The sequence below is a fragment of the Sabethes cyaneus genome, chromosome 3 (assembly GCF_943734655.1).
Source record: "Sabethes cyaneus chromosome 3, idSabCyanKW18_F2, whole genome shotgun sequence".
NCBI lineage: Eukaryota > Metazoa > Arthropoda > Insecta > Diptera > Culicidae > Sabethes > Sabethes cyaneus.
The window spans coordinates 224609785-224898142 of NC_071355.1; the positions used below are offsets into that span (position 1 = coordinate 224609785).

At 38.9% G+C, this 288358-nt stretch overlaps 1 protein-coding gene and 1 pseudogene across 1 annotated transcript; one reads left to right on the forward strand and one right to left on the reverse strand.

Annotated features, from left to right (window-relative positions):
• Positions 1 to 23241: 23241 nt before the first annotated feature.
• LOC128741142 (neural-cadherin) lies at positions 23242 to 160117 on the reverse strand. The gene is made up of 12 exons (XM_053836742.1): positions 160066 to 160117; positions 125885 to 126028; positions 118176 to 118291; positions 105518 to 105682; positions 86951 to 87088; positions 78263 to 78500; positions 69069 to 72459; positions 68809 to 68979; positions 39074 to 39315; positions 29547 to 29756; positions 29062 to 29232; positions 23242 to 23357 (listed from the first exon to the last, which is right to left on the reverse strand). Exons 1-12 carry the CDS (start codon positions 160115 to 160117, stop codon positions 23242 to 23244), a joined length of 5154 nt encoding a protein of 1717 aa, XP_053692717.1.
• Positions 160118 to 267058: 106941 nt separating this feature from the next.
• LOC128744852 (U6 spliceosomal RNA) lies at positions 267059 to 267148 on the forward strand (annotated as a pseudogene).
• The last annotated feature ends 21210 nt before the right edge of the window (positions 267149 to 288358 follow it).

The following is a 288358-nucleotide window of genomic DNA, read 5'->3' on the forward strand; positions in this document are numbered from 1 at the left end:
TGCTGACGTCTTGCAGCAACACGCCTTAGAAGAACTTTTCTGACGGATTTTTTTGTATTTCTTCAATCGTGTAGTCATTCAACACTACCTTAGATCTAAAATTTAAAAAGAAGAAAACCTTGACGTAGTAGACTTAAATTGGATAAGTTTTCTTCTTTTTTAATTTTAGGTTTCGTATTCTACTAAGACGCTCCAAAAACTTCAGACTACCTTAGATGCGAAATTTAATCCGCAAGTGGCTTAAACTCTATCCTTCAGAGAGCTTTTGAGTGAGGGGCAGTATAAATTATACCGAAAAACTTTAAAAGCAGCCGTGGAACTTCCGTATGAGTTTTTGTTCATCGATTGAGTTCAGCACGAATATCAAGGGAAAACATTGTCATGGGTCTCTGGTAGCATCCCGTAACCCTTCAGGAGTTTGTGCGACTGCTATTTGCGGTTGCAAAAATCTTTTAGGCAGGACGGTACTCAAGCAGCTCTTCAGCGGTGTACTGCATATTCTGTAAAGCCTTAATGGAGAGTTCATACTACATAGAATAAATGAGTCTGTTCACATATATATGTTAAAAAAAGTGTTCATTCAAAAAATTTAACTATTTGTTTTAAAATCCATCAGTACGTTAATCTTATAGAAGCCTTCAATAGTTGTATTTTAAAATGAAGGCTAAATTATAATTTCCCGAATAAATTTTCCATTTGATTTTTTTTCATGTGACGTCACATAACTTCATACCCCCCCTTCCCCCCTACGTCACAAATCGTCACGATTAGATCAACCCCCCTCCCCCATATAAGCGTGACGTACTTTATGGATGCCCCCTTTCTGCGAAAAAAAAACAAAGAAACGAATGAGATGGAAAGGAGAGTAGGGAAGGAACAGGACTTGAACGATGCGCTAGCAGAGATTGAGTCCTGATTCTCGTCTGTTCTCAACACGCCGACTCGTTATGAGTCGACAAACGAAGATGTGGCTCCAACTCTCCATTCACGGGTCGAGATTCACTCTGCCTAATCTCTGACTGTGTGCTGGAGGGTGGGCTGAAACAAAAGGAGAGCCGGACAGTTATGGCCAGTAGGATGGGGTTACTCAAAAGTCTCAATAAGAGAGATCTCAGCAAGCTTATTGGTCTTGCGACAGGACATTGTCCGAGCAAATATCATCTACGGAATCACGGTTTCGTACAAGATGATATTTAACCTCGGAACACTTGCTCTGCAAATGTGGAGCACAAATAGTAGGCAGACTGCAGTATCTCAAAAAGGGGAGATCTGGTTTGCGTCGCCGATCAAGGTAACTAGGTTCATAAAGCTAGTCATCTCTGATTGGTACATGTCTCACTCCAGCTACCAGCCTGCCACTTACTTAATAAGTGATAGGTAAGCTTGAAGTGTATAGTAAAATAATAAAACGGGGCATGCCACAATAGTTCAAAATAATGGTACCCAACAGAGGAGAAGAAACTGTTGGAGGTAGGCAGAATAAAAATCGGCTGGTCAGTGTTTTCCTTCAGAACCACTCCTCGAATTACGAAGCAGATGGAGAGATGCTTCAAATGCACATGCTTCGGTTTTTGGTGAAGTCCTGGCAGAACGGATCAGTGTAGAAAATGCGGCGAAAAGGGGAACATATTGCAAGAGACTGCACGAAGTAACCAAGGTGTTTGTGTTGCAGAAAAAACGATGGTAACAACCAAATGATGGGAGGTTTTAATTGCCAGGCGTAAAAGGCGGCAGTATTGATGGAGGTAACCCAAATCCACATCACACACAATAACGGAAAAATACGGATGCAGATACAGCACTGTTATTCACCAATTCAAAGCTCTGGTACCGTTCTACAATTCGTTCTTTGACGTAAAACGTCTATCTCTTTTAGTTTTGTTGCAATTTCATTTTAAACGTATCGTATTAGGTTTTGAATTAGTATCTGAAAACTGCACGAACTCATACATCACGCATAGCACACTAGACCAACGCGTGCGACGGATACGGTTAGACGCATATGCAATACTTTCGAAACTGACTCCTCGGGTATCTCTGGGACGTTTCTGAAAACGATTGCAGTATTAAAATGTATTCTCCGGAAGCACTCGCGCACATTCACCTTTGTTATGGCTTCGATAATTATGTAGTAATGACAGCTCAGCAGGAGTATGGTTGTAGAGTTTCTGATCGTCGGCTACCTGATGCAAGTAAGTGAACAAAATTCCATTTGTTGCACAATTTAATTCAGAGAGGTCTTTGACAACGCATCGTCGCTTCCAAGAAGGAATGTTTTCAGCGAGGTTTCGAGGGAAACCTCAGCCGCATCAGCAAGTGGAGTCAGTGATTGACCATAAAATCGTAGTAAATAATTCCAAGCCAAGCATAAGGCAAATTGCGGCACAGTCCCTCGTCACCATGGAGGTGTGGTACGTGCTGAACCGGGCAAAAATGCATCCTTTCCACACTACAGGTTCAAGAGCTGCTGCCAGCGAATAAACGCAAGCGGCTTGAGTTTTACAAGATTATGCATGCAAAAGTGGAGTGTTGGTGTTTTTCATATGTGTCAGACTACGTTCATTGCACGCGGTAATCTAGTGTGCTATGCGTAATGTATGAATTCTTGCAGGTTTCAGATACTAATTCAACACCTAATACGATAAGTTTAAAACAAAATTGCAACGAAACTAAAAGAGATAGATATTTTACGTCAAAGAACGGATTGGAGATTGGTACCAGAGCTTTTAATTGGTGAATAACAGTAATTAGTTTTCCTTTGGGTTAAAACCAATCAAAAAAAAAAAAAAAAAGTAATCAGTTTTATCACACATTTTTAAGAGAAATTCGATAAAAACGCCTTCGAAAAAACTTATTTCATAGCTTTTTGCTTCTAAAAAGTAACTAAATCTCATGAAGTAGCAGGTTCAAGACCAATTTTCAGTACAAAATTTTCTCAGCTTTCGGATGAAAGTAACCGAATTGAGCTACCTTGCATACCTTTTATAGCAGAGCTAATTTAAGGCAAACAGAACCGAAAACTAAAAATGTTCAATAACTCTGTAACAATTGAGATTGTATGCGTAGAAGGATTTTTTTCATCAATTATGGTTGTCTATCACCCCCTGAAATATTTGCACTAAGCTACCTAACACCCTGTATACAATTTAGATACAATATACAATTTAGACAATAATAATGTTCTACAAATATGTGAATATCATAAAAATACATCATTTTGCAGAAGATCGTGAGTCTGTATCTTCTACTCAGACTGAGTTATTGACAGATTTAGTGTAAAAATGGTACATTTTGTAGTCGTATAGCCTGAAAAGTTGCAAAATATGACAACTGAAATATATTTATAAACAGAAAGTACATTTAAAACCGTTCTTCAACTATATTGAGGTATTTGTCGCATTCAGTATCTTCATGTTGTCTAAATTGTATAATTTTAAATATTTATATTTATAATACTGATGATAAAACTGGTTTTTATGGGTCAGTCATAAATGACGCTTAATATCTCAAAAACTGTGATATTTAGAAAAATGGTGTCTTCAGCATATATTTTAGCAATAAGATTATCTACAACTTTTCTGAAGAAACCATAGCTCTATATCGTAATACAAAGAAGTTGAATTTTGCAGCACCATCTGTGGTTGAGTTTCGAACTAAAAATACTGATCAACCTTTGCGTCTAAGGATATACAAAATTCTTCCAAATATACTATATTAATAAAATCACTATCAAATGAGTTATTAAAAAAGTTCACGAATTCGAGTATTTAGACTACTGTGTAGTGGCTAGAATTATGTCAAATAGTTACGGACCTAGCAGTAGTAAGCGTCGTCTTTTGACTAATGTTTCTTATCGATCCTCAGATACGGAGGTCAGGTATGGAGTAGAGCGTTGAAAAACAAACGAAACAGCGAATAAGCAGGAATTTGAGTTTTATTCCACTCTTATGATAGCATTTATAACCAATTTTTGTCAAAAAAACATTATAACAATGTAATAAAACCTTTAATGTTACTTGAGCTGCATTAGGTAGTATTGGTATTGGAATTTTAACGAAAAAACGTTTACTCTTCACGATGAAGCGAAGCACATTGTAAATAACTGGAAGGGGTCACGAGTCAGCGGTCTGGTGTGAGCACCTCACGAGCACTCCATTATCCGGGGTAAGATTTCTGTGCCACTATGGGCCAGAAATTAAAATTTCGGGACAAAAATATTTGCGGTTAAACAGCATGTCTCAGATCAATGTGGTCTTCGGCAACTTTTTGAATAAAAAATTGATGCATATTTTGAAGGGGTCGTCCAATATTTGAGCGTTACTTAAACAACAATTTAAGTAATAACTTTTTGAGTAAACTTTTTTTTACCTTCGTAAAATCAGTTATATCTTATTAAGTAATGCAGAAAAAGCGAAACAGTCTTCAGCAAAAATATTCCTCTTTAATGTGCAAAATGTTGTCTAGAACATCACATTGAGCTGTCTGTTGAAATAAACATGTTACAAGAAGAAATGTGATTTGAGGGGTCGTTTATAAACAAAGGTCTATTGCTGAAAATGGGTAAAAGGTAGAAGTTTGATATCTTCAGAAAAAATGCTTGAAATTGGTTTATCTTTAATATTCTGAAACCAAAAAGGTGAAAAAAAATTTACTCAAAAAGTTATTACTTAAATTGTTGTTAAAGTAACACGTAAATATTGCACGACCCCTTCAAAAGATGCATCATTTTTTCATTCAAAAAGTTGCCAAAGACTGCATTGAGCTGAGATACGCCGTTTAACCGCAAATATATTTGTCCCGAAATTACAATTTCTGGCCCATAGTGCTGTGGGCCCGAAAATGTTATACACTCAAGTCTTTTTTTACACGGTTTGTTTTTTTCGATTAATCAAGAACGGTGCAACTGAGGGACCATTTACAAACTACGTGACGAATGTCGGGCCTCTTCCAAATGCATTGAGAAATAAATAAATGGTCCCTAAGTTGTTCCGTTCTTAAATAATCGAAAAAGCAAACCGTGTAGAATAAGTACTTGAGTGTAAACATAAACATAACAATATTCGTGACAAAACTATGGAAAGCTGTCAGCGCCCTGTTTAAAATCCCAGCGCGAATTAAGTAAAGACTCAAACAAATTATGCCAGATTGCAGTCTAGACAAGCTTGAGTACCACCGACTCGCTCTCAATTAGACGCGAGACAACGCACGCGGGCTACTGCTAGTTCATTACAACGAGCCAAAAACGTCTAAGCTCGAGAAAAATAAAAAATACTAACACTAAAACAAATCGCTGTCATCAAAATTCTGCCTCCAGTGTAATTCAATCTACTGTTTCCCGTGTTGCGTGCACATGCAATCACGGTTCCTGTTCATCCAATTAAAGTGCTCACGCCAACAATCCTGAAAGCTCCAGATGTTAGCAAACATCGTAGATAGATCACAGAAACATAATTTTAATTATACTATGTCAGACATTCTGGTAGAACGATACCGGAAGAAATAATTACGACACTACTTGTCCAACAGGCGGAGTGGTAATGTAGCAACAAGATATCAGTTCCCTGGACATTGCTATGATGTTAAAAACAATCACTGTCGACGCACTGGTATCCTCACGACAAAACTGTTCGTCTAATTTGAAGAATTTTTAACTGCTTGCGTAGGTGGTCTATATGAATTTTAATACTGGGTCAAGTTAAGCAAAATAGTAATTATTACAAGCAAAATTTCACGACTAAAGTCCAAACGACTATACGGAAAAACTGTTCTTGTAACGAAGAGGACAACTTCGACCACGCCACTTTCCACGACTAATCCGGTTCTTTCGCTATTCATAGGACAATGTTTGCGCTTATTTACATTTTATTTTAAAGTGTATAAAACGTTTCCATTCCATAAAGGCATACTGAATGCAAACAGAAGAATCGATCTCATGAATAAGCACATTTCACAGTCATGACTAGAAAATTTTATTGCGAATTTGCTACACTGACGCTTTGTTTTCATCACGATCGAAAAGTCATGCGACATCGATTAACATTCATGCGGAGATAAAATTCTAACAAGAGTAAGCGCAATTTGAATATATATGCTAAACTTCGTGTTATTTATTCCTAATCCATTAACATAAAGGTTCCAACAATAATATCTTGAATCCAATTCCAACAAAAAATTAAACGAATATTCCACGAAGCCTAAGCCTAATTTTAACATGCAAATGAGTAAACCGAGAAGAGGATATTTTTTTTGTTTATTACTTAGCATTCCACCGAATAGACATATACAATGTATGCTCCATCACATTGGTATGAATATGCTTTGTACCGGAAGAACAAAATGGAAAAAAATCTTTTTTTTTTGCGAATTCACGCTACCGCCCAACCGACCGCACCGGTGTGGCGCCAAACGGATTATTATTGGCAAAAGAATGACTTATACGGAAGCTGGCGGTTATTGCGGCATACTTTTTGGACCAACTTCATCACTCTGCTGCTGGCTGGGAGTGCAGGCGAAAGAAAGAGCGAACAAAAAAAAACTAAAATATCGCTATCGTGAAATTTTCTTTGCAAAGTAGTATAAATGCCTAACTTTAAGTTGAAATTCAAGTTGGTGGTGGTGCTATTTCATCCACCTGCTGCCCCGTTCGTTCCGCCAGCTAGACAATCCAGTATTCCGGTGCAACCGTGGAAGCTAGCAACGTTGTTCAGTCGCAAGACGATAGAGCTTTGACGAAAGTGAAAAGTTTCCGGCTGCAGCAGCAGCTCAGCGCAGATAGAACAAATGAAACCATTTATTATTTGATAAATACTTTTCTAGTTAGGATGTTCAGCTAGTACAAATAGTGCGCGCAGAAACATGGTGAATATTTTAAGTAGCTCTAAGTGGAGTTATTTCTTTTTCGAGTAATTTCGGAAATTGCTGTAAATTTTCGCCTTTGGCTCAATGGAAATTAGCAGGTATTCTGACTGAAACACTGGACCAAATTATTCATACAAACTATATCTTAGCGATTGCGATATTACTAGGGAAAACTTATTAGCTAAAATTCCAATATCGAGTTTTTTGTAAAATTTTGATGAATGCATAATAGTTATTTAAAATACCGTTGTCAAATAAACTCAGTCACAAGGAGCTGAGATTTCAAAAATTGCCTCATTAGTTTACATGGATTATGCGTAACCTCTATTCGTCTTCTCTTACCGGAGTCTACAGTAACTAAATTCAGATCTGATGGGGTTTGAGAAACTTGACTGTTTGACAACTAAAACAGGCGGCCAATTCCATTTTGATAGTTTCCGATTTTCTTAGAATGCGCAAGACGAATTATTAGTTTTCTAACACTTCTTCGAAAGAAAACTAAAAGCTATTCTCATTTTACATAATTTGCAAGGATTTGGGTTTTTCTTATTTAAAGTTCGATCATTAAATTTTTTCGTCAGACCGTGTGACCTTTCTCAGAGACAAACAAAACGCATTATTCGTCCGTCTTGAGCTGTTACACACCGGGCAATTCGAACCAATCAACCTAAAGAGCATGTCTATCGAACTGTCCGTTGTCAACCGACCTCAATCGCCTGCAAGTTGATTGAGTTGCAGTGATATCAAGCGTAAACCTGTTCGTTCGTTTGCTTTTTTCTTCTTTATCCTTCCGATTCCGGCACTAACCAGCGCGCGAAGCACGCGCCCGGAATCGGGCGAATTGTTTTGCGCCAATAAAGGACAATTATTTGCGCGACATTGTCATGCTGCTATCTCTATCGGCACACCAACCGAAGCAGCAGCAACCGATGGACAATACAGTGCCAGTGGAAGGCCTTGCAAAGGGACTTACATTGATCGTACCGGATTGCCATCGCTGCCGGATGAATATCCATGCGGTTTCCGTCTGATGGAATTAGCAGGATTTGCCCGCACATTGTCGTTTGCTTCATGCCCACTAGGTGTGGGCTTCCGTAATGTAACCGGATGATGGTGATTTGTCGGATTAATTGTGTTGCAAATCAATAGTCCGGGTCAATTCAGCTTCTCATCTATGTGAAGATATTAATGAAGGGAATTTTCCACCCGGTTGCACCGGAAGAAGAATGAACGTTACGTTCATTTCCACTGGATATGACTGGAATTAATCAAAATTAACCTCCAAATAAATCAAACAAACCAGTTTTAGTTCTGTACCACTTCAGAATACAAATCATACATTTCAGCGCAATGTAACCCATATTGTCTCGCTAGATAAATATTCTTTCAGGTGGCGATAAAGCAAGAGATATTCTCCCTCCGCTGTCTGTTTTCCCAAGAAAGCTCGCTACCCATCCGGGTCCATTATTTTATTAGATGTGTTTCACTATCTCGTTTCCAAATATTTGGCTTCAGGAATGTCACCCCGTTGTACAGTTTGTTATCGTTTTACAAGAAAAATATCTCCAAATGTTTGCGTGTACCGAGCAGCTCTGAGCTCATAAATCAAATGCCATTCCGCACAACTACTACCAGTCATACAGGAGGCAATATCCCAGGCGAAACATGGACCGGTTCGTGAACTTCAGACACACGGAACGACAGATGGTGGTCGTTTATGGGAAAGAATGGGACACGAGGACACGAGGCAGTCATTCATATCAACAGCAGCAGTGGAACTATCTCGGCTCAGAGAGCACAGTTCGGCTGTGGCAGCCGAGGACCGAAACTTTACAGCGCCTATTGCTTGCGCCGTTTGTCCGTATCTTGTACTGCTCGTTTCAGATTATGACAGCGATTCATAAACTGTTTTGCGAAATGGGCACATTTTACTGGCTGGCGTTACCCCAAACACTTACTTTCGAATGAAATCAACCGGCGAGCAACCAGCTCTAGGAAAAACGAAAAACACACAGCGAGTAAAAGAGACAGAGCGTGAGATAGTGCAACAAAGCACGCTCGCTGCATACATAATGAAACGAGCTGGCTGGCTGATGCAAACGCGTGCCTGTCGGGTGAGCTGTTTTCAGATGTTTTTACAGGACGTGATAACCGGTTCGCTACATGATATGTGCAACATTCGCAACGGACCCAAGGATAAGATCCCAAAAAATGTTAGAAACAATGGGTTTCTTCACTAGCATTGGGAGAGTTCGAGTTGTTTCTGAAAAGCAAGCGATATGGTTTAGGAATAATGTACTCATGGGGCTGAAAGATGTCGTTTGGTTACAATTTTTGGAGAATTTTACTCAGTTCCAACCAACAGGGTGCTGTTGGATACGGTTGTAACAATAAGAAGTTCCAGTAATTATTACCTACTCTATGAGTTCTGATAAACATTCAACTGGTAACAACTTATTGAAGTCAACGACTACGCGTTTACGTTAGGGAAGAAACAATGGAGACGCATGGTAACTGTCTAGCAAATTTTTTTGAATTTCGAGTCAAAGGAATGAGTTTCATTAAATTTTTATTCCACTATAAACCTATGTGGAATTATATTAGTATAATTTAAACTCTTGTCCTGCTTGTAGACAGCTGCTGCGATGAACTCCGTCTTTAAGATACCGATTTTCGCATGTCTAAGCTTGCGTTTTAGACATATTGTAGCGCAGATGTAAATTGCATATATGTACATACTTCGGCTTCGAAAACGGGGGGCCACTATTTCCTAATGGAAATGCTTCACTTTTTCTGGTTCCATATATGTACTCCGGAGCCTATGTGGGCCCTCATTTTTTTGTCCATCTGTAAAAAAAAACAGATGGAAACAAATGGAAGAACGGGCCCTCCATTAAGCTCATGCAGTGCGATCTGTATCAATCACGCTATATGGAATGTCCATGTTGGGCCGGTGCCTCCTCCTAGGGATGATAGTTTGAATTCCCGCGTTAGTGGCCAATTAGGTCCCTTTTAAATATGTTTTGTTTTTAAATATGTTTGATATGACTGAAGTTTTTGGAGCGTCTTAGTAGAATACGAAACCTAAAACTAAAAAATAAGAAAACTTATCCAATTTAATTCTACTATGTGTATTTTATTCAATGATAGATACGTATTTCGCCTACGACTTGCAGGCTTCCTCAGTGTCTGTTTTCGAACTTATTTTTTACTTATTTTTTTATTTTTATGTTTGATATGTGCGCCAAGTTCTGTTTTCATCTTCACAAGAGCCACAACAAAAAGCCACTTTTGTCTCGACTATATCTGATTGGAATGAAAAATAAGCCAAATTTCAGAGATATTATTAGAAAAATTCAAAATACTTCACTAATTTTTAATATTTGATCGCCATATCACCGCACCCAGCTGCAATGTAAAATATTTGACCGGGAAGTTGCTTGAAATTCCTTTTCACGTAGGTTTCGTCGCCCATTAAACTACATCCGTTGAATTTCGTCAATACATGCTCGTACAAATGCCTAGCACGCCTCTTGGCTTCCAAATTCTGTTTCAAGTGTCGATTCAGATGTTTATTGGCACTGCAAGACCTACAGCCTTCTCGAGCGAAGATATTCCGCTTGTTTTGATAGTTGGCATCGTACCTTCTAGTCATATCTAGCCAGGAAGAAGATGCTAGGATTGGACTTAACGCACCTCAATATTTTCCCCCTCACAGCTTTCGGTTTCTAGTTTCGGTTGTCTTAAAAGTTCTTTACCGCCTTTTCATACCTAGGTGTTCCTTATAACCTTTTAGAACATTACATACTGTTGATTTTGGCATTTTTAGCACTTTCGCCAACTTTTATTCAGACCACTCCGGAATTTTCCGGTGTTTTTGCAAGATTTTTTTTTACGTCGTTCGAGTTCTATTCTGTACTGCTCCGTGACGTGGCGAAATATTTTGTATGTAAACCTGTAAACAAAATTATATCAAATGGTTGCAGTTCCTACCACAAGAGGCGTGCCTGTAACGTACGAGAGGTGTCCAAATTTACATTTAGCCAGGCTTCACAATTCAAATAAATTCGGTTTTACCTTCGTGAAATCCAAATCTGTTCTTGTATTTCGTATGTATATACTTACGTAATTGCTTTTCTTCTGAAAACCTACCATAAGACAGGCAAAACCGGAAATAATTTGTTTTACCAGTTTTCGATTATCGAATTGTACAAAGTTGCACTCCTGTTTCGAGGTAGAACTGCAGTGTTGCCTGATTTTACCGAACACCCCGTAGTTTTATCAGAAATGGGTGATCAACTACCCGAGCAGGAGCGAAGAGCAAAATAATATAAAGACAATATCAAACTGTGTTATTATGCTATATTTTGTTATTGAATAGATATGGAGATACATTGATAGCACATTTTGCTACTGAGTAGATATTTAGAACAGAGGTTGTAAGATGAATTTCATAACTGATTTTGTTATCATATCTTATTTTGACCTTAAAATTACATTCGATATATTCCATGATTTTTTTTATTGATTAAAAAGATTTTAGGTTATAAATATTTTATAAAATATTTTATAAAATAATGAATACAGTCATGTTATTGCTTTGTTATTCAAATAACACAAGTAGACATTTTTTTGGCCTTAAAGGAGCAAAATTTTGATATTATTTTTTGTTATTTTACCAACAATGTCAGCCAAAACAAGATCGAATTTTGATATGTGTTATTTGATTTCCATAACACATTTTGATATTATTTTGCTCTTCGCTCCTGCTCGGGTAGGGTTGTCGGTATTGGGCGCTTTTGGTGAAAACCGGTATTTCGGTATTGGTGTAGAAAATACCAGTAATACCGGTATTGGCAGATTATTCGGAATCAATAAAAATGTTAAAGTTTTTCAATAAATGTCTTCATTTTTCAAACTTTAGGTTTAGTATTATTGATTATCAAAGCAGAATTTAAGCAGATATAAGAAGCTTAGCTATTTATCTGCCTTGCTAGAACTGAGTTTTTTACCAACGCTTCCAACAATTGAAAAAACTTCCGGTTCCATCAAGGTCTGTCGAGCGGATCTAAGGAATTTTCCTTTCATTTCGCTCTTAACTATTTTCAAAAATTTTTGTATTGTATATTGTATTGTATATTGTATATTGTATAGCTTTCAGTATAATGAACGCCCGGGTTCTTCCATCCCCAGACTAAAACACCCTAGCATAGCGGCATCTTCTTCATCATCGTTGACAGATATCTTCTCTTCTCTGTGATCAATCTCACTCTTCGCTTGTGGATTTCATCTTCTGGAGATCTCACTGTAGTTGCTTTGATATTTCATTTTCTTGTTTAATGAATGATCACGAGAAAAACTTGAAAAATATTCCAAAGTCTTTCCTAGTAGATCCTTTAAAGGTAAGAATCCTAAAAAACGATCTCCGTATTCTCGTCTTGCTTCGAAATTCGTTATTTGAGAGATTCGAATAATTTGAGGCTTTGAATATAAAATTGTTCAAAAATAAAATAAAACGCGACATCTGGCTCCATACAATGAAACATTTTTACACCAAAGATGCTCTACTGTGGGGGTCAGTCCCGGTGTAGTAGTTAGCATTCACGCCTCTCACGCCGAGGCCTGGCACTTAGATCTTCCGAACCAATGAAATCTCCCGGTCCGGATGGCATTATATCCATTTTGTTTTACAGAAAATCACTAAAATATCAGGAGATGGCACTTTGTGCCTTCCTTGAAATTGAAGGAGCTTTCGATTACACGTCCTTCATTTCAATTATTACGGCTCTTTTTTAAAAAGGGAATTCACCACACTAAATGAGCTAGATTCAAACAATGCTTCCGCTCAGAGAAATCACAACATCATTGGAAGATACGTTGGTCACGATTTCGGTGATCAAAGGATGTCCACAAGGAGTTCTCTCCATGATAACCGAGCTGTTATGAGAGTATTGACTAGGCCGTCAACGTAGAACTTATCGTCAGAGAACAGTTTAACGCAGTACTGTCAAGTTGTTTGTTAGGAGCTCTTGAGTCACTCCAAGATCTCGAACAGTGTGTACTCTGTTCAATTGTTCTCCGTTAATAGTATAGTCAAATGATAAGATGCTCTGTTTACGATGGAAGCTAATTGTGCAACACTTAGCGATACTAATTTGCATTCCATTGACTCTACGCCACTCAGCAAATTTGTCAAGTAAAGTTTGGAACAAATGGCAATCATCAATGTTGTCAATAACTTTGAACATCTTTAAGTCGTCAGCATAGACTAAGCAGGAGTCATTTCCAAGACAACTGACTGCATCGTTAATGAATAGCGAAAACAGGAGTGGGCCTAAGTTGCTACCTTGTGGCACACTTGAACTGTTAGTAAACCAGTGTGAAACGGACCCACCTATTTTTAGCGCCAACTGTCTTTAGCTCAAATAAGAATGACGCCATCCAATGAACGCAGGAGAACATCCGATTTTGTTTAATTTTGCTAACAGTATCGAATGGTCTACTTTGTCGAATGCTGATTTTAAATCGGTATAGACCGAATCGATTTGTCGCTCTTGTCCAATGTGAACTCGCATAGGTTTGTCGTAACACTTCTCCCAGAAAAAAAACATGCTGGTTCGTTGAGATATAGTGCTTAGTTTGGTGAAAAAAATACTTCGATACGGTGATCTTATGAAGCTAGGAGCAGGCACAGAGAGAGGTAATACCTCGGTTACAGCGTATATCATGCTTGCTGTCTTTTTTATGTACGGGAAACATAAATGAAGCTTTCCAGCTGGTTGAAACAGTTGCTGTTCTAAGAGACATATTTATGAGGTGCAAAAACGGTAAAAGCAGTTGAGCAAAGCATTTTTTTTAGAATGCACGCAGCAATTCCATCCGGTCCTGGTTTATATGAAGTTTTCAGTTTTTGTATAGCATTGTTCATGATTTCAGGCGTCACTTCGAAGATTTCCACATTGACAGTGTTACTGGGTGTGTTACTGGGTGTATACTGTCTCCGACGATGCCGGAATTAGCGTGGAAGACTGAATTAAAGAAAGTAGCAAAAAGATTGCATGCATTCAAGATTGCACTATGAAAGCATCCCAGATAACCAATAAGCATTACCAATGCTATTCAAATGCAGGCCAATAAGCATTTAAGTCGCCTTAAATTCTATTTTGGCAAAATATATAGCTACTTTACTGCTAACCTTCTTATAGTGCTGACAATGCTAATTTGCAGCTAATTACCGACACGGAAAATTTGTATAGAATTTTGAATGCCAATTTACAACACCTTTACAGTCAAAAAGCTAATATACAACAACATGCAGTATAAAATGCCAGATATGCTGATTTGCTGCTTATTTTAATGCTTATTGGTTACCCGGGGTAAGTAGTTTAATATACAATTTTGCAATTTTTCCTCTCCTTAAGCGGAATGTACCATTTCATGGAAAACTTTTTCGTAGAAAGTACCATTCCGCAGGGGTGATCCTCTCCTTACTCGCTATCGCTCGTCCAGACCCAACTGAAGGAAAGTAATAGAGGTCTGCAGACCCAGGAAAACAAATAAACCTAGACAGTGGTGATTTCTGCGGGAATGCGGGGGGGATTGCTCCCCCCCAGTGGCCGGTGCTTCCGACGGCGGGTCGTCGGCAACACTCGCGGCCGTCTCGCCCTGAATGATCTAGTGTTACTATAGATAATTTTTGTGGTCTTGTTATTGACTAATGTTTTATGGAAGAGTCTCGAATTTCTCGAGTTCGATTAGTTTCTGAGTTACACAAAAATTTCTGTTTTATTTCTATGAGAGTCCTTATCCCCCTACCACAGGTGTGAGAGGTCTCTAACCACCATAAAATAAATTCAAGACTCAAAAATCTCCCACATGCCAAATTTGGTTCCATTTGCTTGATTAGTTATCTATTTATGCAGAAATTTGTGCTTCACTTGTATGGCAGCCCCCCCTCTTAGTGGGGGAGGGGTCTCTACCATCATAAGAACCTTCCCCGGCCCCAAAACCCCAACATGCAATGTTTCACGCCGATCGGTTTAGTAGTTTTCGATTCTATAAGGGACATACCCACAGACAGACAGACAGACAAACAGAAATCCATTTTTATAGGTACAGTAATGTTCCGATTTTATCAGCTTGTCTACCTCCGATTTTATCAGCTTTTTATCCTAATTTTGTCAACCTATAAATTTTGCTTATTTTTTGTGCTTTTAAACATGGTTTATAAAACTTTTCAGCCTGCTTGAAACTATTCCGATTCTCTGGGGAGAGTTTTTGAATAAAATGATGCCTTCTTGCGAGCAATTCGGATATATATAGTAAAAGTTCTATAGTTCCTAAACAAGCAAAGATAGAGGTATACTATATTCAGAAATGTTGTGTATTTTTACTATTTATACAACTTTGTAAAACAGAAAAAAGTCATACAATAACTACAAAAACAGCTAAAATAGAAAAACTGATTTTAACTATTTTTCATTTATAAGAAATAGGATTTTTCTATCGTTGCTGAAGAGATAGAAGGGTTCTGTCTTCAGCAAAATTTCTTGTTATAATATGCTGTAAAACTTTGCAGAACACATCAATGAGTTATATTGAAACTGAAGAAAAATAAATTGTTTATTGCACTTTTAGGGAGATTAATCAAAATTTAAATTCCGCTGGACGATATACCTATTAATTTTAAGAAACTCTTCCAAAGGTTTCATAAACCTAAAACCAAGTTTTCCCGCTCAAAGCTAATGCGGTAAAGGTTCTGGATAAAGGTTCTGGACCAGTGTGCTGTGCGCGGTTCATTGAGCTTTCGGTTGACCAATTGAGGGTTGAAATTTAATTTTCAGTAGAAGTCTTCGATATTGCAGGGTCGTAAGTAATGAATTTTGAAAAAAATTTCCCGATTTTGTCAGTTTCCCCATTTTGTCAGCCCAAAATTAAACATGGGGCTGACGAAGGTGAGGTAAAATAGGTGATCTAGCTTTCACAGTTTGTAGAAGAGAAGTGCGCGGAACGATTGGTTAGCAATCGTCGACGTTGTTTATACATTCAACAGTTTCCGCTTTGAAAATTTCGGTGATCGTCAAGGGTAACCCAGCGGGGGTGAAAAACTTATTTGAACATCAGAAAACCTCTCTTGACTAACCTTGGGGCTGACAAAATCGGAACAAATTACTGTGTAGATATTCTTGATTGTATTTAAAGGAAATTAATAGTTTTTTGAATTAATCAATTTCATCGACTTCTTACCGTTGTTGTCGTATATTTTATGGTTTTAGCAGCATCATTTTGGCATTGTGATTTAATCGATTTTTTTTGTCATGTTTGTTGAAAGGCCAAATTGTCTTTTGCGGCAGTTTTGGTTTTCTTTGCATCAAACAGGACGAAGAAAAAAGGTGATCGAAAGACTACAACGAATGGAAGTTGTTCCTTCGTCCGTCGCTTTTTGACCACCTTTGGCATTATTTCTTTTATTATTTTAATGTCATCTTTACGTCGTCTTTGTCATCGTTTCGTCATTTTTTCGTTGTCTTTTTGTCTATTTTTGCAATTTTTCGTCGTCCTGTTTGTTTTCGAGCAAACAAAAAGCTATCGTTTTCCTGTCTTTTCATCGTTCTTTTGTTAATTTTTATGTATTTTGTCCCTTTTTTGAAGCTTGTTTTTTGTAATGTGGCTTTTTGTCCCTGTTTAACCGTCCGTTTATCGTTTTTTGACGGCCTTTTCTACATCTATTTATAGTTATTTCGTCGTTTTGTATAGTATTTTTTGGCCTTTTTTGTTGCTACTGTGGCATCTCTTTTCATCGTATTTTTGCCGTCATTGATCTTTTTCATTGTATTTTCGTCGCCTCTTCGTTCTCTTTTCATTATCTCATTGTTGCCTTTTCGATATACCTTTTCGCCGTCTTCTTGACATCTCTTTTATATCTTCTTTTCGTATGCGTCCTCCTTTTGTCATCTCTCTGCCACATTTCTGTCATCTTTTCATGGTCTTTTTGCCATCATTTCAACGTATTTCCGTCGTCTGTTCGTCGTGTTTTGAAGCCTGCTTTTGACATGTTTGACGTTTCTTCGTCGGATTTTTGTTTTCATACTCTTTTGACAGTTTTAAACGTCTTTTTATTGAGTTTTTTGTCATGTTTTATTTTATGTTTTGGCATTTTTCGTCTTCTTTGTCGTATTTTTATTTGCGCTTTGTACCGTTTTCATCGACTTTTTTGTTGCTGTTTTCGCGTCTTTTTATCGTCGTTTAGTCGTGTTCTCTTTATTCTTGTCATGTTTTCATCACCTTCTGTCGTAGTTTTGCCGTTTTTTGTTGTCTTTTTGTCACTTTTTTCTTAATTTTTCGTCATTCCGTTTGTTGTCAAGACAACAAAAATATTACCTTTTTTATTATCATTTCATCGTCGTGTGTAACATGTTTTGTTGCCCTTTTGAGGTTTTTTAGACCTTTTTTGCCGTTTTGTTATTTTTGTCGTTATTTTGGAGTCTTTGCATCGCATTTTCATGTTGTTTATTCTTTATATACGTCGTTTTCCGTTGTCTTTTTGACAATGTTTGCGGCATCTTTTTGTCACTTTTACATTTTTTTAATCACATTTTCAACGTATTTACGACGTCTAGTCATTAGAGTAGGAAACCCTCTTTACCATGTTCGTTTCTTTCTCTCAGAAGAACTCTTAACTCTTTAAAAAACTTTCATTACTATTCACGTAGGGTAATGCCGTTATCGTCGGGCCACTGTTATGGTCGGGCCACCACGATTTTTTCAGTTTTAGTAACTCGTGATACGTATATACAAGCAATGTAAAACTTCTTACTGTGACAGCTAACTTTTCACAATATTGTGAGTTTCAATCGTGTATTCAAAACACGCGTACTGAATTCACTGATTGAATCAATACAAAAAAAAGTTTTGCAGGTGCAGTTAACTTTTCTTGAAGAAATGATTCATGAAATGCAATTATCGGGATAAATATTGAAAATTTATTAAGTGTGTTGTGCCCTATTCGAAGGATATTGAAAAATCCCGTCCAGTTAGGACGTAAGGGGGTAAATGCCACAAAAGCGCTTATTGTAAAGGTCGGGCCACTTGTGTAGTCATGGTTGGGCCACCATAATTTTAAGCACAGACGCGCAATTTTCGCTAGAGAATTATTAGTATAATAAAAACCTAGATTGTTGTTGATTTTTCATTGCAGTAGTACACTTCGGGAAACGCGATTGTAGTAATATTGATTTTACAAGATCACCAAAAATTTCGCAAAGATGTTATTAAAAATAAAATATTTATACATACTTATAAGGGCCGTTGCTCACGAAATTCATTCTTTTGATGTCTCTACATAGAATTTCAATACGTATTTCTTAGATTAAGAGCGGTGGCCCAACCTGTACAACGTGGGCCGAGTATGACAACATTTTTTGTCTTCATATAAATGTCTATAACTTTATTATTTTTTAAGCAATCAGTTCAAGATTTTCCAGAAATATAGCTTATTCTTAAACCTTTCCAACGATATATTTAGATTTTAAAAATTCTTTTTGAAACGGAAGTTATGAGCGAATGTCAAAAAGGCGGCCCAACCACGACGACATTCCCCTATGTAGCGTACTTGCGAGATTTGTAAATAAAAAATATTTTCAACCATTTCTTTTCCGTGAAGTTTATGAAAATTCGTAGATACGAGCACTTCTGCACACATCTGTAAGTCCGTGAAAAATTCCTAAATTCGTACCGTAGATCTGGCATCACTAGCGTTAAAATTCCGTTGTTTGGCCCCAGCTGACAAACTTTGATAATAATTTGTAATTTAACACAATTCACACGCGTACAGGTATGTCCTTCAGATTTGGAACTAGATAGCAAAGGGAATGAGAGAAGCACAAAGTATAATGATATCAGAAGATAAAATTTTCGCGCTGCTTCTGTCAGGTTAGGTAGTTGATTTAATTATCATTTTCTTATTCCGGATTGCTTTTTGTGGCAATGGGAAAAAGGATGAGCAAGAAGTCTGCAGGAAGCGCAAGAATAAATTGGGTGTCATATTCACTGTCATTAGTGGATTCTTGTCCACCTTGTCGTTCATTGAAAACAGCGAAATTATATATTTTCAGTAATGAGGGAAAACTAAAGTTACCGGTTATTCGTGTCAAAAATAATTATTATTTGTGTTTTTTTGTGCGACATTAAAAAATGCATTATACAGGTAGTTCACGAGGATTAAATATACTGTTCCGACCACGGTCAGAGCAAATTATTTATGCGCACCTGACTGCAGGTTAGTTTTTAAACCGATGCAGCAGTGTCCTTGACATTAATCTGAGTCGAGCTGATAATGGGAGATTTGTACAGCTTAAAGCTGTGTGTTACAGCGAAGAAATACAAAAGTCAGTTAAATCTTTTTTAATTTTTTTTATACTCATGCATACGTGAGTGTATGAATGGCTTAAATTATGCACAGCGAAAACATTTTCCGGAAGTAGTCCGTTAAATGTGAAAAGCGCTAGTAACTCTGATAATTATCATTATAATTTTATACACATTTTTTTGCGCGCTCACCGCTGCTGCGATGCTGTGGATTATTATTATATGACAGACCACAATTGTTGTAAACATTTTATGAACTGCTCATACCTGGTAATTAGTCACTTCCATAACAACAAAATTAAACACAAGGTGGAGGTGGGTGGCCTTTGTGCCAGGTCACGGCAAGGATCATATTCCAGCACCAGTAACGGTGGATCAGCAGAGCACACATACGGAGGTGCAGGTCGCGAAAGCGGAACGTTCGGAAAAGAAACAAATTGCAATCTCTACAAAAGAATGAACTGCACTATTATACAAATAGCTTCAGGAAATTGGATTGGAGGATTGGATTATTTCGACGGTTCGATGGTTTTCGGGGGCCAACGGGAGTAAGAATACTGAAGCCACAGACAAACAAACGCGACTCTTGCATTATTGCATGGTTCTCTTGATATTGGCTATAGAGCAATAAAGCTGTTCTGTAAATATATTCTTGCATCACTGCTGGATGCATTAACTGCATGATAAAATTTTCACATCACTCACAATCATTAAAAAGCAAATCTCTTACCTATAGGTGTACTTACCTTTGATCGCTGTCGTTCGCCTGCAATTCCTTTTCACAATCAGTCAGAGTAGTTGGCTCTACAGAAACGATACCGATCTAATTCAATTTCTTCAACTTACCGCTTCCAAGGACATTTCTTTCAGGCAGCGACAGCAAAGGAAAAAAAAAATCCACATTTCAGTATTTCATTCATTCACAAGAATGATTTCTCTGTGATTTCCTTTATTTATCATTGTCGTCTGGTTGAAGTTTGTTTCGCTCTAACCATAATTGAACGTCGTCGATTTGTTGTTGTTGTTTAGTTGTTGTTTTTCTTCTTCCTCTATGTGTGTGAGTATGTATGCGTGTACGTGTGTGTGAGTGTGTTTGCATGAAACTGACTGTGTACATGTGTCGTGTTTGACCGTCTGCTGAATACACTCTATACTCTAAGTATCATAACATTTCCCGCCTGTTCCGCACTTAAGACTTTCACTCGTGTCGTGTTGTAGGTATTATTCGTAACGTTTTTTTTTGGGTTCAGAGTTAGGAAAAAATCGGATGCCTTCAACTTAACCTTCTTCGATGACCCACCTTTCTTTTCTCTATGGTTATATGCCTCTTGCGCATATATTGTATTACAACACTATATTTACACTAGGATTTTGGTAGTTCACAGTTGTCTATTTTAAACACCAGTTTTTTGGTTGATTTCATTTCGCCGAATTTTGTTCTAAAATGCGTGTTTCTGTCTGTGTGTGTGTGTGTGACTTTTTGCTTCTTACTTTTTATATGGGTGTTCACCTTCTCTCACGGTTTTCTTTTTTGCTTTCGTATTGTAATAGTTAGTGCTATTTCTTACAGACAAATTTTTACTCTTAAAGTTTTTTTCCAGTAATCTTTTATTTATGCGCTGTTTTTCTTTAGTTTTCTTATTACAAAAGATAGATTTTCAAATAACTAACGAGTTGTTTTTCGCGCGGTGTTTTTTTTTTCTACTATTTCAAATTAAACTTGAAAGATTTACATTCTTTCGCCGTTTTTTTTTTGGTGTGATGTTGTTTATGGTATTACGTGTAATGCATGTATGTTTGTGTGATGTTCTGCTGGCGTGTGGAAGTGTGAGAGCGTAGATTTTAGATGAATGAACGATAGAACGAGTTAAAAACGGACCGTGTCAAAGTGAGAATGTTTTCTTTTTGCAGGAAAAATCAATCTCTGGAAAGTGTCACAGTACAACTAATTGATTCCTATGTTATGGCGTTGATTACATACGTTCCTGGAATAATGAGCATACTAAGTAATATCGTTTCTTTCTTTTCCCTAAGTTAGTAATAATATTGTTTAATAATACAGATTCAGTTTTTCGTTTTTTTACGCTCACGCGTGTGTCTTTGTGTGTCCCTCTTGTGGGGGTAAGATAAAGTGCGCGGTCTTTTGTTTTGTTTTGTTTTTCTTTTTGGTATCTGTGTATGAAACTGTCTGAGTGAGGTCAAGAAAAAATGAACGCAACTACGCGGTTTTCCGGAGCTAGAAACCAACAAATTCCTAGTTGTATGTGTGTGTGACAGGAGATGAATCCCAAAAAAGTTGTCGTTTGCTTGCGCTCTACCATACTACCTTTCTGCTACCGGTCGGAATCGGCAGATATTGGTTGATCTGTTTGTTTTCTTAAAATCTGAAACTTAGCCATTAAATATGATAAATTATAAGAACAAACGTTACAGTCTTTGGATGTACAATATCATTATCTCTTCAATATTAGTTTCCTTACGACATAAATAAATTACCTTAAAAACACTCAAGTGTTCTTTCGCGTTTTATCTGACTTCCATTACATTCACTGTTCTCCGTTTCTTTTTTGCATCTCATTTCAAAGTTGTTTTATTGCGTAAAATTTCGCAATAAATTTCGGCCCTCGGAATTATCGTCTGTATATTTGATTTACTTAGCTTAAGGGTTTTTCTCTGACTTTTAGCAGTTAATACACTAAGTTTTTCCCTTACTTAACAATCTAGTTTTACGATGTTGTCGGTTTCGTGTTTTTATTAGTTGTAAGATTTTTCCTAGATCGTAGATGGCCGTGAAAAATATCTGTCTCCCGTGTTTGCCGAAACGCGAGAGCAGGGCGCGCGATTTGCGTCTGTGTATGTGTGTTTGTTTTTTTGTTGTTGTTGTTGTTGTAAATTATGTGATCTATAGTAGGCTCACTATGTTTTATAAAAACAATCGCTTCAGTTTTTCCTACTAAAAAACTTTCATACTTACTTAAAGACAAAACAGGAACAGTACAATGTTGTGTTTAAAAAAACCAAAAGATTTTAATCTTTCTTTACAAACTAAAATAACAAAATAACTCTATCTGCGTGTATTAGTGTATTAAAATCTCAAAACGGAAAATTTGACTGGTTCCAAGGTACTGCATTTACTCTTTCGATTGTGTCAGCAGGAAAAAAATTAAATTAAAAAAAATCGTTTTACATGATCGGTTTTAGCGTGTGAGTGCCGGTCATTTCCGTGTGTATAACTTTTGTAAAACGTGTGAACGTGTTTTTTTTGTTTACGAGTGTATAACAGTAAGTGTATATGAGCTTTTTCTGTATAAATTTGACCAAAAAAATGGGTACGAGAATTTCACTCATTAAAAACTCGTTGATATAAGTGTATGTATTCAATCATCGGAATAGCAATCAAAACGCTTAACGAGCGAACAACCTTGTCTTTTACCTATTTCTTAGTTCGAACGACCTGGGAAGTGGATCTGTTTGTATTCTGAGAACTTTCAGAAACTCGCTTCCTCCCCCCCCCCCAGTGCCGTCCATTTCTATCCGCTCGATGAACTTATCTGCTTTCTCCCCTTGCTCTTAAACCTTCATTAAGATTAATAATTAAACTTTGGTTTAGTATTCTTCATTCTTTTGACTGATTTTCTCCTCCGTTCGCCTTGACTGACTGATTGGTGTGAAGTACGGAACTAAAAACGTGCTAAAACAATTTGTACCTAACCTGTTTATTTTCTCCACCCGTCTGATAGTAGTTTCATCACTTGAACTCTGCTCCTTGCTACTCTGGTATCGTCCTTCGCTTCTTTCTGGGATACGCTAGTGGAAAGCTCGTTGGCAGGACAGTTTTTCCGCAGAAACCGGACGACGTTTTATCTTTTGTTGTGATGACGAGCACAGACGAGACGAGGGTGGTTGTTAATCTCTAGTAGTCGCTTTGAAAACTCCGTTCAATAGCTCTTGCGCCAGTGATGGACTGCGCTGCAATCCGCCATTGTTGATGTTGATGTTGTTGTAGCAGTTGTTACTCTAATTAAGCTCATCCAAGTCTGTTGGATGATGCTCGCCGTACATGTTGGCCAGCTTGTCGAAGCGTGGACCCCAAGCGTCCAAATAGTCGAATTCCTGCACTTCCTCGTCGGTGCCTGGGAATGGCAGAAAATGGAAGAAAGAAACAAAATTGTTGGTCAACCGAATCGAAAATAATGATTGTCGAGCGCTGGGATTGAGTGAGATGATACTTAAATTACTGATGCTGGCGTTCTTTAATTGGCGGACATTGAATGTTGACGTTGCTAAAAAATCTACCTTATGCACCAACTAACGAGCTTATGCTTCGCTTCTGCAGTATTATCATTTAAACAAGATTATGTCGATTAAAATTAAATAAGGTCGACAGACCTTTATGGAAGCGTTACATAGATCTGAGAGGCTATTGAACTTTTATACATCGAATTATACTTAGTTTTAGACAGTTCCAATCGAACTCAAATTTCAATTGTTAAATAAAATCGCTTCAATATCTAATGTTTTCTTCAACGTATTTCAAATACCAAAAGCTTCACTGAAAACACATTTTAGTCATTCAACACAATTTAAATTTTAAGTCAAACGTAATTCATCAAGTAGATAAAAAAAACCTTTTCAGTCGACATAAAACTTTCCGACGGCGAACTTCCTTTTGAACATTTTGTTAAAATGCTCTAGTCATACAGTCAAGCGTTAACTATGCTCTGGCTGGGTGTGACACAAATCGTAAACTGATCATAAAAATTTGACGTCCTTTCGTGATTACCGTTGTGTCTTTCAGGCTCAAAGAATTGGGTTATCTCGAAAGTGTCCAGTGCCAAGGCATCTAAGTAGCAAGCGATGGGAAAGGCTGGGAAGTAGTTTGAAATAAGTCTTCGACCAAAAATGATAGACGGTTCCGTTGCGTTATTGCATGATCGCGCATTTCTACGAATCCGTACTTTGGTCGAGGGACTTAAGTAGCGAGCGTAACAAGTTCAATGTTAAATCCGTATTCTAGGACGATTTAATCACAATTTACAGTCTAGTGGCCAGTGTTTGCGAAGATGTTTAATCTCTGTATTAGTTCTTTGAGTTGTAGAGTTGAGATGTTGTACATAAAAGAGTCATTGCCGCAAACTGAAACAAATAGTTTTATGGTCGTATTGCATTTTATTTTACTGAATAAAAACTTTTGGCTGTTTGCAACATTTATGTAGTCTGATTAGCGTAAAATGTTGCTTAGAAAATCCTTGATCGTTTGCTATCATTAACTCATTTTTTAAAATTTTGCGACTTGGTCCGGTCTGATTTAACACCGACCATATGATATCGCGACAAGCAATCGAGTTGAGCAGGCGAGTCGAGCAGTCGAATCAAGCAGTCGAATCAAGCAATCGAGTCAAGCAGTTGGGTCGAGCAGTCGAATCGAACAATCAAGTCGAGCAGTTAAATCAAGCTGTTCAGTCAAACGGTCCAATCGAGCAGTTGAGTCGAGCAGTAAAGTCGAGCAATTGAGTCGAGCAGTCGAGTCGAGCAGTAGAATCGAGTGGTCGAGTCGAGCAGTCAAGTCAAGCAGGTAAATCTAGCAGTTCAGTCGAGTAGTTTAATCGAGCAGTTAAGTCGAGCAGTCCAGTCGAGCAGTTGAATTGAGTAGACTAGTCGAGCACTTGAGTCGAGCAATCGAATTGAATGGTTTAGTCAAGCAGTCGAGTCAAGCGGTTAAGTCAAACAGTTGAGTCGAGCAGTTCATTCGTGCAGTCGAGTCGAGTAGTTCATTCGAGCAGTCGAGTCGAGCAGTTGAGTCGAGTAGTCCAGCCGAACGGTTTATTCGAACAGTTGAGTCCAGTTGAGCAGCTAAGTCGAGCAGTCGAGTCGAGTAGTCCAGTCGAGTAGTCCAGTCGAGCAGTTGAATCGAGCTGTCGAATCAAATAGAAGTCAAGTAGCTGACTTGAGCAGTCAAATCGAGCAGTCTAGTCGAGCAGTTAAATCAAGCTGTTCAGTCAAGCAGTCTAGCCGAGTAGTTAAGTCGAGCAGTCGAGTTGGGCAGTTGAGTCGAGCAGTTGAGTCGAGCGTCGAATGGAACAGTTGAGTCGAGCAGTCTAGTCGAGCTGATGAATCATGCTGTCCAGTCAAGCAGTCCTGTCGAGCAGTTGAATCGAACAGTCCAGTCGAGCAGTTCAGTTAAGCAGTCCAGTCGAGCAATCAAATCGAGCAGTCTAATCGACCAGTCTAGTCGAGCAGTCGAGCAGTTCCGATCTAATAACGAGTAATTCTCGCTGAAACGGGGCCACTACTGACATGAGGTCTTCAAATATTGGAACTTTTGCGCTTAATTGGTTGAAAAATAAGACTTACACTTTCGATACCGCGAAATAGAGAACCCCTCGTTCGCCACGGAGTCCAAGGACCCTAACATTTTCAAATATAAATGAATTTTGAGCAAACCTTGAGATCTATATCATGTGACATTTCATAAATTTACCATGAAACAACTAACAAATGGCCCAGTTCTGTAAAGAAGAAGAACAGGGCTTCCAAACGGAGCAAAATATTTTTTGGCGGCCGTCTTGGATTTGGTCGCCATATTTTATTTATATCATATATATTATATCATATCATCTATACCTATAAAGAAGGATTTCTGTCTGTCTGTCTGTCTGTCCGTATGTTCCTTATAGAATCGAAAACTACTGAACCAATCGTCATGAAAATATGCATGTGGAGGTTTTTTGGGGCCAGGAAAGGTTTTAGTGATGGTTAGAAACCCCACCCCTTACTAAGAGGGGGGGGCTCCCATACAAATGAAGCACAAATTTCTGCATAACTCGACAACTAATCAAGCAAATAGAACAAAATTTGGCATGTGGGTGTTTTCGGTGACAAGAATTTATTCTATGGTAAATTGAGACCCCTCCCCTCTTTATAAGGGGAATTATAACTCCTCTTCTCTTTAAAAGGGGGGGCTTCCATACAAATTTCCTCATAACTCGACAACTAATCAAGCAAATGGAACCAAATTTGGCATGGGAAGGTTTTCGAGGGCAAGAATATTTTCTATAGTAAATTAGGACCCCTCCCCACTTTAAGAGGGGGGGCTCCTGTACCAAAGAAACACAATTTTCCTCATAACTCGAGAAGTAATTAAGCAAATGGAACCAAATTTGGCATGTGGGTGTTTTTGGAGACAAAATTTTTTTCTATGATGAATTGGGATCCCTCCCCGTTTTAGGAGGGGGGGATCCTATACACATGAAATACAAATTTCCTCATAACTGAAGAACTAATCAAGCAAATGGAACAAAATTTGGCATGTGAAAGTTTTCGAGGGCAAGAATATTTTCTATGGTGAATAAGGACCCCTCCCCACTTTAAAAGGGGGGGCTCCCATACAAACGAAATACAAATTTGCTCATAACTCGAGAACTAATCAAGCAAATGGAACAAAATTTGGCATGTGGGTGTTTTTGGAGACAAAATTTTTTTCTATGATGAATTGGGACCCCTCCCCACTTTAGGAAGGGGGGCTCCTATACAAATGGAATACAAATTTCCTCATAACTCGAGAGCTAATCAAGCAAATGAAACCAAATTTGGCATGTGAAAGTTTTCGAGGGCAAGAATATTTTACCCTCGCAACTTTAAGAGGGGGGGCTCCCATACAAACGAAATACAAATTTGCTCATAACTCGAGAACTAATCAAGCAAATGGAACCAAATTTGGCACGTGGGTGTTTTTGGAGACAACATTTTTTTCTATGATGAATTGGGACCCCTACCCACTTTAGAAGGGGGGGCTCCTATACAAATGAAATTCAAATTTCCTCATAACTCGAGAACTAATCAAGCAAATAGAACCAAATTTGGCATGTGGAGGTTTCTGGAGGCAAAAATATTTTCTATGGTGAATTAGGACCCCTCCCAACTTTAAGAGGGGGTGCTTCTACATAAATAAAATACAAATTTCCTCATAATTCGAGAACTAATCAAGCAAATGGAACCAAATTTGGCATGTGGGAGATTTTGGAGTCTTGAATTTATTTTACGATAGTTAGAGACCTCTCACCCCTGTGGTAGGGGGATATGGATTCTCATAGAAATAAAACAGAAATTTTCGCGAAACTCAAAAACTAATCGAACTCGAGAAATTCGACTCTTCCATAAAACATTAGTCAATACAAGACCACAAAAACTATCTATAGTAACACTAGATCATTCAGGACGAGACGGTCGCGAGTGTTGCCGGCGACCCGCCGTCGGAAGCGCCGCCCACTGGGGGGCTTGCAAAACTCGAGATTGTGACAAAGATCATCCGAGATTCATGATTTATGTATAACACAGGTTAATTTGTGGCAATACGAAGTTTGTCGGGTCAGCTAGTATCATATAGTATATAAAAAATCGCCGTTTTCACCATTTCCGCACGACACGGTTTTGTGAATAGGAGAGATAGGGCATATAAACGAAGTGGAAAATAATGGCGGCCATCTTGGATTTGTCCGCCATGTTGGATTTTATCAAAAAATCGCCGTTTTCGCCATGATCCCCCCAACCGATTTTAATTTCAAGACCACCATCGGAGGTTAAGAAAAATGCTATAAAAAACATTTATCAAGTTTGGTGTGTAATGGCATTGACTAAATAAAACTAAATAAAAAATTAATTTTTTGTAGCAAGATATTCCATTATATGAGAGTTGTTAACCTTGATACAGATAATGAATTGTTTCGTTTATTTAATGCCACTACACATGTAATTTGATGAATGTTTCTTATTGCATTTTTTCTCAGCTTTCCGATGATGGTATGTATTAAAATTAAAATCGGTTGGGAGGATCATGGCGAAAACGGTGATTTTTCGATAAAATCTAACATGGCGGCCAAATCCAAGATGGCCGCAGATTTTTTCTCTTCGTTTATAAGACCTATCTCTCCTCTTTACAAAACCGTGTCGTTTGAAGTTTGTTTCATAGCAAATTTTGGAAATATCACAATAATTATATGAAAATTGTGAATCTGGCTACAAATAACTGGTTGTTTTATTCAGTTAATGCCATTACACACCTTATTTTATAAATGTTTCTTGTAGCATTTTTTAGCTTTCTAATGGTGGTCTTAAAATTAAAATCGGTTGGGGGTCTCATGGTGAAAACGGCGATTTTAGGATAAAATCCAATATGGCGATCAAATCCAAGATGGCCGCCAACAAAATTTTTGCTCCATTTGGAAACCCTGTTCTTCTTCTTTACAGAACCGGGCCATTTGTTAGTTGTTTCATGACAAATTTATAAAATATCACATGATATAGATCTCAAGGTTTGCTCAAAATTTAACTATTTATGAAACTGTTAGGCCCCTTGGCGAACGAGGGGTTCACTATTTCACGGTATCAAAAGTGTAAGTCATATTCTTCAACCATTTTCAACCAATTAAGCGCAAAATTTCCAAAACTTGAAAACCTCGTGTCAGTAGTGGCCCCGTTTCAGCGAGAATTACTCAATGTTCAAATTGGATATCTTTATACGAAATCTATAGAAAGGCAGGGATTTGTTATTTGTTATGTGCATCTATTTATTCGAGGGAGGGACTGTACCGATAGTAAAAATTTCAATACATACAGAATGGAAAATTCTTTTAAATTTCCATTCTGTACCGCAGTGAACTACAGATGATTCCTCGCACGTGCAAATTCGCTCTCTGCTCAAAACAGCAAACGCCAAGTTGAGCCTAATTGCGTCAGATGGAACACTTCGGGTGCAATATTGATCACCCAGCCAATCATTCCCATTTGCGCACATATATCTACTATGTTACATCATGGCAATCAACAAGACCGACTCACCTGACTGTAACGAGCTGAGCGAACCGGCCGTACTGCCACCGCCCTCGTACGCGTAGTTCCGCAGGTCATCGAAGGGAGGCGCATTTGGATCGCTGTCGGCTCGCTTCTTGTGCTCCTCGATAAACATGCCAACGTTCGGCTCGTGACCGGGTCCCATCGTCATTACGGGATCTGCCAATGAAACGAAAAGCGGATAATGAAATACAGTTCAAAGACGCTTTGGTTGGACGTTGGCAAACGTGTGCGGTTTGCTAGGGCGGTCCGGTCCTCACGTAGCACAATGTACAATTTTACCAGTTGTACAATTTACCAGTGAAAGAAAATATGAATTTTATGAAAAGTAGTGAGTATTTCATTGGCACAAGCAGAACAACGTGATTCGCGGATGACCATCCACCGATTCAATGGAACGATTGATTGGTTTGCAGCTGAGCTGCACGACCTGGTAGTGATCAAAGGCAGTAGGTACTCTGAATAGCACTTACACATCAATGGTGGCATTTTGCACTGCGTCAGCTCCGGCATCGGTCCGATCGGGATCTGCAGCGGTGTGATGTCGTACGCGGTCATGTCGTCTTCGCCGCCTCCTTCATCATCGTAGTTGATGATGTTTTCCCGCACGTCGTCGTCCGGTCCCGGGTACTTGATGTGCGACTCTCGTCTTCGGTTGTAGACCACAAACACCAGCACCAGAACTGGATGCGTTTTTTTTTCCATTTCGTAACATACCATTTCCGTCGTGACACATTGCAGTAAATCGTACCGCACAGGACGCAGCAGAAAGTAACAGAAGGAATGGAAATAAAGAAAGATTAGTTCGAGTTCAATTTGGTGATATTAAAAATTTAAAACTCGGAAGCCCTTTCCGGAAAAGATTGGTTGCTTTTCCAGCCGTCACAGACAATCTCCGGATGGAACGGAGAAAAAAAACTGAACCGCAAAGAGCTTTTCCCGGCAACCGGAAATAGCTTCCAAAGTATTTATCAAGAAATGTTATCGACTATACAGGGGATAGAAAACGAAGATCCATTCATCTGTTTGCTTGCATTTTCGCTACACAGAGTTACAAAACTCAAGCTTTCCACCCACCGTACTGCGGAGGGTTGAAATAGGAAATAAAAAGAAAAACGGAAGAAGAAAAAACGAGCGAACGAGAATGAAACTTGCACTAGCATTCAGAAATAAAGGGCAATATGTGTGAGTGCAGTTGAAAAAAATAAGCAACTATAGTCGGTAAAAGCTGCTTCTTCTCTAAGTCTAGTGGTATGCTATCGACTGTAAAGTGAACTTCTAGTGAGACGAAACAATTGTAAGAAACTGTATGGGAGGTTCCATCTGTTACAATAATGGAATTCTACGACTATTTCCACTGTACAGTTTCACGGCTACGAAGCAAAACCTTCTCTAGATCGCTACTTGAAACTATAGGTAGGACCCAATGTTCCTAGCTATTCCAGGGTGATGGCCCCCGGGTGAGTTTCGGAATACATATGACAATCATGCGAGAATATGCTTCCTAATAATGCATCGCGACGCTGCTGCCTGCAGTGGTTTTTTTGTCTTCTTCGCTTCATCGAAGGATTTAGAGAAGGTCTTGCGTTCGCTTTACTGCGCCAAGCGCCAACAACCAGGGAGGGTGCGGCGGGTTGAATCGGTTGTGCTGCGAGCTGCGGCGACACACGGCACGGTTCTGTTGACTGATGCGGATATGCAGAGATTGCTGGAAAGCTAGACAAGCTCGATGGAACAACGGCAGATTCGACAATTGCTAAGTTTGCTTTCCCACACGTGCTGCTGCTGGCTGGTGGGATTTCCGGTACAAGCCAGAACAGGGTTTCGATGTTTACAATGTGCGAGAGCTCTTGTGTTTGCTTGCTTCGTTCCGAATAATTGTTCGTTCGTTCGTTTTTCTGCCTGTCTGAATTTTTTCGAGAATTCTGGTGAATCCTGTTGGTTCTTTACTTTCAATTTCAGTAAAAGTCTTGTTGTACCGCTCTACGCGCTTAGTCTTATGTAAGTCTGCCAAGGGGCATACTTGGGTATTGTGTTTTGATTTCGAATTTTGGTTCAGAATGCAAAAAAAATCTGCGATTGATTCATTCAATTTCATATCGATAGTACACAACAGACGGAGAAAATGGTAAAAGAAAGCAATGAAATTATAAATATTTGAAAGTCTTTTTGAGAAGACTACAGTATGAGGGAGAAGGAACGGAAAAATTAAAAATCACTGGTTTCGGTTGTAACTTTAAGATTAATAAAATCAAAGAGGAACCAGAGATATTAGTTTGCTAACCAAAAATTAATATTTCTGCAAACATAAAACGTCTTGCATCTTTATTGTATTATACCAACTTTGTTTTTTTTTTCATAAAATTGTATCGTAAAAATACAATAATTCACATTTTTCCAAATACAAGCTACAATACAATTTCGGGTTCAGGGGTCAGTCCCGGCGTAGCGGTTAGCATTCACGCCTCGCACGCCAAGGACCCGGGTTCGAATCCCAACCCAGCAGAAGTCACGAATGACCCAAGCTGTTAAAGTGACTATAACCTTACAAAAAAAATCAGTTTTAAATTCAATTGAAAGTCCAATTGGAAATAAAACTTCAAGTAAAGACTATCCTAAATTCAAATCAAGTTTCACGTCTAAGGTCAGGTCCAATTTTAAGTCCAATTTCCAGTTCAGAAGGCTCCTAAATCGGTGTCGGTCCTAATTAAGATCCAAATTTAAGTAAAATTTGAAGTTCAGTTTTAATTGCAATTTTAAATCCAATTTCAATCCAGGTGTCATGTCCGATTTAAAGTTAAATTTTAAATATAATTTAACTCCAAATTCGAGGAAAATTTAAAATCCTTCGATTTTAGGTAAAATGGAATACTTCAGAACTCAAGACTGGGCATAGTAGCAGGTTCGCATATACACAGCAAAGCACGATACTGCTAACGCCATCTCTGATCTTAAGGGAGTTACTATCTGCTCATAAGTGTTAGTGATCGCAACCATCTGAATGAATGTATGCGTGTGTTGTTGATGTACGATGTCATGCATCGATGTCAGTGTGGTTGTGAGTGATGGCATATATACACCCAAAAAGCTACCACCGTCATCCGTAGAGGGCGTACTAACCCTGTCTGTCGAGATTTGACAGAATGCCCAGTCTTGAGTTCTGTAGTCTCCGCTAAAATGCTGGTGTGATTTTGTTCTAAGGATTTTTGATTTCAAGGACTTTAGTTGTGCGCCAGTATTTTGTTAGAATTTATTCAGGAGTTTTTAAAAAAAAATTCCGAAAATTTTAGGATTGTAATTTTGTAAAAATTTTGAAACATCTTGAAAATTTTGATAGAATTTTTCTAGGTTTCTAAGGTTTTCTAGATTGTTACTAAAACTAATGTCGAATTTGTTTATTCATTCCGGGTTGAAACTGGATGAATTTTATTTGTCAGATAGGAGCAAATGAACACAAAAAGTTCATCCAGTTCCAATCCGGATTGAATAAACAAATTCGACATAAGATTTAAGCAGATTTTTCAAAGATTATTATAATTTTTTTTAAACTAACCTCGTGTTTTGTCTTGACTTTTAATGTAGTCCGGCATATTCATAATTTTTTATAACGGTAATTGTTACAATCAACGGAAAGGACGTCAAAAGAACGTATGAAACAAAGGTGTTAATAGTATCCCAACTGAATAGGCAAGGCGTGAAGGAGAAAGAGCGTGTGTGATTACTCTTTATCACATATATTTTATAGGTGCTTTGAAGTAACTTAAAGTAAATCTTTTTGAATTAAATCTTTAAATCATAGATTTGAAATTTGACTTAAATTAATTAAGGACGCTTACTTTCGGCATTTGTTATTGATCTTTCATCATTCTTTCTGGCATCTTTACATCATCCATTTGTCTCTTACCAGCTTGTTGACTTGTGTGGCGTTTTTGGTTACTTTCGTTAACGTCTTTTTATCCTCATTTGTAGTCTGTTGAGGCACTTCATGTCGCTGTTTGGCTGTCGTTTAATCATCTCTCCATCGCCTTGTCTGCATTTATCTTGAGACTTTTCGTCGTTTTTCCCAAGTAACATTTTTGTTATATAACAGCTTATTAAACTATTGTACAGCTTATTCTCGTAGAACAAGTGCTTGATAAGCTATTATACAACAAAAAGGTTATTTGGGTTACTTTCGTTCTTGATATTTTTGTAATTTCTTTGGCGTTTTTCCGGCATCTTGTCGTTGTATTTTTGTCGTCTTTCGTTTTTCGTATACATCGGCCTTCTACCTACTTGTCATCATTTTTTCGTCATCTTTCCGCTATTTTTTTGCCGCCTCTTCATCGTCTTTCTATAGTTTATTTGATGTTTTTTCATCGTTCTTATGTCATTTCTTCGTTACCTTTTTATTGTTTTTTCGAAGCGTTTTCACGATCTTTTTATCATCTCTCTTTTGTCATTTTTGTCGTCTTGTCATGGTCTGTTCGCCATTTTTACATCGTATTTTCGTCGTTTGTTTGACATCGACATTTTGTCGATTGCTTTGCATCTGTTTCTTGTTGCCGTTTTAGTTGTCTTTCATAATCTTTTAGGCACCTTTTTTCGTCGTCCTGTTTGTTGTCAAGACAACCGATACTACCATAAAAGACGATCCTTAAAACTGTCGCAGTGGCTTTTTCGCCATTTTTGTCACTGTTTAGGTGGGTTTTCGTCGTCTTTATTGTATTTTCCTGTTGTTTCCGTCGTCTGTTCGCTGTTTTTGACACTTTGAAACGTCTTTTTGGCATGGCTTTTATTTTCTTTGTCGTTTTTATGCCACCGTTTAGACATCTTTTTGTCATTTTTGTTTTGTTTTCTTCGTATTCGTTGTCTTTTTGGCATCTCTACGTCGTGCTTTTTTGTTTTTGTTATCTTTTCGTCGTTTTCTGACGCCTGCTTTTAGTATTCATTGTCACTTGATGCGGCAGTTTTCTCCGTTTTTATAGTCTTTCTTGTTACTGTTTTCGCGTATTTTTGTATTTTTGTCGTCATCGTTTAATCATATGTTGTTATATATTTAAATATGTTTCTGTATTTACATGTTAATGGCAACATATTATCATCGTCTTTTACCGTATTTTTGTCAAATTTTCATCGTATTTCCATTGCACTTTCATTCTTTTTATGTCGGTTCTTCGTTGTCTTTTCTTCGTATTTCAGTCATTTAATTTTATCGGCTTTTGTAGTCTTTTCGATGCTCTTTGGCGTTTTTGTACCATCTTTTTGTCGTCTTTTTTTTTTTGGTATTCGTAGTCTTTTTGTCCTCTCTCTCGTATTTGACATTTTTTGTCGTGATTTATCTTCTATTCTATTATTTCCTTGTCCCTTTTCAGCGATTTGTTATTATATTTTGTCGTCTTTTATTGGTTGATTGCGTTTTTTCGGCAGTTTATTTTCGTATTTTTGTCGTCTTCCTTTTTTCAATGTCATTATCTTTTCGTCATGTTTCCATCGTGTCTTTGACGCCTGTTTGTTGTCTTTGTAGTTTTTCGTCGTCTTTTTGACATCTTTTTAGGCCATTGCAAATCAATTTCAAAGTTTTTGTCACCCGCCCCCCCTTGTAAATTGGCTTAAAAAATCGGGGGGCAAAAAAATAATTTGTAGGATATGGGTTAAATTTTTTTAATAAAATCAATTGTCTGTGGGCTCTACAGCTTGAAAAACTCGAAAAATGAGTGTACGAGTTGAGTTAACGCTTCTGTCACGAAATAGATATGGAAGTTTAAACAGTGTAATTTTCGAAACTCGGCCAAAAAATTTTCTTTCGTTTTTGTCTCTTTGTTCGTAGATTTTTGCATGAAAAATAACAACGTATTTATTAAAAGCAAGAATAGATTTGGTTTTTTAAACTTTAAATAAAAATGCCTAAAATCCATTTTTTTTTTGCTCGATTAAAAAATTCTCTTTGTTTTTTTTTCGCCCCCCCCCCCTTCAGTGGCCCAACACCGGAGAGACAAAAACTTTTTTAAATATTTGTAATGGCCTTATTGTTTTTTCTACGTATTCATCGTTTTATTGTTATTTCTTTGTCGTATTGTTGTTGTGTTTTCGTCGTGTTTTTGTCACCTGTTCATTTGCTTCTGTTTAAGTTGTTTATTTTAGGAAGGCTTTTGCCGTTTTCATCGTATATTTTGTTGCTGTTTTGGCGTTTTTTCGTCGTCATTTTGTCCTCTTTTGTCATCTTTTCATTGTCTTTTGTAGTTATTTTACATTTTTTCAACCACTTTTTTGCCATTTTTACATCGTCTTGTTGTCAGTTGTCTTTTTACTATCTACTTGTGTATTGTTTTTCCGTCGTATATTTGATATCTTTTCATAACTTTTTTGGCGACAGTTCATCAGATTTCCGTTGTCATTATGCCCATTTTTTGCCGCCTCTTCGTCGTCTATTGGCTGCTCTTTGGTCACCCTATTGTTATCGCATCGGCACCTTTTGTGTCATTTCTTTGTTTTTTTTTCTTTGTATTCGTCGCCTTTTTTGGCAGTTCTCCGTCGTGCTTTTATTTTTTTGTTATCTTTTCGTCGTTTTTTGGCGCCTGATTTTAGTATTCTTGTCACTTGGTTTGGCGATATTTTACCGTTTTTGTAGCCTTTTTCGTCATTGTTTTGGCACAATTTTTTCTTCGTTTTGTCATCTTTTTATCGTATTTTGTTGCTGTTTTGTCATTTTTTCGTCTTTTATCCACTTTTTTTTATTTTTTATCTATTTGTTAGCAATACAATTTTTTTTGTCTTCTTACTGCATGTTAGTCATTCTTTTGTCGTCGTACTGTAGTGAATCGTCATCTATTCATTACCTTTTTGACGCTTTTTGTCGTGTTTTTTGTCGCTGTTTAAGCGCTCTTTTGTCGCCTTTTTATTGTGTTTTCATGTTGATGCTGGCGTATTATCACCGTCTTTCACCGTATTTTTGTCAACTTTTCATCGCCTTTTTGTTATGTAGAAGAAGGCAAAGCTAATTAATGCAAATAAGGCAAGGGTCCCAGCTATAGGTTATGAAGATCAACCTTATTCGCTTGACAATAGTTTTTTTAATTGGTACGCCAACCAATTGGTATTAATTTTTACTAATTTAAAGAGAAATGAGTCGTCAACAGGAATGGCACAATCACTTTGACTTAATGCACTTTAATTTGACAGTACCGTCTCAGTCAAGCAGAATTTGAAAAAGTTATATATGGGACTATTGAAGGACTAGTTATTATCTACACCTTTTCAGAATAAAGTTGGGCTGTATCTTTTGTATTTACGGTGCCACGAGGCTGGTAGTTCATTAGTACCCTTAGTAACGTTCTCTTAGATGCTAATGAGCTACTAGCATTGTAGCACCGTAACTACAAAAAATGCAGCAAAACTTTATTCAACAAAATTGTAGATAATAATTATTTCTACAAGTGGCTTATATAAAACCTTGTCAAATTTTGCTTGACTGAGACGGTATTGTCAAATGAATGTGAATTGAGTCAAAGTGATCGTGCCATCCCTGGTCGTCATTGATTTTTTGAATTTCAAAAGCAGATTTTTTGTTTAAAACAAATATTTTGTTCATATAAATAAATTCTCTGCATTCAGATTGGTAAGAAGAATGCGATGAATACATTTATAAAAACAGAGCTTTTGAGTTGGGCCTAAAAACTGCTTCAAAATTTGAAAAGTTAATGACTGCTCATTTCCCCTTAAATTTACTATGTTTAGAGGCAGGGCTTCGACCGTTTTTTTTTCTACCGCAGTCACACCAACGCGCATTCAAGTTCACACCGTCCATTTAGTGGTGGAATACGACCGCTATGATAACACAACTGACAGTTTGTTCAGTCAAACGCCGATTGCACGCAGTAGAACGAACGCGTTCTAAAGCTTTTTAACATTTTCGTTTCGATCAAATTGCCTTTACCGTTTGTAGCAGCGAATGACTGCAAAACAGTTAAATGACCGGCAGTCACCACGCTAACGAAAAGCAACCGTATAATCGTATGAATCAATACTACAAAAAAAAAACAACCACTACATGCGCATGGAAGAAGTCGGTCGGACTCCGTCCAATACAATCGAATATTTTGGTTGCGTCGGACCGACGTCCGGGTGACAAACTATTACAGCCGATTTGGAGACAAAAAGAGAAACGAAAAAATACGTCACCGTATGCTTCCAGTCAGTTTGCAGTTTATATTCTCAAAGCGCAAAGCAAAACAGGAGATCGAGTGTTTGCTTTTCCCGAGATGCTGCATGAATTGTAAGACGGCATCAGCGCAAGCGGCAGATTGACTGGATTCAAAAAACAGTCAAATGATCGTTCAAAAAGCGGAGTTTGAATGCGGAAAGTTAGCAAACTAACGTTATAAAAAAATAGTTTTTCTAAATTTTCAATCGTTTTTTAGATTTTTTGGTATACGTCTTCCCTATTAGCACAGTGGTTGTTGTAGTTGTGGCAACCAATAAAGTAGTTGTGGCAACCGATATACGACTAATGGTTATAAGCAAGTTTATGCAACTAAAAGTGCTAAAATTGTGCAGTTTGGGTTATTATTTTAAAAACTGTGAGGTTTTTTTCGAATATCCTACCAATTGCCTGAAAATCAATACAACGGTTTCGTGTTTTCAATGATTTATAGTAACTTTTTAAAATTGACGGCAATTTTTCCTATTCATTCCCGTCGTTTTTCACGATTCGAAGCAGTTTTAGGCAGCAAAATGTAAATCATTATCTGTAAGCAATAAGCACAGTGTCTTCAAAGTTTCGTTCCATGGTTCGTAAGTTCCTCATGGTATGTAAGTTATTCTCGTTATCTTCAGTCCAATTTGATAGCGTTCTGATTCATTAAAAACTTCCACGTTTCCGAGCTTAATGATTCACCGTCATCAACATTTCGACACGAACAAGCAAACAAACTGCATATCGCAGCATTCTTTTTCTGGCCCACCCGCGAATTGGGCCAGCACTCATGTGTATGGCATCCCGCCCGTTCTGTTTGTTTCGTATTTTCAATTTAGCACGCAGCAATCTTTGCACATTCGCAACCCACAGACGGATGCTGATGCTGCTGCTCCGGCAGTTGTGGTTAGTAGTGAGCACCCCACGCACAAGTCAACCGCCCCGTACGGATACTTACGAATGAGCGTACTGACGCACGCGATCAGCGCGATGATAAAGTCCTTGGAAGGTGTCAGCACCCCGGAGGCCAACAGTTCCAGCTCGCAGTGCATCCCGGTGTAACCCATGGGGCACACGCACTCGTACTTCTTCGGTGGCTGATAGTCCCGGCAGCGCCCGCCATTCTGGCAGGGATGCCACAGGCACTCGTTGTTGTTGACACACTGGGCACCGGACTTCCGGTATCCCGTCGGGCATCTGAACAGCCGCACATGGATACAGGCACAAACGGCGCACAGGCGCGCACACACACACATAGCACAGGGACAACAGTTTCGGGTAGATGTGCAGGCGCGTCGGAGTTTGTGTGTGTGTGTGTTGTGGTTGCAAGTGGATGGTGGTGGTGGTGGTGAAACATAGTGTGTGATCGTTTGTTTTTTGGTTGCAGGGCAAATAAAAAGATTTGGGTGCCATAAAAAGAGAAAAAAAGAAAGAACGGAATAACGTGAAACTTGCTACTTGCTACTACTTACCGCATCTTAAAGCTAAAAAGTTGGCTCATCGCTTCGCTGGTTAGTTTGTGGTTTGGTTTTGGTGGGTGGTAGGACAAATTGGGTTCAAATGGCAAAAAGCGCTAGCGTGGGAAGGACGGAAGGTGCATCGTTTCGGGAGCACTGAGTTGGATAGTAATTCGGAATGATAATGAAAAGTTGTAACGGTAAAAACATGCAAATTGTGCTCTACTTTTGGGCTACTCAGAATCCATAAAGCGCAGAACGTGCATTCTTTCATGAATACATATGAAGCGACATTTTACACAGAAACTAGAGATAACGAAGGCAGAGGAAAGAAAGTTCCATGATCTAAAAGTGTGAAAGAAATGCTCACTCAATATGATTAGTAGACACACAAGAATGGCGGCTAGAGCGCCCATGCTCAGCTTCAGTGTCTGTCCCTCCTGGATAAGCTCGCAGTTTTCACCCCAGAATCCGTCCGGACAGTCGCACCGGTAGCGCAGGCGGGGCTCCTGATTCACGCAGATGCCTCCGTTCAGGCACGGTAGATCGAGACACTCGTTCCGATCCATGCATCCTTTACCGTCCGGTGACATGACACGACCCTCACCGCAACTGGCAACCGGATGGGTTAGTATGTTATATATGTACAGTCAAACACGAGATGGCAAGATGGAAGTAATGCACGATTTATGATGATGGTGGATTCGACCACCCAACGAGAGAAGGCAAGGGCAACCGAAGCAGTGAGTGTAGCAGGTGATTCTAAGGGATGACGTGATGTGGGATTCAAATTTTGGAGGGAATTGAAAATTATTAATATTAGTCCGTTCACGCTCCTATGGATCGGTTTGGCAGAATAAAGCGGCCCTGCAGTTAAACCCTTGCGATGCAATAACAAAATATGTTTTAATATTTCCTTCGTACAACGGTTGGAATATTGAAATGCAGAGACAGCATAACGGTAGTATTGAGCGATAACCTGACAGAATTAAATAAAATACATCGCGATCCGGCATAAATCCACCTTTTTTCCACGGTAAAATATGAACACTTTTTTTTGTTTCACTCTCAATTCCGCACAACTGCACTCCGGTTGTAACCGGAGGAAACAAATTTTTATAATGTGTGCAATATCCCACTTAAGACTACCACCCCCCACCCCGAAAAAGGGACTTCAAAATAAAATCATATTTCATGCACGGGCCAAGCGATGACAGTTTAGTGGTGGAAATTAATGGACCGAATCCTTTCCGGTTGCGCTTATAGCCCAAAGCGTTGCCTGCCATGCCGGCCCGGCACTGACTGCTGGAAACGGGAAACCACAAACAGCTCCCATTACAATTCTAGTAGATCGTAAATAAAATCAATAAAAGGAATACAGAAATCGTTCTGCGGTTTTTTCCGATGCCGGGCTCAAATTTCCATCGGTCAGAAACGAGGCGAGAATCCGAACATCCGAACTGGTGCACCAGCGTACTGCCTGCTGCTGAACGGCTATTGTGTTTTGGCGAATAAAGGAGATTAGTCAACTCCAACTACAATAACGTTCAATGGGAGCTGGGTGGAAAAAAAAGTGCACCCGGTGGTAAACTGTCAATAGAATCGGTATCGATTTATATGATTCCGCGATTCTTTTACCACACGTGTAACGCTTGCAGCAGCAGCAGTAGCGCTTGGATTTATTTCGTTTGTCAAAGATGGAATTATTATCCATCGCGGTCGAACGACCATTGATTTAGGAGGGTTGCTATGGATGCATTTGGGATAAAGAGCGCTCCGTGCTTTGGACAATTTTATGGTTGAAATATTAGATTAGATCGTGGGTTGTGTGAGAAGTGAGTACAATACTGGTAGAAATATAATTCTCATATTATCTTTTTAGAGGATAGAATATTAGATAAAAATTAATTTTATTCCTCAGTTGTATTTTGTACAAGGCCTGTGAACCGTTAACTTCTCGGTATATCTCAGGATTCCAGCAATTAAGAAAATTACTGTTTTCAGAAAAGTTGATCCGTAGACCAAGATCTTTCAAACGGTTGAAAAAGTTTTATAAGTTTTTCGCCAAGTGGCATAAGTATTCGAGTGAATTCTGTTTAGTTTTAGTATGCCTATAAATCGAAGTTGGCGCGAGTAACGAAAGGTTATTTATAGATGATGATGATGATGATGATGATGATGATAAAAAAGCACTGCTATACAATTTTCCGAAGAACAACTGGTACTCGAGTTGAACTCGATACGAGACTCGAAACGCAGAGTTGACAAAAAAACCTGATTTAATCCACCTAGTGGTGAAAGGAACCTTTGTTATACCGTCTTACTTGCAATTTGAGATAGAAATCGACACGTTTGGTTTACATGAAATTTTTGGAAATTGAATAAGTTTACAAAATTTGAAACAAATAGAAGCACTTATAAATTTTAATAGTTTCTTTTCTCATGAAATTGCTGAGTAAGTTGTTACTAATGAGGGTAAGTGCAAGTAAAAGTAAGTTGTAAGATGAAATATTATTGTTTAACATATACATTGCGTAGTAAAGGTCTAGTTAAAAGGTTTTTGAACTATGCATAATTTCCTGTAACGCCATTCTATTTGATTCACAACAATAAAGTTCCTCTTGAATAAATTTCATCAATTTTTATGAACCTTCGGTTACTCACGTTGTTGTATTTTGTACACCATATGTAGGTTTTTGAATGCCATATTGTTATATAGTTACAAATCGTATATTACGTATATACTAACGTATATTCTTCAATAAACTTGTTATGAGCAAAATGTCAGAATTATTCAATGCATTATTACTTTAAATTGTTAGGAAAATGGATTAGCATAAACCGACATCACAGAAACGAAGCAAGTATCATGTGAGGTGTACCGCAATTGGCCCCAACTGGAATTTTCTTTCGTTTCTTCATATGGAAAAATGGTGTCTGTGTGCAGCAAAACTACCAGCAAATGTAAAATGTTTAAAATGTATCCGTCTGTTGGTAGTCGAGTAATTCGGGGTCAAAATCAGGGTATTTTTTATAATCAAAGTTCTGCAGTTCGTAAACAAGGAAACATAGAGGTATACTATGTTCAGCAAAGTTGTGTATTTTTATTATTTATACAACTTTGTAATACATGAAAAAGTCATACAACAATTACAAAAAGAGTTAAAATAGAAAAACTGATTTTTCAAATTCATATACAATAAATAAGATCTCTTCGTTGAAGAGATAGAAGGTTACTGTCTTCAGCAAAATTTCTTGTACTAATATGCTCTAAAACTGTGCAGAACACATCAATGTGTTATATGGAAACTGAAGGAAAATAATTTTTTTATTTCACTTTTAGGGGGATTAATCAAAATTCAAATTCTGCCAGACGATAGAGCTTTCAATTTCAAGAAACTCTTCCAAAGGTTCGATAAACTTAAAACCAAGTTTTCCTAGTAAAAACTTTAGTGCGCACGTTTTCTTTGGTTTTGGGCTATTGTGCGCGCGAGTAACTGTGTTATAAAAGTTGGCGCGAGTGTTCGAGGGTTAATATCTTTTGACCGGTAAAACCAATTCTTATGAAATTTTGCATATATATTCGTAGTGTGAAAACCTCTCGTTTGATATTAAAATAATTGAAATTAGGTTATTTTTCTTGGTTAAAATCATTATAAATTATTGTTAATTTTGGTGTAGTGTATTGAATTACTCATAACTTTCAAATTAAACATCCAATCAAGAAACCATTCAATAGTGATCTATCCGGCTATATTACCTGCCAAATGAAACTAATAGCACGTAAATCAGTTTGGCCATCTCTGAGAAACAGGCGATCATTTTAACCTTGTCAAAACTGGTTTTTTAAGCATAACTTTTAAACCACTTGTTTGCTTTCAATAAAAATCGGCGTGAAGTTTAGCAATAGTAAGAGCTTTTATTTGGTACTAAGATCGATGAAATCGGTTATGTGGTTCCGGAGAAAATCGTGTCACGTAATTTTCACATTTTTGCTTATAACTTTTAAACTAAAAGTCAGACCACGAAACCATTTAATAGTGATATACTAGGTAAAAATACCTTTCAAATAAAAGTTATAGCAGACGAATCGGTTCAGCCATCTCCGAGAAATAGGCGATTGAAAATTGAAGCGCACACACATACACACATACACACACACACACACACACACACACACACACACACACACACACACACACACACACACACACACACACACACACACACACACACACACACACACACACACACACACACACACACACACACACACACACACACACACACACACACACACACACACACACACACACACACACACACACACACACACACACACACACACACACACACACACACACACACACACACACACACACACACACACACACACACACACACACACACACACACACACACACACACACACACACACACACACACACACACACACACACACACACACACACACACACACACACACACACACACACACACACACACACACACACACACAGACATTGCTCATTCGTCAAACCTGATCGATTGGTATATGTGACACGGCCCTCCGGGCCTCAGATCGACTTCGTGTTTTTCCACCAATTCCTAAACCTTTGTTATATTGTATAACAAAGGTAATTATATTGTATAACAAAGGTAAAAACGTGCCGTGGTGTAATTGGAAACGCACTCGACCGGCAATTGTTGTGGGATCAGCTCCCACCTACCTCACGGACTATACAGTAATGTTCCGATTTTGTCCACCCTCGATTTTATCAGCTTTTCATCCCGGTTTTGTCAGCTCATAAATTTTGTTTAGCTTTTGTGCTTCTAAACATAATTTATAAAACTTTTCAGCCTGCTTGAAGCTGTTCTGATTCTCTGGGGAAAGTTTTTGAATAAAATAATGCCTTCTTGGGAGTAAGTCGGGGTCAAAATTTGGGTATTTTTGTAGTAAAAGTTCTATAGTTCCTAAACAAGCAAAGGTAGAGGTATACTAAATTCAGAAATGTTGCGTATTTTTACTATTTGTACAACTTTGTAAAACTGGAAAAAGTCATACAACTACAAAAACAGTTAAAATAGAAAAACTGATTTTAACGATTTTTCATTTATGAGAAATAGGATTTTTCTATCTTTGCAGAAGATAGAAGGTTACTGTCTTCAGCAAAATTTCTTGTAATAATATGCTATAAGACTTTGCAGAACACATCAATGTGTTATATTGAAACTGAAGAAAAATAAATTTTTTATTGCGTTTTCGGGGGGCTTAATCAAAATTTGAATTCCGCTGGACGATAGACTATTTAATTTTAGGAAACTTTTCTAAAGGTTCCATAAACCTAAAACCAAGCTTTCCCGCTCAACGCTAATGTGCACCAAAAAAGGTTCTGGACTAGTGTGCTGTGCCCGGTTCATTGAGCTTTCGGTTGACCAATTGAAGGTTCAAACTTAATTTTTAGTAGAATTCTTCGATATTGCATTTCATTTTCGGAAAAAATCTTCCCGATTTTGTCAGTATCCCCATTTTGTCAGCCCAAAAATGAACATGGGGTTAATAAAATCGGAACATTACTGTATACCCTCAAAAATGATTCGGAATTTATGCGCTTTTGATTCACACATATCCTTCACGTAAAAAGCGACTAGTTTAGTATAAAAATTGATTCATGTGAACATATATGAAAGGAATACAGAAATGACTTAGAGGATATAAGAATCATTCCTAAATGGCGTAGGAACAACCAAACATGATGTAAAAACTGATGTGATATTATAAAATTGGTGCAAATACTGATATAACAGAAGTGATACAGCAATAACATAAAAATGACTTGAGAATGATACAAAGTTGACACAAAAATCAAACAAAAATGATGCAGAAATATACAAATATAGAACAAAACTAACATGAAATCGATACAAAAACAACTCAAACAATATACAAAAATAATTGTATATAAATATGATACAAAATGGATGCACAAAGTGACAAAAATACAAATATGATACCAGGATGACAAAAAATATACCAAAAATGGCAGAAAAATGGCAGAAAAAGCATTATATAAGTCTTTCAAAAATAATATGAAAATTATACCGTTTATACATAGGTTGGAGAATTGGCTGTTCAGTCTTAAATGCAGTGGACGATTTGTTTTATTTTACGCCAACGTTTCGATCTTTGGTTTAAATCTTCTTCAGGGCTTCTAGAATGTGTCTTTTAACCAGTATACACCCAAACCCAAAGACAGACAACACTATAGGCTAAAAGTTACTAGACAAAGACGGTTTGAACTTTGTAAGTCACAACACAAATTACAAGATAGGTCACAATTAACTAATAAAAGACACATTCTAGAAGCCCTGAAGAAGATCTAAACCAAAGATCGAAACGTTGGTGTAAAATAAAACAAATCGTCCACTGCATTTAAGACTGAACAGCCAATTCTTTAACCTATTATTTATTTATTTATTGTCGCCAATCAATATTGTAGGCCATTTTGAGAAACACTTAATATTATCTTACAATCTAGCTTATTAAATTAATGTTAGGAATTATTACTGCGGAGTAAACTACCAAAGTATTGTTTAAGTTTTATTTTGGACATTGTGAAGTCAATATTGTTGCAATGTATATTGTAAACTGCCATCATTTGATTAATAGGTCCAAATTTTGCATAGTTCGTTCTATAATTGTTAATTGCAAATATTTGTCGTTGTCTCAAATGTCTTGTTGGCACATAAAAGTTTAATTTTGATAAGATTTCAGTTGAATCGATTTTATGCAAGACGATATTATTAATAAAAGATGCCATTGCAAATTCTCGCCGTTCCTTTAATGTTTGAATATCAATAAGCATGCATCTATCTTTATAAGACGGTAACGGGAATTGAGTCCAACCTATCCTACGCAGTGCATATAATAAAAATTGTTTTTGTACTGACTCTATTCTTTGTTCATGTGTGATTGTAAATGGAGACCATACTATACTGCAATATTCTAATATTGATCTAACATATGTAACGTATAATGTTTTAATAGTGTATGGGTCCTGAAAGTTATAGCAAAAACGTTTAATAAAGCCCAACATGTTATTAGCTCTGTTTATAATTGTATTATAATGATCAATGAACGTAAGCTTTGAGTCAAGGATAACCCCTAAATCTCTAACTCTATCGCACTTTTTCACATTCTGGTCACCTAAGGAAATTGACACATCAGGTTGGTTACGTTTTCTACTAAAAGAGATTAGATTACATTTTTGGACATTTAGTTGCAGTAAACTTTTGTTACACCATGTGTGGAATAGCAATATCTCATTTTTAAAAGTTTTCATATCTTCAGCATTTTTTATTTCTATAAAAAGTTTCATGTCATCGGCGTAAATCAATACTTTGAGCTTCTTAAGGATGAAGGATAAGTCGTTAACAAACAAAATAAAGAGTAGAGGTCCTAAATGAGAGCCTTGAGGGACACCTGACTTGGCATTAATAGGGTTTGATTGTTTTCCTCTGAACCTTACAATTAGTTCTCGGTTGGTCAAATATGATTCAAGCCACTTGAGGAGTTTGGGTTGGATTCCCGTCTTTTGCAATTTATAAAGAAGCAAAGGTATGTCAACGCGATCAAATGCTTTACTAAAATCAGTGTACAAGGCTTCAACGTGGTTACCGTTATCCATTGCATCTAGAGAATAACTAATGAATTCGAGTAGATTTGTAGTAGCCGAGCGGCCTTTATAAAAACCATGCTGCGCAGGTGTTATTCTATTTTTAATTTGGTCAAACATTTTAACATTTACTATTGCCTCAAAAAGTTTCGGGATGCAAGATATAAGTGCTATACCACGATAGTTGCGGATGTCCGCTTTTTTACCAGTCTTGAAAATAGGCACCAGAAAAGATTTTTTCCATACTAGTGGAAAAACTCCGGACTCCAATGACATATTGAAAAGCCAATATAATGGAGCAGTTAGTTCTGTAGCTAAAGTTTTCAAAAAAACTGGAGGAATTCCATCGGGTCCCGATCCTTTCGCTATATCTAAATGATTTAATGCATTTGAGATATCGTTCATATTGATTTGATTAACGCTGATGTCATTAAGAAATTCAGGAAAGTAATCAAAGTATTCAAGATCACGTTCTGCCTCTGGGTACGTTATGTAAACTTCTTGAAAAAAGTTAGCGAATAAGTTGCATATACCTGCTGAATCAGTACACTCATTACTGTCAAGGCACATTTTTGATGGGAAATTATCTGATTTTAATGTAGTCCTCACATAATTGTAGAAATTTTTTGGGCAAGATTTAATTTCATATTCCGTCTTAACATTGTACTCCTTAAATGCGGTATTTATAGCCAGATTAAGCTGATTGCATATATTTAAATAATTTTCCAAATTATCTGCAGTTTCGTGATCTTTGAAAATTTTGTGTGCCTTTTGCTTACGATTTTTTAAGTTTTTAATTTGCCTGTTGAACCATACTGGATCTTTGGTGAAAACTTGGCGTCTGCGTTTTTTAACTGGTACTTCTTCCATAATTATTTTAAACAATAGGTTGTAGAATGTTTTGGTGGCACTTTCGACGTTTTCGACGTTCAGTAAAATATTTTTCCAATCAATAACGTTTAATTTATCTCTAATGCTACCATAATTAGCTACTTGATAGTCAAAAAATTCCTCATACTCACAATCAAACGGCCTCTCATTACCATGTAGAAATACAGAATATTCGATTGCCGTGTGGAATGTTTCATTTCTCCATAGAGGCGCAAGTGATTCGCATACACAGAAATCTTCGCTAGTGTTTGTCAACAGAAAGTCTAGGTAACAGTTTTGTTTGTTTTTGACGTGATTGATTTGATTAAGCCCTAAACTTGCGATTTTGTCAAATATGAAATGTAGCGTTTCGTTTTCTCCAACCACTGGTAGCAAAATGCTTTCATTTTCCATGTCCGGAATAAAGTCAGCATTACGTTGATTAAAATCACCAAACATATGCACTTTCACTACAGGCGGTAAACAAGCTATAATTTCTTCGGCAATGGAGAAAAACTTATCATAAATATCTTTACGGGCATTGTTTGGAGGAAAATATACAGAAACAAATATATGAGTTTCGCCAGCTACTAGCACTTTTGCCCAAACGTGTTCAAAATCCTTAAATTTTCTTGTAGTGATTATTTCAGAGTTAAGTTTTGTAGAGACGGCTATTAGGACTCCACCACCTGATTTTTTTTCTGACATTTGATAATCTCGATCGTCTCTATAAACGTTGTAATTATTGCCAAAGACCTCTTCACTGATTACACTCTCATCCCAACTGGTTTCATTAGCTAGAATCACAGTATAAGAGGAACTTAAAATTTTGTTTTGGATTTCGTTGATTTTGGCCGCGCTTCTCATGCGGTTAAAATTTTGACAATATATTAACATTTCATAACTGGTATTTAAATTGGGAGAAGAACAAGATGTGTTTAGATTTGGGCCTACTATTATTGATTCAGATAAACTAGATGATACAAAACCTTCCTCTAGGGAGTGCGTCGAGTGCTCCGAAAACACGTGTGTCGACATGAACACGCGTCACATGATCCACCTGGAGGATGCCCTGGAGCCATCAGGTCGGAAGTGTGGGCCGGAAGAGATCGTTGTAGATTACCATTTACCGGATACGGGTTTAAAATTTCACCTCTTTGAAACTGTATTGATGGATGATAATTAGCTGGTGGCCTAGAAAACTGATCTTTTGCTGCTGCAAGAAGTACTCTATCAGGTGGAAGCCAGGTATTTTGATTCTGAGTCCTAGTATAGTTGAAATTACGGTTGCTGTTGTTGTTACGATTATTACGATTTGTGTTACGGTTGTTATTGGAGTAATAACTGTTGGATCTGAAGTTCACGTTGTTATTATTACTATTTCCGCGGTGATTGTTGTTGTTATTGTTGATATTACTGCGGTTGCTGTTGTAATTGTTTTGCCTACGATTATTACGATTTGTGTTACGGTTATTATTGGAGTAATAACTGTTGGATCTGAAGTTCACGTTGTTATTATTACTATTTCCGCGGTGATTGTTGTTATTGTTGATATTTCTGCGGTTGTTGTTGTAATTGTTTTGCCTACGGTTGTTATTTACGTTATTATTGTGAGCGACGTTACGATTCCTTCGATTTCGCCTCCTTCTACTTCTAGCTTGCTCAGCTCTTCTTTCCTGCTCTAGACGACGTGATTCCTTTTGATCGTACTCAAGCCACGAGGCTTTCCATACCTTCTTGTTGCCCAAAACTCGCCATCCAGAATTGTCAACCATATTTTCATTTTCATCGCCCGCGTTTAATTCAGCATACAAACACAAACTTGGGCCCTCAGCCGGCGGCGTAGGCAAATGTACATTTCTTTTATGAGCCACTGCAAAATTTGTAGATAGTATCTTCAACTCATCGAGAATTTCCAGTCCTATTGTAGGGTAGTGCTGCATGGTTGAGTTAGCCGCCATATCAATCGTCACAGTAGAAAGTCTTTTAATTTCGTCATTGAGTTCCGACATCCCTGACGACATCGATTGCATCGAAGATACTACATCTTTATTCGATGTCTGCATTGCCAAATCGATCAATGACGTCAGGTGGTTTTTTATTCCACTGACTAGGCCAGTAGTAACAGCACTCCTATACGTCGTCAGCTCTTTTTTCACGTCACCGAGAAGCGCTTCAATACGATCCATCGCTTCGTGAATTATGTGCTCATTATTTTGCTGACTCGTGCGATGAACGACCTCGGTGTTTGTGTTTATATTTTCGCACAGCTGGGATTGTTGATTTACCAGCGCTTTGATGTCAAAATTTAAAGTGATTAACGCTTGGCAAGTGTTGCAGCAAGGCAGGATATATGACAGCGGATCTATAATTTTTTTTTCTCTTCTTCGTAACGAACCGCGCTGAACCGAAACACCTACGCATGCTGCATGAAAGCCACGATTGCAGCCAATGCAAACCCACAAAACTTCTTCAGTGGTTGAATCTGATTGGCAAATTTCACAGATCATTGCCACTTCACTTCACTTGACTTCACAATCAAATTAAATAGGTTCAAATTTATTACGCAAGTCTGTGTTATCCAAACTTAAACCTTAAGCACGGTGAACGTTCGCGACGGTTATTAAAACAAATAAACTAAAACACGACAAACCGGGAGTAAATTTAAAATGCAACCGTACTGCTTGGCGAATCGAATTGAAATTATTATCACAATCGAAGAAACTCTCAATAATCTATTATACATATTGACAAAAAATACACAAAGATAAAGATGAAGAAGGCATTTATGCCTTGCATCATTTGTTTTATTTTTTCTATCGTGTTTGTTCTTCTTCGATAAGGTCCACTGGTCACAATTCGGGTTCGCTAAATTATACACCGTTTACTGATAACAAGCGACGCGATCCCGATCGAGAATTTATTGATACTGATTGTATAGAGACAAAGTAATTTGGTCGATCTCGCTATTTATAGAAAATCGTACCCATTGTTATCGATAATGCTATTTATCTACAGATCGAGAATGAGTTCCCGCACTCTTTTGATCATCAGTGAAGCTGATGGTTATTACAGAGTGGGCCGGTTGAACGAAAGCTTTAATAATATTAAACATACCGGCCGCCTTAGAAATATGCGGTATTTCTAAATTAAACTAATCTACTGTCTATCTATTTGAATATAACTAACACTATTACAAAACTTTCTTCCACAATGATACAAAAATTTAACACTTTTGGTTACATAAATTTTTTGGTTTGGTTAGTCGTATAGTCGAGAAGTGTATGCGAAACTTCTTATACTGCAACTTCTTTGTAGATCAGTAGTGTGCTTGGTGCTGGTGTCCATCCTAGATGAATGCACACCGGCCTTGTACTGGTATCCATGAGCGAATTTTTATTTCCTTCCGATGCCTTGCTTACGATGCATTTCCGATGAGTTTGAAATGAGTTGCGATGAGATTGCGACCATCCTGGGGGTGCACTCCCCGGCCGCCGAGGATACACAGCGTAATTCCCTGGAGGCGTCCCTCCGCGGGCGCCTACGCCGATGACTTCCCATGCTTGATGTAGACGATACAGTGAGATGATGAACATGAAGTGCGATGCCTAGCGCGGCATTTTTATGAGTCCAACGGAGTCGTGATGACGAGTTCCAGTTTCGGATAGATGGTATAACAGTGTGGACGTTCTCCTCTCTTCAGCGTGTTGACAATTGCTTCGACGACCTCCGTCCTTGGGCGGACGGTGACAGCTATGGGATACAAAACATTCCTTAAACCTTTTGCATATTCATTGAAAACAAAAACTTAACTGGACTGCGGGAGCCCCCTGGCTCCCGCAGGCGCGGCTGCGCCTTCGTTGGGGAAGCCTTAGTTCTTCCCTTCTGGTTGCTGTTGCTTAAAGCGAATGGATAGTGTTTCCATTTTCGTGTAGATGGATTGGAGTTGTTCTTGAACCTTCCTGGGCAGGCTGAACTCCGACGATACTTATTCCACTGTGGACGTAGATCATAAGCGACTGACTCGTTCCAAAAAACGTTCTGTTTCCAGAAAGATCGAACGATAAATTTTGCTAGGATGACTACAAGGCTTATTAGAAAGTTGAACACTTTAGTCAGATCGGACCGAATACTGTGTTTGAGAATATCAGAACGATTCCCTTCGGGAATCTTGAATTCAAAACAGTTTGATCCAGGCCCCCAACGCTGCGTAACGAGTTCATCTGGCCGTTCTCTGTGCCTGTTTGGAACAACTGAATTAGATTGTCCAAAACTATTCGAACTTTTTCCACACACAATCCAACCGAAAGCAGTTTTTCGCAAACATGGGCCGTCACTCCCAAGATCAAATTTTTCTGTTGAGAGTATATCATAAAAGAGCTCCGCTCCAATAATGATGTCTATCGAGCTTGGCTCGTAGAAAGTGGGGTCTGCGAGAATTGTGTTCCTTGGTAGCTTCCAGTGGTTGGTAGCTACTCTCGAAATGGGCAAAGCTTGCGTCAATTGAGGCAAGATATAGAAGCTTTCGTCACCGACAAAATCGGATACTCGAGAGCGAAGACGAGCGGTAACCGATTGATTGCAGTTGGTAGTAGCTTGACCGATTCCACTGATGAAGAGATTTTCACGTGATCGTTTGAACTTGAGCCTTTGTGACAAACTCTCCGACATAAAGGAAAGCTGAGAGCCGCTATCGAGCAAAGCTCTAGCTAGCACAGAATTTCCGAATGGGTCTTCGAGAACGACGAGGGCGGTAGCGAGTAATACTGCTTTAGCATGATGGGTGGCATGGTAGCATGTAGTTGTAGAGAAGGGTGTTTGTTCGTGTATGCTTGACGTGTCAAGATCATCGTGTGAGGGCTGGTGTGATTCGTGCTGAGGAGTTTGATTTTGTGCATGTGCGGTTGTTAGTGTCTGTGTCGTGTGTGGGTTTTTCTGAATCGGTTGCGGTTGTGGTGGCTGTGAAACTGAAGTGTTGGTGGCATTGCAGCTGGGATCTTGGTGGAGCATCGTGTGATGCCGTTGTCCGCATATCTTACAGGAACTTCTACAGCAAAATTTGGAAACATGGCCTCTTGATAAGCAATTATAGCACAAGCGGTTACCTTCGACCGCCTTCCTCCTCTCCTCTATTCTCATCGCTCTAAATTTTGTGCACTGAAATACCTGATGCTTCTCATCGTTGCAAAATGGACAGATAATTTGTGTACCGGTGTAACTGCTAACGGCACGTAGCGGCCGTTGGGATTCGATTGGTTGAGAATGCTTCGGTGCGACGGATTGTAAAACGGTGCAATGGTTTTTCAGAAACTCGAGCATCTTCACGTATTTTGGAACTTCACGTGATCGGTGCTCACTTTCCCACAAACGTAGAGTCGTATTATCTAACTTGCTAGTCAATAAATGAGCTATAATTGTACTCCAAGATGCTGTATCTTCTCCCAATTTGTTCAGCATTTGCAGATGCTTGTCGAACTCATTGATGACGTGATTCAGGGATTCAAAGCTCTCCTTCTTCATTTGATCGACGGCCAGTAACGCATCCAGATGAGATTTTACCAACAGTTTTTTGTTCTCATATCGCGATTCGAGTGATTGCCAGGCAATCGAATAGTTGTCCGCAGTAAGCTCTATTGACCCTATTTCTTGTAGCGCTTCTCCGGTCAATGACGTACGAAGGTATGTAAATTTATCGATATCGGAAAGCTGCATATTATCCGAAATCAGGTTCTTGAACGTGTCTCTGAACGTTATCCACTCACGTAAATTGCCACCAAATGTGGGAAGCCTGAGCTCCGGAAGCTTCACACGCATCATAGAAATGGAGGGAGGTTGGTGATTAACAATTGCAGTAGGAACAATGGTGGTCGAACTCGATTCAGCAGGCGACAATAGATTTTCCATTGACTGTTTCAACAAAAAATATTCGTTTACAAAACTCTTCAAGACTTGCTGGTGTTCCCTTTCACGTTTTGCCTTATTTGCCGCCATTCTTTTAACATGCGCGTCATCGGACTCGTCTGGATCCACAAAATCCTCACCAGTGTCGGTATCTTCAAGTATCATTTCTATTCGAGTCCGAATATCGCAGAACAAATTATAAACCTCATCCAATTTCTTAATACGCATATGCACTGCAGTTTTATCCCGTGCTTCACTGTAATTCTGGACGAATTCCCGTATGACGTCTATCACACTTCGAAGTTGTCGTTCTTGCCTCGTTAGTGTCCGCAGCTCGGTGCTCGACATATTGAACTTTGTATAATCTCACTTGCGCTTCAATTATTGTTCCACAGCTTGACCGACCGATAGATTGCACGAAACCGATAAATTGAAAGAAAGAACCCACCGATCAGCAGACAATCAATAGTGAAAAATACCGATAAACCTGCACCACTCAACTCAGCGAACCAAACCCTTTTCGTTGCAATCAAATAAGACACAATGCATATAATTTGTTCGACTTTATTGTTTCACATATAGGCCACATGCGGTTTACCCATTTGCAATGGCGAACGACTGATGCAATTAACCTGCCACTTATCTGTTCCTTTCCGAAAATGATACGCCACGATGAAAACTGATCGAAAAATCCAGTATTGGAATGTGGAGCCGTGCTAATTATGCCGTAGCTCGCAGAATTTCCGTGACTCGTAGCTGCTGCACTGCGGGCCGCCACTTTATCACAGGTGAAAGCTCCGTCTAATAATTGCAGTGGCGATACCACGCCGTGAGAACAAATGCACTACACTTTGGAGAATGTTCACTGTTCAGGTTCGGGATGTCCTTCGGACATCCGGCTCGAAGGACCAGAAAATGTTTGTTCTTCTTCGATAAGGTCCACTGGTCACAATTCGGGTTCGCTAAGTTATACACCGTTTACTGATAACAAGCGACGCGATCCCGATCGAGAATTTATTGATACTGATTGTATAGAGACAAAGTAATTTGGTCGATCTCGCTATTTATAGAAAATCGTACCCATTGTTATCGATAATGCTATTTATCTACAGATCGAGAATGAGTTCCCGCACTCTTTTGATCATCAGTGAAGCTGATGGTTATTACAGAGTGGGCCGGTTGAACGAAAGCTTTAATAATATTAAACATATCGTTTTCGCAATAACATTCGTATATTTTTTTGCTCGTGTATTTTATATGCTTGCATATTTTTGTGATCTTTTGGGTTATTTTTTGAGACATTTTGTGTTATTTTTGTGCTATTTTGGAGAAATTTTTAGATCATCTATAAGTTTTGCATACGTTTTACATTTATCTGCTGGTCATATCAAGCTCACATGATATTGTCATATCATGTGGTTGTTCGTTTCATTTTTATATTATTTTTATGTTGTTATTATTTCATTTTTGAACCATTTTGTGTCTTTTTTGTAACAGTTTGTCGCTACCTCAGTGCCATATTAATGTCGTTTTCATATTATTTTCATATGCCTTCATCATCTTTATCTTTGTGTATCTTGTTTGTCATTTATACATATATAATTTTTGTGCCATTTTTGTACAATGCTTGTAAGATTTGGCTACAGGGGGGCTCTGTAGCCGCAAGGTTACCGAGTCTGCTTTGACAAGCGAATGGTCGTGGGTTCGAATCTTAGTAGAATCAGGCCATTCGATGTCAAAGTGACTTTAGCATGGGTTTATTCTCTGGCCCCTCATCACCCTTCCTTCATGCTGAGTTCTACATTATCCCAAAGACGCTTCTTATGGTTAGTATACTGGTATGAGGACCTAATGAGGTAATGGTTTTGAACCTCAGGAGGACTCACCAGTGCTAACTATAGCGAGGCGAAACAGGTTTGGTATAGTAGGACATGCATCGAAGCATGGGTAAAACCCTCAACACATAAGCACGCATAAAAAAAATATAAGCTTATCGTTTACTCAATAACGATGAAGCACAGAAATGCAGTGCAGAATACAGCATACACCCGGGCAACATTACAATAGATCAATAATGTTGTGGTCAAAGTGATAAGCCCATACAAAAAAAAAGAAAAGTTTTATTTTTTCTATCATTTTTGCATCATAATCGCTCCTAATTTAAGGGTAGAGCATGCTGCTCAAGCTACGAGTAGTGATACAAAATGAATGACACAAAAATGGTATCAAAATGATGTAAAAACTATACAAAATCAACATAAAAAACTTAAGCTAATAGGATACAAATATTGCATGAAATTGGCAAACCACCATCAAATTGATACAAAAGTGACACAAAATAAAGAAAAACTAATACAAAACTGATTCGCAGATGCTTTAAAAGTTACTCCCAAATTACACAAAAATACAGAAAATGATTCAAATAATTGCAAAAAAAAGTTGCGACAAAGGCACAAAAATGATAAAAAAAACTACGTATTTCAAAAATAACATGAAATAAAAAATAGACAAAAATGGTGCAAAACTGATAGCACAAACGAAATAGATACAAAAATGATTGAAAAAGTAGACAAAATTACACAAAAACACAAAAAAATGATCAAAAAATGACACAAAAACAATGCAGGAAATACAAAAATGGTTGAAACATGACGTAAAAAGCACCATTACACACGCAATAAAAAAGTTTATTTTCGTAATAACAAAAGTGAACATGAATAGACAAAAAACCAAGTGAAAATGACCTATAAATTGCATAAAAATGACACAAATACAGAAACGATATGAAAATGACAACAAAACGATACAAACAAAAAAACAAAACAAAAAAAAACGAAACAAAAATGATACAAATTGATGTAAAAATGACACTTAATGACGCACAAAGGACACTAGCTGACAAACAGGTATAAAGAGAATTCACAAAAGAGATACCGATATAATTTTTTTTCTTAAATTGCACCAAAGTAGTACTAAACTTATGTAGAAAATAAAAATAAAAATAATATCAATATAGATCAAAATCAAAAACAATATCCATACAAAAAAAATACCAAAAATTATCCATCAGTGAAAAAAATGGCACAAAAATAAAATAATACAGAAATTATGTAAAAGTGACACAAAAATGACACAAATATGATTTGAAAATACAGTAAAGTTCCGATTTTGTCAGCTCCCGATTGTTTCTACCCCCGATTTTATCATGTTTTATCCCGATTTTGTCAGCCTAGGAATTTTGCTTAACTTTTGTGCTTTTAAACATGATTTATAAAGCTTTTCAGCCTGCTTATTGCTATTCTGATTCTCTAAGGAGAGTTATTGAATAAAATGATGCCTTCTTACGAGTAATTCGGGGTTAAAATTAGGGTATTTTTACAGTAAAAGTTCTACAGTTCCTAAACAAGCAAAAATAGAGGTATACTTTATTCAGAAACGTTCTGTATTTTTACTATTTGTACAACTTTGTAGAACCAGAATAAGTCATACAACAACTACAAAAACAGCTAAAATTGAAAAACTGATTTTAACGATTTTTCATTTATGAGAAAAAGGATTTTTCTATCGTTGCTGAAGAGATAGAAGGTTACTGTCTTCGGCAAAATTTCTTGTAATAATATGCTGTAAAACTTTGCAGAACACATCAATATGTAATTTTGAAACTGAAGAAAAATAAATTTTTTATTGCTCTTTTAGGGGAGTTAATCAGTATTTGAATTCCGCTGGACGAAAGAACTATTAATTTTAAGAAACTCTTCCAAAGGTTCCATAAATCTAAAACCAAGTTTTCCTGCTCAAAGCTAATGCGCACCAAAAAAGGTTCTGGACCAGTGTGCTGTGCCCGGTTCATTGAGCTTTCGGTTGACCAATTGAGGGTTAAAATCTAATTTTTAGTAGAAGCCTTCGACATTGCAGGGTTTTAAGTCATGAATTTTGAAAAAAAATTCGAAAGAAAAATTCCCGATTTTGTCAGTTTCCCCATTTTGTCAGCCCAAAATTCAACATGGGGCTAACAAAATCGGAACATTACTGTATACAAAAATGACAAAAAAAAAATCTCAAAAAAAAAGAGAAAGAACAATAAAAGAAAATAAAAGTTACTAAGACGATTCAAAACTTATACAAAAAGGTGGTCATACAAAAATTATACGAAAATGATCAAAAATTACAAAACAATGGTAAAAGCAGTATATAAACAGTTGTAACTGAAAGGTAACAACCCTCATTTAGAAAGCGCGATTGCTTGATTGCTTGAGTTCGCTCCGTCTTTAGCGATACTGGAAAACAAACGAAGTGCGGAATACAGAAAAAAAACTCTTGGATGATATCTATAGATCAAAATACTGGTGGCAGTGATAATGTTCATACCAAAAATGTGTTTTTTTGAAGAACGAGAATTGAATGAACAGAGAAAAAAAAAATACAAATTTTGAAAAATAATTGACTGCACAGATGGCACTAAAATCACATTATTTTTCACAGTTTACATGTCTCAATTAAATAATATCAAATTCTAGGCACGGTGGGTTGTGACAAACAGTACAATAAATGTCAACTCTCTTCGAAGCAGGCTGATTGTTACATATTTTGTCACCCGAAAAATAGGAAAACCAGAAATGAAACATGACAACAAGATAATTCAATCTTTCATCACCGTAGCAGGTACCCGTGACTCCGGTTGATGCCATCATCATTAGTATTGTTACACTTCAGGAACCCAAAAATGCCACACTGATTCTGCTCGTTTTTAATTAACTAAAACAACGGGTTCGTGCGGGAGCTGTGCTGCCTTGAAATACCTTGTTCGTTTCGCGTGTTTTCGCAGTACCTATTTTCCATCTGGTCGGCACTAAACAATCACACGAGGGAGAGAGAGAGGGATTCTTTCTTCGCTACCCAACAACGAAAGGGAAAACCCGAAGCGGAAAGGTGGTTGCTAAGCACACACAATCTCACCCACCCGAGTGGCAAAATGGGTGCATAACTTTTCACCGTATATGCGAAGCGGATTGTATTCAGAGCTTTGGCAATGAATTCAAGCCTCTGTGAATGGAAAATATAAATAATAAAATCTTGTTTGGATACTTTTCGTTATCCTGAGCAACACCCACTTTTCACCTCAATCGTGTTGAAGTGAAAAAAAAATCTTTTCATTGTTCCCGTGTCGGTCCGATTTCACCTTTCATGGCATTACACTCATATCTGCCTATTGAAGCGCGAAAGGTGCACCAAAGAGCACAAGGCAAAAAAAATATCAAATGGCTTTCCTCTGCTGGCTGGTTACACAATGCGTATCCTTATTGAAATGAAACACTGCCTGACCCTGATTTGAAATTAATTGTTTAGATTGATAAAAATGAGGCAGTGCTTTACGACGCACTAGTATGTTAAGGTTTGCTTGATGAATTAACATTATTTAAATAAGCATTCAACAGTAGAAACTTAATCTGATTTTACTAGTACAGATGTATGTACCCTTTAAACGGTCTCGCAATTATTGACCGGGTCACGTTTTCCCGCCTCGATTACTGTGCTAACTACAGCTGGTTTATTAGCTAATTTGTTTTTTTTTTCTCCTTTTAAAAAATTACTGCTTCAACTGCAACATAAGGTAAGGTACGGCATCCTGCTTTACAAAGTGATGGAAGCTGAAAGGTAGCAAAAAGGAACTAAAACACCGCCCGGCGGCGTGACGGGTTTCTCTTCCACATAATTTAATATGGGTTGCCTAATGTAAACTTAAAGCTCGCTTCCAGAGCACGGGAAAATGTGCTAATCGTTCCGCGCTCAACTTTTCTTTGAAGCACGTAAAGCACTCAAAATTGATTAACCTCCTGCTAGGTGGAAATGTAATTCGAGAAAAAGGATTTGCTTCACGGGCGACAACGACGGACGCGATCGTCGATGGCACAAAGGAGAAGCTCCTGCACGGACTTTTGATTGATTGAATGGTTCGCAATAATGCCTACACCCGGACGACGACGAGGACGACCGGGGCGTATTAATAAAAAAAAAATCGCGAATCAGATATTAAAAACCTTTGTTCCTATCGCTTTGTTGTCGGCGTAGAGTCTGAACTGAGAGGGCTTTGTTCAATATCGTAATACACAGAAAAGTTTCGTTCGTTTGTACTTGCTTCATGGAAGGAAGGCAGCTTTTTTCATTGTCTCAGTCTACCCAGGTTTACGTTACCTATATCGATATTGGCAATCCAAGGAATATATTTCAGCGAATGGAAGCGATATATTTTCTGATGATAAAAGGGAAGCATAAAAGTATATCCAGTTTATCTGTTGTGGAGTATCCTAACAGCTAATTGAAAAACGACACGATTGTGCTGTAAATTGTGATTACTTATTTGATTTTGCTTTTCTTTTCTTACATTTTGTACCTTTGCTTTAAAAATTAAAGTGGCTGAGCTTTGATTGCATAATGAATATTGCTAAACTAATTTATATTTAAAGTTCTGCTAGTTAGGCGGGACTAGATAGGATCACTAGAATATCTTGCTGACCCGATCTTAACAGCAAATTTGAAATTGCGCTCCGGTGAGAGTTATGCAATTCGATAGAAATGCAATGGCAAAAATTAAAAGAAGTCCAAGAACTGATGAAATGGAATAAATGGAAAACGTCAAGCCAGTCTGGCATCAATCGCATACCATTGCAGATGATTTACCTCGTATTGGAAATCATCATATTAAAAATTTACAAAATACCTACTTTAATTCTATCCGTACTATACATTTGCAACTGATGGAAACGTCTGTTTTGAACACATTTCAGCGCCATACCGGTTCAACGTTAAACTGGAAACAGACGAGAAGTGTTTTACCAGATGGCGAGAGAAATTTATAATCCGATTAGCCATCAGCCAGAGGGCGTTTTTCTTTTTCATTTGACACCTTCAGCAGTCGGCTGTCAATCACCGGTCATTCGATGATCTGTACGGTACGCAATTAAAATTTTGCTACATCGCACAGAAGAGGCTTTTCATTTTTTAATGCGTGTGTAATATTTTGAGTTTAATGCATTAATGCGTTTCTGCTGAAACGTAGAGCTAAACAGAGGTAGCGATTTGTAAAAAGTCTTTGTAATCTGCAAACAATGTCGCTGACATATTCTTGGATAATTACAAGATTATGTTTGCTTGGTTAAATAAATAAATTTATTGGCACATCTTAGTAGGATCCCGAGTTAACAAGCTCACTTTACATCCACGGCAGGATATACTGGCGTATTTCAGGTAAAGACGAATCGAAATTTCCATTTCTTTCCCAGGAATATCGACTTCATTTCTAATAAAAAGAATGAAGGTCTGTGTCTATGGGCACGCTAATTTTTAATTTACTGTAAATGCTCTGAAATAGCCTTATACATTTGATACAAGAAGACAAGTTTAAATTTCCTTTAAGTTCAAGTGCTCGTGCTCGGTATATCAGTTTTATCCGTTTCTTAGAGTTTTTAGTTCCACTAAGATCATTTCATCATGCCACAATCACATTCGTCAATTTCCTTGAAAATAGTTGATAGCGCCATTTATTGTGACAAGTTGAGTCCTCTGCACTTTAACAGTTCTTTATACAACTCTGTTTAACAGTTTTATTTCATACTTGACAGCCATACAATCGAAAGTATGTAAACAATTACCATGCAAATGATTGTAAAGAAACAAATTAAACGCCCAAAACATATTTTCTGTTCAGACAGTTACTAATTCGTCCGCACTTTTAAAATTGCTGCATCGCGTCACATGCATAAATATTCCGTCAACCCATTTTTTCATATAAGACATCAGTTTTGAATAAATTCTTGCAGTAGGTGGATACAATCGGGCGAAAGATAAGGTTGGTCGCTCACTTTTTTATAACTGTTCACGTTCAAGGCAGCAAATTGGACCTGGTTTATCGCGGTCCCAAGAAATCTTGTTGGGATGAGGGGCAGTGTTGAAAAATTCATAGTAGCAAAAAACTCAATGAGATTTCAAACACATGAAATTTCAATCTTGATCACAAGCGCCAAGCTCACATATGAATTTCTCTCGCTGTTCTAAACGATGTCTCTGTTGCTATGCGATGTGAACCAAATTCAGCCGTGAGCATTTTGCTTAGTTCTTCCACAGCTGGCATTTCATACAACGAACCAGAGAGCGAAAGAGAATTTACCGCCAAAGAAAACATCAGCATTCGACATTTTCTTAACTAGCAAGTAAAAAACCTAATAAGAATTAGATAGAAATGTAAGTTAATGTGTGGCCTCGCCAGGATGTTTGGCAGGTGGAAAATACCTGCGAACAATATATGCGCCAACAAACGGGTGCATACTGTATACACGCGGTTATCGGTTAACAGCAACTCCGACACGACAATCCGCGGATCACAGCATGCGTTGATAATCCTACGGATTAAAGCATGCTAGGAAATTCCTTCATAGAATCGACCTCTTTTCCTGCTGGACCGTCAACGAGGTAAGATGTGTGATTGATATACTCCCTGCGCTACCTGGCGAGGCCACACAATGGCGATCCTGCCAGGAGAATACAATAGAAAACAAATTATTTTGACAATTCCTCAAAGGATCGTTCTTGGATTCGTTGTTCGTCCGCTTTCGCAGAGTTTTGTAATATTTCAGATTTCTGCTAGGTATGAATTTATAAAATTGCTGCGTGTTTTTCAGCAATTAATAGAGAAACACCGCGTTACCTATAGTGAACAAAATAATTCAACGTCTTAATTTGCAACATTTTTGCAGATATCTAAACCAAGTGTGACAAGAAGAAAATATGACTCACCTGGATTACAACTAAGCCGGGAAAAATAATAAGCTTTTTTCAAAGATGTCAAACTGGAACTTCTCCTGGAATTACGTGTGCCCGTCCGGTTTGCGGCCGTGGGCAAACGACAATAACGAACTGGCACCATGTTTTCAGGAAATTTGCCTGCAACTTCCAATCCTTGTGTTATTTTCTGTGTTTTCTTCCTTCTACTACGGGACTATACAGCGGTCAGTGTTTCGTGATGCGACGCAGATACGATTACTGCGACTTCGGATTGCTGCTGCCGTAGGTTTGGGAATTGTACCGATCATTAAACTATTTTACGTTATTCGTATTCATGGACAAATCTATCCCATCGATGTCCTATTGACGTGTGTTCAGTTTTTGGCTTGGGCAGTGCATATTGGATTTCTTGGAAGTTCGTTCCGACGAGGAACTCTAAGCCATCGTGGACCATTGGTGATAATTGTGTTATGGACTTCGTTACTAGCACTATCTGCTATATGGGTACATACCAATATTCGATCAGATTATTGGGCGTGGTATGTAGGTGATTTACTGCTTTATGTCGCATACGGGTCGACGTTAATTGCTCCTGGAAGTGCTAACTACCTGCGTGTGCAGAGAACAGTAGATGACGAACAGCAAGCTTTGTTGTCGAATACCTATACCAGATTTCTAGAAGAAATTGATGAAACTGCCTTGGGACCAATTCAGGATGACGCAAACTGGCTGTCTAAACTCATTTTCTACTGGGTCACTCCATTGATAACAAAGGGTGTAGCTGGAAAATTACGGAAAAGTGATGACTTGTTTGACCTGCCTGAGTGTCTCAATATGAACCAGATTGTCGGAAAACTCCAGAGATACTTGGATTGTACCTACTCGCTTTTCAAGTCCTTGCACAAAAGTTTCGGTTGGGAATTTTACCTTATAGGTATTCTTCGTTTGTTGGCGCATATATTGTTCGCAGGTATTTTCCACCTGCCACACATCCCCCTTCCACTCCATTAAAAGTGAAGTTGTTATAGATTCATTTTACTAGCCATTTTCACTGTTATTTCACACTCAAATAATTCAGAATGGGATAATTCACTTCTATTTTATCTGCTTTATAAACAACATATTGTGAGTAACATAATTTATGCTTCGTATTAAAATGTATAGTATACACACTATTAGGAAACGAAATGTGCTTGCCGCCAATATCCCAGCGCGTGTGAAATAACATGGAAAACTTCGGGACATTCGCACGCTGTCATTCATTGTCTAGGGACTCGGTTGGTGTGGCCGTCAAACTCACACATTTCTCATGCATCATTCATCGGTACCAAACTTTTGATTCTGGTACCCACTATGGAAAACTCTGCTTACCCGAGAATGATCTAAGAGACACTCACTTCACTTCCACATGTGAAAGAGATAGCACGATATCATGCTCTTGTTCACTGCAGCTCGATACGACGACGTCAATAGGGTGAAAATCATTGATTAGGACGTCACACAGCCATACGGAAAACGCTTTATCTAAGTTCCCAATGTTGCGTTCAAAGTCTTGTACATTTCTGCTATTTCGTCATAACAAAGTGCGAGCATATTCATTGATTCGTAGGATGAAGTCCTAATCCTAATCCTAATGCGGATTGAATTTCACTAGCTGTTTCAATCGTTTTCCGAGTTAACTTTACAGTTAAAATCTAAATTAGTTGCAACTGAATTTTTATAACATGCATCAGAATAAGAAAAATCACCACTAGGACCTCTTTTTCTTGATGTCCTTACTTGCACTCGATCATTGCTTTTTTTGATGCTAATATTCAATTCGTCCCATATTTCACCTCTCTCCAGTTAGGTTGTCGGGAATATGTATAGCATCGCAAACTAATTTATGTGCCAACCGATTACAAGGCCAAGTCCAGTGAGATTCCAATAATTTTTAAGAAATTTGTTGGTCAGCTTTCGAAAATTGAACGTAATGCATCTATACAAACGAGGATCACATGGTCATTTATTCAGGGTTCATTAATTAATACCAACTCGCACATGAATCTAACGGGCTAGTCAAAAATCATACTGTTCATAATTTGGCGAATAAAAACATCCTATTGGCTTTACACAGAACATGCACATTTTACTGTGCCTTTCCTTCAAACAAGGCTCCACAAAGTCTAGCACTCAGTCAAGGTGAGTTTTAAGTACACATCTGTGGTTCAATAACTTATGGTTTAGCCAAGTATTGTGTGCAAGTTTTGCCACTACAGCTACAGGCTAGCTTTTAATTTTTGCAACCACTTTTCAGAATCGTAAACTAGAATCTTTTTCTAGTTGCCTGTATTGTGTTGTCCGGCTAACCAACGGTATCCGGCGATTCCAATGCTGATCATGCACATATCCAAATATCAAACCAATCAATACAAGCTACCTACAATCACTATTCACTACATACCAATAACTTTATCGGGCTCTCTTGTATTTAGATTATCCGCGACGTTTCGTCTTCGACTCATCAATATGCGACAGTTCTACTTGGACCGTCCATAGACACAATGTCTATGTAACACTGCTTGTGTACCAAGTAAATGAACGGTTTCCTTGAAGCAATTTCGTTCTGATGAGATCCAATAAGATCGAAACATGGATTCGGCTATCTCTTGTATTTGGTTTTGCAACTGACAACCATTCAATTATTTTACCGCGACTGCGGTCAATTTGATCAACATTGTTGACAATTTTCTTCACATTTCATAATAGCTTTCCGATCCTCCAATGAACGTCTCGTCCATCACCTTTCCTGTTTCCTATAAACAGTACTTTGATGAACGTCTCGTTATATGAAGACTTTTCTATTTTTACTATCAATTGGTGACTCGAGTGTCTCGCCCCATCGAGCTATTGGTAACCAAAACTGCTAGCCAATACTACTCCAATGGGCGTCTCACTCGGCTACAGCCGGAACCAACGGTTCGCGAATTGACGTCTCGTAACACCGGACTATGTTCAAATATCGGCAATACTGCGGTGTACGTCTCGTCAAATCTCATTGCAGTAAGCACGTTAACTGCAATTGCACAGAATCAGTGCAACGTGTCGATACCGTTTTTTCACAAACACAGCAGGCGTTGCGTGAATAACGCAATTAACCTCAGCGAAAGAAATTTAATTTGAAGAAATTGAAATGTGTTTGATAAGACTCCCTGCATATTTTTATTTGTTTTCTTCATATGCATCTTGAAACAAGATGCACAGAAACCCAACAGGATCGCCATTGTGTGGCCTCGCCAGGTAGCGCAGGGAGTATATCAATCACACATCTTACCTCGTTGACGGTCCAGCAGGAAAAGAGGTCGATTTTATGAAGGAATTTCCTAGCATGCTTTAATCCGTAGGATTATCAACGCATGCTGTGATCCGCGGATTGTCGTGTCGGAGTTGCTGTTAACCGATAACCGCGTGTATACAGTATGCACCCGTTTGTTGGCGCATATATTGTTCGCAGGTATTTTCCACCTGCCACACAGTTAAATGTGTGTTTTAGTTTAACTTTGCGATTTATTTAGAGATTCCTTCTCTCACGCCCACTTACAAGAAATTTGTATGTTGTTCAACAAGAAATTGGTATGTTTATGTGCATAGCTCCGGTTAGCAGTTGAAGCAAAGCAGAATGTGATCAAGCGGGAAGAAATATGTGTGAGTTTTGTGCTTCTTGCTATGAAAATAGAAAAACTCACTCTGCATAGGATCAAGTTGACATAACTCACAGTTGATTTTGATTTTTGATGAGTTTTGAGCTTTTGAGTTTTTACCATCACTGATGAGGGGGGGATTTTTTGGGATTTTTGGGATTTTATCACTTTTTTCCGCGTATTTCCCAAGCACAGATAACAAATTAGTATAAGTCTAAACGTCGTAAAGAATCTTCGACTTGGTGGGACAAAGGGGCTTTGTCAATTTCTATTTTTTTAAATAAAATAATCGAAATGACAGTAAACAAATCGATGGTGTTTTTAACTGTCAACGCCTGTGAAGCAAGCCGAACACGAATAAAATTTATGGGGATACTTGACCTTGAATCTTTTCGTTAATTTTCACTCATTTATAATTTGTAGAGCTATTAGCGTTCCAAATCTTCTATATTTTCGAGACGATAAGCAGAATCTAAGTTATGGAATGGCAAACCACGGTAAGAGATAGTCTCACGGCAAAATCGTATCTCCTAAACTATAAGTCACAAATTTCGGAAGTATTGAGATATTATTCAAAGCATTCTCAAAACAATTTATAAAAAATGGGGATCTCTGGTATGTATAGTGCGAAAACATGAAGATACCCATTTCGTTTCGTGTTAAGTATACACGATTCTTATTTTATTTCGAATTTTTAAAGAAATTCTATTTGGAAATACTCAAGTTTTTGGCATAAAATGAACCCTAAACGACAGATATAATATTTCGGAAGCCGTAGCTTAGATTCCGTAGATTCTCCACAGTAATGCAGCATTTTCATCTGTATTTCTAATTTCAAATTATGTTTTTTTGCGGCTTTTATTGACAAACTGTTTGAATCTGCATATTAACGTAGAGGTAACGTTGGTTCACCGAAAATTATGGTACAATTGATCAGTATCTACCCCATTTGCTGACAGCAATTTAATTTGATTCTCATTCCGAATAATGATGATTAATTACGAACAAATTGATCTCTACCGAACCGACAATCACGAAGCCGGCAATCTATCGGAAGTGATAATGAATACCCGAAAAAATTACTTCGCCCAGTCGGGTCAAATTAAAATTGCAATAATGCCCCCTCTGAATGCCACAGTTCGTCCCAGATCCGGTGGTGGGTTAATAGAGCAGAGCAGTTTACATCAACACGGATGACTCCTGTTCCCACTTCCGTGGTACTGTGGTTCATAGTTCATTCCAGGAATTGTTGCTGTGCTGCATTGACCACGTTACCACGGTAACGATTCATAACGATTACTGACTGACAGCAAGCCAGCAGCAGCCTATCGCCCCCTCCCCATTCATTCGATGTAGAAGGATCTAGCCGAATGATGATGTATTATACTATTTACAATCGAATATTTTTTCTTCCGGTTCCTACAATGATTTCGTTCGCATATCCAATATTCGCAGCCGAAATCATCAGAAGAAGCTACGAGGCTTCAGGATATGTGTGTATTTTCCCCCTACCCCTTACCAACTTAGTTGCTTTTCCTTCGAAGCCGGAGCGCGCATAGATCGGATCCCATTTGGAGCGTGACGGCAATTGTGAAAATCCTGCGATTATTTATGAGGGCAAGTGAGGAGGAGCGAGTGGACTGTCGTGTGCGGAAGGCACCCCGAAGGGACTGACGGAATTGTTGGAAATTTTAGAGTGTTGGAACTGAAGTGGAGCTGCAATAAAAATCTTCACACAACACACCAAAAAAAAAAGAATGAATCGAGAACGCGCCGTAATGGGAGTGGACGAGAGTTTGGATGTTTTTCGGGATTTATAATATTTTCACTGTCGTGGGAGATGGAAATGTTTTAAGTAATCGGTTTGGCGGAAAGGAGGGTTGGCATGCGGTTGGGTGAAGCGGGTTTTAAGCATGATGAAATGTAAGCGGAGTTCACATGTAAGAAGAAATAATGCACAAATGTGGGGATTTAAGGCTGTACAACAGATGAGGTAAAGTTTAGGTTTGGAGTAACTTAGATTGAAATATAACGATGATTTTCGGTTTTTCACCCATCAACGTAGATTACGTCGTCACGTCTCCTATCAAGTCGCAATCAGTGGACTAGGTTCGTGTTTTCAATTTATTCGGTCAGGAAAATTTATGCCCATTAAATATTTCCGTATTGGCATTCATGACCCATTTTAGAAATTTATGATTATTTTAACTGTCAAGTGTCAGAGTTATTGCCGAATAATAGAGGATACGAAAAAGCCACTTATTATTCCTATCTTTAAAATGTCATATTTTGCGCGTTACGTTGTTAATCTAACGGAACGGTCTGATTTATGTTTGGCACGATCAAATCATGGAATCATTGTTTTCACCTCAAGCGAGCATCCTGAATGCAGCTCAAATTTATTATTCACACAGGAACAACCCACCCGCGTGAATTCCCCCCGGGTCACATTCGGCACCGCCTGGCAGCGGCACCTCCTTCCTGATTACAAACGGATGCAGTCGTCGGCTGGGGAGTGAATGAGAATGCACATAACGCGCCGGCCTGCCGGGATGAGAACGACGCTACAAGTGCGCGCATGTGCTCCATAAATCATGTAATTTATGAGTGGCTATATTTTTATTAAGTCCGTTTGATGGTAAATTATGGGCTTCACTCGCATATCACCAAGGACAATCAAAGCTGAATGGCAAACGGAAGTTAATGAAATGCGGCCCAGTGGATGCAAAGCAGAATCTCATTACACACTACCGCGCGGGAAAGTTTTCCAATTGCGTCGTTTGTTGTAGGTTGTTGTAGGATCGTTTCGTCGTCAGCCAGCATCATCGCCGTGATGGTGGCGCCGTCCACATGTAGACGTGTTTGTCATCAACTTCGCGGTTTGGGAGTAAAAATATGATGAGATTTCTGACGGAGATTCCGTCGTCAGTTCGGGCCACGCTGGCGTCATCGTCATCGCGGTCGTTTGAGCGGTTTTTTATGTCTTCTAGAGTCGTTTATAGTTCACGGTCGCCCCGGCGGACTAAAACTAGTTGCTGTGTTTTGCTGCGGTCCCAGTTATTTAGTTCGGGAAGTGGATGAATGATAAACAAAGGAGTGAGGGAGCTTGTGAAAGTGATGTTTGGATGACGAGCTATGCGATGATATTTGATTTATACGACATTAAGAAGTTTGTGTTTTCCTGCTAAGGAAGTACTTACGTGCACTCGTACTCGTTCCAAAGGTCTACGCATTCGAAGGGATCCGGGCAGATAACGTTCGCACAAGGCTTGTTGGACGGACAGTTTCTATCGAGATTGCGAGCCATCGTAGCCTGACCCCACTGGGTGCCATTCATTGCCGGGGGAAGTGGCAAATGTTTTCCTTCCAATCTGTTATTTTTGTGCGGAAACCAAGAATAGGATTTATTAGTGTCAATAAAAGCAAAACTTTTCCCCTCGGAATTGGCGTCAAATCTTACCGTATATCATCCAAACAGCTCTTCTGGTAGTCGGCATAAACTTCAAATGTCCTTACACCGGTATATTCAGCCTTGCCACCGGCGTAGACACCCTCCTGTTTGTCTACCAGCAGCCACTGATGCCCGTCGAAGGTGAACGTTTCGTTGTACCGTCTGCCTTCTCCTCCATCTAGCTCCAGCGTTGCCGCTGAACCGTGCCGATTCACTCGCACTACGTGCCACTGTCCGTCATCCACTCCGATCGCATTCAGCCAAATATCTTTCTCTTCCGTACGCAGAGAATTCAGGTTGTATCGGAACCTCAGTCGGGCATCCTTTATCTCCAGTATTCCATACTCCCGATTGTGCTGATCGCTCACCCGAAACAGTTCGCCATGCTGCTCCCGAGTTCTGAATCGCAGCTGAATTTGCGTGCTGAATCGATCAGGTTCAAAACTAAGCGCGTATTTCACGTAACTTTGTTGCTTGAATGTTGTCGGAATCGTCGGTATGTTACAAGCTGGTCCTGTCCAACCTGGTCGGCATTGGCATCGTGCCTCCGTGAAACTTCCAACACAGTTACCGTGCTCCCAGCAGCGCGAAGTCTGTTCACTTTGACTACAAACCTCCTCCGTTTGCGGACAACCAGCCACGCTATTCCGCGACAGTCCAGGATGTGCCAAGTCGTACAGTTTACTATTGTGCACTAGATTCTTTATACACCCGTCGAATCCTTTACCCATCGGCATGTAGTTCCAGCGGTAGTGCGTCGGATCAAACTGCTCCCGATAGAAACCGCCCACCTGCAGGGGAGCGTTCACATTCAGATATTCATTGAACGGTGGAATCGTACCCCGCGCTTGACAGGATGAATCGTCAAACTCCGGCGGCGATCCGTCCTCCATCTCGGACACCTCAGCCGACTTACAGTAATCCACAACCATACGGACGTTCTCGGTGTCCCAGAATATGTCCAACCGATGCCACTCGCCATCGTCCAGACTCTTCTTCGTTTTGACCCTCAGCTCTAGTGTCCCGGAACCGAAGTCTATCAGCAGTCTTGGGTATCCTCTCTCCAACTCGACAGAAATGAAATCGGACACGAGCACTTCGTCCCGTTCCGGGGGCACAATCGGTCCATTGTACAACAACAGCCCGTCAGATTTACGAGTTATAAACTCGAAGCTAAGATGCGAATCGTCGCACATATCCAGCGGTGGATACCACGCCCATCCATTGCCTCGGAAGCTGCGCGTCGTCTGCTGACACCGCGGACCAGTGTAACCGGTGGGACACGAGCACGTTAACCCATAGCGCGTCTCCATGCAGCGCCCTCCATTGTAGCACGGCGAAGACCGACACGATTCCGCCTTACTGAAATTTCTAGCACCGCAGGTGCACTCCGCAATCACGTCCACCCTCACCCCGACCAAAGACGTCTTATTAGCATTCACCATGTAAGGCAGCGAACTAATATCCAGCGTATTCGTACACGACCCCTCGCACATCTGATTCTCATACAAGCACTCGTCGATACCAACCATCGTAATATTGATACCAACATCCTTCTCAATCTCCTCTCGATGCATCAGCACAATGCCGTTCAACCGGACCGGCTTATAATAGGGCGAACCGTGCGCCGAGAACCGCACATCCGTCAAAGGCGGATGCTTTCTTCGCAACTGCACACTGAACACATCCACGTTCTCCCGATCCGTGTTCAACAAATCCGCCAACTTATCTTTGAACCGATCCAGCTTACTTCTCGACAGACTCTGCGTCCTGTAGTTCCATACCCGTATAAAGTCCTCATCCGTAATACCTGCTATCCGAATAGATCCACTATTGATAACAGCATCATGCGGGATCTCCCGTACCGTAACAGTCACATTGGCTGGAACATCCGCCTGCGTGTGCTTCCGATCGTACACTTTGAACCGCAAATGATATCGACCGTCCTTCGTACCGGTACGCATCGTTATCATTCCGGTATCCTCATCCAGCTTGAACCGTGGATGCTCGTGATTCGTTTCCCAGTGGAACTTCTTATCCGGCAAATCCCAATCATCCAGATCGTACACGTACACCCGACCTATCTGCGTATCGGGCGCCTGACCCAGATAATTATACACGAAGATCTCTTTCGATCCGGGTTGCATCTTATTGTCGTTGACGTCACCAATCACCACCGTCAGCGTGCTGGTGCCGGTCATTGCCGGGTTTCCGTGATCCTTGATCACGATTGGAATCAGGTACTCTTTCTGCTGCTCGCGATCGAATGACCGCAGCGAGGACACAATTGCCATACCGTCTCCGTTGGCACCTTTCTGATCTTGTTCGACCTTGAACGAAGCTCGAATGATATCATCGGCACCCGGATCTAGCCGGAACTGGAACGGCGGACCGTTGCTCTTCGATCGATCATCGTCGTCGGTTGCGAGTATTTCCACCACCTTCCTCGGTGGAACATGCTCCGGAAGGACCGGCCGGTAGTCTTTTAGGAACTTGGGAGGATTGTCGTTGATGTCCTGTACAATCACCGTTAACGTTGCGGTGGCAGTTTTCGGTGGAATACCGTCATCGATGGCAAGTATCTTGACCTGATGACGAGGCGTTACCTCTCGGTCGAGTTGCCGTTGAATGGTTACGGTGCCTTCCTGATTGATTGAGAACTGTCGTTGTCGATCGGAAGATCGGTCGATGGCGTAGGAAACTTTACTCTTACCACCCTGATCTGGATCGGTGGCTTTGAACGTCTCCAGCGTTTTGCCGACGTCGGCATTTTCGTACACCGAAACTTCAATGTTCGGCCGCTCGAATTGAGGTTTGTTGTCGTTAATATCGCGTAATTTCACAACCACCCACGAGTACGCCACGTGGTATTTGTCATTATCGTTGTCTTCGCCCTTATCGTTCACTTGAATACGGAATCGGAATCCATTGCTTTGCAGCTGATCCTCGTAGTCCAAAGGCTGCACGATTTTCAAGCTACCCGTACCATCATTGTTTCGCACCATGGTAAACTTGTCCGCTCCGTATCCACTGTTGTCGATCACCTTATACTGGAACTTATTGGTTTCGTCCTCATCGTGAACCGTCACCGTCAGAATCGGCATCTCCGGCAGATTCGTACCGTCCGTTTCGTCCACCTCGGTGAACCACTCGTCTTTCGTGAACTGCGGCGGCATATCGTTTATATCCTTGACGCGTATAGAGGCCGTCCCAGTCCCCTTGAGCCCCCCTCCATCCATCGCTACGACCTGTATCGAGTAGTCCGGCGTTCGTTCCCGATCCAGACAGCAGACGGCCGTCTTGATGACACCCGTGTCCGCTTCGATTTCGAAAATCGGTGATCCCGTTTCCTCTTCGATTACGTTCTTCTCGATGGAGTATATCAGTTTCGCGTTGGTGCCTGTTGAAGAGATGTAAAAAGCGATTGCAATTTTAAGCTAGTTGATTAGAGTAGAGGAATGGAAAATGGTGATAAACACTGGCGTGTTCAAAGCTTGCCAGAAAGTGAGGCATAACACCCATTTGACCCATTTTTCAAATTATTGTTTCTTATTCAGCGAGTTTTAGTCTTTTAAAAATGAATATTTTATACTAGTATTATTTTTTGTTCTAGAGTTACGGCCGAAAAACAATTATGCTATCTGATGCCGTCGTTATTAGTTTTCCTCCATAGATATGCAGGAAGATTCCTGTACTTGTCCTGTACTCTAACAGCCGGCTGCAAAGTCTGCCGATTTCTTTACCAAAAAACTAGTCGAGTGATAAAGACGTTTAAGCTCCATGCTTTGATTTTTTTCATGAATTGTTGAGAAAATTTGCTTATATTTTCATAAAAAATTGTTTTACCATGCATGGTTCCTGAGCTATTAGTTTTTGAATCAAAACAATTGAGTTTTTTGGATATAACACAAAAACCATAGATTAAGAAATTTTCGGTTTTCCGACTTTTGACAGTTTGATTTTTAACCTTTCGATTTTTCAACTTTTCGAGTTTTTGAAGGTTCGACAGTTCGCAATAAAAAATTCAAACTGTCAAAAAGTTGAAAGTCCGAAAATTCGAAAAGTCGCAAAGCCGAAAAGAAGATATTACGGCAGTGCGACTTTATAAATTTTCGGACTTTCAACTTTTCGATAGTTCGACTTTCCTTTTTTGCAACCTTTTAACGCTTCGACTTTCTAAGTTTTCGCTATTTTAGGCTTGCTTTTGTCGTTCGAGCTTTCTACTTTGGACCTTTTGACTTTCCTACTTTTCAAATTTATAAATTTGTAACTTTTCTTGAATTTTTAAATTTTATACTTTTAAACTTTTCGTTTAATCTGCTGTTAAACTTTTCGACTTTTCGAGGTTTCCACTTTTCGACTTTCTGAATTTTCGTATGTTCGATTCCGTGATCACCAGAACTTTTTACTTTTCAGCATTTTGAGAGTTTTATTGACTACCCTATTTTTTAGGTTTTTCCACTTTGACTTTTCAGTTTTTCGACTTTAATTTTTCGTTCTTTCGACTTTTCGACTCCTTAACTATTTAATTTTGCAGCTTCAGCGACTTTCCAGCTTGGCAAATTTTTAAACTTTTTTATATATTAAAGTGGTTTTAACCCAGAGGATCATTCAGCAGAATTTTTAAATTTGAGACTTTTTGTTTTATCGACTTTCCGATTTCTCGAGTTTGATTTTTCTTTTTTTTCGGCTTTACTTGTTCTTCTACTCTCTAAACTTTTTTTGACCTTCCGATTTTTCGACTTTTTGTCCGAATTTTTGTAATTTTTCAGTTGTTTGTTTTACGAATTCCTAACTTTTCAAGTTAAAGACTTTTTAACAGTGTGACTTTTCTTCTTCTCGATACGACTTTTCGACATTATGAAGTTTTTATTCTTCTTTTCGACCTTTTTTTATTGACTTTACGACTTGGATACTTCGATTTTTCGAGTTTAGGACGGTTCAACTTTTCAAGTTTTCTTTTTTTTGACATTCTGAATTTTTATCTTTTCGATTTGTCAGATTTTCGGCCTTCCAATTTGTCAGCTTTCTGAGATTTTGATCATTTTTCCTTTCTGGTTTTTCGATATTTTCGCTATTCGACTTTTCGATTTTTCGACCTACCGACTTTTTTACTTTGATTTTTCGACTTTTTATTACTACGATTTATCGCCTTTTGGTTTGTTGTGTTTCTTTTAAATTTTTTGTCTTTTCTTCTTTTTGACCTTTTGTTATCCGAATTGTAGATTTTTTAATTTTCAAGTTTTTTACTGTTCGACTGTTTGTCGCTTTTTACCTGCTTTTTACGTTTATAGTATTTTAAAAATTCGACTTTTCTTCTTTTCGTAAGCGTGTGGGGCGCTACATCTCTGCATATTAGCGTTAATAAGAGGAAATGCTTATCAACTTAGGGACTATACTGGTTCGTTTTATTGTGCCTGACTTTTATTTTAAAGTGAATTTCAAACCACTGTGAATCTTGCATGTGCATACTATTTTTCGATATAAATTAACAAATCATGGTTGTTTATGTAGTACCATTACATTATTTTAAATTTACAAAAAAGGTGTATTTGTGATCTTAATTTTCGAAATTACTGACTACAAGAAAACTATTGAATATTCAGGTTAGTTTCAAATAAATGGTGTTTACATAACGAGCATCGTTTCGTATGGCAATTTAGCATCGTTTGTTTTTGTGCCTCGTTTGTTGCATTATTCCACACAGAAACCGCGCGTAGTTTTCGACAAATTACATTTCAATTAAATTGGATATTTACGGCTACGGTAGTTCGACTTGTCAACTGTTTGACAACTTGATTTTTCTTTTTTTCGAACATCCAATTTTTCGACTTTTCGATGTTATGATTTTACGTGTTTTCTCCTTTTCGGTGGTTTTTGATATTTGAGCTTTCGGAATTTGGTCCTTTTTATAGCCTTCGACTGTTATAAAAGTTTCGTGGAAAACTTTTTGCAGATAAAATTGAATCTAAATTAAAGAAATTTTCCTAAAATTTTCAAGAAAAGACTTTCGTTCTATGATGTTTGCTTCAAGAATATTCTGCTTTTCGATCTTTCGTTTTATCGAATTTTCAACATTTCTAGTTCGAATTTTCTAATTTTTGACTTTTCGATATTCCGACCTTTTCACTTTTCAACTTTCTATCTTTTCGATACTACGACTTAGCGGTTGTTCGGCAGTTTGACTTTTCGGCCATCTGACTTTGACTTGATTTTTTGATTTTCCGAGCTTTCGGTATTATTTTTTCTTTTCAACCTGCAGACTTTCCGACTTATTCTTGAAATTTTCTAAATTTCAAGTTTCGGCGTTTCGATATTCCGACCTTTCGACTTTTGGGTTTTATGACTTTTCGACAGCTCGACTTGTCTGCCGTTTGACTTTTTTTGCCATGATTTTCCAATTTTCTTGAGGTTTCGAGTTCCCTATTCGATTTTTGAACGTTTGGAATTTTCGATTTTATTGTTTTCCGATTTATAGAGTTTTCAACTGTTAAAAAAGTTTAAAGAACACTTTTTTGCAGATAATATTTTTCCTGGATTTGTTCGAGTATTCAAAAAAAGACTTTTGTTCTGTAACCTTGCAGGTCCTGTAACCTGTAATTTTCCGACTTTACGACATTTTATATTTTCAGTGTTTCCACATTTTTTAGTTTTCCGTCCTAGAAACTTTTTGATCTGTCGCTTTTATAACAATTCAATGTTTCAGGTTTTTAAGAGTTTGACTTTTCTTCTTTTCGACCATTCAACTTTTCGACTTTCCGAATTTTTGACTTTTCGGCGTTTTGCCTTTTCTGTTTTTATTTCGATCTTCCAACTTTCCATCTTTTCGATTTTGGAAATTGTCGAGTTTGCCGGTTTTTGACTTTTCAATTTTGTAACCTTTCGCATTTTCGGTTTCACGATTATTTGACCTGTCCACTTTTCAACTTTTTAGTTTTTTGACAGTTTGGCCTGTATTTTCGACTTTTAGGCATTTCTTCTATTTCGTTTGACTTTTCAACTTTCCGACTTTTAGATTCTTCCAAATTCTAAATTCTTCTACTTTCTAAAGTTTCGATTTTTGAACTTTTCATATATTTTAGAATTTTAGATTTTAGAATTTTCGACTTTAAAAACATTTTTCGGGAAACATTTTCTAGATAATATTTTTCCTGGATTTCTAAGAAAATCCTATGTTCATGAAAAACAATTTATTTTCATTGTTGCTAGGCTTAGCAGTTGTGAATGTTTTAAACAAGCTATGCATGAGAAAACCGAAATATTTCGCTATGAAAATAGGAGACCTCGAAATTTTTTATATATTTTTTTCCTATATTAGTCCAATAACAAAGCTCACGTTCGAGGGGTCAAACCCGGTGTAGTGGTTAGCATTCACGTCTTTCACGCCGAGAACTCTGACCCAAATTTTAATGAAACAAAAGTCACGATTGAGCGATGCTGTTAAAGTGCCCCAAAAAAATAACTAAATTCCGTAATTGTGATGAAATTCTACGCTCTTACGGTCCATTTTGCACGATATTCGCGACAGTTTTGCATTATTTTTGGTGTATTTTTGTACCATGGCTGATTATATGTAAACCATTTTAAGTCTTGTGGATGTTTGTTCGATTATTGTATCATTTTGGCAATGTTTTAATTAATTTAGTATTAATTGAGTGTTTTTATGTGATGTTTGTACTATTCTCGTATTATTCTTTTAGTTTGAGTCATTTTCAGAATTGCTTTGAACCCCTCACAAAGGTAAAAAAAAGTCAAAATAAAAAATGATCCCAAATTAAGTTCAAAATCGCTCTAAACATAAAATATCATGATATCATGAAATATCATCACATAAATGAATCAAAAATTCATTTCGTATTATATAACCACTGTTTGTAATTTCTATACCTTCATTTTTGTTCCCGCTTATGTTTTGTGTGTGTAGTTTTTATACAAATTTATTACGATTTATTACACCCCTTTATTTTGCAAGTATGATCAGCCACGATCATCGCACTCGCTCGTCAATCCGAGCAGCTGATACCGTTCACTCGCGAGGGTTCGCCTTCTCAACCGCGTGTGTGAGGGAGGCGTAAGGTGATGAAGAAAAGAAAAAGCAACGTAAATTCTGTACCCATATAACCTAGTGTGCCTCACGGGCTATTCGCTGCTCACGAGTTGCTGGCCTTGTGAGCGAGCTGTGCAGAAAGACTTTTCGTTCGCGAATGTGTACCTAGCAGAATGTAGCTAGCAGAATGCACACAGCACCGGGGGTTGTTTGTCGTATGTTTGCGTTAGTGGCGTAAACGTTGGATGCTATCTTATATTCGCTCGCGTGTGAGCGGGCATCGTTTGCACTTGCTCTATTTGCAACATTGCTTTGTGCATCGATTTAGTAACATTTTTGATTGCTTTAGTTTAATTTTTCTGTCATTTTGTGTATCATTTTATTATTATTGTTTTGTATATTGTTTGTGTCACTTTACATAATTTTTACATCATATTGGTGATAGGGCAAACGTACCAGTAATACGGCAAACGGACCAGTAATCGTGGAAATGCGAAGCATTTCATTATTTTGGGATCCGACGGAGATCTTCCCCAGTATCAATACTTATCAATACTCAGTATTGATACCAAGGAAGATCTCACATCGGGATTACAAAATAATGAAATGTTTCGCATTTCCACCATTACTGGCACGCTAACTATTACTAGTAGATTTACCCTATTAGTGAGCCATTTTTTCTGTCATATTCCTGTCAACCTTGGAGTCATGTTTATCATTTTAGTGCCGAAACTATGTAATTTTAGTGCCTTTTTTGTCATGAAATTTCGCTATTGTATGTGTTTTAATTGGATGTGATTCAAAATTCAAATTTCCAACATTTAGTATTTTTGGACCAAGAAAATCGATTGACCTTATTTTGTTTGCATTTATGTTTTAGTTAATTTTTGTGCTTATTTTTATCCCTTTCTGTGTCTTTTTGTGCATTATTTTTTATTTTTGACTTAGACTTATGTCTTACGGGAAGTAGAGTGGCTATTTCATTATTGCGAATCGTTTTGTAACACTTTTTAATAATACTTGTATCAATTTTGAAAAAAAAAATTCTATAATTTTTGTTTTTTGATTGCGCCGTATTGTGGGTCGGATAGTTTTGATATATGATAGCTTAATGAAAACCGCAGAATTACCTACAGAAAAAGAAAACAACACTCACCTTCATTCGGATCGTCATAATCGACGGCCGTCATCGTCATTACCACCATGCCAGCGGTACCATTCTCGGTGACATTTCCAAAGTACACTCCCTGCGGAAAGATCGGCGCATTGTCGTTGATGTCCTTCAGGTTGACCTGGACGTCCGCGTAGCCGACCAGACCTTCGCCACCTTCGTCCTGGGCGAACACGGTGAAACGCCACTGCGGCCGGCCGTTCGGTTGATCTCGATCCAGCGGCTGTGGGAGAGCGCAGATTAATGTCAGTGCAAGGTGATTTATTTTGAAGTCATCAAAAAGATCGAACAAAATGGCTTTCCACGTTTAAACATTAACTGCCGAACTGTGACTATGGACTTTGGCACACTTCGTTGCCGTGATTATGCGGGAGAGATTTCAGGCAACATAACTGCTATAAAATTGTGCTACCAAGTATAAGTGTTCCTTTTTATACTGTGCTTCGATTATAATTGCTTGTTCGGGAGAGCTGTCCAGCGAAACGGGGCCCGGAAATTTGCTTCCTTGAGTCGTGAAATCATCCGGTAAGCTCTAATTTGACGCCGCTGAAGAAGCTGAGGATAATATGCTTTTTATGAGATTTCGTCTGCTTGTTTTGCAGAGCTCATACATAAATAACAACCTCCAAGAAGGAAGCCAACATCAAAGAGACAAGTAATGGAAAGTTTTATCTCGCAAAGATGGTCGCTAGTTTGGATGTGCTATTGAATAGATAATTTTTTCCTGCAATATGATGCTGCACGTTGTACTAACTGAATGAAGAAGACAAAATTAAAAATGTTTTCCTTTTAATTATGCTCGTTCTATGGTTGTTCCGGGTAGATATGAGTATAAAAAGTTTTCTACTTGTGAAGTCTTTTCATGACTTACAAGAAGAAATATAGGTATGACACGAAGGAACGCCATATTTGTCGCTTTAGCTAACATACAGGAAAACTTAATTCAACCATTTTTTTACACGTAGGCTCAATTTCAAAGGTGAGTAAAAACCATTTTTTGAGGCTTAAAGTTCAATGCAACATAACCGGTGATTACGGTGAAAATTACAACAAGAATGAGACACTAATTATAGGCTGTTAAGTCTGTAAATATATTCTCAGTCAGACTAATATAGACAAGAAAAAGTTTCATATTAAAAGCCTTGGTTCTAGGCACACATTTAGCACTTTTTCTTGATCTCCCATTCAAGTGTGAGACAGAGCTATCAGACAATTCTTAATGGACAGAACAACTGTAGGGGGACGCTCTTAACACTAAGAATCCATCCGATTATTATGTCTGTCATAATTCTTAACATTAACTAGGTTCCAAAAATAGCAAATAGTCTTTGCAGGGGCAGGCTTCATGAAAGTGAAGTTTTGCTCCTTTATCATTCGGACGTTTCCGGCGTAGCGGCGCATCAGTTGTTCTGACAGCATCCCATCATCACACCCAGACTATCAAGATGCCATGCTCGAGTTCTGCCCGCCAGCGCTCCGGTACGGTGACTGTGACTAAGACGAGGCGCGAAACGGGAAGTAAGTACAATCTTGCAGATAAATTGCATAAGTTTCATGATTTATGACGACGCCCCGTGCCTGCTGCTGCTGCTGGCGGAATGCAGTAGCAGCAGAAGCAGATAGTAATCATCACTGCGAGAATGGCGTTTAACACTTCCGTCTGACTTCTTCTTCCGGCTTTGGACCGTCCGTCGGTTGGTCGGTCGTTCTAGTGCTGGCACAAAGTTGATAATGCAATCTGGCTACCAGTGATTAAAGAAATGGTCGGAAAGTCGTCAATTCCTTCCGTTTCCGGGTCGGTCGCCGGGGCAACCGCGATTTTGGCAAAAAAATGTGAAAACAGTTTCTGGGGAAACGTGATATCAGGGAGTTTTGTGTGTGTATAATTAAGGAATGATTAAGTCTTATGGATGGCATTGCTGGTTCTCGCTTGCTAGTTGGGTTAATGCGTTTTTTGCCTTTTAGTTTTAATATTGTACCGAATGATAGAGATAGTGTATGGATTTTTTTTCAAGCATTAAGCTCGTAATTCGAACCAACTAGATTTAATTATTCAAAGAAGGATGACGATAACTACATATCACTCTTATCTAACTGTCTCAAACATAAAATGATTTTCTTTAAATTTTGTCTTCGTATATGATCTTTGATACATGAGACGACCACCAATTGCCTTTCTGTGTCAGTTTTTCAAATTTCAATGTCTACCAGCTCCACGTCCACATCAATCACGTGATGACATATGTTAAAACAAAAAACGGTCATTGCAATTGTGTTGTAGTAAGATTTCCTTGGTTACTTGGCATAGAATTTGGTTTACAACCATGTAAATTGCAGCTCGTCCAAACATTAATACACCCAAATCTCGTTTTACGTCCACTACTGGGGGACGTGAAAAAATTGGTCGTATAAAAGTGGACGATAATTCAAATTTTGGATGAAAAACGAGTGGACGTTAATTAAAATATTGGACGTAAAACGAGAGGACGTTAACTCAAATTTTGGACGTAAAAAAAGAAGACGCTGGTTCGAATTTTTGGACGTAAAAAGAAAAGATGTTATTTCGAATTTTCTAAAACCACCTGATGATTTTTGACGACGACGTTAATTGGGCTAACAAAACTGGGCGACACAGTGGACCCAATTTTATCATACCGAACGCTTCACTTTTGTCAACATTAAACGTAATAATTCGCCTTGCTTCGAGATACCATTTGGCGTGCCTCAAGGTTACCATCTAGGGTCTCTGCTGTTTGTACTTTTCGTTAATGTTAAGTTTTGTTAAACATAGTTTCGATAAGCTTTCAAGTTCATCTAAGCTGATGTACGACTTAAAGATATTCCGCGAAATTAAAACCAGACTTGACTACTATACTCTTCAAAGCGATATTGAATCTCTTGTTGTAGTCTAAATGGTATACAAGTTAATGTCACGATATGTTGCGTTATATCATTTAGCCGTCTATGTGAGCCCCTGCGAAATGAGTACTCTATCGGGCCACATACGCCGAGTGCAGGTCATAAAAGATTAGGGCTATACTATTGATTCCAAAGCCAAATTCAACGAACCCATTTCAACGATCACTGCCTTCGCAATACTTGGATTCTTGAAAAGAAACACCAACGCATTCTAGGGTATATACGCCTTTAAATCATTGTACTATGTCTTGTCCACAGCATTCTGGAGTACGCTATTGTCGTGTGAGCACCATGTCATGCTATGCATATCAACAGTATAGAGGCCATTCAAAAGAATTTCTTGAGATTTGCTGTTCTGGAGCGATGCAGCAAACCTACCAGCCTAGAAAGTCGATTGCAGCTCTCTCTTAAGCCAGGCAGGCATCCATGTTCGCCGAAAGCAGCTCCGAAATTATATCCTACTGTGGCAACCATGCTATCTCACAACCCAAGCACCCTGCTGGTGGTCTTCAAGACCAACTTTGGTCTTAAATGCCATCATAAGAGTGCAATAAAACCGAAATTGTTACTTGGGAAACTACGGGTAGAACGAACCTTACTTAGGCTATATACTGCCGTGTTTTCAATAAAGTTGGTGAAGCTTTTGATTTTCAAATAAGTAAGACTGTTTATAGACGTAGAATTTAATCATTAGATCATTAGGGATGAATTTTTAGCTGATTAAGGTGAAACGGTACTGAATCCAAGCATGGCCGGAAAGATGGCGCCCAATTGGGTAAAAAATGCGTAATTTTTCAAGGGTGGTGTCTTCGGAGAAGTTTAATAATAAAATAGAGCGCATCTTTCTGCACTATTAGGGTGACCATGAATTCACCTATTAGGGTAATCAGGGCTTGTTCGTTCACTTTAACTCAATTTTGATTCATTTGACAGTACCATCTCAACCGAACCAAATTTGACAAAGTTGCGTATGGAACATTTGTAGAACTGGTTATCATCTTCAATTTTGCTGAATAAATTTTTGCTGTATCTGTTGTAGTTATGATGCTATAATGCTAGTATGTCACTAGTAACTAAATGAGCATTCATTTAGTCACTAACAAGATACTAGCGTTGTAGCACCGTAAATACGAAAGATACAGTAAAACTTTATTCAGCAAAATTGTAGATAATTACTGGTTCTGCAAATGTCCCATACATAACTTTGTCAAATTTTGCTCGACTGAGATGGTACTGTCAAATGAATCAACATTGAGTCAAAGTGAACGAACAAGCCCTGAGGGTAATACAAACTTGTGTTTTTGAAATAAATTTAAAAAAAATTTTTTTTTCTTCAAAAAGTTGCAGAACATTCTGAAATAGCGCTTAAAAATTAATTATGCTTATTATTTTGCACACGATTTTTTTACTGCTTTCGAGTGTTCTACAAAGTTAGTCCATTACAAATATTTTATAAAGTTTTTGTTCTTCCTTTATGAAAAAAAAACAAAGATTTTTTTAATCGGGCAAAAAAAAATGCGATTTAAGGATTTTTACTTAAAACTTTAAACGTGAAAACCAAATCTATTCTTGATTTTCATACACACGTTATTATTTTCCATGCAAAAAACTACAAATACAACTACAAATGTCTGTTCGAAAACAGACACTGAGGAAGCCTGCAAGTCATAGGCGAAATACGTATCTGTCATTGAATAAAATACACATAGTAGAATTAAATTGGATAAGTTTTCTTATTTTTCACAATAGTTTGCTATAACGTAAAAATGAGTTATTTTTGAGGTTTATGTCTTCATAGTGTATGCTAAAATACTGAACTGAATAACTTGTAGAACACTCGAAAGCAGTAAAAAACCGTGTGCAAAGTTATTGAGCATAATTGATTATTATATTATATACATCACTAGCTGACCCGACAAACTTCGTATTGCCACAAATTAACCTGTGTTGTACATAAATCATGAATCTCGGATGATCTTTGTCACAATCTCGAGTTTTGCAAGCCCCCCAGTGGGCGGCGCTTCCGACGGCGGGTCACCGGCAACACTCGCGACCGTCTCGTCCTGAATGATCTAGTGTTACTATAGATAGTTTTTGTGGTCTTGTATAGACTAATGTTTTATGGAAGAGTCTCGAATTTCTCGAGTTCGATTAGTTTTTGAGTTTCGCAAAAATTTCTGTTTTATTTGTATGAGTCCGTATCCCCCTACCACAGGGGTGAGAGGTTCTAACTATCGTAAAATAAATTCAAGACTCCAAAATCTCCCACATGCCAAATTTGGTTCCATTTGCTTGATTAGTTCTCAAGTTATAAGGAAATTTGAATTTCATTTGTATGGGAGCTCCCCTCTTAAAAGGGAAGGGGTCGTAATTCACCATAGAAAAAATTTCTGCCATCTAAAACTCCCACATGCCAAATTTGGTTCCATTTGATTGATTAGTTCTCGAGTTATGAGGAAATTTGAATTTCATTTGTATAGGAGCCCCCCCTCCTAAAGTGGGTAGGGGTCCCAATTCATCATAGAAAAAAATTTTGTCTCCAAAAACACCCACATGCCAAATTTGGTTCCATTTGCTTAATTACTTCTCGAGTTATGAGGAAAATTGTGTTTCTTTGGTACAGGAGCCCCCCCTCTTAAAGTGGGGAGGGGTCCTAATTTTCTATAGAAAATATTCTTGCCCTCGAAAACCTTCACATGCCAAATTTGGTTCCATTTGCTTGATTAGTTCTCGAGTTATGAGGAAATTTGTATTTCGTTTGTATAGGAGCCCCCCTCTTAAAGTTGGGAGGGGTCCTAATTCACCATAGAAAATATTCTTGCCCTCGAAAACTCTCACATGCCAAATTTGGTTTCATTTGCTTGATTAGCTCTCGAGTTATGAGGAAATTTGTATTTCATTTGTATAGGAGCCCCCCCTCCTAAAGTGAGGAGGGGTCCCCGTTCATCATAGAAAAAAATTTTGTCTCCAACAACACCCACGTGTCAAATTTGGTTCCATTTGCTTGATTAGTTCTCGAGTTATGAGGAAATTTGTATTTCGTTTGTATAGGAGCCCCCCCTCTTAAAGTGGGGAGGGGTTCTAATTCACCATAGAAAATATTCTTGCTCTCGAAAACTTTCACATGCCAAATTTTTTTCGATTTGCTTGATTAGTTCTTCAGTTATGAGGAAATTTGTATTTCATGTGTATAGGATCCCCCCCTCCTAAAACGGGGAGGGGTCCCAATTCATCATAGAAAAAATTTTTGTCTCCAAAAACACCCACATGCCAAATTTGGTTCCATTTGCTTAATTACTTCTCGAGTTATGAGGAAAATTGTGTTTCTTTGGTACAGGAGCCCCCCCCTCTTAAAGTGGGGAGGGGTCCTAATTTACTATAGAAAATATACTTGCCCTCGAAAACCTTCACATGCCAAATTTGGTTCGATTTGCTTGATTAGTTCTCGAGTTATGAGGAAATTTGTATGGAAGCCCCCCCCTTTTAAAGAGGAGAGGAGTTATAATTCCCCTTATAAAGAGGGGAGGGGTCTCAATTTACCATAGAATAAATTCTTGTCACCGAAAACACCCACATGCCAAAATTTGTTCTATTTGCTTGATTAGTTGTCGAGTTATGCAGAAATTTGTGTTTCATTTGTATGGGAGCCCCCCCTCTTAGTGGGGGGAGGGGTTTCTAACCATCACTAAAACCTTTCCTGGCCCTAAAAAACCTCTACATGCATATTTTCATGCCGATTGGTTAAGTAGTTTTCGATTCTATAAGGAACATACGGACAGACAGACAGACAGACAGACAGAAATCCTTCTTTATAGGTATAGATTATATTTCGCAATCGATAAGAGATAGATAGTTAATATATTCAGCAAAGTTGTTTATTTCAGTATGCTCTGCAAATTTTTGAAGAAAACATTTTATTTTTTGAAATTATAAAAACAAAAGTTCGTATCACCCTAATATTGCAGGAAGATATTATTAAACTTCTCCGAAGACACCACGCTTGAAAAATTACGCTTTTTTACCCAATTGCTAATGTCCGCTATTTTCAAAATTTGCCCACTGTGCCATGTGAGGATGTGGCCAACAGTGATTACTTTTTCCCATTTTATTTAATCGGAGGTCCCTTGACTGCCTTACCGCAACCATCATTCAGAAGCATCAACATTGGACATGTAGATCGATGGCAATACCTGAAACTAATGTGTCAACAATTTTGGCGATTTTGAAGCAACGAATACCTTAATATTTTGCAGCTTCGTAACAGGAATCAACATATTACTGTGAGACATGAATCACTCGAATGTAAAATGAATCATATAACAGCAGGCAGTGTTGGGCACCGCTAATTCGCTAATTCGCTAACCGACCAATCGAGAAACGCTAGTTATACTTTATAATTTATACTCAGACTAGCCGAATTGTTGCTGGGCCATGATTCCAAATGAAGTGCCGCTGTTTATTTTAAAATTAATAAACTGTAAAGCATTTTATCCATTATAATAGGTTTTGATCTTAGGTAAATTAAGAAAAGTCATGGAATAAATGTAAATTACAAATAATTTGTACAGCGATAGATTACAATGCGAGTAATTGCGATATGTTCAAGAATAAACAGTAACTGTTAATTTGCAGTTTGCGATTAGTGATTAGCGAAATTTCCACGATTATCGAGCAAATTGTATTGGTTAGCGAATTAGCGAATTAGCGGTGCCCAACACTGACAGCAGGTTTTACTTGTTACGACGGTTAGGACAGAGCGATTGACGTCACCATCGCCGGTTATAAGCACAGGCGTCCTATCAACATAATCTATGTCCTGCCAGACCGGCAACGGGGGAAGATGTTCCGTCTGACGCGGTATATCCCACAAAAAATCTGCAGCACCGTGCCAATTCAGGGTGTTAGGCACTAATCCAATTAAGCATAGTTTCACGAATAAAAATAGTGGTTTCAACAAAATTTATGATTGTTTTGCGTACAGAAAGAAGTTTTATTTGGTTTCAACTGAACTGTACGATTGAAGCAAAAATATTTGTTTTCATATCACTGTTAAATTGTAAAAAAAAATTCTTTACTGTTGATTCAAACAGGTTACTATTTCATGATTACACCACAATTTCAGGTTGTTCATAGCTTGAAACAGATTAGAATTATTCTTTTCCTTGTTGAAAACGAGATGAAGATTGACTTAACTGCTTTAAATACCGCACCATTATGTTGAGTGCGTTTTCTTAATGTATTATCTTAATCATAAATTTCAAAGAATTCGTAGCAGTTTCTTCAGCTATTATTTGGTGATTTTAATATATCCGCAAAAGAAAATTTATTTCTTCCATCAAAGCGACTAGGTATAATCGTGGATATGATTCAAAGAATTTTGTGTGATTTTTCCCAAGAATTCGAGATTAATTTTAACATTCTTCCGTTGATAAATAATTGTATGGAATTCAAAGTGAATTTTTTTTGTTACAGCGTGCTGATCTAATTGCTCTATTTCGATGATATACCTTTCAGATCGTGGAATATGCTTTGAATGAAAACGATTTCATGATGATAGATTTTCATCAATGGCAAACACATGTAATATGATACCTTCTAGGTCTGTTTCATGACATGATGCCCGAATGATTCTGTACGAATCCTGTACACACTGTTATTAATAATTCTGCGTAAACCCTCGAACGTAACCATTGTACGAACGCACTGCAGTAACATACATTTACAACAGGGAAATATTTACCCAATCACACTTACCTTTAGGACGAAAATTTCTCCGGTGGTGCGATTGATGTCGAACTTGCTGTTCGCTGGATTATCCGGATCGATGCCCTGACCCGTAAGGAAGTACACGATATTCTGCGGACGGTCCTTATCGCCGTCGCTGGCCGTCACCTGTGTGTTTGCGTGTTTGTGTGGGTAGCATCCATCCAACATCCCGAAGGCGGTCCGGTCCGGATCCGGTGGCGGCAGTATGGGGGGCGGGAAAATGGAAAATTTAATTAACATTACACGATCGATCGCACCGGAAAGGGAAATGATTATTGCCGAAAGCACTCGCAATGCAGCTAGCTGCTGCGAGCAATCGCAAAACCTACGGGCTTTGAACATTTCTTTGCTGGCCTCCTATCTGCGGTTTCCGGTTCTTATGCAACTTGGGCAGAAAGTGGAAGGAAAATAAATTAATCTTCAAATTAGATTGTGCCGTTATCACATACGACGCAGCAGCTCTGCTGCTCTGCTCATGCCAGTAGGTAGCAGTGACTCCGCTTGAACTGTGTCGAGCTGGCTTCGGGTTACGTGCCTCCCGGCAGATCGAAGGCGCGCGCCGGCAGGGCCGCAGATAGAAGGCAAGCACATTTTCCCGGCATGGTGGCGTTATTAAGGGTGGTCATATTTCCATATGCATTTGTCAAACGTGTGCCCGACACGCCGGAAGTAAGCTTCTACTTTACGGGGAGAGAGGGATTAAATGTTATACTAATAAAATGCAGCCTGGGACATGCGAGAAAATTAATCAAAAACTGAAACCGGCTTAAGATATATATGGATGAGAGTAATGGAAAGCAACACATACGCAGTAGCAGGATGGAATTTTTGATTAGGAGGCAGCACATGCTGCATGCGAGTTAAATTAAACTAAGTTAGTTTCAAAATGCAAGGGACGTTTACAGTTAGCCAGGTGCACGACTTTCAACACACCCATGTAGGTGGGAGGTAATTTTCTTAACCTAAATTATGAGTGATTGTTCTGCACTCTTCATCATTAAGCTAGTGGGGGAAAATAGTTAATTTAGGACGGATGTAATGGAATGGTACCTGGAAGGGGAACTCATTTCATCAGACTCAGTTTATGTAGAAATTAAGGTCGGGTTCATCATTTTACGACGCAACTTGGGACAGCATAAAATGTATGATATAATTTGCATTGCAACTTTGATGTTGAGTAGGGTTGATTTTTGCTTAAAGTAATTCTGTATCCCTTGTCACATACCGTTTTACCTATATCGCCCGTATCCGGAACCATAAAATGTTTACCATTTTATACATTTCAATTTCAATTTTTCATCCAATGGTGTATAATAATTAGCTGATTACATCTTGCTTGGGAAAAAATCATCTACAGTTCAGTTCACCAGGTGTTGAGTTGAAAACTAATTCCCAGGAAAACACGTCGAAACAAAGTTCTCAAAACTGAGTAAAAAAAAAATACCAATTGCTGACCCACTCTCAAGAAACTGGTGTCAATTTGAATCAAGATTGGGCAGGAAAAAAAAAACTTTATGAAAGTGAAAGAAATATAAAACGATACTGAAGAGAAAAGAATTACATTTTTACAAGTAAACTTTATTTGCCTGCTGGCGCAGTTTGTCCTCGAGGCAGCGAGTCGAAATGACCAACTGCAGCAGGGAGGGAGTGAAGTGAACTTAGAAAGAAAAGCTTTCGTAATTGTCTTGTCGTTTGAATACAACTACAAAAGAAACACACAAAAAAACTAAATAAAACAAACAGCAAAGTTTTTCCCTTGCGAGGCTGCACTCTGTATGTTCGGTGCAAGGCGCGAATCGACTGTTTGCGTTTCCTAGCCTGGCAGCCAATCCTAGTTGTTGTTGAACGTAGTAGTACAAGTTTTGCCGAAATGAATGGACGACTGCGCAGCGCAAAATTGGTCTGTCCAGAGCACATTATTCTAACGAGATTTTAATTGAATTTTCAGCGCTGCCGACCGTAGGAGGTTCGTGTTATCTGATGGTTCGAAGCATAGAGAAACGGCTGTTTTTTGGGGTCAGAAGCAGCCAATTTGATTTGGAGCGATACTCTCGTAGGTTGTACGGCAAACGGATTTCTTTTTTTGTCGAAGCTGTATAGATCCAGCCGAAGTTCAATTTCAGTTTTGCTTCACTTGAACGGACTTTGACGTTCGAACAGCCGCTGTCGACTTGTTCGGGTAGAGAAAAGATGAATGTCGCTGGCCATTCTGAGTTTCAATCGTTCGTTGACTATATTCGGAATTTTACTAATTGTTTGGTTTGTTAGGAAACTTAGGATTTTTGGATGGCTGAAATACTTCAATTTTTAGCTCTTCTTCATTGTAAAACAGACGAGTTTAAGCTGACTTTCCAATCCACAAAAAGATGGTTGTTTGACAGCGATAAAAAAAATAACTCCAGCATTGACAAAAACAAAAAATCAAATTTGAAACGTTAAACAAATTTACAAGGCAGACTAGCCAGCAGAGTCGCTCCCATTCAGGACCTGACTATCATACGTCAGATGATGGTCGTCTTCTCGAGAAATTTTGCCACTTGAGAGCTGGCTGTGAAAACTTTTCGAATTTAGAAGCGCTCTCAAGCACCCAACCAAGGCGCGCGGTGGCGATGGTGAATGTTTGCAATAGAAATTGAAGCTTCTTTCAGATTATCCACTCGCTTGCTTGCTTGACCCAGTCAGGAAAATTTTACCTCCTGTCTGACGGAGCTGAAAAGACCGACCGACTGACTGACTGATTCCGGTAACGAACAACAACAGGTGGGCAAAATCTTTTGGTGCCGCCAGAAGAAAAGCGCCAGCAAACCTAGGGTAAATGAAAAGATTTTGCGGCAGAAGCGCGCCTGGCTTGGTTTGCGGGGTGAAGGGGATGGTTTTTCTTCGCTCTTAAAGTTGGGTTACAGAAAGCAATTGAAGTTGGTTTTGGCTGACATGAGCGTTCTCAGTGGATACTGTTTTTTTATCGTTTCAGTTATGAAGCAATTAAATTTTGCTTCTCTGGCTGTGTCGTCCTAGATCTATTCATTGTCAAACAAAAAAAAAGTTTTTTGACTGTTGAATATTAAATCCGACGTTCGAGATAAGTTTTATTGATCGACTTTATTTCAAACTTTTTATAGCTTATGTGCGGGCATAGTTAATGGATTTATGAACGAAAACTGCATATTGCTACGTTCCCGGAAAACCCCAAGGAAAATTTTTCGATCTTCTTGAACATCGCTTACATTAAACATTCATTATTTTTAAAACAAGCATAGCAGAATAATTTTTCCACGAATGTGTTTGCACGTTTTCTCAGCAAGCTACCTATAATAATTAACATCTGGAAAGATTTTTCCGCATAATTTTATCAATTCTCCAAGAAGAAAACATAATTCTTCCGTAATTTTTCGAATTTTCCACCATTCCAGAGATTTTTTTCCAGATATTATTTCTCATAGATCGCTGAAAAAGTTTGCTTACAGATTGCTTTTTGTATCAACACTTTCCTTCTACGATGTTTGTTTATGAATTATGACTTTTGAAAATAAGTTAGGTGTGAGAAAATAGAAAAATTTCCCTTAGTTTCCCGGGAAAGTCCTGAAAATTTTTAAACATAATTTTCGTTCACAAATTTATTACCTATCCAAGCGAATAAATTTGAATTGAAGTAAAATTGGATTGAGATTCGAATTGGCTTGGATTTGGATTGGATTTGGATTGGATTTGGATTGGATTTGGATTGGATTTGGATTGGATTTGGATTTGGATTGGATTTGGATTGGATTTGGATTGGATTTGGATTGGATTTGGACTGGATTGGATTCGTTCTGGATTCGATTGGATTGGGTTGGATTAGATTTGGATTAGATTTGGATTGGATTTGAATTGGATTCGGATTGGGTTTGTATCGGATTTCGAATAAATTTGGATTGGATCTGGATGGAAACCAGATTGGAATTTAGTTGAGTGGAAATTAGATTGGTTTTGGATAGGATTGGACTGAATTGGATTCCGAAAGGATTTTGATTTGATCTGGGTTAGACTTGGATTTGGACTGCATTTGGATTTAATTTGGAATGGATTAGGAAGAAATTTGGATTGGATTGGGATTGTAGTTGGATTGGATTTGGATTGAATTCAGATTGGATTGGATTAGGATTATATTTCGATTGGATTTGGACAGGTTGATTGGATTTGGACAGGATTCGGACTGGATTTGGATTGAAGTTGGATTCGAATTGGATTGCATTGGATTGAATTGGATTGAATTCGGACTAGAATGAATTGGATTGGATTTGGATTGGATTTGGATTGGATTTGGATTGGATTTGGATTGGATTTGGATTGGATTGGATTTGGATTGGATTTGGATTGGATTTGGATTGGATTTGGATAGGATTTGGATTGGATTTGGATTGGATTTGGATTGGATTTGGATTGGATTTGGATTGGATTTGGATTGGATTAGATTAGGATTATATTTCGATTGGATTTAGATTGGATTTGGACAGGTTGATTGGATTTGGACAGGATTCGGACTGGATTTGGATTGAAGTTGGATTGGAATGGATTCGAATTGGATTGCATTGGATTGAATTCGGACTAGAATGAATTGAATTGGATTTTGATTTGGATTTGGATTGGATTTGAATTGGATTTGGATTGGCTTCAGATTGGATTTGAATTGGATTGGATTCGGATTGGGTTAGAATTGGATAGGGTTGGATTTGGATTGGATTTGAATAAGATTTTATTAAATTTGGAATGGTTTGGATTGGATTTGGATTGGATTTGGATTGGATTTGGATTGGATTTGGATTGGATTTGGATTGGATTTGGATTGGATTTGGTTTGGATTTGGATTGAATTTGGATCGGATTTGGATTGTATTTGTATTGGATTTGGATTGGATTTGGATTGGATTTGGATTGGATTTGGATTGGATTTAGATTGGATTTGGATTGGATTTGGATTGGATTTGGATTGGATTTGGATTGGATTTGGATTGGATTTGGATTGGATTTGGATTGGATTTGGATTGGATTTGGATTGGATTTGGATTGGATTTGGATTGGATTTGGATTGCATTTGGATTGGATTTGGATTGGATTTGGATTGGATTTGGATTGGATTTGGATTGGATTTGGATTGGATTTGGATTGGATTTGGATTGGATTTGGATTGGATTTGGATTGGATTTGGATTGGATTTGGATTGGATTTGGATTGGATTTGGATTGGATTTGGATTGGATTTGGATTGGATTTGGATTGGATTTGGATTGGATTTGGATTGGATTTGGATTTGATTTGGATTGGATTTGGATTGGATTTGGATTGGATTTGGATTGGATTTGGATTGGATTTGGATTGGATTTGGATTGGATTTGGATTGGATTTGGATTGGATTTGGATTGGGTTTGGATTGGATTTGGATTGGATTTGGATTGGATTTGGATTGGATTTGGATTGGATTTGGATTGGATTTGGATTGGATTTGGATTGGATTTGGATTGCATTTGGATTGGATTTGGATTGGATTTGGATTGGATTTGGATTGGATTTGGATTGGATTTGGATTGGATTTGGATTGGATTTGGATTGGATTTGGATTGGATTTGGATTGGATTTGGATTGGATTTGGATTGGATTTGGATTGGATTTGGATTGGATTTGGATTGGATTTGGATTGGATTTGGATTGGATTTGGATTGGATTTGGATTGGATTTGGATTGGATTTGGATTGGATTTGGATTGGATTTGGATTGGATTTGGATTTGATTTGGATTGGATTTGGATTGGATTTGGATTGGATTTGGATTGCATTTGGATTGGATTTGGATTGGATTTGGATTGGATTTGGATTGGATTTGGATTTGATTTGGATTGGATTTGGATTGGATTTGGATTGGATTTGGATTGGATTTGGATTGGATTTGGATTGGATTTGGATTGGATTTGGATTGGATTTGGATTGGATTTGGATTGGATTTGGATTGGATTTGGATTGGATTTGGATTTGATTTGGATTGGATTTGGATTGGATTTGGATTGGATTTGGATTGGATTTGGATTGGATTTGGATTGGATTTGGATTGGATTTGGATTGGATTTGGATTGGATTTGGATTGGATTTGGATTGGATTTGGATTGTATTTGTATTGGATTTGGATTGGATTTGGATTGGATTTGGATTGGATTTGGATTGGATTTAGATTGGATTTGGATTGGATTTGGATTGGATTTGGATTGGATTTGGATTGGATTTGGATTGGATTTGGATTGGATTTGGATTGGATTTGGATTGGATTTGGATTGGATTTGGATTGGATTTGGATTGCATTTGGATTGGATTTGGATTGGATTTGGATTGGATTTGGATTGGATTTGGATTGGATTTGGATTGGATTTGGATTGGATTTGGATTGGATTTGGATTGGATTTGGATTGGATTTGGATTGGATTTGGATTGGATTTGGATTGGATTTGGATTGGATTTGGATTGGATTTGGATTGGATTTGGATTGGATTTGGATTGGATTTGGATTGGATTTGGATTGGATTTGGATTGGATTTGGATTGGATTTGGATTGGATTTGGATTTGATTTGGATTGGATTTGGATTGGATTTGGATTGGATTTGGATTGGATTTGGATTGGATTTGGATTGGATTTGGATTGGATTTGGATTGGATTTGGATTGGATTTGGATTGCATTTGGATTGGATTTGGATTGGATTTGGATTGGATTTGGATTGGATTTGGATTGGATTTGGATTGGATTTGGATTGGATTTGGATTGGATTTGGATTGGATTTGGATTAGATTTGGATTGGATTTGGATTGGATTTGGATTGGATTGGATTTGGATTGGATTTGGATTGGATTTGGATTGGATTTGGATAGGATTTGGATTGGATTTGGATTGGATTTGGATTGGATTTGGATTGGATTTGGATTGGATTTGGATTGGATTTGGATTGGATTTGGATTGGATTAGATTAGGATTAGATTAGGATTATATTTCGATTGGATTTAGATTGGATTTGGACAGGTTGATTGGATTTGGACAGGATTCGGACTGGATTTGGATTGAAGTTGGATTGGAATGGATTCGAATTGGATTGCATTGGATTGAATTCGGACTAGAATGAATTGAATTGGATTTTGATTTGGATTTGGATTGGATTTGAATTGGATTTGGATTGGCTTCAGATTGGATTTGAATTGGATTGGATTCGGATTGGGTTAGAATTGGATAGGGTTGGATTTGGATTGGATTTGAATAAGATTTTATTAAATTTGGAATGGTTTGGATTGGATTTGGATTGGATTTGGATTGGATTTGGATTGGATTTGGATTGGATTTGGATTGGATTTGGATTGGATTTGGATTGGATTTGGATTGGATTTGGATTGGATTTGGATTGGATTTGGATTGGATTTGGATTGGATTTGGTTTGGATTTGGATTGAATTTGGATCGGATTTGGATTGTATTTGTATTGGATTTGGATTGGATTTGGATTGGATTTGGATTGGATTTGGATTGGATTTAGATTGGATTTGGATTGGATTTGGATTGGATTTGGATTGGATTTGGATTGGATTTGGATTGGATTTGGATTGGATTTGGATTGGATTTGGATTGGATTTGGATTGGATTTGGATTGCATTTGGATTGGATTTGGATTGGATTTGGATTGGATTTGGATTGGATTTGGATTGGATTTGGATTGGATTTGGATTGGATTTGGATTGGATTTGGATTGGATTTGGATTGGATTTGGATTGGATTTGGATTGGATTTGGATTGGATTTGGATTGGATTTGGATTGGATTTGGATTGGATTTGGATTGGATTTGGATTGGATTTGGATTTGATTTGGATTGGATTTGGATTGGATTTGGATTGGATTTGGATTGGATTTGGATTGGATTTGGATTGGATTTGGATTGGATTTGGATTGGATTTGGATTGGATTTGGATTGGATTTGGATTGGATTTGGATTGGATTTGGATTGGATTTGGATTGGATTTGGATTGGATTTGGATTGGATTTGGATTAGATTTGGATTGGATTTGAATTGGATTCGGATTGGGTTTGTATCGGATTTCGAATAAATTTGGATTGGATCTGGATGGAAACCAGATTGGAATTTGGTTGAGTGGAAATTAGATTGGTTTTGGATAGGATTGGACTGAATTGGATTCCGAAAGGATTTTGATTTGATCTGGGTTAGACTTGGATTTGGACTGCCTTTGGATTTAATTTGGAATGGATTAGGAAGAAATTTGGATTGGATTGGGATTGTAGTTGGATTGGATTTGGGTTGAATTCAGATTGGATACGATTAGGATTATATTTCGATTGGATTTGGACAGGTTGATTGAATTTGGACAGGATTCGGACTGGATTTGGATTGAAATTGGATTCTAATTGGATTGCATTGGATTGAATTGGATTGAATTCGGACTAGAATGAATTGGATTGGATTTGGAGTGGATTTGGATTGGATTTGGATTGGATTTGGATTGGATTTGGATTGGATTTGGATTGGATTTGGATTGGATTTGGATTGGATTGGGACTGGATTTGGATTGCATTTGGTTTGGATTGGATTCGTATTGGATTGCATTGGATTCGAAACAGAGTTGAGTTGGATCTGGATTGTAATTATATTAAATTGGAATTAGATTGGATTCGGTTTGGATTTAATTGGACTGGATTGGTGCTGGATTTCCATGGGATTTTAATCGGATTCGGCTTGTATCTAGATTGTATTGGCATTCGATTTGAAGTTGTTTTGAGTTAGACATGGATTTAGATTAATTTGGGAATATTTAGTTTCTATCTGTTGCACTTCACAATATCCTAATTAGGTTGTCGGTACATAATCACATACAACAATTTAATACCAGCATAAATTGTTTTATACCTATTTAATATAGTAGAGTATATTCAACAATTCATTGAAATAAAATTCTAAGAGACTTTCAGCGCGCGTCTGATTCGCCCCTGGACAATTTACAATATAATTTCGGAAACCGAGTCGAATTAATCTTGCGTTGGATAATAACATTTCAGCGGCACATGTACGTAACATGAAACGCCGGTAACGGAATTTTGTGAAAGCAAAGTTTCCCGTGGTGCTTTTGGCTTTTAAGCTCGTTTTACATCGATTCTTTCCAGTTCGCAACTAATTACCGGCTCGGGATTAGAATTAACTAATGCGAGAAATTTCAGCGCTGCCACGGCAGCTCTAAAATCCGAAAATTCAATTATATTCATCCGCCACGGGAAATCCGGTGCCATACTTGCTCATATTTTGCCTGAGCCTGAGTAAAGCAACAACCGCAAGCAAACACATAAATTACTAATTAGTGCGCGTAAACGCGTTCAAGAGTCTGCAGCCAGCTGCTTTTAGCGCAGAGCTCCCGACGCTCGGCTGGGAAGGTATATGCTGGGAAACTTTGTCATTTCCCTGCGCTCCGGGGCGCGCGCGGTGCCGGATGCCAAACATGTCACAATTAAAGTGCTTTATCCCTTTCAGAGCTGACTCGCTGTTCTGGTGGATGAATAATTTCTGAAAGAAAAGTTACATCATATTTTTTGGAGCGATGAGACAAATCGGATTAAACACATTTAGGATTTAGTGGATGGTTATTTACCGATAAGATAGTAATAAAAAAACTGGGTATTTTTATATCAGCAATATAATTTTTTAATTGCAAGTTGCAAACGAATCCTATGACAAAGGCAGAATAAATAAACTAAATCGTTCGAAATTGTTATTTGCACTTTTAATCGGTCAGAAGAAATATGGCCACTAAGGGGATAACACTATCAGCACAAGCTAGCACAGATTGTCACCAGTTTCTAGTGTAATTATCACTCAATCGATGTTCCCGGCTCAGAGGTGAACCGATTCCAGCGTGATGCACTGGGGTAGCTAATTGAACTATTAGACATATTTGTCGGTGTAATTGGCAATAAATGCGTTTCGATCAATAGAAATTCCTAATAAATTAGGAAAACACTTCAAAGTGATGTTACACCCTAAAAGATGCGGAAAGTAAGAAGCTGTAATCCCAAAATTGGGACACTTAATCAGAACGTTAGTATAAGCGAAAGCCCCCATCAAAGTATGATACAACTAGTAGAAGTAGTAGTAGGTACACTAATTCAGCCATCACCCATCAGCCGACACCAAATGTTACCACGGCGTTCCGAAAAAAAAACTAAGTTCCGGTTGCTTGGTATTCGCTACCATATCCTGGAACTTCTACAGCAGCACCATCACCACCACCAAAGGCATAGATTAGTATACAACAGTGAACACATCAGCACCCACAGCCCATCAGTCCCAGGTTAAATTGGGCGGCATTCGCCAAGAGCAGACCTGCATGATGCGGAACGGGACATCCAGCTCTTCGTCCATGGTGCGCTCGTACAGCTGCTGGGGGAAAACCGGCGGCATATCGTTCACGTCCTTGACGTTGATCACGATTAGTGTTTTGTTCTCATTCAAACTGTCGGACGCCACCAGTGTCAGGTTGTACTGCTCGGCGCGCAGGTGGGTGGTATCGTTTCGAAACGATACGGAGCGGAGATTTTTTTTTTCGTTATTGTGGGTGTGTTCGGAAAATAAACAAAAAGAGTGAGAGATAATGTGATTAATAGTGTGACTAACCCCTTGTTCGCTGGTTCGCAGGTCGTCCGAGTTGGTCCCAAACAACATGTTGCAACGGCTACGTGGATAAAACGCTCTGTTGGGACATTGCTGATGCAGTATTTCTGGATCGAACGCCAGCCATTTTGGTCAACAGGACCATGCAACCGAGGCTATTGGAACGTAGTTTTTGTTAAAAAATTACCCGACCGTTTTTTCTTCTTTTGATCGACAGCAACTTCAGCTCTTTTTGATAATGAAATGAAAGTTAATTTAAAAATATTTCAAATCTAAATATTCAGAATTACACCAATCAAGTCCTAACCTCATTCAACTTTTTATGGTCAACAAATTCGGTTTGATGTGAGAAGTAAAACGTAGAGATTTTTATATCTAACATATCCATATCCAATTCAATTAGATTACTTAGTAATGTTTCATGGATTTCTTCCCGAAGCTGTTCAAATAGTAAAAATTGCCCGTTGGAGCAAATTTTGGGCACAAAAAAGTTTCCTCATCAGAAAAATCGAGATAGAAGCAAAACAGTGCGTTTCCTGTCGCGGTCCAACGTAAACTTTTTTGTAAAGTGGAGGAGCGTTTGGTGAGAAAAATGATAAACTTAATGAAGCTGTGAAATTTTGATATGAGGCAAAAAAAATATTGGGTCGTTCAATATTGGCTTGGTCGTTGGACAGGAGGGACTCCAACCCAATATCTCTCGATTGGTACCCAAGTGTTTTTCCAATTAAACTACCGTCGCACCCTTCTATCAAATAGTTTCGTATCTAATATTGTTCCTCCAGTCTTAACTATTCCATGCCTATGCTCTCTGTCTATGTATATGTATATGTATATGTATATGTATATGTATATGTATATGTATATGTATATGTATATGTATATGTATATGTACATATATGCTCCCCCGCAGACAGCGACGGCAATTATTTTTGTATTTTTGCTTCTACCACCGAGAAGATAGACGACTATCAATGGAAGTGTGGTAGAAGCGAACGAGCAGTCGGGTACCGACCACCGAAGCAAGCGGCACGTTAAGTGTTATATCACACCGGATATGTTTTTTTTATGTTTTACTTATCTCTGACTCTGTCCCGGTCCAAACTGCTTGCTCGTTTCTACCACAGTACAGGACAGTTGATAGCCATTTTTCATCCAGTAAAATCCGGAAAGTAAAATTATAAAATTTACTGGGAAAAGTGGAACATTCGAAAAATTAGTTTTCCGTATGAAAACCGCAACGCATCAGAAGTACCATGTCAATGTCTGCTACAACCATCGGCCAATATCACGTTCTATCGCTAGTAACATCTCTATTTTTTGACCCATTAAAATGGGAGTTTTATTCTGTGGCTTAAAATGAACCAAAATGTATCAAAACTGATAAAAGTATTGATTACAGTAATAAATCTATACCGGAGTAACGAACAATCACCCAAATTTGAATTATATCGGAGAGGAAATTTTGACATGTCAGTCAAGGGGTTTTTTCGTTACACTGCCGCGCCACTGTTCTACTATTTGGTCTAACATTAAGTTTTATTTGGCTCTTCCAATTCTATCATTCTCCACACACTTACTCAGTATAGTTTATATGATGACTGTTATTGTTTCAGCCACAAAACCATATAACTAAAAACAGGTGCGGTGGAGTAACGGAAATACACTTGACCGGCAGTCGAGAGCTGTGGGTCCAATACCCATTTACTCTAAATTAATATTTTTCATTGTGTATATCAATGTTTTTGCATTTTACAATTTATCCGATTTTTCACTTTTCACATTAAACGTTCACCCCAAGCAGCACACTGTTCACACTTTTGGTTGCAGACAGTTATTTATGACTAAAATTATTCATAAATCGGTAGTCACAACGGGTTTGTTCAACTGTGCTTGTAAGGACGTTTCTTTAAAATAGAAAATTAAATAGTACTGCTTTTCTCTCGCATGCTGCTGTTTTTGACGTAGGGCTACGTCTTACGGCAAATTTTGAGATAGGGTGTCATTTAAAAAAATCGAAATATGCGAGCGTCACGAAAAATGATAGGGTTTGAGCGCTAATAGCTCAGCGGTTTTCCGATCGATTTTCAATATTCTTACACCAATCGATCGGAAAATCTTCTAAGAATTGTCCCAAATGAAGAAAAGTATGGATTCTTGATGTTGAATCATTGTAATATGTGTTTGAAGTCATTGAATATGTGTCATATGTGTTGTCGCGTCATTGAAAAATTGAATTATTTTCATATTTTCGTCTTCCCTCGTCAGTGCTTCCCTAGCACGGATGATAGAAATATATACGATATAAGCTATGGGTTAAGCTTCCCTATGATTGTATTTAATTTACGCCCTATAGAATCTGATCGAAAATTGTTGAGCTTCAGCTGTTGCTGCTTCCCACGGATAAGGCAACGAAGACATGCAAATTCACCAAGCGAAGTGTTGGAGCTGGAGCACTCGTTTCGCTGCCGTGAAGGAATATCTGGCTGCTGAAGTTCTGGAAGTGGCAGCAAATATGCTGCTCGCGACAACGAAACGATCAGAATTATCGTCACTTGCAGCTGGCCATCCGCAACAACGAAGAGTTGAACAAATTGCTGTCCGGTGTCACCACTGCTCAGAGAAGTGTCCTTCCGAACATCTAAGCTGTTTTGTTGCTGCCCAAGAAGATGGAAAAGAAGGCTTCAATTTTCAACATATCACGTCGACACAATGTTCTTTTAAGGACAAAACATAATGTTCAAGAAGATTTGAGGAATTTTCGCTCACTGATTTTAATTGTATTTAATTTAGATTGATTCTAATTGTTTGCTTCTTATCAAATAATTTTAACCGATCACCTCTCGCGCTTCTGTTCGCTTGTTGCTGCTGGTTGAGTTGGCCGCCTCGGAAGGTACCAAACCAGCCAACAAATATTCCAGCTCCAAGTAAATGTGTTCGGTCAAGCGTCAAAATGAATGAAACCATAGGTTTAATAAAATGTAAGAGTTTTAGTAACAACTTTTGCATCTTCATATAAGAATTTGTTCGTTCTTCAAAGAACGGTTTTCGGTAATTGATGAAACCTAGGAAACTTGGAACTTAGGGCTTTTCACTCAGTTTTATTTAGCAACACAAATTTATCCATCAGCAATGCTACAGTAATAATACGTAACGTAATTTTTCTTTGGCAGCAAAAGGCGAACGGCTCACTGGTAACTTTGCTCTTTTGTTCAGCCTGAAATTGAAACGCTCTATTTTATTTAACGTAGATGATAGAATGAAGGACCATGAAAAATAGGCGTGGCCGATTTTTGTCGCTTGCTCTGGTACATAACACGAGGTAATCCGGCGAACAGCATTATTCAAACGCTAGCTGAGCTACTGCCAACATCGTTTGCCAGGGCAAATGAAAGTCCCGCTCGACTCGTGCACGTTTGTAGTGTGTGTGCAGTGCAGTATGTTGGAGCTGGAGCATTCGTTTCGCTGCCGTGATGGAATATCTGGCTGCTGAAGTTCTGGAATTGGCAGGAAATGTGCTGCTCGCGACAACAAAACGACCAGAAGCATCCCACGTCACTTGCAGCTGGACACTTGGAGTGGTATTTCATCGTAATTCAGGACCACATAAAAACGGCTTCGTTACTCGCATAGCTGCTGAAGCTTTCCGGTTGGTCCGTTGCAACAAGCCGTGCCTGGTTAGCGGTTATCGGTACTCAAATTTACCGAACAGAGAATTACGTTAAGTGCGTTAGTGCAAGTTTATTGCAAGCTGGAGTTATGATAATCAAACAATCGGTCCTTTCAAGGGCCACACAACGATTGAAGAGTTTATTATATTTTCTTGCCCAGTTAATACCATAATAACACGAAAAACGAAAAATATTTGTTTTGCGTCTATAATGACATCAATATAATTATAGAAGCAAAATAAAAAAATTTTGTTGGTGGCAATATAGTTGCCACTGCCTTATAAAGGGTTAAACAACAATAAAAAAAACTTTTTGAAAACTCGCGCGTACCTTCTACCGATTACCAGAGGAAAAGCACTATTCAACGTACAAACAGATCATAAAAGTTTATTCACTGTTTGGTTTAGTTACTGACTTGGTTTCGTTTTAATAAAATAGATTCAGTCAATTCATGGATATAACTCCAAAATCAGTTGAGGATTGAATGCATACAATGTTTCTACTTTTATAAACGTTGCGTATGTAGCTTGTATACATGAAGAATCGTATTATTACATACATGGATACATCCTACTATCGCTACGAAGAGACTACGTCACCTATGCGGTCGTGTCTTGTGCACAACCCCCCTGATTTTTACATCATACTGAGGTGTTGTTTTCTTTGGAGCTCTCGAAGGTCTTCAGTAGACTTAACAATAAAGAACAGCTTCAAATCCGCATACAGAAATATGGTAGCATTACGGACATATCACTGAAAAATAGTAAAAAAAGCAATGGTCCAAGATTTCCCCTTTGAAGGAGACCAGATCGTTTACATAAATGGTGCAGGCGAAAGTGCATTACCTTGAGTCACAGAAAGACGTCGGTTAACTAGTGTGGGGTTAAATGCTCCTGATACAGAATATCGTTTATCCCAGCATCAAAACATGCCTCAGCTACCGTCAATATAAAATCGGTGCATCTGCGTATTGGCCATGATCGGTATCATCTAGATTCCGACCGCGTTCAACAATCTGACTGCTGGGTACATAAGGGAATTTGTATTTCATTTGTATGGGAGGCCCACCTCCTCAAACGGGGAGGGGTCCTAATTCATCATAAAAAAAATCCTTGCCTCCAAAAACCCCCACTTGCCAAATTTGGTTCCATTTGATTGATTAGTTCTTGAGTTATGAGGAAATTAGAATTTCATTTGTATGGAAGCCCCCCTCTTAAACGGAGGAGGGGTTATAATTCTCTTCCCAAAGAGGTTAAGGGTCTCAATTCACTATAAAAAAATCCTGCCTCCAAAAACGCCCACATGCCAAATTTGATTCCATTTGGTCGATTAATTCTCTAGTTATGCAGAAATTTATGTTTGGTTTGTACGGCAGCCCCTCCCCTCTTAATGGGAGGAGGGGTCTCTACCCATCATAAGAACCTTGCTCGGCCTTAAAAACCCATACATGCAAATTTCCACGTCGATCGGTTCAGCAGTTTTCGATTCTATAAAGAACATACGGGCAGACAGAGAGAAATCCATTTTTATAGGTATAGATAATTGGGGAAGCGGACAATATTAATCTCTGAATGTAAATATTATTTCTTACGTTGTTTGCTATCTCTATCTAAAATCAAAAAGAAAAAAACAATGTTGCAAAAAGAAACTCAGATGTTTCGAACTTTGAATATAAATGGAACGTTCCGATGCGACTATAGCTAAATTGATATAAATGATTCGATATGACCATTGGTAACCAAAATATTACTGCTTGGTCATAAACTGAAAGCATTCGGTACAATCTTTGTTGGTGAAGTATATGGTTCGCTACAACCATAGTTGAATTGAATGGTTCGGTACAACTGTTGATGAGTAAAATGATTTAGTACGATCATTGTTCAATGAAGTACATGGTTCGGTACGACCATAGATGCATGAAATGGTTCGATACGATCATTGGTGAATTTAATGATTCTGTATGGTATTTAATTAGCGTGGTTCGGTTCGACCTTAGGCAAATGAAATGTTTCGGTGCGTTGATTGTTGAATAAAGTAAATATCATCAGACCGAATAATGGCCGATAGCATAAAAAATTCATGCTGAACGTTCAACTACCACTAATTTTAAGGATTTCCTCGCATCCGAAATTGTGAAAACGGGTGCTCAATTAATTAATATCTCATTCATAACCTTACCATGGATTGTTTTATTTTTACTCTTCTACTTAATAGATCAAAGGAAATTAAAAGCTGCAACAAATGAAATAAATCTCTCATTTCTAGGCTCTAATTTCCGAACAGAATCAGCATCCCGGAAGTGTAACTCGATGGCAAACCGTCACCTGACCCGCTGCCTCATCAAGGCCACGACCACCATAAAGCTAGCCATCCTATCCTGCCTCCCCGCAAAGCGTCGCGTTGCCTCTTGCTTTGTGGAGGTGTTAATCGCTTTTCGCCAAAAACAGCCACAGCAAACCCCCATCTGCCGCAAACTAATTTAGTAATCAAATTTACAGCCAATTAAATTTTATTACCCCTGTTCCGGCCCCGGTGACAAATGCTGCTGCTGGGTCAGTGCGGCCGCCGCAGCCATCTGCTGGCCCCCATAATTGGAAGGTATTTGCCACTTGAACTGGGGAGTATGAAGTCGTTTGCTTTTAAGTTTAGAATTTGTCCTCCGAGCGAAGAGGTGTATACAAATCAAATTGATGAGGGCTATAAATAATGTTGGTTAAATTAAATTTGAAATTTCTGCAAATTTCGATAATCATCAAAAAACGGGAACAGGAGCCCATTCCTTGTTCGGTATCTTATTCAATAGCCGGCTGTAAAGTGGGGAAGTATCGGAATGCAAATCAGCTTATTGGTCGATCAGAGTGATACACAGTTTCGGTTAGCATTCTAACCGAACACCCGGAGCTAAAGCTGCTTTTGGCCGCCATGGGTTTGTGATCCGATGCGGTTGGTGCTTCCAGCAGCGACCGTCGGCGGCGCGGCATTTGAATTATGAATTCGTGCGGTACTCTCTCGCTCTCAAGCTGCGGTGATAGAGTGCTGTCAGGTGGAAATTAATTGATTTTCCGCATGCTAACCCGCCTTCCGGTAGATCACGCACACAAACAGCGGAAACGGAAAGATTGACGAATTCGATGAACATTAAATTGGATGGTGTTGGTTGGGAGAGAGGTTGAACCAGTAGGGAAAGGGATTTATTGCTTTCCATACAGATTCAAATTGGATTTGACAGCAACAGTAGGGCTGTTGAGCAAAACACAAACATTCGATCTGGTAGCGGTTCCGAATGAACCGGAAGAAAAGTGGTAAACAGAAATCGACACTCAAATCCAGTGATGCTTGCTTGCATGCGACACGGTAGTGAAATGGTGGGTTTCCGGGAAATAATTACAATTTTCATTTTCATGTTTTGAAACGCCCGGTGGTTGGAAGTTAGTTTTCATTATGGCAGCATCAGTGAGTAACCCAACTAGACTGACTAGAGCTCGGATATGTCAATAACCTTCGCAGGGAAAAGCTGCTTTTGAAAAACTTTTTGTTTTCTCTTTGCAAATTATGGTTGAGGCGTTAACCCATTCGTTTCTACAGTTTTTCATACAATCTAATTATCTCGAGATACAATGTTCAATGTTACAACGATGTTGTGAAGCTCGATGCTCCAGCCTAGTATCATAGCTAGTTGACATCGGAACGGAAGGTTTTTCCCGTCCCGAACAAAAAGCTGTCGTTACTTAATTGCTTTCCAGTAGGCACTGCTGAACAATGGGAATTGAATAATTTATTCGAATTTCTTACCGGATAAGTCTGCCACCATTTGCATTCAAAGTGCTAAGCCGAGGGACGAACGATGATCAAAGACGGAGGCCACTCTGGATAGGTAATAACACTTCAAAGGATTTTGATTAGGATTTTCAGCGGGAAACTCTTTCCATCTCTAAGGGCGGCCGGCTTGTTTTGATGCCGGGAGTCTGATTGAAATTGGACTACGCAATGATGATGTTTTCAGTGAGAGAAGGCAGTGTCAATAAAAACACAGTTTGCGTGCAATCATAGCAGGCAAGCTAATTCTACGCGGGCTCAAATAAACACGGCAAAAACAAGTGCGAACGAAAAGAAATCAAGGAAGGATTAAAGCAAAGGAAAACTTTTCTACACAGGCAGGTAAAAGAAAAACGAAGGTAAACATTCAGTTCGGGCAAAACGATTCATAGAGACCTGCAGGACGCGCTTTGGCAAATTCCGGTCATCTTCTTCGGTGATTTGGGTCCGGTAGGTGGGACGCTCGAACACCGGCGGATTGTCGTTGACGTCCTTAACGTGAATCACGACCGTGGTGTAGTTTTCCTTCAGGTTATCCGACGCTGCTAGACGAAGCTCGTACTGTGTTGACAGGGTGTTAGTTAAGAAATGAAAAAAATATTGGTTAATACAGTTCAGAGAGGTGTAGATTAGAAACGTGAAAGCTTTAACATGTTATTGACTTTATAAAGTGCTGTGAGTATAGCTGAAAACAAAAAAAAAACGCAATGAAGCTGCTCTTCATAGCTCGATTAATCATATTTATCGACGGTCCTCACCCAGTGGACGATAAAGAATAATTGTTAATTGAACCTTGCAACATAATCAATCAAAAGTGTCACCACACAGCAGCATATCAGTTTTTAATTGACTCCGCTCGGGCTGAAAATTGGCGCTATTTCCCGCGTGATTGACGTGGTAGCGACCAATAGAACATTGCAAATTCATTCACCGATATCGATCAGTTATCCCCCAGGGGAAACCATACGCGAAAAGTTCAAATTTATGACCTTTGAGGGCAAATTTGATGTGTGTGTTATCTTTATTATTAGTATTACTTTTTGCATAATGATATTCGATTACAATTGAGATAAATATTTGTTGAAACAAAAAATCCATTTGCTAACATTCTAAAAACGGTACAATTCACAATAATATTCTCCGAAAATAATACGTGACTTCGTCGACTGCGTATGCACCGAAACTTCCGCGTTGATAAATGCGGATTAACGACTTCTTTCCGGTTCCATTTCAGCAAGCAGCAGGCTTGAAAGCAGCCGCAAATCTTCGTTATCCGGCGTAATGCCTCAATTTGTAATAAATCAAATCTTATGACTGCCGGTATAATATCGGTGTACCGCACACACCACCGACCAACAACAACGACAACGAAGGGCCAGCAAGGGCAATGGGAACTGGGAAACAGTCGGCGCAAAAATCCGTGTTCCAGAGCGGTTGATAAAATTCCTGTCCGTGGTAGGTAGATACTGCCACTGATTTCAACATAAAAATAAATATGACAGCTTTGGCCGCACTCCAAAGCCCATTTTGGCGCACACACACGTGCCACCTCTTCAGTTGAAGCGCATAAATCTTTAATAAGCTATTTTTTTTTCAATAAAATAAAAATAACCGCTATCAATAATGACAACGAACACCACAAGCGCACTACGAGTGCGGTATTGTCCACAGCAGTCCGAACGGACCGGCCGGCACTTTGGATTCGACACTTTATCCTTGTCGACCGTCTCTGATTGTGTAACGATGGTTTCCGCTATCATCATTCCATTGCCGGTTCGATGATAGTAGCCACTGGCAAAGACAGAAACTGATGGCCATTCTACCATGTATGTAGTTATAATAACATTGCTTCGAGCACCAACCAAACAGGATATTGCTCCAAATAAAAATGACATTAATTTAATATAAAACTCAAATTAAAATATTGAATCAAGGCTTTCATGAATCGGAACCTTTCCCAGCGGAGACAAACGGGGTTCACTACGGGGCCTGTAGCGAGCAGATAAATGAATGAAATAAAATCAACCGCAATGTTATGCTATGGCAAACGAAAACATTCCATTGGTTTTCCGGACCATTGGGACACATTAACAACTCGGCGGAACGCCGAGTACAAGTATTTTTTGTTTCAAATAAAAAGAAGGCTTACCTATGTAGGAGCAGGAGGATTGCCCTTTCATGTCCGCCTGAATTGGCGACTGGTGCCGTAAACAAGACTCGAAGTGACGCGCCATAAAAGCAAACACCACCGGTTTGTTTTGGTGATAAATTACGCACAGTGTCATCTCGTAGATTAGGGCATTAATTTATAGGGCAGGGTTTTATGGAAGTCTGAGCTGCTGCTAAGCTGTTGGCAATGTCTTGCAACAAACCAATGCCAACGGAGCCAAGTTTTCTAGGCTTGGAGTGATACCGGGTATTTGTCATACTATTGTCGGAAAACAGCTACCCGAGTGTAAGGTGCTTGGATACAAGAGCCAAGATATTGTTTAACAATACGGAAAATTAAATTGAATTGACCGAATTTAACAACCAACCTCCAACACAACCAAAGGATCAACCTTGCCTGCTGCAATCAAATTTATGAGTATTTTTCTGTCGTTAACTGGCTCTGTTTTTTTTTCAATTATCAATAATATATGTAATTATGGCTTTCATATTTTCGCATTTAACAGTGCCCGACCTAAAATGGCGTTTCAGAAATCTTCAGCAGGAATTTTATAAATTTTTGTTGTGCTTCAACGAAACAATAAAATGGAATAGCCATTGGGCAAATTAATTTTTTTAGATGTCCAAGCGCCATGCTCAAAATGCAGCTGAAAATTGTATGTTAATAGGGAAATACTTTCATGATGAAATAAGTAAATTTACACACATTGTTTGATAAACGGTTAGTTAATTCGTACGTGCCTTTAGATAGGCATAATACTGGCTCTCAGTGGTTCTCAGTCTTTTATCCAGCAACGCCAATCCCTACAGTCTCGTGATACCATCCGATATGCGAGCAAATATAATAGTGGTTGGGTAACCAACCCCGGAACAAACCGAGGTCAGACTGGGAAGGGTTGCAAATGCTGTGCGTTGGTGATAACCTTGCCAGCCATGAGCGTCTCTTGACTGGTAGACGTTTCCTCGACCTAGTGAGCGTCTGCACCCTAGGTTAGGAGCGGCTCACGACAGCGTTTGACTCGGAGTGAACAGCTTAATTAAGTAACGTGTTGTCTCGGCACTTAAGATAGCAGCCGAGCCCCATCACGAGATTCGGTAACGGAGCCTTTGTGAGGCAGCCTACCTAAATCAAACTACTAAGAACTATCAAGAAAATGCGACTCAAAATGCTGGGCATGGCCCCAGGTAACAAAATAAGGATATAGAATGAAAGCTTGGTACCAGGAGCTGCAGATCGCCGAATTTTGTCAGTGGACAGAACCACGAGAATTTGGCATCGTGGCACTGCAGGAGATCTGTTACAAAGACGCGAAGGTGTAAAAGATCTGTGACGGCAAGGTCCACAGGTTTGACAGAGCTCCGTACGAGCTGGGAACGGGCTTCGCATGACGCTCTTCTTTCATGGAGACAGGCGCCTCTACGCTCGAAAATTGAAGCTTCTCTAGATGAAGTAACCTCCAGCCCACGAAAAGGGTGGTTTGATGGATAATACCAAGTTAAGAATTAGAATAACTTTACTGGCATAAAGATATGCGAAGGTGAACCAATCTCGTAAGGGAATGAAATCTGACACGTGTAGAAACGAGGAGAAAAGCTTGCCAAAAACGAGTGTGGGGCGATCGATAGGTGTAGTCAGTTCTTCGATGAGCACCTCAATTGCGATAAAATGGAAGAAGACGGAAAGGAAATTAACCTGGGAATGACCACAAATGATAGAAGCGTCCCGGCTCCCAATCTTAAAGAGATCTGGCCAGAAAACGGCAAAATGGACCAACCCGCAGTAGAACTCTTCAAACATGGTAAGAAACCATTGCACAGTGGTCCAGAGGCGAAAATTAAGTGGAAAGTTTTTTGTGGTTCAAAATAGCTACCCACAATGTTCAGCAAAGTTATTCAACTCTAAAAGACAATTAATGTGAAATCGACCAAGTTACAGTTTGGCTTGTTACACATAACACATAATAACTTTTTATAGAAAAGAAATAGCAGAATCATTTCTTCGACAAAATTGTAGTTAAAGAATATATAAATAACTTTCCAAAAGACATAATAGGCGTATTTTCCATAGTTTTTGACCCACACGGTGTTTTATGTAAAGGCCTCTCAAAAATCATTTTTTCGCTAATTACTCATATGTAATAGTTTTATTGCATCATAATGTTTTACAAAGTTGTTTCTCTTATCAAAAGACATATTTTTGTAGAACATTACATGTATAAAATTCGTACGTATAACGAATTCTAACGTTTTTCTTGTGTTTTTTTAGTCTTTTTCAAAACAGAATATCTCAGAAAGGAGCAAATGAAAAAAAATCAAACTTGGCCGTTTATGAAAGCTTGAAGTTTTATCTCAAACTTTTGTGAAAATAAAAAACTGGTTTTTTGTCTAACTCGAGTAATTTAAGTTTAATTATTCCATGTTTGACCATTTTCTACTATGCAGCATTTTCTAATATCTTCTTGAAAACGATCAGAGCCAACATGCAATAGTCAAAACAAAATTTGACGTACCATGACACAATTTCTTCCAGTTATCACGTAAAATAGTCTTCGGATTTCGGATATAACATCAGTTTTCTATCTGCACGAGCTGTTCTGGATAAATATGTGACTTTCAATTTTCATTACTTTGCAAATGAGTTTTTTTTTTGTAGGAGCATGAACCACTGCGACCAATTATAGAGATCTATTGTGGTAACAACAACTTTGTAAAACATCATGATGCAATAAAACCATTAAATTTGAAGTAATTAGCGAAAAAGTGATTTTGGGAAGGTCTTTATATAAAACACCCTGTAAGTCAAAAACTATGAAAAATACGCCTACTATGTCTTTTGGAAAGTTATTTATATATTTCTTAGCTACAACTGTGTCGAACAAATTATTCTTCTATCTCTTTTCTTCAAAACGTCATTATGTATTATGTATTTACAAGCCAATAGCCGAACTGAAACTTGGTCATCGATTTCACATTAATTGTCTTTTGGAGTTGAACAACTTTGCTGAACATTGTGGGAAGCTATTATGAATCGCTTAACCACAAAAGTAAGTTTCCACTTAACTTTTGTTTCTGGACCACTGTGCATTGGTAACGGCACTTCATTGGATTCTTCAAAAATAATGATTTCAAAAATTTGATTTTAAGGCACTATACGATACAGTCGATCAGCAACAGCTACGCAAACAATGAGCTACATAATATGGATTTTCAGTTAAACTGACACAGCTTTTCAAAGGCATTCTTTGTGCGTTATTTAACATCGCATTTGAAGGTATGATTGGACGAGTAGAAATCAAAATGGCTTCAAATCAAAGCTCTTAAGTAAGAGTTGCCAACTTCTAGAATTCGCGGACTTTCTAGCTAGAAATTTTGTATCTGCGGAAGCAATTTACGCGAGTCTAAAAGTGGAAGCTAAATAAATTGGACTAAGAATCAATTACGCCGGCGCTTGTTACATTAATGAAAGCAAAAATTTTGATGTTCAATGATCAGGTGAGCTTTCTGCGTCATATTTTAAAAGTGTGTTTACTGAAGCAGCTGGCAGTATCAGTGTATTCCCCATTGATACTGACGAGACACCAAACCAACTGCCCATTACTTGTATGGAAAACGATATTTGTGAGATCGATATCAACAAATCCGCTTGTCTAGATGTGCTAACAAATAGTATCCTCAAGCAGTTTCAGCAAGAACTTGTGTTTCCGTTCACGACCTTGCTCGATACATCACCAGCCTCCTGCCATTTTATGGGAATCTGGAAGATTTCTACTCCGAAACATAAAAAGGATGCTAGAGGTAGAGAAAACTATCGTGGAGTTACCCAAGCAGCACACTTATGACATTTCTAGTTGTAGCAACTTATTAATGACTGAAAATAGTCGTGTATCGGTTGCCACAACTGGATTGTTACAACTGTGCTAGTAGGGTACTATACAATTGGCTATTCCGAAACTCTTCGATTCGTTGGTATATTGTTACCTTTACAAACAATGTAGTTACCCGCATTTATTCTGTGCATTATAGATTCTTGAAGAAGAAACCAATCGTTACAAACCTGATTGTGTTCACCTCGATGGTTACGGATTGTATTACAAGTGAATTGCATTAATACTGTTCTCAGCAAAGCATTTGAAGCCGTTAGCATTAAGCATCCTGCAGGCAGTTGAAGATGTTGGTGCTCGAGGCTCACTGTACAACTGGTTGATATTGTATCATAACAATATAATTTAAAAAAAATTGTGACAACAAATTTTTCTCATTGACTGTGCCACTAGAGTTTCACAAGGTAGGACCATTGTTGTACGCGATTCTCATGAACAAATTACCTGAAGATATCTTCCATGCAGTAATTCTAATTTATGCAAACGAAGTAAAAATCTTTTTACCTATCACGTTCATGGATGATTGCCTACAATTACAGCTCGACCTAGGACATGTTGGAAAGTATTATGAAAACCGTGTATTAATATTAAAGGTAAATGCGGAAAAGCGTTCAGTAATGACATTCACGAGAAAAGTTAGCCCAGTTAATTTTTCGATTACTTACATTCAGTGAGTAGAAGGAATCCAGACGTAATTTATTAGATTGGCTCTTACGAATCTCGAATGGAACGCCGAACAGCTACCACCTTTTCACGACCTATGCTATTTGGTGGACGGTCCCCTCGAGGCGTACAATAGCCGAACTGCCGATTACTTCCAGAACGAACCAACTTCCGTCTTCATGAACACCTTCGATACACTTCAGAAAATAGTAACCATTGACATAAGCCCAGATATAGTTAGATGTAGGCTTAGATTTTATTTTTGAGGGTAACTATATTACTGCCAATCATATTACAGTGGACCCCCGTTCGTTTGAACGATTCCTCATGCAAACTAACGGGGTTCGTTTTTAATTTGAACAACTAGCAACCCTAAATATGCTGAAACTTGTATGAACTGGCCGCCCTGCTCTTTGTTATTGTTTTGGTGGTTTGATTTAGTCTCGTTTAGTTGGTAGTTGCAAGCAGCGAATATGTTATTCTCCGATCGGATTTCTATGGTAATCGTTGGGAAACGAAATGTGAAACTGAATAAACTAGGATTAAACACGCTAGATCAGTACAAAAAAATTGTGTTTCTGTGAATTGTCTGCGAAGACAATGTTGAGAATGACATTTGAACCATTTTTAATTTGCACATCGTGCAAACCAGCGGGGTTCAAATTAAAAAGTGTTCAGATTAAAAACGGTCAAACGAACGGGGGTCCACGGTATATTATTAAATAACTACAAAATTTTCACTCTCCGACAAATCCTTCAGAAATGTCGGAAGTACAACGTACACACGTATCATATTTTAGTGGAATTAAAGGCAGCATGCGCTACAGTCGAGCGCGAACAGTTATGGCACATAATGCACGTGAACGGTTTTCCGGACAAACTGACGCGGCTGGTCAAAGCTACCCTGGAGCGAGTAACGTGCTACGTGAGTGTTTCGGAGGCACTCTCGAGTTCCTTCGAATCACGTAGAGGGTTGCGGCAAGGGGATGGACTGTCATGTATCTTATTTAACATCGCTATTGAAGGTGTGATCCGTCGAGAGGTTCATCGAAGCGAGAGAAAAAATCGTCAGAAAAAGTAGCCAACACCAAGCATTCGCCGACGACCTTGACATCATTACTAGAAACCTTTGGACGGCGGAGGCAAACTAAGCTAGACTAAAAACGGAGGTAGGAAGGATTGGGTTACAAACAAATCAATGCGTCGAAAACCAAATATATGGTGTGAAGAGGCTCCAGAGAAAATATCGTTCGCTTCTCACAGATAGTGACTATAGATGGCGATGAATTGGAAGTAATTGATGAGTTCAAATATTTGGGATTTCTGGTCAACGCCGACATTAATGCGAGTAAGGATATTCAACGACGTAATCAAGTTGGAAGTCGTGCCTACTTTTACCTGCGCAAGACGCTTCGATCAAGCAGCATACGTCGCCGCACGAAGCTGACGATGTACAAATCGCTAATCATACCGGTAGTCCTCTATGAACTTGAGACAATAATTTTGCTTACGGAAGACATACGTCCACTTGTCGTGTTTGAACTAAAGGTATTACAGACTATTTTGGCGGAGTACAAAAAGAAAGCTGAGAGTGGCGTAGGCGTATGAACCATGTGCTGCAGGCACTACTTGGCGAGATTCCTTTCGTACAACAGGCGAAAGTTGGTAGACTATGGAGGGCCGGCCACGTCGAAAGGTTGCCGGACGATTGTGCAGTCAGATCGCTCGAATACGTTGAAACCAACTTGCGTGCATCGAGACACTCAATGAATTGGCTACGAGTAGCCCAGGACTGAGTACAGAGTAGAGAGAAAATCTTGATTCTCCAAGCGCACACCCAGGCTCTACGAATAAGAAGAAGAAGAAGAAGAAGAAGAAGAAAAAGAAGCCCTGTATGTCGTCCTCTAGCGCAGTTGCCTCAATTCTTTCCATAAGTTTTGCTTAGCGCGCCCAGCTAATTTTTCATCAACAGCCTTTAAAAACTCCAATACCAACTTTTGATGGTAAATAGGAGAATTGGCATCGATGTAAGGCGATGTCTCATTGGACATTGTACCGATTCCAATGCAATTAAGTTGCGCTGTTGTTTACTTAATTCATTGATTGGTGCAGCAGCAGGAATATCTGATTCCAGGACACTTATAGAAAAGAATTTTAATAATTTTAATTGAATAATTTTAATTTTTAAGTGCATGGGAAATATTTGGCAAGCGATTGGAGGATAAGCGTCTCTGGATAGTTAACTATGAAAAAGATAATGAAAGAATCTCACACTGAATTGCGTGCATAGTTTGAAATTTGTTCCCAGCACATTGAAAAGTTGAAGTTTCTTGATCCTTGACCAACCTGTTGAGGGAACTACAGAGTTGTTCATCAATATGCTACTAACCTCGTGCCTTGATCTCATAATTCGTAAGTAAACGCATGGTAAATAGCTTGATCTTGAAAAGATACTGGATTTTCTTAAAGATCAGTGCCGCGTGCTCGAGCTTTGTAAAACAGATAATCTTCCCGTTACTCAGATAAAGTTCCTTTCAAATACTCCAGGCCTGCCTTAGATCCTGGCTAAAGGTAAATCTGGACGCCCTTCGTGCGCCGCCGGCACACCCTTTGTGTTAGGAACTGGAACCGATGGCAAAGGTTCCAGTTCCACAACACAAGGTGCCGGTGACTTTGTTTACATGCTTATGTCAACTGGTGCAAGTTTCGTCAAAATATTCCACCACGTTGCTGTGAGCAGTATGCAACTCGAACGACGTAAAAAAATCCTGCACAAACACCTGGAAAATCCAGAGTGGTCTGGGCCAAAGCTGGCGGAAGTGCGGAAAATGCCATACTCAATAGTGTGTAATGTTCTAAATGGTTGTAAGGAGAACCTAGGCAGATGTGAAAAGGCGGCAAAGAACTTTTAAGAAAACCGGAACTAGGGACTGAAAGCTGAGGACCAAGATATTGAGGTGCGTTAAGTCCTATCCTGGCATCTCCATCCGGGATATGACAAGAAGGTAAGATGCCAACTATCAAACCACTCGAAATATCCTCGCTCGAGAAGACCATAGGTTTTACAGTGCCAGTAAACATCCGAATTGGCACTTGAAGCAGATTTTGGCATCCAAGAAACGTACTAGGCATTTGTACGAGCAAGTTTTGATGAAATTCAACGGACGAAACCTACGTTAAAATGGATTTCAAGCAATTTCCCGATCAAAAATGATACATTTTACCATTAATGGGCGTGGCGATGTGCCAGGCAAGCATAAGTTCGTCTTTGTTGATAAATTCGCAAAGAAGCCCATGATCTGGCAAGGAATATGTAGCTGTGCACTGAAGACTGAGCCTTTCATCACTTCCTCAGGAATGACATCAAGTTTATACATGAAAGAATTTTACCATTCATTCGTAAACATAATGGTAACGATGTATTGTGGTCCGATTGAGCTAGCTGTCACTACTGTAAAGAGGTGCTACACTCTTAAAGAAGTTCACCCGAAAATTGGTTGGATTTAGCTAAAACTTGGTTAAAACTACTCAAAATGCCCTTAAAGTGTACAAACTTCGATCTTGAGTAGTTTTCAACCAAATAATTGGTGGCAGGAACTTAAAAGTGCGTTATTTGATACAGAGAATAATTCAATTATCGGCAGCAAGTAGTCAAAATTGGTTGAATTTTTTACCTAAAATTTGTGTTTGTACACTTTAGGGGAATTTTGAGTAGTTTCAACTAAGTTTTAGCTAAATCCGACCTATGTACAGGTAGAATCATTTAAGAGGGTAAAGTCGTATGCAGCTAATGATGTCTATTTTGTGCCAAAAGAGATGAAGCCTCCAAGTTGTCCGGAGTTTTGACCCATTGAAAAAGTTTGGGCAATTGTCAAACAACGACTTCGGCAAAGCGGGCGGACAAGTTAATAGTGCTAAAGAAAAGCGTTCAAAGTGGAAGAAACATGTTGATTCAGCTGCATCTTCAACTATGCAGGGTATGATGATAAGAAAAAAGTTTTTTCTGCGACACTCCAGTCCCGAGTTATAGATTGTTCTATAACTCCAATTTGCTCATTTACTGTACACTCTGGAATACCGCAAGGTAATCAATTAGGATCATCGTCGTTCGTGATTCTAATGAACAAATTGGCTGAAGATATCTTCCATGTCTTCCATGTAGGTATTCTAATTTACGATGTAACAATCTTTTTTCATTCAAGTCCATGGTTGAAGGCCTGTATTCAAATCATACAGCATAGAAGTAGAAGCTCAAATGAAGCTAACTAATGGATGATGACTACTGATGACAGCGGTTGATAAGTTCATATATTTGGCATCTTTTTTCATCGTCTAAACAACACAAGTAAGAAAATCAATGTTGCATTTGCACTGAGGAAATCGGGCCTTCTTTGCACACCGCAAGACTTTTCGAACAAGGAACATACGACTCCGCACGAAACTGATAATGTACAAACTCGAATCAGATCGGTATTTCTCCAAAGCCAATTAGCAGTAACGTTACCTTAAATTCCGTTCAGAATCTTTTTACCGAAAATGTTTTCCTTTAGTGTCGTTGCACGAATTTCTTCCACAAGTTTTGCTCAGCCCACCCGAATGATTGTTAAGCAACAGCCTTTAAAAACGCCCATACCAACTTTTGATGGTAAACATGAGAATTGGCCTTGATGTAAGGCGTTGTTTTAGAACATCATTTGACGTTGTACCGATCCGGGTTCAATTAATTTGCATCATTTAGATAAAGCGGTTCTGCGCTTAACTCTTGACGGTGCATTCGCTGAATGTCGGTTGAACAACCAACGAAGGCCAATATTCAACAGGCAACCCTAATGAGGCCGATGACTTCGAAGCAGACTACGTAAGATTCAAATGAGAACCGGTGGAAATCATTCAATATACTGGCGTTAATTTATTAATTACCCAATTAAGAGTTATTGTAGAAATTTATAGACCAAGACAAGAGTCATATTGTATAAAATCACGCGAATTTTTAGCGTCGTTTCGTATGTATCGTATACATAGATATATAGATAGACACAGATAGACATAGATCAACGTAACAAGTAAATGAATAATGGAGAAGCAAACAAATGTTTATTAAATTAAATGTCTGTCGACGCACGTCGACGAGGGGATTTATCTATAACTTCGGTGCCTCTGGATGACTCAATATTATGGTTTGTGTTGTTTTTTTCATACAGTTATCCTGAAAATAGAATATCCGCTTGCGGATTGTCCTACTAACCGGTGTATCACAAAGTATGATTAACTCGGCATCATGAATAAATATAGAATAGAACGGACTTAATTCCTTATAAATTGAACATCACGTCGAACTAAACACACTAAACGTACGATCCCATAACAAAACCAATCTAATCCGAAAATGATTGTCAATCAATTTCCGAGCTACATTTTAAACCCCAAGCAATCACGTGACAATCCCATCTGGAGTTTTCATAATACGAGTGAGAAAAAGTAAACTCAAACATCACCCATGGGGTGCGGTACTGCGACCGACGCCTTGCCAATGGGGCAATGCCGTAACTTTAAATTGTCACCAGCTTGTTATCGGCTCAGTGGCGCGATCCTTTGAAAATTCCGGATACAATTTGCCTTGTCACCAGCACCCGCGTACATCACGCAGAGACACGCTGCGCTGCTGGCTGCTGGAGTTGAACCGGACCGGCGCTCTGCGATGCTGCTGGTGACTGAGAACCCGTACCGCGAATCGGAAAATATTATAAGCTTTTCCGTTCGGTAGTAGCACAACAAAAAAAAATAAAAAAAGAATAATAATCGCTTCCAATTCAGTTCAGCCCTGCAGATTTTTTCCGCTCCGTACAAGGCACAGTGTGATAAAATTGGTTAAAAACCTAGACCAAAATCAATATCTGTTAAAATTTGACCAAGCTTAGCAGCTGTATGTCAATAGAACTTTTCAAAAATGATTTGGTGGATCAGTGAGATTAATATAATAATATCAGTATGATTTATATAACTAGTGTTTGTACGTTCATAAAGTATATATCGTGAAACACTTTCTAGAAAATTTAAATAGATCAATTAAACATAATAAACATTAATACAAAGAATTTGATAATTGAGATTAAGAAAACAGTAAAGAAAAAGTTTAAAATATTCTACAATTTATTTCACTGTGCGACGAAGAAGACTTTCGACGGGGTTGTCTGCCAGAAGCCAGCCAACCAGCCTGCCAGCCTGTCAGCCAGGCACCGCCAGCCAATCATTGTCACCGCAGAGTCTTCTTCGTCTCGATCGTCGTCACCCGACGCGTCGCTTTTGGGTTTGGTCGGAAAATCTGTTGTAGGCATACTTACTCGCTTTCTCGTCTCGTAATCCAGGGCGCCAGCGACGTAGATAGCACCCGTCATGTTCTTCACCGCGAAGGCACCGCCTATGTTACCGCTTGTGATCTCGTATCGAATACGCGAGGCTGTGGGGGAGAAAGAAAGAAAAAACCGAAACGAAAACTTGAGTCAGTTTTGACGCAAAGCAAAGAGCTGGCATATATTGTCATCGTCCCCTGACAGGATGTCACACGCGGATCGTAATGGCCTGCCGGTCTCGAAATGCCCACGAACGTGCGTGCAAAAAAGTATTGCTTCCTGAAATCTAATTCCGTCAATCAAACCGAAAACGTTCACTTCCGGCAAAGCCGTGATAAGAAGTGGCATCGTTTGGAGATGGCATATTGGGAGTGATTCATACCGAATGGCGCGAAAGCTGGCAGGAAAAGTATCGTAGAAACGATTATCCAGTGACGTGGTTTGTTATCTTCCCGCCCGAAATGGCAATTCAAGCTTGCGGCACAAAGCTCGTGATGAACAGCCCCGCGAGTATGGCACAATTTCACAAAGCAATGCATGTCTTTGTTGCTCCAAATGCAAAGGACACACATGGATGGTTCTTTTTTTTACGAAAACCCGAGTGTCGCAACCGTGTGTGTCGTGAAAGCACCATCACCACATGTCGTCCCAGCGGAAAAAGAAACGGCCCCCGGTGAGGTGAAAAAGAAAAAAGCGCAAACGGGTGAAATATGTTGCCACATAAACTCCTTTGATGTTGTATCGTTGAAGAATCGTTTCTACCGTTCGTTGCTACCACCGCCGCTACTGCTCTGTGGGTGCGGAAAGTAGGACCAAAAGAAATGTCCTGACCTTGCTGCGGGCCATTTCCGTCGGTCGGAATAATGTTGTAAAACCTCTTTTATGGGGTTTCTGAAATGCTATATGTACCGCGGCGCGTTACATATCGCATAAATTTGCACGTTAGCTTCAGTCGTCTCGTAAATTGTGTGTTTACTCGAGCGCTTTTGCGGTTTGCCGGAGCATCCAAACGCCGGGAGGTTGCTTTTCGTCGAGATGATAAAACGAATTAGAAGGCAAAGTTTCCCCGATGGCAACTGTGGTGGTGGTGCGGTGTGGTAGGGAGGGAGGGGGGTTTCGATTAACTTTCGACTGATGGCGTTATAATATTGTCTGTAGTTCAAAAGACCAAAATTGGAATGGTTTTCATCACAGATTGAGTTTTCCCATCGGTTCCAATGCTGCGATACACTTTGACTTTGTAACAATTTGGGGGACGCTGATATCGGAAAATTTCTTAACAATTGCTACAAATAATCCATTACCACGTGAATTTTTGTCTATTTACCGTATTAGAACATATGGCAAATCGATCCCAACTACTATCTCAAAGTCATATCTAGCAGGATGCTCAGATGGATAGCTCAGACTCCTAAAAGTGTGACACCAGCAATTTGATAAGCAAAATTGATGTGTTTGAAGCAACGTAATCGTAATAAAACGTAATCACAACACCTTCATTTACACATATCAATCATTGATTGCAGACGGTCACAATCCTCAATAGAACGTGTAACAAAACATAGCTTTAGACCATGAGCATAAAAAATTTACAGTCGTTCTCAAATAAAAGGGCACCATCATTAAAAAATAGGATGAAAAACAATGGACCTAAGTTGCTTCCTTGAGCACCGTCTGAAACACTGCTAAATAGATTATATGTATAGGAATCGATTTCATCTCACAATCCAAAAGATGAAACAGTAGGGCTAGTGCTACGGTTCTATTGACTCTAACTCTTTGTTAGACCAGAGTCGTGCCTCGAGACAAGCCCCAGGAAAATTATACATAGCAGTAGAGTACAGTAAATCAATAGCCATTGACCAGCCGGACATAAAACCATGTTGGTCAAAGAATATGTAATTTTTGGTTTGTTCTAAAAGTACGCCACTTACAATAATCTTCAAAAGAATTGATGCAGCAGTAAAACTGATTATACCATGAAAATTTTTCACGTTTCTGTGATCGATAATTTTAAGTATGAACTGAAATGAAAAGAATGTTGAAAATATATTTCGTGTTTGTATTTGTTCAAAGATTTATCTGACGCTGGTGTCTACATACATGGATAAAAATACTAACTTAATAACTTATCTAAAAGCACTTGAGAGTAGCAATCCTTGCTTAAAATTATTACACGCAACAAAAAACTCATAATAATTGAAGGTATCACTAATAAACAAACAACACATAACACGAATGGGTTCAGTTTGGCCCTATTTGGTACGCATGAAGTCCGGTAAAATAAAATCTCTATTTCGTAGAAGGTGTGTGACGGCACTGATATTGATTTGAGCCGAGCTGGTGGGACAATCCAATTTGCCGACTAAAACCTTCACAAAGAAGAGAACCCTTTCTATTTTCGTTTTCTTTTCAACGTACGTGTCCATGTTCAACAAACGACAGTGGTCTTGATACCGAGATAAATTTTATGCGTTTCTCCAATGAAGAAACATAAACGCATATCGAATGAACTTTGATTGAACGGCTTCCAATCCTGAGGACCAAATACCTGTGTAAGAATTCCAAACACAGCTGTATATTCATTTATGGACCACACGAGAGAATAGTAAAGAATGTGCAGGCATCCATATTGCCCTAAATTCATTGGTGACTTGAATGATAAAGCCGAAATTGTATGAGTAATGTTCACGGAAGGAGAGTTTGTCGTTCAAGGTCTACACCGATGTCTTTGATATCGGAGACTCTTTCTAGCAACTCGCCGTCAATGGTTGTCGGAACATTTTTTGGCTATTAAATGACTGCGAGCATTTACGCATACTGATGATAAGCTCATTGGTTTTGCACCAGTTGACAAAGATATTGAAAAGCCGTTGGAGTTTGCGATAATCTTTCGAATGGACTTGACAACGAGAAAAGCTTCAAATCATCCGCATTCAAAAGTCTGCATCCTAAAGATAGTACTTTCCAAACATTATTGAAGAAAAATGCAAAAGCAAAGGTTCAAGATTGCTTCCTTGTGGGACGCACGATCGATTTTGTGTGTGTGTGTGTGTGTGTGTGTGTGTGTGTGTGTGTGTGTGTGTGTGTGTGTGTGTGGATATTATCACTATGACCACCATTTTGATCTATAGTGATCTTATCCAGGTGTTGTTCCGCACTTCGTTGTTATTGCAGTATCGCTATAGAGTGAGCGAATTGCTTATTATCCGTGCTTAATGTGTCGGTGTGTTTTCACCCCTTTTTCCCTCTACGCTTCTTACTACTTTTCAACCAATCTAACTCTAGAGCCAGGAAGTGCGGAGACTAGTTACAATTTGTCCTTGGACAAGAGGCTTCATTCGCACCTCGAGCAAGTATCATTCTTATAACCAGTCCCGGCTAAAGGCTTCATGGTCGGTAAAGCAGAGTTCAGCACAGAGTGAGGGTGTGTATGTGTGTATGTATGTGTTCCTTACTACTTATGCATTACCAATCTCGTTCCTATAACCAGGAAGCGGAACAAGCTATAATTTGCCCTTGAACAAGAGGCTTCATTCGCACCTCAAGCAAGTACCACTCTTATAACTTGCCCTGGCAAGAGGCTTTCATTGTTAGTAAATGCAGAATGCAGCAGGAAGGATGTGGAGGGGCCTGAGAATAAACCCATGCTAAAGTCACTTAACATTGAATGGCCTGATTCTACTAAGATTCGAACCCACGACCACTCGTTTGTCAAGGCAGACTCGGGCCCGATCGATTACGTATGTGCTTGTGAAAATATATCACAGAAGATCCGCTGAAACTAATATAAAATGATATAATATTGCTGCAGGAATTTTTAGCAATCAGTTTCTAAGAACATTCCCTCAGTTAGAACAGTAAATACCCCAATTGGGGAGTCAGAAGCATCGTGCTTTGCTCTAGGGTGTGAGAATGGAAACCCCATCGCACGCTAAGGCTTTCCCGATTTGTCCACCAGAGGAGCTTGTCTAGGAACTGGCACAATCGGGGCAATGGGTCGTGCTGAATTTCTATAAAATACCACAGTATCCTTGGGAGTTGCATCATAGCGAGTAGTGTCCCTTTAAGTACAGCATACATCCTTGCTTCATACTAAATGCTGCATTTGTAGGCTCTTGTCATGGTAAGTTTATATAAATGGTACTGGTTTGAGGCGAGTAATGAAACTTCTATTTATCCATAGGCAAATTATAACAATAGCTGGTTCTAGGAACGAGATTGGCGAGGTAAAGTAGTAAGGAAAAAAACACATACACACCTTCCCTTTGTGCTGTACTCTGCTTTACTAACGATGAAGCCTAGTTATAAGCTAGTTATAAGAATGGTACTGAGTAAGGTAGAGTGGAAAGAAAAAGGTGAAAAAACACCGATGCTTGAGCACGACCGGCAATGAAGGCACGAACAAAAACAACAAAGTGCGGAATACAGAAAAATGCATACAGAGGAATTAATTATGACGTATTGTGATATCAAAATATCGGTCGCTCGTGGTAATATGTTCACAAAAAAAATTTCGGCTCAAATTTGCAACAGGCGTTACAATCGTTAATTTGACACCATTCAGCAAAGACTTCCAGCTGTTCGTGCAGAAAAAGTACGTCTTTGTGCTTCAGTATCGTATAGTAAAGTTTTAAGCCGTCAGTGTACGAAAGTTGCATACATTTTATGATGAAATTGACATCATTCATAAGTAGCGGGAATAAAAATGGCTCTAGGTGGCTTCCTTGTGGAACACCAGAATAAACTGGAAATGACGTTGAAATGTGATCAGCGATTCTGACAGACATGCTGCGACCGCTTAGGTAAGATTGAAGCCAGAGAAGCAAACGTTTATTCATATCAAGTCAATTTAGTTTACGAATTGAAATTTGTCGGCGAATTGAAATCAGTTGGTACCCAAATATTTTTGCAATTAAACTACCACCGCATCCTTATAAAATATTGTCTCACATCTAATTTTGTTCCTCCAGTTTTAACTTTTTGGTAAAGTGAAGGAGTTTCTGATGCAAAGAATGATTCCTCCTGTTCTTCAATTCTTCTGTTAATGGTAATGGTAGAAATCGATCAATGAAGATAATTAGTTTTGGAGTAATAACAACTTAGTTTTGGCGCTAGCATGATCTATTAGTAACGTCTTCATTTCTGTAATTTGAGATGGTTACGAAGATCGTCACCGTAAATAACTTCATAGTATGAGTGGCAGAAAATAGGGACACACATCCCAGTAAACCATTTGGTTTGTATATCTCAATTACAACTGAGATATATGAAATCATACCTGAACGAAAAAGTTATATTTCACGCCATATAAGAACATATATGTACCAAAGTGGAGGCGATATACGTGCGAAAATTTTGACAACTATTTGTAATTCTATTTTGCGTAGTTTTATAACACGCAACTAAATACTCCTGAATATATGATTAAGATATAATCAAATATTGCAATCGTCTATACTGCTTTATAATTCACAGTCATGAATTGTATATGAAGACACGCACGACTGCAAAACAACTTATTGTTCACTTCGGTTTGACATGCTCTAATCATTATACAATTCCAATGTGAAATTGACATGAAAACGATTTAATGTGAACTTTCTATTACGATTTTGTGTTATCTGGGACAATTCTTTAACAGAGCCTTTGGTGCGTTTGAGTTTCTGTCTTTTACATTTTCGCTGCTCACCCTATCGACCGAATATGACCAGTTGAACTAGAAAAAGTAGGTTATGAAACTTCCATGAAATGGCATTCAACAAACAGAGCGCTTGAATAATCAAACCTCTCGCTCTAGAATCATGCATCAACTTTTGCTTCAATCTGTCCCCGTATTGGATCGGTTAGAAACCCGATGTGATTCCGGTCCGCAGTGCCGCCCGCAGTTTATTCACTACGGATATCCGTCCGCTGTCCGTCACTCCGCCGTCACTGACTACTGGTGGGGAACTGGATTTGTTGCGAGATCTGTCTGTTGATGGCAGCAACGTGTGTCGGCACAAGTGGGGAAACGCTATAGTTGTTGCCTGAGAGATCGTTTGTCCTCCCGGACAGACGACCCTCGATGGAATGGCACCGTACATCCTCTGCAAACACCGGAGACGATAAATCCACACCCCATTATCATACGGACGCGCATTTCGAATAACGCTGCATGGTGGTGGGCTGCAAAAACCCCGGGATACGAACCGGAAGGAAGGAACAACGCACAGGATCTTATCCCCGGCAGTTCGGGTTTGTCAACAGTTTGAATTGTGATGACCCCTTCCGACGGAAGCGTGAGAGTGCAGGGTTTGTTTGATTATATTTTGACTTTCTTCAATCAACATATACATTTGCTGGTGATGGCCCTCGTTTGCCGAAACTGTGTGTGTATTTCAAATGTATATGCGGCGAGTGAAATTGAAAAGTCACCCTCAGCCAAAAAAACGATTGGCTGGTTGATGATTATCACATAGCTGTGGCTGTGGCATTGCGACATCAACCGAACGAGCGGTTGATGTTCCAATTTTAGAAAGCATAAATGTCAACAAAAATTTATCTTTCCTCGAGAGTGCATCCTCCCGTTTGCTGCTGATGCCGTCCTTCTGATGTACACATCTTGTGGTTTTTATTCCAATTTCAATCTAATACCGTGGTGGCAGACAAAGCAAAACCCTAGATGAAGCGCCGGATGTTGGCCTGGGCCCGAGGCCGGAAACATTTGACTTGTGGACAAAAGACCCGGTGCGGTTTAGAAAATGCATCCGAGGCGTTTCCCATCCGGCATCCCATCGGTCGTCAGCGTGCTGTGTCCTGCTGTAGAAGACACCGAACATCACAGCACAGCAGCGTGTGGCTTGCTGCTTTGTGACCTCTCCTCATGTCGTCGGGATTTACGCCATTAAAACAAAGGATTTGTTGCTTTTGCGGAGCAAAATGCATTAGTTGCTGCCGGTCAACAGTGCTGCGCGCAAGAGGGGAAAATTTGTTTTTAAGGAAAAATAATGGCTTGCCACACTGCACGGGATTGGAACACAATCACCGCCGAATGTGTCTGTTATAATGGATTTTTAGTGGAATCGCGTCTTCAACGTTTGGATGCTTACAGTACATTCGTTGTTTTTTCGGCTTAGGGAGTGAGTAGAATGATGTTATCAAAAACTTTTGTTTTATATTTTTAGACACAATCAACCAATTATTCCTTTTGAATTTTTTTCTGTATAAAAATCATTTTTTACATTGAAAGAAAAACCTATATGTACGACGTAACTAGAGTTTTTACCAGCGCTTTAGTAAAAGAATAATGGGAGAGCAAGAAAGCGATTTCGTAAAATTAATCCTAGCCGTACATAATTGAATTGACATCAATGGGAATGGGATGGGAATGGGATAGAATAACAAAACCAAGGCGCCTCGCATTCGAATCACGTCGTTTAACAAAAAGTTCTTATCTAGTAGTCACCCTTCACCAGTGGGAAACGATGATGCAGATAAGAATAAATTAGAAGTTGCTACCTTCTAGAAATTCAATAATCCCAAAGTGGAAGTAGAAAGTTGAGCTAATTTTAAGCAATTGACTGCTGTTGTGATAATTTTCTTCTTCAAATTATCACGAAATGCAAATTGAGCTTGAACATAATCGATGGTGATCGATAGTTTTAGTGGGTTCCAATGATACGTTTTAGTTTCAATGCTGTAGATACAAAAAAACTTACATTCATCGTGATCTTTGGCGGTGACAGTGAGTACGGTGTGCTGGATGTCCTCATTTTCGTCGACCTCCGCCTCATACAGAGCCTTGTCGAAGTACGGTGGATTGTCATTCTTGTCAGCGATTCCAATACGGATGAATTTGGTAACTGCGGAAATGAGAAAAAAAATAAGATGTTAGTTAGTGCTAATAAATCTCAGTAATGAATTAGTCAAGGATGAATAAGATATGAGTCACAAGATTCATAAAATTCAATTTCAATATCAATAGATTAATAGATATCAATAGAATGATTAAAGGTTTAAGATATCAATACAGCAATTCAATATAATAAATTAGACACGAACATATGGTTTACATAGCACTATGTTTTGGTTGAAAGCCCTGAATCAGGAAACTTATTTTCACGACTTTGACCCATATATAGCTAAGCATATATAGCGAGAAAACAAATAGCAAGAAATTAATATTATATTTTTCTTAAACAAACGAAACTATTATTATTTGTTCATTCGCATTATAACATTTTACCAAATTTGTGAGAGGCGAGTAGCAAATTCTTCAAATGGTTTTCGACACCAAGTTATGAAATTATTAATAAAACTTAGAGATCTCTACAACTTTCTAGTTCTCTCTACAACTAGTAGTTCTAAAACTGCATAGTAGCTCACTCTTCAGAAGTAAGGTGATAAAAACAAGCAGTTTTATTACGCTCTGCTGAAAGCCGCAATAAAACCGATTATGTTTTTTGCTGCTTGACAGCAACCACCATTACCTAATGATCACTGTTAGATTATCCCGATCAATTTGGTTTTTGAATAAAATATCCGAAAAAAAATAAATAATTTTCAGCAGTTTCCGAAGTTGCGCAGCACATACAGATTTAGTTTTATCGTGATATTAAAACGATAGGTGACTAAAGTGAACGCGTCGTCGAAATTTCACAATTTTCAAAAACCAGTTGTTTAGCCTAAATAAATATATTCGAATAATCAATCTCTCTTTCTACCAAAATCATTTTAGTTGCATTCGTGACATGAGAATTGATTGATTAAAATATTAATACTGTATTAAGGGGAATGTCGTCGTGGTTGGGCCATCTTTTGGTCCACAAATTTCATTTCAAAAGAAACTTTGGAAATTTAACAAAGGTCTTATTAATAGTTCGTATTTAGACCTTTGTATTTAGACCTTTGATAAATTTCCAAAACTTCTTTTAAAATGGAATTCATGGACCAAAAGACGGCCCAACCACGACGACATTCCCCAAATATTGCAACTCACACTTTGTTTCATTGAATTTTTTTGGGCCAAAAAAACTAGAATATAACAATATGGCCTAACAAAACTCTAATATTCTTCATAATAGCAGCAATAGACCTGTTTGATCAGGATGTTATCATTTCAGTAGCACTATGAAGCTAACAAATTTATTGTGGTTTTACAAGCTACCACAATAAGATCAATTTGCATTGGTACGCCATTGTATTGCTACGCTTTCTCGTAGAAACATTTTTAGTAAGTTTATAAGAGAAGTGGCGTGGTAATATAAGCAATTACAATAAATTTGGTTCATTAACAGTTTTATTATGGTTATATAGCAGGCTATAAGTATTTTTTGACTTCTTGGTATCATCTTGGTATTGCGTAATGCCATAATAAAGCCAGAGGTAATAATAAAACTTTTCAGCTTCAGTAATCTTATGACACTCTGCGGAAAGCAGCAATAAAACCGATTATGCTTTTCGATACTTGACAACTATCGTTATAGCTTAAGCTATTAGCATAAGCATTCGCATAGAATACCGCCCGTATGCTGCTACTCCGTTATTGACCAGAATCGATGAAAATTGCAAAATGATGGCTGCTAAAAGCATACTTGGGACAGCACGCTATTCCTCATTGTGCAACCCTGCATGCCGTCCGGCCACGCCCGAATGCGGGGCCTAGTGAGATGGGAAGGAATGTTAGCCCAATAATTGTTGCTACTAAAGACCAGAGAATCCTCTGCATCTTCACAAGTATTTCGGGGAAGCAAATGTTGTTACTAACAACTTGTTAGTAGATGGACGGAGCTAGATGGATAATGTAAGTATGTAAGCACCAGTTGTATGAGACTAATTTGGATATTCGAAATTTTTTTTTGTTAAGGGAGTAATTATGAAAATTAAGATATCTGGTCTGGTCTGGTCTTTGGTCTGATAAAAAGCTAAATCACTCCGCCAGCTGTGTTGACTTGAAATTACATCCGTGAGCAAAAAAGTCAAAGCTTTACTGTCAAGATCATCCTGATCGATTTGGTTTATAGCGACCATAATAAAATATCCCATAGAATAATTAATAGTTTTTCAGCAGTCTCCGTTGTTTTGCAGCATATGCGCATTAAATTTTATCGCGCATCTTGATATAATAAGTGGATAACATCAACGTGCCATCGAAATTGTGCATTTTAGTTGCTTCCTGTGACAGGAATTCCGATTGATAATAACTTTTCTAAAGCGAGAAAAGTAAATTTAAATCAAGCGAACGTTTACCTTAAACTTCCACTGACTATGATCATGTAGCAGTCTGCTTTACAACTATCCGAATGTTGTTTTGTACACATTAAAAAATAGAAGGGTCTGTGTCTCCGGATACAAACGTAGGATTGACGTAGAACTACGAATGCATATTCCTATAGAAACAGTTCCCCCCCTTAATATTGGTACTATGGACCTCTTTCTATAGATTTCGTATAAAGATATTAAATTTGAACAATGCAAGGTCGAAGTGTATGCTTCAATTCGATATGTCTATAACAATCCATGTATTCCACTTAAAGATCCCCTTAAATATTTTAAATGATGGAATATTAGAACGGAACACTTCAGCTGTAGGGCACTTCCTCAACACAGATATCAAATTGGCCTAGGTTTGAAAGTGGTCGTAAGAAATCTTGTTGGGATGAGGGGGTTTCATCACTTTTTCTGGCGCACTTTCATAACATGGACATCAAATTGGTCTAGATTTAATCGAGGTCGAAAGAAATCTTACTGTGATGAGGGGATTCTGTCACTTTTTCTGGCGTACCTCCTAAGCAGAAACATCAAATTGGTCCAGGTTTACACCCCTATTCGGTATTTCAAACGAATTGGTTTTCCGAACGAAAGTAGATGGTATTCTTCATTCCGCCAGCAAAATCGAATGGGCAAACCTACTCGTTCGAAACAAGTTGAATAAAGATCTGTTCGAAATGCAGAATATGGGTGTTAATCGTCACAAAGAATCTTCGATCCATTGGAACGAGGAGACTATCGCTTTTTTTTACTAAAAGAAGATTGAGTACTCTTCCACAGTTGAGTACCACAGTTAACAAAAGGTGTATTTAACTGTCGTCTTTGGTTGGGAAGCAAGGTGATCACGAAAAAAATGTATGCAGATATTTGACGTTGAAACTATACGTTAATTAATACTAATTAGTGATTGCAAAAGAAGGTAAAAGTAAGAAATCACATAATTGATACATCTATTATGAGTCGATCGGTAACTAAACCATGAAAATCCATTCATGATTGGCAGAGCTAAGGCTTGTTCGCGACAAAATCTGGACACCTTAATTTTGCAATAAAATAAATTTGCTAGAAGTTTAATCCATGAAACAATTTTATATCATTTATGTGTGTATCGTTAATAATTATCAAACAAATTACCATTACTTATATGGTCTGCATGAAAAATTGGCGAACTTTGGAGTTTACCCTTGCCATGAGGGTCAGTGCAGACTTGTTGGCAACCAATTCAGCTGCGTTTGTTGAAGATTTTCGAAATTTATCTATAATTGTTGCTTGTTGTTTGTGCTGGGACAGCTCTCTCTTCACCAAAGCCCAATACTGCTCGCTGGGGCGTAACTCTGGACAGTTAGGTGGATTCGCCTCCTTCGGTACAATATGGACTCCATTAGCATCATACCATTCCAAAATATCTTTGGCGTAGCGACAAGATGCCAAACCAGGCCAAAACAGCGAGGGTACTTCATGTAGGAACGGTAACAATCGTTTCTGCAGGAATTCTTCACGTTATATTTCCTTGTTAACCGTTCCCGTAGTGATGTAACTTTTGCTTACTCGACCATAGCTGCATATGGCCTGCCATACTAAATATTTTTTGGGGAACTTGGCTTTCTTCTTTGTCCTAAAATGCTCTGCAACGCCATTCCGTTTCATGGCAGTGTAAAAAGACATACCAGGAAGCTGTTTAAAGTCTTCTAGGACATACGTTTCATCGTCCATTATAACGCATGGAAACTTCGTTAAATATTCGCGATAAAGCTTACGAGCGCGTGTTTCGGCCGTCGTATTTTGCTTATCATTACGGTTTGGCACAGTCCCCACCAGGCTTGTTATTTCCTCACTCATTGTGCAAAAAGTGCAACTTTTTTTGTTCCACACAATGAGCAGAACTGCTTTCAGAAATGAGAAATAAATCCACACAATGAGAAACAGACTAAACACAATGAGAAAAACTGACGTGCAGAAAAATTTCTTAATGCGCTCTTTAAATGAGCAACTTTCGGTTTTGCTCCCGGTCCTCTCGGTAGCTACAGCAGTAAATCTGGAAACAAAACAACCGGTGCGCGTACAGCAGCTATAGACTCAGAGGCGTCAAGACAATCAAAAGTCGTTATATTTTGAATCTTAGCGGAGAATTGCCTTTGTTTATAATGGGACTTTCCTGTTGGTACGCGACAAGAAGCATATGTATGGAAATTCAAATGTTGCCATATCTAAATAACATTTTTCGCACTGTTGCCGTAGTGACATGCCTAACCATATGATGCAGTTGCGTTCACGGGCAGCCAAACTCAACTGAATATACTAAATGTAAGAATCATGATTCAACTGCATTAATGGATTAATATTTTTCTGATGGCAATGACCGCTACTGACAATCGTCGTTTTTTCTCAACGCACTACCCATGTTAAAACTACCCGTAGTTGTCATACGTCAGCGCATCGCATCAACTTATTCAAAGTGTATTAACATTCTCCTCAATGAGTAGCACAGTGTGCGGTTGCTCATACAACTGCGTTCAGCAAGAAAGAGCACAGTTAAAATGAAACGGAGCAGAATAAATTGCGTTGAAGACTGAGCACAGTTTGAATTTTTCTCTTCTCTTTTTTTCTTCTGAGGAGATGCCATCCCTGGTCCCCACCTTGAAAGACTTCATGCCTTGTCGTTGCTTAGAAGTCCGCACGATTGTTGGCGACATTTTTATTTTATGAGCTATGGTACGTACAGAAAGATCTGGTCTTCTCCGTAATATTTGTTTTACCTTCGCATCCTTGTGGTGGTTCCTCAGATCCGTTTTTGTTCCACTTCCCTTGTTCCTAGCTGTTGTCACGCGAGTATCGAACGATTTTAAAACACTGTGAACAGTGCTTGGAGGAAATCCAAGCTTTTTGGCAAGTTTTCTCAACGAGAGATCCGGATTTTCATTCCGACCGCACACAATTGCTTTTCGCACCTGCTCTTCTTCCGACGCCATTTTACGCTGAGCGCTTGTAATATAAACAAGTGTTATATTTTCAGAAAGAACAGACATACGTCTGCCACTCTGCAAAATATTTTACTCATTATTAAGGTGAAATTAGTCGTCATCGATTCTGCCAATTTCAAAAGCAGTTTTTTGTTTGAAACAAAAATTCTGTTCTTGAAAATATATTCGCTGTGTTCAGATTGGCAAGAAAAATGCAGTAGTTATATTTTTTAAACTGAATCCCGCTTTTGGACCCAAAAACTGCTACCGAAATTGATCTCTCCGACGAAAAGTTAATGACTGCTAATTTACCGTTAATGTATTTCCGAAGCTGTGTGTGTTTAGGGGTGTTCAGATTTTGTCGCGAACAAGCCTTATTCGCGTTCAAAATTTTTCATATTTCCGTGACGTTTGCATTTTTTGATTTTTTGGAATGATACCCTATCCCAAACCTTGCCGTAACACGCATTTTCACTCAAAATAGTGTCTTGCAACTCTTCTTTAAGAGAAGAATCATAAAACCATTAACACTTGTGTTAGTCTTATTGTACGTTTAATTGACTTTGGGAAGTAACTAAAACAGATATCGTTAAAAATCCCAAGTTTTAAAATGACCTTTGGAAATATTCTCGAGAACCTTTTTTAGTGTGATCTCGCTAGCCTTATAAGAGTTTTATGACCGTTTTAGTGCAGTTTTGTAGAATTGAAAGTTTTAAGAAGTAAGTGCTGAAAACCTCATCAAGTGCTCCTTGAACTTGTGCACTTGTTACTTGAGTTGTAGTAATGAAGTCTTTCGCTTTGTATATAATTGTATATAAAACTTTGTATATAACCGAGAATGGTCTGCTAGACCGTCTGTCAAGGGGTTTCCAGTAAGGCGTATAAGTGCGTAGTAATCACAGATTACTTTTGTACAAAATTACTTTTGTACTTTTGTAAAGTAATCAAAAGTAACTTTTTTCAAGGGTGCGTAGTAATCATTGCTACTGGAAACCCCTTGCAGTCTGCATATGTTTCGTTTTTGGAACAGTAGGATCCTGTTTGGCACCAACGTTTTGAAGATATCACTTGGAGGTCGACTGATATCGGCACACTGACAGCAGCTGAAATTGTCCGACCAACGATTAATCCTCTCAGATCGAGCACCTTGAACCAGGATGTTTGAAATGAAAAAGAGGGTAGGATTCAGCAAACGAATTATCGACAAGATAATTTTCGTACAGGGTATTTTCCAAATGAAAAAAGAGTGTATAAACTCCAAAAATTGACAAAGTTACAGCTGTTTTATCGCGCGGAACGATTACACAGCGAATAAAAACTTAAACGTAATTTTTCTCGAAACCAGGTTTTGAAAGCCGGTACCATAAATATCTCAAGAACGGCATAAGCAATTCACTTGATTCTTTTTTTGTTTGAAAGCTAATAAAATTAACTAGTGTTTGACCCATCCTTTTATGGATATTGCAATTTTTGTATTTTTTAGAAAAGTTTAAAGTCAATTTTTCGACTAAAAAACCAACTTTTATGTTTGAATGTCTGTCATTTTGTTATGCGTTTGAATTTTAACAAAAGGATGGGTCAAACACGAGATAATTGAATATATTTTCATGTCGTTTTGAAATGTTTCCAAATCCGCGGTACCGCATTTGATGTTTTTTTTTTGAATGATCATCTTCAAGGGGCCGTAGGGGAAATGAGGAGTTTTCTATATGAAATCAAAATTGTTAATATTAGTCTAAAATACAAATCTAAAAATTATCAGTTTTTTTATAGTTTGCTACTGAAGTTTGATTTTCAAATCTAATTAGCTAATTTGAAACGAATGCAAGCTACATCAATCTTAGCACACATGTGCCGACGATATCATTCCGTAATGGTGGAAATTTGTAGACGAAGATGTACACTTTTCGTTGGAACTTATCTTCGCCAATCGACCTCTTAGTTCATCTTAGTTCCACGAAGACGAACTTGCGCTCGCCAACGAAATTTTCCGCTGTGATTAATAGTTTCATTTCATAATTAAAACAGCTGACTAAGGTTTCCCGGTGCAGGCATCATAAATTCCGTTTCTTCCGGGCCGCCGGCCCAGTCCAAATCGGGTCAGGCTGCTTACGCAGTAGGTGAATTATTATTCACTGCGGACTTTCCGTAGAAGTATGTACCTAATCCAATTGCTCTCCATTAACATTATGCTTAGAAGCAAGTTTTACTTCAAGGAAACCCCGCAGCGATAATGCATCGTTGACCCGACAGGTGGATTGTAAAATACATCTAAATGGTCCGATGTGTTCTCGGCATGCATGGTTGGACGCACTCTCGTCGTAGGCTAGAGGCAGGAGGCCGGAGTAATAGCTAAAAGTTAGTTGCATAGAGGTACATGCGTCATGGGTTGTACCGAACGAGTTCGTCGATAAAACTTGATTTTGTGCCAATCCTAGGCACTTCGGTGCCAACGAAAATTAGCTCCTGCCAGCTAGGATTCGATATCTGTTCTATAAAACGTAGGATCGTAAAGTAAAAGTATTTCGTCGACAAGACCAATTTATGACCAGCCATTATTGAGATACTGATGTAGCTAGTTTTGTTGCAACTTACCTATCAGGATTATTTATTGCTGATGATGAAATTGGCACAGAACGAGACTTTGTACATAAAGAAAAGAATCCATTTACAATGTTATTGTCGGAATTATTCACAATTACTGGTGCATTAGTGCGAATTGCTGCACTCGTCCCACAAGGGACGAAACTTGAACGAAACTTTTCGAAGAAAACTTTATAGTCGAGGAAATCCCGTCGGCACGATGCCTGTTGGGTGGCTGCTGTAAAACAATTGAACTAATGCTGAAACTTCAGCTCATCCACAACCACTCGAACGCCCACTAGTGACTCCCCCAGGGTTTGAATTTGCGAAAATAAATAGAAAAGAGAAATCAACCAGAGCAAGTGAATTCTAGCCTGATTGTTAACTTGTTATCACCCAAAGGCAAACAATCTACAACAGGATGGAGTACAGCATCAGGCTGCATTGACGTTCGCATTCGTTACAGTTTGCTGCAGTCCGTACTATGTATACGGACAACCGTTTACGAGAAAATGTGTCTTGTAGATATTGTAGCACAAAAAACTATTTTTAATTCAGCTAACGGTATGAACTGGTCTTTCCAAAGAGCAATATTTTATTTAAATACCTTACAAGCTAAACGTATACGAAAAGCAGAGAAACAACAAGCAATTCATAATAAAATTTTTCAACAACCATCCTGCTCTTCCAACCGATTGAAATGGCAACCGATTTGAAATTTCCTCTTCCTAAAAAATCTCATCACGCCAGCCAGCACTCAGCTTCCGGTTAACGTGCAGCACTTTGCTACAGTACTGACGATGATGGTGGCAGCATCACAGTAGGTATATTGTTCAGAAGGAAATTAGAGCCGTGAAAGTAGCCGTTTATAAAATACTGAACTTTGCGGGAGTATCGTGCTCCTCCCCCTGAACCACTGGAGCTTGGAATGTTTCTCTTCAAACTACTGCGAACAATTTAGACGAACTCTATTTTACTTCAGCAATAATTCAAGCTATTGCATGCGGTGCCTGGAGCTTTAGTGCCAATCGCAGCAATTTCTTACCATATCCTAACTTCACTACATGTTATATATGTGCAACCAGCAGGCAGGCAGGCAGGCAATGTATAGGCAAGTATGTCGGCTTGCCTGCTTGCATGCATACATACAAAACTGCACCGCAAAACGCTGCTATTGTGCAGTTTAGTGGTTTCTGCACCGTCGGAAGCCATTTTCCTCGGATTGCCTTTGCATCATTATCCCGGTGACCAGCAGCAGCTCCATCCAGCTACTGTAGTAGTTGGCCGGGGGGGTCGAACGGATTCGCTTCGAAAGGCGGCAGGCAGAGAATCTCACCGTCTGGTGGCTCTAGGCTGCAATGACGACGGCGAAAAAGTGCAACCCAGTAGAACCGCAAATACTGCTCCTGCTCCGATAGTAGCGGAGAGCTTAATAAATATCTGCGATAGACAGAAGGTACCGGCCGGTGCCGCGCTGTGCTGCTCGGATTGAATTGGATTGGACTGCGGAGGCCAAAGGCAGAAAGTCGAAAATATTAAACCGCATTCTTCCCACACGATTGGAAGTGAAAGAATTGGCTGTTTCGGGCGAATATTGATTCTTTTTTTAATTTAAACCAATAGCTTCGGCTTAAAAGATAGATTACAAGATAAACGCCTACGAAGCACTGACTGTGCTGGCGTTATTTTCCATTAGCGAAATTAAACCTTTATCAAGGATAATTGAAAATAACGCCCGATGTGCGTTGTGATTTATTATGAGTAGGTACGCATTAACTAGGTTCGTTTTCCGTACAGGGTTCTACTTTAAAATATAATTGTCAGTAACTGATGACTTTAAACTTGATAGAAAGCTTAAACACAATAAAATGTGAAGTAACAACATAAAAGCATTGAAAAATAATATTTTTGTGTATGCAAGTGGTAAACTAACAGCACAAATTGTTTGGCAAAACAAATCAATAGAATATACAAATTTGAATAAATTAAATTAAAGAATTGTAACAGCACATTACGACCCATGTTGACGTAACAGTGCAAGCCAGGACATAATAATATTGAAAATAATGATTCGTGAAACAATACACTTCATCGGGCAACCGCAACGGAACTGAAACCTGCCACATAACGAAACGACAAAGTTATGAACGCAGAATATCGCCGCAAGTTGCATGCTAACATTGACCGATAGGAACGAGTTCCTACCTCAGTCACAGGAAAAACAGTAGAAGTGGTGGACACTTAGCTTCTGGTTTACTGTTAAGTTATTGACTACAGAAGTCGGACTCTTTGGTAAAGTGTATTAACACAGAAAGCTTGTAAAACATTTTCAACGGCAGGCCTGGTGGCCTTGATGAGAACTACCACACATTCGGTGACACGGTGAGGCGTGACATGCGACCGGCGAACATGATTCTGCCTAAAGCTTCCGGCCACGTTGTTGGTTGCCGCAGTAGAGTCGAAGAAATTATTTGATATAAGTTCAAAATCATTATTTTTTTGTGTGGAGGTTGTCCCTCAGGAATTGTTTATTAAAAGTTGAGAGCAATCAAACTTTCTGCGAAACACATAACCCTTAGGCACCGGTAAAAAGAAAATTGAAAACGCAGTAAAACAGAAACGATTTCGGGTTGGCACCTCTCTCTGGAAGTAGATATGTATACAGCCAATAAGAAAAGAGAATGAATCCTCTAAGCAGTTGAAATTGATATCCAAGAATTTAACCTATCGTTTGACAACAACAACAACAACAACAACTGGAAAATTATGGATTCAAACAGGGCTAGTGTAGCAATCCTACTGACTCTATCTAGCAGCACCGCCCAGCCCAGATTCGAACATACGACGACTGGCTTGTTAGGCCAGTACCGTACCTCGAAGCCAACTGGGTGGACGATGAATCTCACAAGTGATAGGCGAAATGCGTATCTCTAAGAATAATATAATAATAAGTTTCTTCTACTTTGTTCATTTTCGGATTCTACCAAGTCGCTCAATAAAGCAACAGAAAGGGAGCGAATGACACTTTTTTCTTTCTCCTTCTCTAACCATATCACTGAGCAGAACCGATAGCATAGGAACACTGCCCGTACTTGAAATCCCTTTCACATAGATTTCCACTTCTTTGATACTCCCCCTGCCCTTAATCTCACCACTGGAGTGAGCAAAACTTACAACACAGCAACACTACCGATACCCACCACCGCCAATTTCCATTCAGTAAAGTAAAGACAGCCGCTTGGTGCCTTAACTACTTCGTTGAGGAGGCGCGAAACCAATTCTTGTGCTCGAAAGCTCAATATGGCAAATACATACTTTTTCGGTTCCTCCCTTAACTACGTCACTAAGCAAATCTGATAGCACAGGATCACTCACTCGTGCCTGCTTATGTAATTTCCACTTTTTCCACCAGAAAGAAATATATGAAAAAAAGGCTTCGTTTCTCTTCCATTTTCAAAATAATTTTTAGAGAGCAAATAGATACATAATCGTCTACATGACAAAAGAAGGAACTGACTGGGAGGGACTTAACAGGGGCGGGAGGTAACAAGGAACATGAGTATGAATGTATGTTCCACTATAAATCCAGAACACTTGGGCGGTTCTTCATCAAACTTGGCGCATATGTTTTTTGATATAAAAGAATCAGTGCAGGGGGGTTGACAAAAGTGGGAAGCGGTATTTTACAAGAATGGAGGAAGTTTCAAATTCGTTTCTCTTGCATTTGGTACGACAGCAGTTGTACAACTGGCTAGACGACCAGGGAGATTTCTGAAAGGGGGAATAGGGTGGCCCTTGCAAATGGAGAGGTTCAAAAACGTAAAAAAGGCTTTGTTTCAGTTTATAGGGATTACCGAAAAGAACACAAATTTACAAGTGGCTGGGAGACAACAGGAAAGGGAGCTGATAAAGGGTAGACATATTCACATGAACAACAAGGGTTTTATTTTTTGCATTATGAGAATGTTCGTTACAATAACAGTTAACAGATGACAAGTGATAAGTGGAGTTCTGACTGGAGTGAGCTTGAGTAATGCTAGACTAATATGTATGCTTGGTAGGCTTTGTTAATGATATTTATCTTTCGGGGTTTGAATGTACATGCAACTTAAACTTATTGATATTTTCTTTTTATTAATAAGCTGTCGTACAGTAATCACATGTGTAGCATGTTAACAGCGATACGTTGATAACTTTGATTGCCTGTTTTCGATGACTCTCTGATCTTAATATCAAATTTACACTTAAATTCACTTGAATAACTTAGCCAACACTTATAGATTTCTGATTTTTTTACCCATTTTACCTTATTGAATTGGTGTGTGTAATATTGTTTTTCATTCTTGCAGCCGATTGCTTGTATTTGCGTTTGGAATTTAATCTTAGCTTTGTTATTACTGTTTCAAACTTTTTCTCAATGGAAAGTGAAGATAGCATTTGTGTTGAGTGCAAGGCCGTAGAGAGAGACGCCAGCAAATTAATAACGTGCAATTACTGTTTTGGCGAGGCGCACTACAAATGCCGTAATCTCGTGGGCCAAGCAGCTCGGCGAATAAAGGGTCGGATGTATTTTTGTTCGCATAACTGTTCCAGCATTTACCAACGCATAACAGAGATGCAAAATCAAAAATCTTCGATAGTTGAAACTCTGGCTGCTGAACTTAAGGGAGCAGTATCTGCGGCTGTCTCCCAAGAAATGAATGTCGTTAGGTGCGAGGTACAACAGGTTACTGCAGCTATAGAGAAGTCACAGCAGTTTCTTTCCGATAAATTTGATGCCATAGTGACAGATTTTCAAGAATTGAAGCGAGAAAATGAAAACTTGAAATTGGAAATTGATAAGCTGAAACACACGCAACATGCTACGTCCAAAATTGTGTATAGACTAGAGCACAATGTAGATAGAAGCGCTCGTCAGGCAAATTTAAAAAATGTAATTGTTTTCGGGGTTCCATACCGTCCGGAAGAAAATACATTTGAAATCGCTCATAGGGTTATTGGTTGTTATGGGATAAATGTCGGCCCTGACGCAATTGTGTCGGCTGAGAGGTTCGGTGGGAAAAATAAGTCAAATAATTCGTTGGTTCCGATTCGTGTCACTTTTAAAGACGATAACATTAAAGAACTTGTTTTTACTAAAAAGAAAGAAATTGGGAAACTTCTTTCTTCTTCAGTGAATGAAGGATTTATTGTAAATGGTCAACCGACCACTGTAATAATTCGAGACGAATTGACTCCGTTATCGTTAGAGCTGCTAAATGAAATGCGAGAATACCAGGAAAAACTTAAAATTAAGTATGTTTGGTCGAGCAGAGGAGGTAACATTTTAGTCAAAAAATATGAGCACTCGAAGCCAGAAATGATTAAAACAAGAGAAGATCTATATGAGCTAGTTAACCGTTATAGTAACAAATCACCGTATAAAGAAACTCCTTCTCCCAAAAGAAAGTGTAACAAAAACAATTAACTTGAGTATCAAACTGTGTATTTTTTGTTGTCTATGAATTTATGAGTAAATATGGCTGGTGTAATAAATGTATATCATGATTGTATTGATGACTTTAAGTTGAATTATTGTGTAAACAATGATTCTTATTTCCGAATTGCACAATGGAACATACGAGGAATGAATGAATTTCAAAAATTCGATACCATTCCTTTATTTTTAGATAACATACACGTCTCAATTGATGTGTTTATCGTCGGTGAAACGTGGCTGAAGTCGAACAACTGTGCTTTGTACAATATTCCTGGCTATAATTCGATATTTTCTTGTCGTGAGACATCATCAGGTGGAGTCGCTATGTATGTTAAAGTTGGTTTGAGCTTTAATGTAATAAAAAATGAAACAATCGATGGATTTCATCTAATACATGTTGAAATTAAAAGAAACGGAATTTCTTACGAAGTTGTTGGTCTGTATAGACCTCCATCTTTCGACTTCAATCGTTTTAGCACTGAACTCGAAAACATATTGACAGCTCAAAACAAAAATACTCGTTTCTTTGTTGGCGACATGAACATTCCCGTAAACCTGTCGACTAATAATATTGTTATACGTTATAAAAGTCTCCTTGAGTCTTATAACTTCGCCTGCTCAAATACGATTGTAACACGTCCGTCTAGTAACAACATTCTTGATCATTTTGTTTGCAGCAATGATGATTTGGTAAACACTCGAAATGATACCATTTATACTGATATCAGTGATCATTTAATAGTAGTTTCTACTCTGAAAGTTGATACACCGAAAGAATCTAGAGTCTTAATAAGAAAAATGGTAGATAAAATAAAGCTAGAACTTCTATTTACAAACTTCTTAAATGATTTTGAATGTAGTGATGATGTAAATAATTCAATCACAGCTATTACAGATGCTTATTATAGTTTACTAGAGCAATGTACAAGAACGAGGAGTGAAAAGGCCAATATAAAATCCAAACATTGTCCATGGATGAGTCACTACGTATGGCAGTGGATAAAACTTAAACGTAAATATCATAAAAAATTGAAAAATGATCCTCTCAATGCTCATGTGAAAGATATGTTGAAACATGTTTCCAAAAGAGCTGATGATGCTAAAAGAAAATGTAAAAATGATTATTATAAAAACTTACTTGAGAACACTTGTCATGCAAAGCTATGGAAAAATTTAAATAAAATCATGGGACGCTCTAGACCTGTGACAAGTTTTGAGCTACAAAACAATGGAGTAAAATCTTCTAATAACCTGGAGGTTTGCGAGATTTTCAACAACTTCTTTTCACAAGTTGGGGCCAATCTTGCAAGCAAAATTCCAAAAAGAAATACAAATCCTATAAACAATGTCAATCGGATAGATCAAACTATCTTTCTGCGACCTGCAAATGTGATTGAAGTAACCGAGATAATAAACGAACTGAACGCGAAAAAAAGTTGCGGGCCGGATAATTTTCCAGTAAGTCTAATAAAAAGCAATGCTGCGAAATTTTCTAATATTCTCGCTTTTCTCTTTAATAAAATAATAGAGCAAGGTATATATCCTGATTGCATCAAAATTGCGAGGGTTACACCGGTGTTCAAATCAGGCGATACCACAGATCCGAGTAATTTTCGACCAATTTCGACTCTTTCTGTTTTTAGCAAAATTCTCGAAAAGCTGTTGGTCAACAGATTAGTAAAATTTTTGAATCAGTTTAATTTATTATATAAATTTCAATATGGATTTAGGAAAGGTTGTAGCACTTCGACAGCCATAGTGGAACTAGTCGAATTTTTGTTAGGTAACATTGATAAGAAATGTATTGTTGGTGGGCTCTTTATCGATCTAAAGAAAGCGTTCGATACGTTGGATCACCATATCCTGCTTCAAAAGTTAGAATGTTATGGGATACGGGATCTAGCAAATGACATTATTCGAAGCTACCTAAAGAACAGACGACAATATGTAGCCATCGAGGACTCGCGAAGTTCTCTGCAAACATATAATATTGGTGTCCCACAAGGTAGCAATATCGGGCCACTCTTATTCCTCATCTACATAAACGACCTCGGAAACCTGCCTCTTAAAGGAATACCGAGACTATTCGCGGATGACACAGCAATGTTCTATCCAAATAGTAATGCTTCCACTATTATTTCTGATATAAATGATGATTTGAAAATCCTTATACAGTTTTTCGACTCGAATCTTCTATCTTTGAATTTAGGAAAAACTAAATACATGTTGTTCCGCTCGCCGAGGAAAAAAATTTCCGCACACATAAACCCATCTGTTGGTCAGATAGATATTGACGAGGTACAAACTTTCAAATATCTCGGCTTGGTTTTAGACCCTACGCTTTCTTGGGGAAGCCATATAGATCATATTCACCGAAGACTATCATCTCTTTGTGGGCTACTGTATCGAGTCAGACCGTTTGTTCCGCGGCATGCATTGATCAAATTTTATTTTGGGTGCATTCATTCTCACCTGCAGTATCTAGTCGTTGTTTGGGGCCAAGCCTGCAAATCTAAACTTAAGAAACTGCAAGTTTTACAGAACAGATGCCTTAAAATAATTTATACATTACCACAGTTTTACTCAACGCTCGACTTATACAAGAACTTCATGCATAACGCCTTACCAATACTAGGGTTGCGTGAGTTGCAATCCTGTTTATTTATTTACGATGTTCAGAAAAATACAAACATGCATCATAACATTATTCTGCCGACAAGAACTCATGACCACAACACAAGGTATGCAAACAACTTGGGAAGATCTCGAGCCCTCAGTACCCTTGGTCAAACTCGCATATCTTCTTATGGTCCCTCTGCGTATAATAAAATACCACAACACTTTAAGCTAATCAACAATAGATTGCTATTCAAAACAAGATTGAAACAGTATTTCAAATCTAAAATTAATACTTTTATAATTTAGTTTCGTATCAACCACAAGATAATTTTCGTAAAATTCACTCTATAAATGTCTAGTTAACTTGTTCATTATATTTGTATCTATTTATTTAGTTTTTTGGGATCCCTTCAAAGGAATGAACTTCCACTGGGAATCCCTTTTTGATGTTAGTTTTGTTCAGTATGCATCACTTCCAAACACACCAATAAATTACACTGCTCGGTTTTTTTTGTTCATTATTTGCTTTCTTTTTCATTAGATGAGTCCATTACCAGGGGGCTCGTCCTTAGAGCTTTTTGGTGTGGGGGTAGTGGTGGGCCATTATAAAAAAAAAAAAAAAAAAAAAAAAAAAAAAAAGTGACTGAGAGACAAAGGGGCTCTAATAAGATCGGGCAATCAGCTAGTTTTTTATAAAAAAAATATAAGAAAATTTCTTAAAAATCCGCGAAGACCATGGAGATCCGGGGTCATTTCAAAACATCTTTCTCAAAAAGTGGTCATGTTTTGAACGCTAACGCTTTCCTGACCAGTTTTCAATATTTTTGCATCAATCGAGTCGAGCCAAATAAAGAAAACAATTGATTCTTAAGTGGGCGTTATTGAAAAATTGAAAATAGTGAAACATTGTCTAACTAGACATCCTCGTTTTCTAATTGGTTGGAAAAGACGTCATCAAAGTGATAATATTCAATTTTCAATTCTGTCAATTCTCATTAGATTTCAGAGAGATTTGCTCTAATCAATGAAATTTTCTGCGCATCAACTGCAATAAAGAAAGCTATTGACTTTGGGGTGCGTGCTATTAAAAAATAGAAAATGATGAAGTATGGTCCTGCTAGAAATGCTCGCTTTGTGGTTGGTTGGAATGAGCATTGCTAGGGTAACACGAATGCAGTCGGGGTTCAATGACGCTTTCGATAATTGTTACATCGATACAAATATCTGCTATGAAAAAGCGCATCAATTGAAATCAACTGGAATGGAACACTAATTAACCGCGTAAGTGTATTAAAAACTACGCACAAGATAAAATTGTTTTTGCGATAGTGGTACAATTGTTCAATTGTTTGCCGTTACGGATGGCCAGCTGCAAATGACATGGGATTATTCTGACATACTCTTCCAGACCCAACACTTCAGCGGTGAAATACTATCACTAATACTAAACAGACTGGTGCACCTACACCAAGGCGTTCAGCGTAATACCCCTTTTACAGCAAACGATGAAGATAGTTCACTTCATATCATCTATTAAGTTGGGTCCTGATCTATTCTTCTACCGTTGTTTCTACTGTCCTTGGGGGGCTCCGTAGCTACAAGGTTACCGAGTCTGCTTCGACAAGCGTGGGTTCGAATCTTAGTAGAATCAGGCCATTCGATGTCAAGTGACGTTAGCAGGGGTTTATTCCCAGCCCCTCATTATCCTTCCTTTATACCGAATTCTATATTACCCCGATGAGGCCTCTTGACAGTGCAAAAGTTACTCCTACAGTTTATAACTGGTCAGAGGAACGCAATGAGTCCTCATCAAGAACAGCTATAATATGGGATAGTACTGGCTAGTAGTAAGGAACGAGTGGGTAAAGTAGAGCATATCGCTCACTCAATAAGCGATTATAGCAAAAACAAATGCCCTGGTGCAGGTTTCGTAGCAAACACTCGGACAATATCACAATAGATCTACTATACTGGTCTCAGAGATGAGTCCATACAAGACAAAATGGTGATCCCAAAAAATCTCAAAAAGTGGTTTCCTGATCGGCTTTCAATATTTTTGCACCAACCAATCGGTCGGAAAATCTTCTACGCGTCAAGCCTAATATAGAAAACAATTGGTTTTTAATTGTGCACTATTGAAAAACTGAAAATAATGAAGCATTGTATCGCTAGAAATCCTGGCTACGTGACTGGTTGGAAAAGACATCACCAAATTTGTTTAATTGTTTGTCATTTCGGATGACCAGCTGCAAATGACATGGAATTATACTGACATAATTTTCCAGTTCCAACACTTCAGCAACTGAATAGATGGGCACACTTGCACCAACCCGTTCAGCGTAATTTGCTTTTTGCAGCAAATAATGAAGACTATTCAATGGGTACTGGAGAGCAGCATAACTCGAACGGGACTTTGCCATTCCTTTAACTTTGTCTCCTTTGCCGCGTCTGGACATGTCCAGACAACTCTCAATTTAGGTCGACTACAACAGAAATAGCGTCAAACCGCCGTTTACCGATTTTCCTCTCGGTAACACCAAAGTAACAATCTAATGTAACTAATGAAATGGCAAAACTTGGACGACTTGGAAAAATGGGAACGACTTGGAAATCGTAAGCCGCAGCTAACTGGGCGGGCAAAGCTGCCAAATTAACTGGAACGCAAAGCTGCTGCGATTTGCCGTTTCTCCGATAGGCTCGTTACAACAAGTCGTGCTGGTCTGCAGTTGTTGGTGGGTCACATTTACCGAAAATTACGCTGAACTTGTTGGTGTTAGTGAACCCTTCTACTTTGTGATAAATTTGGATGCTGAAGTTTTGGAATTGGCAGGCATGCCGGTCGTGACAACAAGAAGATATCTCATGTCATTTGCAGCTGGTCATCCGTAACGGCAAACATTTGAACAAACTACTGAATGGAATTACCATCGGTTAAGGTGATGTATTGCCGAACATTCAAGCCTATCTGTTGCCACAGAAAATCGAGAGGCAAAATTGCCCAAATTGCTAACAAATTCAGCAATTGCCGTTTTTTCAGAACGAATATATTCGTATATGTTTAAATTAGCTTAGAACATTTTCTTTGCTTTATTCACCGCATCAGATTATGGTCTAGTGTTATCTGTTGGATATTTGTCCTAAACCGATTAATGTTACGCTCATAGTAGATAGTATTTCAATGTAACAAATTTCAGAAGCAGCACGTCTGCGATTTCTTATTATTTCGTGCATAAAAACTGTCTTTGAAATTCATAAAGTCAACAACGACTACATTAAAGACGGCACGCAACTTTACTCTCTACTCTATAACCCAAGGAAACAACGTTAGAGCTAACACCGTAACATCATTATAAATTCCCAATTTCAATTGGAAAGTGGGAATTATAAATCATGCCTATGCCATCTTGACCAATTCTACCGGTATTAGAATAAGTTGCTAAACTCCCCAAATCATCCAGAGCGTTCATCATTGTTGAGGGTAAAATCGCATCACCATCATCACACGGTCCTTTTCAGGGCCACCAAATTATCTCATATGAGTCAGACAATCATACAAGAATAATTTCGTCGCAAGAGAAGTGTGTGGTGCAAATGTAGAATGATAGAACTGGAGAATAAAACAAAACTAGACATTAGACTGCCTAATAACATTTTTTCTTTACATTTACCAGCATGCCATCCCGTAAAAAAATTTCCATTAAGTTTTGTAATAGAAACAAAACTGTTTTTATTATAGACATTGAAACTTATGGTAAATTTATTGTAAAACTATCTCAAGTTTAAATTTTATTCATATTTTTGTTTCTTATTTTATGTAATAGAATTTTCAATATTTCATCGCAATTTTACTGCCTTTTTAATTAAATTTTGTTTTTTCGCTTATAAAAATTTACCATAAAAGGACGATAACTTTTACTGTAAATGAAAATTTTTGTTCGGAAAAAATTAGATCTTTTATTGTTAAGATACTTAGCAACCCGTCATTTTTATAGTAAAATTTCTCAAAGCCATGAAAGTTATGGTCAACTACAATAAGTTTGATGGTTTCGTTATCTTTTTTGACGATAAATTTTATTGTTTTTACTGTATTTTGTATCATACTGTTACAGTTATTTTTATCTACGTGTTGCGGTTATTTTTTTCCGGGATGCCATGTCAGACACAAACCAATACCATCGTTCCATACTGTTTCTGTATCGATAGTGCTTTTTTCTTGTAAGTGTCGAGACTAGCCCGAAGACGTACATGATCGTAAGCAAACATTTTCGTACGTCAGCTGACCATTCATACAAAATGTCGTGTAGAAATGACAAGCATTTGCCGCCTTTTGCTTACAGTTATAGTTTGAATAGTACGGGGAAGTGATAGAGAATAAGGTGTAGTGCGGACCTTCTTATTTAAAATCGTGTTGTTTTGGGGGAAAGCTGTATGTTTGGTTTACGTGCGCAACAGCAAAAGAGAATACAAAAAAGTGTCTCCAAGACTGGTGACATTTTCTCCCCGATACCGAAGAGCATCTGACCAGGGGTGTGAAATTATCAAAATTTTGCGAACAATTTGAAACCAGCCAGCATATCGAAAATAACAGCTAATAATAGTTAAAATATAACTAAAAGGCTGTATTTAGCTGCTTTCTAATTAGTTTCAGTTGTTTTAAAATGAATCAACCTTTTAGTAGGTACCAGAACCAAAAGTACCAAAACCAATGAGTGGGACATGGACAATGTATGTAGTTTGACAGCCACACCACCCCTCTGCATATGACACGTAGAACAAAAGATGTTTTCGTTGTGCTTGCATTTCTTTTCGGTGCTTATGTAGCAGTAATATGTCGCAAGACTGGTAGCAAGAAAAATGGTATAAGTCTTCAAATTTTTGTCACCAACCAGTACATTTTACGTCCCTGTTCACGAGTGCGTTTTCTGTTGTTCCGACGGTAGGTTCGAGAAAACTAGATTTTCCTGAATATTTATCTACTTCAAAACTTCCTATCTCAGCAAATGAGAATCTCTTGGCAAATATTTTTAAGTATATTTTTTATGTGAGACTACGTTCTACTGTTAAGTAGTGTTATTTAAAAAAAAAATTAAAATGCAAATGTGACGAAGTGGTTAGATTTTGAGCGCTAATAAATTGGGCAATATTCAACTGATTTTTCAACATTTTTGCACCAATAAGGCCATTGCAAATCATTTTCAATGTTTTTGTCAACCCTCCCCTTAGAAATTGGCTTGAAAAATCGGGGGGCAAAAAAATAATTTGTAGGATATGAGTTGAATTTTTTTTATAAAATCAATTGTCTGTGGCCTCTACAGCCTGAAACCTCGAAAAATGAGTGTACGAGTTGAGTTTACGCTTCTAGTATGAAATAAAAATGGAAGTTCAAACAGTGAAATTTCCGAAACTCGGCCAAAAAAATTTTCTTTCGTTTTTGTCTTTTAGTCCGTAGATTTTTGCATGAAAAATAATAACGTATTTATTAAACGCAACAATAGATTTGGTTTTCACGTTTAAACTTTAAGTAAATATGCCCAAAATCCATTTTTTTTGCTCGATTAAACAATTCTATTTGTTTTTTTTTCGCCCTTCCCCCTTTTCAGTGGCCCAACACCGGAGGGACAAAAACTTTTTTTAACATTTGTAATGGCCTAATCGATCGGAAAATTTTCTACACGTCGACTCCAATAAAGAAAACTTTTGAATTTTAGATGCGTGCTATTGAATGATTGCCATATGCCATTTCATGTCTTGGTTTGGTCATTTTCAGTCCTCCTGCTTACAAAACAATTATTTTACTAACACGGACATAAGTTTGATCATTGTCAGTGTAATTGCAAACAAACGTGCACTTGCTGAAGAGCGAATTTTTCTTTTCGCTTTAGAAGATTTAGCTGAAACCTTCTTTCGAGTCGTTTTCTCCACATTTTCTCAATTTCCCAAGCACGACAAAACTGTATCTGTATCACAGTATCTTAACCGATTTATTGAACCGAATTTTGTTGTCACAAATATTTTATTTTCATCAATATTTTTATCAGAGTATTAGTTTTGCTCAAAGCGCTCCGCTAAATTAAAAATCATTGCATTCAGAGCAGGGATAAAAATTGCTTCACGGCAGTGAGATTCAACGTTTTTATTTGATAAGTTGAATTTCTTTGTCTGTCTACCTTTGTCTGTTTGTAATTCTGGGAATGATCAGAAAATTGTCGAAAACTTTTTATAGTATTTTTCGGCTGCTGTAAAGATTTTGTAGGACTCTAGATCTATGAGCGTTCGGTTTGTCCTTCAGTTGTTCGATAACATTTCTGATGTTTCTTAAGGCAGAGATGAAATCGACTGACTTTTCTTGCAGTACAATTAAAAAAGGAAGTGTGAGTATCAATGAGTTTTCGCACACCAGAAGCGCTATCAAAAACTTCGACCTTTCAAGCGCCCTCCCTTGCTTTTTTTCGCATACCTCTTCCAAACTTACACAAATTGGTTTCAAAATATTCACTTATGGTTCCCAAGCAGTTTCTGATAGCAAGGATATTCAAAGAATTTAACAAAGTCAAAGTAAGTTGATAGCTAGCGCAGTGTATCAGCCACTACTGTTAACGGGAAGCCATATTGACCACGCTGGTTTACTACTTCCGTAACAACATTTGCAATCTTCGGCAAATAAATGTCTCTCTAACACAATCTGCAACTTATTGGCAAAACATTTCCACAAAAGTGCACTTAACGCCAGCATTTCTGGTGCTTTGATTCTTCGGTCCTACCGTAGCAGGCTTGCAATCATCCTGGTAAATTTACATAATCTACTAAATATTTATTTGCTTATTTGCAGTTACTTCACGGTGTAGCGTCGTGATCACGTTGCTCTACCAAACCAGACTAGCTATTACGTAGAAGAGAGGGAAAAAGAAAGAAACATTCCACTCTAGTAAGATGGAAATCGTCCTATCATCGAGCGAAGGAAGCGATTTGTTACGCGCGTATAAACTACCCCGGAATGATTACGCCCTGAGTGCCTGCCCAGCTGCCGATACGAGCACGTGACGTTCGCTGCCTTGGCGAAGGCGAAGCTGCTGGTCCTCCGTCCAATCTCTCTGTGGGGTAAAATGAAACCGTAGTTGGTCCGAAAGGAATTCATGTTCATCAAAAAGCTCGATAACTTTTATCGAACGGGTAAAAGTTTTTGTTTCCCTGGCGAAACGTGACTGATTTTACTTCAGTGTCCTCGCCAAAAAAAAAAAAAAACGACAGTCAGTGTAGGGAAAATAAACGAATACGAGTTATCAAAGCCTTCTACAGTAGAATAAAGAACATCGTTTCACATGTGGAATCGCACTCGGCAAACTTCTATTTTGAATCCAAAACGGAAGCTTTGTTAGTATCCAGTAAATATTTGGATTTTTTGTTACAAATTTACACTGTATGCATAAGATATGCACCGTAGTGGAAGGTTCTATCAGGAGTTTGCAACGAGGCGAGTGTGGGCGGTTCTTGACATGCATTGCCCGGGGCTAAGAGCTTTAAATTTAATCCACTGACTGCCAGGAGAATCCGACACCATTCGAGCTCACCAGAGAAGTAACGCAGTTGGGTAGATAAATCACGTACCGTAAACGTGACTTATTGGCACCATAAAATTTTATCAAATTTATAGATATGAAATATGGTTCCGATTTCTTGCGGAATTTAGGAGGCACACAAATTAGTCCTTCGAGGATGCTAACCTGCAACAATTTGTCCGTTAAATTGCAGTTCTTGCGATAAGAGATTTCACGAGACGTGATGTTAATAATGACAAAATATACGAAAGAAGGCAAGCGTTGAATTTCGCTAGGTCATCTTGACAGTTTACTCTGCGTCCTTCCGGGGGCCGTGACCAGACCCGTATCGATCGAATGTTTCCGTTCTACAGGCGAAAAGGCACAACAATTAAGAAAGCGATTGCTGACCCAGACAATGGAGTGGACTGAGTTCTCCTTGCTGGGACACAATTCTGCCACATATAGAATGACTCGCTGAAAATACTTCCTGGTAGTTCCAACCAAAAATAACACTAAACTGACTCAGCGAATTTATCAAGCTGGTGGTCGACAGCGTAAATGTCATGAACCGGTACAATTTCGGTTCTTGTTGGGAAAACAATTTGAGTTGCGCTTGCGGGAAAACGGTTCGGACAATTCGCTTCCAAAACACTCAAATTGCATTCGGACGTCCGGTAAATTATTTTTCAGCACTAATGAGGTCCATATACTTGAGACGAAACTTTTCCGCTCGGTTGCTTCTTGGTTGAGTTGAGCGAAGAAATGCAATCGTGTAACTCGTGGTAATTTACAGCATCCATTAGGAACTTTACGGGTTTTGTTTCGAAGGTTAGAGAGGTAAAGTTTACGCCGCCTGCCCGCGCCGGTTCGGTGTGAAGAATGTGAATAAAGTTTCGCATCAGCAACGTGACATTGACGGACCGGACTGGGTCGGATAGAGCGAGAAGTGTGCGACGTGGACAACTCCCAAGGATGATTCACAAATTTATAAGGTTTAAACTTTGTGCAGAAACTATTTGCGGTTTCAAACTAAATCTGGCAATAAAATGCTTATCTCATTTGGAGCTCACCTTACAATTTAATGTTAATTTCATTGTTCTACATACATTTTAAATAGGATTTAATCCTATAAAATGCCATATAGAAATTAGCTAATTTGCTTGCTCTTCAGAACATCATACGAGAGAAGATTCCACGCAGCAAACGACAGACCATGCAAGGCTCAATTTACGTTCGGACAGTTCGCATGGCGTACGACAGCAGGCAGAAATATCAGAAGCACAAACAGGGACCGACCGTGTCAGCCTCAATTACTTCCGCAATTCGCCTAAAGACAACAATAACAATCATGTCAAAGGATGTGGCTTCTTCTGCACGAGACTTTAGTACAGGTATGATAAATTATCGTAGAGCCTCCAGTCAATTCTGCTGCTTGTCTTTATCTGCCCGAGACGGATAAAGGCCTATGTCTTATGAACGATTTGCAACGAATGGCGACTTCGTGACGTTCGACGGTGACACAAAGGGGAAATGCGGCTGCTGCTGTGGTGCTAGAGCCTTACCGAGTATTGTTTGGCTTCTCGACGGGCAGATCCGACCGAGCAAACTTTTGATGAGACACCACCACCACTGGCGAAAAGCAATGCGAACCGATATTAATCATTGTCTGATTAGCCTTTCTTGTCTGGGGTTGGCAGCACAGATTACGTCGGGACTAGCGTAATCAAAGTCGTCCAGTCCGCAACGGTCCTGAACGGCGATGGAAATGATGCTTGGGAAGAATGGAATTGATTAAGTCATTATCAGGACAGATTGCCCGGTACGGATGGAAAGGATAGCTTAGTGTATTGATTAGTGCTGGAGGGCACTTTTGTTACTAAGTTTCAATTGGACGACAACTTTCTGCTTTGTTGCGATATTCATAACTGGGAATAAAAGCAGATTTCATCAGAGATTTGCCCAAATTGAATTAATTTTATGACACTATAAATACAATAGTGACAGTCTGGATTGATAATGAAGAAAAGAGTTGAACTGCTAAATAGTTTCTCCACTTAGTAAAGATTTAATTTATAATACCAATTGCGTTTCTTCTAGAGGGAATCATACGTTAGATTGTATTTCCAACAAAAAAATCTACTGAGTTTCGGAAAAATTGAAATTTGACCGAAATCCTCTTTCAAATAAATATGCACGAAACATAGACATCGGTTCGTATCATATTCTAAAAGAACACATCAAAATAGTTACGGTTCTGTTTCATATTCACTCAAACGTAAATGGTACAATAGCTATAAAATCCTCAAATTTCATCCACAAAATCTATCCAAACGGAAGCAACTGTATACTGACTGATCCAATTATTACACGGAAGCACCGCATAATATGTGGAAACAACGGAGAACGGCCATTACTGAATGATTGAACGATTATAATAAAGTTACATTATGGATGATTGCCGCGTCTAATTTTGTGGGCATCCGTTCAGTGGTTGATTTTAATTCGATTTGCGGTGTGCAACTTTCATAGCAGTTCACTAGGATAACTAAACACTGATTGCCTAATTACGCTTTATCAAGTCAAACCAATCACTATTAATTTCTGTCAATGCTGATCAAGCATTCAGCTGTTTGTTCCTAGTTTTATGCTCTGACCTTTGCCGTTATAGGTACTAGTTTAATAGCTTTCTGTTGGTTTAATGGTTTTGTTGATATTCAACTTTACAAACAAATAATATTGATCCATTACCTACCATTTGAGCAGGCTGATGTCGTAGGAGGAATCTTTATTGCTTTGTCCATCACACTTGCAATAATATTTTCTGTTCACATTGAAGCGTAAGATACGAGCGTTTATTCTGAAGATAAGACAAAATTAGTTCAAGTAACATATCGGTTATCCCATCTGAAGTGAACCGGTACCGGTTACAATCACCCATCTGGATTTCATACATTCAACAGTTACGGATCAACAGTCTCTGGTTCAGCAGAATAAGTCGCCAACTGCCGTCATATTTATTTTTGTAGTATAATGTGTACCTGCACTAGAATATTGAAATTAAATTAATTTTGATCCATAATGGAACGATAGACTGACGGCAGACAATGTTTACAAAGCGGCTCTGTAAGTATTAGTACAACCTACGTTTTCCACGGGTTGCTGTAATCGTGTATTCTTTGCATCTGTCAAAAACATGTGGTTTCAATAAATTAGTTGCCGATTTGTTTGCAATAGCCGCGTACGGTACGATGAATTTAAGAAATAAAGTCAGTAGCGTAATTTCAATAATATGCTTTAATAATCGCTTTTCAGTGATATTAAAGTTCACGGATCGGAAGGTAAGTGTGTTTTAGTCAAATCAACACTTTTGGAGTATTCATTATTATGTTACGTCGTTTATCCCCAATAAGAAGAAACCCAAGCAACCAAAAGTTCGAATTTTACTTAAGAAAGGAACTTGGAAGTTCATATTTGGTTCAAATTTAGTTCCACAGAACTTTCTTGCTGAACAACCAGACACTACATTTGTAAACCGAACTTCATTCTCAATAAAATAATGTCTGTAGCAACTTAAAAGTTCAACATGCAAAGTTACAACCAGGGACGTAAAATGTATTGGTTGGTGACAAAAATTTGAAGACATTTACCATCCTTTGTTGCTACCAGTCTTGCGACATGTTACTGGTACACAAGCACCGAAAAGAAATGAAAGAACAACGGAAACATCTCTTGATGTACATGTCAAACATGCTTCGATATCGGGGAGAAAATGTCACCAGTTTTGGAGACACTTTTTTGTATTCTCTTTGCTGTTGCGCACGTAAACCAAACATACAGCTTTCCCCCATACAACGCGGTTTTAAATAAGGCCCCCAATACACCTTATTCTTTATCACTGCTCCATACATGCATAAATGCATGTCATTTCTACACGACATTTTGTATGAATGGTCGACTGACATACGAAAATGTTCGCTTATTATCATGTACGTATTCGGGATAGTCTCGACACGTGCAAGAGATAGGCACTATCGATACAGAAACAGAACAGTGCGATGGTATTGGTTATAGTATGACATGGCATTGCATGCTGGAAAATGTAAAGAAAAAATGTAACCGTTTCGGCCCCTAGTTCCAACATGCAACTTGAAAGTAACTAAGAGTTCGGATAATGGCGTCTAAGGAAGGTTAATAAACTTTATGCCTTTGGATCTATAGCTTGCTAAACAGCTTTACCTGTAATTAACCAAACTTTAGAGCTGCCTTGAATTCGCTGCACAGAGCGCTAAGCAGCTTCTAAAGAAACTTTTGTCAAAATTTTATAAGATAACACTTATTTCTATTTTTAAATTTTTTTTTATTTTTGACCTCCGCTTCCCCTCCTAACTTCTGTAAACTCGGTTCATGCGATTAAGATAGACCATATAAAAAAAGTCTAACTAACACCGACCGCTGCTGGATTTGAACCCGAGCGTTCCGCGTTGCAGCCTATCCTGATGCATAGCGCCATCTCTGACGCCGCTAGTGACATGAATTTTGCCGATGAGTTGTTCTTGAGTGTAAAGCAGTTTCGGGGCAGTGGTAAGTGAGAAATTAGCACATTGAGTAAAATCAATGCAAATAGCATATTCCAGAAACGGAGCAGTGGTATGTATCTAAGTCACCGAAAGGGAGTACTCGAGTTCAAATCCCCCGAGGTTTGGTTCGTGGTGTGTGGTAAGTTACAATAAATTAATATTTATAAACAGCAGTCGATTAGTCTTCTGATGAACTTTCATCAAATAAAATAATTGATATTGGTTATCACTATTAACCGAAATTAAATGCCCTAGTTTAAATGGGAAATGTCATGAATCTACAACAAAACAGGAAGAAGTGGGAAAATTCCCCCAATCTTTTAATTTGAAGATTATTGGAGTTTCTTTTTGAGCTGAATAGTGTTCTATATAGCGACTTAAGAGAACTTTTTGCGAACTTTCTAGTTCTGTCAGAAGTTGCTTTGTATTCCCTTTGAAGTTTAATCATCAAATACGAACTTGAAAGTACGGTTAATTACTTAAAAATTAAGCTGAATAGAGTTCTATTCATTATCATTTCGTTGGCTGATTAAGCTAAAAATGCCCTTTTTTCGGAACTTTTGGTTACTTGGGAACTATCCAGTGCTCGAAAATTTGGATGTCGGGTCTTTTCTCTTCGCAAGATGCTTCGATCAAGGAGCATACGCCACCGCACAATCCTGACGATGTACAAAATGAAGACCGCTGCTCTACGAACTAGAGACTGTAACTTTGCTTATGAAAGGTGTTGCGGACTATTTTTGGCGGGGTACAAACGGACAGCGGAGACTGGGGTAGGTGTATGAACCACGAGTATAGCACTACTTGGATAATTCCCATCCTGGCGAAAGTTGAGAGACTACGTTGGGCCGGCCACGTCGCAAGTGTGCCGGAGAACAGTGCAGTGAAATCTGTTCTCTGTAAGAAGCCCACCACTGGGTAGATTACTAACATTGACTTACATAACTGTGTCTCCACATCAAGTATACCCCAAGGTTGCAATCTAAGGTCTCTGCTATCATCTGTAGTTTTCAATGATATCTGTTTCATCATACATACGGACATTGGCGTAACTAACGATCAATTCTAGGGGGGCAATAGCCCGTTTTATTCCATTGGCTTATTAAAATGACATGAACATTAATGAATAGAATCTTATAAAAGTGATGCAAATGAAAATTGCTCTCAAGCTTTTGTAACCTCTAGCTCACTAACTCTGGTATTTTTAAATTAAACAAAATAGATTTGATTTTTCTAGAGGGCGCTAGATCTCTCCTAAACCCCCACCTCCCCGCTAGTTGCACTAAAATGCATATGGACGATCTCAAACTGTTTCTCTTGACTCTGAATCCCACGAGGTTGATTTCTACTGTTCTTTATATCGATAAAAATAGAGTAAATACCATTCATCTACCCCCCCAAACTGCCTGAAACAGATATCCCGAGCAGCAGTTTAGGTTTTATTACGCTCTTCTAGTGGTTTTCATGACCAAGTTCACAAAACCGCTAAGAAAACTATGAGCTGCACCAAAACCTTCCGATGACCACTATAAAACTTCCTTCAGACGAAGAGGTCCACTCTTCATATGGTTATATCTCTTGAAGAATTAGGACATAAGCTCAAGCCGGTTTATTACGCTCTACTCGAAGCAGAAGTAAAACCGATTAATATGCTTTTCACTGCATGATGGCAACCGCCATAATCAAATGAAGTTTTTCGCAATAAAACATTTTTTTCCATGTGTGGACTCATTACTGCGACCAGTATGGTTGATCTATTGTAATGTCGCCCGGGTGTTTGCTGTATGACCTGTACTGCATTTCTTTTTGCTATAATCGCTATTGAGTGAGCGATATGTTTATTAAACTGTATGCGTGCTTGCGTGTATTGGGGTTTACCCTTCCTTCAAAGCTTGATCTACTTTACCCACTTATTCCTCGCTGCCAGCACTATCCCATATTATAGCCGTCCCTGGCGAGGAGTCATTCGTACCTCTGACCAGTACACTTAACTATAGGAGGGACATTTGTACTGTCAAGAGACTTCAGGGGGTAAAGGTAAAATTCAGCACGATGTAAGGGTGAATGGAGGGGCCTGAGAATAAACCCATGCTAAAGTCACTTGACATCGAATGGCTTGATTCGAACCCACGACCACTCGCTTGTCAAAGCAGACTCGGTAACCTTGCGGCTACGGAGCCCCCTTTATGCTTTATGCTATAAAGCATAAAGCTTGCTGCGTAAAAAGCAAAATCACCCAGACAGCTTTATTAACTTGAAAATATATAGCCGTGAGCAGAAAAGGTAAAGTTTTATTGTAATATACAACAAATTTTCAGCAGTTTCCGTTGTTGTGCAGCATGTGCGCATTAAATATTATCGTCCATAATGGAATTATGGCAATTTTTAAAAACCAGTTCAAAAACCAATTTTATTTTATTTTTCTCGACAGTCAGCTTACTTTTCACTTGGGAAAGAGTAAATGTTTAATGCGAAAAATGTAGACTTAGGCAAACTGAAAAATTCTTTATATTAGGCCAAAAATATAAACTTAGCGAAGGTGAGACCTAAATCTACATTTTTCGCATTAAACATTTACTCTTCTCCGAAACCAGTTGTTTAAACAAAATAAATATATTCGATTAGTCAATATTAATTTCAATATCATTATAGTTGCATCCTGATGTGAAAGTCGATCAACAATAACGTCCTTTCTGCAACTCACATTTTGCTTTGATGAACTGTTGTTTGGCGACAAAATGAAATGCTAGAAAACGGTAATCTGGCCTCGGATAAAAAATTATTTTGGTGTTGAACTCCAATATTCTGCATCATAGCAGCAATAAATCGCGTCAAACGCGAATATCTGTTTACGGTCCTTCTGCATATAATAAAATTCCAGAGCACTTTAAGCGATCAACTATGCTATTTAAGAAATGCTTGAAACAGTATTACAAGTCTAAAGTCAATACATTCGTAATTTAATTTCGAATCAACCACAGCTTAATGTTTGTAAATATGTACACTCTATAAATGTTTAGGTAAAAATATTTCTTATTTGTAACCTATATTGTAAAATTCACTATTTATGTTTATTTAGATTTTTGGGATCCCTTCAAAGGAACAAAGTTCCACTGGGAATCCCCTTTTCGAAGTTATTATGTCCAAAAAAAAATCTGTTTCCTCAGGCTGTTACCATATTAGGAATAGCACCATCAAATTAACAGTTGTATTGCGGTTTAACAAACAACCGCAATTATGATCAATTTTGATTGGTGCGCCATATTGTATTGCCACTTATAGTAAGTTTATAACATATGTGTGACTGTCATCTAATCGTATCGTGGTAATACCAGCAACCACAGTAAACTTGCTTTATTATCAGCTTTACTTTAGTTTTATAGTTAGCTATAAGTGGTTTTTGACTTTTGTCATCTTGGATTTTGCGCAACACCATGATAATGATTCACCAGAGGTAATGATTCATACCGCAATAAAATCTTAATGAAATTTAAATAACGCCAAGCGGCTTTAAAATTTTACTTGGGATGTACGGAGAACATAGACTATACTATTGGAATATTTATAATGAAAATTAGATGGGACATGACTGCATTGTTGACGTAGAACTACGTACGGTAGGTTTTTGCTCTAAAACGAAGATCGAAGATTGACATTGAATTATTTTCAGAACTTTGGGTTTTGTTATGTCTGCAACAACAACAACTAACTCTGGCACTGTACAGGCAAACGTATGCAACTATACCAAAAGTTTACTAATGGGTTATACTTTATTGTCCGAAAGTTTGAAAAGAACTGGTCAATTAGGTAATTTTCTACAGCGTTTCTTCCGTAATGCAATTTGAGGTGGGACACCCTTTATCCATGATTAAAAGAATAAGCTATTAATCACCGCTTAAAATTCAATCGATGCACGTCTTTTTATTTCCGAAAGAGCGCACGCATATTGACAGTAGCTAAAGATTCAAACTTTAACATAAGCTATCGAAAGGATAAAATGTACTTTAATATCTGTCCCAGTTTGTCGGATGTTTAAGTAAACATTTTTAATGAGTCTCTCAAAACTGAATACGAACATCTTACTCGTTGCGGCGCCAGTGACTGGAAGTGATCACAAGTTTTCCCTTTTCAAAAGAATATAGATACTGAGAAAGAACTGCCATGTCATTGCATCATTAACGACATGCAAGTAATGATATTTAAACAGCAACATATGTCACACCAAAGTTCGTTGATGGTGTCAGAAAACGACTCACATGATATAAGTTCATCCATTTTCATATCAAAAGTATTTGGCTTGCATGAATTGCTACACGATATTTAACCCGGATTGCTAGGTTGAATTTGTTTCTTTGATCGTTAATAATGTTATGTTATTTATGCTTTAATTTAAACTAGGATTTAGACTATTTTATTCAAAGGGATGGTGTATGATAATTCATTGGTTCAGAGTTCAGTCTCAGATTCAGAGTTCCATCTGAAAATATACAGTACCTTAAAGCTTTCCTGCAATCTTTTATCGACTGGTAATTCACTCAATGAAGTTTCTTTCGGCTTACTGCAAAGACTGCTTTTAAAGCTTTCCACCATTTTTTACAATACTCTCAAAGTTAATCAATCTAGCAACATTATCTTCACACGAATTCACCGAAAAGTTTATTCGAACCGCAACATTGTTCATTGCCTCCTGATACATTCTGTGCCATATAGTTACAACCACTTTGCGTAGGTTCAATCAGTTTAAGGGAGACTTCAAAAGGCTGTTTCAATTGCGAAAGCATATCCAATGCTTTCTTGCAAGAGCTGTCTGCTATTAAATTACATTCCAACTTTCCATTTCTCTCCTGTATCGAAGCAATCCTCCCAAACCACAAGTCAAACAGATTATATCCGATTCAGGAGATAAGCGGTAACGGGACGGATAGCTGTTTGTTAGTTGTCACATGGAAAAGGCTTTAGTCATTTCTACTGAAGATCATGCTCCCTCGTTTCTACTTTGTATGACCAAGCGCCTCCTCCGTTTGCTGTTGAAATTGTTGAAATCATATCTTACAATTTAAGCCATTTAATTGCAAAGGCTATCAAAGGCTACCTAAATAAAATCACGTGTTTACTAGAATAAATCAAAGTGTGTTGTGTAAAATCTATTACAAAGGTAACAACGACCAGTGAAACTTTCACAAAGTACCGCACCCGGAAGCAATAAGCGCTGTTCGGTGGCAGTAACTTATTATTTCTTATTATTTATATCGGCGACCCACCCGGATGGGAAGACATTGAAAACTTTGTCCTTCAGCAGGCAAACGTAGCAAAAGAAATTTCGTTTTTTTATTTCATTTTTTGCTACACTGAGTTTCACTTAAACTCGCTTGCACATGCAGTCTTCCGTAGAGATAAATCAGTTTCAATGTTTCTTCACTGCGGTGAATTATCACTTTCTGTACAATTAATGACATTATTTTCAATAAAACTTTTTATTGCTTCGCTATTGCCAAATTGCGTCATTTATATTGTGAAATATTTAGTATCAATGAAGGCAAATGCATGAACTTTTACACACACAAAAACCATCATGACCTATTTTCCCTTTCATTGAAAGTGAAGTGTATTCGCTTTAATATTAAAACACCTTCTATACCAACAGCTCGACTCGAGCAGCGTTGTAATCAAACCAAATGGATCCATTCGAATGCAGCGAAACCGATACAAAGTCGCCAAGTTTCGCACATTTTAGCAGTAAATAGCAATAACAGTCAAGCTATTCAACGTTCTCGCACCATTATCTTCTCCATCGGGTGAGAAAACGATTCCACCAGAAGAGCTTTCGTTGTTCAAGGTGTCTAGTGGATAACTGTAGAAAATCGCCCCACTTACCTAGATACGTGCTGTTCGTGAGTACCCAGAAGATTTTAAGTGGATCTACCATCACTTTCGGCGGGTGACTGTGATGAAGACACTGAAAGCACAGAAAAACCGCCACTAGTCAGCAGCAGCAACAGCAGCAGCAGCAGTGGTATCCTTTCCTGCGGGGGAAGAGCACTCTTTCGGCGCGGTACAACACTTGGGGCCAAAGTGACACTAGCAACAGCAACAGACGCCACAAGGGAAGCTCGAACTTCAAAGGTAAAACCGCCGGGAAAAACATCAAGCACATTACAAATTCCACCCATGTATGCTCAATCAACTTCATCGCACTGGGGATGGTTTTTGGGACCTTTCACCAAGCATGCCAAAGATGATGGGCTTGGTTGGTGGAGGTTGATGGAATGCGAGAAAACTATTTTATCCACTAATGAGCATAATCCAGAACCGTTCAGAGGAACGATCGAACATTCCGAAAACACTCAGCCACAATCGTGCACTTAATTCAAATCAGGACCATCAGGATTGCATAATCCCGTTGACACCCACACGGTATCCTTGTTTATTAATAATAGACCATATCCGGATTCATTTGCATTCCGTCTCACGTCGGATCGATTTCTTTCGGTTGACTACGACGATGGGATTAAATCCAATTAATTTATATGCAACTCATTCAACATGTGGAAGAAACCCGCAACTGTCGGCACTAATTTAGCTTCCAGACCGACCGAGTCATCAGAGTAAATAAGCACTGACGCGGAACACGCGATTCTGTCGCCTATTCGTAACCCGAACACACGTTAATAATAATAATCCGACCCGCGAACCGACCACGTACCTGCACCGTATGCAACTGATTGTGCTTTTGGGAGGCGGTAGGTTGCTAACAGCATCCATCGCGCCAAAACTTTCCAGGATCGAACGCTCTCTCTCTCTCTCTTGCTCTGATTAGCACGCGTGCACTCTCCCATAACCGGGCACACTTTTCGGCACCGAACGTCCTTCATGAGTTCCGTGGGAATCAAAACAAACAGCACTCACGGGAAGCTTACAGCCCGCGTGGATGCGTTCTGCGCAGAAGTCGGGTCTCTTTTCCCCTGCACCGGAACTCGCCGGAGTTCACGCGACAGGAAGAGGCTGTTGAAAGAGTGTGTTTCTGTGTGCTGTCGTTCAAAAAGTTACAATCTTTAATTAAAGTAATTATGCATAGAAAACAACCGCCTGAGCCATGTTCTACTTGTTCTTCTTCTTCGCGTTCGTTGTTCTCTGATTTGGCTCTAAAAACTTTTACCATTGAGATTGAAACGACAGTCAGCCAGATAGTTAACCGAACAGCGGGGTTAAACAAAAATGTCATGTAATTAAAATTGTGTGAATGTGATCTGGCAAAAAACTTTTACTTTGTCAAACTATGAAAATTACAAATTTCGGAAGGGAATTTTCAAACGTTTCAAATAGAATAGATGGTAGGTGAATCGAGATGAAAAAAAAACATGGAGTATCCAATTTCTTCTGTCCTTCTGTGTGGCGAATAGAATTGCTCGCTTACAAAGCAACAACCAGTCGCAGTCCCAGTGTGGTGGTTGGAACAATGGAGTTGTCCTATGCACATTCGCATAGACTAGACCGAAAAAAAACCCTTCCTGGAAAACACGAGACCAAATGTCGTCGCTGAGCTGCTCTGCCTTTGTCGTCGCCGCAGCCCAAACAGCAGCCAGTCGGGTCGGTGATAGGCTTGTTTTAATTAAAAGTTTTTCGATTCGATTCGCTAACAATGCAATAAATGGCGGTGGAGCGTCGACTACGATGGCTATGGCCATGGCTGGTTGGCTGGCAGGTTCGCTGGCTGCGTGCAACAGTATCCGATATCAAGCTGATAACAGGAATGAACAGTTTCGTTCGATTGACCGGCTGAATAGAAAATAGCGGCAGTGAATTCCTGCCGAGCAAGGATGATCAAACGGTTATTAGGAAAAAAAAAATTCCGGAAACCTCTACCGCGTTGTTCAGACACAAAGCAAAAATTTCGTTACTTCGCATTGTGTGTATTTCAGTTGCTGGTTTTATCCGTGGCTATTATGTTCGATTTAATTGCGGGTTTATTAGTTGTTATCTGATGAGAAGTTATAAACCGTTAAAGCTGGATATCATAAATTAAAGATAATAATCCAAATTCGGGCAGCGTCAAATTTATCTAGCATACATGTATCATGTTTACCAAAAATATGCAAATTTGGAATTATATATGCATTGAATTAGACACTCATAAACAACTACCTTACACTATTCGTGTTTAGATATGCAGTGAAACTTACTATCATATCAGAGAAACAAATAAAAAAACAATTTATGACTTTCATCCTTATCTTGCTTTTCATTTTCAAAACCAATAATTTCTCGCCCATATTGCCTTCAGAAATACATAGTATTTGTTCAAGCAGGTTGAGTACCGACCACGACAAGAACTTGAAATAAAAATCCCATTTTTTTAGCTATAACTTAGTCAATCTTCATAAAGCTAATATTCAGAAAACTAGTGCTTGATAGGGATTGGAAATCTAACTTCACAAACTTTTTTTCCGTTTTCTCCCTCAATAGTTTAGAGCCGGGGTTACTCTTTCCGTATCAAGAATTCATCTGTACACCAACTAATTCCATGACACTCATAAGCTAGCTACGCTCTGGTTGAGCCATTTACCTAGCATGTTGGGCCACTCTATTTTTGGTGCTGATAGGGTCTTTGAAGAGAACAGATTTCGTCACTTTATCGTTTGACATTCTCGCGACGTGGACGGCCTATCGTCACCTCCCAACTTTCGCCATGTGTACGAGGAACGACGGCAACAAATACGGAAATGGTTACGGGTAAACGATTAGAATTCGATAGCTTGAAGTGACCGAATCCTCCACGAACCGGCATGAGTTGGCTTGCTCGCTTGGGAACTACATCGATTGGTAGGGGAGAACGCAGCTGTTCAGAAAGTCTAAAACAAGTGAGCCCCACGTAGTAGACTCTACTACAGAGGCTTCCTTCAAGTTTTACAGAACACGGAATCGCTTTCGCAATGCTGGGAAACCAAAAACCGATGAAGGCCTATAGATGACCATATATCACAAGCAGCAATTTATATTTTATGTTTTATGACGTTTTTTTTCCATGTGTGGACTCATCACTGCGACCAGTATAGTTGATCTATTGTGATATTGCCCAGGTGTTTGCTGTATGACCTGCACTGCATTTCTTTTTGCCATAATCGCTATTGAATGAGCGATATGATTATTAAATTTAATGCGTGCTTGTGTGTATTGGGGTTTATCCTTCCTTCAAAGCTTGATCTATTTTACCCACTTATTACTCGCTGCCAGTACTATCCCATTTTATGGCCGTTCCTGGCGAGGACTCATTCGTACCTCTGACCAGTACACTTAACTATAGGAGGGACATTTGCATCGTCAAGAGGCTTCAGAGGGTAAATATAGCATTCAGCATGAAGGAAGGGTAAATGGTGGGGCCTGAGAATGAACCCATGCTAAGGTCACTTGACAAGGAATGGTTTGATTCTACTAAGATTCGAACCCACGACCTCTCGCTTGTCAAAGCAGATTCGATAATCTTGCGGCTACGGAGCCCCCATTTTTTATGACGTTATCCAGCTAGCATTTTTAAATGTATAAAAACGGTAAAAATCAGCATTACGTACAGATATACACGCTAAATAAATCGTAATTCATGCGCAAAATTGGCATATCCGTACTATTTTGGAGGCGATATACGTGATTACGAATAATTTCGAGCGTTACGACTTTATAAGTATTTATATACGATAATATTCGATTAAGCGCGAGTCGCTCCGTACTACTCTACGATTTTGTGCTGAAAATCGTATGTATGTCAGTCATTATCATTATATACGACAACTTGATCCCACTTTATCCAGCTTTAGTTACGATTTCGAGTTTGTTAGGAGATATTTACGATAGTTTTCGTACATTGATATACGAGTTGGTGCTAGCTGGGTACCTAGCTGACATTTTCGTACGTATATCAAAGTTACAAATAAAAAATATGTACTGTTATATATCCAGAAAAATCAAAATTAAAACCTGCATATGCGTACTATTTTGGAGGCGATATGCGTAGTGCAGATTATTTGTAAACAATTCACATTCGTAAGTATTTGTACATGATGGGATCCGACATGATTACCCAGCTAGCATTTTTATATGTATATAAAAGTTAAAAATCAGCTTTACGTACATATGTATATCTGCTAATAAATCGTATTTGATGCGCAAAATTGGAATATCCGTGGTATTTTGGAGGCGATATACGTAATGAGGAATAAACGTACACGTGTCATCGATATAAATAATTATACACGATAATATCCGATTAAGCCCGACCCGCTCCGTACTGCGATTCTTTGAATATCGTATGTATGTCAGCTATTATCATATATACGACTGAAAATCAACTTGGGCGGACTTTATTCAGCTTTAGTTACGATTTAGAACTGGTTAAGAGTTCTTTACGATAATTTTCGGTTATTGATGTACGATTTGGTGCTAACAGGGTAGTTCCATAATGTTATACAACTCTATGATGAATGTCGTATGTGAATCAGTAATCATCATTTTGCACGATTGAATATAACATAGGGTGTGACTTATTAAGCTTTGTGTGCGATTTCGATTTTGTTTAGAGACATTTGAGAGACATTGATATGCGATTTATGGTTTGCTGGGTTCTCTAGTGGATTTCATGAGAAATTTCATATAGCCGCTAATAATCTGTGATATGTGAGCATCACTAGAACCATTTGATGACCGCTATAAAACTTGTTTCCGGCTAAGAGGCCCACTCTCCAGATGGTTTTATATCTACTTGAACAATCAGGTCATAAGCTCATAGTATATTTCGCTCTACAGAAAGCAGCAATAAAACAGACTATACTTTTTGTTGCTGGACGGCAACCGCCGTAAACTAATGAAGCTTTTCGCCTTGTTCGACAACGCTTTAAAGCATGAAGCTTGCTATATAAAAAGTAACCTCAGTAAAATTTTACTGCCCGATTACCCTGATCGATTTAATTTACAGCATAATAACCATAATAAAATATCCGAAATTATATATGGGTCATTCCACGGGAAATTTGCAGTCAAAATTTTTTTTCTCTCCGGAACATTTTTTTTACGTTCTTTGTTAAAAAAAAATCGACACGTATTTTTGTATTTCGATGTTACTGTTGGAATTCGCAAGATATGATTTTTTAAAGTATTTTAAAAAATCATATCTAAGTAAGTATTTTTTAAAGTACCCATATAATAAATTTTCAGTAGGTTCCGTAGTTGTAGAACTGATGCGCATTAAATTGAAATAAAATAAATATTTTCGATTAGTCAATATTAGTTTCTGGCAAAATCATTCTAGTTGCATTCTGACATGCAAACCGATTAATAATAACTTCCTTCCTGTAACTCACAGTTTGCTTTGATGAATTGATGTTTGGCGACAAAAAAATGCTAGAAAATGACAATATGGCCTCGCATAAAAAACGATTTCGGTGTTGAACTCTAACATTTTTCATTATTTGGTTTAGATATACGGCTTTTGCAGTCTACGAAAATGATTTTAGGACGATATTTGTTGTATATTCTTCACAGTCGAAACCAGTACCAGTACAATTTTTCATTACAGCAGTAATTAATCCGTTCGGTCAGGGAGTTAATAGCATCATCAAACTAATAGTTTAATAGCGGTTTGATAAGTAACCGTGATAAGATCAACTTTGATTGGCGCGCTATATTGTATTGCTACGCCCCACTAAAATATTTTATCGTGGTAATATAAGCAACCACAAGAAATTTGTTTGATTAAAAGTTTTAATATAGTTTTAAAGGTAGCTATAAGTAGTTCTTGACTTGTATCATATTGGTATTGCACAGTACATATTATGATAAAACAGCAATAAAATCTTAATAAAACTCAAATAAAAATAAGCGACTTTAGAATTGTTACTTGGGATACGTGTTAAGCGTTAGGGGCAAACTCCCCAAGTAACATTGCAAGTTTTATTACACTCTTATGATGGTTTTCATGACCAAAATTGGTCATGAATGCCGTTATAAGAGTACCATAAAACTCAAATTGTTACTTGGGTCTCACATTACAGTTTAATGAACATCAATACACCGACAAAAGACAAATCCGATGATGCTATAAAGACCAAAGTTAGTCCAGAGAGGTTTTCTGATGTTCAAATTTGTTTATCACCCCCGCTGGGTCACCCTTGACCGAAATTTTCATACCAGAAACTGTTGAATGCGTATAAATAACGTCGATGGTTGCTAACCAATCGCTTCGTGCAGTTCTGTTCTACAAACTGTGAAAACTGGATCATCTATTTTACTCACCTTGATAAAGACGAAGACGGAAATGCACAGATCAGAAAGGTAGACTTCTTCCGTTCTGTCATCCGTTGATCTATGATAATGGTTAGAGGCTTGTACATTTTGATGTGGCCAGAGGAATGATTATCTCTAGCGCCCATTTTCCAAGTTTGAATATTTGGATACACTTCTGGAGACCACTGAATGCAGAAGCTTGTTCCCAGATTGAGCAATTTCTGATTAAAGGCCGGCAATTTTTAGAAGTCATCCACGTAATGTCTTTTCGGAGACCAAATAGCACCTTAGTCTACTATATCTTCTCACTTGTACGATTCGTGATAAAATGTAGCAAAGTTTTGTTTCAGAGAGGACAACCCAAGTAACAATGTGAGTTTTATTGTACTCCTATTGTGGTTTTCGCAACCAATTTTGGCCATGAAAGGGACCGTAAACGTGTAATAAAATTCAAATTGTTACGTAGGAATGCGTTTCAACTTTCAGCACTTAAAACTTGATGGCCTGATAGCGGACTACACCGGAAAGCCCAATCATCGAATCCCGGAAGTAGGTGTAAATGGAATGTAGAAGAACATCTATAGCGCCATTGAGACAACTGCCTACTGTTCACTGACGAAGGTGCACTCCCAGATATTGTTGTATTGAAACGGAAATGCGGAGAACAATAGAAACAGAATTAGAATTGCGCGCAGGAGAACGCAGGAGAAGGTTTGTGAACTGCAATACCGTAAGACTGGCTCCTGGAAAAGACGTTTTCTCGGCCGGACATCTAATAACTGGAAGCGAGACGCTGTTCGAAGCAATCCAATGCATCATCCTTAAGATTTGAATGAGGGAACAAATGCCGGAACAATGATTGGATGACCTAATATGGTCTATTCACACAAAGGGACATCGACTCGATTGTGGTAACGGTTGAGGCACAACATTGCTTAACTCGACAACTTGTTTTCCATATGCTGTTCTTTAGATTTATACCATTCCAATGCATTGGTGGAACGCTTTGTAGGCAAATACCAAGCCGATTTCCGATGATGGTTGCAGAAACGCAAAAACCAATGTTCACTTTTTTCTTGCTTCTGCTGTTCCGTTGCTTCCAATGTTCACTTTACGACGGATATCAGATAGATTCCGAGAGCACAGTATGCAAATATATCACCTGTTTGTGGATTTCAAGGCGACGTATGGCTCAGTTAAACGAGAAGAGCTGTGGTGCATCATGTTTGAATATTGAACATTCCGAAGAAATGCGACTTTGATTCGGTTGTTGCAAAATGGTGAGCGGTTTCGTGTTGTTTCGTATGCTTCTTGGTTTTACGGATAACATATATATCGGTGGTATTGTTGAAACGGCGAGGCGTTAAGGCCTTGTGTGACAAAAGCTGAAAGGTATGAAGCTCATCGTAAACTCTGCTAAAATTAACGAGTGGCAAGAAACGTGGGAGTTACAGTGATGTTGGTGCTAAGGTAAAACTCCTACCCAGTTTTACTTAGCACCCAGTTGTGATTTGTACAGGTCGAGGAAATCATATATCTTGGTACGCTCATAACATGTGTCAACGATATGAGTGAGGCACATTGATTTATTTGTAACTTTTTAGTATTTTACATACTAAAAGTTACTAAAAGTTTGACTGAAACTAGCTTACAATGGAACTACAATGTGTCAAAATGCGTAATGTGTGCAGAATATGCTGAGTCTGTTCAAGCGGCGGCTGACACATTCGATTGACGATGCGGCGAAGAAAGCGGAAGTTTCTATTTGGTTTGACCAACAAACGTTGAACCGTGTCAGCCTTCACGTCTCCAAGATTCTTAAGGTATTGAACCGGAACGATAAACAAAACATGGTGGCCAACTCCTGTGCCAGAAAACAAATCACTCTCCGACAATTTCCCCACAAATGTCGGAAGTACAACGTGCCCACACACCACATTTTCGTGGATTTCAACGCAGCATACGATACAGTCGAGCGCGAACAGCTATGGCAAATAATACAGGAGAACGGGATTACGGACAAACTGCCGCGGCAGATCAAATCTACCCTGAAGCGAGTGATGTGCTACGTGCGTTTTTCGGAAACACTTTCGAGTCCCTTCGAATCGCGCAGAGGGCTGCGACAAGGGGATGGACGGGGAATCTAAACGAGAGGAACGATCATCAGCAAAAGCAACCAGCTCCTAGCCTTCGCAGGCTTCGCCAGATTGAAAACGGAAGCTAGGAGAATTCGGCTACAAATTAACGCATTGATAACCAAATATATGGCAGGAAGAGGATTCAGAGAAAACATCGTGCGTGTGTCGAGGTGTGCAACGAAATTGCGATGAGTTGCCCAGGAATACAGGAGAGAGGAGATCTTGATACAGCGAGAGCCACCCCGGCTTCATACTACGACAGGTTAGAAGAAGCTGTATTGCCAGGAAGCTGTATTGAGAGTAGTTGATGAAACCGAGGTGTGTCGTGATGAACAACGAGACCTACGTCAAGACAGACTGGGTAAGAGTTTTACAGTGTCACGTCGACGGATGCCGCTCCTAGACATATGGAAGAAGGTGGACAAATCCGTCAAAAAGTTCTTGGTTTAGTAGGTCATCTGTAAGTGCGGCAAGCTGCGCTAGCCGTACATCACGACCATCAACGGGCAAATCTATCGGGACGAATGCCTCCAGCAGCGCCTGCTGCTCTTCTTGTGACTTCACAGAGGTCAGAGGCTGTTTATTTTTGTACTAAAAGACACACCGAACTTGCCGGAAACTCCCCCTGATTTTTAACCATCATGAAAAAAACCTGGTTTTGAAGAAACTGAAAAAACATAAACCAGATAAAAGCATCAAGAGAAGTCGGTCCCACTATCCCACTCCCACACTGCGGGCTTTCCATTATGGAGAGAATCCCCAATAAAGCAATAAATTAAAAATCTAACCTAAAAAATTAGGCAAGGGAAAATCATTAAACCAACGCTTATTAAGTTTGTATAACGTTCCTCATCACCTAAACTTACGATCAGTTAGTGTTTGCGGCAGGTCTTGCAAAAGGGTCGTAAATCGACATTAACTGCAATAGTAATAAACATTTGGATGGAGAAAATGGCGCATTAATGCACCCTCCTGTCAATTGCTTGTGCATTCCCTCAGTCTTTCTGGAATTTTGAATTATTTTCCAGATCTCAATGAATTGAAAACTTAAATTTTTAATAACTAACAATTAGGAGCGATGAACCTTCTTAAAACGAATTCTGTATTTTTCAGAAGAAAATAGTAGGAATACAATTTGATGTTTTGATGTTTCAAGAAAAGATTAACCAATTTCCAAGATTTCATCGGGGTGAACGAACAATGCCAATTAACAAACCTATTCTAATGAATCTAATGATTTAACTTTTGACCTTTTTGACTGTTTTTTCCTTAAGACAAATATATACAAGCAACATTTGCAATCATTTTCATGACCCGTCCGTTTAGTCTCACTAATGTAAAGGTGGGTGCGAGTTGACTAAATGGAAACGTTATGAAATGAAGAGATAATATTTTCATTGGACTGACTAGGGAGCAGACTCGGGCATTTGAACTTGGCATTACGAAAGGTGAGCCGGTTTTGACCTATTCTGATCAAGCTACATAAAATGTTTTTCATCCATTTAAGTATCAAGTCGAAGCAGTTCAGAGCTACACCATTTGCATCCAAGCCATAGCAATTTAAGAGAATATAATGGGGTGCCATAGATAAAATCTAAAACTGTTTGATTCACATATAGTAGTGATAAATGTATGGATGCATAGTATTACAGGTAAGAACTGTGATGAAAAAGTCACTTTTTTACTTTATTTTAGTACTAACTTCAAACTTGACCATCGAATACAGTAGTGTACGAGTTTGTTTGAATACTTCTATTTTAGTTTTACACTCCTGTTTGAGTATTCTGGCAGAACACTATCGCAATTTCTTAACAACAGATATTACTTCACTTGCAAATCTGTTTCGTGGTGGTAAAAAGATTCATTAAACTTTTGGAACACAAAGGCAGGAAGTGCCGAATATTTAGAAGCCTTTTCAAAATATAATCATCTCTTTAGAGCTTTAAAACGTAAATTATTACCCCGTTTTTACTTGAGTCTGATCTGTATTCACTGTATTACCTAACTCAATGATAGAATGCACACGAAAAGTTTGAATGACACCGCGTCGTCCATATCATATTTTATTAGTCAAACTTTATCGAAATCTAAAACTGTCCGTTTTTCTACTCAAACTTCAGTCACTTCTAACAAAGTTACGTGTGAATCCTAATGGAATTAACGACAGGTTCCAGTCCCACTTGATCACAAAATCAATAACTTTTGTGATTCGGTGCTCCCTGCGGTGGAAATACGTACCCTATACCTACACCTATCACCTGTTCAGTGAAGCGAAACATTATTGTGAACCAAAGAAGGAAGAAAAAAAAGCGGAACTGATCAGGTGAAGACTGAACTCCAACAAGTTCGGCTCGGCGCAGCTTGGGCATGAGCGGAATAAGTTTTCAATTGTTGCCAAATTGTAAATTTGTGTGAAACTTTTCTTGCTGCTGCTGCTTTCCAGTGGCAGCGTTGAGTTGATATGTACGAACTCCAACGACCGGTAAAAATGCATTTCTCGAGAGCTGAATTTTATCACGTTCGCACAATAGTAGGAAAACTTTAATTTTGCTGTGGATATTTCTTGAAACACACAGGAAGAAGGGGGAGGTGGGGTCTGCGGCGAGGTGTGGAAGTCCTATTCCCAATGCGAGGAACTTTCTAGTTTCGCTTGCGCTTATTGCTCAAAGGAGCAGTTAAAATTCAATAAGTTGTGAGCAGTAGAGGAGAAGCATTTCGGTACTGTGGTTCTGGAAAGTCCTTTTCACAGAAGAATCCCTTGAACCACCAGTACTTACCAGTACCTACCAGTCAGTACAGTATTCCTTTTCATTTATTTCATCACGCGAAACACGCATGTTGGTATCAAAGGAGAAATTTTATTTTGCTGTGGGTTTGCTTATGGGTGAAAAAGCAAATGCAACATTTAGGGAACTGGCTTCTTCTGTGGTTGTTGCTGTTTTGTGTCGCTAACTTTCATAACGTATTTTTACCTTTCGGACACTTGTTGAACGTTTATGGTAGCACAGCGAAAGCAACATGTTTGGTTAAGGAATGGCATTTTAGACGGTAAAATGCTCCGGTCGAAGCTTTTGCCTGTTCAATTCGGTAAACTGCCGTGCCAGCAAGTTTAACTCAACTTGGAAGGAAGCACGAACAGTGTATTTATTCAATTTTGGCATCAAGAGATTTTACGAGAATAATTGTATTGTATAAATTGTATAAATTTGATGTAGTATCAAAACATTTTGGTCCTCTGTGATCCATATGATCAACAATTCCACGAAAAAGAACCGAACTAGACATTATCAGCAACTAACATTTTTTGCACGGTTCGGTTTTGGTTTTGACACATAAATAGATTTTGTTTTCGAGATTTAATGTTTAAAAGAAATAAAGCTGTAATAATCCAATGGAGATGCATGGCATTTTGTATTTAGCTGCAAAAAAGGGGGAAATTCAAACGCCGAATAAAAAAAATACGACTCTAAACATTTGTTTAAAAGAACAATTCACAAGATTTGAATGAAATTCGGGCACTTGTAAATTTCGATAGAACTTTTTACGGACATATTACATATGTTTCATACCGCAAAATTCCGAAACATTCTGAAAAGAAAATGAGGGTCGTTATAGTTTTAGTTGCTAATTTCCGTAAAAATATCACCTAATAATTGATCAAATTATTAGTGCTACTCATGAGTAACAATTTTTTCAATCAATTAGTATAATATAAACGCATTAATCTGCAGATAAAGCTAAAATGACCCATAATTGTGTGGCCCATTATTGTGGACTGACTGTATTTTGACTTTTCACTAAATGAAACAAAACTGAACTTTTTTTTCTTTCATAGAATTTATAAGTTCTAACGCTTGGCTTGTTCGAACTTTCTCGCTGTAATAAATTTTAAAAAAAAGTTAAGCATCGTGCTTTTCTCAAAGTTTGTTTCAGTGGAAGGGTGGAAGGAAATAAAAAGGACTTAATAATTCCGAACAGTTCCCAATAGAACGCCTTTTCTCTTCACCGAAAAAAGCTTTTATAGTAACGTGCTTTCGTGAGCTTCCAATAAATCCACAAAAAGACGACGTTATCCATCATACCGTAAATGTTTCGCTGCAAACGAGAGGAAATTTTTGAAGGGGATCCTGTTCTGGTACTGTCTGTTTTTCATATCCCTAGATCGTGCTACATTATGTTGAAAGCATTCTGTTACTACGACGCACTCGATTATAGCTCATGTTAGAGCACGGATAGCTACTTTATAGCGTTAGAGAAATCTATCCACCGGACCGACACATGCGCTGTGCAGTACGAAATATGGAAAGGCTATTATAGTTCGGAATTATTTGTGTTCCCAGTTTCTGGTTCTGTGGCGTCACTGTGGCGGAGGAAAATGTATCTACAATTATGGCATGGTTTACTATCCAGTTTGACTTGCTGTTGTCTATAAAATATTTTTCGCTATAAAAAACTAAATCCATAGTTCATTATTTTTCCACCAGAAATGCTAGGATTGCCTTATCGAAACGACACATGCGATACCAAGAAAATCATCTTACATCTTACAAGAAAATAAAGTGGATTTAGAAGTTAGTCAGTTGAAAAACGAGTTATAAATTATTCACATTCCCTGGATTATGGAGTCCGCGGAAAGCCATTTATACAATATTACCTGAGTCTATGTAGAATTATTTGATGCATTAAATTGCGCATACCTGCAAAGAAGGAAAAAAAACCATTAACATACTTTATAATTAAATTGATTGTCAGTATTCATTCAAGTTGAAAAGTACATTCATTGCTAGCTAAGCATACTTTTTCCAGACATGAAACGCCATGAATTTTTTAATATTAGGTTTTGTTTGCTTCTTGTGATTTGAATTGCGGCGATCAACTCAATGGAACAATATTAGGTTTTATACAGAAAACAGGATATGGGTCCCAGTCTGGGCTCAAAAGTGAACTTGAAATTGAGCTTTTGTGATTTAGTTGCAAGGATAATTCACATGTTTGTGAATTGAGATTTGTGTTTCATTTGTATGAAAGCCCCCTTTACAGAGGGGACAGGGGTCTCGAACCACCATTTGAGTAGTTCTTGAGCTATGCAGAAATTTGCGTTTTATTTGTATAGCAGCCCCCCTTTCCAGAGAGGGCAGAGGCCCCAAAAACCTCGGCATTCAAATTTTCAGACAGACAGACAGACAGACAGACAGACAGACAGACAGACAGACAGACAGACAGACAGACAGACAGACAGACAGACAGACAGACAGACAGACAGACAGACAGACAGACAGACAGACAGACAGACAGACAGACAGACAGACAGACAGACAGACAGACAGACAGACAGACAGACAGACAGACAGACAGACAGACAGACAGACAGACAGACAGACAGACAGACAGACAGACAGACAGACAGACAGACAGACAGACAGACAGACAGACAGACAGACAGACAGACAGACAGACAGACAGACAGACAGACAGACAGACAGACAGACAGACAGACAGACAGACAGACAGACAGACAGACAGACAGACAGACAGACAGACAGACAGACAGACAGACAGACAGACAGACAGACAGACAGACAGACAGACAGACAGACAGACAGACAGACAGACAGACAGACAGACAGACAGACAGACAGACAGACAGACAGACAGACAGACAGACAGACAGACAGACAGACAGACAGACAGACAGACAGACAGACAGACAGACAGACAGACAGACAGACAGACAGACAGACAGACAGACAGACAGACAGACAGACAGACAGACAGACAGACAGACAGACAGACAGACAGACAGACAGACAGACAGACAGACAGACAGACAGACAGACAGACAGACAGACAGACAGACAGACAGACAGACAGACAGACAGACAGACAGACAGACAGACAGACAGACAGACAGACAGACAGACAGACAGACAGACAGACAGACAGACAGACAGACAGACAGACAGACAGACAGACAGACAGACAGACAGACAGACAGACAGACAGACAGACAGACAGACAGACAGACAGACAGACAGACAGACAGACAGACAGACAGACAGACAGACAGACAGACAGACAGACAGACAGACAGACAGACAGACAGACAGACAGACAGACAGACAGACAGACAGACAGACAGACAGACAGACAGACAGACAGACAGACAGACAGACAGACAGACAGACAGACAGACAGACAGACAGACAGACAGACAGACAGACAGACAGACAGACAGACAGACAGACAGACAGACAGACAGACAGACAGACAGACAGACAGACAGACAGACAGACAGACAGACAGACAGACAGACAGACAGACAGACAGACAGACAGACAGACAGACAGACAGACAGACAGACAGACAGACAGACAGACAGACAGACAGACAGACAGACAGACAGACAGACAGACAGACAGACAGACAGACAGACAGACAGACAGACAGACAGACAGACAGACAGACAGACAGACAGACAGACAGACAGACAGACAGACAGACAGACAGACAGACAGACAGACAGACAGACAGACAGACAGACAGACAGACAGACAGACAGACAGACAGACAGACAGACAGACAGACAGACAGACAGACAGACAGACAGACAGACAGACAGACAGACAGACAGACAGACAGACAGACAGACAGACAGACAGACAGACAGACAGACAGACAGACAGACAGACAGACAGACAGACAGACAGACAGACAGACAGACAGACAGACAGACAGACAGACAGACAGACAGACAGACAGACAGACAGACAGACAGACAGACAGACAGACAGACAGACAGACAGACAGACAGACAGACAGACAGACAGACAGACAGACAGACAGACAGACAGACAGACAGACAGACAGACAGACAGACAGACAGACAGACAGACAGACAGACAGACAGACAGACAGACAGACAGACAGACAGACAGACAGACAGACAGACAGACAGACAGACAGACAGACAGACAGACAGACAGACAGACAGACAGACAGACAGACAGACAGACAGACAGACAGACAGACAGACAGACAGACAGACAGACAGACAGACAGACAGACAGACAGACAGACAGACAGACAGACAGACAGACAGACAGACAGACAGACAGACAGACAGACAGACAGACAGACAGACAGACAGACAGACAGACAGACAGACAGACAGACAGACAGACAGACAGACAGACAGACAGACAGACAGACAGACAGACAGACAGACAGACAGACAGACAGACAGACAGACAGACAGACAGACAGACAGACAGACAGACAGACAGACAGACAGACAGACAGACAGACAGACAGACAGACAGACAGACAGACAGACAGACAGACAGACAGACAGACAGACAGACAGACAGACAGACAGACAGACAGACAGACAGACAGACAGACAGACAGACAGACAGACAGACAGACAGACAGACAGACAGACAGACAGACAGACAGACAGACAGACAGACAGACAGACAGACAGACAGACAGACAGACAGACAGACAGACAGACAGACATTAATGATCGACATTCCCAAATATCAAATTACGACAGGAGTATCTCTCGAATAAACAAATATTTTATAAGAAGCATTCCCCTCCTGTTAAAAAGCGCCGCTTTGACGAATACGGAGCCAAGGATTAGTTTGACTCAATTTTGATTCATTTGACAGTACCGTCTCAGGCGAGCAAAATTAGGCAAAGTTAGTTATGGGACATTTTTAGAACTGATTATTATCTACGATTTTGCTGAATAAAGTTTTACTATATATTTTGTAGTTTCGGAGCTACAATACTAGTATCTCATTAGTAATTTACAACGGTAATTTAGCAACTAATCCAACCAACAGGATAGTAAATAATATATTTAGTAATACAGTAAGTAATGTTCCTATTTTCTCAGCTCCCGGTTTTGTTTACCCTCGATTTTATCTGCTTTTTATCCCGATTTTGTCAGCCTATACATTTTGTTTAACTTTTGTGTTTTTAAGCATGATTTATAAAACTTTTCAGCTTGCTTGAAACTATTCTGATTGTCTGATAATCATAAATCAAAAGTACTGACCACCATACAAGTTTTGGCTACTTGCACTTGGACCTAAACGGTACACTTCGAAAGTTATACCAAGTCAAAGTTCAAAAGTGTTGCAAGTATCCCCGGATGACGGTAGCAAGAATAGACTATTCATGTATACGTTATTATCTTCTATGCAAAAACAAAATCACATAGAAAATTTGTTAGCCGATTTTCGGAAATTCCGTTGTTCGAAATTCCATTTCTGTCTCGTGATCCGTCATAGATCAAAATTATAGTTCAATATTTAAAGTTACGCATGACCATTTCTTATATTATAAATGGCATACAGATAGATTTCTATGCACTTTAATGTTTAACGCTCATGTTCATTGGTAAAACATCTCAACCAGCCTACCGGTCAATGATGGCTCCAAGTGATTAGCAATTCGCAGCAGTTCGAATGCAATTTCAAAATTAATTTCCGACACTGGTTCCATATCCTGACCTGCATTCTACGCCTTCTGATTCATGACTCTCCATGCACCAATCTAATTACCATACGATAAACATCTATCATCGGTTAAAGTAAGAGGAGGTTAAACCGAAAGCGACATTCCGACTTAAGCATAATGATTGACCAGTTAGCCCAAACCAATCGAGTGGGACTTTTGAGGCGCATAAGGGAGTTTTCTCCTCGGTATACGGACGAACGAATGAACGAACGAACGAACGACTGTGGGCGTTATTTTCCTACCGACTACGCGGCGCGGTGGGCGACTCAACTCATCTCAACTGATCGGTATTCTGCCGCATGCACGCTTTTCACTGCACGCCATAAATCATAATTTATTTCCGGGAACTATCTTCGGCTGGCAGATTGGATCTCGTGGGCATGCAAATTTCCGCAGCGCAGGTTCAGACTACCTGGTTCGGGTAGAAGTATCAACTGCAACTGGATGCTTGATTGACAGAACCAGTACTATAGGGGACGCGTTCTGGTGGAACAAGACCGCTGAACGATCGTGGTATGTGTTAATTTTAAGCTTCGTGCACACTCAGTGAGGGGTTGAAAAATAATAATTTTTATTCTGTTTTACATGAAATAATATTTAATATTGTTTGATATAACAAAGCAATTATATCATCATAGGAAACTTCATAAAGTTCCACAAGTTAATTCAAGCAAACAGCAGACAATGCTCATTTGTGCAAACCTAATTTCGCAAATCCCCGCGCAATCGAGCAGGCAAGCAGTCAGGTATGCATCGCATCGAGGAATCAATAAGAGCATTGGTTAGTTCAAAACAGTAGTTTCCCGCTGAGTAACTGAGCAAAACAAACTTATCACAACGCAACGTCAACCATTCTTCTCACCTTCCACGTGTCAATCAGTGTTTTGCTCTATGCGAAATATCTCCACAGTCAGTGCCAGCCACATCCTTATCGTCCGGCATCCCCCTTGCCCGACGCGTCAGCCAGCATCCATACCGAGCGCAAGCGAACGAAACCAATTCCACTCCACCAGACAAAACGTCGCATCTCGCAGCGGTGACTAAAGCTCTCGGAAGCGTAGGAAATCCTTTTGAAGTTACGTCACATAACATCGTATATAGCATCGGTTGCAGCGCATTAGTGCCCGGCAGCAACGGCTTAATCCTGTCCTAGTTTTGTCTTGCCACGTTCTACCCATCCCGTCTGATGGTTCGTCTGATGTTTTTCAGCTACAGAAGGCAGCAGCAATAGCAGCAGGAGCAGCATTCTCCAGGCTCAGAGTTATTGTTCGGATTCCTCCGCTGGTGGAATGTAGAGGAAAATGGTAACCGTCGATATGCGGCGGTACATTCCGAGGAGGGGCCGAAACGAGTGAAATGCAGATTTTTACACTTCATTGAGATGCGCTGCATTCAACCGCTGTCGAATGATAAAGCAAGTTTGCATCTTTTTTTTTGTATTTCACCTGTTCGGTATTATCCTCTCGCTGGTTGTAGTGGAAACTCGGAAGTATTTTTTCATTTCGTTTTCCACTTCCGACAGCAACTTTCCACAGCTATAACACTTATGCGAATGATGAACCTTTCAGAACGCGAGTGGCAGGCGTACGCTTTTTTTCGGCAGCCTTCCTGCCTAAGTCTCCGAGTCGGATGGAACATCCGCAGCGTAGCAGATCTTGAATAGGCCCTTTGAAAGTGACTGCTTTTCCATTAGAGAGAGACAGAGAGAAACTGCTGCTGCTGCTGCTAACTGCAGAGGCCCGGAATGAGTGCATGCCGCCGGAAAGGGTTTGTTAAATACTATTTTCGGTGTATTGTGAGCAAACAGAACGATTGCCAGGTGTAGGGAAGAAAAGAAGAAAAGAAAAACCGGCAGCTGAATAGAGCTTAGTGTGGTGCTGTTTGCATCATAATGGCATGTGATAGAAGGATGTCCTAGTTTCGAACTTCGATAAGAAGAGAAAATGAGGGTGCATAAGCAAGCTTGGCTACGGTCGGATTGCTGGAGCATCCAGCTAGGAACAAAAAATATATTTAGTTTTGATACAGATGTGACAGATGTGATTTTATTTAAAGGGAAATTACATAATACAATGTATTGATTATGTAATACATCGTATTGCAACGACCGCCTAGTCAGCTACGAAGTAGGTACGATGCTGTTCTAACAAGGCGATCTTTGTTTGCTCGAATTTCGACTGAACGGTGCAAGAGTCAGTAGGATAGTTGCGAAGTCTGTCGATAAAGAACGGTCAAATTTTAAAGACGTTTATAACCCAAGGCTTTGATTTCCTTTTACATCAATACGATCCGGCCTACTATTGAAACCAAAAATTCTCTATAAATCCATTGTTATGAAATTTTCAAATTTAATGAAGAATCAAATCCAGCCGCAATGACGCATCTCCTTCCTCCACATTTAAACTTAACTTTAAGTCCAACTTCGAATAACCCGAAAAAAAAAATTACATTAAATTTTGTAGTAGAAACAATGCATTTACAACAGTTTTTATTGTGAACATTGAAATTTATGGTAAATTTATTGTAAAAGTGCCTCAAATTCAAATTTTATTCATATTTTATGCCATATTTCATCATAAATTTACTGCCTCTTTTGATTATATTTTATTTTTTTCACCTAAAAAAATACCATAAAAGGACGATAACTTTTACTGTAAATGAAAATTTTTGTTCGCGATAAACTAGATTTTTTATTGTTAAGATGCTTAACAACCTGCCATTTTTATGGTAGAACTAACCATGAAAGTTATGGTGGACAACAATAATTTTGGTGGTTTGGTTATCTTTTCTGACGATAAATTTTATTGTTTTTACTGTATTTTGTATCCTACTGTTACAATAATTTTTATCTTTGTGTTATAGTTATTTTTTTCCGGGAAGATATCAAGTTAAAGTTCAAGTTCATTTCAAGTCCAATTTGAAATAAAACTTCATGCAAACCCTGTCAATACGAATATTGAAACACTTGTCAGCCCCGTGCTAAAAAAGTTGCTTGTCAACACTATCTTATATACACTCAATTCTTTTTTTGTACGGATTTTTTTTACACGGATTTTTTTTGCACGACTTTTTTTGCACGGTTTCTCGAAATAACACGGTTTTTCTAAAATTTCACCAACAACAGTTGTACACACAATTCTTTTTTACACGGATTCTAGTACGCGGAATTTTTTTTGCACGACTTTTTTTGCACGGTTTCTCGAAATAACACGGTTTATTTTTGCACGGTTTTTTTTTTACGCGGGACGCATCCCCCGTGTAAAAAAAGAATTGGGTGTATAAAAATGGATTTCTGTCTGTCTGTCTGTCGGGATGTTCCTTATAGAATCAAAAACTACTGAACCAATCGGCGTGAAAATTTGCATGTAGGGGTTTTTGAGGCCAGGAAAGGTTTTAGTGATGGTTAGAGACCCCTCCCCCCACTAAGAGGGGGGGCTCCAATACAAACGAAATGCAAATTTCCTCATAACTCTAGAACTAATCAAGCAAATGGATCCAAATTTAGCATGTGGGTGTTTTTGTAGGCAAGAATATTTGCTATGGTGAATTAGGACCCCTGCCCACTTTAGGAGGGGGGCTCCTATACAAATGAAAAACAAATTTCCTCATAACTCGAGAACTAATCAAGCAAACGGAATCAAATTTGACATGTAAGTGGTTTTGGAGGCAAGATTTTTTTCTATGGTGAATTGAGACCCCTCTCCTCTTTAGAAAGCGAGTTATGACCCATCTCCCCTTTAAGAGGGTGGGCTTCCGTACAAATGAAATGCAAATTTCCTTATAACTTGAAAACTAATCAAGCAAATGGAACTAAATTTGGCATGTGGGAGAGTTTGGAGTCTTGAATTTATTTTATGATAGAGACCTCTCACCCCTGTGGTAGGAGGAGGACTCTCATATAAATAAAACAGAAATTTTTGCGAAACTCAAAAACTAATCGAATTCGAGAAATTCGAGACTCTTCCATAAAACATTAGTCAATAACAAGACCACAAAAACTATCTATAGTAACACTAGATCATTCAGGACGAGACGGCCGGTGTTGCCGGTGACCCGCCGTCGGAAGCGCCGTCCACTGGGGGGAGGCAACTTCCCGCAGAAATCACTACTGTCTAGGTTTATTTGTTTTCCTAGGTCTACCTGGGTTTCCTGGAACGAACGACAGCGAGTAAGGAGAGGATCGCGAAATGGTACTTTCCACAAAAATGTTTTCCGTGAAATAGTACATTTCGCTTAATGTGCTTAATGTCTACTTTACTGTGAGGAAAAATTGCAAATTTGTATATTAAACTATCCATTCCTGGTAACTAATAAGCATTAACATAAGCAGCAAATCAGCGTATCTGGCATTTTATACTGCACGTTGTTGTATATTAGCTTTTTAACTGCATAGGTAATGTAAATTGGCATCCAAAATTGTATTCAAATTCTTCGTGTCGGTAATTAGCTGTAAATTAGTATTGTCAGCACTATAAGAAGGTTATCAGTAAAGTAGCAGTATATTTTGCCAAAATAGCATTTAAGTAGCATTTAAGGCGACTTTAATGCTTATTGGCCTACATTTGAATAGCATTGGTGATGCTTATTGGTTACCTGGGATGCTTTCATAGTTACGTAACTGCCAAAATGAATCATCTAAGGTTGAACTCTAAACTAAACTAACTAAACTAAACTAACTAAACGTACTAAATGAAAATTTAGTACGCGCAGGAGCTGCAGTTTGTGTGTTCTAGCACAGCCGGACCAAACCGGAACGGCGTATTCTATCGTCGGGTAGATGATTTGTTTGTAATCAGCCAGCCGGTTCGTCAGGCTCAGTTAGAATGTTCTGCATATCATCGGGTACAAGGAACGAATAAGTATGCTACATTTGTTATAAGACCTGAATATCAGCTACCTGTCTAGCGTGAGGCCGAGGTAATTGAGCTCATCGGACCACTGTATGGTTATTTATTTGTATTTGACTACAAGCAATCATGTCGTAAAGTGACCCACATTCTTTCAGTCGGTACCCGAATGTTTTATTACCTAAACTACTGCCAACCGCTACATTAGATGGTCTAATACGTAATTTTGTTTTATTGTCCCAACCAGGGCTTGAAAGGGGATCGCAAGTTGAATGTGACTGCCGTGAATGCGTACGCTATCCGCATTCAACCTGCGCTTTTTGACCGAGCATTTGACTGTTTTTTGAATCCAGTTAATCTGCCGCTTGCGCTCCTGCCGTCTTACAATTCATGCGGCCTCTCAGCAAAAGCAAACAGTCGCACTCCCGCTTTGCGCATTCATATGAGGAATCTAAACTGAAAACTGACTGGTAGCATAAGATGACGTATTTTTTCGTTTCTCTTTTTGCCTCCAAATCGGCTGCTCACAGTAATAGTTTGTCACCCGGACGTCATCGGTCCGACGCAAGCAAAATGTTCGTTTATATTGGACGGAGTCCGACCGACTTTCTAGTGGTTATTTTTTTGTGGTATTGTTGATTGCAAGGAAAATTGCACCATCCAAAGTGCGATATCACTCATAAAAGTGCTATTTTACATTAAATCTTTTCGGTATCTTAATCCAAGCAATAAGTGCGTCGAAAAAACCGAAACGATTTCAGCTAAAATAGTACTTTTATGAGCGATTGCGCACTTATTATTTGGACAATTTTGCTTGCGATTAGGCCATTACAAATATTTAAAAAAGTTTTTGTCCCTCCGGTGTTGGGCCACTAAAGGGGGGGGCGAAAAAAAAACAAAGAGAATTTTTTAATCGAGCAAAAAAATGGATTTTAGGCATTTTTACTTAAAGTTTAAACGTGAAAACCAAATCTATTCTTGCTTTTAATAAATAGGTTGTTATTTTTCATGCAAAAATGTACGAACAAAAAGACAAAAACGAAAAAAAATTTTTTGGCCGAGTTTCGGAAATTCTACTGTTTGAACTTCCATTTCTATTTCGTGCTAGAAGCGTTAACTCAACTCATACATTCATTTTTCGAGTTTTTCAAGCTGTAGAGTCCACAGACAATTGATTTTATAAAACAAAAATTTAACTCATATCCTACAAATTATTTTTTTGCCCCCCGATTTTTCAAGCTAATTTCCAAGTGAGGGAGGGGGGGGGGGGGTGACAAACACTTTGAAAATGATTTGCAATGGCCTTACCAATATTAAATCATACGATAGTGCGGTTGCTTTTCGTTAGCGTGGGGACTGCCAGCCATTTGACAGTTTTGCAGTCATTCGCTGTTCCAAACGGTAAAGGCAACTTAATCGAAACTAACAGTTTAAAAAGGTTTAGAACGCATTCGTTCTACTGCATTCAATTGGCGTTTGACTGAGCAAACTGCCAGTTGTGTTATGCATAGCGTTCGTATTTCACCACTAAACGGACGGTATTAATTTGAATGCGCGTTGGTGTGACTGCGGTAGAAAAAAGGATCGGTCGAATTCCTGGTCCCAACTATATCATATAAAAATTCAAAATAGCTACTGATGAGGCCTGCAAGTCGCAGGAGAAATGCATTTCCGTTGGAATAATATAATAGTAGAGTTTAGCCTTTGAAACGTTCTGCTAATTTCTATTTCTCAATTTTTGTTTTTTTTTATTTTTGAAATTTGGGTTTTGACATTTTAATTTAAACTTTTCAGTTCAAACTTTGGATTGTGACTTCTCAGTTTTGATTTTTTAATTTGGATAATTTGGAATTTGGATAATAAAATGCAATGGTTTGTAAACGTTACTCAATTATAAGTCTTTCTATGCTGAGCTGGTAACACCAATAACGTAGTTGGGAAAGTGAACTTTAAAAAACAATTGCCCTTTGTATACAGGCCTGTCAATATTTTGTATTTTATATGAATTTTTTACTTGTATCGTAATGCACTAATGGTTCGCAATCAAAACCTTAAAAAATTTTGTTCTATATATTTTTCAACAGGAAATATGTGAAAATCATCATCAAAATCGTTTCGTTGATTGAATATAACCGAAACCGAATTGCTCAATTTCCACAGCAAATTTACCGATAATGACAAAGCAATCCGAAAACAATTTCAATCCGTGTAAATTGAACGGGAAATCACACACTCGATTTTTCTCTATCACACCCGGAGATAAAACAGGAATAACAAAAAAAGGAAAACCTCAACTCTTCCTGGTAGGTCGCACGACACCCTACGCCCACAATACACACACACGCACAGGCATACCACTGATAATAAACTTGTTTGTTTCGTCAAAGCTCAATCCGAAAGTAAGACAAAAATGAGATTACCCAGTCCGTTTGATCAGAGTCGACAAATCGGTTGTTCGGTTGAAGTGATCCGAAGAGTGTGTGTGCGATAGTCTCGATGACGACAACATAGGCCACTGGTGGCGACGCACGCGACGCAGGATTGGAGTAAAATTGAACGCTTGATTGGCGTTGAACAGCCCGTTAAACAAGGAAAACAAGACGACTGATATCAATCTTTTCCAGTGATTTAGGTTAGGAATCATATACGTGGAGCGCGCGACTGTTTCGCTTTTCAAGCATTTTCCGGCTGCGACCGTCAAATGCGCTGCTACCTCGATACAAATCAATCATGGAGAACAAACGCGAAATGACGGTTGAATGGAATGTTATTTCCCCGTTGGTTGAGTTAATCCAATTTGGCTCAGTAGCTTTTTTAAGGCGTGGTTTTTGGTTATGTGTGGCTTGATTTTCGTGGTTGTTTTAAACCTCAATGCACCGTCCCGAATTTAGATTACTTCATCCAATGATTTCCACTAATTAAACCACAACAATTCACCACAAATAATTCCCGGATGCCCAACGTCAATTCGCGTCACGTCCTCGTGATACAGTAGCCCATTCGGAAGCATTTGGAATCTATTGCTGCGGCTTCCTGGCCGTGGCGGGGATCACGTGGTGCTGCTCAGGTGCCTATTGTGTGCCGGTGTGTGAGTGTGAGTGTGAGTGAGTGTGGAAAGTTTGATTACAATCAGTATGCCCCATGATGGAAACCTTGCGCAATTATTCACCACCACCACCAGCGACCGAGCGCTCTCCACACGCATTGCGTACTCTCTTCATCCACCATTAAAGATGCTAATTGAAACCATAAATTTGATTTACGACTCTGTCTACCACCACGACCGCCCGTCAACGGGATTTTTCTTCCCCCGGGCCGTGAAAGGACCTACAGTCAGGGTGTTTTCCAAGTGGCGTGTGTTTACTAAATTGAAACCGAAATCGTACAAGGAAAGTTTGGGGTTTTGTTCCACGCACCTTGTTGGATCTTGGCAAAAGCAGTGGCTTATCGGGGAAGGTTTCACCTAATCAATGGAGCATTGAGCTTTGTTTGTTTCCGATTTGGTTGTTTAACGAAGCAAATTCCCGGTTGAAATCCGTTTAGGTGCTTGCTAATGCAGGTGTCAACGGATGTTGTCCTTGACATGTGTTGTGTTCAGTTCTGCACGTCACTTCGCTGATTATCCTACCGACTAACCAGTTCCATTTGAGTTAATTGAGCATTTGATTGATTAGTGTGAAAATCAGAACGATGGAACTGGGGAAATATGCAGAATAGTGAATAATTACTGCATTAAAGTGTGATAAGAATTTGCTTCATTTCAGCGAAACTTCGGATTATGTTTTCAACGACCTTCAATTTGGATATGATACCCAGAAAGGCACATTTGGTGGATATCATCGTGATAGCTTTGTAGAAAAACTGCCAAAGGATAAAATGAAATACGAAATCAATATCCCATATAAGCAGGGAAGACTGATAAACGCGCAAATCAGGTTTAAATCGTTGCACATCTGCAACGTCGTTGACTTCAGAAATTGAAACGCCCGGAAGCGCTTGCATAATCAATTCCCATAAATCCCGAATTTATGTTGCCACCATACAATCAACCAGACGTGCCTCAACAAGCCATCGCATGTTTGCTGTTGGCTGCTCCCTAATATTGATATATTCGATATTTAATCAAAAGCATGTCATTCTTCTTAACATAACCGGATTCACATCCTGTGTACAGGCGTACATACTTGTTCATCAGCTCACTGCTTGAACTTGGCCACGCATACCCACACACACACACATAGTCCGTGCTCTCTTCTAGCAGCCCCGGAAGCAGCCGGTATGTGTACGTCAACGGCGACATTCCAAATCCTCCTCCGTCGGCAATATGGAGTATGCCACCATTGCATTGCAAACGAGACTTCTGGTGGGGCGGCTGAAGAGTGTACGATAAACTTCATCTCGGCCCGATTCCGTACTTCCTCCTACACAGGCATCGACACGAACGAAACCGGCAACGACACCAAGCTGGCCAAGCAGCTGAGCGCTTCAATAAGTCGTTGTCATCTTTATTGCTTTTTGAATGACTGAACTCGATGAAAATTGCTGTCATGTTGCGGACTTGACTCGCAGGCAACATGGTCATATCGGCAAAACATCCTCGACTCGGGTGCTGGCAAGCGAAACTTTACATGTTTGTGCTGGCAAAGATACCGCAATTGAAGCCTTTTGCAAAGTGCAAAACTGTACAACATTTTACAACATTGTAGCATTATCACTTAATTTTTAATGGTAGGTACTTTTTTCCTCATAATCGGACGAGCACACTTGAAACGAGCAGCAAATTTCATTTGAATCGAGTTGATTCACGTCTAAGGTAAAAAAAAAACTTTCGAATTAATGTTAGCGGCAACATGCGTTGTGCAACTTTTCAAAAACTACGAATGTTCTTGCAACCTACTGGAAATATATAGTAAATGGAACATACAATGGTCGATCTACTTACTGCCTGCATTGCATACGTATAACAGCTCTTATTAAACAGCATCGCGGAATTGGATGCATCAACCGAAGGATGAAAAACTTTTCCATTTTATTTGTAGTTAGGAGAAAGCGTCAGAGATTCACCCCCACTCCAGCCAGCACCTTCTGCGTACACTGTAAGTACCATACTCTACACATATGGCAAACCGGCGGTCTGAGTACCTTACTACTCTTTTTCAATGCTGGTCATAAGAGCTTCCTTCTTCCACACTCACTGCCATATCTTGGTTCAGCCAAACGACCGACACAGGATAAAGTTGGAAAGTGAAAACTTTGGTTTTCAGGTATTTGGCTGCACCTTACAGAAGCCCACGAAGCGAACTGGGACGAAGAATAAGTTTAGTATGTAATTTTTTCACTCCTAGTTTTTCCCGGGCCCTGTGTGTATGTGTGTGTACGAATAGCGAGGAGCGACCGTCCGCCGAAGCCGATGGAAACCGGTGGAAAATATTTCTTCCACTTGTCAGTGACATACTGGAAACTGGATTAAAAACAGGATCCTCGAAACGTGTTAACAAGTCTCGGAATCACTGTTCCACTCTAATGTGTTCAGAAACTAAGCCGGACCAGGGGCGCGACAGACAGTTGCTGAGACAGTACGTAGTGTGCATTTGGGACTTGTGGAATATATTTCTCGAACTCGTGCAATAATTTATCGGTACCGGAGCAGGGGGAGAGAAAAGTTGTACGGCAAGTAAAAATTAAAGCTTCTTATCACATAGGTTAAACTCGTTTTGCTTTTAATAGTAATAGATTGTTTTTGTTTCTAGAAAGGATAATAAAGGAAATAAACAACAAGCACAATGAAATGACTACATCGATCATCTGAGTCAAATATGTCATGATCAGATGTACCTCCCGCACACCGGAATGTTTTGTCTAAAATTGTTTGTTTGTTTGCTGAGAACGAAAACTAAGCAGGAAATATTTCTTACTGTTGTGCATGTGAATAACAATTTTGCCTGTCGTTTCGTCTCGGCGAGAAGAGAATCCTCATGCCATTGGCGAAACAAAGTTTTATTCTGAAAATGTTACTGTTTGGTTCACTTTATAAGCCAGTGCAACAAGCGCTTGATAAGTTGCTATACAACAAAACCGTAACAGTTATTGATGGTCACTGCAGTGCCATGATTAGTAAATTGTTTGTACAACAATTGAACACCATTACTGTGGAGTAGCTGTAGTTTCAACAAGACGGCGTAACACGTTAAACAGTACACTCAACAATGAACGCATGAACGTAAAAGTATACGATTTGCACCAGGGCGAATGTTTAAGCAAATTTTGATCACGTTTCTACAAAAACAGCATGCAGATGAACTATACGTGTTTTGGCCGGATAAAGCATCATCGCATTACGACAAAAGAAATACAATCGTTCTTGAATACCAATTCGATCCCATTTCTACCCAAAAATCACAACCCCACAAATCTGCCAAATCGAAACTTTCTTCGGTATGCATTTTGCACTACATTTTGAACTACTTGGTGTACAAAGATCACTGAAGAGCCACAAATTGCAAACAGTTGATTGGTTGAATCAAGAGATAGATTCGTAAAGTTGACGGCCGTACAACGCTCCTGCTCCGACATCAAACTGAAGCTACGCCGAACAGCCGATTACGGACCGTTTCCAAATGTTCACTATTTGTTTTTCAACGATGGACAATGTACCTTTAATTTCAGTAAATCAGATCTTCTTCAAGTATCTTTGACTTTTTTGACAGCTTGAGAAATAAATTCACTTGCCACCCGTTACCGGAAAAGGCTGGCATTGCATTGTAGCGGAACTAATCAGAATGGGCCCGGACAAGTTGACCAGCTATTTGCATTGCAATTGACTGAGATTTGGGATACGGAACGACTACCGGAGGTGTGGAAAGACTGAGCTATTTGCCCTATCCAGAAGAAAAGCGATAAGCTGGATTGTGAGAACTACCGAACGATGACCATCCTGCATGCCGTCTAAAGAGTGCTTCCCCAAGTCATCTTCCATCGACCGTCGCAAATAGGCAATTGATTCCTGGGAAGTTATTAGGCCAGCTTCATGAAGGGTCAGTCTACATCGGACCAAATCTTCACTCTGCGGCAGATCCATCAGAAGTCCCACAAATTTCGAGTCCCCACGCATCACCTATTCATTGATTTCAAAGCCGCATATGATAGTGTAAACCTACAAGAGCTTCAGAAAATTCTGGACAAAAACAGTTTTCCGGGTAAGCTTACCAGTGTTATCATGGCTACGATGGATGGGATCTAGTGCTATGTGAGAATCTTGGGTGGATTGTTGGACTTCGACAAGGAGATGGTCTTTTTCCACTATTCAATATTGCGCTTGAAGGTATGGCAATCGAAATGCGGGGCACGATTTTCAATAAATCCGGTCAATTTATCTGCCATGCCGATGACGTGGATGTTATCAACAGAACATTTGAGATGGTGAAAGATCAGTACACCAGATTAACACGCGAAGCAGGGAAGATTGGGTTGAAGATAAATACATCTAAAACGAAATATATTTTGGCTTAGGCAGTACCGGGATAATCGACGGGAATGAGTTTGAGGTAGTCGACGAGTTCGTATACCTTGGATCACTGACAACAGAGGACAACAATACCAGCCTTGAGATTACAAGGCATAGTATCAGCGGAAGTCGTAGCTACTATGGACTTCACAAACACTTGCGGTCAAACAATCTAAGACTCCGTATAAAGCGCACACTGTACAAAACGCTAATTAGACCGGTTGTATTCTACGGGCATGAAACGTGAACACTGCTAGAAGAGGATCTGCCAGCACCCGGAAGTTTTCGAATGGCGAGTGCTAAGAACCATTTTTGACAGGGTGAAAGAAAACGGTGCCATGGAAGCGAAGAATGATCCACGAACTCGTACGAATTACGGCGAACCCAGTATTCAGAAAGCGGATAAAACTGAACGGATACGTTGGGCAGGATATGTTGCTAGAATGCCGGACAACTATCCTGTAAAAATGGTTTTTGTATCGAATTTGGAAGGAACAAGACGAAGAGGAGCGTTGTTATGCAGGCCTTGTGGACTCCTGTGGACTGGACACTCCGTTGACGTTTTCTTTGTTTATACCAGTACTAGGAGACCAGAGTTTATGGCTATCTTGCAAAAACTTGGCTAGCTTAAGTAATTTATATGAGTTTTATTCAAGTGCAACTTGTCTTCTTCAAGAATACAATAAGAATAGATAAACTTATCGCACCCCTGGAAAAATCTTAGAATTGTGCAAGTTATTGAAAAAATGGCAAACAAGGTGGTTTTGACTACTTTGGAAATGGTAGCTAATTGCATACGGGAATTTATAAATATCCCGAGTAACTATTTTGGTTTTATTTTAATTGTTAAGTAGATTTCAGATATCTAAAAAGTAAAGCCTTGAGTATAACCGTCTTTAGATATTACCGTTCTTTATAGACAGACTTCGAAGTCGGTTATTAGAGTACATGACAACTAGGGGGCTAGTGCTCAACGATCCTACTGACTCTAGCAGCGCCGTCCAGCCATGATTTGAACATACGACGACTGGCCTATCAGACCAGCATCGTGCCTCGAAGCTAACCGGGCGGTTATCTGTGGATATTTGTAGATACTTTTTGCTTTTATAGCTCTTAGTCAATTTAAGAGAAGAACCATTAAACCAGCAACATTTGTGATGGTTTCAGCCTAGCTTTAAGCGACTCTTAGAAATAGATTTCAATAAAACTTACATGTTTTAAGGGTACCTACCTTAGGAAATGTTCTTGAGAACCTTTTTTATGCCCCTGTAGTTTATAAGAGCTTTACGGTCGTTTTAAATCAGTTTTGCGGAATTACAGCTTTTATGATAAATTTTAAAGAACAAGCACTAAAGACCTCCTCAAGTACTGCTTAAAAATGAATTTGTTATTTGGGTACCCAGGTAACCAATAAGCATTTCCAATGCAATTTAAATGCAAGCCAATAAGCATTTAAGTTGCCTTAAATGCTACCTAAATGCTATTTTGGCAAAATATGCGGCTACTCTACTGCTAGCCCTCTTATAGTGCTGACAATGCTTATTTACAGCCAGTTACCGACAAGAAGAATTTAAATAGAATTGTGGATGCAAATTTACAACAGTTATGCAATCAAAATGCTGATAAATAGCAGCCAGGGATGCTAATAAACGTTTGATTTACTGCTTGTACTAATGCTTATTGGTTACCTGGGTAGTGTCATTTCTGTATCAGCTTTCGTGTGATTTTTGTACTTTCAGAGATCTTTTTTCATTTTGTTTATTTTATATCGGCTTTTGCATTATTATACTATGACTTCTGTGATAGTTTTGACGTAGGACTACGTCTTTGTTTACTATACTGGAACTAGCTAGCACTTTGCGAAAACGAAAATAGAAGTGTAACGTTTGAATGAAAGATTTTAAATGGTAATAACTACTAAACTACTGAACGAAACTGATCAATTTATGTCGTTGGATACATAAAATGACCAGCAATTTTATGGGGGGCTTAAGAGGGGGGGCTTCTATACAAATGAAACACAAATTTCCTCAAAACTTGGGGCAGAATGGTCTATGCTATTAATTGTTTAAAAACGAGGAAACTATTTCGTAAAATTATCAATGCCCATTTTATTTTGGTGTAAAACAAGCTAATTCATAATTGTGTAGTATGTAAAAGCATCAAACATAGCCACATCCAATTAAATCAAGCGATTATCCGCGATCTCATTCCACATGTAAAAAATCACGGTTTTCTCATAAGATTTTACCATTAGTCGGTATGCAAATTTCATAATTAATAATCTATCTAATTGATATACTGTCATACTCGATGATTCATCACAAAAACGGCATTAACTAGGCATGTTTTCACATATATTGCAAAAAAACGTTAAAATACAAAACAGGGGTAGAATGCACCACACCGTGATCGAACAGTTATAAAATATTTTTTAATTTGCAGTACATCTTTTGTTTCAGAGTATTTATTAAAAATGTAGCAATATTATGTATCGTATAGGACTTGGAATTTGCCTTAAACCTAATTGTACTTTGTTTAACTTACAATATTTCGTCACACATCAGTTGGAGAAAAATAAATGAATAAGTTTATTGCCAATTATGTTGAGATATGAACCCATTATATCCCAGCAAACAAACGTATGGACAAACGCTATAACAAACGCTTCCGCCATTTTGGAAGCCTAGTTTTAGGAGTTTATACAACACGTGATCATATGTAAATATGGCTGGGCAAACTTGGTGCGTTTTGCCCACGGGTTATGGCGTTTTGCCCCACATAATGATTTTGACTCTTGCTAAAAACCGTCAATAACAAAAAATACCGGTTTTTGTTAGGAAATTTCACCAGGAGTAAGTGTAAAAAAGATCCCAAAGTCTTCTAGAGGTGGTAAAAACGTGGAACAAACACACCGTTGCTCTGTAAAATGATGTTTTGCTTAAGCGGTGCGTTCTGCACCACTTTACCCTACTTGTGTTGCTCCTAACCACCCTCTATCCGGTCAGGTTCCCCTTTTGTACCGCACCCACTATGCATCTATTCTCCGAAAATCCCTATAATGGAAAAGACAAACAAAGCCTTTTTTCTCGTTTTGACTTGCCTACCTTGAAAGTGACCCCGCCCCTTTCGGATCCCTTTCTTATTCAGCACTTGTACAACTGTTTCTCCTCCCCATTGTTAGCACCCCCATTCCGTTCAGCCCCTCCTTATATCCTACAGTTGCTTACGCATATGTTTGTTCTCTGAAAATTTCTAAAACGGAAGAGAGACAAAGCCTTTTTCTCATATATCCCCCGTCGGCTCCTTCACCCTTTCCGGACCAACCAGCTAGCACCAACTCGTATATCAATGTACGAAAATTATCGTAAATATTTCTTAACAAATACGAAATCGTAACTAAAGCTTGATAAAATGGGATCAAGTTGATTTTCTATCGTATATAATGATAATAACTGGCATACATAGGATTTTCAGCACGAAATTGTATAGTAGTACGAAGCGAGTCGCGCTTAATCGGCTATTATCGTATATAAATGCTAATATAGTCGTAATGCTTAAAATTATTCCTTATCACGTATATCGCCTCCAAAATAGTATGGAGATGCCAATTTTTCGCATCCAATATGATTTATTAGCATGTAATGCTAATGCTAGCTGGGCCCCCCCACTGAGATAGGGGTAGAGTACTAGGTTCAGGATAGAGTACAACAAACTTACTTTTTCATTAATATATTCAAAAGTCATCGTCCAAACATGCAAAAGGAAGATAATTTTTCAATGCATATTTGAGTTGTGTAAAGAGTGGCGAATTTGACAGAAAAAGTTGGATAAGAAAAAAAAAACATTTGTGTACGTGCTGTCGAAAATTCACACGAATAAATTTGCCTTTTCAACGCCCTTCATTTTCCATCATCCTTTTGCGTGTCTGTTTTTATCTTCGTCTACTCAGCATACTGTACCACCGCGCACCGGGAAGGTAAGGAATTGCAACATTTCTCCATCATGGCATCGCATTGCAAGACAAACTCCGGCATTTTGACAATTTATTTTGACAACTTTCACAGCACAGATGTAAATCTAATGGACTATCAAGTAAGTACCGGTACTAGCCGGTATCTAGCAGGTTTAGCGTTTAAATTTACGGGCCGTCGTCGTCATCGTCTGTCTGGCCAAGACTTACGACGAATTCGAGGGCGTTTCGTGGATGAGTGGCGTTATTCCGCAGTAAAGCGTAATAAATTCAAATCAAGTCCCAGATTTCGGTTCATTTGTGTGTTCCACTTTGTCTCGAGCAAAAATCGTTCTGCGTGCCGCCTGCCTTGCTTCCGGATAACGGTGGATTGATTGTAATTTAGTGAAATGGTTCTGCTTGGATTATTCCTGGACGGCGGCCGTCCGTTCGTCCGTCCGTCGTCGTCATCGGTGCTTGTAACGAACGAAGTTGATAGAGATGTCGGTGAATAAATAAAAGCAAATGCCGACTGACTTTAAGGCTCGTCAAATTTTCCTGGTATTCATTTAAACTTTCTTTTCTTTTTTACGTTGTGTGAGGGGGTGTGGTGTAAAGTTAGCGTGGATATAGAAAAGAAAGATTTTTGTTGGACTTTATAGGCCAGGATGAGCCTGCGGCTGGCATGGCATTTGATAAGTACATCAAATAACTTTTCCTGTTGCTGGTACGTGTCTTCAACAACTTTGTATAAGGGACAAGTTAGGCAAGAACAATTAATGTTGCTTTATTATACAAGAATGACTTTCAGCAATTTCAATTCTGAACTATTAAATTAGCAAACCTGCAGGTGAAAATCAATATCGATTATGTTGCAATCAACATGCAGCCGGCGGCAGATGGATAACCATGTCACGGAGCAGGCAAATTATTCTCCACTTTCAACTCGACACATCCTTCAGGTAAGAGTGAACGATCTCGTCACTGATTCCCTTTCCTATAGGGTCTTGTTATGTATCCTCGGAGAGCACTAGCAGCTTTGACGCTGCTGTCCCAGGTGAAGCCTCGTTTACTCGCTTTGGACCAAACCGTGCGAGCCCCATCAACCGGAAAATCATATCCTTTCGCCCATCAAGCTGCGACCTGAGGACGTACCGGCTCGAATGACACTCGTCGGCGGACACCGGCCTTCTTCCGGTTAATTGTGTTTACGAAAGCCTCTCGAAAAACATAACCCGGGTTGTTCAAGAAGTGGAAAATCCTTAAGCGCTTTGCATACCTGTTATTGTTATCATTCCATTCTAGATCTTCGACCGAACGAACGGAAGTGGGTTTTGCTGGTCGGCTCTCGGCCGCACGTAGGCGTCTGGAAAGCGGTCGATGCTTTGTGAGCCTAGACAGTAGGCAATCAATTTTTATTGTCAGCTTCCGTACTTGAAGAAAAGTTGTTCAACAGAGTGTTGGTGTCGGCTGGAGAGGACGGGGGGGGGCAAGGTCGGGATAAGTTTTGATCCTTACAATGTTTGCAGCCCCGTAGTGATGCTCCAGCTCCAGCAGAGAAAATGGTAATTTTGCTTTCTCAGGAAATTCTCGGACAAGTCGGCAAACAAATGAATGAAAATCAGCAGCCAAAGGGGCCATTCAAAGGGGTGTATCGATGCGAAAGGGGTGATTGTTTTTCTTGCGATAGCGCTGGGTTGTTGTTTGTGGACTGGATCTGAAAGTGACGGCTGCAGGCTCTGTCGTGTAATGATATTGGCCGAAAGATTCCTTTCTTGATTAGAGGTAATGGAAAGAGTTCGACCATTCTTTTTGCTAAGCTGAACTACACGGTGTGATAGATTTAACCATAAGAAAATTTGTTTAAATTTATCCAACTTACAAATAATAGCAATTTCAAAACTAAATGAAATTGCGTAGAAATTAGGATTACGATTACGATCGATTTATTTCGCCTTTATTTGCCGAATTTCCAGAACACAAAAATAAAGTGAAAAACTGACACTCGGTTTCCTTGTACCGCGACGAATGAAAGAACTAATTAATGCTTTCGCTGGTGGCTATATTAAAAGTAATTAGAAGAATGTTTCACTTTTTATGCCTTTCCCATTTGAATCATTGTCATTCATTTCGGCACTCGTGGTAAAGTAATCGTGAACGCCCTGAAGCGGCTCAACTTCTTCGAAAATCCGTCGACCGTGACGGATCAGATTCGGTGTCATCTGTGTTGTCTCGCAGCGCTTTTACAGAATGCTGTTAAAACTAAATCAGCAAATTGCTATTAGCTACTGGCATTCCCTTCGGGATAGTGATAATGACGCGAGACGGCCTGGTACGGAATTGCCATTTTTAAAAGTTAATCTCCGGAAGCCGGCGTTTATTATCTACGTTTCAGTCAAGAACAGTAAAATATTTCAGATCCTGTGATTTGTTATGATGGAACATAATTAGCTGAAAAGCAACAGCTTAACTTGCAGTGTAAATCCAACAAGTATATCAAAATAAGCAATTCACAATTCAACTTGAACAGTACAAACGCAAATTTGCATATTTCCTTAGGTTCAGAATCGAAACAAAAAGAAAATATTTCAAATCACTCAAATCATATTCAATCACGATTGGAAGGAAAGTAAATTTACTTCTCCCGTTCATGGCAGAATGTTGATTTTCCGGCCGTTCCCAATCACTCGCCAGCACCGGAAGAGACCAAGCAAGCAAGGGTAATATTTCCGACCGTATTGGAATCATTTCCGTAAATACGATTTCCTAAGTAATAATCTAGGATCAAACAGAAGAAACAACAGTCAACATGTTTCAGTCAGTACCACCATGGTGGAACCATGGTGAGAGCAAGGCTCGGTGATTTCAAACCTGATTTTCCGTTTGGCGAAAAGCGCACCATCCATCAATATTGTGGCTCAATCGCTCGAATCAATATTTTCTCACACTTCCTCTCCTCTGCGCTGACGAAGGATTACGAGCATCCGAAACGTACGTACCTGCAACGAAATGAAAAGAGAATACAGACATGAATATTTTATCGTAGAATTATCTCTTTAAGGCAGGATCCAATCAATTTTCTAGGATTAAAGCATAACTCTCTGTCTGCCGCCCTTGTTCTATGTACCGGCGGGCACCCAAGCGCAGCGGGCAACTTGAAGGCAAATGTTTTTCGGCAAGGAAGAACCCTTTTTTGCCACATCTTTAGGAATGCTTTAATTCGCCCCATCGGTTCCGCTGGCTGGCCGGCTGGCTGGTAGGTTCGAACCGAACGCACACACCGGCCTAGTGTGTTCCGCCGGCTGCCCAGCTGGTAGAGCCCATTTATTTGCATTATTAATTTGATTTATCGAAGGCGAAGGCATTTTGAAGCATTCGTTGCTTTCCCATGCATACATTACACGGTTGGTTGAATAGGCCAGACCCACCAATAACAGCAACAACAACAACATCAACAACCGTAGCAACAAAAGAGGCAGTTTATTTCAAAGGCTTGACTGATGCTCATTTCATTCGGTTGAAATCGTTTTCCCTGCGGTCAGGATTTCGGTCGGCCTTTAAACTACAGGTCATGCGTTTGATTGACGGATATTAGAAATTGACTCAGTTGGAAGATTTTTATGTGCGAAAATTTGACCTGCTGGACTGCCAGCAAGATCATAAAATTAAGGCTAGCTTTAATATGGATCGTTTGGATCGGGTAATAATCGGAAAAATGTTAAATCAAAATTTATATTCTTTCGCTGTATGGTCCATAAAACGGAAGCACGTTTCTTCGGCCCACTTCCGATGTGTTGGATGTATTTAATGCACGTTCGTGCACTTTCTATGGACCCGACCCGGCAGCTGTGCTGCGTTTCGAAGCACCTAAATACCTACGCACTAATTCAATATCCTTATTGTATTGCATTGCTCGCAAACGGACACTACCTCTGTCGCATACTGATAATTCATTATGGGTATTAAATTTCAATTGCAGCATCGGTTTTAATTAGAAAATACAGATTCTAATCGGAAGACGCTCTCGGAATGGATAAATATTGAGCACCATCGTAACTGGTTATTCAATTAAGTGGACTAAATAGATAAATGGTGAATGACCCATTTACATTTAACGTAAGATGTACCCTGTTCTTGCATAGACAGTAAAGTGTTTTGTTTTGTTATTGCTATTTCTATCTAGTTTGAGTTTTTGCTACTAAATCTAAGTTTTTGACAATCTTATATTGCCAAAGGACATTTTACAAATTTTATTTACGAGACTCGTTCGAACGTAAAAACATATTGATAAATTGATTTTTAATAAAAATAAATTACATTTTTTGTCCTTTGAGAGTACGAGACTGCTGTGGTGTTTGTTTTTCATAGCGCTATGTAGGTACTGTGTGAATAAACGTTGTAATTCCAATATTATATTCTGACCGTACTTTTGATACTACTCTTGACATGTCAAGCAAAATGGGATCAAAATGCTATGAAGAATATTTATTACAAACAGAACATCTTCATTTTGGAGATGGATTGGGTTCGATAGATGTAAATTTTCTTTCCTTCTGGCACATTCTTTTCCTTAAAACAATAAATCAAATAAATTTCACCTCATAATAAGTTAACTATGCAAGCAATTATATAAGCGTTGCAATTATAGTTTTAAATGGAAAAATGAATTACTTTTGGGTCACTGAACATCATATGAGGAGGGCACAGCCTTGGTGCTATGTTTGGCTTTCGGAACCTTGCCTTCTCATTTTTATAGGTTGCTGGAGCACAGGTTAATTGCGGGGCTAGTGCCACGATCCCATTGACTCCGCCTGATAAAATCTACCTGATCGAAATTGGCCATCATTACCGCGACAGACTCCACTTATTCTCTCCTTTAGGCCAGTAGATAGGTGCAAGCAAGAAATAGCTTGGTGTGTTGGCAGGTTTTGCTGAACAAAACTCCATAGTTTTGTCTGACTCCGTCGCGGTCCAACGTAAACTTTTTGTGGAGGAGTGTTTGATGAAAAGAATGGTAAAGTGAAGGAAACTGGGAAATTTCTATATGAGACCAAAAATATATTGGGTCGCTCAATGGCAGGAGGGATTCCAACCCACACTTTCGGTTGGTACCCGACTGTTTTGGCAATTAAACTACAGTCGCACTCTTCTATTGGATAGTCTCATATCTAATTTGGTCGCTCCAGTATAACCCTGGACTAACTAGGGAATGGTTAGACCGAAAGCACAAAATTAGATTTGAGACTATCTAATAGATAGTCTGCGGCTGTAGTTTAATTGCTAAAACACTAGGGCACCAACTGACAGAGTGTGGGTTGGAATTCCACCTGCCATTGAAGGGTGCAATATATTTTCAGCCCCATATCGAAATTTCCCAGTTTCATCCATTTCACTATTCTTCTCATTAAACACTGCTCCACTTCACAAAAAAATTCGTAGTTCTACCCAGACTTGTTATAAACACCGCCCGGTGCGACACGGTTGCCACCCGTCCACATACGCACGGCACTGGGTGCTTTCGATAATAGAACGCACTGGCGTTGCTACATACTAGCACGCTCCCCGACAACACGAAAACCCGATCGAAGTGCCTTGCTTTCGGTTAGGCACCAACGAGCACGGTACTACCGACGGGCCATATGACGGCTTGCATGATTTCGTTCTTTGCTTTCTTTCTCATTAGTTCATATTCGGTGTACGTCACTGAGTTGGCAGGACGTTCGGGCACCGTTCTCTTGCCGTGCTTTTGCCGTGCTCTAGCAAGTGCCGGCTAGTGTACTGGCACGCCGTTTCGCTCGCAAATTTAAAAACCTTTATAACTGCTTGGAGCGATAAGGTAAAAACTTATGAACGGTAGCGGGTGCCTTCCACAACGCCGTGTGGTGTTCCATATCCGCCGCTGCTGCTGCTCAGTAAGAATGATTTTGATTCGATGTAATGCTTATTATGATACCTATAGGAAAACATTTCGAAACAAGGTAATTTTTCGATTTAAGGACAGTTTTTTCTAAGTAATTTTTATACAAAGCATCAGATTATGTTTTGTTCCGAAATATTTAATGTGCGAACCTGCATGTCCCATGCGGGTTAAAAGCTATCCTACTTCCTTTTATAAATCTTGATTTGGTTAAATTATGCATTTCAATCGAAAACGGGTTTTCAATTGAGAGATGTGAATATAATATTCAAATAAAGTATGGTTTAAAAATTCGTTAATTCAATCTTTAATCGTTTTAACTTTCATGTGCATATTATTCGCTACGAAATGTACAGAATGTTTTCGGATAGGTAGATAAGTGCGCTGCGCAGATAGCACGAAAGAAAGAAAAAAAAGGCAGAGTATGAGTGGGGCGCTCGGCTGTCGGTTTTCGCCCGGTGCCGCTCCGTGCCCACTCAACACATATAAAACCGAACCTAACAAAAAAAATTGGCACCGATGTGCGGAGTCATATTTGTTCGTACGAGAGTCGGCGAAGTGCACTGAAACCGGGTGCGTGTGACGTATGAACGAAGTAGAATGTTTTAGCACGGCGTGCGGAGCGGCGCGTGCTTTCACATGTCTGGTTCTACCATTTATGCTTTTATCACCGAGGCAAGGTTTGTAATTTGGTTTCAGAATAAAAATGAAACAAAATTTAATTAAATTTTAGTTTAAATAAAAGTTCAACCGCCGTTTTTACTTCAGTTTGAAGATTTTATGAAGACTATAAGTACTATTTTTGAATCAAATCAGTTCTCCATACATTTAAGTTTTAACTTAAATTTTTCCAGAACCTTTACTCTCGACTTTCGTTCTTAATCTTTCTTAAAATCAAAGAATTTCTTTGTTTTGTTTTACGACTTGCTTCTTTTATTTTTTGTCTATTGTCTTTAATATCTTGTCTGTTATCTTGTTCTGTGTACTGCGTCACTTTTTAGTGCATCTTCTTGCCGTCTTTTTGTTATCTTTTCAACGTCTGTTAGTGATTTTTCGTTCTTTCTAGCATTTGACTTTCTAGTATCATTACATCGTCTACTTTTCTCTTCGGCTGTTATTTTTTTATCGCCTGTGGCTTTTTGGGTTACTCTCGATGGCGTTCTTTATTGTCATTTCTAACCTTTTTGGATTTTTTGTTGTTGCTGTTTTGCAGTTTTTTATCGTCTCTTTAACGCATTCTTTGCATCCACTTATCATGTTTTCGGAGTATTTTTATTTCTTGTCTTTTTCGATATTTCTGTTGCTTCTTTTGCGTTTCAACGGCGTCTTTTCATCGTATTTCTGTTGTCATTGTCTTTTCGTCTACTTGTCATCACTTTTTCGTCATCTTTTCGTCTTTTTTTCTCACTTGGGAGTAAATATGTTTTTGTGAAGAACGAACATTGGAAGAATGATATGCAAACTGTGAAAAAAAATAAACAGTCTAGGTGGGACTTGAACCCACAACTCTCAATCTCGTGTCGAGTGCGATACCATTACACCACCACCGGTCAGTTTATCAACAGGAAGCCTGATACAGGGATACCTCGATATAAGACAACCTCGTTATTAAACAACCTAGATATAAGACAATTCGATATAAGACAATTTTTCCCACGATATAATTCCTTTGACATAATTGGGAACGACACCAGAGCTAATTTTCCATTCCAAAAGTGGCACGATAAAGATGTTCAATATTTCAAATTAATCCTAAAATTGTAAAAAAACTAAAAGCTCAAACAAATATAAAGAGTGCAAAAAGCGTAAACACCCAACACAGAGCAAAATTGGCGACTGCTATTCCAAAAATTGTTTGAAAAAAACATGTTTCGATATAAGACAACTTTTTGAAAAAAATAATTGTCTTATTATCGAGGTATCCCTGTATCAGTTTTCTTTTCGCATTTCCAGTTCGTTCTCTTTTTGTTGTTTTTTTATTTGGCATCTTTTTTTTTTGTTTTTTCTTTGTGTTCGTCATCCATCATCGTATTTTTATCATCCTTTAATGGTCTTTTTGCCATCTATTCATCGCATTTTCGTCGTTTTTTGACCTCTATTTTAGCCTTTTCCAACGACGTTTTGCTCTTTTTGTTGCTTTATTCGTAGGCGTTTTGACATTTTTCCGCTGTCATTTTGTATTCTTTTCTTCGGTTTTTCGCCATCTTTGCATGGTCTTCATCGACGTTTTACAGTTTTTGTTGTTGTCTTTTCGTTACTTTTAACTTTTTTTCTGTTTATTGCCCTTTTATCGTTTTTTCGAAGCCTTCCTGTCGTATATTCGCCTTCTTTTAATCGAATTTTTGCATGTTTTGCCGTCTTTATAACGCTGCTAAGCGTCTTTTTGTCGTATGTTTTTTTTTCTTTTTTTTTTTTTTGTCGATGTTTTGGTGTTTTTTCGTCACTTTTTCTTCGTAATTTCATGTTATTTTCGTCGTATTTTGGTGAAATTTTCATCGCATTTTCGCCACCTTTTTATCACTTTTTCAAAATCTTTTCTTCGCATTTTCATCGTCTTTACGCCTTCGGTTTGTCGTCTCTTCATTGTTTTGTATTCATATTTTAGGCATTTTTTCATGGTAATTTTATTTTATTTTTTGGGAAAGGCTTGTATGATCAACAGTTTTTAATTATCGCATGAAAAGATTAAAGCTAATTAATGCAAATAGGATAATGATTCCAGCTGCTTGGTAATAAGGAACAATCGTATTCGCTTGCCAGCAGTAATAGATTTGTAAGTTCTATTTTACTACAGAAATTATATTAAGAGTAGTCAAGATGTACGAAGAAGTAGAAATGGAAATATTTCGCCTTTTTCCCGTACTCCAACCAGGAACATATCAGTATTACTATTAAAGTGTGGTATATTCATGATGAAGGCTGAATGAAAGCCTGAAAATGAAGAATATCATGCCGTCAACGTGCATAACGTGAAAGAGTTCTATCTGCCGTCAAAATGAACGAGACATTGACGTAAATCTTGCTTTTTTAATTAACTACTCATTAGACTAAACTTTTACTTTTTAATAGCAAGCCTTCACTGTTCTATTCATTTTTCTCTCAGAAAAACTTTGATAGAAACTTTCATATTAGCTGCTGAAGAATAAAGCTAGCTTTTGGGGATATTATGCACTGCGTGTGGCGTGCTCGTGATTTTTGAAACTGAAAACAACTTTCTACCTCTTCCGTAAAGTTTATGATAATCTGTAGACGCGAGCAATTGATCCGTAGGTCCGTAGAAAATTTCTAAATCTGTAGAACTACGCCTAAATCCATAGATCTGGCGTCATGGTCTGGGCTGGACTGGAATCGGTGTCCGCTGGGTCGTGGGTAAGCAATATTGAATTCATCACATTGAAAGTTTCCAGCTCATCCAATTAATATTTCTTCACATGCAGACACTATCTCACTTTCCAAAACAGTTTACATCATGACAGCGTATAGTCATCCATTTTAACTATCGCATTACGCAACATGTGATCTGAGAGATTTTGCGATAAAACAATGGTTGTTATATTGTGTTTTACAGCGCGCTAATCAATCTCTCCCAATATCCGCCCAAGTGCGGCGATAAGGAGAGCATAAAAATCCACTTGCTGCCGACAAAACTGGCTCCTTCATCTACGTTGTCTACGTTCTAAAAGACACCTCAGCTTGTTTCAACTCATGACACGCTTCAACCAATTTAGTGCCACGATCGCTATAAATTTTTTGAAGCGTGCTTCGACGGGAAATACAGTTACGCAGCGACCTTACTTTATGTATTAGTGCTGGGTGAATGGACAGTCTCAAGTTGGATTGCTCGAACCGTCAGACAAGTAACCAGCATTCTCCAATGCCTCCACAGAAGCACATCGATTGGACCGAAGTAGTCGATACCCACGGGAGTAGGAAACCTTGTGAAGGCATCTTGTCTTGAACAGCCATCATAGGCTAGAACCACCGTTGGTAACTGATGCATAACCAAGAAAATAGCGTACGAAGTAGATGCATAGAACAACGTTGACGGTGATTTTGGTGGTGATGATGAGACTGGCACAAGAGCTTGTTCTAGGCTTTATTGGGACCATTCGGTTCTTTTTGAATCAGTCACATCACAATAACCGTCTTGTTGTGCTTGCTTCTGTTAGTTGAACACGTTCACTGGTTCTGTTACCTGATTCGCGTGAGGCTGCTTTGAAGAAAACGAAAGACGTAAGACACATATGCAGCCGTGTTAACTTACCATTTCTACCATAGCTACTGAAACCACTCATAGAGAAGCGATTAGGTTTTCTGAAAATGCAGAAGTAGGCACGACTGAAACTCTTATTCTTTTGTAGCAATAGTGGTCGCGGCCAATGTTCTTCTAGGCGCCATAAGAACTATGGTCCTATGTAAAAACGGTTTTCTACGGATATATCCGGAATTTAACTTGAAGAGAATATAGTTCCAATCAGTTGTTACCGTTGAGTCCAAAACCTCAATAACTCGATGGGCTACAAGTTGAATAAATCGCTGATGACTTCCCAAGCAACAATGTGAGTTTTATTGAATTCTTATGGTGGTCTTCTAGAACAATCTTGGTCTTAAAAGTCATCATAAGAGTGTGATAAAACCCAAATTGTTACCGCCTCAGCCGAGCAAAATTTGACAAAGTTGTATATGGGACGCTTATAGAACTAGTTATAATCTACAATTTTGCTGAACTAAGTTTTGCTGTATCTTTTGATAGTCACGGTGCTACAATGCTAGTACCTAGTGCTACAATGCTAGTAGACTAAATAAACGTTCACTTAGTTACTAATGAGGGACTAACATTGTAGCAACGTAACTACAAAAGATACAGCAAAATTGTAGATAATAACTAGTTCTGCAAATGTCCCATACGCAGCTTTTGTCGAATTTGTTTATTCAATCCGGATTGGAACTGGATGAATTTTTTGTGTTCATTTGCTCCTATCTGACAGATAAAATTCATCCAGTATCAACCCGGATTGAATAAACAAATTCGACATTTGTCAAATTTTGCTTGACTCAGACGGTACTGTCAAATGAATCAAAATTGAGTCATGGTGATCGAACCATCCCTGGTCTCGACGCTACATTTTGTTTTCGGATTCCGATTTTAACTTCTTCCGATTCTTTGTTCAACAGACCTGGTAGTCAGCAAGCAACAAATGATTACCAAAGCTCACAACTAAGATCACCGCCAAATGGCGAACCCAGCCATAGCTTAAAATTGCCATTAATTTAAATTCTCCCTCATTCTCAAACCCTAAAGTAAATTGAATTCACATCAAGTGTTGGCAACACACGAAATCGCCCGTCCATGCCATTATTCAAGCCACATTCATTCAGCCCCAAACAGGCAGCCTATTTTTGTGCACAAAACGAGCTTTGTGTTTTTCCCGGCACACAGCCGGCCAGGCCAACCGGCTTCCGTACGATACTGCTCGTCGAGTACGGCTGCTGCAAATGTTTCAACTGGTTCTTGTTTTTTTTTCAACTTTTCCACAGCAATCCACGGCCAGCTGCATCTGAAGTGCAAAATTGCAAAACCTCCACCGAACGGAAGCTTCCCGGAAACTGGCAAAGGAATCGCACGGAAAACAAAAAACAAACACGTGCTCGCTTTGGGTCCAAGTGAACAATAATATTACGAATGTCAGCCAGAGTGGAATATCTGAAGCAATCAAAAGGCTTCGTACGACGACGGTCACACGCGGTTAGCTAAATGAAACTGTCCACGTTTCGACACCGGATTCAACCTAGCTACGGAAGTATTTTTTTTTTGCTCGACGGCACTTTAGACCGTACGTACGGGGAGCACGGAAAATCCATTCGCACTTTTAATTTCACGTTCTACTGTTCCTGTCAGGCTCATTTTGGAATGTGTGCGCGTACCTAACGTACCTACATGCCGAAAGGTAAGCTGAAAACGGGTTGTTGTTGTTCAGTACAACCGTTGGTTGGTTGATAACGAGCCCTTGCCGGATGCTTTGAAACACCCAGTTGTGGAGAGGTTTTCCACCAGACCGGTATGGACGGTATTAGCCTATGGTAAGCTTCTTAGGCATGGACGTTAACGATCGTTCGTTTTGATATATGTTTCGCGCAGCATATAATGATCAATCATTGAATTTTTTCAAAGCAGTAAAAAGCAATATTGTTCAATAGGAGCTACGCGGGAAATGCAACGTTCCCTAAGTAAAACTACCTACAAACGTTGGTTGCTTAAAGGTTATTTAATAATTCCCCTTCGTTTGAGTAGTGAGTTTTTTTCCGTCACTCTTTGAGGGGGTGTCGTCTGTAAAGCGCTTAAAAGTTCGTTTCGGTACAATCGAGCCAGCTAAAGGACGTCCTCTCCGTCGGTAATCAAAACACGGAACGAGTATGTGCTTCAAGCTTCACCGATTGTGCCCTTTACCGAGTGCTTTCGCTAATAACCCATTTCAGCAACGACACCGAAAGCTGCAGACACCGAAGGCAGCAGCAGCAACAACAACAACAACTACAACAACAGTAGCATAGGGAAAAAATCCTTTCAACTTTCAATCAGCGCTTCGTCACTGCATCACTGCGGGTGGAAAATTCGACTCGATGCATGTGCACTCGTGTTCACTGGCACGTATTGGGAATGCTAGAGGAAAACCAGCAAACGCAATGAAATGAAAGAAAGTGCTGTCGGTGCGGGTAAAAAACTATGGTTTAATCTATTGTGGAGAGAAAGAGAGAGACGGAAAAAAAACTGTGACAACTTGTTTGCCCAAGCAAATTGAAAAGTTGGTAATGAATTTGTTTGAGCTTTGTTTCTCTCTTATCTTGAGTATGCACGAACGGAGAGTAATCTAGCTTTGTCGTTTGGATAGAGTGTTGGACAAATAAGCTACGCAAGTTTTCCTTTTTTTTTTGGGTTGTCAAGGTCGATTATCAGTTTTTCACCATATGGATGCTGTAGTCGTATGTCGAAGTATTTTTTGAACTAGTAGTGTGGCGTTAATGTATGGCTTTAATGTATGGGGTATGGGTTCGAATACTTAAACAATCCAATCTAGATAACCAGAGTAGCAAAAATATGCTTGTGAAAAAAGTGAGAAAAAGTGGGTATGAAATGGGGAAGGCAAACAAGAAAGCGACCAACATAGCTCTTGCCATCTCAAGCCCCTACATAGCGCCTCCACGCGGCCTTACCCGGTAATACTGTATTGAGCAGCTCAGCTAGGACGCGCGATGCTGCGTAGTTCCCGAGTACCTTGTTAGCAGATAAGCCCAATATGTTATTCTAATGATTTGTTTCGTTTTACCTCATCAAGCACCTTCTGCTGTACAGTTAAAACTAATAAAAAGATACAAATCCAAAATGCAACCCAATAATCCACGCACTCAAAAGTTCCGAATATCAAGGAATCCTAGAGTCAAGAAATTCTAGATTCTTTCGTCTTTATTAGGTTAAATCAAAGGATCGAAAAATTTAATGCAAAACAAGCCAAGAAACAAACTATCAGACCCGATTTCAGTTACGAATCCAAGAATCGAAGCATCCCAAAATAAAAGATTTCAAGAATCCAAGAACATAGGAACCTGAGAACTAAACAGTTTATGAAAACAAGAATTAAAAAAAATTCAGATTGTAAAACGGATTTAGAGATTCTACACCAAATTTTGAACCACATTTTTGATCAGATGTTTGACCAGGTTGGGGTTAGATTTTGTACCCAGATTCTAGACCTGGTCTGGACCATATTCTGGACCTGCGTCAGATTCTCGACCAAATTTTGGACAACATTTTTATCACATTTGGACCAGATTTTTGATAATATTTTTTATCAGATTTGGACCAGGTTTTGGATGATATTTTGAACTACATTTTTTTATAAAATTTTGGATTAGATTCTAGACCAAGACTAGTTTACGGACCCTTTTTCGATTTTGGACCACATTTTGAATAAACTTTGGGCCCAGACTCAGAAACTGTACGGAATTATAAACCAGATTTTAAACTACATTGTTGATCATCAGATTTTAATCCACCACCCAAATTTTGGGGCAAGTTCATAACCTGGACCGTATTTTGTACCTGGACTAGATTGCAGACCACTTTTTTCTATTGCATTTGGTCCAGATTTTGTAATAAATTTTGGAACTGATTTGAACTAGAATTTGAACCAGATTTTAGACTAAGTTTTTAATTAGATTTTGGCCATATTTTGTTTCAGACTCTGGACTTGAACCAGATGATGAACCTCCATCAGATTCTGGGCTCGATTTTGGACCAGGATTTTTTTTTATCAAATTTGGACCAGGTTTTGATTTCGGATCAGATGTAGGACCAGATTTTGAACCACATACTAGACCAAGACCAGATTCTACAGCACATTTTTATCGGATTTCGGTTCAGAGTTCTAATAAAATTTTGGACCTGTTTCTCATACTGGGCCAGATTAAAAACTAGATTTTGGACTACTCAAACGATCAGATTTTGAACCATATTTTTGATCAGACTTTAAACCAGCAACCAGATTTTGGAACAGATTGCGAACTGCATTTTTGTCAACATTTGTTTCAGATTTTAGAAGATTTGGACTAGATTCTAGGCTAAATTTTGGACAACATTTTTATCAGATGTGGAGCAGAATTTGAATAAGATTTTGGACACCATTTTGACTACTTTTCGGACCTCATTTTCGATCAGATTTTGGATCAGATGCTGGAACAAGATCTTGGAGCTACACCAGATTCGAGATCAGTTTTTGGACCACAGTTTTATCAGATTTGGATCAGATTTTGGACGATATTTTGGACTACATTTTTTTAGTCAAATTTCGGCTAGACCAGTTTGTGGACCTTGCCCCGATTGTCGACTACATTTTTTATCGGATTTTGAGCTATTTTTTGCGTCGAATTTGGGTCCAAATTTGGAACTCTGAAACTGGAAAGGATTATACACCAGATTTTGGGCCATATTTTTTATAAGATTTTAATCCACCAACCAGATTTGGGATCAGGATTCTGGACCTGGACTAGATTGCGGACCACATTTTCATCAGATTTTGTAACAATTTCGGAACAGATTTGAACTAGATTTTGGCCAATATTTTGTACCAGATTCAAGACTGGAACCAGATGTTGGACCTCAATCAGATTCTGAGCCAGATTTTTATCAAATTTGGACCAGATCTTGGAAAATATTTTGAGCCACATTGTTGATCAGGTTTTGAATCAGATGCGGGACCAGATTTTGAACCACATACTAGACCAAGACCAGATTTTGAGCCTGGAGCCAACTTCTGCAGTACATTTTTAATCAGATTTTGGTCCAGACTTTGTAACTAGATTCTCAAACTGGGCCTGATTGTAATCTAGATTTTGGGCTACATGTTTGATTAGATTTTGGACCACATTTTTTATCAGATTTTAAACCAGGTTTTGGATCAGATTTTGAACTAGATTCTGGACCCGGACTTTATTTTGGACCTGGACTGTATCGTGGACCACATTTTTTTTATCAAATTTTGTTTCAGATTTTGGAACAGATTTGGACTAGAATGTGGACCACGTTTTGCTTTACATTTTTTATCAGGTTTTGGATTACATTCTAGACCTGGTTTCAGTGCGTCGTAGCGTGACATTATGACGGCCCTGGCGAAGACCCGATTTGGCACCCATTAGTGTTCTGTTGAAGTTTATCATTTTTTAGAATTGGACTGTTATACATAGGGTATTGTCGTTATCGTCGGGTCACTGTTATGGTCGGGCCATCACGATTTTATAGTTTTAGTAACTCATGATATCTATGATACAACCATTGTAAAACTTCTTACTGTGATAGCTAACTTTTCACAATATTGTGAGTTTCAATGGTGTATTCAAAACACCCGTTCTGAATTCAGTGACTAAATCTCACAAAAAAAGTTTTCCAGGCGTAATGAACTTTTCTTCAAGAAATGATTCGTGAAATGCAATTATCAAGATAAATTTTGAAAATGTATGAAGGGTGTTGTGCTGCACACGAAAACTATATAAAAATTCCCTCCAGTAAGGTGTTTGGGAAGGCTAAGGTGAAATACTAGAAAAGCGCTATTTGTAAAGGTCGGGCCACTTGAGTAGTCATGGTTGGGCCACCATAAATTTAAGCGCAGAAGCGCAATAATCGCTAGAGATTGTCAGTCACGGAAAGTGTGATGAAATAAAGCAAAATTAATGCGATAAAAACCTAGATTTTTGTTGTGTTTTTCATTGTAGTTGTACACTTCGGAAAAGGCGATTGTAGCAATATTGATTTTACAAGATCGCCAAATTTTCGCAAAAATGCTATTAAAAATAATATATTTGTACCTGTATGAGCCGTTGTTTACGGATTACATTCTTTTTATGTCTTTATATAGAATTTCAATACGTATGTCTTAGATTTTCTGCGGTGGTCCAACCTGTACAACATGACCCGACTATGACAACATTTTTTGTCTTCACGTAAACGCCTATAACTTTTTTATTTTTCAAGCAATTAGTTCAAAGCTTTACCGAAATCTACCTTATTCGTAGACCTTTGCAACGATGTATTTAGATTTCCAAAATTCCTTTTAAAACGAAAGTTATGGGCGAATTCCAAAACGTGGCCCAACCACGACGACAATCCCCTAATCCGTACACTTCCCAGTATCCGGTACTTCGCTAGACTCGAGAGTGCCTTACTGAGGTTTAAGCCGTTGTTTAGTGCCCCCTAGAGCTAGCGCCCTTGGCGGGGGCCAGTCTGGTCAACTGCACGCTACGGCGCTGGTATCCGGTATCCATTAAAGTCAAAATGCTGACTGCAAATTGAGATTTGTCACGGGAAAAAATTCCAAAATTAGTTTTCAATTATCGTTTCGAATAAATGATTTGAATTGTTTCTTATTTACGAGGATAATGCAGTAGCACTTATGGTTTGGCTTGAGCTGAGAAACATGTCCATTAGTTTCACTTCAGACAGTGTTTGCTTAAATCAGAAACTTGGCCCGTATGACCTACATTCTTGCCTACATATTATACACTGAAAGTTTGTCTATCGTTAATCGGACTATAACAGTGCCACGTACTTGGCAAAATCCCAACAGCAAGATAGTAAATCATATGCAGCGGCAGTCGAAAAATATAGAAACATCACGAAGCATGTTTTACATTGAGGAAAAAGTTATCAATTCGCAAAAGGGTGGTCTCCAGTTCACTGGGCAATCTTGCATTATCATTTGTTGAAAAATTAACAAATAGTGGGAGGGTAGTTTGAATATACTCGAACATGTCCGAATTGTGTGATCAAAAACCAACAAGAAACTACGACTGTCACAGCGTATGGGTCGTGAGCTAAGTATATAAATGAGCAAATGTTCCTACTTTTTCTTTCGGACCGTCGATTTTCCGACAACTAAATAATAGCCACACGTCACCAGACACCGGAGCAGAAGTAAATTACATTTAATTTATTTGGTTATTTATAGCATCTGTTTTCTGATTAAATTAGCTCGATTCGGGATAGTCACCTACGCTCACATTATCCTGGGGAAGACCAATGAAGGACAATTGCAAGGAAACAGCCGATGACTCCAGTGTAGTGAATGATTTTTTTCTATCAAATTAATTTATTATAGATCTTGCATTCTGTTTTTGAAAAAGGACTTACACTGGGAATTTTGAAGATAAATTTATATTTTGGATCCATTTAAACAATAGAAAAGTGAGTTATAACTCAATTCAATTTAATCTCCAGTCGATAATATGACTTAACATATGTGAGACTCACATTGTGAGTACGTTAATTCAATATTACATTACCGTTGCACACACGAAAACTTCGAAATGCTTCCCAGAGCCAAGAATACACTTTCCTAATTTATATCGAACCAAAGCAGACCAGACTGCACTCTTAGATTCAAATATGCAGGTACCGCCATCATTTCATTCTATAGCGAGAAAAGTCACGTAGCGCAACGAATACGTTGCTGAAAGCACATCAAACTTTTCACTCTGTTGCGTTCGCACAGCTCTTGCTACAGGCCATTACTATATTGCCGCTATTGCTGTCGTCCTGACATCCTGCCGAATAAAGCTGCTGCTGCACCGTTTGAAAGCTAATGTATCGATCTTCTCCTACCTTAGCAACCAACGAACGACCGAGCAGGGTGTGTACCGTCTCCAACTGTTACGTACCACACAATAACAGCAGCAGCAGCAACAACAACAACAACAACTTGGCCAAGGATTGAACCAATATCGTTGGGCCAATATCGAAAGGCAACCATTTCGTTAGATGAAAATTTTCGACTAATCCATTTTTGAAACTGGACATATCCATCATATCGCTCACTCATATCTACATGCTGTGAACGATACAGTAGACAGGCAGACGAAGGAATATGTTTTAAAGCTTGTATCAAACATTCTACAACCTCGAAAAGCTGTCTAATCCGAAACAACATTAGCACCGGTTCACTAACCACACTAATTATAGTTTCAAAATTAATCTATTTTAATTTCCAATCAGTCTGGTACGTCGGTACCCGTATCCGGGCTGTTGAAAAATCGACACCCATCACCGGCTGCCCCCCCCACCTCCCTTCTCCACACCGGATATTGCAAGCTTGAGGTTCCGTCTGCACCTTGCATAATACGTACGAGGGTAGGGGTAGGTGGGCGTGTGGGTGTGTTTATGTGTGTCTACGGACGTCGATCCTATGCTGGCTTGTACAGTTTCGTACGGAATATTGTTGTTACGTACTGATGGAAGGGTTATTGTTACCAGATTCGGAACCTACGAACAGTGCAACAGTAATCCGTAACTTTTTGACATGGATTTCATAAAATTCTGAGTATCGATGTATGGCCCTCCGTCAAATGCAACTATATTTGGATGTCTACCTACTGATCAGCTCAGTTACCATTCCATGGTTAAAACTTTATATCCTGAGGAATTTTTCTGTAAAGGAATGGATTTATCCCAAACATTTTTTTTACCAACACCTGATTTCGGTATGGTTCACTGCATACTCATTCCCTTTTGCTTAGTTCGAGTCGGTACAGATTCCTCCTGCCGATGGAGTATGTTATGTTTCCCATGGCCACAATCCGTCACGATACAGAACTAGCTCAAACATTGTCCGACTGAGTCAAAATCTGAAAACCACCGAGTAGGTGGAATTCACCGAAAAAAACAGCCATTTGCCTAAAATCCGTACAAACAAGCGCACTGGAAAAAGGTTTATATATTTAGCTTACCGCTGCGCTCTGCTGCCATGTTTGCAAGCTTATTTACAGGCTAGTTTCAATGAAAATCCTCACCGGCCAACGACAGCGACTCGGATGGCGGACACACGGAGCAATCCTTGTTGCGCTGCGCCGCGCCGGCCAGTTCGGTTCAGTTCTGTCGGTACGAACGGTAACTCGTTAGAGCCGTTCGAATTGCTGCGTCCACATTGGCCGCAAATCTACTATTTAGTTTCAGATGGCTCGACTGAATACCTTCCTATCCTCTCGGCTACATGACTAACAACACAGATAGCAGTTAAAAAATGCACACGTACGTACGGACGGACATAACCACACGTTCAAGCACGCAGCCAAATACACAAACACACATACACATCCGATTGTCGACATCGCTCAGTACAACAAACTTTTCGAAACACGACGAATGATTCGCTTCGCTGGATGCGCCAACAAGCAATGTGATTGAATTCTGCCACCGTATGTAGTTTGGTAGAAATTTTCCACGAGGGCGGTACATCTGATTTGTGTGAATTTATTTGGATTAATTTAGTTTTTTCCTCCGTAGAACAAAACAGAAGCAGCAAGCAAAAAAAAAAGAGAACGCACAAACAAATGCAACAGAAACGAAGGAAACTGTTGTGATAGCAAAAATAACACATCCGGCCCGGGCCGGGAACCGGGAGCAGCAGCCTATGACACACCGACCGGAGCCGAGGCCAGGACCGGTCCGGGAGAATGGAAAATCGGGTTTGCTTTTCCGCCGGGTAGCGAGCGACACACTTTTTCGGTATTTATTCAGCTCGTTTTAATTTTCGTCGTCCACGGGCCGCGCCGCGCACCGGCCTGTCGGTCGGTGCAGACAAGGACCGGGACCGCCGCACACAAAAGGCATGTAAAATGGGGTAATTTCAATCGATTTTTTTTTCTCGTTCAGCTAACTGGGAAATAAGTGCACAGATTTGTTTAACAAGGTTTTCTTTAATGGTATTTGCATTTTTCCCCCCTTCCGTGATAAAATTTGCATCCATTCATGTGTGTAGTGAATACTGCTCAGGCGGTTTTTTTATTCTAGTATGCAAAGTATGCTACATGTAGCAGCGGCGCAGGGTGTGCTAGAGACGAGCCATTGAATCGAATTTTAATTAAATTATTTTGATATTTCTGTTATCTTTCGCTCTGTAAACGTTTCTATAATTTTGAATCAGTGACAATCACACCCCGGTAGAATCTCTAAGCGTCGAAAGTGGAAAACTTTGCAATCTCGGATTCATGGAGTCATGAGATTTTAAACTAACTGAGTTTGGATTGTCGTATCCTCAGATACTCCGATTCTTAACTAACAAGATTGTAGAATTCTACGATGGATTTGGATTTCCGGACTCATAATCTATTTATTTTGAAAATTCCTAATTCTTTCACTGATTGATCATTAGATTATATTACATTATTAGAGATATAGATTATTTAGTGTCAAGGATTTTTGTACTGCAGACTTAATTGCTGCCATTTTTTAATGCAATGAATCTTTTAAATGCTGGATACCTCATTTTTATTTATCTCAGTTTTTAAATTCGTGGTTATAAGATTCGTGAATTCTTGGATTCTCAAAAATAGGCTCCGATGAACAATGTCGCCCAAGTAACAATTCGAGTTTTATTGCATTTTTATAGCGGTTTTCATGACTAATTTTGGTCACCAGAACCGTCATAAGTGTGCAATAAAACCAGCATTGTTACTTGGGTGGCCTAACCAGCCAGTCCACAATAGTGGTTTGAATGCTCGAAATCGTGAACTTGTTGAATAACTCTTCTAATGGTAATTTTGGTGAAAACAGCAGGAAAGGATGACATGATGTCTTTAGAAAATAGTGTTAGAATAAGATTATCTACAACTTTTCCGAAGATGCTATGACTCCATATGTGATTCTACTCCATCGCGCCACACATGGTTAAGTTTTGGACTAGAACTAATTATCAGTAGTTGCGCACATTGATATACAAACATTCTCTCAAAGACATTATAATAAAAAAATCACTATTAAAACAATTATAAAACAATTCACGACTTCGAGCATTCAAACCACTACTGCAGTCGTCGTATGTTCAAATTCCAGCAGCTAGATTCAATCGCATCGTAGCACAAACCCAGCAATTATCCTGAATTTCAATAGCTGATTACAAAGTCTACCGAACAATAACTGGAGTTGTAGTTTTGAAAACGGAATACACTCAAGTCGCTTTTTACGCGAAAAATACGTCCCGCGTAAATCAAAACGTAAAACGCGTAAAAAAACCGCGTAAATTGCGAAAATCGCGTTAAAAATCGCGTAAATTCCGAAATTCGCGTAAAAAACGCGTAAATTCCGAAAATCGCGAAAGAAAACCCGCGTAAATTCCGAAAATCGCGTAAAAAAAACCGCGTAAATTACGAAATTCACGTAAAAAAACCGCGTAAATTCCGAAAATCGCGTAAACCGCGTAAATTCCAAAAATCGCGCAAAAAAACCGCGCAAATTCCGAAATTCGCGTAAAAAAAACCGCGTAAATTCCGAAATTCGCGTAAAAAAACCGCGTAAATTCCAAAATTTGCATAAAAACACCAAAATTTCCTATAAAAAAACTTTTTGGATTTCAACACTATGCGAAAAAATAGACGTTTTGAGCACATCTGCGTAAATTCCAAAAATCGCGTAAATTCCGAAATTCGCGTAAAAAACCGCGTAAATTCTGAAAATCGCGTAAAATAACCGCGAAAACTCCGAAATTCGCGTAAAAAAAACCGCATGAATTCCGAAATTCGCGTAAAAAAACCGCGCAAATTCCGAAATTCGCGTAAAAAAAACTTGTAAATTCCGAAATTCGCGTAAAAAATGCATAAATTCCGAAATTCGCGTAAAAAAAACCGCGTAAATTCCGAAATTCGCGTTAAAAAACCGGATAAATGTCAAAATTCGCGTAAAAAAACCAAAATTGCGCGTAAAAAAAACTTTGTGGATTTCAACACTACGCGAAAAAATAGACGTTTTGAGCACATCCGCGTAAATTCCGAAATTCGCGTAAAAAAACTGCGTAAATTCCGAAATTCGCGTAAAAAAACCGCGTAAATTCCGAAATTCGCGTAAAAAAACCGCGTAAATTCCGAAATTTGCGTAAAAATAGTCGCGCAAAAAACCGCGTAAAAAGCGACTTCAGTGTATAGCACTTAGGTCTCGCTTTCCTTAGTTTTACATTCTTGGATTCTCAAATTATTTGATTCTTGGATTCATGAATCCTTGGATTCTGCAATGCTGGGGGAACTCACGGAATCTTTTTAAGATTTCCTGCTTTTTTATTAGGTACTTGGATTCTTAGCTTTGATCTGTTGGTTTATTGTATTTGTGCCACTATAACTCACTTATATTTTTCCCAAGTTTTATAATTACGGGCTACTAATCTCTTGAGTTTTTGGATTCTTAAATCAAGGGTTTTTTACACAGAACAGTAGTAGAAGTCAAACACGTACATGCTACTTTCTACAGATACTAGCGAACCTGGCGGTAACGAGTCACTTTTTTCCACGAAAACACACGAACGCATACGAATGCACACGAAAGCATGTGAAAGCTGCTATGCGATTGGCAGCGAGCGTTCTGCTTATATTGCTGTTATTCGCTTCTATGCGAAAACCTTCCCAAAGAAAAATAAAAACAAAAAAGACTCTGTTACCAGTTTTGATCGCCGAATTGTTCGGACTTCCACTTCTGTTCTGTGGTTTTTAGACACTTGGATTCTAAGATCTCTGCATCTATACCTATAAAATTGAATTTCTGTCTGTATGTTCCTTATAGAATCGAAAACTACTGAACCGATCAGCATGGAAATTTGTATGTAGGGGTTTTTGGGACCGTGGAAGGTTCTCATGATGGTTAGAGACCCCTCGCCCCACTAAGAGAGGCGGCTCCCATACAAATGAAACACAAATTTCTGCATAACATAATCAAGCAACTGGAACCATATTTGGCATGAGGGGGTTTTTGGATGCAAGAATTTTTTCTATGGTCAATTAGGACCCGTCCCTAAGGAGGTTAGGAGGGGGGCTCCTATACAAATGAAATACAAATTTCCTCATAACTCGAGAATTATTCAAGCAAATGAAATCAAATTTGGCAGGTGGGGATTTTGAAGCAATGAATTTATTTTATGATCGTTTGAGATCCCCCACCCCTGTGGTAGGGTGATAAATACTCAAAAACTAATCGATCTCTAGAAATTTTAGACTTCCATAAAACATTACAATAACAATACCACCAAAAACTATCTATAGTAACACTAGATGATTCAGGCCGAGACGGGCGCAGGCCGCGAGTGTTGCCGGCGACTCGCCGTCGGAAGCGCCGGTCACTGTAGGGGGGGTCAGCCGCCCCTCGGAAATCACCACCGTCTAGGATTATTTGTTTTCCTAGGTATACTGATCTCTATTACTTTCCTTCATTTGGGTCCGAACGAGCGGCAACGAGTAAGAAGAGGATCACCCCTGCGAAATGGTATATTCCGCAAAAAGCTTTTCCATGAAATGGTACATTCCGCGTAAGGTTTTTCACGAAATGGTATTCACCGAAATGTTATACAATCACGACGAATATTGCTATCCGCTTTATTTTATCTGGCTAAGCAATGGGGGAAGTGTTTCCTACTTTACTATAAGGAAAAATTGTAATTTTGCATATTAAACTACCTATGCTTTCATAGTTACGTAACTGCCAAAATGAATCATCTAAGGTTGAACTCCTCAGAAACTTGCAAAACTCGAGATTGTGACAAAGGTCATCCGAGATTCTCGAATTATGTACAACACAGTATAATTAGTGGCAATACGAAGTTTGTCGAGTCAGCTAGTTCTTAAATAGTTTGGTGTTTGAATTTCTGAGCTTTTGGATTTTTGAAGATCTAATTTCCGGGCTCCTTAGCATATGGGTTTTACAGTCTGGGATTTTTTTTTATTTCTGTATTCTTGAATTCTTCTTGTTTCCCAGTTGGTCTCTAGATACGACACTGGCCTAACAAATCAGTCGTCATGTGTTCAAATCTCGACTGGGAGAGGCTGTAAGAGTTAATAAGATCGTTGCACTAGCGCCGTAATTAATCTGGATTCTCGAAGTTCAATAATAACAGAAAGTCTAGTTCCAGAAAACAAAATGTCACACTTAGGTTGTGCTTAGTTTTGCTTTACACACTTAAATAAAAGCATCGATCTTGGCAAAATTTTGCCGAAATCTCAACAGCCGACCGTTCGGTAAAATTTTTTATGTTGCCAAACGTTACTAAAGATCCGTAAACGTCGATATACACCATCGACATTTTTACCGAACGTTCGGCTGTTGAGATTTCGGCAAAATTTTACCGAATTCGGTGCTATTTTTTAAGTGTGTAGATTCTTAAATTCTCGGAATTTGAGATACTTGGATTTTTTCAGTGTCCGGTTTTGGGATTACCTGGATTATTATATTTTCTGGTTCTTTGATGCTTTGATAGTTGAATTTTGGAATTATTTTTTTGTATTGTTGGATTTGGATTTGATCATTTTGAGACTTCAAGATTTTTGGGCTCTTATCCAATCTTAAGCTTTGAATTCTTGGATGGATGCATTTTAGGTTCTAAAATTCTCTTCCATTTTCCGAAATTCTAAAATTTTAGAGTTCATGGAGTATTCATGGAGTATTTGGATTCTAGCGTTTCTGGATTCTAGAATAGTTTGGTTATTGGGTGTTTGCACTCTTGAATTTTTGAATATCTAGTTTATTGAGTCCTTAGATTCTCAGTTTTGCAGTCCAAGACGTTTTTGATTTCTGTACTCTTGAATTCTTGAATTCTTCTAGGTTACCAAGACGTTTCGAATTTAACATTCGTCGCTATAAACGGGTCGAACATTAAGATTTTCGTATTGTTTTATTTTTGCATTCTTTTGGGTCCTAAAATTCTTAGATTTACAATTTTCTGGATGGTAATTTGTGAATCCTTTGGTCCGTTGCTACAAAGGGTATGGATTCATGAATTGTTGGGTTTTCGGTTTTGGCTGGGAGAGGCTGTTAAAGTCAATAGGATCGTAGCACTGACCCCGCACTGTTCTGTATTCTAACACCTGGTTGCGAAGTCTGTCGTATAAAAACAGAAGGTCAAATTTCGATTAGCACCCAGGCTTTGCTTTGCTTTCGGTTTCTCGCATTCTGAAGTTATCGAATTCTCGCAGGATATATTCTAAAGTTATTGAATTCTTGGATTCCTGTATGTTGGAATTCTTGAATTCCGTCCAGCAACTCCTAGATTTTGTACTTCTTAAATTTTTTAATTCGTGGATTGTCATTTATAGTATACGTATAATATTACATTACCTGGTTTTCACGCCCTTTTGAATATATGAAGTTTAATATCTTGAAATCTTTCTTTTTATTGTAGAATTTTTGAACTAGTTACTAACGAGGAAGTGGATTTTCAGAACTTTACATTCTTGAGTTCTTCAGTTCTTTGATTCTTCTAATTTAGAATTCATCAATTCGTAAATTTGTCACAGTGAAGGAAGCGGATTCGTGAGTTCAAACATTAGTGGATTCATTGGCTTGTCGATTTTGGGATTTTTCTATTCTGGGATAACTCGCTTCAAACTTGTCTATGAGTCGGATTCTTGGATTATTTTATTATGTTTCCATCCTTCGGATTATGGATTCGATGCAGGTTTTTTATGACAGATCTCATGAATTTTTGGTGTTTTACTATTATTAAATTGTTGAATTTGTCTTGTTGAATTTTAAAATATGTGGACTTTTCAGATTACTAAATTTTATTAAATTTTTGTTTTTTGCATTCTAGAACTTTTGAATTCTTCGGTTCTTTAGACCGTTAATTTTTGTCGTTTAGTGTTCGTGTGGTCTTGGATTCATGATCTCTAGGATATTTAGATTTTTCAAATCTCGTAGTTTCGATGCTCGAATTCGCTGCCCATGAGTAACCTCCCAGTTGACCGCAAGGTACGACGCTGGTCTAACAAGCCAGTCGTCGTATGTTCGAATCTTGGTTGGGAGTAGTTGTTACAGTCAATAGGATCGTAGCATTAGCCCCGCAATTATCCTGTACTAGTAGTTGATTGCGAAGTCTGTCGAACAAGAAAAGCAGAAGACCACATTTCCTCGAAATGTAGCGGCAAGGCTTTGCTTTTTTTTTGAGGTTGGGGATTTTTAGAATATTTCTTGAATTTGTTTATTCTTCGTTACTACAAAGGGGATCAGATTTTTGGATTGTTGGGCTTTTGGATTCTGGGATTTTTTTATTTTGCAATTACTAAATTCTTTGTTTCCTAAATTGTTAGACTCATACTGTCTGATTGTTGAATATTCAAATGCATTCATGGATTTTCGAATTTTCTCCATAACAGAATTTTTGGTTGTTTGCATTTTTTGGTTTTTTGATATTCTTGGGTTCTTGGATTCTTAGCTTCCTTCTTTAACTGTTGAAATCTTGGTTTGTTGGATTTTTGATTTTGGGTCTTTGGGTGTCATTTCTACTGAGGGTGTAGATTCTCATAATATTGAACTCTTGAATTCTATGATCCTTCCATTGATCTTCGATTCTTGGACTCGTTACTATCTATACAGGAACTGGATACTTGAAAGATTGTTGACCACTTGGGCTGTTAGAGTCTTTGATTTTGGGACTTTCCGATACTTGAATATAACTCATTTCAACCTATTTTTAGAACTTTTAAATAGTTTTGAATTGCAAGCAATGTACGGATCAAGTTAACGTAAATGAGGAAGAATTTGCCTTCGAATTGCGAAGCACAACCACCTTCGCCAGATTCAATCATTCATCATTGTGTTTAACTTTATCGGCACTAATTATCAGAATTCACTCCTTGCAATTAGTGATCGACATCGGACCGGGTAAAGTCCGGAAAGTCCGGTCCGATACCCGGTCCGAAGTCCGATCGGAACGAAATTTTTGGGTCCGATTTTTTATCGGACCGGAACCGGAACGAAGCGTTCCGGAACCGGACCGGACCAGGTCTTCCGTTGAAAGTCCGGAAAAGTCCGGAGCACTTTTGATCGTAAAACTGACCGCAGTGGAAACGATGACTAGGACTTGCTTTATATGTTTAAAACTAATTTCTTTTAACTTCCTCAGTATTGAGGAAAGAGCAATAATACACATTCTGTTGAAGTTTAACAAGTCCAACGAATCGATTTATTTTTGAAAAATTAGCAAATATCTGTGGGTCTTAAAACCGAATGTTTCGCAGTATCGGTTCATGCCATATGATCCCTCAAAATTTAATTTCAAAGAACTAACTTTAAAAGTTATGTAATTATAGCACTTCATCTTCTCGGTAATGCCATAGGTAACCGATATTCACGCTTATGGTCCAATATGAGAGATAACTCAATAGTTTCATCGGATTTTTCAAAATTATAGTATAGGTTTGGGCCGAAGAGTCTCAGATTTTCATGAAATTTTGCTTACAAGCATAACGAGGATGTTAACTTTTTAATGAAAACAATATGTTGTCCTATTTTCCCAGAAAACTCCACTAGAAATTTTTCGATTTTTTCGAACACAGCTCATTTCGAAAGTTTATAGTTTTAAAACCAAGCATTGCAGAACAATTTTTTTTATGAAAATGCAATAAAATTTTCTCAGCAATCCAGGAAAAATATTAGTTGGAACAAGCTTTCCACATCATTTTCTATGACGGTGCAAAATTCTAAAGAAATGTTGGAAAGCCCATGTTCTAAGTCTTAAGAAATTTTGAAATATAGTGGACTCTCGGAAAAGTTAATCGATTGATGAAGGGGTCGATAAACTTTTTCGAAATATTACCTTTTCTGAGCAGTCCTAAGAGTCATTGAAAATGATAAACACAAAACCGAAAAATATATTCTCGGATGCAGGATACTCATTTTTAAGTATCTGAAGTTGTAACGTAAAGAAATATGTAACAAGATCTTTATGAAATAATGCTTCCCTACGATAAAACTGAACCTTGTCGTGGTGTAGGGCTTTTTAACTAATCAGTAAACGAACAGCGGTCACGTTTACTTCTGAATGTGGGTATATGTCAAAATACTGTTGTGATTTCAAGTGGAACTCGGGGTAAAAATTTACCAAATGCGATTGTTGCGGTGTTCAGAAAGTGCTTTTATTCCGTTTAAGAATAAGGCCAGTATGATCTGATTATTAATATATGAATGTTTTTGGGATTCATCCCTATTTATCACAGCTATCACTAATATCTCCGAAAAATGTCGGATTGCTTGAGTCGATCGGGGGCTTAGGGTTAGTAAGGGGATGTAAGCGGGATACCAGATCCTGTTGGATGCCGAAGGACCACTCTACAATGATTACGGATATAATAATAGAAGTGCTTAGTTAGCAGATGGGAAAATTAGGTCATCAGGTCAATTCGTGTCGTGTGTTCGAGTCTCGGCTGGGCGGTGCTGCTAGACAGTCAGTGGGATTTTTGCACTGACCCCGTCGCTGACCTGTGCTCTGATGGCCGGCCGCGGGGTCTGTCGATAGGGAGGGGAGTCTTAGAGAGACGTTTAAGCCCACAGCCAGTGGTTGGAGAATTCGCGAAAAAGTGATCGTTTGAATCGATGAACATCCCTCATGAACACACACTATTCGCCTGCCTCGCTGATAATGCATCAGCTTTGAATTTTATCACGAACAGAACCTCAATGTGAACATCAGAATTCGGTCAAAAATTGAATATTGAACATTGAGTGTGTTCGATTTATCGGATATCTTTCTCTCTTTTCTTATAGATATAGAATGCCCGGGGACGCCGGAAAGTATTCAAAATAATATTACCACGAAAAGGGAATAGTTTAAAGTAGTGTTAGTGACTTCACAAGCAGCAGAAAGCAGTAATTTGCACTTTTGCGTTGCTCACGATATTCGTATATTCAGTGATGCTATGAAGCGTGAGTGTATGTTGCTCATTGTTATAAGCGAATTGAACCACTCGCGTAGCTGTTTTATCATGATAAAAACCGTTTGCCGATGGTCGGCGCATCTATTCCTTTTGCGAGTTTTCCAACCTCTGGTCTCGAGGGTAGGAAGGCGGATGCGTCTCTATAAAGCTTTATACAGTCATCCCAGTATTATGGGCCAGTTAAGCATGTTGAAGCTACAAAATTATTGGTAGAAACACAGATTTAAATAATATACAGTTTATTTATAACTTAATTGGTTATAAATATACCATAATTTGCTGTTCTGTAGGTAAACTTATTCCAAAATCACAAACTTTTTTGCAGAACAACAAAATGTAAGCATGTTCCATTCCCAGTATTATGGGCCATTTTTAAACTTGGTCAGAATTATGGGTCAATGCTCCCAGTATTATGGGTCAGTAAAACAAAACTGGTTTTATTTAGAGAAAGGCGAGTGTGTGTGTGCGTATGTGGATGTGGGTGAGTACGAGTGTGTGGGTGCGTGGGTGTGTAGTTCTCGCGATTTAGTGATCTTGTACAGTACTCAGCAACTGTCTGAGTGAGTTGAGATTAGAATCAATTTTAGCTTCTTCTTCAGGAAGCTCATCAAACTGATTCAATCTATGATGGATGGTACTCAGCGCTGTGTTCGGATTTCGAGAAGATTGTCAGGTTAATTGGAATCACGCAGAGGACTTCATCAAGGTGATGGTCTCCAGGATAGCACATGGCAAAACAAAGATAACAAAAGGCGGCTAATGCTATCCGAATACGATAAGCAGGACAAGTTGCAAGAATGCCGAACAACTACCCTGCAAAGTATTTGTAGGAATAAGACGACCAGGGGTGCAGCGAGCAAGATGGTTAGACTAGGTGGAGCGAGTCTGAGAAATTGGAGAGCGTTGGCCCACAACCGAGCGCATTGGAGAAACTTTGTTCATCAGGCTTTGTCTTAGAACGACAAGCCAACTAAGTAAAGTTAGTAAGTTCAAGAAGAAGGAAAGTATTTTGTCCTGGCTTATTAGTTTTGGGTGGTTTCCAAAAATAACGCGGAACTGTACTGTACGGTAGATTGTGATCCTTTGCAACTTTCCGATTTTTTTCGGTTTATTGTGCTAGATCAAGAGCGTAATGCAATATATCAGGATCATAGAGCTTCGATTTCTGTGTATTTATTTTCCTTGCACGTTTTTTTCGTTTTTATGAGAAAAAAATTACAATTATAGTCATAGACAGCGAATATTGTTGATCTACATGCTTGACCCATAATACTGGGAAAAGACAATTTTGCTCCCAGTATTATGGGCCATTGTTTAATTTCGTATATTAAAGCGGAAAATGCATTTTTCCAGGTGGTTTCACCGTAATTCTATGAATACATACCTATTCCCTCGATTTCCATCCATTTTACGCCCAGACACACAAATTTACGCCGCTATTCAGCTTATAATTCACGACCGAAATTTTATAACAACCACAAAAATAACAACAAATCGACAGTCGATTGGAGCCAACTGACAACTATCGGAAAATTAAAATAATTAACGCATTGTAACTGAGTGTTTTGCTGTCAACCATGCAGCAGAATGTTGCTGCTATCTGTTGAACTCGTACTCGATAGTTAAATAATAATTTGTTACGTATAAAACTAACGTAAAGTATAGACTGGCCCATAATACTGGGTGGCCCATGATACTGGGGTGACTGTAAGCTCTAAAACTTCTGTCGACTACCGCGAACGTCCGGGTTGTACTGCGCTCAATTTACTTTGTATCTTGGGACAGCGCATAAATGCTGGGGGAATGAAAGATTTAATTTGCCCTGATAAGTTTATAACCGCCAATGCTCCGACATTTGTCTTTCCTATTAGTTCATTTGTCGTTGTTTGTGTTAGAAAATAGAAAGCGGGCGCGCGGTTGATGACCGGTGTCAGACGGGGCTGACGAATCCTCCACTTCACTATACTACATTTTACAACTCAAGTATGACCGCATTTCAAGGTCAAGAATAAAAACATGAGATTAGTCTAACTCAAGTAGTCCGCCTGCGGGCATAGGCATAACGGCTATCCTTGGGACTCTACCTGTGTTTAAGTGGGCGACATTGCCTGTCTCGTCAGGTAGAACTGATGTTTGAGGCCTCCCTGACACTTTGTTGACATCACAAAAGGGCCCAGCGCAGAGTGTTATACGCTACTAGCTGACCCGGCAAACTTCGTATTGCCACAAGTTAAAATGTGTTGTACATAAATCGTGAATCTGTCACAATCTCGAGTTTAGCAAGTTTTTGAGGAGCTCAACCTAAGATAACTCATTTTGGCAGTTACGTCACTATGAGAGCATGGGTAGTTTAATTTACAAATTTTCAATTTTTCCTCACAATAAAGTAGAAAACAATCCCCCTGTTACTTAGCCAGATAAAATAAATCGGATAGCACTTAAATATACGCCGTGATTGTATAACATTTCGCTGAATATCTTTCGCGAAAAACCTTACGCGGAATGTCCCATTTCACGGAAAACCTTTTCATGAAAAGTACCATTTCGATCCTCGGGGTAATCCTCTCCTTACTCGTTGTCGCTCGTTCGGACCCAACTGAAGGAAAGTAATGGAGAGGTCAGTAGACCTACGAAAACAAATCAACCTAGACAGAGCTGATTTCTGCGGGGGGCTGCAGAAAGTTTTTGGTGGTCTTGTTATTGTCTGTTATGTTTTATGGAAGAGTCCAAAATTTCTCGAGTTCGATTAGCTTTCGAGTACGTAAAAAATTTCTGTTTTGGGGTCTCAAACTATCACAAAAAAAATCCTGCCTGCAAAATCCCCCACATGCCAAATTTGGTACCATTTGCTTGATTAGTTTCCGAGTTATGCAGAAATTTGTGTTTTATTTGTATGGGAGCCCTTCCTCTTAGTTGGGAGAGGGATCTCTAACCATTATAAGAACCTTCCTCGGCCTCAAAAATCCTACAATGCAAATTTTCACGCCTACATGCAAATTTTCACACCGATCGGTTCAGTAGTTTTCGATTCTATAAGGAACATACCGACAGACAGACAGACAGCCAGAAATCCATTTTTATAGGTATAGAAGATTAAGCGACCAGTTAGATAACCCGAAAAAAAGAAAAAAAACCTGATTTAATCCACCTAGCGGTGAAAGGAACCTTTGTTATACGGTCTTACTTGCTAATTGAGATAGAAATCTAAACGTCTTCGGAAAATAATTCATCTATTGGTTAAGGTTGCGTGGTGCGTTTGTTTACATAAAATTTTTGGAAACTGAATAAGTTTGCAAACTTTGAACGAAATAGAAGTACCGTAAAACGGGGTAACATTGGTCAGTTCAGGAAAGTTGGCAGTAGTGGTTTATTTCACTTATTTATGCGAATGGTCCATTTGATCAATATTACCCCGGTGATCAATGTTAGCCCGTTTTACAGCACTTATAAATTTTGATAGTTCCTTTTCTTATGAAATTGCTGAGTAAGTTGTTACTAATATGCGTAAGTGCAAGTAAAAGTAAGTTGTAAGAAGAAATATTATTCTTTAACATATACATTGCGTAGTGAAGGTCTAGTTTATGGGTTTTTGAACTATGCATAATTTCCTGTCATGCCATTCTATCTGATTAACATTAATAAAGTTTTCTTGAATAAATTTCATCAACTTTTATTAACCTTCGGTTACTCACGCTGTTGTATTTTGTACAACATGTGCAGGTTTCAAGCCATATTGTTATAAAGTTACAAATCGTTGTTTAACTAACTTACATTCTTCAATAAACTTGTTATGAGCGAAATGTCAGAATTATTCAATGCATTAATACTTTACTTACTAATACAGATCAGCATAAACCGACATCACAGAAAAGAAGCAAGCAGCATGTCAGATGTACCGCAATTGGCTTCAACTGGAATTTTCTCTCGTTTCTTCATATGGAAAAATGGTGTCTGTATGCAGCAAAACTATCAGCAAATGTAAAATGTTTAAAATGTATCCATCTGTTGGTAGTCGAGTAATTCGGGGTCAAAAGCAGGGTATCTTTTATAATCAAAGTTCTACAGTTCCTAAACAAGCAAACATAGAGGTATACTATTTTCAGCAAAGTTGTGTATTTTTACTGTTTGTACAACTTTGTAATAAACGAAAAAGTCATACAACAATTACAAATAGAGCTAAAATAGACAAACTGATTTTACAAATGCATATACAATAAATAAGATTTCTCTATCTTCGCTGAAGAGATAGAAGGTTACTGTCTTCAGCAAAATTCCTTGTAATACTATGATCTAAAACTTTGCAGAACATATCAATGTGTTATATTGAAACTGAAGAAAAACAATTTTTTTATTTCACTTTTAGGGGGATTAATCAAAATTTAAATTCTATCAGACGATAGAGCATTCAATCGCAAGAAACTTTCCCAAAGGTTTGATAAACTTTAAACCAAGTTTTCCTAGTCAAAACTGTAGTACGCACGTTTTCTTTGGTTTGGGCTATTGTGCGCGCGACTAACCGTGTTACAAAAGTTGGCGCGAGTGTTCGAGGGTTAATATCTTTTGACCGGTAAAACCAATTCTTATGAAATTTTGTATATATATTCGTAGTGTCAAAACCTCTCGTTTGATATAAAAATAATTGAAATTAGGTAATTTATCTTGGTTAAAATCATTATAAATAAATGTTAATTTTAGTGTGGTGTATACGATTGCTCATAACTTTCAAATTAAACGTCCAATCAAAAAACCATTCAATAGTGATCTATCCGGCTATAGTACCTGCCAAATGAAACTAATAGCGCATAAATCGGTTTGGCCATCTCTGAGAAACAGGCGATCATTTGAACCTTGTCAAAACTGGTTTTTTAAGGCTAACTTTTAAACCACTTGTTTGTTTTCAATAAAACGTGGCACAAAATTGAGCAATAGTAAGAGCTTTCATTTGGTACTAAGATCGTTGAAATTGGTTGTGTGGTTCCGGAAAAAATCGTGTCACGTAGTTTTCACATTTTTGCTTATAACTTTTAAACGAATAGTCGGACCACGAAATCTAGCAAACAGCAATATTCTTCACTATAATACCTTTCAAACAAAAGTAATAGCAGACAAATCGGTTCAGCCATCTCCGAGAAATAGGCGATAGAAAATAAGCAGCGCACACACACACATACACACACACACACACACACACACACACACAGACATTGCTCAATTCGTCGAACCCTATCGATTGGTATATGTGACTCGGCCCTCCGGGCCTTAGATCAACTTCGTGTTTTTCGACCAATTCCTAAACCTTTGTTATATAGTATAACAAAGGTAAAAACATCTTTATGAAATAATACTTAGTTCCTTTCAGTAAATTTAAAATAGTCGGTTATACTAGTTAACTTTTGATTTTTCGTAATCCACGCCAACGTTTTGATAATGTTCACGTTTATTTTTCGTCCCTGCTGTTCCTTCTTTTGCATCTAAAATTCAATCTAAGTTTGCGCTTTTCCAGTGTGTTATCAAAAATCCTGAGATAAGTATGTGCCCGTATTGAACTGTTGCTACAACTGTCCGGTACAAGAGTTTAATTTAATCCCATTTATGATGAGACTCTGTAAGAAACTGTGAAAAGGCGTCAAGAAATCGAAAAAGGAGAAATAAAGATAAAAGGAAAACACACGTGTGTGAATGAACGCTTTGGATAACCAAAAAATTTAAGCTCTCAGATAACTTAAGGCAAAAATTAACTTTTTAGAGTGTTGCATGGGAGCTAATATTCGCTTAACTTTTTTGAACAATTAACTTTTCAGAGAGTTTAGTTTTCCAAGAGTCCACTGTATTTTTTTCTTATTTGATAACTCATTTGTCTGTTAGTGTTAAAAGTTTCACTGCAGTGATTTTATTCTTCTACAAGAGTTTTCCACCACCGTGAGAAATATGTTTTCCTACTGCTATTTTTGCTAAGTGGCTGAGAATTTTTTTGCCGTTTCATAAAACAAATTGTTCAAAAGTTACAAACTTTTGAAGCAAGTGATGTCCGAGAAAACTGCAAAATTTGATTTGAAGTTGCCTGAGAAAATAAAAAAATCACGAATTTAAATTAATTTTCATTAAAAAGAACATAAACTGGCGGTTGAAAGACAATTTTTTAATTAAAAGCTGACTTTCATGTCTTAAAGTGTACCATTCCATGATGGGTAAGCGACCAAGCATCAGTTAATGGTGTCGCATTTTCATTTTTTTTAATTGGCCGGTTAGCGTTTAGAAGTTACACAAGGTTCCACACATTCAAAGCTTTGCCTTTGACATTTACCTATTTTTTAAAAATTGGTCAATTTTGCATCCGGACAATTTCGGACTTCCGGACCGGAATCGGACCGGAACCGGAACAGAGCTAAATCGGACCGGAACGAAATCGGACCTAAAAAATTCGTTCCGATTTTTTATCGGACCGGACCGGACCGGAACCCGGACTTCAATTTTCGTTCCGATGTCGAACACTACTTGCAATGGAACCACGACACCAAGCAGCAATGGTTCACCATTCGCTCATTTACCAAATCGCAATCTTCCATCTCCTTGTTTAGTTTTTTTTTTTCATAGAAATCCGAAGCTAACCTTCCGACAGGTAACCGCCACCGGTGTGGCATTGTACTAAAATGCTACAATTACTCTTGCCACTCCAATAATGGAGTCCGAATGCTTAATTCTTTCGCAACAGAATCACCATAGAACACTGCAGAAAGAACCGCAAAACTCAGGTACAGTATTTTTTCTCTCTCTTTCTGTCTCTGTATGCTTCTGAAAAATGTGTTTCGGTTTTTCCGCAATTGCATTAACAGAATGCATCAGCCGGCTGGCGCAAGCAAAATGTAGGTACTTCACGGGGCAATTTATTAGTGAGATTGAAACAGTAAATGGGGGAAAACATTTCGGGAAAACGCCTCGGCAAATGCAAAGGTACGTTACGTACGTAGGTAGGTACGTACGGCCGCAGCGGACCGGTGGCGGCGGCGACGTCGGAAACCGACAAATTAACATCAGTCTCCCCGTTTGCTTCTAAGCAGCAGCAGCAGCAGCAGCAACAGGAAGTTGGGGGCGGTAATGAAACCATAGTTTGAATTCTTTCCGGTTGTTGCCTTTTTGTGTGCTGCTGTTTTTCCTATGTGTTGTGTATTTTTTGTTTTGTTTTTATTTGTGCTCAGGACGATGCAATTAGAGACTAATGATCGTAAGGGAGGAAAGCGTACGGAGCGTTAGCTGCTACAGCCAACAGTCACATTGACATGTGACTTAAATGGATTACAACGAAACATCAGAACTTGAAGGCATTTAATTTTAGATTTTTTATGAATCTCAACTATTGTGCTTGAACGACTGTACATCATTTACAGAGGCGTAAACCCAACAACATTTTTACGACCTTCGATTTGCTACAAAATTAACATCATTGACGATCCATTCCTGGTATTCACTCGGACAGAACCATACTGTAAAACTCAAGTGTGATCATAGACACATAAGTGCAGTTACGTCCATTCGGTCGGTACCGGCCGCCGGTATCGGTGGCAGTCCACTAAACTGACCAAAAGTCGTAAAGTGTGTGCATCGATTTTACGCTGCTAGAAGCCCTTCGTTGCTTATTGGTTGCAAGTATCGAAATTCATTCTGACGTAGATGGGTGAAAGGCATCTCGAAATCGAATCGAAGGGTTCTCATATGCGTTACATCCTCACCGGAAGCAGCAGCCCATCGAACTATGTGATTTTTTTTATTGACTGTAGAAAAAGATAACGAAATGGAGACTCCTAACTCTTGGAGAACAAATTCAGTATCGTAAAAATCAAGTGCCACTTATTTCTATATCTTTCTGCCTTATTTCTATCGGGTCTTGCTTGGTGAACTTTATTTTCCGGCCGGGTCACCAGGCCCGGCCTGCCTGCCACACTTGATGTATAACAGAGGGAAAATTTATGTCTGCTCCTTCTTCGTTGTTCCTTACAGATCCAGATCCACACTGGTCGACTGGTTCGCTGGGACACTGTAACAGAATTAAGATTTACCGGCGCACTCGATTGTCGGTTGCTGAATTGGGATTTCCCGGCTTGTGGACACGAACGGACTGATCTGATTACGTATTCCTGGCAAATCAAATTTTCATGGGGCGCTCCGGAAGAAACCAGCAGTGTTCTTCTGGGCTTCTGGTGATCATCGTCGTGTTCAATTTAACTTCCGTTCGTTAAACGCTATCGTCCTTCGTGGGTAAGAAGACAAATTTACTTACAGCGAGATTTATTGACTGTCCTTTTCGAAGCCGAACCGAGTCAAGGTTGAACGGTTGAATCCGGTCAACTCGCTGTAGAGGTAGCTGCGTGCTCCTTGCTGTGCTACAGGTTTGACATGGTTGGGCATGCTTTGGGCACCGGCGAGCCGTGTGGAATCGACTATCGACTGATTACTAAATTATCAGTTCCGATTCGGTCATCAATCTGATTTGTCAATATGTGGCAATCGCTACACGGTTTGGCACAGGCAAACACTGGAAATAAATCTTGTTTACGGTGGCCACTCAAACCAGTGGGGAAAAACACAATCCGTGAACTCTTGCACGTAAATCACTCGCTCAAACCATGCTCTGTACAAACTCGCTGTTAATTAATACTCAAACCAAGTTTGCAGAACGGTTTAATCATTATTGTGCAACAATTTTGGTCGGCTTGTTGACGTTCGCAGCATAAATCATTTGTATAATTTCTATATGTCAGTGAGTACATACTCTGCGGGTAAACTGATAACGAATGGTTCTACCTTTGTGGTGCCCAAACAATATAATTTAGATATCAAAAATTAAATACTGAATCACGCCATTATTGTTTGTTTTGCACATATATTGTCATATTAAATTATTATTACAGTGTACCACTAACAGCTAAGCTAAGCTATTTAATAAAGTGGCTTCATGGTGTTAATTTGGAAACCAATATACGGGATTAGCTGTACCCGCCTGCATTCCCTCGCGTTCCACTTTAAGCGAATAGGGTATTTTTTGTAGTTACAAGGTTTGATAGTTCTGAACTGAACTGAACCAAACTCGTATACAATATTGAATTGCTCCTGGTGGCAAATCGTTGAAACTACAGTTCATTTGCTAGTTGCCACTATTGCACTGGGGTTTTCCTTACAGACCGTATAAGCACTGACGAACTGACATGACACATAGAAGAAAATCCTTTAAAAACCATCGTCTTACACATTTTGCTTGCACACTAGCACCCTGTTGGCGGAACTTTCGAAGGAAAACTTGTAAGACACCTGTCTTTTAGCAGCACGTACTGGTGCAGCTTTAAAGCTGCAATTTATTTTAATTGTAAATATTTAAGTTTAGTTTTAATTTGATTTTAAACTTACATTTTTAGTATTCTTTGTTCTATAGGTTAGCTTTCCTCCTTTGTTCTGACTTCCAACTATCTTTCTGTCCTTTCGACTATCTCTAACTTTTCAATCACTTCCCGTTTCTCTGTGCTTTACTAAACACTATAATTTATACTAATTTTATATATCAAACTTTTAACTTTATCTTCTATCAACTTTGGGCTTTCTTCTTTCAACTCGAAATGACTCTTCACTTTTCTTCTGTCAAATTTCTTCTACCTTTGAAACGAGCTGCGCTGTCAGCCTGACAGTCGCGTTCGATTTTGCGAAAGGGCGAAACCGGTACTCACTCAATTCGATCGCACAGTGGGTGCGTCAACACACCCTCTGTTATGCATGTTGCGGAGTAGCTTGCATTTGCAGGGTTTTATGCTGTAGGGTTTTTACATTTGTATGGTTTTTCACTGAAAACTCGAAGCAACACCCGCGCGCCGAGGTGTGGCCATGTTGCGAAACATGCTTTTTCTGAAAAATGAGTGGTTTTTGATTGGACGATGGAATTAACGCGAGTGTCTCGTCTGTTTGTCTGTGGTATAAGGTTCTTAAATTATTAGATTTGTATGGAGGGGTTCAGAAATAAACTCAAGCTCTAAATCTTTTTCGTAGGGCAACTCTTCCTAGACAAGTTTACAAAATCAAAGTTGCAATGCACGCTACTAAATTCGGCCTACATTTCCTTTCTTTTGCTGCGCTTTCCCAAATAAAAAAATTGCCGTTACCTAACAATACTGAAACGAACGTAACACTCATAGGCTTTAATGTGTTATAACTATTTTGCATGAAAATGTAAGTAATTTGCTAATTTTTCTTCAATAAACATGAAAACCACTGTTTCTCCACTAGCACGTATTTAGGCCGAAAAATAGAAGCAATCCATTTACTTATTTCAGAAATTAAACAGCGGTCAATATGGTGTCACAGAACATTTCCGCTTCTTTTTATCACGGAGGAACACAAAAATTCTCCTTTGATATTAAAATACAAATCAATTTTCCTTCATCAGCAATTTGCAGCATTTTGTTTTTAACGTCAGCCTAAAAAAAGAGGTGTTCTATTCACGTTACTACAAATATGCGCCTGAAACTCTTCTATCTTGTTGAAATACCTAATTTTTGAGTAACAACCACTTGCTTCTGGTGAAAGTGAAAGCGACTATTTAATGTAGGGTACGGGAGGATATTTTCAGCAGGTTTCTAAATTCAGCCTATTTACCTTTTCTTTCGCCAATAAAAATACTTCGCCGACATACAATTTTAATATGTTATAACTATTTTCTCAAGGCTTTAAGTAATCTGCTATTTTTCATTCAAAGAACGTTAAAACCACTTGTTCTTCCACTAGAACTAGGCCATAGGCCGAAAAAATAGATGCCATCGCTCAATGGGCTGAAAATACCCTCCCGTGCCCTACTATTTAATGCACCAGAAGCAAGCTGTTGTCACTTGCAAAACTAGTTAGCTTCAATGAGCCGGTATGTAGGCAACACCGATACGTTACCATCTGACTCTCTTTTGATCTGCTGTTGAAGTACAGGAATCCACCGAATAGGCCCCTGGATGGTGCTCTTTGCTCATTGCAATTTCCCAAGTTTCTTCAAATAGATGAAGCTGGTTTTTGGTAGACGATAAGCCTTTGATAAACTCCAACAATATACCAAAAATCGCAGATTTAATGTTAATGGCGCAAGTAAGAAATTGCGGTGGGCACTCCCGCAGTACAATTCAATGAGTTATTCGGGGGATTGCTTTAAAACTTTTTTTTAAAGGTTTTTTTCGTCCTGCTGGATATTTAAACAACACAGACACCACGATAAAAAATGGACCTAAAATAGTCGTAGCAATTTAATCATTTCTGGCAGCTATAACTCAAATTTTATAGCGTTTTATTAAGACCAAAATGTACTCAGATATTCAGTAAATGTTATTCTACCAATTGGTATAAAAATCATGTCTCGAATAAATATAGTTTCAACTTATTTCCTGAATATTGTTCAGGCTACTGCTTAATGGCCCTATATTGGAATGAATAGAGTGTAAACAGTTCCATGAACATAAAAATTATTTTGGGCATAAAAACGGCTTTTGAAATTCCGCAAATCAATGACGCGTGTTTGAACCTTGAAGAAATAAACCAAACAATGCACAGTGGGGATTTTTAGTAGAAAAGTCCTTTATCTCAATATCTCCAAATGCCGCTGGGCTACGATCTATCTTTTGTTATTAAAAGGAATCTATTTCTATAGAAATTCCAATGGTGTAGTTCTTGTTTACGGCAAGCATCTTTTTCTAGCAGTTTTGGCCTTATGAAGGGGTTTTACCCTACTTTTCTAGGAGTACAGAGATATATTGATCAAGACCTCTGGGACCGACTGGGATAAAACCGATCTTTTTTCGCCACAACAAAGCTAACCTTATACAGATTTCGATGACAGGACATTTGATCGCAGCGAAATTAGTCATTTTACCATAATTTTCTTCGTTAACGTTGTCAAATTTAGACAGCATGATCTTTATTTGACTAAAACTACAAGAAACAAACAGGTGCTGTGAACAAACACCAAACTGTTCGAAAGCATATAAAAATATCTTTCTTATGGTGAAAAAAGATTTAATTTATCCTACCCAGAGATCCAGGAATCCAGAGATATTCGCTTTTATTGATAATCATTGATGAAACTAGGGTAAAATGCCATTGATTTGACCAAAACAACAAGAAACAACAAATACCATGTCGTAGGATTTCTATTGTAAATAGCTTATTTACGGCGAAAAAAGATCAGTTTTATCTCAGCGGAATGCGGAAATATGGAGTTTTACATATCTCCGTGTCGAGAAAAGTAGGGTAAAACGCCTTTCTTTTGGCAAAAGCTGCTAGAATTCGATGCGTGTCGTAAACAAGCATCACAGCGTTGGAATACTTATGAAAATGTCTTTCTTTTGACATCAAAAGATTTATCCTAGCCCAGCGGCATCATGAGATATAGAGATAAAGGACATTTTTGCGAAAATGTTCACTTAACTTTCAATATTTTGACAATTATCAAGCCAAAAACGGTAAGACATTGGTGACGTCATCTGTTTACCATTCCCGTCGGGGGCTTAAAGGCCCATGTTTAGCACGGAAATTAGACCAATTTAAATAGTTCGCAAAATCGACGGAAAAAGTGCAACAATTTTGATTGATGCTGATTCCGTTTATTGAATGGGGTTCGTTTTTGGAGTTTGACGTCACGCTTGTTGGTGACTGTTCGATTTTCGATTTCCCCCACACCAGGATGTGTTTTCTTCATTGCATTTTACCGCTTTACCAATATCGTCACACCTGTTTATACCTCACTGGAATGCATATACATACAACACCAGCGGATGTTTGTTGTACGCTTGCGTCCGTGGAGTAAGCGTTTGATGCTGGGTTTTTCACACTAGCTCGCGTAAGAGCGTGTATCGTTTAGGATTGGGCAATATTTCCAAAAGTATCGATAATTTAATATCGATATCAAATCCGCCGCTTTATCGATACCCTCGATATATCGTTCTTGATGCATCGATATTAGCTTTATCGATACTATTTAAGGCGGCATTCTGGGATTCATGTTGAGCAAAATGAGTTCCTCCAAAACACACACGTAACCTAGCACGTAACACATCGCTCGCTCCAATGCAGCTTTATTTTAGCCACGTTACTTTGTTCGGTTAACCGTACTCGTGCATTATCTGCCATAGCTGTTTGCGCTCGACTGAGTCGTATGCTGCACTGGAATCCACAAAAATGTGTCTGATGGGTGCCAAAGTAACAACGGTAGCTGAATTGCAAGAGCAATGGCTGTTTACGGGTTGGTTTATGGTGATCAAAGCTGCATAAAGTAAGCACTTAAATGGTGTTTAAATAAGCGAAGTTTAAGCTACTTTAAGTTTTTCAAACCAGGTCTCTCCCAAAAGCTGATAAACAAGCTTAATAGAGGATTTTTCTGCTAAACAATCTGCTTCTAAACATCAAACCGTTTTACGGCTGCTTAAAGGTGTTAAAGTGTAGAGTGGAAGCTTTCATTAGGCTTACAACTTTCAAACTACTTTAAGGCTGCTTAATGGTGTTAAAGTGGCTTTACAAACTTCTACCAAGTTTTCTTTCGGCTCACAGCACACATACTGTCAGAGCATAGAATTTCGCAATTCGGCTGACAGCAAAAGTTTGTCAGTTATCGACATTATCGACTGCTTCACGCTAGGCGGGCTAGGCTTCAGGTGTAAAGATATTCTCACTGTCTGTTCTGCAGATGCAAATGGGGCGGATCAAATGGTGAGTGCTTGTGAATTGTGGGGCGGGTTCAATTCCCGGAAAAAAGACATGCATTTTTAATTAGCTAGCTCAATTATAAAGTTATTCGAAATTAAAAATATCGCGTTCGAAACATGTTTACAGCAAAATAAAAAAGGCCGCGTTCCATTTTTTAAATTTAAAAATAGATTTTTTTTGGCTGCATATAGGTTGATGAAGCGTTGATTGAGCGACTAGAAAAGTAGATTGCAAAACTATTTCTCGTTCTAAAAATAGAATTGATAGCATTGCGCAACTTGGCTATTTAAAAGCGCAAAAAAGTTTCTATTAAGCTTCATTGCAGCTTCGAAAGCAGCTATTAATTAGCCTGAAGCTTGATTAAATCACCAGATTTAGATGTTTTAGAGCTGAAAAAAGGTTTTTATTTCTAAGCCCAAATCATAGATCAGCCACAGGTTGAATAAAATCAGCTGTAAAAGCGTTTGATCAGCCTGAAATTGTTACTTGAGTGGCATGTTATACTGCCGAGATTTCTAGATGATTTATCAGAGAGTAAAAATTTGAGAATTTGAGTAGCACGGGCCTCCATAAAGCCCACTTGGTACTACCCTACGAATTCTCTTGGTATGCTATGCTTGCTTGCTAACAAAATCTGTGAGAGCACTTTGTTGGTGGCTTTGAGCAGCGTTATGCTGCAATAATTACATCAACCTAGCCGATCGCCTTTTTTGTAGATAGGTAAACCACACCTTCCATCCACTCCTCCGGTAGTTTCTTCTTCTCCCAAATCCTTGAAATTATCCAGTAAAGTGTCGTTACTAGCAGTTTTTGGTCATTTCTGTAGAGTTCTCTTAACGATTTTTGTACTCCTTCTGCCACTTTTTCCTCTTCAGGATCGTAGTCAACTCATTTCGCGCTCGTCGAAACTTGATCAAATTCTTCTTCGTGGCAATAGATTGACGTAAACAGAGATGTCAAAACTAATGTTCAAGTTTTAAAAGCACATATTATGTCGCGAGAAAAAATCCCTAAAATTTTTGCTTTCTTGGACATTTCTTGGCCTATTCTCAAACCCATTTTCTTTCAGCTTTATCAAAACGGTATCGGGATGACAGTATCGATTTAGCATAATATCGGCGTCGTAAGTATCGATGAAATATATCGAAATATCGGCCCTTGACTATCTATATCGCGGGTATCGATACGGTATCGCCCAATCCTAATCGTTTGCTTCTCACTCGATTTGCAACATAGGGTGACACTCCTTTTAATTAAATGGAAACGGTAAATGGTGGTCCTCCTAACTACATTCCAAGAATTCAAAAGTATTTTGTTTATTAAATTGAATATTACTAAGAATAATAAATGTTTGTTACATATTTACTGTAAATTTTCTCGAAAATTTCTGAAGTTGTTTACGTATGGATGTTTGCTTAACGGGTGGCAACTAAAATTTTGGAATTTTTTTCTCAAGCTGTCAAAAAAAGACAAAGATACATGAAGAAGATCTGATTTACCAAAATTAAAGATACATTACCCATTACAGAAAAAAAATTAGTGTACATTTGAAAACGGTCTGTTAACGGCTCTTCGGCGAAGCTTTCCTTTGACGTCGAAACAGGAGCGTTGTACGGCCGTCATGTCAACTTTGCGAATGCATCTCTTGATTCTACCAATAATCTGTTTGCAATTCGTGGCTCTCCAGTTATTTTTGTACATCAAGGAACTCAAAATCCCGAAGAAATCTTCGATTGGGCGCACTGAGATAAATTTTTCGGGTCGTGGTTTTTGGGTAAAAATGGGATCGAATGGGTATTCATGAACGATTATGTTTTTTGGCGTAATGCGATGATGCTTTATCCGGCCAAAACACGTATTGTCCATCTGCATGATGTTTTTGTAGAAACGGGATCAAAATTTTCTTCATTCGTCTGGTGCATCTTAATTGATATCCAACGAGAAAGAGAACGATGTCCTTCTGCGTCCATAATTTTGGCTAGTCTTCCATTACCTTGCTTGCGAATAGTTGTTCAGCATCTTAGGATATGGTAAACAGTCGAAGCCGCAACATATTCGCTTTTTAAATGTTGTACCGTATACTTTTTGCCGAGTTTTCTGTTGCAGTTCGTAGAAGTGTACAACGCGCTCCCGAAAGGCTTCTTGTTTCGACGCTATTTTTAGCAAAACTGGGCAAGCATAAAATAAACAAAAAATATTAACAAAAAGAGGAGAGAGAGAGCTAACACACACATACTCTCATTTCTCTCTGAGCTCGTTTGTTGTTGAGTATAGGGGCCGCGAAAAAATTCCAAAATTTTAGTTGCCACCCGTTACAAGACCAAATTTCAAACATGAATTTATCGGGTTAGCGGGTTGGTATTAATTAAAGTCTTGACATTCCTATTTTATGTTTTGATATTCTTTTTCCTCTTACGTTTACTACTTTCATGTAAAATCAGTAAATTGCAGGTAAAATTTTGACAATTTGCAAATTGTGTAATCACAACTGTGCAGCTCTTATGACTCTTATGAGCTCTAATGACACAAAATAACTCAAGAAATACGTTGTTTTGTGTAACTTTTGTCTCATTTGTATCATTTCGTATCATCATGATTCAAAGACTCCTACGACAACGCGCTTCCGAGAATCGACATTGTTCTCAACGAGGCTTCGAGGAGAGCATCATCAGCAAGCTGCGTCAGCGTTGACCATACAATTTTGCGGATCCTGGAAGCCGATCTCAAGACAACCACAAGGCAATTTGCGACACAGCTCCATGTCACCCTGGAGGCGTAGAAGAGCGAACTGAATTGGGTGAAAATGTATCCTTTCCACACTACAGGCTCAAGAGCGGCTGCCTGCGAATAAACCGGAGGGGCTTAAGTTTTGTAGGATTATGCAACCAAAAGTGGAGACGAACCCTAAATTTTGTGAAAAACATTGTTGTTACTGTTGTTGTTTTTCATACGTGTTAGATTGTCTTCATCGCACGCGGTGATCTACTGTGCTATGCGTGATGTATGAATCCGTGCTGTTTTCAGATACTAGTTCAACGCCTAACACGATACGTTTAAAATTAAATTGCAACGAAACTGAAAGAGATAGGCGTTTCACCGCAACGCACGAATTGTAGAACAGTACTAGAGCTTTAAATTGGTGGATGGAAGTAATAAACTTTATTACACTTTTTTAGGAGGTATTTGATAAAAACGCCTTGGAAAACACTTATTTCAAAGCTTTTTGCTTCTCAAAAGTTCTTAAATTTCGTGAAGTAGGAGGTTTAAGGGCAATTTTCAGTGTAAAATTTTTTCTGCTTTCGAATGAAAGCAACAGAATTGAGCTAGCTAGCGTACTTTTTGTAGTAGAACTAATTTAATCGAAAAAGAGCCGAAAACTAAAAATGTTTAATTACTCTGACGATTGCGATTTGACTATGCGCGTAGAAGGATTTTTTTCGTCAAATGTGGTCCTCTATCACCCACTGAAATATTTGCGCTAAGCTACCTAACACCCTGTATATCGAAATTTTTCAGCTCATCTAATAAATGATGAAGAATGATCAATTCGCATCAAATTCTTACTCCCTTAAAAATAAAGAGTAATTTATCTGTCATTTAAGTATCATTTTGCTGCAATTTTTCTATATTTTTTTAAGGCTTTAAGTCATCTTTGTTCCATGTTTACAACAATCCCCCTAATAAGAACGCTAATAGAGACCGCCTTAATGAAAACGTTCTTAATAGAGTCTACGTAGCATATGGGAATTGACTTAATAGCCAATAGTAGTGTATTGTAGACTGTATAAGAATACTACATTACATATATGCTAGCGCCATGTAGTGAGACTGAGACAATGAAAACCCGTTGATCTACTGAACAACTTTGGTGAAGACACCAACCTTCTATACGGTCAGGATGACGAGTTATGCCATGATGGAATCAATTAAGTTAATTCCAATATGCTACGTAGACTCCAATAAGAACGTTCAACCGCCTTAAAGGAATCACTCGAGATCGTCCTTATTGGAAACGTTCTTATTCGAAACCGTCTTATTCGGGGCACTGCTGTACTTAGGTATTGTTAATTTTGGACTTTAAATAAAAAAGTTATATTTTCTGCTCATTGACCCGCCCCCTATACGTCAATTTTTGATATTACAAAAAAGCTCTTCAAAAACCAAGAAACTTTCGCGAAGATACTGATGCGGAAAACCTAATAGTTTCTCCGCAAAAGATGAAGTGCGGATCTTTTTGGACTCGTCCCACTATGCGTGACAGTGACTCAGCTCTCTATGATTGCATGCAATAGTCCAGCACGCGTTATTAGGTTGATTCAGTATACACTGATTTAATGGCAGCAGTTGATCCTGTGAACCATGCAATTCAGCTTGTAAAGCCTGATAAACTTGGCGTGTCTGCTGGTTCAAAATCCTGGCTTGATTCTTGTCTACGTGACAGCAAGTTGGCAGTAAAACTTGGTGTGTCCCTATCTTGGTAGTTCCAAAATAATTCGGGAGTACCTCAGGGTAGTACGTTAGGACTTCTACTGTTTTCTTTGTTCATAAACGAAATATCCCGACTATTACCATCCGGCTCAAGATAACTTTGTGCGGGTCGTGGATGAAGACGGTACTAAAATAGTTTTCGTCGTTGATTACAGTGTCTCTGCGGTAATGGAAGGCAGCCCTGGTGGTTGAATTCACGATTCTGGGGTGACCGGAGTCTCTTTGAAATTATGAAACATTGAGCTTCCGCATTACGTTTTTGTAAATTAGAAAATCTAGAGCATAGAAATAGCAGCGATTCTGACTTACATTATCGTAAAGAGCGAATCAACCGGCATTATGTGTGACTGATATCGAGCGAGTAACTTATTCATGGAATGAAATTATTACAAACGCTTCTCCGTTAGAAGGGACTTTAATTTATATTTAACCGTTTTTAAACGGCAAACCTACGTGATCTATCATCGGCACTATAATACCTTATTCCACTTTCTCGATAGCTGACGGAAATATTTTCGAGCGTGAACGAAACATATGACCATACCAATCCCAGCGCGCATTCATTCCGGACAATGGCACTGTCACTGACCAAGCATAAGGATATTCTCGGACGAAATATGTGGAAAAAATATTTAAAAAAAATAATTATAGGCACCGGAATTAAATCTCACCTGCTCTTCGGCATCGGAGCCGGTAAATTAATCAACCCAGCGACAAATAAAAGGTGGGAAAAAATTGCTGAATTGAATTGAGAAAAAAAAAATTAACGCTGAAATATAGGATAATGAGTGCATGAAATGCAGCTGATATAGCAGTATTAAAAAAACGGATTAAACGCCAAACTACTGACACGCTCTCAAGGGCAGCTACAACACGAACGGAAACTGCGTGCTGCATACGATGTGCTGAAAAATAAAATACTTTGCGGTTTGGAGGTGCAAAATTATTGCAGTATGCATACATATTGCACTTTGCCTACCGGCAAGCAGCACCCGCCCGCCGGTGGGGCGGAAGCATCGTTTTAATGGAAATAATGTTGGCGTATTGCTTCGCTATCATCAATGCCATCAGCGCGGAGTCGGCAAAAAGATAAAATAAAATCATTTTGATTGTCGCCATTTTGTATTTTTATTTACTCTGCAGGCAGAGTGTCCGACCGTGTACGGGTGCGAGGCAGGCGGAGCGGTGGGGGCAAGCTTCGGAGCCTCCGCCCTGGAGGAAGAAAAACAACGCGAAAGCTTTATCATCATTTTCAATTTTTGCTCAACTAGGCAGTAGCGCACCATATAAAGTTGGCCGATCGACACACGACACGAGGCCGAACGGTCGAAACGCACAAAAAACGTTTAATTGTGCTTTTATGAAACAATAATTGAAATGTTATTTATTTATCATTAACTGGCTATCAATGAATATTGAAAAGGGCGCCGGGGCGAGATGAACAGTTACAGAGGTGAATAAATCGTTTTTGGTTCTACACTTCAATAAGCCTGTTAACATGTAACATAACGTTTTTTGTTACATTTTTCCTGTGCGTTTTGGACATCTTGACCAAAACCGCTCTGAGCTTTTCCAATAACCCAAATATTTCTACTTTGGGAATCGCCTACCCCTCACATAACCCCTGGTTTCCGTTGTAACCCGCTTAGCCAACAAATGACCAAAAGAAAGGCAATGACCAAAGAATTCAACCACATGAATGATTTTTTTAAATTTGTAACAAAATTAATTTGCCCTATTCAAACATTTGCTTCTGTAAATTGGATATAAAAAACGCAAGTAGTGGGCGATTCTTCTTTTAATTAATTAACGTAATTATGTGTAGCGATCTTCAATGTTTATTTTTTCGGATCAAATAATAACATCTGAGTGCTTCAGCACATTTCTGGTTTACTGGGGTCATAATTAAAAATTAAACAGCCATGTGTTACAAATTCGTCAAAAACAGAAAAATCTGTAACTTATGATTTTATAGTCTTCTGTTTTTGAAGCATATGTCTTTATCGGGAAATCGTTAGAAAACAAATCTGAAGCACAATGTTATTGATGTTATCTATCGAAAGAGACTTGCCAGCTTGTACCAGGTGGGTACTCTCTAGCGGCAGTCATTTTGCGGTTCGTGAACCATAAAAGATCCCGGCCAGACGCGCCACTCATCCGGTAATTGACGGTGATTGACATTTTTCCTACGCATGGTTGCCGAAAAATCAACCACACTCAGTTCCTCGTGTGGAGCAATAAAGGTAGAGCCAGACAACGATTTTTTGTCTGCCTTACCAATAAAACATAAACTTCGTTAGCTGTTGGCACCCCCTCAGCAATGTTTATATCCACCTGACGATGTAATTTTGTCTATTTTACTAGTTCAAAAGAGTCTATTATCAATAAAAAATAAACAATATTTAGCACATAACTTCCCATCGAATCGATTCCACAATATTGCATTGGTCATTCGGTCATGTGGTTCACAGGACACTTACCTACTACAGCAGAGGTTTCTGTTTCATCGCAGTCTTAACGAGGCGGGTGGCAGAAAAACGTACCACCTGAAGTCGGTATAGGCAAGCGAACAACCGATGAACAGAAAATGCTGCGACGAACGAGCGAGTGTAATAAATCAAGTTATTTATTCACAAATTGACAGAAGCCGGTTGTTGCGGAAGACAACCGAAGACAGGAAAAAAAGTGTAGCTGGCTAGGTGCTACCGGGTGGTGCCCCGGGGGCGTGGGGTAAATCCGACGAAGCGAAATATATTGTCGTTCTTTTCCAACCACCACTACCGTCCGGTGGTTGGTGCATCGACGATACACTGTTTGGAATATTGTGACCCAGTTTTCCGTGCAACCCATAAAGGAACGGATTTCTGTCCACTGACTGTTCCGGGAGTAAAGTATAGCCACTAATTAATCCACCCGGAAAGGGACATTTTACTGACTGCCGATCGTGTTTGGTTGCTCGTTTTTTTATGGCACACAATTTCAATACACAATTTTATATGCTGAATCTCAATTGCATGAAATTCTTTTTGCTCTATCGGTTACCATCTAAAAATTTTTATCGCCCGAAGCTGTAAACAGGCAAAGGAAAAAAACACGAATGACAGACGTCTGATTTAACGATGCTTATCGAAATAATGCTTGGCGCGCGTTTGCGATGCTGGCGCATTGCAGAATGGATACAGCAGCAGATCGTCAATTCGAGAATTGACGAGAATGATACTGCTGGTAAGGATTTAAAATATTTCTTTGATAAAATGAAAATGGAAGCAGAGGAAAAGAGTGAAAATGAGACCTCTCCGTTTCATTAGAAAGGAGTACTGCACTTTCAAATTTAAGTCACTTGAATCGAGTTCTGAAATGATGGAAACAAGTAGAATTTTCTAGAATTTTAGGATTTCTAGGATTTCGTGAGCTCCGAAACATGGTCCATGATCTAGTCTGATTTACAAAATATGTGGTCCACGATATAGTCAAGGTCCAAAATATGGCCCAGGTCCAGAATCTGGCTCAAAACCTGGTCCAAAATCTAGTAGCTGGTTTAAAATCTGATAAAAAATGTGGTCCAAAACCTGGTTTATAATCTGGCCCAGTTTTGGAATTTAAACCAAAATCTGAGAAACAATGTGCTCCAGAACCTGGTTTAGACTCAAAATCTAGTCTTGGTCTAGTATGTGGTTCAAAATATTATCCATTTTTACGTATTGGACCAAATTTGATAAATATGTGGTCGAAAATTCTAAGCATTCCTGACGAAGGTTCAACATTTGGTTCAGGTTTAAAATAAGACCAAAATCTAATTAAAAATGTAATTTAAAACTGGTCCAGAGTGTAGTTGAAATCTGTTCCAAAATTAGTTACGAAATCTGGAACATAAATGATAAAAAATATTGTTCGCAATAGATCCAGATCCTAAAACGGTCCAGGTCCAGAATCTGGTGCAGCGTCAGTGCCCAGTACGGGTAACATTGACAAACGGTAGCATTGACGGTTAACATTGACCGAAGCTTCCGCGGCAGCGAAGGTTTTACCTTTCGGTGCGGTTTATTTCTCTGACAGTTTCAGGGGCAAGCACAAACGTTTGCACATGGAACATAACAAACATTGTACGTCGAACGTGCGATGGGAGTTAGCTTAGTACATGTGTGAGAGGTTTCGCGCGCCAACTGAAACTCTCATAGAACTTAAGTTCCGCTCTACTCTCTCTTTGTTTTTTCTCAGCAGCTGTTCTAGTACTTCTTACTACGAACAATTAAAAGCTGTTATAAATACGGGCGGCAACGCCACGAGACCCCATCTTGTGCCTTTTTTCGATCTACGTAGCGTTTAAGCTACACTGGTTTCTGATCCACGCCTGTTCCAAAATCTGAATGGTGCTTAAAATCTGATCAAAAATATGACTCAAACTTTGGTTTATATACCGGTCCAGTTCCAAAATCTGAACCCAAATTTGATGCATAATCTGTTCCAAAACGTGATAAAAAAATTTGGCCAGCATCGGGTCAAAGTCCACAATCTGGTCCAGGTTCAGAATCTGGTTCAAAACTTGATCAAAAATATGGTCCAAAAAAAGTTGTCCAAAATGTGGTCCAAATCTGTTGGCATTGGGTTCCAAAATCTAATCTACAATCTGATGCAGTTTTTTGTTCAGATCCAGAATTTGATAAAAAATGATACCAGAATACAATCCAAAGTCTGATTCAAAACCTAGTCAAAAATCTGATAAAAAATCTGATCAAAAATGAGGTTCTAAATTCTGTTCCAAAATCTGAAACAAAAGTTGCTAAAAGTGCGGTTCGCAATCTAGTCCAGGTCCAGAATCTGGTTCAAAAGCTGATCGAAAACCTAGGTTGGTGGTTTAAAAACTGATCTAAAGACTGTGGCCCAAAATCTGCCTCAGGTACAAAATCTGATCAAAAATGCGGTCCAAAATAGTTTCCAAAACCAGGTCTAAATTTGATAAATATGTGGTTCAAAATTCGGTGCAGATCCAGATGAAAGTTTAACATTTGGTTCAAGTTCAGAATCTAGTAAAAAATATGGCCAAAGTTTTATTAAAGATATAGTTTAAAAATCTGGCCCAGATTCTAGTTGAAATCTATTCAACAATTAGTTCCATAATCTGGAATAAAATTGGATAAAAAATGTTATTCGTAATCTAGTCCAGGTCCAAAATACGGTCGAGGTACAGAATCTGATGCCTGATCCAATCCTGATACGAAATCTGGCTGGTGGATTGAAATTTGATCACTATTGTGGCTCAACATTTGAGTTATATTCCAGTTTACTTTCTGAATTTTTACCCAAAATCAAAAACCTGATCAAAAAGTTTGACCAGCATCAGGGCAAAGTCCACAATATGGTCCAGATCCAGAATCTGATCCAAAATTTGATCAGATATGTCATTCAAAAATGTGGTCCAAAATGTGCCCTAATTCTGATAAAAATGTGTTCCGAAATCTGATCTAGTAACTGATGCAGCTTCAAGATCTTGTTCAGGTCCAAAATCTGATCAAAAATGTGATCCAAAATTTGGTCCAGAATCTGATGCAGATCGGGAATGTGGTCCACACCAGGTCTATAATCTGGCTCCAAAATCTAACCTGAAGTCTGATTCAAAACCTGGTCAAAAATCTGATCAAAATGCGGTTCAAAATTCTGTTCCAATATCCGAATCACAAGTTGATAAAAAGTGCGTTTTGCAATCAAGTTCAGGTCCAGAATCTGGTTCAAAACCTGATCAAAACCTAAACCTGAACCTGGTTTAAAACTGAAAAAAAACTGTGGCCCAAAATGTACTCCAGGTCCAAAACCTGATAAAAAATGTGGTCCAAAATATTTTCCAAAACCAAGCCTAAATTTGATAAATATGTGGTTCAAAATTCGGGGCAGATCCAGCTGGAGGTTCAACATGTCGTTCAGGTTTAAAATCTGGTCCAAAATTATGCCAAAATGTAATTAGCCTTCTGCAGCTGAGGTGGAAGTCTGACATCGAAAAGCAAACAAATGCAAGAGCTGCGCTATGTATCGCAATTTGATTCGGGAGTTTTCGGTGTCTTCCCGATTCATAAATGCAGTTTTATTACATCCAATATGTTGCTAAATATATGTTCTCAATTCTAAAATAATCAAAATCTGAGTATACATAATTCAATAATAAGAATTATTAAGTTGGGTTTAGGAGTCCAACAGACTACCACGTCAGCAAAATCGTTAAAATTAGGGCTTCTCAACCCTTCTTCGGGTTAAAAATGTAGTTTAAAATCTGGACCAGAGTTTACATGAAATCTGTTCTAACACTAGTTACAAAATCTGGAGCAAAATTTGATAAAAATGTTGTCCAGAATCTAGTGCGGGTCCAAAATTTGGTACAGGTCCAGAATCTGGTTCCTGATCCAAAATCTTGTTGGCGGTTTAAAATTCGGTAAAAAATGTGGCCGGTTTATGTTCCGGTCCAGTTCCAGCATCTAGACGCAAATTTGATGCAAAAACTGGTTCAAAACCTGATAAAAAAATTTAGCCAGCACCAGGGAAAAGTCCATAATCTGGTCCAAGTGCAGAATCGGGTCCAAAATTTGATAAAAAATGTGCTCCAAATCTGACAAAATGTGTTCTAGAATTTGATGCAGCTCCAAGATCTTGTTCAGGTCCAGAATATGATCAAAAATGAGGTCCAAAATGCCATCCAAAATCTTATTTAAAATCTAGTCCAAAAAATGTGGTCTAAAATTTGGTCCAGAATCTGATGCAGATCCGGAATGTGGTCCAGATCAGATCTAGAATCTGGGTCCGAAATCTAATCCAAAGTCTGATTCAAACCTGGTCAAAAATCCGAATAGTATGATACAAAATCCTGTTCCAAAATCTGAAACAAAAGTTGAGAAAAATGCGGTTCGCAATCTAGTCCAGGTGCGGAAGCTGGTACAAAACCTGATTGAAAATCTGGTTGGTGGTTTAAAAACTGATCAAAAAACCGTGGCCTGATCCAGATTCAAAATCTGATCAAAAATGTGTTTAAAAATCTAGCCCAGAATCTAATCCACATCTGTCCCAAAGTTTGTTACAAAATTTGGAGCAAAATCTAATAGAAATGTGATTCAGAATTTAGTCCAGAATCCAGAATCTGATTGCTGGTTTGAAATCTAATCAAACGAGGGAATGCTAAATCGGTTCTTCTCCAAGGCCGCCACAATGTCACGCTGCGGCTCAGTGTGTACCGTTCCTCTTTACCCTAGCTGGGGGAGCCGCTGATCGAACCAATAATGGGAGCCAATTATAATCGGGTTCAAACTCAACTTCAGCTCCAAGGCTAGGTCCGCTGTGGTCCAGACTGGATCCAGTCCGCTGTGGTTCAAAACTTTAGCAATATCTGCGATGCACAGTACCCGTACCTAATTTTCCGCTCTTCCCCCCCTTAACGCCTTGTCCCACTCTACTTGGATACTATAAATACCTTTGTTTCATTATTCTCTTCTATCGACTCTTCCGTCGATCGAGAAAACTACCGTTATAAAAAGGAATTCAGGTTATTTTTACACAAATTTTATAATTTACACTGTGTTTTTCGCCAAATTTTGGAATTAACGAGATTCTTTTTACGCGACTTTTCGGAACTTATGATACAGTTTTCACATAATATTTTAACTTTACACGTCTTGTTACACGAATTTCAGAATTTGGGTGCTTTTGTGTACGAATTGCGGAATTTACGCGGATTTTTTTTACGCGAATTAAAAATAAAATTACTGCGATTTTAATTGGATTGTTGGAATTTACGCCGGTTTCTAGCGAATTTTGGTATTTACATGATTTTATTCTGTGTTGCGAAGCTCACACTCAAAAAGCAATTCCGTTATCAAAATTTGACCTTCTGTTTTCATACGAAAGTCTTCGCAACCAGCTGTTAGAATACAGGACAGTGCGGGGTCAGTACTACGATCCTATTGACTCTAACAGCCTCTCCCAGCCGAGATTCGAACATACGACGACTGGCTTATTAGACCAGCATCTTACCTCGAGGCCAACTGGGAGGTTCACACTCTCACATTCACACGAGCTCACACTCGTACTCACTGGTCTAATTTTCGCACACACGCGTGCTCATTCTAACGAACGCACCGGCATAAGCATCCCTTTCGGACTCTCGCTCATATTTATTCATGCATTGCAACGAGTTTTTGCTAGTGTGTGTTTAGCTAGCAGCTACAGTCGTCGATCTCGTTCGTTGTTGTAGCCCGAGCTGCTGATATCGATTAGTCGCGATGGCTCGCACTCCCGCCCGTGAGTATAATCGAGCGCGAAGATGCAGAAGAAAAGAAAAAGTAATGCAAAATTTGTATCCCAGTGCGCCACCAGCCTCGCGGGGCAGCTGATTCTTCGCGGGTTTTTTGTCTCGCGAATACGCTATGCAGGAAGATGATGTGAGGATGTGCGTGCGCGAGTGTGTGGGTAGCAGAATGTCTGCACACAGCAACGGCGACTGTTTTATTTCACCTGTGTGTGCGGTGTAAGCGTTGAATGCTATGTTTCTCATACTCTTTCGCGTGTGAGTAGCCATCGTTGACTTCTCACACGTTTCGCAACATTCGTTTTTTTGCGAATTTCGGAATTTGTGTAGAACTTTTCTACATAAATTATGGAATTTATGCCGGTTTTCACACTTATGTAGTTTTTTTTGCGGTTTTGTTTCACGTAAAATGTATCCTTCGTGTAATAGCGACGTTAGTGTCATTTTCATATAAGCTGGTCTGTGCTTTCTTCTGTGATTTACTGTGTCCTCTACTCTGACTACTGTGCTTTGCTCATTGTGCAATGATTTTACTTATTTAGCTGTGACACCTTAGCCAAGTAAAATTTGAAAAAGTAATGTATGTGGCGTTTATAGAGGGGCTTAGTATCTATAAAATTGCTAAACTGAATATTACTCTTTTTTAAGTATTTACGGCTCTCTCTTGGGTCACATTCGTTGATGCACAAAAAGCGCTCTTTGTGTATCCCTCAGTGTAAGCCGGGAGTGCACCATTAATATAAAAGATAGAGCAATATTTAATTCAACAATCTTAGACTTCTGCAAATTAATTCCAATGACAGTTAAATTTGCGCAGTCATTAATACTACTAAATATTTGTGATGACAATCAATAATGTTGATCAGGTCGACATTTGTTCAACACTATAAAACGTCTGACAATAGATGAAAACAGTTCAAGTGTGAGTGTACAAAGCGCCACAAAGTCAAATTACAAATTTAGCTTGGCTGTGGTGAAACCGGAGCACAAAGAGCGGGACATCTTTGCTACTCTGTGTTCCGGTCTTTTGCTCTAGATGAATTATCACTTATTTTGGTGAGGAGTAAATTGGTTTACCATCACGAATAGCCTGTTTCCAAGTAAATTTATCATACAGAATGAAGAATGCTGTCAATCAACACCTTTGAACCGTTACTGCACCAAACTCATTGTATCGATACGTTTGTTTTTTGGTTCTACCATTTCGCAGGGGACCAAATTCACTTCCATCCCGTGAGTTATGCAGATTACACACCCCGGTCCCGTTCTCATAGCTCATATTTTTTGTCAGCCATCCCTTTCTTGGCGCATCTGATTCGTCAAACTGGACTTTCAAACCCTCCCTTGGCGAGCGGGCCCAAGCCGTTCAACACCGTGTGCCATTCGATCTGGTCTCTCCGCGTTGGTTGTCATACCCCATCGGGAGCCAATAAATTAATGACACCGATAACACGGATCATTCCCAACTGAAACTAGACTGCAACACGGTGCTGTTGTTGTCGTCGTCCGAGGGGGAATTAGTGATGGGCAATTGTCCCGTCGTCCCGGTGGTCGTTGGGAACGCGATTGGAAATGCTGGCAGGACAGAGAATGAAACATAAAAGCAGCAGCAGCAGCAGTAGCATCCAACGATATGTGGTGTTTTGTGTCGTCAACTCCAAGCATCGAGTTGGTCGGTGTGGTCTTGGGTAGAATGAAATGAGGGAAAAAAATTGTTTCCGAACGGACATGTCGAGAGACCACTCATCATGTGATTAACGCTTAGAGAGACAGAGAAAAAATAGCATCCTCACGGTGCACAACAGCGAACGTTACGTCGTGCCGGTCACGATTTGACATGGTGGAAGGTTCAAATGTTGTCGTACTTGATGTGTGAACCATATGTTTTTCTTGGTCAGCTCATACGGACCAATCTCTGTGTGCAGTACAACAGAACTGAATTAGATGCTGTAGCCTTCTCACTTCTCCTAACTGCATAGGTGTGCCGATGCGGTCACGTTCTCCCTGCGGTTCAATTTTTTTTCAACGCGAATATTTTCTGTTTTTTTTTTGCAGCGGACCGTCTGTCATCATTATCTGGCCATTTCTCCGCTTCAGGCCATTCTATATGCCATCATCGATCGCTGACGGTCCACCGCAGCGTATGACTCGGTCACGGTTCTTGATTTCATGAAAATTCAACGGTAGGAGATAGATTACGAAATTCAATAGAACGAAATGAATTATGTGCGCGGTTATCAGGAATGTCAAGGCAGACGTTCGGTATTGCAGCAGCCGGGCCAGCCTGTGTGTCAGCCAGCAGTGGGAGAAAATTTGTCATGCCTTCACGATCAAGATAGTGGTTTTCTTTTTCCGGTTGTTTTCCGATAGATAAAAAAAACTCCCATTTAACGAGCTGACCTTCCGCGCACTGTTCTGTGTACGGTTCGGCACAGTTGGGTATAATATGAAATCATGTGGAAATGGATAATCGGTAAAGTGCCCTTTTGTATGATTGTGAAGCTTTAGTGGGTGTTGAATCGATGTACATTAAAGCCATGATTGCGACATTTTATATTCGATTTTATGCACCGAGATAAAGTTTGATGCGATAGATTTGTTAATTTTATTCTATACTTCACAATAACTACTGTCAGTTATTCAGCAAGATCTGAAATGCTGTACTGCTATAAAGTTGGGAAACAAAGCTTTTTCTGTCGAATTGCCTGGAGTCAACAAAAAAATATAATAAACTAAATTACCATCGCTGATCACAAAGCAAGCAAAAGTGTAACAAATCAATTCCGAATACGGCCCGTTGCTAGCAGTCCTGCATGTTGGCTCTCGCATTTTCCGCCCGATAGCGTTGAAATTTAGCTAATAGCACGCGTGTTCGGCGCGAACAGTGTTCTCGCACCATGCCTACGTACATATGTCTGTGGCTGTGTCTATGTGTGTATGTATGTATGTATGCACGCATGTAAATGTACTTGTATGAATGCCTGCCTGCTGTTATGCGAGGCTCGAGGAATACCCGAATTAACGCATCGGCCACAATGCTAGGCGCGTACCGTGCCGGTTGCTTCCCTCTGATTCTGTGCGTATAATTGGTTCACCAACAATGTGCTAAAATAATTAAGCCAACATTTCATGTGGAAAATGCTTTCAAATATCAGTCTCGCGATAATAATAATCCCACTTCTGCGGGAAACGATATGACAAAGGCAGAGCCAGCCCGCCAGAGTGGATCTGCTTGCGGGAACAGGCAGTCGGTGGACGGATTGGCTGGTTGGATTGTGAAAGGCAGAGAAGCGAAATACGACTGGATGACTGAATTATATTTTTTATTATTATTTTAGAAATGAAGAATTTTCATTTGCATTTATAGTTAGCATATTTCACACGTCTCATATGAGAGAAAGCGAATAGTTTTAGACCGATTAGTGAAATGCCGTTCTTCCGTCAGTCCTTTGAGACCGGCTTTCAATATCCGCGAAACAACTTCAATGAAAATTCCTTTCTACTACGCACCGTGACGTGCAAATTGGCGTGGAAATTTAACAGCCGCCTAATTGCATTATATGGTGTATAATGGTTTTTCACCAAATGATTCATATTTTAAAATGTTTTCAATATGGAAGATGAAGATAATAACATGTTTTATTTTCTCTTTTGAAATTGATAACCTTTGCAAAATTAAAATGAAGAAGGAAACAAAACTTTTAAAAGTCAAATATCGATGTTTGGTTTTATTTTCAACTTCAAAATAGCAGTACCTATAGTACAGCATTCCTGTGGTAAAGAATTCCTAGCTATTTGATCACCATCAATAATCAGCCATCTTTACTTTCAGCTTCGAAAACTGCAGACCTTATTGTTAGGATATTCACACAATAAGTAAAGCCAGCCTCAGCCGCCATAATGCATTTAAAAACAGCATCGAACAACGATTTCCGACTTCTAACTGTCATTCCCGTATCGAAAAAGTTCATATTAGCGAGTTTTTCAAGAAATATAGCTAGTTTTTCAAGAAAGCTGCTGAACCACCTTGGATTTCGACGTTAATCATCGAATTTTTACTGTGAACATGAAGTTCTGCTCCAAAACAGTCGATGCCAATAAACCTTTGCAGTTTTTCATGCAAAATATTGAAACAACAATCGCCATTTAATCAAGTCCTTTTTATACATTTATTAAGAACGTTAGGACTTAGGGACCAAACACAAAATACGCAATACATTTGGGAGAGATCCGAGATGCGTTGAGTAGTTTGTTAACTGACCCTAACTGAAGTTTTTGGAGCGTTTTAGAGAACACTGAAACGCTCTTTCGGTTAGTACCCGAATGTTTTCCTCATTAAACTACTACCGCCCGTTATAACAGGTAGTGTAATATCTAATCTTGATTTTAAAGAAAAAGCAAAAAGAAAACTTATTTTACGATTGAATTCCACTATTAATTTCATTTCCGACAGATACGTATTTCGCCTACGACTTGCAGGCTTCACCAGTGTCTGTTTTCGTACTAAATTAAACCATAGAAACTTTACAGTTTATATAGGAGGTAGTCGGTAAGTTGATGCTTAAGATTACGTAACCTTGAAGTCTTTCGATCCTTACTCTCCCGAGGAACCGGTCGCTTGTTAACCGTTATCTTACTTTACCCAGAATCAACAGTTTCGAGCACACTGCAACGTATAGTTGCTTCCCAATATGATCAATCACTCTCACTGACATTGCTTTTCGGACCTTGTAAATAAACAATCTTGAGACAAAAAGCTCAAAACCATGAAAAATGACTATGAACTATGAAAAACGCTAGACTGGTAAATTATACATATTTTGATCGTCTCCAAGAAATTGGACAGGGTTGAAAAAGGAAATCTAATCGATGATATATAATTTTACTCCGGATGGTAAGCAACTTACGAGTTTTACGTAAACGGTGGAGGATTTTTTCTCTTTCTAGACTCTCTAGCAATGGCAAAGGAGGTCCCCTGTATCAAACTGTACATTCCAAAATTCACATAAAAAATGCGTAAATTCCGATAACCGCATAAAATAGCGGGTAAATTCCAAAATTCGTGTAACTTCGAAATTCAATTCAGCCTTGTAAGTTCCTTTCGATAATTGTCTTATGATACTGCTTACGGATTTAATAATGTACTGAAAGTTGATTGTAGTCGTTTTCATTACGTTTATTATTTGAGTAATCTTGGTTTGTCTAAAATAGTTTACGTCATGACCACGTATAGGTATATACTAGGGAATAAAAAAGGAGTAAACACATCCGGTGGTAGTTTCAATTACGAGACTTTCCGCAACGACTGTCGGCAACGCACTGCTTGTTTCTATCGTGCTGCACAGTGGTCCAAAGGGCGAAAAATTGAGCTTTTTTCCTAGCGTATTTTGCTTTTATCGAAGCATTTCGGATTATCAGTATTTTTGTTCGTATGAATACCTCCCATAAAATGAAAGTATCAGAAGTTAGTCATGGCTTACTATAGCAAAATTAAAAAAAATATTTTTTTGTGTTAGAAATTACAGACATGGTTTCTTCGGCAAAGTTGTACAAAATATAAAAGCAAATAAATTTGCTGAAGAAGTAATATTTCTATCTCTATCGGGTGCTGACGTACAGAGCATTTTCTTGGAAATTTCTTTAAAAATTAGTTTTTCAAACTTAGCTTTTGATGGTTGAATTTCATAAGAAAAGATTGTTCTAGGCAATTATCGAAGCACTCAAAACGCATGTTTTTGCAGAAGACCACAAATCTCTAGGACATTCACTTGCTAAGTTATCGCACATTTAAGCATTATTTTTCCTTAGCTTCATGAGCCTATAGGTTAAAATGGGGTAAGTTGATAAGTGAAATCGGTGCTTCGCCTTGAAGCTCAGGTCAAGTACTTGAATAGGTTCCGCTTGTCCCCACCCACCCGTATGAGAGTACAGCAGGCATATGTTTTATGTGTTTTGCGTTTTTATTTTGCGAAGCACTAATTTCATATATTCACTTAGGGTTTATTTCTAATTCGCGTCGTAGTAAGGAAAGCCACTCTAATTTTCATCATTTCTTAGGTGGATTTAAAGAATACTCCAAAAGTTCTACTGCTGATTTGACTCAAACACACTTACCTTTCGATCCATGCCCCTTGAATTCACTAATTAACGCGATTATTAAAACAATTTATTGAAATTATGCAACTGACTTTATTTCTTAAATTCATCGTACCGTTATCCGTCCATCAAAATTTTTCATCGTCCGAACTAAAAGTTACAATTATGTTTACGAAGCTAGCGCACATGTATTTGTGTAGGACGGCATGACAAATGTTATTCTGCAAAATTTCTGCAGGTCATGCAAGTTTTTTCGGCTGCTGAATAACGACAATGCGTTGCGTGAGTTATTTTCATTTTATGAATGACGGAAATTGAAACGATTAGTCGACATTTACTACTTCGTCGCACGAAAAAACGTAGGAAATTTGGCTGCTAGGAATTCTTTAATGAAAAAAAGCATTCAAATAGATCTCAGCTCACTTTGATTGATCGCGTATGATAGTCAACAAACTAAAATATTGGGGAATAATTAATTTTGCATTATGTGTCATAAAAATCGTTGATATTTTTAATAATTTGTGTTGGATAGGACGGGAACAGGCAATTACGACGAAGCAGCAACATACCCTACTTCATTTCACCCTATAGGCTCGTGAAGCTAATGAAAAATAAAACTTCAATATACGTTAATTTAGCAAGTAAATGTCCTAAAGATTTGCAGTCTTCTGCAAAAACGTGTATTTTGAGTGCTTCGAACGTTGTTTAGAACAATGTGTTCTTGTAAAATCCAACCAACAAAAACCAGGTATGAAAAACTAATATTTTAAGAGCTTTCAAAGAAATTTCTTTATACCTTCGCACTCGCTAGAGATAGAAATGTTGGCTCATCAGTAAATTTGTTTGTCCTCATATTCTAAACAATTTTGCCGAAGAAACTATGTCTGTGTTTCCCAACACAATAATGTTATTTTGTTATTTGTATCTTAGTAAGCCATGACTACATTTTGCCTCTTTAAGTTCATGGGGCGAACAAAAGTTCCAAAAACATGAATTCGGCATGGTTCGATTTTGGCATGCCTCGATTTTGGCAACCAAAGTAGGTATCCGTTTTTGGCAACACTAAATATTTCCCTTAGAAAAATATGCTTAAAAATCAGTCAGTTTCCGCATACATGCTTTAAATGACGCAAAAATGATGCCCTCAGTGTGTTCATAAAAAAAATTTGCTGTTATAGAATGTTTCGAACAATAATATTTTTATTGCCGTAGGACTACGTCTTACCGCAGGTTGGCAAAAATTTACTTGCACCGGACGAATAGTTCTTAGCGGACTTTTCATGCATAAAATGATTGCAATCGTTGATTAATAATCTTTACTTAATTTTCAATGCATTTGCAATAAACTTTTTCTTATCAAAAAAGGGTTTTGATTTTGGCACGGTTTCGATTTTGGAAACATAGGCGACACACATTTGTTTCCAAATTCAAAATCCAACTGTATTGCTAAAATGAAAGCAAAAGACGGTAGGAAAAAAGTTCTAGTTTTCATCACTGTACACTGACTAAGGCTGTGCCAGGGGGGCTCTGTAGCCGCAAGGTTACCGAGTCTGCTTTGACAAGCGAATGATCGTGGGTTCGAATCTTAGTAGAATCAGGCCATTCGATGTCGAAGTGACTTTAGCATGGGTTAATTCTTAGGCCCCTCATCACCCTTCACCACCCCTCCTTCATGCTAAGTTCTACATTATCCCGAACACGCTTCTTATGGTTAGTATACTGGTATGAGGACCTATTGAGGTAATGGTTTTGAACCTCATGAGGACTCACTAGTTCTAACTATAACGAGGCGAAACAGGTTTGGTATAGAAGGGCATGCATCGAAGCAAGGGTAAACCCCTCATACACATAAGCACGCATAAAAAAAAAATAAGCTTATCGTTTACTCAATAACGATAAAGCACAAAAATGCAGTGTAGAATACAGCATACACCCGGGCAACATTACAATAGATCAATAATGTTGTGGTCAAAGTGATAAGCCCATCCAAAAAAAGGCTGTGCGAGATTTCGTGTTTATCGATATTTACCTCAGCTTTTATGGTAGATCATCATTAAACTACATTTAATACTATGATAAATATCGTCCAGTTTCGCTTGATTTCGGTAAAGACAAAATTTCCCGGGATCGCGCACAGTCCCGGACGAAGTAGATAAAAGGCTATCTTCTCGGCGGTATAAACAAAAAGTTGTCATACAAAAACAATATCTTCGCATAGGAAGTGTGTCGTGCGTACATGGAGAATGATGGAATTGGAAGAATAAAACAAAATTAGGTATTAGACTACTTAATATAAAGGGAGGCAGTAGTTTAGTGAGTAAAACATTCGGGTACCAACCAAAAGAGCGTGAGTGCAAGTACCACCTGTCATTGCACAACCTGATCGTTATGCTTTTGGTTTATATCGAAATTTTCCAGTACATCCAATTAATTATTCTTCCCATCAGACACTTCCTCACTTTCGAAACAAAAATCGATTAAAAGTTAACAATAGATTAATAGTAGCTAGACAAGTTTTATGTCTGTGCGATGTTGTTTTATGCCGAAGATTAATAAACAAATTAAAATCTCTGCGTATTATCATAAGTCGGATGAATTTCAAAATTTGCGTAAAAAGCCACTTATATTTATAAATCTGCATTAATCCCGAAATACGCATTGAAACTGCCGATACTGATACAAACTCAACCCTTGTAATGAGTGAAGTAAGTCATTATTTAAGGATTCTAGCGCCAACCTAACATTTATCACATTAACAATTATTGTTCATGATTGTGTGTAACCTGAAATGCCGGTTTGGTCATAATCAGTCATGATTTCAAACTTAATGATTTCTTCATTGTCATTGGATCTGGATTTTTTCCATTTGAATACCCCTGATACAGAATATCGCTTATTGGTTTATTTGTTTAATTAAAATTCAACCAACAAAAATGTCTTATTGAATATTCTAAGTCATGTTCATAAAAATCTTACACTATTTAATTTTTGTACAAACTTATACGACGGTTCGTTGAACTCAAAAAGGCTTTCAACGGCGGAAAAAGTTCGAATGCAGGTCGTTATTGGTTCGTAAGATCCAAAGGTTGTCCGGTGAAATCGCGGCTGCAGTAGTCCGGTCGATCGGAGTGAGCGTTGCGACGCACGAAAGTTTAAGACAGACAGGATTGTCGGTGAATCGATCTCGCCATTTAATATCTTCGCCACACACACTGCTTGCTGAGCTTTCCTGCGATGCTCGAGTGTCTGGAAACCCAGGAGACGACATCTATCGGGGCACGGCGGTAGATTTGCTGGATCACGCCAAGGTAAATCTCTCAACGCAAGCCTCACAAAACGTTTTTGAACTCGATCGATGCGTAGATTCCATGCCAGCTGGTAAGGGCACCATACCAAGCAAGCATTTTCAATGAGTGGACGTACTAATGTACAATATAGTGCCTTCAGACAGTGAGGATCATTGAAATCATGAGCGACTTTAGCGATGAAACCTGATTGTCGAGAAACTTTTGCTATTGCAGTGGTGCGATGCAAGTTGAAGATGAGTTTGGCGTCAAGCAGTACCCCCAGGTCGGTAACTTCATTAACTCTAGTGAGTACATGCTCATTTATTTGATAGTTGTAGACGATTGGATTGGCAATGCGGTAGAAAGTCATTACTTGACATTTCGGGATGCTGATCACAAGCTAGTTTTTCCTGCACCAACCTACAAACACATCTAAAAGCCTCTGCAGCCGGACACAGTCATTTATAGAACGAATCACCGAATATAATTTCAGATCATCTGCATACATCAGTTTACATCCCACTCCAAGCAGCGTCGCAATATCGGTGAAAAACAACACAAACAGGAGAGGTCCCATGTTGCTGCCTTGAGGGACACCCGAGCAGTTGGGGAATTGGGAAAAGAAACAGGAGCTTATCTTAACATCAGAACATGTCTCGTGCAATACACCAACTCGGCAGAGTTAGATTGTGCTACCGTCGCGACAAACGGTATGAACAGTGCGGTGCGTCATCGTGTCGGTAGACATCGGTAACGTCTAGATTCCGACCGCGTTCAGCGACCTGACCCTACTAGTTCAGTTGTTATAAAGCAGTTATGGCTACGACCGAATATGAGTAAAACATTTCGATACGTTCATTGTGTAATGAAGTATGTGGTTCGGTACGACCATAGATAATTTAAATGATGCGGTACGATCATTGTTAAAAATTTTTTCTATGCTCTTATATTAGGCAGTGTTTTTAATTGTATTGTATCTTGCGAGAAGAGGAAAGATGGTAGTGGTTGAATACCTGATACAGAATATCGTTTATTCCAGCATCAGAACAATACACCAGTTTATCTATCCAATGAACCAATGAACAGTTTAATTTTACCATTCGAATATCACAGTTTATAATTAAAAAATTCGTCGTCCTGCATCAAGCCAATCACCCCAAAACATTGGCTTAATTTTATTACATACAAACATCGGCTTGTGTAAAAATAAATTGTGAAGCCTTTAAACCCCCAGGCTTTAATCAATTATACCATAACCCGCACATGAACTGCATACAATGGCTCGAAATTCCGATCGGATAAACTAGCCATTCAACTGCAATCGAGCAGTGCATATAACCACCGGAAAACTACAAAAGCAATCAACCAATTGTGTTCAAAGATTACACAAGCCGTGAGAGAGCGAGAGACGAGAAGAATCGTTTTAACCATATCAAGGATGATCGGTTCGTTCAATTACCGGACCACACCACTTGGCAGTCAGTCGGTCGGCTGCTGCTGCATACCGGAGCGACAGAAATAAAACGATAAAAATATGACATCGTTATCGTCCATTCAGGCTGCTGCTTCTCTCTGCGCCACACAATCGAACGAACTCCCTACCTTTTGCTTTCCTGCCGTGAGTTTCGCCGCTCCGTTCAGAGCGCAACACTGCCCTCAGCCTCACGACGAGGACGACGACGACGACGACGGCAGCAACGACGACATAGTAACCGACATTTGCAGCGAGTTTTCCGCCCTGTTGAAACAAACAGTAGGAACTGATTTGTTTACAACCGCACTTCGGTGGATCAGCTTCTGCCGTTTCTACTGTACACAACATGGTTTCCGTTCAGAGCCGAAGTCAATTTCCAGCATAGTTTCCCCTCCAGAAGAAGCTTTCCAACTTTTCGGGGCGAACTGGCGAAATTTCTCCCCTTTGGAACGATTTACGAACATTCCAGTTTCGCCCCAGCCGAAAGGCGAAAGAGTTTCAGGCGCATAGTCACCACTTCCAGCAAGGGGAAATGCCAAGTCGTTATTCACCACCCCAAGGGTAGGTACTAACCTTTTCCAACGAGCAAACCGCTGAATGGTGGCCAACCAAATCACGGTCACTATGAGATGATTTCCATGGTCACCACCACCACACGAGACGAATGGTGGGTGTGGTGAAAAACAACCTACGACGTCACGGTCGTTTCCGAGTCGCTGCAGCGACTGGCGCTGGCTGGCGAAACGGCAGCAGCCAACATCCGGCTTGTTTGGGTGCTGGCGATGAATGATGGTCGATAAAAATGAGGTGGGAAATCGTAATCAGTTGAAAGATTTTCTTTCTCCATAATTTCTCCGCTGTCGGGTGGCAATTTATGGCAAGCTAGTGTTGCTTTTGACAGCTGGTTTGATAAATTATTTTCTGCAGACTTGGTATTTATTAGCACTACCAGTGCTAGTTAGAGGCTTTAATTTCAAACAGCAAGTGGTTTAACCAGTTTTTTTTCGCGCTGGAAACGGTGAACTATTGACCTACTTTGTATTTTTTCCTGTAATAAGTTCAAAACTAACTTACCGCTGTACTTGTTTATCCTCGTTAACTACTGGTGCCGACAGGCATTGCAATCAAACCGCTACCAAACAACAATCAGTTGACCCTGGCGAAGGTAGCACTAAAAAACCCGTTATGTGGTTATGGTTGGCCATTGCAAATATCATATTTAGCAGCGGAAGTCGGCCAATGGTACAAAAAAACCTCATAGCCAGCAATGAGCACGAATCGGTAGTTAGTTTCATATCTAAATGCATCCAGCTGGTGCAAAAAAAACTTGGAAAATTTTCCATTTGCTTGTGATAATCGGAAACCAATCCCTAGTAGCAAGCCAGTCGGTATGCACGGAATGTCCGACCGCGCGGATGCTGCGGGTAAAATGCAAACGATAATCGGTTTCTGTTTAAATGGCCTTACGGCTGATGTGGTTGCCGAATACAAATTCATTTCCGGTGTCGAACCGTGAGGTCGGCTGGGATTGGTGAAAACTTTTTCAACTTGCCGATACTGTCTACCCGAGTGCCCCCCTTTTTACACGTTTAATTAATGATCGGAAATAAATTCGGTGCTAACACGATGGCAACCCTGCCAAAACTGTCAGAGTGCTAACCACAACCGAAAAACGGTACACATACCCCGAATAGACGCTAAACTCTTTCTGCTGTAGATTACTTCTGACTGGTTTCAGTCGATGGCCAAAACCTCTGCCAAAAACCGGATTTGAATGGCACACAACATCCGAGTTCGAGTGCGTTGCGGTCAGAGAAAATTGAATAGAACAAGTTTCGCGAAACCAAACGTTCGGTTAAATTGACACTTTAACAAAAAAGCAAAAAAAAAACTCACTGTCATGAAAACCAATCGAGGCAATTTAGATTGCGCCTTCGCAGACCATTGAGCTTTGCTATGTTGTGGACCAAACAGTTTTCTACTTTCATACGTTAACAACTGAAAACAAAGTTTTGGCAGTTTGCACGGTTTCCACCCATCGCAGAGCGTGATGGAGTTCCTATGCAAGGGGATAATATTTGACTTTTACTGTTAGTATTTCAATACGAAATATTCCGACGATCGATCAGTCATTTTAGTTTCATGGCAAAATCCAGTTTCAGTGGCTCTTCTTCGTACAATTGGAACCATGTGAGCATTTTTCAAAATTATTGTACAAAATGGGCCGAAGGGTTTCGAAATTTCATGAGGTATATTTTACGAAAAAAAAAACAATATTTAAAAACCATCGCGGAAAATTTTGTGAAAACTTTTCCAATTGATATTTTACCTAGATTGCTTAAAATATCATTGCATTTTTATAAAAAATTGCAGGAACACAAGAAAGAATTTGGACAATTAACTAAAAATCGGTACAGCTTGAAGAAAATTTAAACAAAAACTACCTTGTTTTCTGGAAAATGAAGACGTAAACAAAAAAACATCAAAATTAAAAAGCAAATATCAAAAAAATTGGTACAGATTAGAACTAAATTCAACGAATTTGAGACAGAAAGGGATAAAATCCCGGCGAGCTGCTGAAATACGGTGGTGACGCACTGGCTAGGGCGCTGCACTGGGTCATTGTCAAGATTTGGGAGGATGAGCTACTACCGGAGGAGTGGACGGAAGGCATCGTGTGTCCGATCTACAAAAAGGGCGACAAGTTGAATTGTTGCAATTACCGCGCAATCACACTGTTGAACGCCGCCTACAAGGTACTCTCCCAACTTTTATGTCGTCGACTATCACCATTTGCAAAGGAGTTCGTGGGGCAATATCAAGCGGGATTCATGGGTGCCCGTGCCACCACGGACCAGATTTTCGCGCTTCGGCAAGTGTTGCAGAAATGTCGCGAATACAACGTGCCCACGCATCATTTATTCATCGACTTCAAATCGGCGTACGACACGATCGATCGAGATCAGCTATGGCAGATTATGCACTACTACGGATTTCCGGATAAACTAACGCGATTGGTCAAGGCGACGATGGATCGAGTAATGTGTGTTGTTCGAGTATCAGGGGCAGTCTCGAGTTACTTTGGATCTCGAAGAGGGTTACGGCAAGGTGATGGGCTTTCATGTTTGCTGTTTAACATCGCTTTGGAGGGTGTGATAAGAAGAGCGGGTATAGACACGAGTGGCACGATATTCACGAAGTCCGTCCAGCTTCTTGGTTTCGCTGACGACGTTGACATCATTACACGTACCTTTGAGAGGATGGCGGAAACGTACATCGGACTGAAAGCTGAAGCCAAACGGATAGGACTTGTCATTAATGTATCGAAAACAAAATACATGAAAGGAAGAGGTTCTAAAGAAGTGAATGCTGACCTCCCTCCCCGGATTCATTTAGACGGTGATGAAATCGAGGTGGTAGAAGAGTTCGTGTATCTGCTCACTGGTTACCGCAGACAACGACACCAGCAGAGAAATACAAAGACGCATTATGGCAGGAAATCGTGCCTACTTTGGACTCCGTAGGACGCTGCGATCGAACAAAATTCGCCACCGCACGAAGTTAACAATCTACAAGACGCTGATTAGACCGGTAGTCCTTTACGGCCATGAGACATGGACTATGCTCGTGGAGGACCAACGCGCCCTTAGTGTTTTCGAACGGAAGGTGTTGCGCACCATCTACGGCGGAGTGCAGATGGAAGACGGAACGTGGAGGAGGCGAATGAACCATGAATTGCATCAGCTGCTTAGGGAACCACCCATCGCCGCCACCGCAAAAATCGGTCGCCTGCGATGGGCTGGGCATGTCGTGAGGATGTCGGACGACTGCCCGGTTAAAAAAGTTCTCAATAACGATCCGACTGGAACGAGACGGCGGGGCGCGCAGCGAGCAAGATGGATCGATCAAGTGGAAGGCGACCTGCGGACCCTACGTAGACTACGTGGCTGGCGAATTGCGGCCATGGACCGAGTAGAATGGAGACGACTTCTTCGTACAGCAGAGGAAACCACGGCCTGGAGCTGATTAAGTAAGTAAGTAAGGGATAAAATTTTGACAAAATTAATATATAAATAGCAGGAAAATAGCACAAACTAAGAGACAAAATAAGAGCAAAAATGGAAGATCTAAAATAGGATAAAATTAGAAAAAATAAGGATTAAATTGAAGAACAGATAAAATTAGTGCATATCCAAATCAACATTAAGGACAAAATTTAGGGAAATTTCAACAAATGATACCTTCCCATCTAGCATTATTATATGTATACTAGCTGACCTGACAAACTTCGTATTGCCACAAATTAAACTGTGTTGTAGATAAATCGTGAATCTCGGATGACCTTTGTCACAATCTTGAGTTTTGCAAGTTTCTGGGGAGTTCATGGGTGTTTTACAAAAATTTCCCGCACAGTAAAGTAGAAAACAACTCCCCCCATTGCTTAGCCTGATAAAATAAAGTGGATAGCGTTTAAATATTCGCCATCATTACAAACCATTTCGCGAAATACCATTTTGCGGAACACCAATTCTCGGTTAACCATAACGCGGAATATAGAGTTTCGCAGAATACCATTTCGCGAAAAACCTTACGCGGGATGTACCGTTTCCCGGAAAATCTTTTCGTAGAAAGTACCATTTCGCAGGGGTTACCCAACTGAAGGAAAGTAATAGAAGTCAGTAGATCTAGGAAAATAAATAAACCTAGATAGAGGTGATCTCTACGGGGGGCTGCCCACGCAATGGCCGGCGCTTCCGACGGCTGGTCGCCGGCAACACTCGCGGCCTGTGGCCGTCTCGCGCTGAGTTATCTAATGTTAGTATTGATAGTTTTTGGTGGTCTTGTTATTGATTAACGTTTTATGAAAGAGTCTAAAATTTCTCAAGTTCGATCAGTTTTTGAGTTACGCAAAAATTTCTCTTTTATTTGTATGAGAGTCCTTATCCCCCTACCACAGAGGTGAGGGGTCTCAAACCACCATTAAAAAAATTCCTGCCTCCAAAACCCCTCACATGCCAAATTTGGTTACATTTGCTTGATTAGTTCTCTAGTTATGAGAAAATTTGTATTTCATTTGTATAGGAACCCCCCCTCCAAAAAAGGTAAGGGGTCCTAATTCACCATAGAAAAATTTCATGCTTCCAAAAACACCCACATGCCTAATATGGTTCCATTTGCTTGATTAGTTCTCGAGTTATGCAGAAATTTGTATTTCATTTGTATGGGAGCCCCCCCTCTTAGTGAGGGGAGGGGTCTCTAACCATCATAAGAACCTTCCCTGGCCCAAAACCGCTATATGCAAATTTTTACGTTGATCGGTTCAGTAGTTTTCGATTCTATAAGGAACATAAGGACAGACAGACAGACAGACAGAAATCCATTTTTATAGGTATAGATAAAAGTTAAAAACCAGCATTATACATATATGCATGCTAACAAATCGTATTTGATGAGCAAAATTGGTTTATCTGTACTATTTTGAAGGCAATATGCGTGATTAGGGATAAATATACGCGTTTCATCGATATAAGTAATTATATACGATAATATCCGATTAAGTGCGACTTGCTCCGTATTGATAATTCTGTGCTGAACATCGTATATATGTCAGTTATTATCATATTGGACTGAAAATAAACTTAGGCGCACTTTGTTTAGCTTGAATTACGATTCCGAATTCGTTAGGAGCTATTTACGATAATTTTTGGCGCTAGTTGGGATTCCAGCATTACGGGACACCATCCGCACTACGTAAGTTAGTTCCCATTTCACTGAATCCCTGGTATGGGACTGGAAAATAAGGTCCTCTTTTGTTACCGATTTCCCAAGCTATTTGCCAAAAATTGGGTGAAGTAGGACACAGCTAAATGATTATTAAATATGTCCCGAACGAAATATGAAGAAGATTTTGAGTAAGATGAGACAAATAAGGCAAAAATTGGTACAAAATTAGTAAAGAAATGAGACAGTTTGAACAAATTCCAATTCCAAAATAAAACGAAATTTCCAAAAAACAAAATTGAATTGATACAATCAGTAAAATACATGATTACCGCCATCCGAGGTGAGATTGTGCCAAAAACCAAAAATGTTCATTTGTGAAAATTTATTATATCTATAGAAACTTGTGACCCAAATTCAAAATGATGATGAACATAACATATTTATTCATAACTTCCAATGGAACACAGATAATATAAGCAAACTATTTAGCCTAAACAGGGTTTCAAAGTTCACGATGAAACAATCAATACTCGGAAATAACACTTGTAAAAAATGTCCCGCGTAAACCAACCCAAACAAGAAATCGCATCAACTTGCTATTGTGAAGGTATATAAACTAATCATTTACAATGTATTGAAAGGTTATTATGCGTTGGATAAGTTTTGATTACGAAAATTATTTTTTTCGAAACTTTGTACTTTTCGAGCTTCACGGGGGTGAGATTTTGCGGGGGTGCGAAATACGTCAGTATACACCAGTACACTCACATTCTTTACTATTGAGCACAATATTTTGACAGATTAGATAGCATCATCCATTTTGGAGCAAACAGCATCATAGGTCTGCTAAACAATTTAAACTAATTTTTACTTTTGCTCTAGAAATTTCAGATACTTTGAATAAACACTCTAAAATAAGACGAAGAATACCTACAGTAAAATTAGGTAAAAAGCAAAAAAGGAAAAAGGATAAAATTTGAGCTTAATAAGGCCATTGCAAATTATTTTTAGAGTTTTAATCTCCCTCCCTTTTAAAATTGTCTCTAAAAATCGGTGGGAAATTTTTTTTATTAAGCTTGAGTAAAAATTTTTTGTATAAAATCATTTATATATGGGTTTTATACCCTAAAGAAACTTCTAACACGAAACAAAAATGGAAGTTCGAACAATGGAATTTTGAAAATCGACAGATCTTTCGATTTTGACTCTATTTTGGTATATTTTTGCATAGAAAAACAAGAATAGATTCAGTTTTCACGATTTAACTTTAAGGAAAAATGCATTAGAATTTTAATTTTTTTGTGTAAATAAATCAAATCTCATTGCTTTTTAGAACCCCCCTCCCTCCCTTCGGTTGTACAATACCGGTATGACAAAAACTTTGGCCTAATATTAATATGATTAAATTTAGAAAAAAATGAGACACAATACTAAAATTGGAACGATACAGAGAAGATTAGCATGATCCCTGCGCAAGCACACATTCAAATGAAGAAAAAGGGTTTTGTTTCTTGAATTATGAGGATTTTCGTTACAATAACAGATATACAAGTGACTGAAAAACAAAGAGGCCCCGAGTAAGATCAGGCAATCAGCTAGTTAATTTTAATTGCACGCTATATTCTTAGTGCGGCGGATATCATATGAGGACAAATTTTATTCTTTATTGTGTAAAATGTTATTTAAGCTGATCAATTATTCAATATTAAATGAAAGATGAAAGCAACCCTATAGACTGGTCTATAGATACGTTTGTACTTGAAAGACAAAGGACAAAAAAGACAATACACACGTCTACAGGATGTGTTTATCTTAATTTCACAAGCTTGTTGATAGTGTGGAGACTGACAACCTGTTATCTGGCACTCGTTATTGTGAAACACGAAACATTCTCAGGTCCACCTCTAGAATATTCATCCCCATCCCTCGACTGCTTCTGTAGCAAATATCCTCCCCCTAAAAATCCCCATTCCAGTTTCCTTTGCTATTTCTTAATGCCTCTTACTTAACAATTCAACTGATTGTGCATGCTTTTTGCAGTGCTCTCACGTTGACTATATTATTGTTATTATTATGTTTGTGCTTGAATCGTTCTTTTCTTAACACCAGAACCCCAGTTGTATACGTTAAACCTAGAAGCCTCAGAATTGTTGCTTGTGAGTTGCACGACTCACATTTGTTTTTTCAGGTAAGGAACCCTGCTCTACTCTTTTCCGCTGTAGTAGGAATTATCTCAAATTTCGTCCCAATTTTTTGAGTGTGACAAGCAAGCAAATGATGCAAGGATTGAGAAATTATTTTAATGCAACAATGGGGTTATTTTAATGCAAATATGAAGCTGAGTTTTTCCATCGTACATGTACATAAGTACAAGTTTTTGTTTGGCTATTTCAGTTTTCATTTTGATTTCTGTGATTTCTTGAAACAAATAATAGTTTTTTTTTGACATGAAAACAGTTATACATCCTGGCACAGGTACTGCTGGACTATGTAATTAATCGAAACATCGTATTCTATAAATCAACGCTATTCATTAAATGAAATTGCTCATTCAGCCGTTCATACGGACTAAATTTCCCACCGCCTGCCTGCCTGCCTCTCTTGCAAATCACCTGCTCGGAATCGGAAATCTCACATTACAATCGAATGAATTTATCCACTTACGGAGTCGTGATCGAGCAATAGCTGTCATGTTGACAACTCTTTGCCCTTTTCGGTGCCACAAAGCCAGACAGCGACGCATCGGGTTGTCCATTCGTCCGTATACGTACCATCCGTACGTCTTCTGGCATTCACGCCCCAAAGGAAATTACGAAATATCTTGTTTGGATAATCATCTCGTTAATATGATAATGAATTATATCCATTACGTGTACCGGTGGTCACGACGACCGACGGTGACGGCTGCCAACCGTCCGTTGGCCGTTTGAATCCCTTGCAGCTTCTTCAATTCTCCTCTATATATGTATGTACCTCCTCGCAAGAGGAAAGTGGGAACAGATGAAGACATCATCGGTTTTCCCACGCTTCCTAGTTCTACCGTACCTTTAGTGAACGGACTCCCACCAAGCGGAAAAACGGAACGTGAATATCAATTATTAGGGTGCTTACCAGGAATCTAGCGTCCCGCTCGATCTGCATTCCACTTTCATTCACGTGGGAAAATATGACTCATTTTCCTTCACTTCCGTGGCGTTTCCTCGCCCGATTGCACGGGAGATTCTACACCGATACATACCTACAGCAGAAGCGAGAAGGACACCCGGCACTGGTTCTTCCGGATGAAAGATACCCGTAAGATAACAGAATGTGGGTTGATACGTGATCGGAATCCTTCGCTTCGCCGGGTTGGCTCTCAAGCTTCGAGAGTTCGGCAACCGGGTGGGATTAGCTTCTTATGCTCTTGAAACTCCTTTCGGGGGTTGTTTTGTTTTTCACTGCGGTCAGCAAAAAATAAGCAACTCCGTGCGATTGATAGCGAAACAGTTTAATGTGATAGATTTTGTATGAAATTTGTATTTTGTATTTTGTATGAAATTATTTATGAAATGGTTGCTAATCTAAACTCGAATTTCGTACGGGGGATTTTTTCCTGCTTCGTTTGATTGTCTTACTTCAAAATATTCCCCCGGTGGCATGTTCTTGGCAATCAAAGCTGTTTTCAGCATGGTCAATGTCATCATCCATAATCCTATGTTCGCTAGGTAGTTTTAATTTCCCAAGAGTAGCTTTTACGGGAAAGTTTTGATGTTAAGTAAAATTAATATTTCTCCTCCGTCGTTCATATTTTGTCACACCCCACGGCACAGAACGCACAAGTAAACCTTAACTGATCGGTAATCCGAGTTACTACTATGCGCTTTCATGATGACAGGCGACAGTTACGGGGAGGATTTTCCCCATTCGAAGATAGTGATCTTCGCTTTGTAACTCCATCTCAACTGCACAGCAGCTGATGACATTTGGTGTGCTGGAGCGGCCTTCGTCGGAGCGAAAGATGTAAGCCGGAATTAAAATCTTAACTTTATCTTAATGTAAATCTTAATTAACATTCTCCGCCATCCTCCAGTAGCTGCAATCTCTGCGGTCGGGACCGCAGACTGGACCACTCTACAACTGTCCCAGGATGGTTTTCCTGGAGTGGAACCGTACCGAATGATTGAATGTAAAAAGTGCCACATTATTCGCACACAATTGGTAATGAATTTTTATCCCGTCGTTGTCGTCCACACCCCGAAAAGCGTGCCAACCGCTGCTGCGCGCTGAACACAGCCTAATTTGCAATGCCGGCTGGAAATATAAATATTTCATAAAGTTCCGCGAAAACTGCTCCTTCGAGGGATGAATATCACCCGCAAAGAAAAAAAACTTTTCGTTGGCTCATTTCCTTCGCAGGCGGCCGACGACGCAGCAATTTGCAGCTTTTTTCAAATCGGGGGGAGGGAGTGGATTTCTACATGACGTTGCTGGACTGAAAACGATTTTTATTTTACTTTTATGTGAAGAGTCTTTCGTGACCGACTCACATGCTTGACAAACCAGACGGACAGGCGTGGTAACAACTCGTACTGTTTTGATGGCCAAGGAAAATATATAAAAATTTTCTATTAAAATTGATATCTATCGATTCTTCTCGAGCATATATTTCATAAAGTACTGATTATTACTAGAAAGTCTGCATGATGGACGCCAAAAATAGGCATCCAAATGCTGCCTTTTTACTGCAAATGCGACAAACGACGGGCTTTCCTTTCGAAAGACAAGACAAACCACTTCACTGGAACTCACATATTTTTTTAATTCGGTATTAAAATCTGTCATTTTCCGTCAAAGTGGTATAATTTTTGTGAGTAAACATAAAATGTGAAAGTCTGTTCTTAACACCGTTTATCTAAAATCTTGTTGAATAATTCTGTCAAATAAATAACATTGAAGGGCTCCGAGCCCTGAGCTGCGGCTGGTAAGAAACTTGTGATTGGCCATTTTTAGGATAAATTCAGTAATGATCTTATACAGGCAGCCCAGTTAGAGTGGCAGTATAAATCATTTTTAAAGAACGGTTACTTTACATTTTCGTTGGTAGTTCCATAAAACGTGTTTATTACTTTGCATTCAGTTCACACTGTAGCCGCTTCATTGGTAGGACGAAAAGGCTCTCGCAGTAATAAAGGGCTGTGTCATGAAAGACACAAGAAAGAATTAAAATGAAGAATTTAATTCAGCGTTCTTCACTGATTTTAAAATTTTACTCAGTTTGTAGTGAAAACATAAAAAAATATTGCATCTTGACTTCAATGGTAACTATAAACTAAACTTATTTTAAAAGAATGTTTAGAAAACCACGCATCTATAAACTATCTTTTGTGGTTCGATGAATCGATTTCGAAAGTGATGATCGCAAAGCAGTAAAGATAGCTTCCGAAATTAATTCTAGGGCGTCAAATACGTTGTAGCGATCATTATAGGAAAGCAGGTTGGCTATATCACATCATGACAATAAAATACGTAGTAAATAAACTTTGTGCTGAAAAACTGGAAAAAATTGGAGTGAATCGGAGTTACCCATCACAATTTTCTATAATTTCGACATAGAAAAACTTTTTTGCTGTGATAATCTGGATGCACTATAACGGAGATAACCATAATGTATTACCAAAACGCCTAAATATACTCTATCGTTATGTAACTCTATGAGATGCAAGTGGACTGCTGATGCTTGTCTTGTCTTGTATTTCTTTAAATCTTCGCTTCGGCTCTGACATCTGTATATCGTTGCATCACTAATTTAGTTATGTTGTTTGCAACACGAACTTAGCACCTCTTCCCTTTCGGGCTCACAGCAAATCCGGACCCGGATAACAGTCAGAATGTGCAATAGGTACTCGCACAAGCTGTAGTTTAGACACGAGTTTCAGCTTTGTACAAAGCGTTGAACGATTCTTACCACGAAAATATTGCGCCTGGCTTTCGGTACACACAGTATAAAGTGTTTATAGTTATATTTACTAATTTACTAATCTTATCCCTGTCACGATTTTATACCTAGGACCTAGGAAAATAAATAAACCTAGACAGTGGTGATTTCTGCGGGGAGTTGCCTCCCCACAGTGGGCGGCGCTTCCGACGGCGGGTCGCCGGCAACACTCGCGGCCGTCTCGTCCTGAATGATCTAGTGTTACTACACTCAAGTACTTTTTTTACGCGGTTTGTTTTTTCAAATATTGCGAACGGGGCTATTTAGGGACCATTTATTTATTTCTCAATACGTTTGGGAGAGGCCCGACATTCGTCACGTATTTTGTAAATGGTCCCTAAATTGCACCGTTCTTGAGTAATCGAAAAAAAAACAAATCCGTGTAAAAAAAGACTCGAGTGTATAGATAGTTTTTGTCGTCTTGTTATTGATTAATGTTTTATAGAAGAGTCTCGAATTTCTCGAGTTCAATTAGTTTTTGAGTTTCGCAAAAATTTTTCTCCACAGGGGTGAGAGGTCTCTAACTATCATAAAATAAATTCAAGACTCAAAAATCTCCTACAGGCTAAATTTGGTTCCATTGGCATGATTGGTACTCAAATCATAAGGAAATTGGTATTTCATTTGTATGCGAGCACCCCCTCTTACAGGGGAGATGGGTCATAACGCGCTTTCTAAAGAGGAGAGGGGTCTCAATTCACCATAGAAAAAAACTTGCCTCCAAAACCACTTACATGTCAAATTTGGTTCCATTTGCTTGTTTAGTTCTCGAGTTATGAGGAAATTTGTATTTCATTTGTGTAGAAGCCCCCCCTCTTAAAGTGGCGAGGGGTCCTAATTCACCATAGAAAATGTTCTTGCCCTCGAAAACTTTCACATGATAAATTTGGTACCATTTGCTTGATTAGTTCTCGAGATATGAGGAAACTTGTATGGAAGCCCCCCGCCCCTCTTAAAGGGGAGAGGAGTTGTAATTCCTCTTATAAAGAGGGGAGGGGTCTCAATTTACCATAGAATGAATTCTTGTCACCGAAAACACCCACATGCCAAATTTTGTTCTATTTGCTTGATTCGTTCTCGAGTTATGCAGAAATTTGTGTTTCATTTGTATGGGAGCCCCCCCCCTCTTAGTGGTGGAGGGGTCTCTTACCATCACTAAAACCTTTCCTGGCCCCAAAAACCTGTACATGCAAATTTTCACGCCGATTGGTTCAGTAGTTTTCGATTCTATGAGGAACATACGGACAGACAGACAGAAATCCTTTTTTACCTTTGTTATACTATAACAAAGGTTTAGGAATCGGTCGAAAAACACGAAATTGATCCGAGGCCCGGAGGGCCGAGCCACATATACCATTCGACAGGGTTCGACGAACTGAGCAATGTCTGTGTGTGTGTGTGTGTGTATGTGTGTATGTATGTGCGGGGCGCAACTTTTCTATCGCCTGTTTCTCGGAGATGGCTGAACGGATTTGTTCGCTATTACTTTTGTTTGAAAGGTATTAGTGCCTAGTATATCACTATTGAATTTTTTCGTGGTCCGACTTTTCGTTTGAAAGTTATAAGCAAAAATGTGAAAATTACGTGACACGATTTTCTCCGGAACCAAATGACCGATTTCAACGATCTTAGTATCGAATGAAAGCTCTTGTTTAGGCTAAATTTTTCGGATAAATTTTATTGAAAACAAACAAGTAGTTTAAAAGTTATGCTTAAAAAACCTGTTTTGACAAGGTAATAATTATCGCCTGTTTCTTAGAGATGGCTAAACCGATTTAGACGCTATTAGTCTCATTTGATAGGTAACATAGCCATATAGATCACTATTGATTTGTTTTTTGATTGGACGTTTAATTTGAAAGTTATGAGCAATTGAATACAACACATTAAAATTTACAATAATTTAAAACGATTTCATCTAAGTTAATTTATCTAGTTTAAATTATTTTGGCATCAAATTAGAGGTTTTAATGCTAAAAATATATCTGCAAAATTTCAGAAGAATTGGTTTTGCCGATCAAAAGATATTAACCCTCCAACACTCGCGCCAACTTTTGTAATACGGTCACTCGCGCGCACAATGGCCCAAACCCAAAACGATATGCCTACTAGAGTTTTGACTGGGAAAACTTGGTTTTAGGTTTATGGAACCTTCGGAAGAGTTTCTTGAAATTGAAAGCTTTATCGTCTGGTAGAATTTAAATTTTGATTATTCCCCCTAAAAGTGAAATAAAAAAAATATTTTTCTTGAGTTTCAATATCACACATTGATGTGTCCTGCAAAGTTTTAGAACATGTTATTACAAGAAATTTTGTTGAATACAAAACCTTCTGTCTATTCAGCGAAGATAGGAAAATCTTATTTATTGTATATGAATTTGTAAAATCAGTATTTTCTATTTTAGCTCTTTTTATAATTGTTGTATAACTTTTTCATGTATTACAAAATTGTACAAATAGTAAAAATGCACTACTTTGCTGCATATAGTATACCTCTACGTTTATTTGTTTAGGTACTGTAGAACTATGATTATAAAAAATACCCTAATTTTGATCCCGAATTACCCAACTATCGACAGACGGATACATTTAAAACATTTTACATTTGCTGATAGTTTTGCTGCATACAGACACCATTTTTCCATATGAAGAAACGAGAGAAAATTCCAATTTGGGTCAATTGCGGTACACCTCACATGCTGATTGCTTCGTTTCTGTGATGTCAGTTTATGCTGATCTATTTTCCCAACAATTTAAAGTGTTAATACATTGAATAATTATGACATTTTGCTCATAACAAGGTAATTGAAGAATATACGTTAGTTAAACAGCGATTTGTAACTTTATAATAATATGGCATTCAAAAACCTACACGTGTTGTACAAATTGCAACAGCGTGAGTAACCGAAGGTTAACAAAAATTGATGAAATTTATTCAAGAAAACTTTATTGATGTTAATCAAAAAGAATGGCACTACAGAAATTTATGCGCAGTTCAAAAACCTATAAACTAGACTACTACGATTACTACGCAATGTATATGTTAAAGAATAATATTTCCTCTTACAACTTGCTTTTACTTGCACTTACTCAAATTAGTAACAACCAACTTTCCCTTACTCAGTAATTTCATGAAAAAATCAAAAAATCAATCAAAATTTACAAGTGCTGCTATTTTGTTCAAATTGTGTAAACCTGTTCAATTTCCAACAATTTTATGAAAACAAACGCACTACGCAACGTTAACCAATAGATGAATTATGTTCCGAAGACGTGTCGATTTCTATTTTAATAGCGAGTAAGACCGTATAACAAAGGTTCCTTTCGCCACTAGGTGGATTAAATCGGGTTTTATAGGTATAGACTAGCTGACCCGACAAACTTCGTATTGCCACAAATTAACCTGTGTTGTACATAAATCATGAATCTCGGATGATCTTTGTCACAATCTCGAGTTTTGCAAGCCCCCCAGTGGGCGGCGCTTCCGACGGCGGGTCACCGGCAACACTCGCGACCGTCTCGTCCTGAATGATCTAGTGTCACTATAAATAGTTTTCGTGGTCTTGTATTGAATAATGTTTTATGGAAGAGTCTCGAATTTCTCGAGTTCGATTTTGAGTTTCGCAAAAATTTCTGTTTTATTTGTATGAGAGTCCATATCCCCCTACCACAGGGGTGAGAGGTCTCTAACTATCGTAAAATAAATTCAAGACTCCAAAATCTCCCACATGCCAAATTTGGTTCCATTTGCTTGATCAGTTCTCAAGTTATAAGGAAATTTGAATTTCATTTGTATGGGAGCTCCCCTCTTAAAAGGGGAAGGGGTCGTAATTCACCATAGAAAAAATTTCTGCCATCTAAAACTCCCACATGCCAAATTTGGTTCCATTTGATTGATTAGTTCTCGAGATTAGAGGAAATTTGCATTTCATTTGTATGGAAGCCCACCCTCTTAAAGGGGAGATGGGCCATAACTCGCTTTCTAAAGAAGAGAGGGGTCTCAATTCACCATAGAAAAAAATCTTGCATCCAAAACCACTTACATGTCAAATTTGGTTCCATTTGCTTGATTAGTTCTCGAGTTATGAGGAAATTTGTTTTTCATTTGTATAGGAGCCCCCCCCCCCTTTCTTAAAGTGGGGAAATCCATAGAAAATATACCATAGAAAATATTCTTGCCTACAAAAACACCCACATGATAAATTTGGTACCATTTGCTTGATTAGTTCTAGAGTTATGAGGAAATTTGTATTTCGTTTGTATGAGAGCCCCCCCTCTTAAAAAGGTAAGGGGTCCTAATTCATCATAGAAAAAATGGTTGCCTCCAAAAACACCCACATGCCAAATATGGTTTCATTTGCTTGATTAGTTCTCGAATTATGAGGAAATTCGTATTTCATTTGTGTAGAAGCACCCCCTCTTAAAGTTGGGAGGGGTCCTAGTTCACCATAGAAAATATTTTTGCCTCCAGAAACCTCCACATGTCAAATTTGGTTCTATTTGCTTGATTAGTTCTCGAGTTATGAGGAAATTTGAATTTCATTTGTATAGGAGCCCCCCCTTCCTAAAGTGGGTAGGGGTCCCAGTTCATCATAGAAAAAATTTTTGTCTCCAAAAACACCCACATGTCAAATTTGGTTCCATTTGCTTGATTATTTCTCGAGTTATGAAGAAATTTGTATTTTGTTTGTATAGGAGCCCCCCCCTCTTAAAGTGGGGAGGGGTTTTAATTCACCATAGAAATTATTCATGCCCTAGAAAACTTTCACATGCCAAATTTGGTTCCATTTGCTTGGTTAATTCTCGAGTTATGAGGAAATTTGCATTTCATTTGTATAGGAGCCCCCCTTCCTAAAGTGGGGAGGGGTCCCAATTCATCATTGAAAAAAATTTTGTCTCCGAAAACACCCACATGCCAATTTTGTTCCATTTGCTTGATTAGTTCTCGAGTTATGAGAAAATTTGTGTTTCGTTTGTATAGGAGCCCCCCTCTTAAAGTGGGGAGGGGTCTTTATTCGCCATAGAAAATATTCTTGCCCTCGAAAACTTTCACATGCCAAATTTTGTTCCATTTGCTTGATTAGTTCTTCAGTTATGAGGAAATTTGTATTTCATGTGTATAGGATCCCCCCCTCCTAAAACGGGGAGAGGTCCCAATTCATCATAGAAAAAATTTTTGTCTCCAAAAACACCCACGTGCCAAATTTGGTTCCATTTGCTTAATTACTTCTCGAGTTATGAGGAAAATTGTGTTTCTTTGGTACAGGAGCCCCCCTCTTAAAGTGGGGAGGGGTCCTAAGTTACTATAGAAAATATTCTTGCCCTCGAGAACCTTCACATGCCAAATTTGGTTCCATTTGCTTGATTAGTTCTCGAGTTATGAAGAAATTTGTATTTCATTTGTATAGGAGCCCCCCCTCCTATAGTGGGGAGGGGTCCCAATGCATCATAGAAAAAAATTTTGTATCCAAAAACACATACATGCCAAATTTGGTTCCATTTGCTTGATTAGTTCTCGAGTTATGAGGAAATTTGTGTTTCATTTGTATAGGAGCCCCCCTCTTAAAGTGGGGAGGGGTCCTAATTTACTATAGAAAATATTCTTGCCCTCGAGAACCTTCACATGCCAAATTTGGTTCCATTTGCTTGATTAGTTCTCGAGTTATGAGGAAATTTGTATGGAAGCTCCCCCCCCCCCCTCTTAAAGGGGAGAGGAGTTATAATTCCCCTAGTAAAGAGGGGAGGGGTCTCAATTTACCATAGAATAAATTCTTGTCACCGAAAACACACACATGCCAAATTTTGTTCTATTTGCTTGTTTAGTTCTCGAGTTATGCAAAAATTTGTGTTTCATTTGTATGGGAGCCGGCCCTTTTAGTGGGGGAGGGGTCTCTAACCATCACTAAAACCTTTCCTGGCCCCAGAAACCTGTACATGCAAATTTTCACGCCGATTCGTTCAGTAGTTTTCGATTCTATAAGGAACATACGGACAGACAGACAGAAATCCTTTTTTATAGGTATAGATTATTTTTGTTTGTTTTTAGTTTTGTGATATTTTCAACAAATATCAACCTGATATTTCCCAAAGTTTGTGCTAAATTTCTCATAATTATAGTTGAGTTTTGTCCTATTATGTTCAAATTTTGTTTCAACTCTGTGTTAATTTTGACCCGATTTCCTTTTAATTTTGTCCTGATACTGTCATATTTTATCATAATTTTATTTTGATTTTGTTCTAAATTTAACCCGATTTAATCTTATTCTGTTCTAATTTTTTCTAGTTTTGATGCTACATTCTTTTAATTTTGTCTTATGGGAAGTTTGTTATGGTTTTAGAATTGTAATATGTTCAAACTGTCCTAATTTGGCAAAAATATTGTCTTATTATAATAACCCATATCTAGTTATTGAGCTTTAACGATCAATAGTCAATATTTTCCAATGTTGTTCAGAGTTTCTCTTAATTTCTTCTTCATTTTGTCCAGGTTTGTCCCAAATATTCTAATTTGGCCTCTCTGCTGGACTAAATTTTATATTTTGTCGCCGCAATTCGTTTAAGTTTTTACTCATTTTGAAGATAATTTAATTAGAGAAAAAGGGATTCTATAGGATAGATTTTTTTTAATCTGTGCTGGTTTTCTCTTGATAGTAACCCAATTTTGTCTTAATTTTCCCCAATTTTGTCACATTTCGTTCAAATTCTTCCACATTTGACCCGATTTGGTATTAATGCGTCCTGATTTTATTTAAGTTTAGACCTATTTTAGTAAAAACTCACATAAAGCTGTGTAAAACTTTGTCTAATTAACTTTGTTCTAAGTTTATCCCAGTTTGTCCCGACTTAGTCCTAATTTCATTCGTAAATGTTTACAGTTTGCTCAAATTATCCTTTTTGTTTGTTTATCCAATGTATTGTATGTAATCTTATTTACAGTTTGGGTCATTCGTGACTTCTGCATGGTTGGTTGGGATTTAAACCCCAATTCCGCGGTGTGAGAGGAGTGAATACTATTCGCTGCACCGTGATTGACCTCGATAATTTCACCCGTATCTGATTATTTTCCTTTTAATTTTGCCTTATTTTTCTCACAACATGGTTCAAAATGTGAAATAATTTTTTTCTAATTATAGCCCAATTATGTCTTAATTTGCTCCTATTTTGGCCAAGTAGTTCCAAGTCTGTCTCAATTTTGATACGATTTTGTTTTAATTTCATCCAAATTCTGGTCATGTTTTGCTCTAATTTTGTTTTCATTTAATTCCAATTATTTCCGCAGATTTCGGTCGCAGTTCAGCTCTAATGTTGTGCCCGGTTTTCTAAGGATTTTGTCCTTTTTATGTTGTACTTTGTCTTTATTATTATAATTTGTGCAATGTATTTAGTTCTACTAATTTTTCACACTGCAATATCTATGAAATTCTCTCCTAATTTTGTTTTTCTTGAGTCACTTTAATAGCTTGGGTCATTCGAGACTCTCCCGGGGTTGGGTCTTAATCAGAGTCTCCACTATACCGGGATGAATTTTGTCTTTCAAATTTTATCTTGACTTTATTCCAAGATTGTCTTAATTCAAGACCGAAATCATCCTAATTTAATCCGTATGTTATCCCACTAATTCTAGTTCTAAATAAGTTGCCGCAACTAAAAGTTTTACTCAGATTAGAATCATAGTATAGGTTGATTTATGTATTTTGGACGCTATTTTGGACATTTCCATTTCATTTTGCAGTAGATGTTCAAAATAGAGCACGCGTAACGCCTTCCGAAATACATAAGTCATCCTATGCTATAACACGCGTCGCGTCTGAATTTAGACTTTTCGAGATTATCCTTTTTTATGATGAAAAATCATTCAAATATCTACCAGTAAATTATTCAAATACCAAATACCAGCAAATTGGCAAGAGATATTTATCCTTCAGTTTAGTTTTTTTAAGTTTGGTATAAATAGATTACAGAAAAATGGTGAAAAGAGATTTTCCATGGGTACTCCCTTGGTTTGCTTGCAAAAATTACCTTGAATTGAAAAATAATTTAGCACAAGCAAAATATTTTTAAATTTATAAACATAAGAATTAACATTTCCAAGTGTTCTTGCTACATTTGGGGCGAAGCCTAAATTTTTTTGTAAATTTTTAGTACCGGGCACTCACGGCTTTACGGATTTCCGGAGACTTTGGCTCTTGGCTGGCCGATCATTATTTGTGCCTATCGTAGTTAAAACATCGAAATTGGCAAATGGATTTTAAATTACACCACGCCATCAGAAGCTCCAATTGTGTTGTTATGAGTGATTGTTTACCAACGTTGAGTTGAGCTGCTAATTTTTCATGCCCAATTCAATTGAATTCCCATTTAAGAAATGTGTGTTTTGAATCATTCATCTATTCATGCTGCTAAATCGAATCAAGTACCTGGGGCTTGAACTGTCCATCATTTCACACAGGATAGAGATAACGTCGGTTGCTTACCTGTAAATAGAAGCGAAAGACTTAGTATTAGCAATAAATCCCAACGCCGGCTAACAAACTCAGCAGCAGAAGGGGTGGTTTGATTTATGGTCAGGATGAATGGAAATCATTACTTCACCGTGAAAGTAGCTCTTCGAATGGCTGAATAAATGGTTTCTGGTGCTTCGTTTGCTCCAGTTCCCGAGAGTGAAACGAATGACATCCTAGACGCGCGGGCATTCTAAAAATTCAGCCTTTCGATTTTCTCAACCTATCACCGGCTTCGTTCTCTCAAGGATGCTTTCCGGAGGATTGATTACCTCTTTTGGCATATTTTCCACGGCGATGAACATTTTTCCAATTTCCCCCCGTGCCGTGATCTAAGCAGCAGAGCAGCAGCAGCAGCTGGGGAAGAAAATACGCACATGCTTCGATGATAAACAGTTGGCTGGCAGCTTCATGGGAACACACCCGTTAGCAGTTACCTTCAAAATCTTTCATATTTCCAACGTTTGATCGAGAGGAAAATTTACGATGATACACTACACGTCTTATTGCTTTTCGCTATCCGCCGCCAAGCAACGATTCTTGTTTTTTTTTTTGCTTTCCACCAAGCTTAGCGACCTTGGCGAACAGATCCCACCGTGAACTATAGATCCTCGATGTTGTGGAACTGTTGGATTAAATTCTTATCAAGTGTCTCGTCGTGGCACTCGACAGCAAAGCACGTAAATCGATCCGACCGACGACGACGACGACGCGTTGCAGACAGCGCGATACGTGCTGCGGTGGGAATGTTCGTTCAATTATATAACGATTCCGGGCTACAGATGGGTGACAGCACGATAAAAATTCAAAACCACGCAAGCCTTTTTTGTCATTTAGGATGAGAAATCATAACAAGGTAAAAAATGGGAAATCTCGTTGTAGCTTCCAGAATACGAAATCAATAACTGCCGATGAAATTACATCAGCAAGACATCTGTTAAATTGTTTAATTGTTCTCACACTCAGCTGTAAAATTATGGATAATAATGTCTGATTGTGATGTACGTTCAAGCTATAACTCCAACTGAAAACTACATTTGCCAGAACGAACTTCATTTGAATTTAAATTATCCTTACTCAATTTCATCAGCGTAATTGAAATGCGAAATAGATATCCTAAATCATGCTCACGATCTCACTCACACTCACCGGCAGCAGGCAGGATGTTCATCGAACGGTTATGGAATGCCCCGGCGCCACTTACGGAGACCCTCGTGGCTCAACAAGCTGCACTAATTATGCTGCAAATGCATATTTGATACGGCGCACGAGATTAGCAGCATGTCGCGGCAGCAGGCAGAAGCAGGCAGCACGGTCGGTCGGTAGTGTGACAGGAAATGAATTCCTATCACTCTTCGTATCCGTTTTCCTGCTCCTGCGAATGGGCCCCGCCGCGCCCCGTCCACACGATGGGCCACGAGAGACCGATGATGTTGGTCCGGCGCGTAGAGTTGTTCGTCACCGAGTCTAATCTAATGATATCCGCTAAAATAAATCTTCCCGGTCCCGGCCTCGGCCCGCTGCTGCTCGTGGCAGATTGCGCTAACGAACCGGATTGGATCTGACACCATCCCGGTTCCTGGTTGCGAAGATACGACAACGCGACTGCCACCCAAGTCGGCGACGCTGCGCCGGGCTATTTAGTAGTAGCATTGGGTAGCAACGTGTTACGGGCAGCGGGCGGCAAATCTAACGCTCGAAATTCCATTAAGATTGAAGATTCTCGATACGCACACCACCACCGGCGCACCGGCCAGCAGCTGAGAATCGTCCTAACCAGGCGCACCGTATCGCGCCGCCCACCACCAGATCAGATCAGGTGGTGCGCCGTACGATAAACAAGCGTTTAGCAGCTGGAAGCGCAATATGAAACACTTGGGAATCTAATGATAGACTGACCCCGGAACCAGGAGATAAGCACGCGGTTGAAGATATTAAATGTAACGTGTTGGAGGTTTGTTAAATCACGGTTGGTTAAGCTAGTAAACGCTCGTTGATGGAAAGTGAATTGCATCTGCAAGACGCATTTACAGTAGATAGGATTATGCGGTTAGAAAGTGGATAATTTGGTTTGGCAAAATGACGAGTTGCAGCTGGAAGTTGGAAGGGTGTAGTTGTCATTCTAATTTGGGGTATAATTATACGTTGACTTCGAGCTACCTTGAACTTGAAGTTAATCGTTGCAGTTTTAAGTACATTTCTAAAGTTCAAAAAAAGCAAAGCCGACAGACTTTGCAGTCGCTCAACCGAGATTCGAATATACGACGACTGGCTTTGTTAGACCAGAATCATAACTCGAAGCTAACTGGGTGACTCACTATCGTTTAATTTTATAATTTATGTATTTTGAATTGATTTTTATATAATAATAATACATTCAACAGATATTTATTAGCTTCAAAACGAAACATCCAAGTATTCGCAAAAGCGGTGCGATAAGCAACCCAAAGCGATTCAAAAATCCTATGCCTTTCAGATCTGTAAAACTCCGCCTGCTGGAATCTATTTATCCTAACATCAATCATCCCAATCGATGATTTAAATAACTATAGTATGATAAAAAGGTTGACGTAATCAAATCCTTTTCTTCAGCAACATGCCATGTTCCTTTGCACAGGCATAGGTCAATCTCTTCTTCGCTAGACAGTACCTCTAGCAGCAGATATCACGATCCTATCTTCGACTGTCAATAAAGACGGCCTGTTATCTTCGGCCCGCTTAGGTATGGCATGTGCCTTCCAACCAAGGTATATTTTCGCACACTGACTGTATTATTATTGATACATCGTTCGAACGGGAGAGAACAACAACAACAAGGCAAATTCCGTCGCTTCTTGCTGGAAAGATTCAATAGGAAAATCTTGTTTGCCACTCGAACGACGACAGCGGAAGTCTGCCGTTCGGTCAAAGCTTCCAGTAGAACGCCCACCATCAATCACCGTTGGGAATTTCTCAAAGAGAAATCGCCCTACATAATGCTATCATATTTTTTCCCAACACTAACTCCTTCCCGTTGTAGACAAGATAGAGAATGAATGAATGGAAAGAGTATTAGCGCTGATTTTCCCGAACAAACCGATGCATATGGAGGCTATTTACCTAACGCTTCCCTGGCCTTAGGCTTGGCCAGAGCTAAGGAATTCAAGGGAACATAAATCATACTGTGCTAGGCACCGGCGAGTTTGTCGAAAAAAGTGGTAGATTTCGTGCATGCTCAAGAAAATTATGAGCAATGGTGTGGTGTGCATTTCAATGTTCCGTAAGCTTCTGGCCGTGCTCAAGTGTAAAATACACGTCGCACTGGAAAAAAAATCACATTTCATTCCCAAACAGATGCACAGCGTACATGGCCATAAGTTGACGTCGAAGTTTGTACTTCCGGGGAAAACAGTTATGCACTCCCACAGCAGAGAAATGCACATCACACCAGAAAGTAGTAAATATAGTGACATTTCGAAGCAATTTGCGCGCGGGCTCTTGCGACTGTGTGCAGCTCGTCTTTCTCCGAATACGGCACTCCGACACGAATTACACCCCTAGGAGCAGAAAATGCACAAATTACAATTCAAATCCCATACACACCCACACACGGGCACATATATGCTCGTTGTACAAAACTCACGCAAGCAGGAAAGCTTTCCTTTTTCCCAGACAGACAGGCAGGCAGGCAGACGAACAAACAAACACGTTCAAATTGCATTCATCGGCAAAAGAGCAGCAGTAGCAGCAACAGCAACAGCACCATTTCCATGCCGCTCGCTCCTTCAGTAAATAACATCCATCTGACACTTAATTATCTTTTTAATGGTTTTCTTTTCCGCTGGCTGGCTGGCTGGCTGCCTTGGCTTGGCTGGAGTGCGGGTAACGCCGTTCCACTCATGTCCTGAAGGGTTTCCATCTTGGGTCAAACGCATCGAAACGATTGCAAATGCAGCGACGGTCGAAGTAATCCGAACAGACGCAATAATTGACTTCGATATTTGTACCGATATTGTATGGGATTTCTGCTGATTTGATTGGAATATCGTGCGTCTCCATCAATTGGTACAATGTATGTAAATGGAGAAGCGTGGTAGTTCATACCGATATCATCTATCAATTGCTTTTCGAATCGAATCAAAATATTTCCGACCGACGCTGTAACAATATTGCAAAAAGCTCTCTCGTCTGAGAAACCCTGCTAGTCGCTGGATGGCACAAGTATATTTACGCAAAAGCACCGAAACAGGAAATTACCCAGCTATGTGACACATTCCTTCGTATTGCCCTCCTCTAACCAGCAACGAGCTGTTAGCGGAAGTGGTGGACAGTTTGACAGGAATAATTGCCAATATAGCGGAGGCAAATTGGAAAGATGTACCTACCAGACTGTAAGAAGACTACTTTCTTACTGCTGCCAGAGCAGAACTCTTGGCAGGTCCGCTTGGCAGCGGAAAAGATTGCATTTCGCGTAGTCAAGTGCATGTCACACTAACTAATTTTCTCTAAAAGTCTATAAAAAACAACTCGTTTTTTAAACCCGCTAAAATCCATTCTTGACAGGAATCATTCTGGATTCAGTGTCGATTTACAAATTACTGACAGTAAAAATAAGTGGAAAGATCATAAAAACTCACAAACCAAGCCCATTAAGTTTATGGCCAAGCTTTCAGTACTTCTCTCATCATTGTTATCAACTCTCAACGTAATCAAGATGCGTGCAATTAAACACGGTGTGTACATAAATGCTTATTTTTATTCATTAACTCTGATATTAATTGATATTTTATTCCGCCTGTCTCTATCTCTAGCTGTTTCTGTGTTGTAAACGGCGCATTGCTCGAGAAGTATTTCAATGGCTTGGATGGAATGCTGCCGCATCCATAAAAATTTTATTTCCGGAAAAAATACATAAAAATCCTTTTCACTCATGGTACCTATTTGACTACTCATGACTGTGTAATTGCCAGACTATCAAGGGGATAAATTCTACATTCAACATTGACTCAAATGAGGATTTTTCTGTTATTAAAAGTTTTACAACAAGCTTTATTGAAAATTATTAAATTATTGAATCGATTTTTCTCTTTAGTGGGTTAAAATCTCAACCAATACAATAAGGCTTCTTCAACAGTTGTAATTTTTCGCATAGTTTTCCATAGCTTGCAGAGGACGGCTCACAGACTTTTTCCCAGTAGGGAAAAATTTCAAATTTTATTTGTCTGGTTCGCGCGTACCATGCCTCGTAACTGCAGCAACATTTTTTATATGGACATAGTCGATGATATGTTCGAAAAAAGCGCCCAAAATTTGGTGAGAAATATTGACAAACAAAAGAGCTACGAGCATTTTAGGGATTTTTGCGGCGAAAACGTAGACTGACCGCCCACATCCCCTTCAACCTGTGCCTAAGTGATGTTTTAACGCGATTATTACAATAGATCAACTAGACTGGTCGCAGTAATGAGTCCACACATAAAAAAACGCGATTGGTTATTGCTCGGGTACAGGTAAGACTGCCATAACTAATTATTGACGTGATAATGGCGGAGTTAATGTTGTGACCACGCCCAAATGCTTCACTTCACACTTCGATTCGATCTATCTTTACATCCTGGAATTTTTTTCTGTTTCACTTGCCTCTGACTCTGTCGCGGTCCAATGTAAACTATTTTTATTAAAGGTGGAGAAATGTTTGGTAGAACGAACAATGATAGACTGGATAAAACTGCGAAACTTCGATATGGGGCCAAACATATATTGCGTAGTTCAGTTGCTGAATGGGACTCTAACCCACACTCTCTCGTTTTGCGCACAAGTGTTTTAACAGTTAAACTACCAGCACACCCTATTGTAGATAGTCTCACATCTAGTTTCGATCATTCCAATCTAACCATTCGCACGACACTGAGGAAGCCTGCTAGTCGTGGGCGAAATATGTATCTGTCAAGAGTAAAATATACGTAGTAGAATTCAATTGGATAAGATTTTTTTTTATTTTATTTTTATTTAATTTCCAGATATAGGAAGTGTGTAATGCTATACAGGGGAATGATAGAATTGAGAGAAGAAACAAAAGTAGGTATTAGACTACCTAACATAACAGGCGACAGTAGTTTAGTGGATAAAGCTACCGAGTACCAACCGAAAAAACGTGGCGTGGGTGCGAGCCCCACCTGCTAATGCACAATTCGATATACTTTTGGTTTATATCGAAATTTTCTAGTTCATCCCATTAATCATTCTTCGCATCAGGCACTTACTCCTTTTCCAAATCAGAAGCAGGAGTTGACGGAAGGGGTTGTTTTGAAAAAACGACGATAGGCTTGGTTGTTGAAACTACCGCAGCGTAACTTTAATCGAGGCCACCTACAAATTGCTCGCTCGGATATCTACGTCGTCTCTCTCCTAAACTTCGCTTCTCCTCCTCTAGCGGCATAAATCCGGGATAGCACTGTATTACGTATTCTTCGCCAATTCGTTAAGCGTTTCGACCTTCACAATTTTGCCGCCTCTCTTTCTACCTAGCTAGCACCAAATCGTACATTAACGTATGCAAATGATTGTAAATAACTCTTAGCAAATTCGGAATCGAAACTTAGGCTTAATAAAGTGCGCCCATGCGATATTTTCAATCGTATATAATGATAATAACTGACACAAATACGATTTTCAGTACAGAATTGTATAGCAATACGGAGCGAGTCGCGCTTAATCGGATATTATCGTAAATAAATACTTACATAGAAGTAACGCGTTAAACTATTCCTTATCACGTATATCACCTTCAAAATAGTGCGTATATGCCAGTTTTGCGCATCAAATACGATTTATTAGCATGCATATCTGTACGTGCGGCCAAGTATCCACGAGCGCGGAATTAGTTGACCACGATCCTGGAGAGGAGAAAACGCCAGAAGGAAAACAGAGATCGTGAGGAGCTGGAACAACTGTTCCAGGGTAATAACACCCCAAGTAGCACACATTCGGTCCGTTTAGTTGAAGCAACCGAATTACGGCTGAAATTAGTCGTAATTCGGTTACCACAACTACTTTGTAACAACCGTGCTAGTAGGGACGCGCAAGTTTTACGAGAAGGTGAACCAAACTCGTACGGGCTGCACATCTAAACCTGACATTTGTAGGGACGAGGGAGGGGATCTAATTACAAACGAGCGCGAGGTGGTCGACACGTGGAAGAAGTATTTCGATGAGCACCTCAACGGCGATATAGCAGCAGGAGACACAACGGGAGTTAAATTCGTCAGCTGAAGAATAATAGAGCCGTCGGAAAGGACAGACTCCCTGCAGAGAGCTCTACAAAAATGGTTGAGAACCGTTAGCAACGGCACTTCATTGGATAATTTCTAAGATTTGGGAGCAGGAGAAACTACCGGAGGAGTGGATGGAAGGTGTAGTCTATCTCATCTACAAAAAGGGCGACCGGATAGATTGCTGTAACTACCGTGACATCACGTTGCTCAACGCCGCCTACACAGTGCTCTCCCACATTTTGTTGCGTCGACTACCCTCAATAGCAACATAATTCGTAGGGCAGTATCAGGCGGACTTTATGGGGGCCCTTGCTACTACGGATCAAATTTTTACTATCCGATAATTCCTTCAGAAATGTCAGGAGTACAACGTGCCCACGCATCATATTTACGTGGATTTCAGAGCAGCATACGATACAGTTAAACGCGAACAGCTATGGCAGATAATGCACGAGTACCGTTTTCCGAACAAACTGACGCGGCTGAACTCTGGAGCGAGTGATGTGCTACGTGTGCGTTTCGGGGACACTCTCGAGTCCTTTCGAATCGCGCAGAAGGTTACTGCAAGGGGATGGACTGTCCTGTATGTTATTCAATATCGCTATCGAAGGTGTGATCCGGCGAGCGAACATCGAAACTAGAGGAACGATCTTCAGCAAGAGTAGCCAGCTTCTAGCCTTCGCAGACGACCTCGACATCATTACTAGAAACCTTGGGACGGCAGGAAGAGGTTCCAGAGAAAACAATGTTTGCTTCCAGTGACAGTGACTATTGACGGCGTTGAACTGGAAGTGGTTGATGAGTTCGTATATTTGGGATCTCTGGTCACCGCTGACAGTAACATAATTAAGGAGATTCAACGATACATTCAAGCTGCAAGTCCAGCCTACTTCTCCTTCCGCAAAACGCTTCGATCAAATAGCATTTGCCGCCGCACAAGCTGATGATGTACAAAACGCTCACCAGACCAGTAGTCCTCTACGAACTTGA

Coding starts and splice junctions, on each gene's coding strand:
- LOC128741142 (XM_053836742.1), bottom strand. CDS start 160,117: ATGGTAGATCCACTTAAAATCTTCTGGGTACTCACGAACAGCACGTAT. Junction 87,089..105,517: donor TGCCAAAGCGCGTCCTGCAG/GTCTCTATGAAT, acceptor GCAAACACACAG/GTGACGGCCAGCGACGGCGA. Junction 29,233..29,546: donor CAAAATGCCACCATTGATGT/GTAAGTGCTATT, acceptor TTTCATTGGCAG/ATCCCGTAATGACGATGGGA.